Source organism: Podarcis muralis, chromosome 5 (assembly GCF_964188315.1).
Source record: "Podarcis muralis chromosome 5, rPodMur119.hap1.1, whole genome shotgun sequence".
Taxonomy (NCBI): Eukaryota; Metazoa; Chordata; class Lepidosauria; order Squamata; family Lacertidae; genus Podarcis; species Podarcis muralis.
The window spans coordinates 41,353,682-41,598,747 of NC_135659.1; the positions used below are offsets into that span (position 1 = coordinate 41,353,682).

At 42.0% G+C, this 245,066-nt stretch overlaps 5 protein-coding genes and 2 long non-coding RNA genes across 21 annotated transcripts; 2 read left to right on the forward strand and 5 right to left on the reverse strand.

Moving 5' to 3' along the window:
• Positions 1 to 2,099: 2,099 nt before the first annotated feature.
• Positions 2,100 to 27,272, reverse strand: ATG4C (autophagy related 4C cysteine peptidase). 5 transcript variants are annotated; one of them, XM_028733236.2, is made up of 12 exons: positions 27,070 to 27,272; positions 26,390 to 26,454; positions 23,358 to 23,488; positions 21,231 to 21,314; positions 19,851 to 20,084; positions 18,514 to 18,844; positions 16,249 to 16,319; positions 14,084 to 14,220; positions 12,321 to 12,399; positions 11,516 to 11,592; positions 8,182 to 8,301; positions 2,100 to 4,695 (listed from the first exon to the last, which is right to left on the reverse strand). In XM_028733236.2, exons 3-12 carry the CDS (start codon positions 23,431 to 23,433, stop codon positions 4,525 to 4,527), a joined length of 1,380 nt encoding a protein of 459 aa, XP_028589069.2. In that variant the 5' UTR covers positions 23,434 to 23,488; positions 26,390 to 26,454; positions 27,070 to 27,272; the 3' UTR covers positions 2,100 to 4,524. The 5 variants fall into 5 exon arrangements, with proteins under 5 accessions (XP_028589069.2, XP_028589068.2, XP_077784784.1 ...); XM_077928658.1 differs by lacking the exon at positions 26,390 to 26,454 and adding an exon at positions 6,811 to 6,871 and having other exon boundaries at positions 4,570 to 4,695; XM_028733235.2 differs by lacking the exon at positions 26,390 to 26,454 and having other exon boundaries at positions 27,070 to 27,271.
• An 11,051-nt stretch (positions 27,273 to 38,323) lies between these two features.
• Positions 38,324 to 146,967, forward strand: DOCK7 (dedicator of cytokinesis 7). 7 transcript variants are annotated; one of them, XM_077928660.1, is made up of 50 exons: positions 38,324 to 38,705; positions 46,906 to 47,011; positions 61,005 to 61,180; positions 61,989 to 62,057; positions 64,910 to 65,039; positions 65,154 to 65,366; positions 66,077 to 66,162; positions 69,226 to 69,292; positions 71,001 to 71,150; positions 74,023 to 74,103; positions 74,331 to 74,496; positions 76,043 to 76,185; positions 78,900 to 78,993; positions 80,196 to 80,358; positions 97,709 to 97,826; positions 98,812 to 98,882; positions 100,705 to 100,843; positions 101,807 to 101,908; positions 102,130 to 102,216; positions 102,399 to 102,630; positions 103,670 to 103,834; positions 104,449 to 104,618; positions 106,739 to 106,831; positions 108,403 to 108,492; positions 110,529 to 110,624; positions 111,842 to 111,982; positions 112,151 to 112,264; positions 112,899 to 113,069; positions 114,222 to 114,361; positions 115,820 to 115,989; positions 117,267 to 117,421; positions 118,302 to 118,484; positions 119,433 to 119,568; positions 120,870 to 120,966; positions 125,017 to 125,113; positions 125,324 to 125,458; positions 125,721 to 125,873; positions 126,552 to 126,710; positions 127,456 to 127,556; positions 127,647 to 127,839; positions 128,416 to 128,559; positions 129,721 to 129,852; positions 131,611 to 131,625; positions 139,459 to 139,584; positions 141,038 to 141,127; positions 141,688 to 141,924; positions 143,251 to 143,394; positions 144,267 to 144,373; positions 145,966 to 146,133; positions 146,468 to 146,967. In XM_077928660.1, the coding sequence occupies exons 1-50, from the start codon at positions 38,668 to 38,670 to the stop codon at positions 146,508 to 146,510; spliced, it is 6,396 nt and encodes a 2,131-aa protein (XP_077784786.1). In that variant the 5' UTR covers positions 38,324 to 38,667; the 3' UTR covers positions 146,511 to 146,967. The 7 variants fall into 7 exon arrangements, with proteins under 7 accessions (XP_077784786.1, XP_077784788.1, XP_077784792.1 ...); XM_077928662.1 differs by lacking the exon at positions 131,611 to 131,625; XM_077928661.1 differs by lacking the exon at positions 131,611 to 131,625 and having other exon boundaries at positions 38,325 to 38,705; positions 139,450 to 139,584.
• Positions 84,309 to 95,549, reverse strand: ANGPTL3 (angiopoietin like 3). Its single transcript, XM_028733248.2, has 7 exons — positions 94,975 to 95,549; positions 92,115 to 92,225; positions 91,388 to 91,499; positions 90,272 to 90,385; positions 89,627 to 89,722; positions 86,433 to 86,705; positions 84,309 to 84,543 (listed from the first exon to the last, which is right to left on the reverse strand). The coding sequence occupies exons 1-7, from the start codon at positions 95,461 to 95,463 to the stop codon at positions 84,359 to 84,361; spliced, it is 1,380 nt and encodes a 459-aa protein (XP_028589081.2). The 5' UTR covers positions 95,464 to 95,549; the 3' UTR covers positions 84,309 to 84,358.
• On the reverse strand, positions 103,771 to 104,847 carry LOC144327784 (uncharacterized). The gene is made up of 2 exons (XR_013392908.1): positions 104,697 to 104,847; positions 103,771 to 103,923 (listed from the first exon to the last, which is right to left on the reverse strand). It is a non-coding gene; the product is annotated as an uncharacterized LOC144327784 (long non-coding RNA).
• A 1,242-nt stretch (positions 146,968 to 148,209) lies between the features above and the next one.
• Positions 148,210 to 161,365, reverse strand: USP1 (ubiquitin specific peptidase 1). Its single transcript, XM_028733247.2, has 9 exons — positions 160,959 to 161,365; positions 159,781 to 160,013; positions 158,115 to 158,244; positions 155,861 to 155,956; positions 154,813 to 154,973; positions 153,574 to 154,271; positions 152,237 to 152,407; positions 151,320 to 151,521; positions 148,210 to 149,216 (listed from the first exon to the last, which is right to left on the reverse strand). Exons 2-9 carry the CDS (start codon positions 159,948 to 159,950, stop codon positions 148,496 to 148,498), a joined length of 2,349 nt encoding a protein of 782 aa, XP_028589080.2. The 5' UTR covers positions 159,951 to 160,013; positions 160,959 to 161,365; the 3' UTR covers positions 148,210 to 148,495.
• Positions 161,366 to 180,826: 19,461 nt separating this feature from the next.
• LOC114598907 (uncharacterized) lies at positions 180,827 to 181,859 on the reverse strand. The gene is made up of 2 exons (XR_003707187.2): positions 181,736 to 181,859; positions 180,827 to 181,661 (listed from the first exon to the last, which is right to left on the reverse strand). It is a non-coding gene; the product is annotated as an uncharacterized LOC114598907 (long non-coding RNA).
• Positions 181,860 to 181,948: 89 nt separating this feature from the next.
• On the forward strand, positions 181,949 to 228,999 carry KANK4 (KN motif and ankyrin repeat domains 4). 5 transcript variants are annotated; one of them, XM_028733245.2, is made up of 10 exons: positions 181,951 to 182,191; positions 204,937 to 205,023; positions 207,723 to 209,708; positions 212,125 to 212,236; positions 215,512 to 215,736; positions 217,092 to 217,179; positions 218,430 to 218,649; positions 222,296 to 222,438; positions 223,853 to 224,053; positions 227,388 to 228,999. In XM_028733245.2, exons 2-10 carry the CDS (start codon positions 205,008 to 205,010, stop codon positions 227,487 to 227,489), a joined length of 3,093 nt encoding a protein of 1,030 aa, XP_028589078.2. In that variant the 5' UTR covers positions 181,951 to 182,191; positions 204,937 to 205,007; the 3' UTR covers positions 227,490 to 228,999. The 5 variants fall into 5 exon arrangements, with proteins under 5 accessions (XP_028589079.2, XP_028589078.2, XP_028589074.2 ...); XM_028733241.2 differs by having other exon boundaries at positions 181,952 to 182,191; positions 207,720 to 209,708; XM_028733243.2 differs by lacking the exon at positions 181,951 to 182,191 and adding an exon at positions 202,924 to 203,073 and having other exon boundaries at positions 207,720 to 209,708.
• The last annotated feature ends 16,067 nt before the right edge of the window (positions 229,000 to 245,066 follow it).

Consider the following 245,066-nt stretch of genomic DNA (forward strand, 5'->3'; position numbering starts at 1 on the left):
GCAGCCACTGGCCTGTTCCAAGAAGTTTATGCGAAAACTGCTGGAGTAGCCGTCACAAGCAGCTTTGGATGGGGGGTGGGATTACATCAAAGTGGTGCTTGTGGGCACTTGCTGGTATTATATATACAAACCCAGTTTACAGATTTCCTGCATCAGATGTCAATGTGCTATATTCTCCTCCCTATGTCCACAATATGAAAAGATAAGGTAGTATTCAGAGTCCCCTCCAAAAGCAGCTGAGGGCCACAGACACATTGGTTCAGCATTCAGGGCACGCAGTGAAGCAATGCTTCCTTGGCTGTATGGAAAAGCCTGGCAGGGGGTGGAGGAACAGTGTTCCAACATGATGATTTATCTTGACGATCATAACTTAAGCAAAAGGGGAGGGCTGGAACTGATTGGCAAGGTTTTCAGGATATAACGGGGATTTTAAAACTCCCCCAGGAGTTTACATTAAATTAAAGAGGTGGGCTTCTGCACAGGATCTGCAGACAACAAATGCAAAGATGAATATGGGCAGGATCTTTCCGAGGCTACTGTCAACCCTGTGGCTTTGTACGGGAAGCACTACTTTTTCTGCAAAGACTGAGTTAACCTTTTCAATGAGGGTTGTGATCCCTGTTTAAAAATTTGGTTCTCTCCCTTGGGAGGAACAGCTTTATGGCCTATATTTAATAGGCAAGAAGTGTTTTCACTGGGAACGCCCATGCCTCCCCCAAACTGGTCAGGCCTACTAATATTAAGAGTTCCTCTTTGCACTATTCTTACAGAGTTTAGCTATGTTGCCTATTGCCTCTCAGTAAGGTTCTGGTCATTTTAATCCTAGTGTGTGTCCACATCTTCATTCAACATATCATGGCATGAAACTAGGGTGTTGATTTATAAGATGCCTTTTAAAAAGAAAAAAAGAAAAACACCAGGCAAACTGCTGGGTATGTGATAATGAATGCTAGGATGGTTTGTGTTTGAAAGCAGCAGCAGCAACAACAGTAACGACACAAATTAATTGCAGAGATTTCAAGGAGATAATGCAGCAGAGGTAACGAGAATCACCATGTAATTAACGTGGTTTCAAATTAAAGTCCCCTGTAGTTACTGAAAAACATTAATTTATAGTAACTTAGTAATTTAACTTGTCAGTACTGTAACACAAACTTTTAGGACAATCTGTGAATGTCCCAAAGCTAGGATGGGGGCCAGAGCAGGCAGTGGCACGATGCAAAACTGACATTCCAAGTTACATGGGAATGCATTGGAGTATGCTAACCCAGAGAAATATTTCAGTAGTTTAGTCAACTTGAACATTAAGCAGAATGGAAAAGATTAATACCAACCGCACCCCAATAGCAGTGCTATTAAGCTTGGTGATCTGATTATTTGTAAAATTTCAAGGCCTTTTGTTACTTGTTATGAAGAGATAGAAGTATGGCACACCTTGTTTTGGCTACTAGCTGACAATGTCTAGTTCAAGTGCTCTACATGACAGGAAAAAAAATGTCTTTTGATGGTTCTAAAAAATGATTATATTTTAGAATGTTGCGTTTTCTTGATAGAGTGTATAAACCGACCCGATTATAAGCCGGGGCACCTAATTTTAGCACAAAAAACTGGGAAAACTTATTGACTTGAGTATTAGCTGATTCACCACACCACAAACCTGGTGGTGGCAGCAGCAGTGGAGGAAGAACAAGCAGCCTGAAAGGGCTGCTTTCGGGCTGCTTGTTCCTCCTCCTCCTCCGCCAACAGCGGCAAAGGTGGAGGAGCAGCCTGAAAGGGCTCCTTTCAGGCCGCTCGTCCCTCCACCACTGCCACCCGCCTCATTCGAATATAAGCCGAGGGGGGCCTTTTTCAGCATAACAAATGTGCTGAAAAATTCGGCTTATACTCAAGTATATACGGTACATTAAAAGTCTTACTGATCTGCCATAGAGAACTTTGCTCCTTCATAAACTACAATCTAGTTAAGTTTTATTCCTTTTGGGGGCTAAAGGAATGGCAAAAGGTAAGTTCATTCTTAAAAAAAAAAGCAACTAAAGGTATAAAGGGAATGTGAATAACATTAGTAGTTTAGAAGCACAGAAGGCAGAAATGCACAAATGGTCTTTTGTACTGTTTAGTGAAAAATATACAACTGTATATACAGATATACTACAATTAATACACTACCATTATTGTCATGTACCAATAAAACGTTTGTGCATTAGATTTGCTTACCACTTACTAGAGAGTAAGCCACACTTAACACACTGGAACTTACTTCCACAAAAGATTGCACTGCATGACTTCCCAAACATTTTGCCACTGAATGAGCCATCATTCGACTTGCAAGTTTCCCATTTAGCTGCATTGGGCACAGTTCAAATAAGTTTTGTGCTTTGTCTATAAACTGTCCTTTTTGTCATCCTTGTAAAAAGGAGGTACAGGAAGCTTATTATTCAGACAAGACAACTGCAGCAGAATGTTGGGTTACAACAAACAGAACCAATAGCCAGGCCATTTTACATAGCTTGTTTCTTTAGAAAGCAGGGTAAAAAATCATCCCAGGAATAACGATACATTTTTAAAATGAAGGCATAAGCATTTAATATTTTCACATTTAAGAAAGCAACAGTTTTCTTCCCCATATTATTTGTGTGCACTTAAAATATGCTGCGCTGAAATTAAGCCTGCTGTTAGAGATTTACATGCTAAGTGACTGGTACTTCTAAATGTACATCAGTGGCTAGAGGTATCACAAACCAGATCATCACCCCCTTGCGTGTCTGCTGTTAACTTCTCACCTTGCAGTTATATGCTTTGATTTACAAGCTACAGTGTTAATATTATAAGAATCCAAATTGTATTTGGAGACAGGAAACAAAACACACAGCACCCGTGTAATAACTGTTTGTGTCTACTGTGATTGGTTGCAGATTATTATTGGTAACGTACCTTTTCAAATTGTGAGAGAAGCCAATACTGTATTAGCTCTTCTTATTAAGGTTCCTCTATGATCTTAATGACTAGCCATTATAAGGTAATATTGCTAAGCAGCACCTTAATGCACTTACATAGCTCAGCTTTCACAATTGCATCCATATTACTGGTTGTTGTTTTTTAAAATAGATGCACATTTGAGCAAGATGCACACTGGAAGTGGCACTTCATGATTATGTTATTAAACATTATAGGAGTTCAGACAGAGTAACACTAATATTTTTATTTGCTGACTCTTTATCCACATTAATCTTAAATTAAGACAACATCCTAAATACTTGTTCTCAATGGATTTGAATCCATACTGCAAACTCGCCATATAAGTTACCTCACAAGTCCGGCTGCCTTTTAGTGGGTTGAATGAAGTTCACCACAAATACTCTGAATCAGGGATCCCCCAAAATATGTGGCGTCAATGTCAAAAAACTGATTTGAATAGGGAATGTTTAGATTACACTGCAAACCATAAAGAGAAAGTAACTCCGGCACATAACCTTCAATATTCTACCATATTTGAACTGAAACAATGATTTATTCCTTTATCAGCACATCATTTCATTATTCATCAACTATCTAAGAAAATAATAAATTTACAAAGGGTGTTTTTTAAAAAAACAACACGTTGGCAAAATCTGAAACCTGAAGAACGCAACACATGTATTTTCAAAGGGAAATTGCTATCTTACTGTTCTCTGGAACTGCCACAGCAGGTAAGACTATGGGATGGCGAGCTTGGTGGACAAATCCAAACGTCGAGAATAAGTCAGCTGCTGAGGCCAGGCCAACAACGCCTTTACAGATCTTGGTGTTGCTTTCAGGGCAAGAAGGTATGCCAAGACTTCACACGCACCAAGACTACTGCTTCCCATCAAGCACAAAGCAAACTGATAAACCACACCTAGATGTACACCTAGGAGCATACATCTGCTTCAGGTAGGGCCACCTCTTGCACCACTGTGAGTTCGCTATGAGAAGAAGGGCTGTCCAAACGATAGTTAAAATATCCCAACTTGATGCCACTTTATACATGAGATGGGATTGGGGGGACAGGGCAGGACTTGCTTCACCTGTCTGCTTCTCCCTCAGGCAATTCAGACAGGTAAAGTACAGTACATATTAGCCCATGTGTATTCAGCACCTAGAATTCACTGCTAGGAGGTGCAGTGGCTTCACTTGAGCCACAGCTAGAAACTTGGCTCTGACTCCCCTGCCCTGAGAAATGTTGAGACAAACTATGCAAAGCAGGGTCTTCTTTGTTGTGGTGCCTAGAGTGTGGGATTCCCTTCCAATAGGGTTTTTTTTGTTCTTCCCCCACCTCCCCAAATTTTTGGGATTTAGAAAACGCATTGGTGGAACTGATCATCAGTAGCAGACCTGGATAATTGTATTGCTTTATTTCTATCTTTCTGTGAATTGATGTTTTCGGTTAAGCTGACTAACTGTTTTATCTGTTGTTTTTAATATTAAATGTTAAGCCACATTATTGATCCTGACAGGTGGAAAGATGGGGCATAAATATTTCAAATGAATAAATACAATAAAATGTCCTCACAGCAAGACAAAGTCCTCAGTACTAAAACATTTCAACTTTTTGTTTTCATCCTCAGAGAAAAGGGTTCTCTCTTCCAGGACTGGACTCATCAGAAAATCATAGTCTCTAGAATGCCCATTTACAAAGGTAAACAAAGGGTAGTTCTCCTTAGATGAGGATTTCAGGATCTACAATTAAACACAGGATCAGAGGAAAACATTGATTAGAAGACAAAGAACATTGCACTGCTCTTATTCCAACTATGTGTACATTGTCAACTGAGCATTCATTTTTAACACCAAGCAGAAAACACTGCACAAAGGGCATGCAAATCATCCCAAATAAATCTTTTTCATGTCTGTGGCACACCTCCCAATGCCACATCTCCCCATCAGAGATGTGTGCACACTAGATCTGTACCTAGAACACCCATTTATTTGCATGGTAGAATTACACCCAAAGCGAAACAAATGATAAACAAATCATACCCAGTCAGCTCTCTCGTATAACATCTAAAACCTAGCAAGTTCAAAACCAAGCTTCGCACCAGCTCTTTGAACTGCTATAATTTTAATCAGCTAAATTACATATATGGTTACAGCACCATATTAAAAAGCCACATTAGTCTACAGATTAATCTACATGAGGGACTGGTCAAATCAGAAATTCAAAAATAGTTCTAATTGCACATTTAATCCAAAACAATTTTTAAGCAGAATGAGGTATTAAACAACAACAGTCAGGAGCGAGAAAATCATGCTTGCAGTAAAATCAAATTCCACATTTTTTTACTGGGCTCTGCTGTTTTATCCCAGTTTAATTACATCCTTCCGATAGTATTGTGAAAGAGAAGGGCAAGGAGAACCAAGACATGATGAGTGGTGAGCAGAGGAGAGAGGGAAAAAGGAGGCTCATGTGAAAGGGGAACGTTTTAGGAAGGTGGTACAGGGCAACAGATCTCAAGGGACAAGATAATTGGATACAACCTTTTATCATTTGGCTATTGGATCAATTCAGCCCACATCAGTAACAGAAGTTCACGGTATTCTGATGGCTGTTTGGTAGCCTGTGAAATTAGCTGGCAGGCCTTCCCCTCCTAATTGACAGGTGTCTTGCAACATGACAGCCACCACCACGACTAAGTAAAAGCGGCTCCCCACTTACACAGTGTCTGATGAGTTTCTTCCCATTACAGATGAAAATATATGTGTTCACACACACACACACACACACACACACACACACACACACACAATTTTGCAAGGACGATATACATTAGTCTAGTGGCTTCATGCTAAATTTGTATGGAGGACACTAGATATAATAAACCACGATTCCCTAAATACTGACTGTTAAGGGAATGTAAGGAAACTCAGACCACAGAACTGTGGAAATGATTGCACTAATTTTTTACCCTTCTTAATCTTTGACACTCAAGACCTACAAAATCGAAATGTGATACAGGAGCTGTGAAGGGCATTGATAGGCTGAAACCCATTTACCAAATGAAAGCCTTCCTTGGTCTGCTTTTTCAGCTATCTTCAGAAATTGCCTATATATATTTCTGAATTCACATTAAGCCATGAGCTAGAAACTTGCTTGAGATAGAAAAAAAGATTGTTATCAAATTTCACACCAAATTATCAGATTCTCACAAAATGAAATGGTGTACGCATGTACATGAAAAAAATACACAGCCATGACCATTTCAAAGGAGATGAAAGACTTTTAAAATAGCTGGTTCTGTACCACTGCTTGGACAATTCCCCACTTAGGAAGACAATCACACAGAACTAGTATACCTCCCTGCTGATACAGGGGCTGGCTTCTAAGGTATGCAGTGCTTTCTTTTCAAAAGAATGATTTGGGAATTATTCCTGTAGAAGCATACACATGAAAAATGATGCAATGTAATCAGAATCAAAATGATGTTGATTCCCAAGAAAAGTAATTTTGATTGAGGCAGTCTTCTGCACAGAGAATTCTAATCTCCAGAATTCTTAAGAAGCAGTGCAATGTATTTAGTGGCTACAAATGTGAGCTATGAGCCAAGAAGTCTAGTTCAAATGCATTTTCTCTCATGGACCCTATAGCCTTGGACAAGCCACTCTCTAAGCCTCCCCCTCTCCAGAATGCCTCTTTACTTTCTAGGACTATTAAATCTGCAGCATATTTTCTCTCTCTCTTCATGAAGGATGTGAGCAAAGCTTGGGCCTCCAACATCTAGGAATTGTTCAGAAGGTAGATTCAATTATCAAGCAAAATAAAGAAACAAAAATGGCCAGAAGCAAACTATGGCTTACTATGAATGAGCAGTGTGCTGCTGCCTGCTGGTCAATCGTGCCTGCTCCATCCTGCCAGGATCTCCAGGAGAAACAAACCACAAAGCTTGGCTTAGCATTACATGCAAACTGAGCAGTGTGCACCAGCATGTCATTCATTCATGACAAGCTATGGTTTATTTCTGACCATGGCTCACTGCTAGATGCAAACAAGGCCAACGAGTCAATATGACATGGGTTCTTCCTAGATCCTTCCTTTTTATTTTTTACTTTCACACTTCCACTTCACAATACCTAGCAGCTTTAACAGTGCAAATCAGAGTTCAGTGGGACTTGCACAGTATGCATAGGACTGAACCCTAAGTGCTGTAAGAGTGGTACTAGGAAAGCCTTCTCCTATGCCATCTTTCAGACAAGAATTTGTTAAACCACCATAGTTTTAAATGTCTATCGTACTTTTGAGCAACGCAACTATTTATGTCAGCTTGATGAAAACAAACAGATGAGTAGATGGGAGTGAGCACGAACAATTAAGAGAAAGTGGTGTGCGCTACTGTGCAAATATAGTGGCTGTTCCCTTTTTATATGTTAAATGTAACAATTTTATTTCCTTTTTCTTAGTTTATACCAGATATAATAAACAACCCTGTGTTTGCTTGTATCTAGGATGTGCTTACTTTCACAGTAAATTTAAAATGGTGCTAACACACAGTAATCATATTTTATCTGTAAATGTAACAAACATACTTACACTAACAAATAATAATGCACAATTTAGTTTGATTTAATATTTCAATTTAAAGTCATCCCCAAGGAATTGATTGCCTTTTAAAAGATTCTTTTTGTGTAGATCATTCAGTGTCTGAAGCTTTCCGCATAAATATTTTCGTTTAAATGCTGCCACCTAGTGGGACAACCCTATACTTGGTCTTGATATAATTGAGAAGGGGAAAATTATCTCAGAGTTAATTTAACTTCTACAATACACATATGCATGTGTTGCAAGATCATTTAACCCATGTAATTCAGTTAAACGTGGTCAGTGATTCCCTCCCTCCCAAAAAACTGCCTTTTAAGTTGCAGATTATTTTTAAGAAAGGCCATTTTCTCTCCTGATAGGCATATCTGCTGAAAATACTCTTGTGTAAGTAGTTACTGAATCATCTACTTAAGATGTTTCTTTATCTAGACTTTACAATTCAATTGTGCTGATGTAATGGGATCACAAAAGATTGCTGGTGAGCTTATAGATTTGTCTTTGCCAGTACATATCAGTGGCTCAAGCCTTGATAATATATCTTGAAGAGTTATGTTTAAGATGTTCCAAAATAAAATAATATAAAAGTAAAGGATGACAAGGTGAAGTATCAGTTTCATCATGTGGATGCTTACCTTAGTTATTTCTTCAGAAGCCCTTTCAAAGGCTTGCACATTTGGACAATATAACCCTATAGTGCAGCTAGGATCCATTTTTTTAAAAGACATCTTCTTTGGAGAAGGGCAGTGGAATGACTGTAATTATAAGTGGGTGAAAGATTTTTAAAATGCTTTAAAAGCTCAAGAGAAAATGATTGATATAAGATACAATTACTTGTTCTGTTTCCGAACGATTCATAAAACATTTCCATGAAACTGACTGAGTTTTACCAGTTCAATTAACAAAAAGGACTTTTACATGGTAAAAATGAGAGCTGCTAAAGTCAACTAAATGTTCAAAAAAATCCAAAATTTCCAATTTTTTTCAAATCTATCATCTCCAATTGCAATGTGGAAAAACATGGGTGTTGCAAGAAAAGGAATTTGGCATAATTTGCAGGTATTTTAAGACAGTGTTGTTTCTTCCTTATTTTTGGCACTTCTAAAGTAATAGACATGCTTTTCTCTGCACATTTGAATCTGCAAAATGCAAGTCATGAAGGATATTAAGTGACTGTTTCCAGGGGAGGAACTTTATAAAAAGAGAAGTTGACCATTTCATGACCCAACTGACTTTTTCAGGCAAGCACACGGGCTTTGCCTGCAAATAACCACAGGATCAGTGTCTTGCATTGCCAAGGAAGACTGGGAAAGAAAACTTACTGAAAACCTGGAGACCTACTGCCAGCATCTACTAGCAGTAACAATTCCCTGATAGCTGCTCTTGCCTCCCTATTGTTTTGCAGAAATTTGCAAGGGCTTAGAAGAACTGGATGAAATCATTTTTCATTATACCTCCTTTCCACTGATGTATCTTTTCCATTGCAATGCACTTTTTATTAGTGAGATTCCAATATAACAGATCTACTTTTCTTCAACACAGAGAAAAGTAACCCAGTAGAACATTTTATCCACTTTAGAAAAATAATTCTCATTTTTGAAATCCAGTGATATAATACATTAACCTGAAGTTTCCCAACAGACACACACACAAAAGGGGATGGCTCAGCAGCATTTGAAAAGCAGTGCATCACATCCAGAGTTTTATCTCAATGCTTAGAAAATACACTCTACATGCATAGAACAGCGGTCAGGCTCTTCCAAACAAATAGATTCTGTAGGTTGACTGCAGACTGGATTGATTTTCAACTTAGCCTGGACAGTTTATCAATTCTGAAAACATATGATATGGAGAAATCTAGCAGAACTGTTACCTACAATAAGAAAGCAATTTCTGTTAGTTTTTGACACCCCTAGACAAGGACAGATTATTATTACATGCACTCAACATTAAGGTCTGATCCACAATTCAGTTGTTAAACGAGTGCTTCTTGCAAGGTGAGACCACCCAAATCGGCATGTTCTTGTTATGCCACACAGCAGCGTAGCGTGGGTTGTCAGCACCCGGGGCAAGGCAAGTAATTTGCGCCCCCTAACCCGTGGATTTGCGCCCCCTAACCTGTGGATTTGCGCCCCCTAACCCATGGATTTGCCCTAACCCCAGATGTTGCGCCCGGTGCGGCCGGCCCCCCCTGCACCCCCCACGCTACGCCACTGATGCCACATATGTTCAGGTAGCCATTTTACCTCGGACATCAGGAAGAATCAGACACTGTTGTTATTAAAAAATGATTATTGAAGAACTGAGCAAACAGATATTACTTTAATAAGAAATCGTTTCCATAAACTATAGACAACTATAATTCACAGACATCTCTCTATTCCTTTCTCTCTCGACCTGCTGTAACCTAACTTCTTGTTCCTTAACTTCCCATCTAGGACTGCTACCTGCTAAAAGCCTTTTAACAATACTACAATGGATATGTAGGTGCAAATCTATTTTATTCACTACTAAATCTGAGGATTGCACACAAGCTAAAAAGTATTTGCACAATTTAATCCAGATGGAAAAATGCCTGAGCCTGAGTGGCAGCAGCTAAACTGGGCAGAATTAATGTAAACAGCTCAAGTGGGGTGAGAGAAAAGGCCCTTTTGAGTAGATGAGCTGCGCAGACTATAGGAGTGACTAGGATCTTCATCAGTGCTAGCTCAAAAGCTCTGATTCACACTGCAGCCAGTATTTTTTAAACACAAAATGGGTGGGGCTGTTGTGCCCTGCCTGTTTGTGAGTTGCTCAAGCAGATTTCCTAGACAGAGGTCTAGAAACTTGCTTTAAAAAAATATCAAGAGGAGAACCTACTGCCCGCCAGATGTTGTTGGACTACAGTTCCCATTAACTCTAACCAAGCTGTGGAGTTCAACACTCCTGTGCTCCTGAGACCTGGGTTCCTGGGACGCAGACTAGCTGTAAATTGGGCCAGCTGCTGCTGGTAGCAAGTAGTGAAGCAATTTTTTTGGGGGGGGGTGCTTCTTTCTTTGTGCATCATGGTCCATGTTTAGCCTTTGTCATGGGAAAAGGTAAAAGTCTGGAGAAAAAGCAGATAGCACAGTGGAGTGCTACACACCCCTTCATTGTGGGATGCTGCCTTCCATTGCATTCAAGTATCATAGGTTTGCATTGCAAGTCAACTTAGATCAAGTAAAGGCATTCATAATCTCAGAACTATTTCCATCTACATGCTTTCAGCTCCGTAAACAGTCCCAGGAGCATAGCAGAGGCATTGCACTCCCCAATGTTTTGTGTGTGGCCGCCATCTAAATCATAGGAACTTAGGAAACTGTCGGGCCACTGATCCATACATTTCAGTATTGTCTGCACTGACTGCCAGAGACTCGTCAAGATTCCAGGCAGGGAACATTCCCAGCCCTAACTGGAGATCCCAATGGTTGAATCTGGGACCTTCTGCATGCCAAGCAGATCCCTTGCCAGAGATACAGCCCTTCCCCCAGTTCCAAGCCTGGGAAAGTCATGCCCCCCCCCCATGTGCAGCATTTAGTCTGAGCATAGAGCTGTTCATGTATGAACCACACACACAACTGAGAGAACTCTCCTTCCCAAAGCAGTGAAGCTGGACACTCAGCACTTGACATTCCTGTAAGTGGGAGGGGAGTAACAAGGAGTGAGGTTATGCTACTCCCGTTGCAAAAGCACCAAAACTAGACTTTGGTTGTCTCAAAGCAAAAATCTGACACACAAACAAATTTGGAGGCTATGTATTCCACTGTATACAAAACATCAGCAATGAATTTGGCTTGGTTCGTTTTTTAGTTTATTCCTTTTTGTGATTCTGTGTTGAAAGAAAGAAAGAAAGAAAGAAAGAAAGAAAGAAAGAAAGAGAAACGATCTAAGTAATTAGTGTTTGGTTCATATATGAAGCAAACAGTAGTGCTGGCTCTTTATCCATCCTACCTCGAGGGGGAAATCCTTTACGCTGACATCTACAAAAGACTGGCAGTAATGAGGATCCATGTAAATCAAACTGTCATCTACAAGGACAAAACAAAAGACAAGTAATTCAAAAAACACCTTATTATTACACTGCTTACAATCCAATTTCTATGCAGAACCATGGGGGGAAAGACACCCCCAGCAAGTAACTGCCTGCCAGGCTGATATTCATTGACTGAAGCGTAGGTTTTTGCAGGACAGATTAACTTTTGCATAATCAAATATGCTTGTAGAAGCAGAATTTTGATAAAGTGATGAGACTGTCATTTAATTTTTGGAGATAAAATTACTTTTACAAACACACAATTATATTCCAGGAGTTTGCATATGAAAAATGCATTGTACTCCCTCATCATGACAGGAAGAACATATTTGCTTGTCATTTGGTCATCAACCTGTACCATTTAAACTACTAAAGGGTAAATATATAACCAAGATCTGCCAGGTAGTAAGCAGTGAAAGGCTCAGAGAGTTTGATGAAACAAATAAATTATGCCTTGTTTGTGCAACAAAGAAAATTAAATGTACATTTTACAGAATCCAATTACCATATAGGGCAAATGACAAATGACTGGACTTTGGTGAGTCTGATTAATAAAGTACTCATTTTGCTATTTTAATCATTCCACTTCCCAGGGGGTTTCTATTAACTCCAAAGCTTGGCGGGTGGGAGGGGGTGAGGAGGAGAGAAGAGAAGAGAAGAGAAGAGAAGAGAAGAGAAGAGGTATACCACACTGAAAAAGACATACCTTATTAAAATACTAACCTTGAAATCCAGCAAAGTAATATGACTGCTTAGGTTTGCCACCAATAATACCAATGCAGTATTCAAGACTCAAAATCCCCTGTCATCACAATAAATAAATGGGGTGGGGGAGAGAGGCAGGATTACCACACAGTAAACTTAATTCCATGCTGGCTAATTTTGTTCAGTACAAGCTGCTTACAAGAGGAAAGCAGAGCGGTATCATTTACCTAAGAAAGGCATTCAGAGAAAGTGTGAGGCAGAGGTGAACTGAGCAACCTGTGGGCTGCCTGAATCCCTTGGCCTGGCAGTCCCTGGCATCTCTGGTCGCTCCGCCCCTTCCATCTCAGAGTGTTCTGCTGGGAAGCAGAAGGCTACAAAAGGGTTGATCTGCTTGGACTGCACTTTCCAAAGGCATCCTCGCCACCCCAGGGAAGAAGTGGCCTCCTCCCCCCCTTGGCACAGAGAAAGCACGGCACTTTGGGGTTGCAGGAAGCATGGATAAACCATTCCAGAATAGTAACAGCAATGGCGAAAACACCTAGGCACTGAGCCACAACGGGGAGGGAAGGAGCAAACAAGCCTGGCACTCAGGGTGAGTCTGAGACTAAGGAGCATTTGAGAGAGAGATGTTAAGCCTGCTGTGGGATAAAGAATCTAAAGGTCCACATTTCAAAGGACTGCATGCTAATGTTCCTGACAAAACCTGTACAGGTTCCCTGGCCTCTACAACTACTTTGACAAGAAAAATCAAACCCATCCTCTTTTTCATTCAACTGTTGCTATCCATTGTGTGTCCACATGGAGCATGACACTTGTCCTTCCAGACATTGACAAAAAAGCAAATGAGAAGGAAAACCTAACTTTAAAACCTTCACACTTGGAGCAGGCTAAACATATAGCTGCCATATTGTCATTTTATTTCATTTAGCACAGCCTCTGAACCCCTGACTAATCAAGTAGACTTTGCTTCTTAAGAGTACTTGGTGAAAATAGAAGCAGGGCTGGTCCCCTTTTCTTCCCTTTAGGCACAGCTTCCATTAATTCAGAAGAGCATTTTTACAGGCCCAGGTAAAACATTTAACGGAGGGAGGACTAGAAGTGTGTAAAAAAGGCAAGAGGATAGGACAATTTCCAAACCGAGAGATTACAATGAACCGTCTATAGTACAACAGCCAATGTGGGTACAACAGGGTGCAGCAGCAGATATTATACCACCCAGTGTCTGAACATGCTTATTAATTTTGATATCTGAGTGTTTTACGGAAAAGAAGGGTCACAAGAGCATAGACTGAAGGGATGGTACACTACTGCTGATATTTGAGATAGTCATCTTTAGGGCTTCCATGACAGTCTTAAATTGATTATTAGCACCACTGAGACAGAAAACGGATACTGTTAATGTAAATGCCACTAATCAGCTGCTTAAGTGTGGGGAACAGATGAAGATCCTAGGCAACATTTTAAAATCAAGGATGCATGGGGGTGCTCACTGAATGAACCACCAATACAGGTGAAATCAGATCAGTCTTTATCCTGAATTACTGCATCAGCAAGACAGCCATTTAGGGATTGGGATAGTTATAACTGGTTTAACACTGAATATCCTAGCCCTGCAATTATGTCTGCATACTGAAATTTCAAATTTCTGAAGTCAAACTTTATGATCTACTACCGTAAAAATCATAAATACTTTTAATAGATTGAAGATTTCCATCCTTAACTGTCTTTTTATACCATCTAGTGTTACTTTCTGAAAAGTGACACTGAAACTCGTTTCATACCTTTACAAACTCTAGGTATTCCATGTTGGTTCTTTCTCCTCCCAGCCTCACAGGAATTAATATGATGACAGATTTGGCATCCGATTTTTCAGAATCCGCGAAAGAGCACTGCGTATCGATAACATCGGACTTGTAAACTTGAATGAGGCAACACAAAATGTAAGGGAGATTTTTAAAAACGCATTTTCAAACACATGCTGAATAAGCCAAACAAAACCAAATGCACACTGAATAAACCAACCAAAAAACAAGTTATCTGTTGATTCTAAGGAGGATAGGAGGGAACTGGCACTGTTTGGCCCTCCTCATGGATTCTTGTGTCCTCCCACTGAGGACCAGAAACACAAGTGTGTGAGTGTGCATGCCTAAGGGCAGAAACCAGAGATGCCACAAGCCCTGTGCTGCACGAAGCCCAACTGCTGTAACATGAACTGATGGGACTGGAGCTTCTTGGCTCGCTAGTCATGAACAGGTTTCCACTGCTGTGTCAATATAGCGTGAAGTCCACCCACGCACTGCACCAAGAGCATCTTGGAGTCCAACTGAAAACAGCACTTTGCTGATTTACAGCATATCTATTCAGTAGTGTGTTGCATTGAATTCAGTGGGGTTCACTCCCAGGCAAATGGGGTTAGGCTCGCCATCTCTCCCTCCTAGGCCACACCGATGCAGATATGTCAAAGCAAGGGATTTCCAGAGGGCTCTGCTAGTCTGCTGGAGCATAAACAGCAATTTGTCTTCTAGCAGCTTCAAGACAACCACACTGTATTATGGCATAGTCATGAAACCTGATGCCGTAATTAAATCTGCAAGAACCTTTGCTAAAAAAGGAAGCAGTTGAGCCTAGGCAAACCATAGGCATACCTGGTTTGGACATGTCCCACAGACCTTCTAGCTGCTGCTAACATTGTCCTGTTCCAGGGGATGGAAGGTGCATGGAAGGCTACTATCCAGGATGACTATGCTCTTACCTCCAGAGCTGGAGGTAGCAACGCTTCTGAATACCAGTTGCTGGAAACCATGGGAGGGGCGTGTGTTGCCCTTGTGCTCCGTTCCATGCCCTGGCTTCTCACAGGCATCTGGTTGGCCACTGTGAGAACAGGATGCTGGACCAGATGGGCCACTGGCCTGATCCAGAAGGCTATTCTTATGCTCTTACAGCCTGGGTATATCACAGCTTTGGGGCGCTCACTCACAGCAGCATCTCTACCAGAAGCCTAGTGTTACGCATCTCCCTCTGGTACTCAGCAAAAGCATTAGTATCCAACCTCGCCTGGAAGCAGCACATACATAATCAGAGCATTTATGCTGCTTTTGTCCAATAAGGAAACCGCGATTGTGTTTGCTTTATTGCCTGCCTGATATATTTGAGTATTCAATGCAAAGTGAAAACATTCATTATTACTCCAGGGCAGAAGGAAATTAATTTTTTGCATTGATCTAATAGCACAGGAGAAAGAAGATGGCTTTCTTAAACTATACTTTTAATTACTCGGAATTTTTTTTTTCCATAGAGAAAAAGAATTAATATATCACTTAAAATGGTTTGTGCATGTTGGGAAAGAAGTATGAGTCCGAAACACGGAGTCAATAAGTTCAGAGGACCTGCTCACGGCAGATGCTACAGAAGTGCACAATCCTCTGGTCGTATTAGAAAAGAAAAGGCTTCCATATTTCAGCATTAGAAAATGTTACTCAAACAAACATTTAAGAGACAGTGCAGTAACATTGATCCCCAGGAATTCAGTAATTATCATTTGTGATTTACCCTGCACCAACAATATACAATAACACCGTAGAGTAAAACAACAAGAAGCTTTTTGCCCTATGGAGCTTACAATCTAACCCCAATGCTTAATATTAATCTTATATACATATGAAGTTTTGCAATATGTAACTTTGTTTGTAAAGCCTTTGATCCAGAAGAATGTCAGTGGGGTTCTTTTTGCATTGTGGGACCTCCCCACCCAAGAAATAAATGGTTAAGAATAAGTAGGTTCTCTGGAATGTTGAGATCAGGAAGCTATCATGAGGAGTACAAATTGAAATGTTCCTATCCATTTGCAAAATGGATCAAATTCTATGTTTGGATCAAACTCTTCTGTTTTTAGCATCACAAAGAAATGTAAGATTGGTCAAGAATACTGCCAATATAACCCACTTACCTGTACAGTCTTGAGCAACGTAGACAGTTATTCCTTGTAACTCAGGGTCTCTTGACTCTTCAACAGCTTTTCTAAATACAAACAGGCTTACTTTAGGTTCACAATGCACAGAATTAGGGCGCGCGCAGAATCATAACCATAGAGTTGGAAGCAATCCCAAGGATCATCTAGTCCAACCCCCTTCAGTGAAATAATCTCAACACACGGTCCCTCATCCAATTTGAAACCCCACCGGACCCTGCTTAGCTTTGCAAATGTGCCAGAAGTTTTATTAGGACACAATCCTCAAATCACCTACTCTGGAGAAATAGACTAGGCAGAAGCGCTGAAAAGCACAGCCTTAATCTGCCACAAAGCTGAACTACAAGTGTAATTTGCAGACTGCAAAATGTGGCAAGCAAGGAAAACAAAAGCAATTTAAAAACAAGCATCATAAGACAATGCCAGTCATAGAATCATAGAATCATAGAATCATAGAGTTGGAAGAGACCACAAGGGCCATCGAGTCCAACCCCCTGCCAAGCAGGAAACACGATTTTTTTCATTATGCTGTTTTAGTATAGTTCCCTGTTTTGGTATAGTTCTTCTTTACTAAAGAAGAAATGCTGAAAAATCTGAGTTAGGGAAACTGCACACATCTTGGTTGAAATGTGTAAAGAAAGCCAATTGCCCACTATAATGTGTCAACATGTTACAAACCTGTTATGATAAAGAGTACACACAGTGGAAATCTGCTATCAGTCATAACCAAGCACATATACATGTGGTAAAATAGATTTGGGAGCATGTTATAGGACACAAAGACATAATGGGTTGTCCCTCCACAGGATCTGGCCGAGGGTTTCTGCTGGCGAAAGAGGGCAAAGGCTTTTCTTCACCCTTCATCCTGATTTTCCCCTTGTCCCCGAATCTTCCACCATCACATCCCATACTGTTCTGGAGGGTCCATCAACCCTCTGCAAAAGCTTTCCCAGGAGCACAAGGACTGTACATCATTACTAGTCTGGATCCAACCCAATCTGTATATATAATCATTGTATGACCCTAGCTCCAAAGTTAAATGCACAAGCCTGTTTACTCAGAAGTAAGACCCACCAGTTTCAGTGGGAAATACTCCTGTGCAAGTATGCATACTGTTATTGCCCCCAAAGGTTAGCTACTGGTGGCCTCAGAACATTTTGTAGAACAATCAGCTCCAAGTTGTATGAGGGATCCAAGTGGGTGTACTATGAATAGATAAGGTGGCTATGCAATGGATGAATTTCTGGTAGTATTGGTTTACAGAAAATATTCAAGTTGAACACGAAAACCTTAGAAGCTTCCTTTTTGAAAAGTGTAACGTGAAATTCTAGGAAAATATTAGTAAGTTTTCCGTGTCAATTCCAATTATTTATCTCTGCAAATTCAACTGGATACATAAATAACCTTCACCTCTCAAGACACCGCATTATTTCCCAGTAGTCTCATTCAAGGTGAATATTCTTGCTATACAAGCAGCATGTTACTCCTGCATCTATATAAATGTAAAAATTTACATCTGCACTTTGGCCTCTTGTGCTTAGAAGGTTTAATGATTCAATTTATGACCATATTGGGACCCACCTAGAACATAAGACTATAAAAATACAAAATCAATGGTGTCCAAAAAAATGGCACATAAAGGCACCCTGTACTGAGAAATCTGACTTTCAGCTTTTTTCTTTTTTTCAATCTAGGCTGAATGTCACAGACCCTTTACTTTTACTATTATGTAATTATAATATTAATAGTCCCATACACTTACAATTTCAAAAGAATTTGATGTGTGCAAAGAAATGCTGAAAACATCAATTTTAAACTCTGACAGTTCATTACACTATCAGTACATTACAGCCCCCAGGTTACAGTATTAAAAAAAAGAAGTAGTAGTCTATAATGTTATGCATGTTCCAAGGTTAAAAGAGTTGTTGGCTTTTTGAACATTTCATTCAAGATACCCTACGAAAAGTCTAGGTTTGGAACAAATCTTTGTAGTCTAGAATAGTCCAACGGAAATGTTTCAGAAATAAAAGAAACTTTGAACAGAGACCATTCTTGAAATATTGACTGCTCCTTCCTTTTCTTCTTTCTGGAACACATCCTATGAATTTGAATCACTAATGACAAGGATATATAGCTAAAGCTTTAATTGTTACTTTCTAATTAGCTGACAATCTCAAGACAGTGCTAAAATGAGCTCTCTCTCCATTGGATACATTAGTGAAAGACAATTTAGTTTGTTTTTACCTCAAAAGGTGTGCCACAACAGCTGGCCCATACCAATCTCCAGCTATTTTCCCAGACTTGTTTCCATATTCTGTTAGGCGATGCAAGCCAAAATTTGCAAGTGGGGAATCGCCAAACCACGATATTATTTTTCGATGAAAGTGTTCATCCCTCCTTTCTCTGTTCCCCCAGTTCCCCCCTGGGGCTTGTTTGTGGTGGCTTGACTGGTTCCTGAATTCTTTCTCTCCTGTACGTGATGCTTCGAGGGATGCAGTGAGCTTTTTTACTGTGTGACTTGTCCATGATTCAGAGTCTGAATTTTCAATGACAAATGCATCTGGCCACGTCCAGTCTGTGACAGACACAGCATATATTTAATGGTTTGCCTGCTAGTAAACAATTTAAAGAATTTTTATTCGTTTTAAATTATCTGGTGAAAATTTAAAGAAGCTTAAAGTTGTCTGTTCTCTATACTAAACAACAGAGATTTAGCATCAGCCAGACAATCTCAGAGTTTCCGAATAAAAGTACAACAACACTGATTTTATAACAGTTCCACCACAACATAGAAATCTTTTCACACAGAACAGGATTAAGGGGCATCGATGAATTAATAAATGTCATTGAATTACACCAAACTTAACTGCTAACTTTTCAATTGAATTGTTTTTCATTTTTCCATGAATTAAACATGGTTTCCAATAAGTTAGAATAAATTTTAGTTAAACTGAATTGTTTTAATCTGTATTTAAAATTATTAAATGGGCAATTTCCTCAAAATGATTTTACAACTAGGTTGTGAAACTCATTGCCACAAGATATTGCCTTAGAAAGATTTAGGAACAGGCTACATCCTCTCAAATGCTAAATAAGAAACAAAAGTCAAGGTATCTTTGGGGTAAAAAACATTAGAAGAGCAACATATTTTGGGGGAAGAAAACATATACATCCATGCTTGCCAAACACAGGCATTAGAAATTTGCATAATTATGGTTTTTATAGAGTTTCACAACACCCACCAATACATCCCCCACACTGTTCTTTAAAAATCATTCAGAATAAAAACCTAATAAGCATTGCATGTAACTACTGAATTTGAAAGGCTAACACTCAGGATAGCTCAGTTGGTAGAACATGAGAATATTAATCTCAGGACTGTGGGTTTGAGCCCCATGTTCGGCAGTAAATTCCACCATTGCAGGCGTTTGGGATAGAAGACCCTCATGGTCCCTTCAAACTCTACAATTCTAACACACTTCATTCTCATAAGCACACATGGCCCAATTCCTTTGGTTACCTATTCCCTCAAATCAAAAACTAAAAGTTAACTGAATAGGTCAAAAATCTGGGGAACTTGCCTCTACCAAGAAAGTGAAGAATAAGGCCTTGTGCTAGAAGCATCTGACCAGTCCTCAGGGTACAGCCCCAGCCACAGTCTGTTGTTAAAGCTGAGCCCTTGATTTGAGGAAATTCTTCTCTGTATGTCAGCCATATTCTGGAAATAAAATCTTTACGGAACTCTTCCACGTTTCTTGAAATCCCTTCATCTGTTATATCATAATTTGACCCATTTGGTGACATGTCACTTGACTCTATAAGAGAGAGAGAGATAACAAACTAGTACTTGTTTTAAGTAAGTGACCAACTGCAAAATCTTGTACAATTTATCAGAACTGTGAACAGTACAAAGCCCACTGTGAGAAATCTCTACAAAATAATAAAACAAAAATAGTAACTTGAGCTTACAGGTATTTGCCCTAGGGAATGAATATACAGCTAGAGCAGGGGTCGGCAAAGTTTACCTCGACTGGGCCGGTTCACTCCAGCGAAGATCCCTCCGTGGGCCGGATCACATGCACGCACGGCCACGATTTCCGGTGTCTGCACCTGCACAGACGCGATTTTCAGCGCCTGAGCATGCGCAGACACGATTTCCGGCACTGCACAAGTGAGTCCCTGAGCCACGCTGTGCCGGTTTAGCGCAGTGCGCGGGGACTCACCGAGTGGGCGGCTCGGTTCGGGGGCAGTTCGTGGGTCAGTTAAATGACCCCTGTGGGCCGTTTGTGGCCCATGGCCCTTAGGTTACCTACTCCTGAGCTAGATGCTTCACTCCATAAAGAGTAAAGGTAAAGCCAGTGTCTTCAGATCAGAATATTTAAAGGAAATGTGGGAGAAAAAAATATATAAAAATCAGAAGGCAAACAGAAACAGTTGCCAGTTTAGATTGGTTTTTGTTATATCATTCTTCCATATTATAGAAACAATTATCCTGCATACAACTTTTGCAGAAAGGAAAACCGAAGAAAATATGGTAACTAACATTAAGGCAGGGCTGTAATTGACATATAAGCACAATTGTTGCCTAGACACAAATGAATTGGCACAGGATTTTACAAAGCCCTGTTTGCCCAGTCTGCACATGCTCACAAGCCACTATAAAGAATTTGAGGCCTATGCATGCCTCACCCAACCCTCCAACTGCACTCATCAAGGTCCTTAACAAAGTAGAGAGGATCTTGAGAGGTATATGCTGGCTTCACACAGACTAGATTGTGTTAGTAGCTGTGTGTACAACTTTGGGTGTAAGGAAACAGAGCTTTAATATGTCCTATGAAGATCCTTCACATATGAAATCTAAGACTTTTCCAGCAGCCACTTATTGCAAGTGGGAAACAGTAATATATATGCATCAATGTCCATTTGGACTGAAGATCAAGTTACATGCTTGCAGCACATACCTTCAGTCTTGAAATGGTAGCATTTTCCCAGCAAAAAGACAGGAGAATTTCTGCTAAAGTAAGTTTTTGTTTTCAACACCCAGCCTATAAAGAAGAAGAAAAGCAAAGTAAGACATTTAGAAATGATCTCCAGGCCAACTTTAATGAAGTTCACAGAAAGCAAGGAAGAAAATGAGCAGTCTCAGCTTTTATTAAAAACAAGTTCCTCTGCTTTGTACAACGCAAATAGGGTTTAGGCTATTCCTATGTTAAATAGTTTATGTTGATGTCTGCACTTTAAAAAAAAGCAAACATAGAAAGTTTCACTTTCCAAGCAGCAGTAACAACTAGTGGAAACACAGTATTGAGAAATAAATCCAATCTTGTTTGATACAGGTAGTATATAAATGTTTCAAATAAATAAACAAACATTCATACAACATTTCTATCCAGCCCATTTCATCCCTCTGAAAGGCAACACTCAAAGCAATCAAATACAAAAACATCTTCAGTCCTCAACATGGACATGGGAACTTGTGGGCAGGGGGTGCTCACACTGACACAGCCCTGATCTGCTCCTCGCATAGAGGAAGGAAAGGCTAAATGGGGCCGAAAAACAGCTAGATTGAAGGCTAAAAGCACATTAAAAATAGGGACCAGAAATCCAGGGCAAACAATAAAAATTAAACAGCAACAGAATTAAAGACTGGTGTGGGGTTTTTTAAAAAAAGTCTTCAAATAGTTATGTCTTTTGAGTTTCTCTTTACTGAGAGCAGAAACCTGACAAAAACCTAGTAGACTCTTTTAAGCTTTCTTTAAGCTTTAATTATTAGGAACTACAAAACAACAGTTGCTCTTTTGGCTATTTCTGCAGAAAGTTTCATAAATATTTTCTTTTCTCAAGCTATCCTCTTCTTCCCCTTTTCTAGCATCTTCCTCGTGGACTATGATATCAGAATAGATTTGTATCTGTCATAGATATCTGATTAAAGGGAATTTACAGAATGGGGAAATACACTGATTTATCCCCAGCTATTGCTGACTATTTAAGTGCAAGTGATTCTTTTAATAGTGACAAAGGAGTAGGTGTCCAAAGAGGCGCAGAAATTTCTAGAAGGAAAAATTTGTCAACTAATGGAGAAGTCACACAGCCACTTTCTTAATCATGGCTATGGCAGTTTCATACGTCATCAACCTCCCAACCTGCAAGATGACAAGTAGGTCTATCTACAGATGCCCTCCAAGGGAAAGGTTGGGTTTCACAAGCTAAATCATCAGTCTTCACCTGGGACCGATCACCAGGTCATGGCCTGATTTAAGACAGGTCATACTACCACCATACAAATATATGGTAAAAAAATTAAGAAATTATTTCCCATGTACATATTTGGGTTGAAAGTGGGTACTGGGTCTGAAAAGGTTGAAGACTACTCAGCTAAACTATGTTTTAACCGTACAGTTGAGATCTTAAGCAAGGACAAAGCAACAATATTTCATTAGCACTAAACATACCCTAATTGCTATCTCACTGGCTTGATTCAGACACAGTACTAAACTGTGGTTCATGTATTTCCTCCTCTGACACTGCCACGATGAGATCAAAAGCTCTCTTTTCAATCGATGGCAGTCTAGCATTACACCCAAACCCGACACTGTGGTTAAACTTTATCTATGGTTTATGAAAACAAGCCAACTTCATAAACCATGGCTTAAAGCTGGCTTGTTTCCATAAACCATAGGTAAAATAGTTTGCTTTGGACATAATGCTAAACAAAGGTTAGCTAAAAATAGAAGTGAATGCTTCTGATCTCCTTTTTGCAGTTGCACTGAGAGAGGAGAGATGGGGAGGAAGTTGACAAACCCAAGTCTCATTCACATAATACGAAATGGCTTAGGCATTACATCCAAATGAGTCCACTGGGCCTCTGAGTTCAAAAAACGACTCATGCTCTCTCTTGTGCAAATTCCCACTTCCTTCCCTTGTAGTATTAGGTTTACATCTGCACCAGCACTAACAACAGTTAACATTAACTGGGAACAGCAAACCAGCTTCAGTCATTTGAGACAATGCACAATCCATTTTCAAAGATGAGGTTGCATTCTTCCATTAATTGTTTTAAGCAATGCAATTTATCGCGTTTCACTTACTGTATTTCATATTATGCCATGCAGACATAAACTTTGATTTTATTTTCTCTACTTCATCTGTCCCTGCAGCCTCCATGTTCAGAATGAAGAGGAAAAGCCATCACTGTCTCAAAAGACACTAATCTGTGCTACTGCAAAAGGAAAAGGAATAAACACATCCATGAACACTCAGGGCATAGCTAAGCATGCTTGTGTTATTAGGTGGTTAAACATATTGTGACTAGGAAGAGCAATAAAATCTCAGAAGCCTCCACTTGCAGAGAGAAAAGCAATTGTAACTTCTATGAATAAATAATAAAAACATTTTATTCCAAATATACAACAGTAAAATTATCATCCAACGCTAAATAAAACATAATGTCCTCCAAATGCTCTCTATTTCACAGTAAACTGTCCTGTGTACATAGACTACATTGGTGTACATCTGAGAACACCTAAACACTAATTGGAAGACAGAGAAAAATATTTGAATTGCTGCAAAAGGGACACAGTTTTATATTATGTCTATTCTGTTCAGAAGCAGGACTCTGGGCTCATGAATATTAATGCTCTATTTAAGAGAGTTGGGTTCTATCCCAGTCCAAAATGTATTACAAGGGAAGAAATCTGGGTTGCAAACAAAAAGAGGAGTATGCTTAAAAAGAAATTACCAAAACCAAGTCTCCTGTAATATGTTAGATTATTCTTGCAAAAGAGCTACTTTAAAAATTCACTAGAAAATTTATACGTTGCATGGCTTTCAATTATAAAATGAAGAATACAAGTAAAGGTCAGATGTGTTGGCTCATTAAAAAAAAAATCAAAATCTGTATTAAGGCAATACCTTTAACAGGCTAACCAAAATGTCACCAAATACTGTGCCAAGTCAAGAAATATAATATTGGATGTTTGATGTAAGATTACCATGTAAGCATTTAACAGAACTTAACAGGTATTTCAATTACATTATGTATAGTGGCCTTACATTATACATTCTATATCACAGAGTGGGTGATTTAAATATATATATATTTAATAATATGTTTTCTGGGTCTATTGTACTGACATTAATGAGAAAGGAAGAAAAACACCAAAGAATGAAGGCAATGAGGGCTGCCATTCATACATGCTCTCTGTTAGTTGAAAAAGCATGAAATGAGTTTTAATCATGGAAATCTTACTCCAAATTGATTGGGGAATTGTCTATTTGTAGTGTACTGTTTAAATAATTTCACTGGCTTGTATATGGATCACATTGTTTGTTATTATATAATGACCATAATACGTCAGGTTTCTATTTGCTATACTATATTAATTTATTCCTTTGACTTTGTCTTTTTGCTGCTACTAACGATATTGCTGCGATATGGATTTTGGATGGATATGGATGGAGGAACTATTGTTGAGTGTTAACCTTCCTTTCTACTTCTGTAAATATTTGCATTGGAAAACAGCTAAGCAAACAGAGCAAGGTTAGCAAAGCAAGAATTTCTCCACAAGATTAGTACTTAATTTTGAACAGACATCTCATTACATAAACAACGCTGAATGGAAATAAGTGTATCAGCATTCATTTTAACAATCACAGGTTGTTTTTACATAACTTCAGAAAGGGATAAGTTTGCATATGCTCCATCAGATTTTATGTCAGTGTAAATGGCTAAAGAATAGCAGCTTCTGGGGGGCTGATTTCTTTCATTGCCTTTTTAAGATCAAGGACATTTGTAAAGCTAAAATTGATCTGCAACTCTGCAGCTCTGAAAGTTTTCCCTGGCTATTTCAGGAATAAAATAAGCCCAAGCACCTACCAAGGGTCACCAATATGGTGCCCTCCAGATGTGAAGAATAATAACAACACTTTTATTATTTATACCCCTGTTGTCAGCCCCAAGCATGGCCGATGGTCAGGAGTGATGGGATTTTGAATCCAACAACATCTAGAGGGCATTACATTACATTACATTATCTAGCCCTGCCCTAATTGAATCTCAAAGCACACTATTTTTATTTCTTATGCAACAAGAAGCTATCAATCCAAAGCACTCTTGGAAAACTTCCCATATGGAACATACAAAATATAAATTATTGAGACAACATAGGAAACTGCATTAGAGCTTATTCAATTGTCATACTAATGACAATCAGCAAGATTCTAAATTCATTTGGGTGGTTTTGTGCATAATGTTTCCAACTCTTCCAACAATGTTTTGGAGAATTGGAAACAAGCCTGTAGTGGCTAACAATGGAATGCTTCCCTCTTTTCAGCAAGAAAGTGAAGCAAGAGTTTCCTTAATGCCTAGGCATCATGTATGATACAGCAGCCAAACCCGCAACTCCTTGCAGCTCTTTTGAGCTCCAGATTTGAAGCTAGGGAGGGACAAAAGAAGACAGTCCTTGACTATGTGCAGGGGCGCAGGGTGAAGTAAGTGACAAGGAAAGGGGAAGGTTCCTTAAAACCACAATTTTGGCTTGGCTACCAGGGCTAGCCAAAAATTGTAAACTTATTTTTATTCAGATACCAGAAAACCCAAAGCTGCTTCCAAGACTGTTGTTTGAAAGCACTGGATCATTTGCAGGCTAAGATCATGGAGAATAAGGAGAAAGCTTAGAGGACAGGGGCTTCTCTTGGGGAATGAATGTGTGTGTTAAGGATAAATATTCGGGCTAGATGTAGAAGGGAAAGACTCAGGATAAATGCCAGAGAAATAAGTAGGTGTGTTTGGTGTTGTTTTTATCTATATTTATACAGATCATGAGAAAAAAAGTACAAAAGGGTGTGCAACGCTGGTCTGATGGGGATGCCTATATTAAGCAGGACGAATTTCACCTGAGGTAGCTTTAACCAATTTAGATTTTTCTGAAGACAAGAGGTTATTCTCACCTCATACTGCCCTGAGCCATTAGTAAATAAATAAATTGGTACCTTTAACAGGAGATGAAAAAGAGCACTGTCACTGCCAAGGTGTCCTAAATGGGGTTGGCACACATTCACACCGTTTCTTTTAGAAGGCTGTTTAAAAAACCACTAAGTTGACAATCCTGTACCCACATACCTGGAAGTAACACCCACTGAACTCCATGCGACTTCCTCATGTGCTGAGATGCACAGGGCTGCAGCCTAAGTATCAATAAGCAACCAAACTGAATGGGATTTTATTACTTATGTATGACATTTGTATGCCACCCTATAACAAAGTTGCTTGGGTGGCTTAGAGTAAATAAGTAAAAACAAACAAACGAACAAACCCTGAAATGCTAAGTTCTCTACACAGCTGTAGCCTCAAACGCCTTGTTTGGACAGATGTCAGACCAAAATGGTAATCTGTGGCATCTCAGCACCCAGATGGAGCAACTGAGGGAAGTGGGACAAGATAAATTTGCGAGCGGAAACCTTATTCAGGGACGTGCCTTTTTTGCCACGACCCAAGATGTGCCCTTATTGCAAAACCTCCAGATAAAGCTCAAAAAGCAGAGGCCGTTATTTCCCAAAATCACTGGGTAATATAGGAAGAGATGGCTGTGTATGTCTCTCAACGTCCCATTTAAAAAATCCCCTCCTTCTTCAACAAGACAAGGCTGCTCCCCGCCCGTTCCCAAGCCCCAAAGGATTTCCAGAGGAACCCCCAAGGTACATCAGGGTCCCCCTGCCTTGAAATGCTTGTCCCACTGAAAGCGGCCCCGAGGAACCCGAAGTCCTCCTTTCCCCAACCCGACCCCTAAAGTTCGCGCTCACCGAGGACGCCGGAGTCACAAGGAGGCAAGAAAGGGGAGGGGGAAGGCCCTCCTGTTTTAAAACTCTTTTTCTTTTTTTTTTAACTTTCCGATCTTCACCACCGACTCTTTTGACCCACTCCGGCTACCATAAGCGCCAGTCGGCGCCGTTACGAATCCCCCAGTGGCGCCGCTTCCGGGACTGAGGAGGAAACCAAATCTGCCGACACAGCAGAGGGTCAACCACCGGCGCGAGCGGGAGGGCGGGAATTCAAAACTGCGACTCTTCTCATTTGCTAGCTGCCCAGACACTACAAGTCCCAGAATGCACTGCTCCCGTGGCGTAAGAGGGTGCCCCTGCGCTGAGAAAGAAGTGCGCTCTGGGAGATGTATTCTCCGAAGTTTGAAGAACTTTGGGAGTTCAGACCCAGAGAAAACGAGAACGTTGGACACCTCAGTTTCCTAGAATTTTCTTCTTTGGCCAATAATAATGATAATGAATAATGGTAATAGTAATATTTATACCCCGCCCATCTGGCTGGGTTCCCCAGCCACTCTGTGCCCCCTGAATACTGTACAAAATAAATTCTGCTCCTTCTAACTTGACCGCGTATTTTCCTAATAGAGCAAATGACAACACTAAAAATACTTTGCAATTAGCCATAGAGTGCTTGCTTCAGCCCGTAAGTTATATGAGGATTAAGCTGTAGCCAGGCAAACGTTGTGTAGGCCTATCTCTCTGTGCAAACAACTACCAGCTTAACATACAGTATATCCATTTTCTAAATAGGAATACATTGTGACTGTTAAGTATTAAAATTAAGTGCATTTTCATATTTTATGTATGCAGGGCTTTTTTTCAGTTCCGGCACCTCTCAGGTGGGCACCATTGCCATTCTAAGAGAATGAGGGAAGCATTCATGGTGAGTTCCAGCACCTCTTTTTCTAGAAAAATGGCTCTGTACGAATGTATGTATAAATATGTATGTACAGTATGTAGAAATAGATAAAACATAACCTCCAATCAACTCTAAGGTGTATTTCATACACACACATACATTAAAAACCATTATAATGTATAAATTACTTTTAAAATGATAAAATAAAAGTAAAATATTATCAGAAATTTGTAAGATACTGTATAACAAAAATTAACTGTCTAAAACTGCCCCTCGAAGGTCAGTATTGCACCCTCTGAAGTCTGTGCCCTAGATGGCTGCCTAGCTGGCCTAATTATAACACTGGCCCTGAGACCCACACAGAAAGGTTTGCTTTTCTTATAGTTGTCCTACACCTACACTGACCCAAGTAGCCTTGGACACAGGAACAATTTGGACTTGATACTATTTAGCAGATATAACTAGTTGCCAGCAGATGGCCCTCTTAATGTAAGGTCCTATGTGGATAATTTGCATAATGTAGATCCTCCCAAGCAATTGAAAGCTTGTTTTATTTAAAGTTTCTGAGAGAGAAAGGTAAGTTACAGAAAGCAAAACAGGCATGTGTATACTAGTAGTTCATGGGTCTTCATCTGGGTCAGAAGCCACTGCCAGGCCATGATGTAAGATGGATCTCAAGCAGCACTACCACCTAACAAATGAATGGTAAAGGGGGGGAAATCAAGAAATGGGTCTCCAGATCAAGAAATGTGTTGATAGTGGGTCAGAAAAAGTTGAAAACCAATGTACTAATTGAAAGATAAAACCAAATAAAAGCCACATTTGCCTGTATTATTTTAAAAACCTAAGTCAGGCATGGCACCCACATAATTATAATTTCAATTTGGCCAGGTTTCCCACTTCACAATAATATGAATGCCTTACTACAGTATGCACTGTATTTTAACTATAATTCTTCTAATGGTATATTCATCCAAAATTTTATTATACCTTTGCACTATGTGTATCTTTTTTAAAGATACACTTGTGCTTGCTCACTGCTTTTAAGCTAAAATAGCTACCTTTGGAATTTCTTTCTCATTTCCACTTAACATAGGGAGACTTCTATTGCAGAACTGGCTTTTTCTTTGTTTTGATTATAGAACACTTTTGTGTTTTGAAACTGAAACTCACAATTTTGGAAAGAGGTAAATATCCTGCAAATGCAAAGTCAGGTTGTTTTGTCGCCAATTACAGTCACTGCACAGTCATTTACTTTGTAACCATTGGTTTAAAAGTTAACATAAATAACTATATACTTTGTAACAATTCCTCCTTTCCAAAAATAACATCGCTCATGACAATGAAATAGCCAAAAAAACACCTTGACTGAAGACCTTCAACTTGCAGGATAGAAATGTAACGATAACCGTAACCGGTCCACTATTGAAATACCAAGGCCAAATAGTAGCTCATCAGCAGACCAAGATTTGTGATAAAAGAAGTAACTGAATTATAAGGAAAGTGAATGATTAAGGAAAGTGTTAACTTGCAAGTTTTTTAAGAGCTATATTCTTACTGTGAAGAGTCAAAGTCTTTAAAGTCAGCGTGCTTGTGACCTTCATTCTCAGGTAAGTTTGTCATGTGGCCCCCAAATGATTATCGATGATGAAGTGTGAGACCGAAAAGGGTTCTTCACCCCAGGTTAAGACATATAGTACATATAAACTCATGCAGTAAACATTTAAAATGCAAAAAGAACAAATTCACGTATGTAATTGTGTTCTTTGGAACTCTGTTAAAAAGGATAAATTCTTCCAGTGAAATAGGGTCAGTGGCCCATTCAGTGATTGCACTAATTTAATGTTCCTTGTTGACATATATTCATTTCTATTCACAGTGCTGCACTTAGTGCTATCTGCATCTAAATGCAGTCATTTTTGCCTTCCTTTTACAACAGAACTTTTTGATGAGTGTCTGATTATGCAAACATTTTAAGAATTCACATAGATATTTTGCTATATCAGTATACAGCTACTACTTGCTTTTAGGTCGTTTTCGTCAGCTGAATAAATACTTGCGTAATGTTTCACATCTATCTGCGGTCTAATTCTCCCTTTTAATTTGAAACTCAGTCTTCACTACAAAGCGGGGTGGGAAACATGGGCCCTCCATCTGCTGGACTGCAACTCTCATTCACCCTGACCATTAACCATGCTGGCTGCGGCTGATGTGAGTTTGAGTCTAATAACTTCTGGATGGACAAAAGTTTCCCATTTCTGCCCTACAGTATTCACAGTTTTATAATTTGGCAGAGACGGCCCATTCATGAGGCAAGGTGGGGCTACCACCTCAGGTGGCAGGAACCACAGGGGCAGCAGATCCGGCCTCCAAGGAATGCATCACCTGCTGCCGTGGTGGTGGCAAGAGCTGTTGTGCACTCCTTGGAGGCTGGATCTGCCATCTCAGCAACCCCTTGCAATGGCATCTCTGCAGCACCCTCTTGGCAAATAGGAGGAGCTGCTGGTCTCCTCTCTCCCTTGTTCCCAATATAGATTTTCTTCCTTGGTGTGGAGGCACCATTTTGTGGTTCGCCTCAGGTGCCAAAATGTCTTGGGCTGGCCCTATAACTAGATGTCCTAGCAGTGCTCCCTGTATTTAATAAGCATATACATGCATGCACCTGCATACACATGCACAAAGAAATACACACACCTTGATATTAAATTCTGTCTCTCCCAAAGCGTAGATCATTAGCTGCAAGCCATTTCCTCAATTTCCAGATAGTGACAGATATAATAAACGTTCATATTAACAACTAACCTCATAGGAAGCTAATGGCCAGAAGTCAATTGTTTAGAAGCTTCCTGTACATGAGGAAATGGGAAAACAAAAGGAGCAATACTAAGTCACAGTTTTGTCTAGAATTCTGCGGAGCCAAATAGGAAGTTGCATGGAAGCCAATGAAGCTCTTACTTCAGAAAAGTTCTATAAAGCAGTATTTAAATGAAATGAATAAATAGCATTTGTGTATACATATGCTTTCCCTTGATCCTCTCTCCCTCTCCATTGAGGAGGATTAATTCTCCCACCCACCCAGAGGTGTGCCTGGCATCTTCTTCATTATATAGTTTTCCATCAAATGGAGAATATGCATCTCTTTATCCTGGGCTTTGCCAACTGAGATATGTAGTTTTCTAATCCACCCTATTTGTGCGACTCCCAGCTCCCATCAGCCTCAGTCTGTATGGCCAGTGCTCAGGGATAATGGGAACTGGAGTCCAGCAACATCTGAAGGCCCACAGGTTTCCTGCCAGAGACACCACATAATATCTCATATTTTTCCGTCTATAGGGTGCCCCCATGTATAAGACTCCCCCCTATTTTGGGGGATAAAAATGTAAGAAAATTAGGGGAGATGGCCCAAAGTTGTTGAGCCTCTCTCCCCAGGCAGCTGTGGACAGGAAACACTCCCTAGATCGTTTCCCTGCACGCAGCGACATTGGGGGAATTTGTGCTTCTGCCAGCCATCCGGTGGGCAGGAGTGCAACCTCCCCTGATGCTGGCGCATGCAGGAAACAACCCAGGGAGTGCCCCCCTAGAGCAGCGGCATCCGGGGAAGTTGCGTTCCTGCCAATGAGCTGGCTGGCAGCATGCAGCTTCTTCCCTTCCACGCAGCTGTGCACAGGGAACACCCCCCCAGATCACTCCCCGCTCGCTGCAGCATCAGGGGAAGCCGCGCTCCCGCCAACCACATGGCTGGCAGCCCCCCGCTTCTCCCCCACCCCATGCCACTATCTGTGTATTGGATGACCCCGGTATTTTGACATTATTTTTGAGTAAAAAAACCTTGTCCAATACATGAAAAAATACGGTAGGTTAATTGTCATATGCCCCCATTATGTAAATATTGTATTTAAGAGGAAATGCAAAAGAGTACCTGAGTGATGCAGTGATAAAGCAAAAAGAGGAGACTGGGTGATACAGGGCCTACATGACAAATGCTCTAATAGCAGCCTTTTTTGAGCAATGCAGAACAATAATTATTTAGGACTAATTAACTTGATGCTATAGTAGATAAGAATTCTGTAAATAATTAAACATATGCAGATAAGCAGGTTTTATAAGGAAGAGAGTATGGTTAGAAAGCAGGTTGAATGTAGCTGGGGAATCACAGTGGGGCAAGTATGTGGGACTTTATGGCTCTCAGAAATGCTGCCTGTCAGCACTGGAGACACAAGATTTGTTGTTCATGTGAATTTTAGTGGATAGTGTTACAGTATTTGAAGCGTATGAGGAGTAGGGAGGCAACTCTGGCCCTTTTCATATACTAATTCAGTTTTTCCTTCACTTCCTTTGGTTAATGTTCCATGCACTGAAAAAAATTGAGTCAGACAGTCTGTGATATCTGTTGGTCTTCCTTACAAGGTCATGTATACATTTCTACTAGCCTCATCCATCTGTTATGATTTAAGTTCATTGGCACAGATGTAGTAGCTTGTTACTGAGCTGCAGCTATCTTGGAAAATGTAACCTGAAACACTCCCCCCTCCCCATTTGCTTGTTGAGATTCAGTGAGGTGAAAGATTTTATTTAGCTTTTTACAGTAGTTGTATAGAGAAGGTCCTTCAATCTACATTGTGGAACACTGGGTAAACAAGTAATAGTAGTAGTATCAGCAGCAGCAGCAGTAGTATAACTGGAGTTAGAATTTAAAAGGTATTCAGATTCTGTACTTTAGAGGCTGATATAATAATAATAATAATTTATTATTTATACCCCGCCCATCTGGCTGGGCCTCCCCAGCCACTCTGGGCGGCTTCCATAAAAACCACAAATACAGTAAAATATCACACGTTAAAAACTTCCCTGAACAGGGCTGCCTTAAGATGTCTTCTGAATGTCAGGTAGTTGTTTATCGCTTTGACATCTGCTGGAAGGGCGTTCCACAAGGCGGGCGCCACTACCGAGAAGGCCCTCTGCCTGGTTCCCTGTAGCTTTGCTTCTCGCAATGAGGGAACTGCCAGAAGGCCCTCGGCGCTGGACCTCAGCGTCCGGGCAGAATGATGGGGGTGGAGACGCTCCTTCAGGTATACTGGACCGAGGCCGTTTAGGGCTTTAAAGGTCAGCACCAACACTTTGAATTGTGCTCGGAAACGTACTGGGAGCCAATGTAGGTCCTTCAAGACCGGTGTTATATGGTCTCGGCGTATATGATATACATTTCTTTATGCTGTTTTCATCATGTATCAGATAAGAATGCTGAGACTCTTTGTTACTGCCCATGATTTTCAGCATTTCTCTACATCGTAATTTGCAAAAATGATTTTTAGTGCTCGTAACATATATTTTTTTGTAAAATAAAAATAAAAGGTAGTTTTATCCTGAGACTTCTCTGTGCATTTTTCCAATGCAGCATGTGCCAGGGTCATATTGTTATTAGATCCTCAACTCATGAATGTTACTCACCAACCTCAGGCTTTATTGAGATGTGTTGCATTTAAAACTGATATACACACTTGATTTTGCTTGTCTGGGGGTTCCAGGCCAAGAACGAAGGCAATGTTTCAATGTCACTCACCCACATAACAGGTTCAGCAAACCATCAGAAGTCTAGCAGGTAAGCAAGTGCAAATTGAAGACCAAGACATGCATCAGGTCTGGTAGGTCATTCTGTAGTTTTAAACTCGTGAAACAAGCAATTAGCCTGTCCAGGAAGTCAGGACAGAGTGAAGACAGACACACCATAAATGCAATGAATAAGGAATGAACATTCCCTGCCCTGGAAACAAATGCCTCAGCATGCAGCACATGGGTGTTCAAGCCACTTCCATCAGACTTTACAATATCTATCTTCATCCTTAGAAACCAAGATCACAGATGATAAAGCAAGATGGGGGACAAATGCAGCAGGGAAAGCGTTAGGCACTGCATAATTTCTGCAGTGAGGGGCATCAAAGGTAGCACTCCTGTGTAAATAACCTCTTGTGACTCCAAGTGCTCTTACAATCCCAGATGTAGGCATTGCTTGAGGTTACGCAGGTTAAGATACAGGATTTTTTTGGACATGCTCAAAGTTACTCTTCACATTCTCAGGGCTGAGTCATAGCACTGGAAACAGACTGTGTGGCTATTCAGGTTCTTAGGAAGGCCAGAATAGTTAGATGACTAGAAAAGGAAGCCAAGGCAATCTGCTTGTAAGTAAAGTAATAATGTACAATTCCATTAAACTGTCTTCTCCACAGAGGGCGAAAATGAATACATTTAGATTACAGTCTCAGAAGGCTAGAAATAGAAATAATATGGTTTTTTTAAAAAGCAGAAAGAGTCAGGTTAATTAATAGTGCCTATTCTGAGCACTTCCCGTATTACTATTAATAGTTTCCTTCTAGAAATGTAATTGTTCACCATGTGCTCAGCATGCAGTATTAAAATTATATTATGCCTGATACATTTTGTAATTTGATTTTAAAAGCATAAAAAATAATTTACCAATTTCTTCTTCCTTAACTACTGTGATTGTTATATACTGCAAACATATGAATACGACACCAGCTACATTTACATACAAGTTGCAAGATTAGGCTGCAATTTTAAAACACAACTCACCTGAGTGAGTGTTGATTTCACAGCTACAGTGCAATTACAAGCAGGTCTACTCAGAAGTAAGTCCCACTGGGTTCAATGAGACCTACTCCCAGGTAAATGTGCCCTTAACAACAATAATTTATTGGTCACCTTCTAAACAACCGTCTCAAGGCAATTTACGTACACTGAAGGTAATTAAAAGCTGCTAAAAATACATAAAGAATAAATACACTTGAAACAAGCCTAAACTGTACAAAGTAGACCCTTGCAAAATGCCTATTTATCCAGCTGGGAAATGTAGTTGAAACAAAAATGTCTTCAATTGTTTCAGGAAAGTGCAGATATTAAGTGCCTATCATATCTTGACAGGAATACCGTTCCACAAAATAGTGGCAGCCACACTAAAAACCCTGCAAAGTAGGCTTCTGAGCTCTTCAGAAAACCACTGCAGTGTATAAAGCAAACTGGGCCTGAGTTGCATATATCTTATTCCTATTCATATGTTTCAGATGAAGGGATTGTTTTTAAAGATGGGAGGAAAACAAGGTCAGAAAAGAAAACAGGGAATGTTTCAGTGTGAGCATAGAAGTTTACATCTTGCCCACTGCGTCTTTGTTTAGTCTGCTTTTCCAAGATATAACATTTATTTTAAAATGTTAGCTCTCAGATACAGTGAGTTACGACCTGAACACCTTAAAATATATTATAACAAGACTTTGGCCAACATACCTATTTGGTTCAAATTTACTGGAAGAGGCTTTGTATGCATCTGTTGTGCTAAATTCATGCTGATAGTGCCAGCTTCTGGAATTTGTCACTAACATGACACCTTAGTTGGATGTTACATTGGGCCTCAAATTCTGCACTGTAGTCTAAACAGTGCAATCCTATACAACAAAAGTCCCATTGAGTTTATCAATTCTTCCAGATGTATATAGACATGTTTAGGATTGTAGTCTAAATCATCTGGCAGTCATTAGACTGAAAACAGGGCTGTTGCAGACCAGGTCTCAGAAGAGCTTGTTAGAAATGAGGACTGTGGATTATTAATTTTTGTACCCTATTATCACTTACACAAACAAGACACATTTTTCTGCTGACAGCGTAATTTTGTTTCACTTTCCTAAGAAAAAAAAGGGTTAGCCTTTTAAGTTTTAACATGGGCCAAAGTATTGGTTATTTAAAAGATCCCAGAGTGGGGACAGTGCACTCATATATACATAGCAAAATATGACAAAATACTTGATAAGCACAACATTAATGAGTCACTGCAGTGTTGCATGAAATAGCTGTTTTTTTGTTTTATGTTTGGCAGCATTACAGTACTGAAATCATATGTGCTTCATACTAGCAAATAACGAAGGCCTAACTCCATATATTTTAGCAATTTAATTTTTCAGAGATTTATCCCCATGTGAAATACTATCTGCTTTAATGGAATTATTCAGTGTGTGCTGTTAATACCAAGTCAAATCAAAGTAGGACTGAAACCCAGCAATCAAGACAGGATATGGCAAAGCAATGAAACGAGATAAGCAACATTTGAAAGCAATTTATTAATGAAAACTGACATTTTAAATGTGAGATATTTCAATGCAAATATAAAATAATAATTAACAATTAATGAAAAAAAGTTTAAATTTGTTACCAGATCAAATATATAAACTAAGTAACACTGCAGAGACCTAGCGTTTATTATATGGACTTCATATAGGAATAACATTATGGAATAAACATCTGTTGTTTTCTGCAGATTGTAACCTTCTGTTTTACAATCAGAAGCACCTCTAGCTACCTTATACAAGCAGAACAAATCATACAAGTCACATATAGGAATACCAGTTTTGAAGTTGTTTGTCCAGATAATGTAAGATCAGGCAATAACCCTCTCTCTTGCGGTGACCAATTCCAGATACTCCTCAAAATTCAACACAAGGCACTTATGCTGTTCTGTGAAGCTACTTGCCATCCTTTTAAACTGTAGGACCATTCTAAACTTCCAGGGATGTCCTGAGCCTTGTACGTGGCAGCCATGGGGGGTGGGCAGGACTTCTGTTAGGGGGACAGAACTGACATGATTGGTCAGTTACTTAAGTATTTCTATTGTTTTACCTATTTATCTACTTGTACTGGCATGCTTTCCAACTGCTAGGTTGGCAGAAGGCTCTCCCCTGGGCTATGCCCATGCTGGCAGCTACTGAATTTCTGTGGTTTCAGTGGAGTGGGCTCTCTGACATTTCAGTTAATGCCAGTGATGCTGCCAGCCAGGGCAGAACTTTGGGACACATGTACAGGGCCCCAACATAGCAGAATGAGCAGGGCAGGCCTGTACAGAGCTTGTCTGATGCTGAGGGTGGGAGTCCTGTTGGAATCAACTGATAAACTCAAAAAAGCATCCAGTCCTTGGCAAGGCCCCCATCTGGCTTAGCCCTTCAAGGCCCAGCGCAAGTGTACCCGCCTGTCTCCCCTTCTGCACAGCTAGGAGCAAGGGGTTCCCACATGGCTCGCTTACCACACTGTAAAGTAAGTGTTACCAGAGAAGGACCCATAAAGAACATTAAGGCCAAATTCCCTAACTGTACCACTGATTTATAGACAGTAAATGTGATAATTCCTTTGCATTGATTTTTGGGGACAGGACAACCCCTACCCTTTTCCTTTTTCTCCCTTATAGTGATGAATAAGAGCATGTATTTGTTAGTCCTATTTATGGTGGAACCTAAAGGCTGTTTCCCCCCTTCAAATCACATAATTCTAAAATAAAATGACCCCAATCAGGCCTGGGTCTGATCAGTGCTTGCACCAGAAATTGCCTGGGAACCCAATGTACACCACCTTGAGCTCCATAATGGAAGAAAGGTGGAATATAAATATATAACCTTAATAACAATAACTTCTCTGTTATCTAGGGCAGCTTTCTGGAGAAAGCAAGGATGTGAAGGCAGTTAATACCACGATGGAATAGAGAAGAGAGAGCTTTCACTTTCTGTTCTATCAGACTTCAGTCACTGAAGGGAGGCTGCAAAGAGGTACTGTAATGGTAACCAAACACTTCACGTGGTCCTCAGCGATGGTAGGCTAAGCTTGAAAAGCATGAAAAGTCTGGCGAGGAAAGGGAGCTAGGGGGTTGGACTAGATGACCCTAGTGGTCCCTTCCAACTCTACGATTCCATGTAAGGAAGAGGCGGTGGGTGGTTTGGGAAAAGTCAGGAATAACAAGTAGAAGTTTATCATAAGTGGGGTCAATAGCAAAGCTACGGAGAAAGGGGAAGTGGCAGAGGGAACTGGGAAGGGTATTTTGAAGTGTGCGTCGTGGTAATTCCCCCCTCTGTATTATGATTGTGCAGCACTCGCCCTTATGACACAAAACCAAAGCCGCTTCCGAAAAGAGGCGCAGCTTAGAACGTGGCGAAAAAACAACCAACGAAACTTCAGTATTCCTGCTTGTTTTAAAGTTTCCAGCCTTAAAACCCCCAAACCTGAGATAGCGTGCAACTAGGAAAAATAACACAAGACTCGCCAGGCACCAACCATTTCAGTTTTAATGACGGGCGACGGGGTGGAAGATGGTATCCCCCGTCAATCCTCCTTCCACGCCTCCGCAGGTTCTTTTTGGACGCGGGTTCCCACAACCCCACAAACCTGGATCTCTTCCTCCCTCCGTCTTCCTTGTGGGCGGAGCAGGAGCCCGAAAGCCCGGCCAGGAATTCAAGAGGGAGGCTCCCAGCTTTGGGAAGTGGAATCACGGCTCTGCCCCCGCCCTTTGCCCCATCTGTTTCCCTGGAGCTGGGCGGAGGCGCGCCCTCCCTTCCCCTCGATGACTCGTCCCCTCCGCGAGGCGGGATGAGCCCGGATCCCAGCCCCTCCCCCCGCCCGCGAGAGATTTGGGGGCGAGCGGGACCACCCCTCCTCAGCCTCTCCTCCTCCCGTTTGCCTTGGCAGGGCCATATATACGCGACGAGAAGCGCACTCCCCCTTTTTTTCCTTGGAAAGGGAGGCCTTGCGCCGGCGGGCGGGGACGCGCAACGCCGTGTGGCTGCGCGGCGCTCCTGAGCATTACGGCGCCCATTCCTGGCTCCTTTGACTTGTTCTCCAGTGGCGGCGGCGGCGAGGGAAGCTGGAAGCGCTTTTGCTTTTGTCGATCCTGAGCAACCATGGCCGAGCGCCGCGCCTTCGCGCAGAAGATCAGCAGGTAAGGCGGGCGGCGCGCAGACCAAGCTGCAGGCCCCGCGGGCTTTGCTGCCGGAGGAGCTGCAACTTGGGTTCTGCCGGCGAAGCGCCAGGGGCCTAAGATGCCGCCTGTCTCCGCGCGCCTCTCCCCGAGGCAGCCTGCGGGTGGCCGGGGTGCGCTTGGGGCGGGGAAGGGCTCGCCCGGCGGGTGCTGCTGCTGCTGCGCGCTCCGGGCTGGCCCTGGTCCTGCCAGGAGTCACACCCTCTAGGTCCTCGGGTGCCCCGCGTTGCCCGGGGGCGGGGAGCATTGTGCGCTCGCGTGTTATCGCAAAGGGCGTTGCGCTCTCTGTGTGACCCCGATCTGCAGGCACCTTCTGTCTGCCGAGCACCCGACGGGTGGGCGGGGCGCCTGGTGGGGTTTCTCCTCGATCTGGCAGAAAAAGCGAACGAGGGTCGTCCCAGGGCTTTGCCATACTCTGGGTTCTGCGTCGGAGGGAGGTGGCTGCATTGTGTGATTGCGCCGTGCTTTGTGAGCCGCTTGCAAGTGCACGGGAGCAAACCCCAAGCATGCCGTTCGTTTATGCGCTGGCTTAAAAGCTGCCGTGCATGCATTGTCCTTTCCCCCCTCTTTATCTTTGCATTCGGCGACGATTGTGTGCAGGCCCCTTTTGTCATGCATTGTTCTCCGGATTCGTGTAGCAGGCTGGTGTATTTGACTCCCACTTGTCCTTATGCCTGTGAATTGTGTTTCTCAGAGTGTGGTTCTAAGCTGCCTACTGTGCTGTGATCTGGTGAGGTGCGCCACGGCTTTGCCTTTAAGGTTGTGATGTATGTGCCTGAGGGAGCTGGTGATGCGTGCATTATACACAAAGGGGAATCTGGGATGGGTTCTTGGTCATGTGCAGAACACACAATGATGTTTTCTTGTCTGCTATACAGCATGGTAAGCATCTCTCATTCCACGGAATAAGGTGGAGAGCAGTACTCAGGCCTGATGTTCAGGGGATGCAAAACCCTCTGAAATTCTTTGCTGTCTTTCAACTGTCAACCTGCCCCGGAATTGTAGTGTCCCTTTCCTTAAGTTCTTTCTTCACAGCAACTGGAAGGACTATAAATGTGTCAAGGTCTTGATTTCCTGCTAGCTTCCCTGCAAGGTGGTTAAGAGTTTGTATATTCTTCACTTTCTCTTTAACGAGGAAATACTTTCTATATATCTGAGGTGTCTGTTGGTACCATCTTAGTTATACTTAGTGAAGTCCAGTTTGCAAGTTAGATTATTAGTCCAAGGAAAGTGTTGCAATGAGCAGTATATTGGGGTGGGGATTTACAGTGGTACCTCGGGTTACATACGCTTCAGGTTACATACGTTTCAGGTTACACACTCTGCTAACCTAGAAATAGTGCTTCAGGTTAAGAACTTTGGTTCAGGATAACAACAGAAATCGGGCTCTGGCGGCGCGGCGGCAGCAGGAGGCCCCATTAGCTAAAGTGGTGCTTCAGGTTAAGAACAGTTTCAGGTTACTATGGACCTCCGGAACAAATTAAGTACTTAACCCGAGGTACCACTGTATATGGAGGGGACGCGGGTGGCACTGTGGGTAAAAGCCTCAGCGCCTAGGGCTTGCCGATCGAAAGGTCGGCGGTTCGAATCCCCGCGGCGGGGTGCGCTCCTGCTGCTCGGTCCCAGCGCCTGCCAACCTAGCAGTTCGAAAGCACCCCTAAGTGCAAGTAGATAAATAGGGACCGCTTGCCAGCGGGAAGGTAAACGGCGTTCCGTGTGCTGCGCTGGCCTGCCAGATGCAGCTTTGTCACGCTGGCCACGTGACCCGGAAGTGTCTCCGGACAGCGCTGGCCCCCGGCCTCTTGAGTGAGATGGGCGCACAACCCCAGAGTCTGTCAAGACTGGCCCGTATGGGCAGGGGTACCTTTACCTTTACCTTTACCACTGTATATGGAGTAGAGGAGCCACTGCCATATTCTGTATGCTGAAGTTCACTACTCCACCTATACACAGTGCTGCCTCAGTAACTTTAGAGCTGTTCCATCTGTGCTTCTTTGAACTACTGGCACACATTTACAGTGCATTCCTTTGCGGGAATTGTACTTTGAACAATTCTCAGAACCCTTAGCAGAGACGCTTCTTCCTTTTACAGAGGTACAATTCTCAGAGTTCCCTGTGTTAAATGAATAGAGCGCATGTGGCCTAGATTACAGCTGTAAATTGAGTAATGGGGAGATTTTAAGGATAATAGTCCTCCCTACATGCATGTATGTTTGGGTAGATGATGCTAATCTACATTACTGGCTTTCAGTTCATGACCAAGGAAGTAGTAATAATTCCAGATTAAAGGGTTATGATATTGTTCACTGCTCCCTTAGCTTTCCCCACCCTGCTAGATATTATTCAGGCACCCCCAAACCCGGCCCTCCAGCTGTTTTGGGACTACAACTCCCACCATCCCTAGCTAACAGAGCCAGTGGTCAGGGATGATGGGAATTGTAGTTACAGAACCGCTGGAGGGCCGAGTTTGGGGATGCCTGTTACATGTAGGACCAGTAACAAAATGTTGCAGAGTAAATTCTACTTGTTCCAGTTCACCATGCACTCTTCCAAAACATCTATTCCACCCCTTCGTCAGATATTCTGTGGCCACTGAGCATGCTCATTTCTCTTTGGGCTGCTTTTTTGGGGGGGGGAATGTTATCCCAATTTCCCCCCTAGACTTACTTTCTTTTACTAAATACTTCTGTATTCCTGCAGACTGTTAGGTTCCCCCGAGCATTTTTTATTATTATCTATCTCTTGTTTCTCATAGTCTTTGGGCTACAACACTCCCCAGCTGAGTTCCCTATTAGAGAGACAGATTGTGATAAAGGATTGGGGGCAGGATGCAATTAAGAAAACCTTCCTTCCTGGTGCATTTTGCCATGGGAGCAACTCTACAGTTAAGGCAAGTGAGTTCCATTTGAAATTAAATAGATTTCCACTTAGGCTCCCAAGCAACTTATTATTATTAATCTCTCTTCCTCACCTTCCCCAACAACTAGAAATAACTGTGTCTGAGAATCTGGGGATCACAGGTTGCAATTCTAAGCATGCATACCGAAGAGAAAGTCCCATTGAAATCAATTAATATGTTTGCAGTGATGCAACTTTATTTCACCCCTCACCAGGGGAATGAAAAGAATCTGTTTTGCTTATTAGAACACTGAGTGATTGATCAAGTGCTCTTGCTAACGCTCTTGACTACTTCTCTTAAGTAGTGGCTGCATCAGATTGACATTGGCCGGTTCAATTGTAGCTATTCAGAAGGCAGGAGCCAGAAGAATGTTACTTTCACCCCTTGTGAATGGCAAGCTCTGGCAGCAGTGACTGAATCTATTCATGGCAGAGGACCACTCCAAAGGAAAAATGGGGGGAGGGGGGGAGGAGAAGAAGAGTGTCAACCTTTCTTGTCCTTAACTTTGTTTATAGGGAAAGGGAAAATACTAGAAGAGACCAGAAGTGACAAACTGTCTGTATTTGATCCCTGTGTATTCCTTATTTTTTTTGCAACAGCAGCAAGAAGAGAAATATATTCAGGTATATCCATAAGAAGTGGTGATGTATCAGCAGGGAGAAGGCCCTACAACCAATTTTGGAATTTATTTTTATGCATTTAATTTTTTTTATTTATGAATTGCTTCCCATGAAAACACCCTGAAGTGTTTAATAATTAAAATACATCAATACATAGTAAAGACATATACAGTATAAAGCATTTTCAAATCCAATTCAGATGCAGACTGGGAAAAGAACTTCTTTATAGAAGGCTTGCTGAAAAAGAAAGGTTTTCAGTAGGCCCTAATAGGAGGGTGCTGCGCTAAAAGCCTGATTCCTCCAACGTACAGATTTCTGTCCCAACACTGAATCCCCCTCTTACATATGGTGCCTTAAAACATCTTTGAGACTCCTGGTGAAAACTGTTTATTCAAGTTTTTTTGTTTTTGTTTTAAAAACAATCATTTAGAAGCCATGGAAAGTTTTCATTGTTCTTGAAATATTGATATCTCAGAAGTTGAAATTTTAAGTCTTAGGCCCCATGCAAGCCATTTATAGCCTCTGGTTTTCTTCACGCTGTGAACAGCTGCTCATGTTGTACGATTAAACCATTCCACAAAATACTTAGATATTCTCGGTAGTAAAGCCTTTCTGTCACGTTGTCTTTCTTGGTTCTTATGGAAAGTAGCAAAATTCACAATGATTTTTAGCGGTGGTAAGGATTCACTGCAGTCTGCAACTGGTTATGTGTTGGCTCGGTACAAAGCCTGAATTGCTTTTCTTTTTGGCCGCTTGCTCAGCTGATGTTACCAAAAGGAGTGCTTTATTACATTTCTTTTTTACTTCTTAAGAGCTACTTTTCACATAACTTTTTAAAAACTTGGTCATACTTTTGAAAGCCACATCTGTGCCTGCGGATATATGGAAAATGTAATTTGGAAAACGCTAGGTAAGAAATCCAAAGGTCTTATGGGTGTCTTTAGCTCAGTTGGGGTGACTTTGAGCAAAACTGAGGAATGGGGGAAGGTATTTTGGCAAAAATATTGCTGGTGCAGATTGGGCCAACATTGTCAGAGCTTTTCACAAGAAACAGCTTATAGTTGGGTGCTATAGAATAGGAATGATGAGGAGTGTAGTCTGTAACATGTGGAGGGCACTGTTGGCTGTCCCTGAAAAACAATATACAGTGGTACCTTGGTTCCCAAACTTAATCTGTTCCGGAAGTCCATTCCAAAACTGAAGTGTTCCAAAACCAAGCTGCGCTTTCCCATAGAAAGTAATGCAAAATGGATTAATCCGTTCCAAACTTTTAAAAACAACCCATAAAACAGCAATTTAACATGAATTTTACTATCTAATGAGACCACTGATCCATCAAATGAAAACAATAATGTACTACAGTCACACAGTCAATCAGTAGCTGAACTGGGTTCCAAATAGTCACAAAACAAAACAACCCGCAATGAACCCCCCCCCCCCCAAAGCACAAAATAAATAGTAAAAACAAACAGACCTCAGCATAACATTCAAAACTGTGCACATTCGGCTTCTGAAAAATGTTCACGAACAGGGACACTTACTTCTGGGTTTGCAGTGTTTGGGTTCCAAGTTGTTTGAGTACCAAGGTACCACTGTAATCATAATTTTAAACGTAGTGCACATACTTGAATTATGCATATAAGGACAATAGGGGTGTCTTTTAAACACTTTTCATTTTTAAAAATACTGAAAGTCTGCAGTTGCTGACTTTCAAAAGCAGTTTCCAAAATTTACATTTGGTCTTTTTTGGTCTGGACTTTTCATATACTGTCAATGAACCTTTGTTTCAGAAAAAAACCCTCTCTGCATATAATGATCTCATTGAATCACAAATGTGGTAGAATATTTGGTTAATTATTTTTCTCCTTTGTGACAGTCTTTGAAAACTAATTCCATATCCTTTGGTAACATAAACAGTTCCATCCTTTGATAATATTAGAAGCTACGTTTTTTCTTGGTGGAGGATTGTGGTTGCATCCTGGTAACAATTTGTAGACAAATTCCAGAGGCTTTATTTCCCCCCCCTGCTGCCAGTGAATTCCTAGAAATGAATATATGCATCCCACAAGAAAAGGTTACACATGTTCCATTAATAGACTCAAAGTGCTTTTAAGGCAAATCATCTCTTCTTATGGCTGTAAAGTTAACTCATTCAGGAGTTGCCCACCTTTTTGGGCCAGTGGGCACATTTTGAATTTTGAGAGAGTGCTAAGGGTACCAGTCACAAAATACCTGCTGCTGGGATGGGGAGTGGTTGTGGCCCAACATGAAATCGCTGCTGTGAGGGGCATGACATAACACAAAATGAGAGAAAAAGCCACTTATTTTGCTGACTTCCTTGAACTGCAAAAATGAGAGGAGGTCTCAACCAAATGCGTAGCTAGTGAGCTCTCTTTTCGTCTGAAGCCTAGTTTAGTATATGAGCAGGAATGGGGAACCAACAGCCCTCCAGATGTTGTTGGACCACAACTTCCATTATCTCTGACCATTGGTGATGCTGGCTGGGGCTGTTGGGCATTGTAGTTCAACACCTGGAGACTGAAGTTTCTCCATCTTACCTAAAGGAATAATACAGAAGAATTGGCCACCACCTTTCTTCACTGCTTAATACATGGAATTTCAGTTTACAGCCAGGCTTTATTAAAGAAAAGGAGGTCTGCCTGTGAACAAGATCTAACATATGATAGGGAGAGTTGGATGAACCAAAATCTACTCCTTATAGTTACTAAATACGATGCTGTTGCAGACAGTTTTATTCAGGGGGCGAAGGAAACATCTGCCCTCCCTATGAGGACACAGCAATAAAGAACACAAGAAGGTCCCTTGTGTCCCATGTTAGTCATCATCCTGTTTTCCCACAGATCAGATGTCTCCAGGAAGCTCGCATATAGGGTGTGAAGACAACAGTCTTCCCTGCTCTTGTGTCTGTACCCCATCTTTGAAACCTGGAAGTTCTTCTTGGTTACTGTGGGGAAATAGCCACTGATAGGTCCATAATAATAACAACCCTGAACTCCTGTATAGCTCTTTCAAGTGTTCAGAGTGCTTCTCAAAGATGCAGTCATAATCCACACAACAACCAGTGATGGGGGGACCTATGGCCCTCCAGATGTTGAACTCTAACTCCAGTCAGCCACCATCTGCACAGTCAGGGATTTGTCAAATCCTGTTTTAAACCCATCTGAGTTTAAGAGCTTTAGGGACATCCTGTAACAATGAATTTTACACATTTAAATATGCTTTTAGTGAAATATTGCTCCTGTTTGTCAGTCCTGCATCTCCTGCCAATTTCAATGGATAACCGTGAGTTCTTGTGTTATGAACATACTTCTTACTCTGAACAGTTTATCTCCTGTACTCACTCATGTCTATTCTCTTTCTGGCAAACAATTACCTCCATTGTTGGCCTAGCATTTCTTTTACATTGCTGGCTTCTTTGATGATCCCGGTGATGAAGGTGTTGTCAATTTCATGCTTTAAAGGCTTTTAAAGCCTCCTCTCAAACATCTGATGGACTCTGAAGAGGCTATCAGACTCTGGCAGTCTGTATGCTGATTATTAAGATTTAAAGCAGCGATGGTTTGGAGAGGCAGTGCAAGAATTTATGGACCCGTGTCACTTGGTGACTAATCCTTCGTAGGTCTTGTTTCTGCATAGGGCTTTGCGTAGTCAGACATTTTCTGAGTGAGGGCTTTGGGTCAAACTATAGAAGAAGGGCAAGTTTGCAGTGCATATATTTATTTCATGAACAAGAGGGTAATCCTTGCCTTCTTGTTATTAATGAAAGGTAACACTTTAGCATTCAGAAGTAAATTACTTTCTGAATCATGAGGTAAAGTGAAAATGTGTAAAGAACAATCCACTCCACCTCCGCCACGTCAGTTTGGGAGGAGGTTTGGATTAGGCAGAGGTGTCCCTCATCCCAGCTCTCTTAGCTGGCCTTCTGTTGTCCACTAAATGTGAGTGTGGGAGCCAATGGAAAGCCCTGAAAATGCGACATTTAGAGACGGGGTAGAGTTAAGCCAGTCTTGCTACCATTGTAATAGCACTGGGGATCAGGGCTCATCCTGCCTTCCAGCCACCATGAACAGATGTGACAGTGGTTCCAACTCTTTCCAAAGCCCTTCCATCAGGAAAAGGGAGTTAGGATTTCTCTCACCATATTGCTTGTTGCTCCTTGGAAGCTTCAGAAGTGGGAAGGTCTATAGGACAAGAATGGGCTGGGCTCTCCGGTTGCTACTCTGATTGTTTTAAAACAAACAGAAACTGAACCAAAGAAAAACTGGCTGCACTGTCATTTAATATGATTCAAGACCCTGATAAATTTAAATGAATATAGCAGAACATTTCTGTTCCCCATCTGTTTTCCCTCTCTAATTTCTTCCATATTATCTTCTTGGTATAAAGTGAGTTTTTGGGGGTTGAAACAGATTCATGTAGTTCAGCTGATAATCTAAAACTTTTAAAGAATAAATTAACAAAATAAATAAATAATGGAAATTGACTTGCATACATACAATCTAATACATGCATAGGCTACATGGCAATGTATCATGGATGGAGCCCTGATGCTCTGAAAATATTGGCATTTTTAAAATGCAGTGTCCTATCATATTTGAGTAAAATTACCTTTTCATTCTAGAACTGTGGCAGCTGAAGTCCGGAAGCAGATTTCAGGACAATATGGTGGATCACCGCAGCTTCTCAAGAACCTTAATATTGGAGGCAGCATTTCCCATCATACAACTGTAAGTAATTTTTTATATTCATAAGAAAGATGAACTGGTGCAGAACACAAACTGCTTTAATCTGGCTTTCCTATACGTAAGAGCAAGCATGCTTGCTGGTTTCTAGATTGCACTCTTAGCTATGGATGCTGAATGTGTGGATACCCAAATCTATCTTCAAGTGTGAAGCGCATGTCCAAGAAAACCCGAGGGCATACCCTTTTGCAATACTTGGAATTGGCAAGGAGGTTTGGCCCTTTTCTGAGTGCCTTAAAGAAGCGTATCTGTACCCAGTTTCTAAATTTCGTCTTCAGAGGTGGTGGGCATGTCTAGGAAACAAATGTGCCTGGATGTATTATTAATTACACAAAGGAGATTGGGATGTGTGAGTTCTTGTGTCAGATTTCGTGTATGTAGCGTCCCTGGGAACAGCAGCATAACTAGGGTGAGCAATATGGATTTTTGCCCAGATGCAGCTACTTGCAGTAGGGTGTGGGATTTGCTGGGCTACAGACTTGGATACTGTCCAGAATACAAAACTGGCCAGGTAAAGCTCTCTTTTAAGAGATACATATAAAGGGTTGCATTCAAGAGTTCCTTCTGCATATTCAAGACAGCTGGGGTAGCTCAGTCGGTAGAGCACGAGTCTTTAATCTCTGGGTCATTGGCTTGAGGCCCAGGCTGGGCAAAATATCTCTGCATTGGACTTGACCCTCGTGGTCCCTTCCAACTCTGCAAAGTCTAAGATTCTAAGGCATCTCCCCTGTATTCTGGCATTTCCCTCCTCCTGCTGCTGCAGCCAAAATTCTGCTGCAGCCGAATTTTGGAGAGCTGCAAGGACTGCAGTGGTAAGAAGTAGCAGGTAAAATCCTGTTGGACTTCCTCTCTCTTAATTCTGGATGCTTCCCTTCCTTAGTTAAGTGTTGCTATATTTTTGTGGCTACAAACTTAGGGATGTATCCAGCATCACATGAGCGGAGTTCTGCTTGCACAATGAGACTTCTCTTTCATAAGCTTTCCCAGAGTGCACCGAAATCTGTTCTAGAGGGTTTCCTGGCCCTCTATAGCAAATCTTGAGGATGCGCTGGGAGCTGCAGAGGAGAGAAGGGAAAAGCTGCTTTGCACAATTGGAAGTATGTGAGCCACAACACTGAATCCCTTATCAATCCCCATGCATGACATCAGTCTCTTCTAAAGCCCTGAAAGATTACTGATTATTTAAGATATTGGAAACAACTTTTGATTGTGTAATTATCCCTACACAAATTTCACAATAGGTACATGTTTCTTGGATATTATTAATCTAAAAAGATTAAAAACAAGCAGCTGATTCTTCAAGATGTTCCGAACTAACTTTAGATTAAACAGGATTGGCTGTGAGGAAGAGTTGGAGATGTATTTTAAAAATTAAAAATAGCTGCATATTCAAGAGAGTGTTGCTAGTTTCCAGAATGGGAGCACTGTTGGTTTGCTGCCTCACTTCCTCAGAAAATTAACAGAAGGTGATAGCTAATGTACCCCTGACATTTCTTGTTGAGATATTCAGCAATGAATATTAAGGTAGAGCCAAGGAAGATTTAGGAGAATGGAAAACAGTGTTGTTAAACTCATCCCAAGCTGTTATAGGTTGTAGTTCACGTATTGAATACTCCCACTTACAAGTATTCCCAATGAACGAGGTGGCAGCAATGCAGCATAAGGGTTATGCATTGCAGCCCGTTGCCTCCCCACACTGAGTACCTTTAATTATTGGCAATTGTGTTGTGTATTCACGCTCAGTTCGTGCAATCTATGACAGGGCAGTAACTCTAATGAATTATCTGACTATGCAGTGATACGCTAGACTGCAAATCACCTGACAGGTAATGTAAAAGTCATGTTGAAATTAAATAAAAGGTAGTGCATTTGTTAAATCTTGTTTCATTTAAATATGAAAAGGTCAACGACTCTTACTCTTTCCTTTCATTTCTGAGACATTTCTTTGAACGTTTGCCATTGCCCAATGGGGCACTAGAATTAGAGCAAGATTTATCAAGAGGGCTGGTGAGAATTCATTCTGCCATCTTGTGGCACCGTCTAGAAAAAGTATCCGTGCTCTCCTTTCTATACACCTCCACCAGCTATACTAATAGAGAAAGGAACAGTTGACTGGATGAGAGAGACTTTGAGACCCAGTTAAGTCTGCAAGACAGATAGCGATCACATCCCTAGGCATTTCTGCATCAAGCGCAACCTGTGGAGATGCAAGCATTGCTGATTGGTCATTAATTAATTAAATAACAAAGGCACTTATCAGGACTAGATCTTTCAGCACTGATGTAAAATATTCTTTTGCATTCAGCTTAGACACATCTGTATAAGATAGTTCCAGTTTAAATGCACTACTAAATGCAAATAGGCTTCTTATGAACACACTCTTGGCGGCCATCTCTGTAAAATTGCCATTCAAAACACTGCTGAAAGATAGGATGCAGCCAATCTGCATATTTAATCTTTGCTGATTAGTTATATATTCAATGTGTGTGTGTGTGTGTGCATTGCATACAAGCAGGTCGGTTAATTTCACCTTTAGGCAAGCATCCTCATTCCTGAGCTACCAGAGAAAAATAGGAGGCATATTTTCTTTTCTTCTTCGTACTAAGTTTCCTTCCAGCTCCTAGAACAGGTTTTTCCCTCCGCGGCTGTCTCCCTCTGTGCCTTGCTTGACATTTTATTTTCAGAAGGAAAAAAAAGCCTCAGAATTTTGGAATTGTGACAGCCTTTTCTCATCAGCCGAGTTCTTCAACCATTTTAAATTGCCAAGAAACTAGCACTGTTAAACCTAAAGGCACGAAATTATGAGTTGGCTGCTCAGAATAAAAATTAAAGTGCTTTGATAACACACTGAATTGGAGTCTTCTAGACCTCAATCAAGGGATGCGGGTGGCGCTGTGGGTAAAACCTCAGTGCCTATGGTATGATCATATGGTTGGCGGTTCAAATCCCCGCAACGGGGTGAGCTCCCGTCGTTCGGTTCCAGCTCCTGCCCACCTAGCAGTTCGAAAGCACTCTTAAGTGCAAGTAGATAAATAGGGACCGCTTTATAGCGGGAAGGTAAACAGCGTTTCCGTGTGCTGCGCTGGTGCTGGGTCGCCAGCTGCAGCTTCGTCACGCTGGCCACGTGACCCGGAAGTGTCTTCGGACGGTGCCGGCTCACGGCCTCTAGAGCGAAATGAGCACGCAACCCTAGAGTCGGACACGACTGGCCCGTACGGGCAGGGGTACCTTTACCTTTACCTAGACCTCAATCAATACTTCCATGGCTTGTTTGGTTGGCAAACTCCTGCTAAATGTGCAGTCCAGAGAATGATGACTGGTTACATTTTTCTTCCATGCTGCCTTCCAAAGGGCTCAATCATGTGAGATAGTGACTGACTCAGAGTCAACTAGTGTGTGTCATGGATATGCAGGAATGCAACCCTGATCTTCCTCTCCATTGAGGTTCAACACTGTATGTCGACCTTCCCAACCTGGACTTTAATTCAGCTGAACCCCATCCATCATGACAAGCGGCCAGGGGAGATGGGAATTGCTGTTTTTTAACAATGTGGAGGGCATCAGGTTGGAGAAGCCTGATCTGTCACATGCCTAAGTCTAATGCTGTCATCCTTCCAGAAATACCTATGGAGACCTGGAGGAGGAATTTCAACAGTCCCCAAGTGAAAAGTTACTAGCATTATTGCCTTGTGGTTAATAGTGGCTGTGCGGTTTTTAGTTTTGTGATGGTCTTTGGCTCATTGATGTGTTTTGTTTTTTCTTACGTTGCATTGCTTGGGTTGTTTAATGCTGAATTTACTGAACAGGTAGTGACCATTTCATGTGTGGGTTCTGTTCCTGCCCCCATGCATATTGGTGGAGCATGTCTAAGCACTCCCATTAACCTCTCTTTCATGTCCAAAAGGACCTGTGTGTTAGCAATCACACATCAATTGGACATGCCTGAAATGGTCCCTGCCTGTATTTTGATCTGTATGTTGCCTAAGGTAATTTTTTAATGAAGTGATTAATAAATAAAATTACAAATTATACTTGTCTTGTTTCTCAGTCCTACTGTTTGAGTGCAGGCAAGGCCAGAGTCTCAGTAGAAAAACTCAGATGCCCTTATTTCTCTAGGGAGAATGGAATTTAGCACATGAGAATCTATGCCTTTAAGAAAAACAAATCCAGTTAAAAAGCGAGAATTCTGGCAGGGAAAATGGATGTTCATCAACTGAAATTTACCATATTCCCCGCTGTCATTTTGTTTTCTTAGAAAAAGCCTGCAGTAAAAGGTGTTCTTAGCATCATTTACCAAAGCATCAGGAAATCCCACCACACCCAGGAACATTCTTCTGTATATTAACAGCGGTTATTAATGTTTTTTCTTGTGTGTTAATCCCCACAGCCCCACTGTAGTGTGGTTCTTATAAGTTACCAGTTTCCTTTCTTCACAGTAACTCCTATGAGTTTACCAGGGAGAGCTTCAAAGGCTACACCTTTTCCCATTTGGAAGCAGCTGAATATCTTACATTTATCAGTGTTATGCGGATAATATAGGCACAAGTGTCTTTCAAGCCTTGGCTACATGGCCACTTAAGTAAACACCTGAAATTTGATTTGCCTTCCTGTAAATGTATGAGTAGCCAGCAGCTGTAGGGTTAAATTTACTGCCTGTCTTCGCTGCTTAAGAACTTTATCTGTCTTTGAATATAGTAGAGCAGACTTTGATCTTCTTCATCTAATGCCTTAGATTTCCCCCCTCCCTCCTTTGCTTGGTAGTACAAATGCTGTCTTGGTGATTGAGCCAAGTAGGTCAAGCACCCATTGTTGTTATTTCTCTTTGACTGGCATGTTTGCTATTGTTCTTTAATAGAGAACGAAACATGATTTCAGGGGTTTGAAAGCCACTGATAAATAGAAAGATTTCCACTCCCAAATTTTGTTCTTTTTCTGTGTCAGCACAGGTCCCTTGTATGGGTGAAACACACTTAGGTGCTTTCACAATTAGCTGTTTAATCCTTGGCATTTCAAATTCAAAGGATTTCTGGTTGCAGAACTAGAAAATACTTTTTCCTGGCACCTTTAGAGAGCTGTTGCCAATCACCATAGGATTAGACTAGAATAGTCGCATAACCCAACTCCGTATAGCAGGGGTAGGCAACCCAAGGCCCAATCACCTTCTCAATCTGGCCCGCAGACGGTCCGGGAATCAGCGTGTTTTTACATGAGTAGAATGTGTCCTTTTATTTAAAATGCATCTCTGGGTTATTTGTGGGGCATAGGAATGCGTTCATTTCCCCCTCTCCCCAAATATAGTCCGGCCCACCACATGGTCTGAGGGACAGTGGACCGGCCCACGGTGAAAAAGGCTGCTGACCCCTGCTGTATAGGGTAGTTCCTTATGCTCATACATACTGTTTGATGATACTTGCATTTTCAGTAAGAGTTTGTTATTAGATATTGGAGATTTTGTGATATGTGCAAATTCCATCAAAGATAACGCACCGTAGACGTCACCATACAGGACTTTTGTAATAGTAATTTGGAAACTTGGAAAGCTGCAGGGCAGTTAAAACATACTTTAAGAAAACACTCAGTTTGATTTAAATCTCAGTTGTGAATAAGGTATAAATTAAAAAAGTAAGGACAGATTGTTTTTAAAAAATAAATATTTTATTTTTTAAAAAAGCTTGGTTTAGAATGAATTCCCCCCCCCCTCGATTTTTTTTGGCACAGATTCCAGTGTTTTGTGAATGCCCCTTTTTGCTACAATGCATTAGTAATGATCACACAGAATAAAAGCCACTGAAAATAGAATGCAGGTTGGAGCATTTGAGATGCTCACAGAACAAAAGGCTCTTAGACCTGTTCTTTTGATTCACTTGCAGCACGTTTGGTTCCGCCTTGACAAAATAGCTTGTGCATCAAACCCCAAGACACTTTAAAAATGAAACGGCACTAGGAAATACAACAGTGTTGTATGGATGGAATAACAGATAGACATGCTTAGCTAACACATTGCTCATGTTGTAGCAGATGATACGGCAGAGATGCAGGTAGGAGAGCAAATGGAAACAAGTGTTGGCTGGCCGAAGGAAGCACTAAAATACTGCAAAATACTGTGTTTGACATCCAGGGAAGGACAAAGTCGATAGGAAGCAGAGTTTTATTTTTGAGCTAGTAAGGGGACATAACAGTGAAGAATAACAGAGCCTTAAAGACAAAACGCTTGAGCGTCCTTGTAACAGTCCAGTTATAAACATTTGAGACAGGGTTTTATAATGCAAGCACTGACAACCTTAACTCTACCTGTGCACGCTTCCCAACGGAGCCGGGTGAAGGATAATAGTTTATATAAACTCAATCTATCAAGCTGGTATCTTACTTTAGTTAAGGGCTGTGTGCACATTTATATAGATATAATATATGTATATCTTTAGGATGGCAGTTTCCTTATAAGAGGTGTGAACCGCTGAAGAAGGCAGAATGTTTATTGCAATTACTGGAATATGCCAAAGGTAGTTATGATGAGTGGCTCTTTGTTCTGGTGCTGCAGATGGAGCCCCTTCCCAGTTATTTTAATACAGCTGTAGAAAAACACACAGAGCCAATCTGGTGTGCCTGCACAGCCCTGAAGTTGTTGCTCCCCTGTCCACATCCACATAAGCTGTAGTGACTGGTGTTGGTGGGGTGGCTCCACAGCTCTGCCGCACCACACCAGCCACTGGTGACCATTGCCTAATACATGTGTGGGGAAAATAAGTTGGAATCAGTTGTCAGTTAAAGTTCAGCATGATCTTAGCTGTCAACATGACCTCCAGTGCTAGGCTATTGCACAGTTATACCTGATAGGTGTCCCTCTTCAACCCCGATGCATGTCTCCTCTGAAATAAGTCCTATTTAGTGTCTTAAGACTTGCTCTCAGGTAAGCAAGTGTAGGATTTCAGCCTTAGGAGCTTAGCAGATTTCCAAACTTAATGGCCGTTGCTTCTCTATTTTGTAATTCTTGCACAGCTTGTTTACCTTGTGGTGACTGTACCTTGACTAGTTGATTTTACTGTTGCATTCATAAATGCAACAGTACAACGAGGACAACTTGAAGGAGTTCCAACTACTCCAGTTTCTCCCTAGGGATGTTATATAGAAATACTTTGACATTTAAACCAGGCTTTTCAAGAAAGGAGAACTAAGCTTTCAAGGCAATTTAAATTCATTTTTGCCCTGTTCTTTGCAGTACAGTGGTACCTTGGCTGTCAAATTTAATCTGTTCTGGGAGTCCGTTTGACTCCTGGAACCATTCGAAAACCAAGGCGCAGCTTCCGATTGGCTGCAGGAGCTTCTCAGTTGGAAGCCGCGTCGGATGTTCAGCTTCCAAAAAAGTTCGCAAACCGGAACACTTACTTCTGGGTTTGCGGCGTTCAGGAGCCAAGCCATTCAACAACCAAGGTACCACTGTACAGAGTGTGTACTGAGATTCAAACGGATAGAGCCACAGAAGGCTTTATGGTATATGTATTCTTACAGAGTGTGCCTTAACGGTTTTCCCAATTGTATGCTGGCAGGGTGGTACCTTGTCTCCTGTAGTTTCTGAAAGTTTTGTTGAGTTAGATGTTTAGCCAGCGACACAAAGCATACTTAATAGTATTGCAGGAAGTTAATGCACCAAACAAATAACAATTGTTTGAAATATCCCTATAAAGAGCAACATGTATAAAATAAAATGTTACTTGCAGAAATAATAAACTATTTTCCATAGCAAGAATCATAATGTTGTCAAAACTTATATCCTATCTGAAACAATATTTGGTAGAGATAAATAATGTTCGCTGTGCTCACTGATGATAATAAACACCAGAAGTGGTTAGACGTTAATGATGCTATAACTATTCTCCAAAGTCCATTGACAGAATGTTAACAAAAATAGGGTGTGGTTGGAATCGCATAACAAGAGAATGACTAATGTCAAAGATTGAAACAGAAGAAAAAATATTTAAGAGGAATTGTTGACCAAAACTCATTATCTGAGGTCATGTTCATGTGACCTCTGGGTGTGTAGTAGCTACAAAAGAAAATATTTTAAAATAGAGGTATTCTGTCTCTTGGTGAGGCTGGTAGGGTTGCATGCATCTGCTGCGATGTTCAAAAGCCAACTTTTGGCATACTTTCATAAATGCATATTTTTGATGGTATCCTAAGAGCTGGATTTTCTGATGTATGACAGCGGATGCACTGTTGATTGTAAAATGACATAGGTGAGCATGTGCCAGATTTTTTTGTAGAAGGAAATGTTGGTATGAATAGGCCCTGCAACTGAAACAGGAAGAATCTAACTCATAGAATCAATTTAACTTTCTTCTTCTTATATTGCTTGCCTTGGAGCATTGTTGCCTGTTACACGTTAGTCCTGTTTCTCTGCTTTTATATGGGCTTTCAATTTTTACAGTGAAAATAATGATACCTTCACCAATGTTCCTTTGAAAAAGCACTTGAAAGCTTGACTGGCACAATAGCCCATGTCCTGATATGGCTTATTGAGGAAAGGTCATAACATTGTTTTCTTAATAGGAGCTGGCAACCTGTTCATCAGGAGGGCGGTGCCAACAAATCCCTTATAGCCAGAAAGGAGATAGGTTGACCTTCCAAAGCTTGCTTTCTCCGCCTCTCCACCATAAAAAGCCAGAGTTTAAAATAATGCGTTTGTCTTTCATCTGCCAATAAGCTGACACAAACTAGTTCCTCTTCATAACCAAGAATTTATGTTTTGCCTGTTTACTCAGGTGTTAGGCAGTATTTCTGACTGCACAGATGGCGAGGCTAATGTTGGCTTCTGGGTTTGACATTTATGTTTGTTTACATCTTCATGCTATAATAGTCAACTGAAGAGGTCTAGGGACAAAAATGTGAATGCCTTACCTGATTCTGGATGCTGATGAGCTCCTGTACCTGTTGTTGACATCAGTTCTCATTATGAAGTTCCTGGAATGTGTTGGCAGTTTTACTTCCATTTCATAAAAGGAAAGACATTACTTGAATAAGGACGTTTGTGAACACTCTGCACCTAAAATAGAAACATTGTTATTTTAACTCTTATTGTTCTAACATTATTGCTCTAATCATGTCTACCTTGGCTCCCAGTACTTTCTTTCCACAGACTGTTCTAGCCTTTTTAAGCCATACTCTCTTTCCCTATAAGCAAATCAAAAATTTAATGTGTGCATTTGCCTTGGAATATGGCTGGCCCATATTTAGTCATGTATCACCCAGTGGCCTGTGCTGAACTATTTTATATACTGTGTCCTCTCCAGATGTTTTGACCTACAATTTCCACCAGTGGCCAGTGCCATACTGGCTGGTGAGGGTGGGGTAATGGAAGTTGTAGTTGAAAACATCTAGAGGGTACCAGATCAGATCAGGGAAGTCTGTACAATGTCATGAGAACATGTGCATTGTAGTGTATAAAGTATTGATTGCCCTTGGAGAATCTCTCAGCCAGCAGTGGTGGGAGGGGCTGCATTGCTTACATGACCTCCTGTCACTGCCATTGGTCTGGCATATCAGGAGCATGAAGGGGAGAGCTTGGCATGATGCAAATACACTAGCAGGAGCTCTGGATTGGCTCTGCTGGTGCGTTTTCACTCCACCAGCCTTGCTGCCTCCTCACCCCTTGCCCTTGTCTTCCCAGTACGCTGCAAGAATGGCAGTGCTGGGAGGTCAGGTAAGAAGCTGAGCAAGCCTCTATTGCTCTCTGCCTATCATTCTTCACCTACTATATTTTGTTGTAAAATAAGGCACCCTATATATGGTAGTTTTCTTGGCAGGAATTGATTCAAATTGATGGAGAAATAATAAATACAGTTGCCCCACGATCACCGTGACGCACGATGATAATTTATACTTTATTTTGTGAAGGATGACGGTGTGCTGGGAGGGGCAGCCAGTCTATAATTAGAATTTTCCTCTTTTAGTGAAGATGAGGATTAGGGAAAAAAAACTAATACAGCACATTCCCTGCCCACATCAGTTTGTACTCAGTTTAAAAGTTTGTCTCATTTATTTTCTTCCCTGTCTGTGTAGCTGATTATCTCTGTGTTTCTTTCACGTACAGTTTAACACTTAGGTCTTCGTAGGGTTGTAGGGCACTGTTTTGCTTTGCAGCACCACAGCGGCACACCAAATTTGTGCTTTCCCTCCAGCTTTCTTAAACGGCAGAACCTAGCAATTTAGAGGGCTGGGATGCTGCTGATTATGGTGATCACATGTTGTGGAGAGAGAGGGAGGGTGTTCCTGTTGGGAACAATGTTTTTGCATGGGAAAAGAGAGGGAGACCATTTCAGATGTTGAAATCACATGGTGAATTTGGGGAAAGGCAACAGAATCTATCCCACAGGAAATTTATGTCACCATATTACCAGTTCAGAATGAATATATCCATTCAGTGTTTCTGGGAGGCAGGGCAAATGTGTTTCACTTCAGGCACATCAGCAGCTTACTCTCTAGTCTCAAATGGCCAAGAATTGGTACCTAAAAGTATTTTTAGCATTCTAATCTTTGGCATGATTGAACCGGAGATACTGTATTTGCAGAACTCCTGACCTTCTGACCTCTCTCCTTATGGGAGTGCAACTATTGCCTCTATTCTTCTCTCTTTAAAGTGTTGCACTGAAGCTGCACCTATAAAGTGTTTGTCTGTCTCAAAGCTCTTAGAGACCAGTGCTCTGCTTATTTGAGAATGTGGTCACACAAAATCTTGATTCATGTAAGCAAATGCAGAGGCCGCGTTTTGACATCGTGCTGAACTATAGCTTGACAGAATGTGAATTGGAGCTAGGCAGGCGTTGAGTTCATGCTCCCTGCCATCCCATTCCCATTGACAAACTGTGCCTACTGGTTTGTGTGGTATGGTTTGTGTGAAACAAGCCAACTTGAATTGTCTGTTTGGAGCAAAAAAAAAATGGAAGCTTCCAAGCTGCTCCTTGCAGCCGTGCCAGAGCAATATGGTTTAGCACGACATTCAAACACAGTTGCAGATTGGGATATCAAACCTAGGACCAAATCCTCTTGACCTAGGACCAAATCCTGACTTTCTAAGGGGCAACCAAGCTTTATGTATTGTTTGGTCAGCCATCCCTTCTTAACTTAAGGTGATTCTCTTCAGAATTCCAGCTTCATATGAAGAGTATTGCGATTTCCCATATTCACTGCTTGACCTTGACTGGGAGGTCTATATTGTTTATACTGTTTATGTGTGTATTAGGCTTTGTAGGGTTTATTTTGAAATCTTCAGCCACCCAATAACTAGCCTATCAATCTGAACCATTTTGCTTGAGCACCTTTCCCCCTTTCTTTTGCAAAAAGCTAGTTTACTAATTCAGTCTTAACTTTGCAGCCCTGTATGAGAAGGAAGGTCAGATCAAAGGCTTTGCTTTGCATTTGGAATTGATTTTGAAAGTAATGGAGGTGCTGCCTTGGAGGCTTTGCTAAATGCTGACATAGCAGCTAAGTCAGTACTCAGGTTTTCATGACTTGGTGATGCCTAAGGGTGGAAATGTCTCTCTCCTGAGTCACCTTGATGATTTTTGCTTAGGCTTGTAGTATAATGGAAAGCGACACAGCCCCAGAAATAAAAGTATAAGACCAATGCATTTGTAGCACTCATTTGCTAGAATTGGACTGAGTGTAGCATTGTTTTGTTTCAAGAAAACGAAAGACTCAGAATAAGAAGGCATTTATATTTGATCTACTTCTGTAATACTGTACTTCCATAGAGTTTGTTTTGGAACAGAATGTAGGGTTTGGGTCAGCAGAACCTGGGCATGTGCAACATAAGAAGATGCCTTATAAAGAATCAGACCATCGGTCCATCAGACTTAGTAATGTTTACTCTGACTGGCAGCTGCACTCTAGCATTTCAAGTGGAGGTCTTTCCCAGATGGGGATTGAGCCTGGGACCTTGTGCATTCAAAAAGCATGTGCTCTGCCCCTGAGCCACAGCCTTTCCTGTGAACAGAATTTGTTTAATTCACTTCTGTGAAACCCTTCAGTAGAAATATTCTCAGGGAGCCTCACATACTTCACAAAAGTGAAGGATTAAAGCAACAATGAAGCTAAAAAGGTTAATGCAGTGAATAAAACAAACAATAGTAAAAAACTAAAACAAACAATCACTGTTTAGATTTATGAGTAGGTGGCAGTCAAATCTCCCTAGGAAGACTATTCCATTGAGGAGGTGATGCAAGTTCCTATCCCAGTCATATCACCAGGATGAGGGTTTCCGATAATGAGTTTCAGGGAGATTGGTGTGGAAGTAGGCATTCCTTCAGATACCAATTCCTAGGCCGCAGAGTAATCTCCCTGTAGCTGTCTTGTGAATATTATGTTCCAATTGGCATGTCCCCTGTGAAGTTTGGACCATCTGTTTCCTTTCACCAGGCAGAAGATGATATTATAGTGCACACCAAGTGTTTGACCAGGATCTCCAGATTCCTTGCATAATTGTAGCTCGCGTTTCCTCTGTCCCCAGAATGAGCCATTAAGTTATGATGATGATGGGCGCGAGCTTCAATAAAATTAGGTGCTGGCTTTCACAGGGTCTGTTATCCATCACGAGCCAGGCATAATAATAAGACTTGAGAATATTCAAAGAGTTCTGTATATGTGTATTATTACCCCCAGATTGCAGACAGGGGTGGGACTGTGACTGAGAGGATAATGGTCTGTGAAAGGTCACCTAGCAAATTCATGGCTGATCTGAGACCTGAACCAACTACTCCCCAGCTCATATCTCACTCCTCTTAGCCACTGTGCTACATCACACCACATTTGGAAGGAGAGGACAGAACTCCTGGAACTAGACACATAGCCTCTATAAGAAGATTAAACTCTGACACTGGAAACCCTTTATTTGGTGAGGCTGATCCATTGTTTGCTGAATCCTCTGACCTGACACTGCACTGCTCCTGCTGGTGGTCTACTTACAAAATCTCTTAAATTCACAAGAAAGTGGGAAGCTGGGGCTCATCAACCTGGGAAGAAGAGAAGGAGAAGGAAGACTCTGATCCTAAACCTCTGCTGCCTTGTGGGATATCTTCCAAAGAAGAAAAGGCTGAGGAGTAAACCCTACTACAAAAATCCAGAGGGGAGTGCCTAAGTTGGTGCCTTGTACACCTCCTTCCAGCAACTTCTGCAGCCAAGCTGGTGCCAAACATATTTCTCTGCTTGTCTTTGGGCCACATCAGCATGGCCAAATGGTATGGGTGTCTTGTTTTCTGGGCAGCCCAGGACGTCCATACACACGGCCCAGGCTAGTGCTCTGGGAAGGCACTTTGGTGCTGCTAGCGCAGCAGTTTGACTTCACCCCCAGAGGTACACTCCATTGTCTTTTGAGACACAAGAAAGCACAGGAAAGCAACCTGCATACCATCTTGAAGGGCATAAAACTTGAGCCTTTGCCACACAGGAGCTAAATAGCATGATTAATTTCTGCAGGATATATGTGCAGAACAGTTTGTTTTTGCTTTAGTTACTACATTTATATCCTGCCTTTCTTCCATGATTGAAATTAATGCAGTTTACATGGGGTTCTCCCATTAAGGCACTGAGATTTTAATTTGCTGTTGTTGATCCCATCTTCTAGTCCATGTTCTTTTATGGGGATGACTGTTGAGCTTAGCAAGGACTTGATGGTCTACATGGCTGTCTGGCTGTTTTCTGTGGGAGTGGTGACTGAGGGCTATTACTACAGGAGATAAATGTTTTTCCTAGTGAGGGAACAAAGCAGTTACCATCTGGATGTGTCTGTACTTGTGATTTTGGCCTGGAAACCTTAACATCTAATGAAATTGGCAGTCCTGTATATTTCTGGGCAGGCTTAGATATTGATATTTTTCAGCTGCAGAGGAAAACAAAATATGCAGAGCGGGGAAATTAAGTACAGATATATTTATTTTAAAATAGCCAAATGTTGACACTTTAGTATAACTTTTCTTTATCTTCATAGGTGCCTCTTACTGAGCCTGTGGATCCAGTGGATTTGGAAGAATACCTCCTTACACATCCACTTGCAGTGGATTGCGGCCCTTTGAGAGACTTGCTTGAATTTCCTTCTGACGATATTGAAGTTATCTACAGTCCTCGAGAATGCAGAACGCTTGTGTCAGCAGTACCCGAAGAGAGGTAAGGGCTAGCCAACAGAGACCTTGTGCCCATACTTGCAGCTGAGCAGGTATGGGAGATGGCCTGGCTGAAGCCATTAACAGGAGTTGGACTTCTTTATCCCCATATTCTTCTCTTCCTTCGCCACTCAAAACTATGCACTAGAGCCAGGACAGCTTTGAGAGCAAAGGAAGCACAAGTTATACAGGTACAGAGAGATGGCAGTGGTGGCAGAATCAGAGTGTGGGGCCTTGGAGAAGGGAACTGTACCCCTTGAAATTCTCAGTTGAGCTGAGAAGCAAAGGGAAAGGCAGTGAATTGACTGTGAGTCTAAAAAGCAGAGGCCCTGTGTCACATGTAACTTATGGCGTAAAGGTGGAGGAAGCACGGTAATAAACATTGAATGAAGGAAAGTGGGGCAACCAGTATGCACTTGTGATGACTGGAAACGTAGTAGATGTTTACAGAATGCAAGCTGTATTTATTACAGTGGTACCTTGGTTCCCGAACTTAATCCGTTCCGGAAGTCCGTTCGACTCCTGAAACCATTCGAAAACCAAGGCGTGGCTTCTGATTGGCTCCAGGAGCTTCCTGCACTCAAGTGGAAGCTGTGCTGGATGTTCAGCTTCCAAAAAATGTTCACAAACTGGAACACTTACTTCCAGGTTTGCAGTGTTTGGGAGCCAATTTGTTCAGCAACTAAGCCGTTCAGGAACCAAGGTTCCACTGTACTGGGGTATTAAATGGTAGTTCGGCCTGTCAGTCTAAAATGAAATAAGATGTTTGTGATTTGAAGAGACCATTTAGAGCTATTTTCCCCTCTCTATAGTGAAATGGACCCTCACGTGAGGGATTGCGTAAGAAGTTACACAGAAGACTGGGCCATTGTGAACAGAAAGTAAGTTGTGTATTTAAAGTTATATAATTGAAGAGATGCCCTTCAACTGTGTGTGTTGGGCGGGGGGTGGGGGGACTGATTTTCAGAATGCAGTTGTTGTAGCTATCAGTAACTATTCAGAGCCGATGTAAGACCGTACTTGCTATTTTACAGTTATCACTTTTAGGCAGGTGCCCTTAAGGATAACTTCCTAAAAAGGGGGAGATAACTTTTCTGAATGCGTTGGAGGGAATAATGGAGAAAGTATGAGTCACCTATTCATATTCTTTTCCCCCACCTTTTTGCTGTGGATACTTATAGGAAGCAAGTTCTAAGCAAGGAAGAAAGGGCTTGCCGTATGCAGTCGAGATGTTTGCAATGGAGCAGTTCAGCAGTCAGTGGGATGACTCATAAAACGTGTCAGAATAGAGCCTTTTTGCGTGAGACTAGAATATATGCCAAGCTCACTTGTCCTCCCAGCGCTTTTGTAATCACTTGGTAAAACCACTATTAACTACTCAAACGATTTATATAATTGGGTAGAAAAGAAAATGCCAAGATGAGGAATAAAAAGAAGAAGAAAATAATAATAGTGGAAAAGGTTGTTAACAAGAAATGGAAGGCGGTAGGAAATAACCCTCTTTCGATGGTGCAGGAGTGTCATTTTCTCTGTGTGCAGGTTCAGATTATCATTCACAACTTTATGAACTGTGGTTTATGAGTCCAGGAATAGGCATTGGGGCAGAGGGCTCCTCGCTCACCCTTCCTCCCCTCCCCTTGGGTGACAACTTTGACACTTCATTCCTGGCTTTGTGTTAAGCCACAGTTCCCTTTATATCTGAACTGGGGTAATTCAGGCTGAACGTCAGTTAACAAACCAGGCTAACAGGTCAGGTTCAGAAGGAGGTAGACAAGATGGTGCTTGCCAGTTTTGGCCGCCGCTGTTTCTCATCTGGTTCTGCCTTTATAGTAGAGCAGAATATTTGTACACTGCTTAGAGAAATATTGCCCTCCATGCTGGCTGGGGCTGAGGGGAAGCTGTACTCCAGTACATCTGAAGGGCACCAGGAAGGTGAAGGCTGACATAGAGCGACACTGATAAAATATGGAATGTTTCAAAGTAAAATTATCCAGTAGCAATGTTAAATATGTTAATGTTATTGGGCCTTCTCAGACATATCAGGCAATCCTAGCCAGACAGCCCTATTATGGGCAATCTATTCCATTTGGCAACCCCTTGTGTTCCGTGTCATGTCTGGTTCCACCCATAAGCCTTTTGCCACCCACCCTTCTTTGCAGTCAGAATGGAGACTGCAGTGAGACAGGAGAGTGCTGTCAGCTTCTCAGGAGGCCAGAATAAATGTACATATTTCCCAAGAGTTGTCATTAGTAATCCCAGTGATACGCTCTTCAGATGTGCAGGTGAAATAGAGGAGGAGGGGCAGAGAGTTGTCACATACCCATCAAGATCACATACAGAAAGAATAATTTTAATTTGGCTTCTGGGAAAATGGTAACACCTTGGGGATGGGCAACTCTGAGAATAATAGGCTAGAATGATCACAATATTGCAACTGCCTTGATTGTCAGAACACATATGGGTTTATCCCAATATAGCCAGCACTGCAGACAGACATTATTGTCTGCTATAATAATGATGGCTCCTGGACATTTACCTTTGGAGCTTTCTGATTTATATACTAGAGCAGGATTTGAGAATTTGTGTTCCTCCAGATGTTATTGGACTTCAACTCCATTAAGCCCCATCAAGCATGGCCAATAGTCAGGAGAGATGGGAGTTGTAATTCAGCAACATACATAGTAGGCATGGAAACCTTTGGCTCTCCAGATGTTGCTGGACTACAACTCCCATCATCTCTAGCAAGCACAGCCAGGGATGATGGGAGTTGTAGTCCAGCAACAACTGGAGGGCCAGAGATTACCCTCACCTGCTCTAAAGTGTCAACAGCCTTTGTCAGATGATATGTACCAATATTACTGAGAGCCAGTTCATGCACAATGCCTGTGTAGACAGATTAGGCATTTTTTATGGTGTGGAGAAAGTGAATCAATCTCATTAAAAAAAGAATTATATGATCTTACCCACCAGGGCTCTTCCTGTATTCTGATTAAAAGCCACTGAGTTGCAACGATAGAATACGGTAAATAGACTAAACATCAAATTGATACAGTAGCCTTTATAATAGTCAAAGACAGTGGTTCCCAATTGGTGGTCCATGGAACCCAGGAGGTCCATGGCACCATTCACGTAACAAAAACTACCATAGAGGTATCACAAATTTCAAAAGTAGAAGGTTCATGGCTTGGCTTTTGAAAAACAGGGGGTCCGCAATAGTTAGATAATTGGGAACCACTGGTCAAGGAGACCCTGAAAGCAGCCACACTAAAACAAGCAAATAAACAAATAAATGCTGTCATACTTGGATTGCTTATAAAAAATAGTGATTTAATGAGGTGAAGGATACAGTCTACTAGGACAAATTGTTTGCATTTAGCTACATCGTGGTACACTTCAAGTATTCCATTGCTGATCGACGGGTGCTTATGCTTATAGGATTATATGGTCACAGCAGGAGTCTTTTCTTATTGCAAGCAGGAAAAGTAACAAGTATGAGTTGATTTTTAAGGCTGCAAGTCTCAATATCCTACACTGGAATCAACACCTGCAGTCAAAGAAGAGAAAATGCTGTTTTCAAAAATTCCTGTTACAGAACTTGATGGACAGCATGATGCTGTAAAGAGTAGCAAAAATTATTTTCTGGGGAGGGCATTAAGCTTTCAGATGTTGCTCGCCATTTCTGCTTGGTTTTGTAGAGGAGAGATACTGCTTAATACGATCTGTTTTTGAATAGATATCACAAACTGGGAACAGGATTTAACCCCAACACATTAGACAAACAGAAGGAGAGGCAAAAAGGCCTACCCAAACAGATATTTGAGTCTGACGAAGCTCCGGATGGCAACAATTACCAGGATGAACAAGTAGGTGCTTTATGAAGCCTGCATCTTAAAAAAAAACAATTCACTGTATTAAAAATACATGTGACATTTTCCATATTTCACTTTACATGCTTCGTTTAATTTCTTCAATCTCAGGATGATCTTAAAAGACGGTCCATGTCAATTGATGACACGCCACGGGGCAGTTGGGCTTGCAGTATTTTTGACTTGAAAAACTCCCTCCCAGATGCTTTGCTTCCAAATCTTCTGGATCGGACCCCAAATGAAGAAATCGACCATCAAAATGATGAGCAGAGAAAGTCCAACAGACACAAGGAACTTTTTGCATTGCATCCAGCCCCAGATGAGGTATTGTGAGCTTAACTGAGACCTGTTAATACTAGCACAAAGCACACACAAGTGCCAGGTCCAACTCTGTAGCCAGATAGTGAGTGCTGGTCTATTATAGTAGGAATATATATATATATATATAAAACAACTTGAATTTCAGAAGTCATTAAAATGAGATGGTGAGGGAGAAGAGAGAGGCAAAATAGCATGAAGATCTGCCATAACTTGTTGGGTTTGTAGGCCTGTAGGGCCACAGCCGTCTTAAGTGGGATGAATTTCATGAGTCTACTTTGTTTATGACTAATGTTGAATACGAGTCCTAGACTTTTGACAGCGGTGTTTGCCAGCTTTTGTAGAAAGTGTAGAGGGGGGAGTGGAGGAGCCAAAGATTTTAAAGGGATTGACCCTAAGATTGTATTTGCTTTTGTTTCCATGCGACTGCTGCCAAAGCAGCATGTCATTAAAGCACAAATCTGGACTTTTGGATCATCGCTTTCCAAGGAATTTTCTTACAGAACTCCAATCCGTTATTCAGTAGCTCTCCTAAATTAAACCCCTCCAGTGTTATTTATAGTTGCAGCAAAAGCCACACGCTGTTAAGCTTGAAGATTAAATTGTATTGAATAGGAGGGGAGGAAATCTACTTTGCCTTCTTTAGCCATTTAACAATACACTTTGTTTGTGGAAGGAGTGCATGCATTACTTGCTGGATTTGTGCCCGATTGCAGGAAGAACCAATAGAAAGACTGGGCATCCCTGAAATCCCCAAGGAACACTTTGGTCAGAGGCTTCTTGTAAAGTGTTTGTCTTTAAAGTAAGTAATAAGGTTGTTAATTTTTTAAAAAATATGCATGCTTACATTTGATCTGTCAAATCAATGCACCTTGTATGATAATTGGGACTGATAGAACTACCAACACACAATTAATTTTTCAAATTCTACATTGAGCACCTTAATGTGCAAAGAGGGCAGTAAGTCAATTAAATATTCCCATCGTACATTAAAAACACTGGAAAGAATGATAAAATAAGCTTGCCACAATATTCAAACCTAGTCATGCTTTTGTAAAATGGTATGTACTATAGAATCATAGAATTGTAGAGTTGGAAGGGGCTATGAGGGTAATTTAGTCCAAACCCCTGCAACTTTTGCCCAATGTGGGAGTCAAATCCACAGCCCTGAGCTTTAAGAGTCTCATGCTCTACCGATTGAGCTACAAGGCAGCAAACCCATACATTAAAGTGGTATTGAGTGCAAGGAAGTAAAGTGCTAATTTAATGAAGGGATGTGGAATTTTGAGGTCCATTAAAATAAATAAATAAAGATTGGGCCAGATGTATTTCCCCTGGGAGAAAATTTAACGGGATCATCACCACTTGAAAGGTCCTATTGCTAGTGCTCACCAATTTTGATGGGAGGCCCACAAATTGAACTTGATGGTAGACCCACAGGCAGCACCTTTAAGGGTGATGTTAAGGCCTGGCTAAGTTCGTATGAGTTCAGGTCATCTTTCATGTAACCTGTCCCTAAACGGTTTAGGGCTTTAAAAGTCAACACTAGCACTTTCAATTGATCCAGAAACACGCAGGCAGTCAATGCAACTGGTATAATAAAGATGTAATGTCTGCAAAGTCTTACTTCACAGCAGAGACACAATTCCTTCCCTCATCCTGTTTACATCTGGCTTTTATCCCACAAACAAAGGACAATTGGCTAAAAACAACATGATTGATGTAGCCTTTTTTTTTTGAGATGAGATTTTACACCACCAGTCAGACAACTGATTCAGTAAGACAAAGTTGAGTCTTTAAATCCATGGCTGCCTCTTTAAGACTTGAGACTTGAGGCAGTTAGCAAAGCTTTCACTGGGGAGAAGAGAAACCTGTTAAACAAGTTTAATGAAGTGGAGCTCCTGAATGTAGGGTTACCTGCAGCTGGTTCATTGCCTATAACTCTTCTCTAATAACACGAGGTAAAATTTTACTGGTATTCCCTTAGAGAAATAAAGCACAAAACTGATTTTCCACATGGCTGTATTCATCTTGTGTGTCCTCACTTAGGTCAACCCTTCTTGTTAGGGAGCTCCAGTTAGACTAGAGTGCCTCTCGTAACTGAGATATATGTTGGAATTGCCTCCAAGAGGAGAGCTGCTTTTAAGTCCTGACACTAATCCAGATGATTCCATGGCATAGCCTTTTACAGGATGTTGTACCAGAATGCAGCTCCCAGGAGAACTCTTGTACAGTGAATGGCTATATAAAAAACAAATTACAGCAGTTAATTAAGATTTTCCTTTTACAGAAATCTCTTCATATTAGATCTGAGGAAATGATGTTTGTCTTTATTGTACAGAGTTCATGTTTATCTTGTGGTCTTTTTTTAAAGAAGAATGAGAATTGTGTTTAGTGCCTGGAAGGACAAATATGTATATAGTTTTTATAGTTTTAGGAACTTTAAGCCCACATACTCAAAACTGAATTCTGATGTTTTATTTGCTTCTGAGATTTTAGTCCTGCATCATTCAACAAAGTCCATTATAAATGAAGTAATATAAAAATACAACAATTAGCTTTAATAATAACAAGTGTAAAAGAGCCAAGAACATTACAGGTATCGATAAACAAACCAGCAGTTACAAGACAGTGAAGAGTCATATACACCAGCAGATTCTTTCAGGTGTTACAGAAAAATATCCCAGTCAAGGTCAGAGTATATCACAATGTCTAAAAGTTGTCATAAATGCAAGGGTGTTCTGCCATCTGCTCAAAAAATTGTGGTGAGCAATTATTGAAATGAATGGGACTTGCTTTTGAGCAGAAGTGTTTTGAACGCAGTCTTTATTAGCTAATAGTCATTATTTAACTGGCAAAAGGTACCATTAGTGGCAAGAGAGGGACAGTTTTGAGACTTACAGTTCTTTGTTCTCTGCTGCCAGTGATAGAAAGATAGAAGCCATGGTGAACAGCTGATTGTTACAAAAGACATAATCTCATTGATCTCCGTGGAGTAAATTCATTAATTCTGGTATTGGCAGCTTTGGAGAACTGCATTTAAACGAGATAAAGCTATTTGTGATTAACACCCTGCTCCTAAACACTTTATGCAGAAGGACTGTTGTGTTTAGCTCAACAGTTGCAAATAATGGGCTTAGGGTAGGGCTTTGATCCAGTTTGCTGTCCATTCCCATTCACGCCTAAGCGCTAAACAACTTCTCCCACTGATTTCATTAGAAGTCTGTTTAAGATTATGACCTGAGATCTCGTAATACACAGCAGATTTTAAAAGGTTTATGAATAGCAATATACAAAAGTGCATAAGCTGCTGCTGTGCAATCAAACTGGCTGACAACCTGTTTTAAACACCAGCATATTTTGGATGAGGCATGTCAGCTGGTCTGCTGATTAGGCCCCATGCAGGATCAGATCAGGGGAACATGTTGCAGGTTTGGGCTTTGCAGGACTGCCTCTCGATGGCACAACTGTTAAGTAGAGTCAGCAGTACGTGTTTCCCAGAAGTTGTGAACTGCCCTGTGATCTTCAGATGAAGGGTGGTATACAAATTCAAAAAATCATCATCACCTGACAATTGGTTTGTCTAGTGCAGTATTGTCCAAAGCGACAGATAGTGACTCTCCAGGGCTTCAGACAGGAATCTTTCTGAGTCATACCTTGGAGACAGCAGGGATTGAACCTGTGTCCTTTTGGTATGCAGAACATGTATTCTACCCCTGAGCTATGGCATCCTAAAGTTTTTTTCTGTGGAGCCACACAGCTGCAGTAGTGCAGTTTCAGCTGGGAAATAACCTTGTTGCTGTTTGGTTGTGTATAAAACTGAAAAAATCTAAGAAATAGAGCTAAACCTCCTTTCTCCTTTAAGATTTGAAATCGAAATAGAGCCGATTTTTGCAAGTTTGGCATTATACGACGTTAAGGAAAAGAAAAAGGTGAGTTATCTGCTTGATGCTTGCTTCCTTTGCATGGTGTTTGAACAGCATGCAGTAAAACATAGGTGGTAACAGCAGCTCTCTGCTTAAAAGCACTTGAAGACTTCACTGGAATACTGCGTTTTTCATCCCTGCTATTCAAAATTACACTGAGAAATAGAAAGCAGAACAGAAGGAACTGAAAGTACTATAAAAAGCAGACCCTGTAAAGAATGGTGGAGGTTGCTGGATACAATAAACTATTTTACAGGTTGCCTGATTATTTTGTTTATTTATTTACAGTATTTAGGATATTTCTAGAATGCCCTTTTTTGAAAAGAGCACAGGGTGGTGTACATCAGCACAAATAGGCAAAACTCAGTGAACATAACTAAAAACAGCTGATTCCAGCAGGGAGAGTGAAACATGATGGGCCCCTGAGTTTGTTCCACTTCTATATATTTTTTTTATTGCAATAGAAAAATAAATGAAATAAAACCAAATAAAGTTTAGGAAGCAATGTAAAACAGCAAGGAAGTGAAGAAATAATGAGAAGCAGCAAGCGGAGAGGGAGGGCTTGTGTTGTTGTTTTTTTAATGCTTCAGTGGAGGAAAAGAAACATGAAGAGAGTGAAAGCAAATGAAGACAACGTAACACAATGCAAAGAAGGAAGAGTACAAAGAGAAATAATGAAAGAAAACTAAACTGAATAGAAGGGAAACAGTGAGACGTGAGGGGGCGGGGGCAGGGAAGAGCGAACTGCTCCGTCAAGGCAGGAGGAAAAATCTGAGGAGCCTGTCTCCCACAATTCTTTGCTCCTGCCTCAGTCACGTCCAGAGGAACTACACAATATCATTTTAAGAAGCTAGATTTATGGATGGAAAGTTCCACTTCAATCCAAATTATATTTCCTTATGAGAGGGCTTTTTTGGGGGCCTGAAGTGAGAAGGGTGTTAGAGCAGGACCATTCATCCTTGCCAAAAAAGTGGATCTATCTATCTATCATCTATCTATCTATCTATCTATCTATCTATCTATCTATCTATCATCTATCAAATCAAAATCCCCTAAAGTATATTTTCAGATTATCTCTGATCAGTTGGAAATTATCATCTGAAGGAGAGGGAAAATCAAAACACTTGAACTGCCCGCTACCAAACTTTATCCCTATCTTTCTCTCTAGGTTGCCTCTAGAGGGGGGATGGGGATGTTCCCCATAGCTGCATTGAGCTATCACAAATTAGCAAAACTGTACTGGAATGCTTTCCACTCCTTATCCAGGTCCAAGTTAGGGAGGAAGGCTGGGGCTCTCTTGTCATTCTTGATGGATGGCATTGAAGCATGCACCAAGGAGAGGGTGACGAGTGGAGAAGTGGATCCCTGGCTGTGCATGCTGTTTTGAGTATATTGGTTTCAAAGCCTTGCTTATTTGTTTGAAAGGTTATACTTCTCTACGGTATCATTGGAGGGAGGGCTGCAGAGTTGGTTTTTTTTGGTGGTAGTTTATTTTTAAATAAGCCCAAATCATATTGGGACAAATAGCTACATTGCCTGTTAAGAAATGAACAATTTAGCTAGCTAACAGGTTTTTTTGTCTGCTGTTAAAAGCTAACCACAGTTGGCATGAAAGTGAAATTAACATATGTGCGGTAACATTATTTTTTACATTTTTTATTTTGGTGAAGCCTTTGGATATATTTCAGTGTAATAAGCTATTGTTTTCTTTTAGATTTCAGAGAACTTCTACTTTGATTTAAACTCTGAACAAATGAAAGGGATGCTGCGTCCTCATGTTCCACCTGCTGCCATAACCACGCTGGCCCGGTCAGCCATTTTTTCTATTACATATCCTTCTCAGGATGTCTTTCTGGTAATAAAGGTAAGATTTTTTTTCCCCTTTATGACTCTTTATCTCGGAAAAGTGTATTATCTCCTGGCACGAATAAGCTAAAGTTTCTGTGCCCATATAACAATATATTAAGAAAAAATATCACCTGGTTGCATTTTGCTGGTACTGTGTTTATTTTAGCCTTCCTCAATAGGGAAAACTGAAAGGAAAACTACAAATATTGTGAAAATCAGATTACAGAATGACGCTGCTTAGTGTTGCCATTTCCTTTTGCTGACTGAATTCAGTCATTCTCAAATTGAAGAGTTCAATCTCCAGAAGTTTGGTTTTTGATTCTAAGATATAGACTCTGTCCAAAGACAATTCTTGCTTTGACCTTTCTTGCCTTAGACTTGTAACATTACTGAACTCTGAAAGCAGATAGGGCAATATCGAGCAATGCCTTAGCCTGGGGGAGGCACTTAAGATAGTCACTATGCAATAGAATTTTTGAAGAAGAAGAAAAAAAAAGCTTCCTAATGCCATGGGAAATATGTTAAGATTGAGATTCACATTGCGTTTTCCCAAATTGCCGAAGCAAGAGGGAAGCCTCATTGACAGCAGCGTTAAGAGGAGATTCTGTTCTCAAATTTTGCACACGTCTCATTGCATACCTTCTGAAGCCAGAATCTGCATATATTCACAGTAGTTGATTTTTACAAGAAAAGAGAAAAAGATTAACACCATGCAATCTACTTCAAAGAGCTTGCACTTGCACATTAATGCTTGTAAACTCAATGAGATGAGCCTAGCTAGCAGTCATTTGTTGAAAATAGTGCTAAGTTTTTGGTCTGTGAGAAGGAAAAGGACATGAGCAAGATAAATAAGCCAGAAAAATAGCTTGTCATATGTCACAGGCCAGGTGCCGTCATATATTGTGCTCCTTTTTAGATCATTCCCCTGCCAGTTAGTTTGTGAAATGGCTGTTTGCAATGTAATCTGGGCCCAAATGAGATTTGAGCAGTGTGAGAAAAATTATTTTATAGAAAACTTTCTGCTTCCAAAACCTAACCACACTAGCTATGACATCCTATGCTACCTTCCTCAACCCATTTCCCTGGTTCCTAGGGGTAATGGGAATTGCAGTCCAGAACATCTGAAGGATACTAGGTTGAGGTTAGCTGATCTGCATACAGTGGTACCTCAGGTTACGAACTTAATTCGTTCTGGAGGTCCGTTCTTAACCTGAGGCGCGCTTTCACTAATGGGGCTTCCCACTGCCGCCGGCCTGCGATTTCTGTTCTCATCCTGGGGCAAAGTTCTCAACCTGAGGTACTACTTCTGGGTTAGCGGAGTTTGTAACCCAAAGTGTAACCCAAAGTATTTGTAACCCGAGGTACCACTGTACTTAGCTGCCCAGCAAATGTTTGGAACTGTCAGCCTTGGCAGTGCCATTTGTGCTTTTGAAAGAGTGGGAGGAGGGACTTTGGTTCCAAGCCAACCTTAACCCCCACCCACCCCAATTGAGAAGATGTAGAACTTGGGCTGAATTTAGCACCTTCCACCTCCTCACAGATTATCAGTATTGTCCAAACTGATGGTGCTGACCATCTGTTTTGATGTTTTTTGGAGTCATAGAAACATGCCTGTGTGCTAAGTGAAGACATCCAGTATTATACATTGCTCATGCGGCGACCTTTTGCATAAGTATTTCCAGATCCAGCAAGAGGAGCACATGCAAAAACCTGTTTCCATGGCCATATCATTGTATCAGATTAGGGTGAATGAATATATGAATATGGTTAGTTGCTGGGAACAAGCGTGTTTCCTAAATGTTGTCCGTCCCCCCCCCGCCTCCTGCTCCAGCTTGTTTGCTTGCTTCATCCACATAGGATATCTATGAGGGAGTGAACTTTTCTTGTTTATAGCAGAGCCTGGGTTTCCCCACCAGCAATGCGATAAGAAAACCTCTCTAAATGAATGCCATGTTATTAACCTCTCTTGGTGACATTTGAATTGAGCTGTGCAAAAGGATCTTTAGAAATATAAATGCCAAAAGATAAGAAACTATCTGGGTAAAACTGTCCATCATAAACTCTCTGCCTTGCTTCAAGGCTTGATTCTTTCTCTAAGAGAGAGACAGCTAAATAAAACATTTATGGAGAATGTACAGTTCCCCTGCACGTTTTCCCCAAAATTCTCCTTGAAGAAAGTAATAATACTTTCAGAAATTCTTGCTTAGCTGTGTCTCCTTTTTAAATTTCCACATATATTTAACAGTAAATTAGTTAGGTAGCTGTATGTAGCCACAATGGCAGCATCCGCACAGAAGATGTAGGTGGAGGTATCAGCAGGCTTTGGGGAAATATCAAGGTTTGCAGAAGTACAAAAACGGGGGGGGGGGGGGGGTGTTGGACCAATGAGAATTGAGCATGCTCAGTGGCTGCGGAGTGCTGGCCAACTGCTTGGTGGGGAGAATGGAATGGAGTGACAGGAAACCTGAACAGGAAAACTCCACACTGCATTTTTCTTCTTCTTCTTCCCTTGTCTGGTCTTACTTGTAATTAGATGTTCCAGAGCACGGCACATCCAACAACAATGCCTTGGTTTGGCTCTCAACCAATCAAAGCCCCAAAGCCAAAACTTTAGGCAGGGGGTCCTCTGTGACTTCTGCAGGGGCACTGACTATGCAATTGAAATTGCTTGCACATACATAGCTGAAGCCTCTCTTTACCTTTTATAGTTGCAGCTTATATTGCTGGTGCAACAGAGGAAGGGCAGTCTACCTGATTGGGTGTCTGGGTGGGTAGCTTAAACTGTGCTGGCCAGTCAGTTCATTGTGTATATGTGTGGTGTACGTATCTCCAACATCATGCTTGCCTCTTCCTTTCCTTCAATCCCATCCCACTTCCCATCCCCACAGCTGGAAAAGGTACTACAACAGGGAGATATTGGGGAGTGTGCAGAGCCATATATGATTTTAAAAGAAGCAGATGCAGCAAAGGTAAGCAGTTTTCAATGGGTTTGGACCTAAATGCAGGTGGTGTCTTTTTTAAAATAGTTCTGTAGCCCTTAAAACAGTTGCAAGTTTCTCATATTTTTTAAAAAATCATACATTATTGAAACAGTACTTCCTTCTGTTGAAATCCCAGCATTTATTTATAGCAGAGGCAGTATGAAAAAAATCAGAAATGTTTCAGGTTTGTAAGTTTTGGGGTTTTACCTCTGCAGAACAAGGAAAAGCTAGAAAAACTGAAAAGTCAATCAGAACAATTTTGCCAAAGGCTTGGCAGATATCGCATGCCTTTTGCATGGACGGCCATTCATTTAATGAACATAGTCAGCAGTGCTGGAAGTTTGGAGAGGGACTCTACAGAAGTGGAAATTGCTGCAGGAGGTAGGTATCTAGATAATTACAAAGTGATTCTTAATCTCAGCATAAACTGTATCATGTCATTTACGCTTTTGAAACCACGTGCTTCAAATGGCTACTTCTATTTTGAAGAAAAACCAGCTGCAGGGCCTTGATCCAGAACATCTTTCTGTTTTGGACTGGGGCTTTCTAGCAGCTTTTCCTTCGAAATAAAAGTGTCCCATTCCAGGGGGTGGTACAGTTCTATAGAAGATGGTAGTATGTGCACCATTCCTAACTTTTTAGTCTTCTCTAATTGACGCGGGTGGCGCTGTGGGTAAAACCTCAGCGCCTAGGACTTGCCGATCGCATGGTCGGCGGTTCGAATCCCCGCAGTGGGGTGAGCTCCCGCCGTTCGGTCCCAGCTCCTGCCCACCTAGCAGTTCGAAAGCACTCTTAAGTGCAAGTAGATAAATAGGTACCGCTTTATAGCGGGAAGGTAAACGGCGTTTCCGTGTGCTGCGCTGGTGCTGGCTTGCCAGCTGCAGCTTTGTCACACTGGCCACGTGACCCAGAAGTGTCTGCGGACAGCGCTGGCTCCCGGCCTCTAGAGTGAGATGAGCGCACAACCCGAGAGCAGGGGTACCTTTACCTTTACCTTAATTGAATGTCAGGGGCTAACGTTCTCTGCTGCTTTCAGCGCCTCTCCTTCCTTGTCCCATTCTTCTACCGTGCTGCTCTATGTATCTTCTACAGCCTTCTCTTATTTATCCATCATGCTTTCTTGCTATCTCTTTTAAAGTATTCTTTAAAGCTGCTGCTTCAGTAAAAGCTTTCCCTGGATTGCCATTAGCCTCCCCTATTTTGCCCCATCTTTGTGGCACCTTGAATATCACTCAGTCCTTGGAGAAAGGATGCCACATTTTCAATGGATCACTACTATGATCCAACAAAATAGTTATTTTGGGTTGTTGTTTTTTTAACGCCTCAGGGTTTGCTTTTGGGCCTAGTGTACAATACATGTTTATCAGCTTGCTTTGCCTATTTTTTCCCTTGTCCAAGCCTCGGTAATGGGGTGAAAGGAAAAAGGACAAGCCTGTAATAACAAATAGGTTTATCTTTCAAGGATTTTGCTCGTAAACCATCTGTTATGCTCTCTAGAACTAAGTCTGAGAGAGTGTTTCAGGCTGATGAGCATTTTCCAAAGGAGTGGATTAATCGTTGTGAGCCGCTCAGCTCATCTGAAACCACTGTTCAGCATCTTCCTCATCCCCTCCACCCTCCCAAAACTGCCAACTTCATCATTTTTTGCAGTAGGAGAAAAACATAATTCTCCACATGATAAAGACTTTCATAATAGGCACAAGGCACTGGGGTATGGTTGATGTGAGAGGAGCAGAGGTATTCAGCTGTGCTTCATTGTTTCCTAATGCCTCAGGAGTGCGATTGTCTTAGCATTAACCACCCATTCCGTCTTGCTTTTCTCATGATTTCAAGCAACTGCCGTTTTCTTCACATGCTGGCTCCTAAAACAAATGTAGTTATTTGACTTTATTTTGGGTCTGGCTTTTTCCTGCTTTCCTTCTTAAAGAACGCAAAGGGTCGTGGTCAGAGAGGAGGAATTCTAGCATTGTCGGCAGGCGTTCCTTGGAAAGGACAACGAGTGGGGATGAGGCCTGCAACCTGACTAACTTTAGGCCAGCTACCCTCACGGTGACAAACTTCTTTAAACAGGTATTACACGATTCATTCTCACGGTAACATTACATCACTGTCTTCACACTTTAGGGATTGGCACGGGAGTTTTTAGCCCTAGACCAGTGGTTCCCAAACTTTTCCCTTTGTGAACCACTTGAAATACCACTTAATGACTTTTCTCCTGGTTGTAGAAGTTGTAATGCTGTGTGCTAGATACAGTATGCTTTTAAATTGCAATTTTATTGCATCTCGCATTGTATTACAATTCCGCTGCTTTAAAGCAACACATTTAGTAACACTGAGCTTTCAGAATGGGCAAGCTAAAAATACAAAATAAATAAGAGAAGTTTATGACCAGGGTCAGTGAATCCCTTAGTCGGGTTCTTGGGTTGGTGCAAAGCAGTGTTTGAAACTCCCATTGTTCTAGGTGCATTTTGCGACAGGGAAATTAGCACAAGCAGTTTCTGATCTCTGGGCATAGTACTGTGCCTAAAATTTCAGATTTAAATTGCAGAGTTGGAAGGAAAGGAGGACCTTTTTCTGCCTCCCCACTTCCAGCTACTCTCTGAAAACTGAAGAAGAAACCCTCTTAAGAATATTAGGGGAGTGAGCAGGGGAAGGACTAGACCATGTGAAAAATGAACATAATATTTTAGCTGCAGTTCATTCATTTTCAGCTTTGTATTCTTGTTATAGAAAAAGCACCTAGACATTCTGTTGTTGCACCCATAACCTAGGTTTAAGGTGCCATTTAGCTCCTAGCTTTCATATCTCAGTTTCTAACAGTGGTGAAACCAATGTTACAAATAAATTCAAACCACATGTTACAGGTAAATTACATTTACAGGTAAATTCAAACTACATGTTATGGGCAACAAGTAAAGGGTATCGGGAGAAGATATGCCAGCTCACTTCAGGACATTTTAGATAGGCTCTGCATAGATTATGCAAAATTGGTGCTTCTTTATGTCAACACCACAATACCAGCAAATACTCCCACTACACCTTGGATTAAGAGATTTATAAAACAAGGACTTGGAGATTCTGGGTCAGGTCAGGATTCCCATAAGCAGCATGCTAGGATTAAGAAAGATAAATCTAGAATATTTGTGTGTGTTTCTAGTTGAAAGTTCAGGTGGTTTTCAAAATTGTTTCTATATTAACTGAGAATACCGTATTTTAAAACCAAGGTTATGTTGGCAACTGTTAAATAAAGTATATATCAACCAAGGTTTTTATTTTTCCTCTTTTACTTAACGAGCACTCTCGCTAGCTGCTGAAGTAACTACATTTGACCTAAATTCTATATTCTCAGCATTATATTCTAATTCCCACCATCCCTAAACAGTGCATTATACTGGAAATCCGCTTTAATAATGTGCACTGTCTATTAGGTTGCAGGGAATGAAATTGTTCACACTATGGGCAATTTCCAGTTACTAGCAAATATCAAACTAATTAGCAACTTGACTAGCATAAGCTGCAGTGGTTCAGGGCAGTGTGACACAAGCTCATTTCTGATGAGAAGGGTAGAGTAGATATTTCTGCTCAGCAACCTAGGAACCACAGCCCTTCATTATTATCACTTAAGTTTGCCACTTTGCTCCGGTCTCTAGAAAACAGATTGGATGCAGATTGGATGCACTGGTCTCTAGAAAACAGATTTCATGCATAGAAAGGGCTCCACGGCCCAGCCATGAGTTCGTCTTGGTCCTTGGCCCTACCATAACATTCATGTGTTAGGTATGGATGTCTGCAAGGGAAGCCCAGTTGTGCACAGAAACAGCTTGCATAGAGGTCTATCCATGTAAGCTGTTGCCTACAGACACCAACAATTAACATAGGATGGGGCCAGGGGAAGCTGCACAACCTTGAGGTAGACTTTAGTAGCATAAGTCCTTTCTACATGTAGAACACAGGAAGCTGCCTTCATACTAGTGGTCCATCTACCTCCATATGGTCTACACTGGCAGGCAGCTGCTCTCCAAAGGGCATTACCAGGCTTACGTGGAGATACTGGGGCTTGAAACTGGGACCTACTGCATGCAAAGCAGAGAGCTGTGGCCCTTCCCCTATGATTCACGTGCAAAGGGGGTACGAAAGGCCTGTAGCAAAACTGTTGGTGTTCTTACCTTCAATCAAAATGGATATCATACTGCAGCTTTTAAGGCCACTTACTTCAGTGCAGTCTCAATGAACACCCAATGAAATCTTTCTCTAATGTGGTCTGATTATTGCAATGTAAAGGAAGAAATACTGTAGTTTAGTTTTGCTGCTAGAGCCTCTGCAGTGCATTTGTAGGCTCTGGTTCTGATTCTCTTCCTGGTCAGATAGGAGTATAACTACTAAGTCAAAGGAAGTTGCTCTGATCAGTTGAACAGAGAAGTCAGAGCTATATGCCTTGCTTAACTTATAAAATGAGAATAAAATGAGCATTAGTGGTTCCCTCCATCCTGAAATCATTATGGCCTTTTTTTATATATATATTGGAGGCTTACTGTAATTACTCCTGATTGCAATTAAAAAGAGAATCTCATCTAGCTATGAATATGTTATAATTTAAAACAGAGAAGAGCTATTTAAACAATTCATCACAAACATAACACTTTAGTGGTTATTTGATTATAAAGACAGTTCTTTGAAACCTTGGAATATAATGAAAGGCAATAAAGAATGCAAAAGGAAAGGTTTTTTCTACCTAAGAACACAGTTGAAAGTTACTGCATGCTTTTATTTTTAATGAACAATAGGAAGGTGACCGCCTGAGTGATGAAGACCTGTATAAGTTTCTTGCGGATATGAGAAGGCCATCTTCTGTTCTACGGAGGTTGAGGCCTATCACAGGTATTTTGGTGATCTTTCTGAGAAGGCTGAGGGCTTTTTTAGTTTAGTAGCCACTGACACCTTGAATGGCTTCAATTTTGTTTCTGTATCTGCTTAAGTATTTTGTTCTTCAGTAACAGTACTGTTTGTGGGCCCAGTAAACCATTTTATAACACATGAGTAGCTTCCATGAGATTCAAACATTGGACAGAGAGCTAATTCCTTGTTTTTCCCTAGCTCATCAGTGCTGAACTAGAAAAATAATATTACAAATTAATCTCGTTTTCTCTCACTATTCCTCTGAAACTGTTGTCTATGTGGCTGGCTCCCTTGGTTTTTCTTGGATCTGAACGACTCAGATTTCGGCCCCCAGGAGGAACAAAGTCTGAGAGGCCTTATGAGTCATTCTTGATAGCAGCAGTTATTTTTCCAACAGTGCCTTAAGCAAGTAAAACCCCTTCTGGGGATTGACAATCCTAACCTTCCAGTATATTGTTTGCTATCACGCCAAATTCCTTCTTTTGGAAAAGAATTGTGAATATTTACTTTCGTGCCTTTTGACTATTAAACTCAAATAGGTGTTACAAGTAAAGCCCCCAATCTGATCAGATCTTAAAACAATTTTACTAACCTTCTGACACAAGGCTGGGTGTTGATCTTGGAAAGTTATTTCTGCTCTTCGTCCTGACTTAGCACCTGGCTGTGGCAGGCTGCTAGATAGACCAGTGATCAGACAGGCTGCTAATGGACCGGTGATCAGACTTGACATAAGGCAGCTACCTGTTTTCCTATTAAAACATACACGAGCAAGTAGTCTTTCAGAAAGAGCAAAACTTACTTTTTTAATGCAGAACAAGAAAATATTTAAAGGCACGCTTTTAAAATAAATAAATAAAAAGAAGAGTGTTAACATTATTTTCCAAAGCAGTAGCTCTACTTAGTAACTAGAAGTTGCATATTTTTTAAGTGATTAAGCAGCAACATTGTTATGTTAACACTACACACACAAACAATAACACTATATTATCCCAACACTGTCACTATATAATGATGCCTGCCTACCTATGCAAAGCAACATTAGAACTTGGTGGCTAAAAGGAAAAAACGACCATATTTTGTAAAGTTTTCCTGATTCACCACCTGGTGATGATTGTTACTCATCATGGGCAGCCAGGCAAATGGTTGCTTACCAGATTGGTTATACTGCTAATTTTTCTTCATAGCTCAATTGAAGATAGACATTTCTCCAGCCCCAGAAAACCCACATTACTGTCTAACGCCAGAGTTGCTGCAAGTCAAACTTTACCCTGATAGCAGAGTACGACCAACAAGAGAGATCCTGGAGTTTCCTGCAAGGGATGTTTATATTCCAAATACAACATACAGGTAAGAGTGGAATTTAGATTTTAATTAGTTCACACAGTGCATGGTGCTCTCTTTCATCCAGATGCAGTGATTGAGGCACATCACACAGAGATTGATGAGTCTGTTCAGGATAATCACACTTTCAGTAATCAGGTAATTGCTCAGAGAACAAAGAGTCTTCAGGGGAAGCTTTTTAATTTCTCATTTAGTAAATCCACAATAGCCTGTATCCTCTGGATTTTGTTTTCATATTTCTGGAAGCTGATTAGAGTCACCAGTTCTTAGTTTAGTGCATATTCAGAGGATTACATGAGATATACTAGTTGGTTGTTATCCTGTTGTTCATACAATCCGGTAAAAAATGAAATAAATGTAGATGCCCTAAGTCTTTCAATTCCTATTTCTAGGAATGTTCTCCTAGTGTTGTATTTATCTTTGCTTTGTTTAATTCTAAATTTTATCTGTCATGTTCTCATAATTGCTGTTTAGAATTTTATATTTTAACAATTCATCCAGATTCCTAATTTATCTGCCTGTGGCTACAATCTTATGCTCTTATCTGGAAATAAGCCCTGTTGAATCTATAACGACACAGGCTTGTACCTAGTGCAGGGCTAAGTAACTTTCTCATCAGCATAAGAATTTACACTTGTCTCTCCATCTCCCCCCATGTGTGCCACCACTCTCCCCAAATCTGCCCCAGAGGGTTGGAGAAATCCCCAGAACAGTTTTAGGGGGCATGCGGGGGGGGGAGGGGGAGAAAGAGGAGGACAGTCCCTTTGCATTACTTACACTCATGGGAGGTTACTTAATGCTGCATTGAATACATACTTTAGCTGTCATATAAATGTGCATAGCATTGCACTATAGAAGAATCCATAAATAGATCCTGAGAGTCCCTTTCAGGTGTCCGCCCTTGCAGTGGTGGAATAGATGTTGGATTGTTTGGCATAAGACTGCTGTGTTCCACTTGATAGTTTATATGAAAATATGGACATCAACACTTCCTTCAAGTAGTATCTATAATGCTGTGTAATATGGACATTTCCTTCCCAATATATTAGCTCTCTAGACAAGTATCTGATTCCATCTTGGAGAGCGCTTCTTTCCTTTCACAGTTGCTCCCACCGAACTTTCAGAATCGATACACTCCACAATCATCTGACTCCTTCCTTGGAAGTCCTTCTGTTTTCTGTTTAGCTAATCTAGTGCTAGAGTAGTCTGAAGAAGCTTTTTTCATTTGGGGAACTGCTTGTAATAAGAAAACTGAGGCCTGCTTCACATTTAACCACTTGCACATTTAGCCACTTGCACATAGGAGATGTCTCCATGGCCTGGTCTGGTCTGGTTTGATGCCATTTGCAAGAATGCCTGGATGGAGGTATATCCATAAGAGCAGGGTAAAGCACACGGTTTCATGGCATGCCACCATCCATTTTGGTTATTGATGCTATAAAAATCAAGACTGAACTTCAGTTTGTTAGGCACTGTGAAGTTACCATCTATAATTGTCTCTTTACATTGGGATGATATCCTTTTGTAACCAAGGTTATTAAGCCACTCCAGAGCTGACGTGCTTCCAAAAGCTTTGCTGCATAATTTACAGCAGGGATGGGGAAGCTATGGCCCTCCAGATGTGGTTGGATTTCAGCTTCCATTAATAATAAAAATAAAAATAAATAATTCTATACCACCCTTCATCCAAAGATCACAGGGTGGTTTACAATACAAGAACCAATATAAATACATAACATTATTCCTGACTGTTGGTCATGCTGACTGGCCCAGTGGAAATTGGGAGTCTAACAATATTGGAAGTTGGAATCGAAGAGGTTCTCCAAATCTGATTTACTGCAGCACAAAACTCTAGGCCAAAAAACAAACAAGCAACAACCCTCAACAGCTTAACTGAGCTGAAAAGTGATTTCTCCCAAATTTGGTTTTATGTTGAGAGACTTAATTTTATTCAATAGATGAAGGCTGGAAAGAGTTATATTTCTGAAAACTGTATTTAGCCATCACGTATGAATAACTGAAAATTCTTTTATCGCAGAAACAGCTTTCTCTAAAACCTGACTGTTCTTCTGGGAACAGGCCAAATTTCTTGTTTCTCAAGGAGAAATTTAATTAACTTCAATGCCAAATCAGGAAGAGAATTTGGAAGGCAATTCCATGTCTCTTTTCAACTAAGTATATTTTTAGGGATTAGGGCAGAGGGATAATAATTGTGGTCAGCCAACCATCAGGGAGTGTGCAATAAATCAAGGCAGGTAAAAGTCTTCCCAAGGACACGGTGCTACCAAATAATATATGTATAATACAGTCATGTAATCTTTAGAGGGCCTTGTTGTATAACTGGGATGAAAGATACTTCGCTTTTTCTTGGAGCGGTGGTGGGCCACTGATGAGGGAAATCTATTTCTAAAAGTGATGGATGTGGATCCTTATTTTACATTACTAAAAAGCGAAAAATTCCTTATTATTAGAAATGGGTCATGAGTTTGCTAATGTAAATGATATCAGATTTGTTTATTCAGCAAATGTCATTGAGCCAAGCAGAGGATCAGCGTAAAGATTTTCAAAGCTTTGAGGCCTGCAGCAGATCTAATATAAATTTGCAATATGACACTTTATTTGAGGTACTCCACAGCAGCTGTGAGAGATACTTCACTGTGTCTTCAGCAATGAAATTCAAAGGGTTAAATACTAGATTTCAGAAGAAGAAGAAGAAGAAACAGACACAGCTGCATGCCATGCATTAAGTGTAACATGTAAAAGAGAAATCAAACTTGACAAAAGTCCTCCCAACTACATGGTAGGAGGAAAGGGGAGAACACAACCCTAATACTTCGCTCGAGCTCATTGATTCTTGTCCACATGGCTTAGCTTGATGTGCAAGTGGCGTCATTTCCTTTCCCTTCTCTCAGCAGAGGCTAGTGCAAGGAATTGTGGGAGGCTACGATCACCATAGTGGTGTCCTAAATTCTGGAGGGTTGAATGGCAGACATTCTTCTATAGAGGAGAAGCTAAGGGGGTGCACTTTTCTATGTCACTGGAGTGGGGGCAGCTACTAGGCAAGAATCAAATTTTACACTGCACTTGAATGAAATCCAGAATGGAGCCGATTTATTTTGTGCCATCCAGTTCAGTGGAAACTCTTATATAGGTAGAGGTGTGCACCAGCTATAGTAGGTCACAGGTGTTGTGTAGTAAAAAGCATGTCTGTTCTTCTTCATACAAACGACTTCAGCCTTCATTCAGAGAGACAGGTCTTGCTCCCCCTAAGCTGTGAACTGCATTGCACCCTGTTTATTTCATTCCATAGAGATCCATGAAAGCTGTTGATTTGAACAGAGAACAGTGACATTTTCCTCTAAAGGGCAACGCCTTCCCCCATGCCTATGGTGACATTGAGATCCACGGTAGTAGGTTATGGCCCCCTAAATGTGTCCTGAAAGCAGTAGCTTATTTTCTGCCATCAAAATGAAGTGACTGAATTCTCTTCTATGGTGATACAGGCTGGGCCAGGCTAGGAAAATCAGGTGAGCTGGTGAGCTGCTGTCCTGTGCATCATATTTCCTTTCAGCCCTAAGATTTCTCCTTGCCATGCTTCTTCCCTGTAATGTTGGCTTCTCCTAACTCCCCTGTAGTACAAGTTCTGCTGTTGAGAGAAAGGAGGGAAGGTAGGGAAGCTCAAGCCCTACCTGGGGCAAGCTTTTCCCTTCCCTTCTTCCTTCCCACTGGTATGGTAAACATCTTCAGATATAGCTATCCTTAGGAAAGCTTGCTAGCAGTGGGTTTCTAGAGCCAGCAACAATCCTAAAAAACTGGCTGCATTTCTCCATTTCCATTACTCTGCTCATCTTTTGACCATACTGTTTTTTTGTATATGGCGGCCACAGAAACAAAATATATCATTAAGGTACAATGGAATTCTTTCGCCCAAGTACTGAAAAGTGCCTTCACTTGGCTCTGACAAAGGTATAATGTGCTTTATTAGATAGACTCCAAATGGTGATGCTCAGTCAAAATTTTCAAAATCTGTAGAATGTATCATCAGTTTGGTTGATTTGATAAAATAGGGCCTTCCTTTCTGAGGCTTCCAATAGAGCACTCTCTTTTTCCTTTCCAGTTTTCCTCTTGAACTTGACTTGATATATTTTCCATTCAAGTTTGTTTCTTCACATGCCGTATGCCACCAACCACCTGAAGATGAAATTATAAGCACCATTTAATTGATAGCGACAACACTGTAGTACAATCATAAGGACTAAGGGTGTGGTTCATAGACCCCCCCCCCCCTTTAGGCACTAGAAGTGGCTTCCATGTGTGGAGGAGGATTTCTCACATTTCTTCTCATGCCGTGTTTGATGTCACTTCTCAAAATCCTTGGTAGCATCAACAGTAGCTGCCTGGTATGAGGAGTTGCTTATCAGGGGGGAAGGGAACTCGGAAGAACTGTACATCTATGAAGCTTGTCATCACATCCTCCAGATTGGGTCACAAATCCTCAATTTCCACCACCCCTCTCTCTAGGAACATAGGAAGCTGCCCTATGCTGAGTTGTCTACATTGGCATTGCCCCTCCAGCGTTTCAGTAGAAGATATTCTCAGCTCTACCTGGAAATGCCAGGGATTGAACCTGGTATATTCTGCATACAATGGCCCCTCCCCCCACCTCTCTTTTTTAAAAAAGAACTCATTCTGTTTTAACTTAATTACCCAGTGTCAGATTTAAAACCCCCACAGCACTCCTATCTATCTCAAACACTTATATTCTCTGTAAAACTGACGCTCAGAAGTGAACTTTATACGGTTTCATAGTTATCTACATTTATTAGAGAAAGTAAAATAAATAGGATTGAACTGCAAATGAATTAAAATAACTTACTGATTCATGCTGCAAATTTGAATTTTCCACATTGGAGGGGGCAGAAAAGGGAATTTCAGAATAACGTTTTTGCCCGGTTAAAGGAGAAAGTGTATAGAACACCAGCACTTCTTGTGGATTTACTTAGAGGTGCTCTACAGGAAATCATATCACCAGTTTGTTATTCCTGTGTGCTATGCTCTCTCTTTTTAGATTTTTGCCAGATCACTTCACTTTTTAGTTCTATTTCTGTTTCCTAAAGTTCTGCCTGATGTTCAGTTAGGGACTAGAAATATATGGGAGAGAAACTCTAGAGCAAGGATGGGGGAACCTGTGCCACTGCAGATGTTGTTGGTCTCCAACACCCAGCAGCCCCAGCCAGCATGGCCAATAGAGAGGATGGGAGTTACACCAACATCTGGAGGGCCACAGCTTATCCATCCCTGCTCTAGAGGGTGATTCACATGTTCAGAGATTGATGAGATGTAGCCTTCCAAGATAGTACAGAATGCATGTGGAAAATTACACAACTGGATAAAAAGGTAAAGGTACCCCTGCCCGTACGGGCCAGTCTTCCCAGGCTCTAGGGTTGTGCGCTCATCTCACTCTATAGGCCGGGAGCCAGCGATGTCCACAGACACTTCTGGGTCAAGTGGCCAGCGTGACAAGCTGCATCTGGCGAGCCAGCGCAGCACACAGAACGCCGTTTACCTTCCCGCTGGTAAGCGGTCCCTATTTATCTACTTGCACCCGGGGGTGCTTTCGAACTGCTAGGTTGGCAGGCGCTGGGACTGAACGACGGGAGCGCACCCCGCCGCAGGGATTCGAACCGCCGACCATGCGATCGGCAAGTCCTAGGCGTTGAGGTTTTACCCACAGCGCCACCCACGTCCCCTTGACACAACTGGATACTCCTCTATATTAAATATACATTTATAAAATACCATATTGAGGCAAAAAAGGTATAGTGTCTATGACATGCTAGCTTTCTGAGTGCAGATAAGTTTGTTTCTAAACATGATAGACCACTCAGATGTGCAGTGCCTCACCCAACATACCCAGTTGTTCTTCAGAATTTGCTTCTGGTTCCTAATGCTTCATTTTTCAGAACAGGGAATATATAAGTTTTGTAGACAAAGTTTCAGCTATATCTTCCACAGTGTATCCCCCCCCCCCCCCGATTTATGAGAAAAACTAAAGCAGCAGCTTGTACAAAAAAGACTACCTGAATTGTTTTCTGGACAGTTGACTTTTCTTTCAGTGTTGCTGTTGTGATCTTTTGTAGAGAACTTCACTTCTTTCTGTTCAGGCAGAACATTAGGGATATTCCCAGTAATCCTGGAGAGAAGAGCAGTGTAGTCTGTTTCTGAACCTCCCATTGTGAATGTGTATTCAATATAACGTTGGTTAGCTCTTGAGTCTTCCAGCTCAATACGCAGGATGTGGTCACCTTGGTTTACAATGGAATAGATCTTTTGTAGGCCCAGCCAAAATTCTCCTGAAATTACAAGTTGCACAGACCGAACTATTAGGATAGGCTGATGGCAAGACATAAGCAAGTTAGAGTCACTAATTCGGTTAATTAAGCAGACAACCTGAGTCTTGGGAACCCTTGAACTTTTCAGATAATCTCTCTTGGAGATATCTCTTTTTTGTTTACAACTTTTAGATTATGCACTAATGATCAATTAAAACAGGAAACTAAAACTAAATATGTACGGAATGGAACTTTGCAGCTTGCCAGAGTCTGCCAGGGATAATGCAAGGCATACTTAACAAAAGTGTGTGAATGAATCTCTCTGATAAGTGAAGCGAGTGGCATATATAAAATTTAATTGTAATGGAAATGGAGTGTCAGCCATGAGAAAGGAATGCACTCTTAATAGGCATTTAGGTAGTGTCATTTACCACAGCACATTTAAATTGAACATTCTAAGTGAATTACATGGAGTGCAAAACTAAGCATGTTTTCTTAGAAGTAAGTGTACATTGGATTCTACTTTAAAAAAATAGTTGTATTTTCTTCTACCTTTTTTCCAGAATAACTACATTAAGGCATTTTTTCACTAAAGTTGGGCCAATGGAGTCATTCCAAGTTGGCAAAGGTAAATGAGAGGACATTTGAACAAGAAATAGTGGAAAAGATAAAACGTACCCTTTTAAAACAAACATGTGATTTTGCATTTATGTTTCAGATTTCACCACCAGGCAAACTTTATACAATGTAATGATGAAATCTCAGTTTCAACTTTGATTTTGCTGCTGTGGGAAAGAATTATCAACTTTCTCCCCAAGTCAGCGCTTCTTAAAGCTCCGATTTCAAAAGTACTGAAAACTTCACCTTATGAACTCTTTTTTTTTAAAAGGAAGATTCACTCTTGAACCACAGCTTGGCTTCCTGTGTCATGTGAACTAGGTGCTTGAGCGTTATTTAGGGGGCAGTATTTTTTAATGAAGACCATTATTGTAAAAACAAAAAATGCAAAATATCATATTGAGAACAATATTGTTGCGGGGACTTTCATACAGCATAGACAATCCAATCTCATGTCATAAATGGAGCTACCATAGTTTCCAATTAATATAAGAAGGACTGAAAATACCCATAACAAGCTATGGGAATGCCAAAACAATTTGTAGCTGTTAGGAGGAAATGAAATTGCACAGAGCTTGTTTGTGTCTTCAATGCAAATTATATAACACAGGTCCCAGCTGGGAGGAAATGGGGAGATGGCACTTAACGACTTTTTGAGCTAATCTACATGTGCAGTTTTTCCTTAAGAAGACCTTGTGATCGGTCAGACATTTTTGCATATGCTAAATTTATTTGGATTTCCCCTACCTCTCTTTGGAACAAACTGTCCATGAGTTCAAGTGAACTGCAAACCATCAAACTCATGGTGGGCCACATTTTGTGGAAATATTTTCTATGTAATGAATTTTAGGGCAGGGGTGGGAAACCCCTGGCCCGCCAGATGTTGTTGGATGATGTCTGGGACTGATGGGAGTTGGGATCCAGTAACATTTGGTCGGAATCCAATACAGTCTGGTTTAAGAAGAGAGTCTTTGATGTTAGACATGTCTGCTTTACATATCAAATAACAGCTAGAAAACCCCATAATTTACTGATAACAGCATTTCCTTAGCATCTCTAACATCCTGAGTTCAGTCCCCAGCAGTTTTTAGTAACAAGGATCTTGGATGGCAATAGTAGGAAAAGGCTCTTTGCCTGAGATCTTGAAGAGCCATTGCTGGATGGGCCAGTGATTTGACTCTGTATTATTCAACTTCATGTAAGTAATAGAAGAATAGATGTTTTGAGACATCCCTAGATGCTAGGGGTGGAATTGAAGACCATGCTATTACAACTGTTCTGTAAGTGCAAACATTTCTGCATTCCAGGCAGAATCTCCTCTCCTCTGCTTGCACACTATTCTGGGACTTCTCCTGACCCCCCCCCCCAGCAGATTGAGGAGGAGGAGGGGGCCCATTGCACCATGAGTTCTTTCACTGGCTTCCACTAGTGCACCAGGTTAGTTTAGTCCAGTTCTAGGTGTATAAAATTGACTTTGCAGTCTTGAAATTACGGTTTTGCGAGTAATGATAATGAAGCCAATCAAACTACTTATGGACCAAAATATTTCAGGACTTCACTAAGTGATTACAGGATAATTGCTAATATATGTTGCTCCCTGTCCTGGTGGCCAAACAGGGTTGCCACTTCAATTCTTGCACCCCTTTAGCACCTCTGTAGAAGCAGCTTGGAACATACCTTTAGCAAAGTGTGCTGGATGATGTGTCTGTTAGCCTGCACCTTGGTGTCCCAAGTGGATGATTAACCAGTGCAAATAAGGGTGGTTTCTTTCTGGCTGGTCCTCTGATGGGATGATTGGCTGGTTAAGTTTAGAAACCAGGATTTTGTTTCAGCGGAAACCCATTGAGCTTTATGTTGACCCAGCGCTATTCATGGTGTGATATGCATGAAAACTGCCTGTTGTATCAGTCACTACATGGCAACTTTTCTACTGTATATTATGAAGTTTAATTCTAATATGCTGTAAGGGTTCTTGAGTATTTTCTGGACTCATTTGGTCCAATATTTTCCGCAAAAAACATTGAGATATAGAAATATCTTTTTGTCTGCATTGCTATGTTTACAGATCTTTAGTACTTTAATACACTATTTTAGACACCTAAAAAGTGCCTCCTTCTCCTTCACTGTGCACCAATTCATACCAAAACAATGGGGGTGAAGAAAGCTAACCTGTTTAAAACACGCCCAAGATAGCAATCATCCCTTATTCTCCCATAGGTATTTTTCACTTACTTTAATGTGTTGATGTTTGCATAAACCACAGTCAACTACTATTTTAGCACATAAAAATACTTATTTAGGGAAATGTAAGAGAATGTATTTACCATCCAGGTTGCCAAATCCATTCATATAGTTCTCCCAGGTTTGGTTGAAATCTAGTGATCCATCAGATCTGTTTTGAATAACTGTCCATGCACTTTCTGTGTATGAAAAAAGATAAATAAACTATAAATATTACCTGCTTTATTGCCACCCCTTAGTTTTGGACTGCAGCAAACATAGGCCCAGTTCATATTGTGCCCCCCATGAATGCTTTTTAATGCAGTTAAATATAGAAAAAAAGCAGGTGTGCCCATGCGCGCACACACAATATTTGTAAAGTATTCATTAAATTTACTCCCATGGGAATTTTCATGCATGGGTGTGAAAGTTGTCCATGCCTTTTGTCCACTGCTGGAAGAGGTTTAGTTGTGATGATTGTTTAGTCGTGGCATCCTCATCTGACCCAGTTGGAACATAAATAATTGATCCTACTGACTGCACCATTTTTTTATTTGGTAATCCTAGTTAACTATTGACCAACTATAGTTAAACTGATACTGAGCTAGATGGGCCAATCGTCTGACTCAATATAAGGTTACTTCCTATGTTTCACTAATGGAACACTTAACATCATTCAGGGCAGAAAATGAAGTCCATAATGATTTTTAGCAGGAGAATTAGATGGTCCCTGGTGTAGCTGGGCTTACCTGCTTTGATTTCACAGTAGACATTAAAAGCCTCGGATCCTCTGGGCTTAATAGAATAAATGCCACTAGATCTTTCACCTCTGCTGTATATCCACATGCAATCAGTAGCATTTCCTAAGAACAACAAGATTTTAAAAGTTACAAATGCATGAGTAAAGTTCTGCGGGGGGAGTTTAAGGCACACTGAAATGCACTCAGTATTGTGGCAGGGACTTGGGTGATGATATTGTATTAAAGAATGCTGTGAATCATTCCTTTGATTGTTTTTTTATAATTATTTTTTGGAATATTTTTATTAGGAATTTCAACATAACATTTTATCAAAAATACATCATCCTCATTCACAACCCCCATTTTTTCCCTCCCCCCTCCCCAAAAAGGAAACCCCCCTCCCCCCCCCCCCGGACTTCTATCAGCTCCTCTCTCTGGTTTTTCAGCACATGTTATTCTCCGCATGTTATAAAATTGTAAATATCCTTAATTTACCTATCTATATATTACCAATAAAAGGTTTGTGAATGTTTATTCAAAACCTGCCAAGGAGTCCAGTTCATTTTGTTGTTTCTTTAAGTACTTTGTAAAGGGTTCCCATTCTTCTTTAGATTATTATTTTTAATATGTCATATTATCCCATCCAGTTGGTGAGCGCTGACAAAATGGTAGCCAAAATGGCCGCTGAGAAATAAGAAGGAAGTATTGGCATGCTTGGGGAAAACTTGTGGCTTGCAGAAATAAGCTTTTAAAAATAAAACAACACTAAATGGACAAACTCCATCAAAGCAGCCAAATGAGCATGTTCGTTAACAACAGAATGAACAGCGACAGTTGAAAAATTAATTGAGCAGGGAGTGGGGAGGAGAAAGAGTAGAATGTCCTACTTGTAGGGAATGGATGACTGGAAGCCTGAATAGGAGCTTTCCTTTTTCAGAGGGAGGATACACTGCAACATGTTGTGGAAGGCCACACTTGTTTTTCCAACAACAGTAATAAAGAGAATTTAACAGTGTGGCATTCAAAGATGTATACCCATAGAAAAATGTATACTAGAACAGTATTCACAGATGACGGTGTACACAAGGATTAGTTGTTTCCTTCTTCTTCCACAGGGGCAGTTACCTTTGTAATCTTGAACTTTAGCTGTTGTATTAAGTTTAGTTTGCCTTGTTTCATTTTCTTCTCTCAGGGGGAATAAAGTCTGTGTGTTGTCTTGAAAACCAGGGCTGCTTAGCTGGGGAGACAGAGAATTATTATTATTATTATTAGTCTGTTTTTTGTTAGTAAAGTTCATCATTCATCTACTGATTTTTTGGACCTCAGGTATATTGAGATAACAAAATGGGGAGAAGTGGTTTACTGATGGCAGAGACCTCTTATCTTTACAAGAGAATTCCTGAGAATGAAGCATTCCCCCTCCCCAATATCTTTCTACAGTCTTGTGTGGGGCATGCCCAATTTCTTTTACCACAAGAGTGGTAAAGATTGTTAGCTGAAGGAAATGTTTTCGGAATTTTTCAAGTTGAAATACAACAAGGAAATGTTATTTTTCCATTCCAATCCTGGAGCTACATTGGGAATACACAGCGAAGACACATAGTGTCCACAAATTATCTTAGAGCATGATGGAAATGTATTGAAATTATTAAATCATCGTGTAAGATGAGTTATTCCCTGTCCACTTTGCTATTTATTCAGTAGTTTGTACTTTTTCCATCAGTTCTTTATTTCTCCCAATTTCTGCACCCTTTACCTCTTTCTCAGTTCCCAGCTGTCTCAAAACTCACCTAATATCCCTGAAAAGACTGCCCTGATTTGGAGGAGGTCATTGGTAAAGCAGCAATGTTACCTTCTCTTCCAGGTCTTCTATTTGTTCTTGTTGTTTGCCAATTTGAACATGCTGCGCTTGAACTCTTTTGAGAAGGGATCTAAGGTGGTTGTCCTGCTGCTCGACGAAGTTCTGCAGGGAGAGCATAAACAGTGGCTTGGTTTCAAAGGACCATGAAGCAGAAGGAGAAAATTTAATAGTGCAGGTCCATGAACTCTTGATCAAGCTCTGGCTGATGTATTTCAGTGTGGAGTCAGTGTTTTACAGCATGAGAAATATGCAGAGTACAGAGGATCTAGGCCAGGGATAGGGATTTTGTGGCCTTCCAGATTTTGGTGGACTACAACTTGCATCAGCCATGCTGGCTGCGGCTGGGGGATGTTGGGAGTTTATTTCATAAAATGTATATACTGCTTTATTGTAGAAAAACCCCTCAAAGCAGTTGGTGAGTAAGTTCACCAACATCTGAAGAGTCGCAGGTTTTCCACCCCTGATTTGGATTTGTAGTATATGTGCTCTAAAGGTAAAGGTACCCCTGACCGTTAGGCCCATTGCAGATGACTCTGGGGTTGTGCGCTCACCTCGCTCTGTAGGCCGAGGGAGCCAATGTTTGTTCGCAGACAGCTTCCAGGTCATGTGGCCGGCATGACTAAGCTGCGAACCAGAGCAGCGCACGGAAACGCCATTCACCTTCCCACCTATTTATCTACTTGCACTTTACGTGCTTTCGAACTGCTAGGTGGGTAGAAGCTGGGCCCGAGCAATGGGAGCTCACCCCGTTGCAGGGATTCGAACCGCCAACCTTCTGATCGGCAAGCCCTGGGCTCTGTGGTTTAGACCACAGTATCACCCACGTCCCATATGTGCTCTAGTAGGCTACAAGAAGAGATTTTGTGTAAAATATTGCTGATAGAAGAGCTTCTTTGGATTTAGGGTCCTTGCAGGAGGCTTTCTGCTAGGAGAAGGGCACCTCTCAGTGCAAGCCAATTTCACCAAAGGCTGTTGTCTTACCATGCTAAACAGAAGTAGAAGGTATATCCTCAATCTTATTTGGAGGGATGGTTTTGTATAGTCAAATCATGCAACAATCCTGTTTTGCTTCATAATCTATGGATCCTGTACTCTGCCCTAAAAAAGCAATGGATTAAGAGCTGGTTTCTTGGAGCTGAAGCAAAGCTGCTGTCTGGGACTTGCTTTTATTATCTGTTTTGGCATCCCACCCCATCTCACCCCCTAAAAAAGCAGTCATTTTGCTGGAAAGGACCTTTGATATCCAAAGGGAAGTTTAAGGAATTCAGTCTTTGAGAATCCACCTGATGCACCCTTCTCGTACTGGTGTGTACACCACTGCTGGCCATCATGGAGAAACTCTTAATTCATTCCTACCCTTTGAGTCCTGATTGTCTTCTATTTCCTTTCCCCTGGCTGGCTGGCTGAATTCATAAGCCATTTCCTTCTACTTCAGCAACAACAACAACTCATACAAGCCTGACTATCTTGTACAAAGTTACTCAGTGAACTGTCATCAGAGAGGCCCTGCTCCAACTGCTCTTAGTAGTTTTGCCATATCTTGGAGACATCCTGCCCCCAAAATGTATGCTTTGTGCTTGTGCTTTTATTGTTTGGGCAGCAGCTGAACACCATTTCATTTTTCTAGGCTTTTTGCTTAAATTATTTCATTATCTTTTGCCGCTTTGCTGATGTTGCTTTTGGCACTTGGTTGATACATTATCAGTTGCAGCTGAGTTACTCGTTGTGTTGATTGTGAAATTATTATTTTTAAAGCAGCAGTCTGTTTCAAATTTTGTAAGGACAAGCTGTGAAAAGTACAATATTTAAAAATAAATGAGGCTTTCCTATGTCATAGTCTTATGTTATGAAAGGGAAGCGGTTCCAGCCACCCAGGGTACTCTGATTATCTTCCTTTATGGACTGTCGAGAAAAAAAATTCTAGGCGCAAAAGCATGTGGCTTACATGTTTAGAACACTGACCATCCCTGGCTTTTGTTAAAATAATTCATCTCATTCTGGTTGCTTTTTGGTAAAGCACAGAGCATACGTAAGCCATTGTTTAGTTCCCTAGATATTCCGTGCAGTTTGCTGTTGATCCAAAACTATCCTCCTCCCAAAAACTAATTAAAGAAGAAAAAGTCATGAAGTATCCTTGTACCACAGGATACATTTTACATAAATGCACAACAAACATTTAGGAACAAATTTACAGTAGAGAATCAGTTGTTACTTTCTTGATAACTACGTTCATTTCATTCCTCAAAATGCAGTGATGTGGCTTTCCTGGAAATGTTTGAAGTGGAAAACATTCCTGTGCATAAACAAGGGCAGTTTGCACTGGAAAATGTTTGCACTGGAAAACCCAGCCAGATGGGCGGGGTATAAATAATAAAATTATTATCATCATAGCAGGGGTATCCAACATGGTGCCTGCAGATATTGTTGGTCTCCTAACTGCCATCAGCCCCAGCAAGCATAGCCAGTAGTCAAGGTGATGTCTAGCAACATCTGGAGAGTACTGCTCTAAGGCATCAGAACATTTTCCTATACTGTACTGTACTTTCCAATACACTTGTACTTGAACACAAATTGACTTGATTTGCAAAGGAATTTTTGGCTATTCCTTCCCCAAAGAGTGATCTAATTTAGCATCTTAATTTTTAAAAACATTTTAGCATCTTAATTTTACTTATCACTGGAAACAAAGCAAAACTGTATGAAACAGCCACTAGGTAAAGTATATTTTACATCACTGATATTAGTGCAACAAGGTCATAATTGACTTTGGAGCTTTGGATTCCATTAGTAGCCTGGAAACCATTTCAGGTAACTTTGGAAATATTAAATCTATTCCATACCTGCTACTTACTTTAAGTGATGCAATTTCTTCGGGCTCCTGATTTTCAATCTGGGTCTGAAACAATTTGGTTATTTTTTCTTCCAGCTTCCCTACTTTATCCTGAAGTTGAATCTTCTCCCGTGAAAGTATTTCTATCTTGGAATTCAGCTCCACAGAGATGTTCCTTATCTCTTCGTTATTGACTTGCAACATAGAAGTAGTGTTTTTTAGCTGTTCCTCGTCTTCTTTTATCTCATTGGCTTGTTTCGAGATCTCATTAAAAGATTGATCAAAAAGGTGAAGTTTCTGAAAGATGTCATCCATTTGGCCTTTGGTCTTGATGGCAAAATCTTTAAGGCCACGCCCAAGCTGGAGCAGCCCGTTGGCTAGTAATTGCACATCATGTAGCATAGCAAACCTTGGCTCAGGAGATTCTGGAACAAAGGAAAACTCATCTCCATCTATTCTTGTTGCAACAACTAGAGAAATTATGAAGAGTAATACTAGTATTATTTTCATTTTCTTTCTGCTTATGATAGCCTTTGGAAAAGAAAAGCTTTTCCAAGCTGCTGTTAGCCTTGCTATGTGATAGTCCTTGCAACTTAGTTTGCCTATAAATATATGCTGCTCAGACCTGAAAAGTCAAGTTGAGGTAGTTGATCATTAAACTTAAATGAGTGTAACCTGTGTCCTTGTTAGGCTTTTTGGACATCGAAACAAACAGACCAACCTGACTAGCCATTTATGACAGGGACTTTTTTTTGATCAGCTGTGAGGAGAGATCAGCTGCAGGCAGTACTTAAGTGATGAGGCTTCTAGTCAGTGACTACCTAGCCCTCCTATAAAATTTGACCAGTTGCTCAAGGACCTTGCTGAGACAACTTGTATGTTTTGGCCTCAGCTACAGGAGTACTGAGCATGGTACTGAACCTCCACCTTGATCTCCTTCAACGGTGCATAGCCTTCTTTTGCCCTGGCTGCCTGGGGAGCCTGGGACTACTGATCTCTCCTTGCTTGGCCCATCATTCCTTCTTGGTGGTTGGCATCCATGTGGATCATAGTAAAGGCTGAAAAGGGAGCATATATGCAAATTAGGAAGGGGGCCACCATGTTGTTCAAGCAGAAGTGATTTCCTCCATACTTTAGGACACCATTGAACCCCAAAGGGGATATAAAGCTGTAAGGGATTTATAAGGCTCTGAAAAGTTCATGCGTAGGAGTACACTATAAGAAGGTCATACCTATGACAAAATATACCATGCACTGGCAGAATGCTATATGAGGAGTGTAGGGTTTTAAAGAGATAATTCATTGCAAAGACAAGGAAGAAAGAGGATCACTTCCAGGATCGTCACGAGAAAGTTTGTCCTATTGGATGCAAGTTGTGGGGTTTTAACTCTTCGTTTCTTTTCCTCTTGCAACACTGTCAACCCCAGGGCAGGATTCTATTTGCTGAGCTTTTTAAAGCAAATAGATGCATGTTGAACAGAAGGAGAAACTTTTAACCTTCTAACCGAAACAGTTTCGCTTTGGATTGAAAGGTTCCTCACCTGTACTTAAGAGAAAATATCACCAAAGAAGAGTGCAAAGGGCATAAGTCCTTTTTTTTAAATGGCCAGTACCAATATGAGTCCCCAGAAGAACACTGTTCTTAATATAGGGATCACACAGCTTGGCTTCGCAAATACATTTAAATCCCTCTCTTAAGCTACTAATAACACTTAATGAAAGTTTTATGAGAAAAGTACATTTTAAAGTAAATTTTCATATCCATTTTTATTTGAAAAAGCACGTTGAGGAGCAAATGTATTCATGCCAGAATGAGGTAATTTAGGAGAGCCACAAAAAAGGGGGGAAAAGAAGTATTTCAGCAGCCGCCTGCAGAAATAATAAAGAGAACATTGATTAAGCCAGATGACCAATGGGGATGAAATTCCGGCGCTTAATTCAGCATGAAGGTCTTCCTTTGAAACAGAAAGAATGCCCTATCTGCTCACTTCAGCTTGCTGCAGTGTATGGAATGCAGAAAGATAATGTGGCTCTATAGTCCACCATTCTGTGTAGCACAAGAACAATGCAAAGTCTATTGGGTTTGATTCGAAGGTATATCTGCTACTGACAACAGAAGGTTCCTTCCTCTGACAGAGGGAGATTCTGTCTATTTGGAGAATATGAGCCTTTGGAAGCAACCCATTGAGAATGGAGTGTCGTGGTGAGTCAGGGAAGTTGTGGCTCAGTGGAATATGGAATATGGCAGGCGTAGGCAAACTCGGCCCTCCAGATGTTTTGGGACTACAACTCCCAACATCCCTGACCACTGGTCCTGTTAGCTAGGGATGATGGAAGTTGTAGTCCCAAAACATCTGGAGGGCTGAGTTTGTCTATGCCTGGAATATGGTATATGCCAAACCATTGGTGGCTCAGTGATGTTTTGTGTTTGGGAGTTTGTGAAAAGCCAAATGGTAAAACTTAGACGCGTCATGTCAAAATGGGCAAAGATATATTGAGAAATAATGCATTCTGACTCTCGTTTTCCCTTGCTGTTTGCAGGCTACTTCTCTTACATGATTTCTTTTTGCATTTTTTAGGTTTCAGAAGTGTAAGAAAGCAGGCAGAAAAGATGCAATAATGTGCATCGTTGGCCTCACACAACACACTGCTACATTGCTCCAAAGTTTATAACTGATGCCCAAGACACTTTGGTATATCTTCATTGTTGTATGATGCAGTATTCATTATGTAATATTCATTTATTTTTTTACAGAAACCTTCTGTATGTCTATCCTCAAAGCCTTAACTTTGCCAACCGTCAAGGATCTGCTCGGAATATCACTGTAAAAGTCCAATTTATGTTTGGAGAGGATCCAAGTAATGCAATGCCGGTATGGTGTGTGTGTGTGTGTGTGTGTGTGTGTGTGTTTGCGTGTTTGCTTTTGACTTTTGTGCCCCAATTGTTTTTCAGGTGTTGGATGCATGCTACATGTGGCATTCTGTAGATCTAGCCTGAGTAGTCTGCTTTGGACTCAATGTTGCTTCCTACCCTTTCTGCAGGCCCAACAAGCATAGAGCACATTTCATATTAAATTTAAATATTCATGACATGTTATTTTATGACATCTTGTGTCCTCCAATTTATTTACTAATTGAATAAATTTATACCCCACTTTTTCAGAAGTCTTCTCTACAAAGTGGCTTCCACAGCATCTAAGATTGTTTTACACACATTAGAATATACAAATAAAAGATAAGAATTGGAGAAAAAAATGCTCCATGCATTTCAAATGAGAAAAGCAGCATTAAAATCCAAGGACCCACAGCACAAAATCCTCAAGATAATGTTACCCACTAACAGCTGGTGAGGAAAGAACTGTCTTCAAAGGTCTTTTATACATTGTAAAGGACCCTCAACTGGACAGTCTCACAATTGAGTGGCCATTGCTGAGAAAATTCTTTTCTGGATAGCCATAATCATGAGCCCCTACGCAAGCCTAATCTAACCTTTCAAACTTCATGGTGCGTTTGGGCTTGTGCTTATGTAGTTCTTGCCATTTCTTTTCTACGATGCTCATACAACCAACATTGCTTAATGTGCAGCAGAGAAATGGAATCGCCTCTCTCATGAAATGGTAGCAACCATCATTCCAGCCAAATCACCTCCTGCCCGTTTTCCATTTGTAATCATTGTTTAAACTGACGTGCATCATAATTATATAAAATGTAGTCTTACCAGTAGAGGTTCTGGTGTTCATTTTGCCTTGGCAAAATTGACCGACATTTCACTGATGTTGGTAAAGGCTCTTGGCTCTTAGCCTAACTTCTAGAACTCAAAAGCAATGTTAAATAGTCTTGTTTTATTTCCTTTTGCAGGTAATATTTGGGAAATCCAGCTGTGCTGAATTTTCGAAAGAAGCATATACAGCTGTTGTGTATCATAACAGGTAAAATGTAAAAGAGGTCACATGACACTATGTGCATAATGCAATTACAACTGGAAGCAAGACAGTAGTGGTTACAATAGTGTACCAATAGCTAGGTGCATGGTGCTTTTGATTATAAGTATAAAGCAAAACAGTGACAAAGGCCTTGATGATTCTGCAGTCCTCTTGGTCTATGGACAATGTAATGTGGGATACATACATATATTCGACCCGTACCTTATAGAGATGCCATTCTTTGATAATGGTTTTATCACTATGTGTATTGATTGGCAGCTGGTGCAAAACATGGCATTTAGACTTCTTTAAGAATCCTATGGGAAGCATGGCATGTCAAGTACATGAACACTGCAGCAGTCTTTATGTAGGATTTTTTTCTCAGGTGCTCTCTGTTTCATGAAACCAACCACCACCCTGGCACAAATGCTTTCACTGTGTTGTTTGTAAGCATATGCTATGACTAAATACAGAAAAGCTACCCATTAGGATGGTGTATGTATATAAACTTTTAAAATATGAGTATTGTACTATCATGCACAATATATTTTGGATGAAGAATCTGACATTTTTGTTTCATTGAAATTTACGCTTTGGAATGCCAAATTCAAAAAGTCCTGGCAACAGATAACCTTGCAATATGGTCTGTCTTTCAAAAGGCACTGAGCTTGCTTGCTTGTTTATTTATTGAATCAGATATTCAGTACATCTAAAAATTAAATCCTGCAATTGGTAGACATTCCATTCATAAATGGAACTTGACCCAATGCTCAGTTTATTTGGGTTTAATGTTTATTTAGTTTGTGGGGAATATTTTTTTCTTGTAATTATGTCCAGAATTTTTGTCTTCCTCTTCAAGCTATTAATAGTGGAATATATTGGATGGAGCCCAATGAAGGGTAAAAGTGGTTTAGGACTGAGGCCAAAGTGCCCAAATCCTATTAAGGTTTAAAGTGTCCAAATCTCATTTATATGTTATTTGGCTTTTTCAGGGATTTGTCATTCTTTTGACTTTTAAATCACATGCAGCTTGATCCTGCTGGCATGCCAAGTTTTCTAGCAAAACACTTAGAAAAAGGGTCAATAAATGTTGGTGGGTTTAGGTAGCCAGGGCTGAGCAGCCAGCAAAAATTGGAGGCTCCCAGGACCCTGTCCCTCGCCACTGGGAGCAGGGGAGGGCTTCAAAGGTGCTCATCTGCACAATCTGAGACTGGCTCAGCTCCAATAAGAGTTTGGGTTCATTTATTTTGCACTGCATTTCTGAACATTTACACTGTCTCCAAAGTGGTGTTCATCACATACAAGGTCCAGCTCTCTTCCTTGAGCTCGTAGCTGATGCTGTTGGGGAGCAGGGCAAGGAATTTTCCAGAGTGCTGTGATATGTTTTGAAGGTGCTCAAAGCACTTCTGATGTTTGCTGAGTCATGAGTACATTTATCTTACTGTAATGCAGTGTTTTTTGGTTTTTTTAAGTACTGTAGTGGTTTACCGTTTCTCAATCTTGCCTCCCTGTCTGTAACTTGCTAAGAGAGAACAAACAGGCCATTAAATATTTAAAGAATAGCATTCCTGTATCATTAAACCAAGATTTGATCATGCAAATTTGCCTCTTATCTTAGAAATGCTAAATTCACCTGAAGGTCTTCCAGAATTTGGTTTTCTGGAATTAAGGAACTAAGTGGGAATTATTAATTCTTCTTTTTTTCTTTATGCTTCTCACATCAGAAGATTCTATTTAAATGCAGAAGAGCGGCAGGCAGTTAAGCATGGTTGTATTCTAGGCTTCTAAAGCTCTATACTTACAGATGAATTTTTTTATCTCAAAACAGATCTCCTGATTTTCACGAAGAAATCAAGATTAAACTCCCTGCTACTTTAACTGACCACCACCACCTGCTTTTCACTTTTTATCATGTCAGTTGCCAACAAAAACAAAATACTCCTCTGGAGACGCCTGTTGGATACACGGTAAAAGCACACAGAGAAACAAACCATTTATCCCACAAATCCTCTCTCTCCCTTTTACTCCCCACTCCTTTCATTTTTCATCTGGGAGCAGGAAGGGAGGAGGAGAGCCACAGATTTTTTTTTTATTTTGTTTGGTTCAGGTTATTTCTGTATTCTAGTAATTTCTGACTCTTTGATGTCACTGAGAGCTCAGCGTTGTGTGACTAGGTTGAAAGTGACCACCCACTGTGGTACCAATTGGGAACAAGAACAGAGGCAAGCTGGCGGTGGACAGAAAGATATATTCTTGTGGATTGCAAATAATACAATTTGGGTTTATTCTGAGTTTCGTTTTATAAAAATGAACCTTTGTGTTCCCACTTTAGTTTGAAGCGTTCCTTTCATGCTTTCCATTTCCTAGTCTTATATTTCCCTCCGCCTCTTCCTTTTAGAGCAGCGGTAGGGAACCTGTTTCAAACCAAGGGCCACGTTACCTCATGGACAGCCTTCTGGGGGGCGCATGCATGGGGCAGGTGGGGCCAGGGCCAAATGTTTCTGGAGCAACAGATGTGTCTTGCCTTTGTTCAGTAGACTCCATTCCAGCCCAGCAAAAATCAGAGCACCATACAGGCATTACCACCTTTCATAGACTAATATGAGCATGGCAAAGGCAATGAAGAAGGATGCAGGGCAAGGCCAGTGAGGGGCACTGCTTGGGGAAAGGGGGCATGGCCTGGGGAGAACCTGGGGGCCTCTGGGATTGTGGCCTGCGACCCTGTTTTGGAGTAAGAATTGGAGCCTATACCACTCAACACAAAGTCCATGCACTCTTTAACCCAAATCCTAGTGATTCTGATAGTGTGTTGTTGTTGTTCTTATCCTGTACCTTCAGATAAGTTTTATTATTATTATATTGGATGAATTGGACATACCCTGTGTACAAATGAGATATTTTGCCTTCTCTCCCCCCCCCCCCATTAACAGTGGATACCAATGCTTCAGAATGGAAGGTTGAAAACCGGTCAGTTCCTTCTCCCTGTTTCACTAGAGAAACCACCCCAGGCATACTCTGTGCTCTCTCCAGAGGTCAGTAGTTCCTTGTGCTAATGACAATTTAAGCAGTAGGCATCTGAAATATTCTGATCCCTTACTTAGACAGCAAGCTTTAAAAGATGTTCATATCTTCCATGTCTAATATTGAATGGAGTGCCTGCTTTTGCTTGACCTATCTGTAATTGATATTTCTGCTTTGTCATTGTAATCAGACTCCTGAATGTTTTTATTATTTGCTTCCTCCCCACCCTCAGGTGCCCCTGCCTGGAATGAAGTGGGTAGATAACCATAAGGGAGTTTTTAATGTAGAAATAGTTGCTGTGTCATCTATTCATACACAGGTATGTATTCATAGCAGTCCCTACATGAGAAAGACTTCAGTCCAATCTAGATATGAATGGATATAATTTTTCCTCTCTCTCTCTCACAGAAAAAAAATGTATTTTTTGTTTAGATAGAAGATATAATTCGCTTTTGAAGTAATGCGGCTTAGTATATTTTGTTGGGACTTTTGTCTGTGCAGGACCCTTACCTTGACAAGTTCTTTGCCCTTGTTCATGCCCTGGATGAACACATGTTCCCTGTGCGGATAGGCGACATGAGAATTATGGAAAACAACTTGGAGAACGAACTGAAGAGCAGTATTTCGGCACTGAATTCCTCTCAGCTGGAGCCTGTGGTGCGATTTCTCCATCTCTTGCTAGACAAGCTGATCCTCTTGGTTGTACGACCTCCTATCATTGCTGGCCAAATAGGTATTTTATTTATGCTTGGGTTTTTAAAAAAGCATGATAGACCTTGGAGCGAACCCTCTCTGCTGCATTAATTCATCCACACTTTAAACTGCCATAATCACATGTAGACCTTTTGTTCTTCGTGCCATGTTCAAGGATGTTTTCATTGTTCACCTGTAACATTTGGGGGCCATCGATGATTGGAAGTCTCGATGAATAGAATTAGGAGATGTTTGGAGTTCACCATGTGTGTGTTTCTGTGTTACTCTCAATAGAGTACGCCAGAGCTGGCTTGACGTTCAGTACCTTTTCCTTTGTACTGTAGTGCAGATAATTGAAATTACTATGAAGTCATCCCATGGACAACAATGTATTGTATTTGGCCAGTTATGATACATATAACACTTCCCCATCCATCTCAGTACCTTTTCATATGTATCACATATGTATGCTTGTTAGCTGTGGTAGAGGATTGAAATGGAAGGGAGCTAAACATTTTGGCTGCGACAGTTAGTGAATTCCAGTTGGTGTCCTTTGATCAGTGGGGGTGTCCATTAATGGATGAGGAGGAGAGGCAATTTCTTTCCTTTTGCCACTCCTAGCACCTTAAAAAAATCAGCTTCAGGCAGTTGAGAGATCTTCCAGAACAGGGTGGAAGGTGGAATGGGGGGAAGTAAGAAGTGACAGAAATTATCTCTCTTCCTATTCCGTTAGCAGACACCTCTGCTGCATCTAAAACCTTTTTGTGACCACAGTACACCAATTTGGATTCCACTCTTTCTGGTTGGCATGCTGCCTGAACTATTTCTTACCTAATTCCTTGTTGGAACTTATAATTTATGCTATACAGTATAAACTATTCAGCATCCTAGAAAGACTTAATAATTCAAGTGCTTGATCTCCCCACTAAGGGTTAAATTTCATAATACTTAAGCTACTCTGGAAATGTTTTTCATGAGAAATGAATGTGGGCTTAGCTTTAAAAAAAAGCTGTTGTGATAGTTTACATAGTTTATATTGATAAATGCTGAACTGCTTGATTTTTTTTATTTTTTTTTAGTAAATCTGGGTCAAGCGTCTTTTGAAGCCATGGCCTCTATTGTAAACAGACTCCACAAAAACCTCGAAGGAAACCAAGACCAGCATGGCAGAAACAACCTCCTCACCTCATATATTTATTACGTTTTCCGCTTGCCAAACACCTCTCCCAATTCGCCATCTTCAGGTAGGTTCTCTTTTTGGGGGGTAAAGGTTGGAACTGCAGGGCATGCTTCTCCAGGTGTTAGTTGTCTTGGGGTTTGTCAGAGGCTGAGCCTAGTTTTAGCAAGAGAGCATGTGAGTTAGTTGACACAAAGGGCGGTGCACACAACCATCGCTTGGATGCACCAGAGTCCCTAATGCTTCCCAGTTTCCACCTCCACACAGTTGCTCCCCATCTCCTGTCCACCCATGCTGAGTGGTCCCACAACCTCAAGGAACATATTTCTATGGGATACAAGCAGCTTCAGCTGGAATGGGTGGTGTCAAAAGATCTCCCTTCCCTTGTGGTTTGTTGAATCAAGGCTCTTTTCCTCACCACTGAGTAAGTGCAGGCATCTTGATGAAGGCATTGCATGAATTCCAGTGCCTCCTTTGAAAGCTTCAAAGGCAATCATTTTCAGAGACCGATGGGAAGTGAAGGCAACACAAAGGATGACTTGAACCCAAGGGATCTGCCAACAGCGCCAATGAGGACACTGTGGAAGTGACTGGTACTTGAAGTGGAACTAGTGTTGGTTTGGTATACGGTATTCCGCCTCATGCCGCCTTGTTGAATTATACTGTGCTTCATTGTTTTAGGTTCAGGTGGCTTGGGAGGATCAGTCCATTACGCCACCATGGCTCGTTCTGCTGTCAGACCAGCAAGCCTAAACTTGAATCGCTCCAGGAGCCTTAGCAACAGCAACCCAGATATCTCTGGCACTCCAACCTCGCCTGATGATGAAGTCCGATCAATCATTGGGAGTAAGGTAGGATTGCACTTAGCTTGAGGGTGATAGCCCAATATTTTAAATTCCTAAACCCTATTCAGGTAGTTAATCTCTTACATTTTCAAACCCCACTGAGGTCCAGGCAGTGTTATCCACCCTAAATTGGATGCAGCTTGTACTTTAAAATGTGCCGCGATGTTCTTGCTTGTTCAGGAAGGCAGCGCTCAATGGGTGTTTGCAGTCGTAAGCAGGTTACTTTTCAAGGTGCTCTACCTGTACAAGGACAAAGGCAACGAAAGAGCAGACTCTTTTATTGTGAAGTTCTGACCTTTACTTTTTCCTTTCCGTCCAAATTATTTTATGAGCCACTTTAAAAGCGTTTTACACCCAGTTACATGAAAAATCAATCGAAGGCACTTTATTTTTTTAAGTCATCGCCCCGTTTGTATAAAAGGGCAAGATGGAAATGGAAGCACCAAGGAATTTAATAATTTTTGAATGATTAAAAAAAAAAACCATTTCACCCCAAAAAGCGACACGTGTTGTTCTTATTAAACATTAAAGGCTTTGACTGGGAGAGCTCAGAATATTTAAGTATCCATTTGATGGTCTTGCTAATTAAACCACCTTGACCTTTTTGTGAAATGCCTGAGGGAGTGATGTGCACATGGAATTTACCTTGGATATGATAAGTTTTATGTGAGCTGCCTGGCCTTGAGTAATTTGGCAATAAAAATGGATAGAAGCTTTCTTACAGAAACATATTCTGCTTTTTAATAAGCTGGAAGGAGTAATGCGACAGCCTTGCAGAGATATTGTAAAACTCTGGGCACATCAAAATCAGTGGAAACCCTCAATTTTGCTTTGGAAGTGTCATGATTTCTTTCCCGACCAAAATCTGATTTGGGGCTTTTTGCTATGCTTCTGAAATCCTGTTTTGCTTTAGAAAGAAATATAGATTGGGTCCAAATTATGGATTGGATTATTCCAGTTCCTGCCCTGCACCCAGGGGGTGAGGGAGTCTGAGGTGGGAGCTGGGGGAGTGGAAGGAGGAATACAATACAAGGACATGATTGGCACTCAGACTGGCCAATGGATTTTTAAAAGGCAGGTGGAACACCAACCAACCACAAACTGCATCTTACAGAAATTTTGATTGCAGGACTGTTCTTGCCCCAGCTTGTTGAACTTTATTTACTGCAAGTTTCTAAACTCCTAAGAGTGCTTTCATATTGCTTCATGGTTTATAAATTTTGACTCTGAGACCTGGATTGTTTATTCATTATTTATCTGCCAATGTTTGGTTCAGGGACCTTTGGTCCAAGTATAAAATGCCAACAGGATGGCTGTAGCAATTTACAGGAGACTAGGAAACTTTTGAAACAGTAATTTGGGTGCATCTGTGTGCAGATACCGATTTTTGTGTCCCAGAAATGTATGTGGACAGGTTTCATTACTCTGAGCTGGTGAAGAGAGGCCTGATGAGGCTACTTTCTTTGAAGTAATAAGATAAAATCCTTGTTATACCAACCGCTCAATAGTCTCAGTGGAGAGGTTATGTTAAGTAATACGTTTGAACATTGAATATGTAAGTTTATGTCTAAAGTCAATGGCTAGAACAAACACCATTAGATGTACTGCTGGATAAATGTTTAATGGTTCTTGTATTTGTTTAAAAACCCACAAAAATGGTTTCTTTAAGATGTAATCAATGACCCAAATTCAGGCAAAATTAGCCGCTCTTAAATCTCATTGAAATTTATAAGACAAGTTTAACTGCAACTCATTTATAAGTTCCACTAATTTCAGTGTGACTGACTTTATTTGGATCTGGGCCTATAGTTACAGCATCATACACATATTTATGAGAGTGATTTTCTTATATATTTTTAAAAATCAATTTAAAAAATTGGGAAATTTGATAAGATGCCCTTTATTGAAGACATCCATCTTTTTAGCATGTGAGCGTGTGTGTGATGAGGAAATGAGAGAAATAACCCGTTGGACTGAAACGTAGTTAGTTTTAACAGTACTAATTGTATGGAATACACTCTGGGTTTCTTTGAAGGAATTGATTTTCTCTGCGTTTTCCTGTACTGTGTGGCATGCAACATGTAACATTTCTTTCCTTTCCCTGCTGCTTTCTGTTATATGCCCAGGGCTTAGACCGCTCCAATTCCTGGGTAAACACTGGTGCTCCAAAAGCTGCCCCATGGGGATCCAACCCCAGTCCAAGTGCAGAGACTACACAGGTGGTGTCTACATTAGAGCTTTCTTCTTGCCGTGGCTAATATTACCTTATAGAACATCTTATCCCCCCAAGTTTACACTGTGGTCTTCTTGACTTGCCTTTATCTATTTTGAAGAGTTCCATGTCCTCATTCTCCACCCCCACCACCGCCACACTGCATGAAAAACCACCCACTTGCCACCACTGTTTGTCCTCGCTTTGTATTTCAGTTGTTTTTGGGTTTGTGAAATGATGAAATAATTTAATTTCCTTTCCCCCTTTCTTTATAATCTACCTCTACAAAAGTTCTGAATGTTAGGTGACACATATTCCTAATGGAAACATGTACAAAGAATCCCCTCCCCCAAATATAAGTTGTTGTTGTTGTTGTTGTTTTGGTAACATGCCACTTTTCCTTTTTACCATTTTCATAATGCATTTTTCTTCCTCATCCACCCCTCCTCCTTTTGTCATGTGAATAGGTGACTGCAATTAAAACAGCATTGTTGTATATGTTAGATCTTAATCTCAGCTAATAACATTTGGATACTGTGGGGGGTGTCATAAGAGATACCTTTGTTGCAAAGTATGAAATGTGTAGGGTCTTGACACTATAACCTTAGCTGCTTGCTTCTTAACACTGCATGATTATTGATTTATTGGATATTTGTACCAACAAATGAATGGGTTGAAGTCAGTTGAACATACCTCTCAGCTTTATCTACAAAAGCAAAACAACATTTTTTTCAACCCCAAACAAATCTGATAGAAATGAACATCATTCTAGTCAAAAAGCCGTCAAAATTAAAACCAGATTTAAGAATCAAAAAAGTCATGTTTAGTGCAATAACCATTGGTATTGGATTATACTTTGGAGGTAAGAACCCTGCATTTGTTTAAGCTGGAAGGAATGGCGCTGATATCTTAAAGTATACTGTTTTCTTAATATACACGTCAACAGAATATAATGCTGCTACACACCAGTTTCATTCTTTGCAACAATACATATCTTTATGCAAAAACTTTGCACTTGATTTTAAAGAAGCCTGAGCCCTAAACCCTGCAGATGTTTTGCTAAACAAATTGCATTTGAGACTTTGTAAGCTATGGCTTATGAAGTCAGGGTCAAGTTCCCCTTCTCTCCCCTCTCCTCCTCATGCTGCACAACAGCTTCGGTGTAAAGATCCTGGTTTTTGCATCAAAACCAAGGAACTCTGTCTTAATGTCGGTTAACGAACAAGGAAAATAAGCCGGGATTAGATCACATCCTGACTTAGTTCCTGATTTGTTAATGAACATTAAGCCGGAATTCCACAATGTGGATGTTCGTTAAATGGTTTCAATGCCCAAATTGGATGGAGGTGGAGGGGAAGGATGCTTGGCCCCTGCACTCATTCCCAGCTTCATAAATCTTGTCTTATGATTCCTCAAATGATTGTCCAGACTGGGCCTTTATTTGACGAGATGCACAAAAGAATTTGATACCTGGATGTTTCTGTTTACTTTGTTGATGTGCGTAGCCCCCAAACTGCAAATGTCACCCACAACCAACTTTAATGTGCTGTCATCATTCATTCATTTCCCACTCTGTAGGCTGCAGACCGAAGTTGTAATCGTATGTCTTCGCACACAGAGACGTCAAGTTTCTTACAAACATTAACAGGACGGTTGCCAACTAAAAAGGTAGATTTTAGTGAAGACAATTTAAACATTGTATGGAAGGCAGGGAAGTTTTAAGTCATTATAAACCATTAAAGCCATCACACTTTAGTGGGTTCCCTGCCTTTGTGTCTTGATTTTGAGAGTGCTGAGTCAGCTTAGAGCCAAGGTTGCTCAGTTAAAAACCAGGGCTTCAGGCTGTCATAAAATGTTCCAGAAGATTCACTTATGGTTTCAAAAGAGTTCCCCTCTCCAATTTTAAACAATTCTCTCAAGAATAGTACAAAGATTTAAGCAGATGCACAAGAAATGTGGGCTCTGCAGTGGCTCCCACTGGTCATTTTCTGTCTTGGTTTTTCACAAGTTTTGGAGTGAAAGATGGGAACTGGAAAAAACTCCTGCCATCTTTTCCATCATCCTTCCCATTCATTCTTTACTTCTTCTAAGGGAGGGGAAGAGATAATAGCACTGCTAAACTTTTATCCTGCTAGGAACCTCCCAAAGCAGGTCTTTTCCACCTACCGCAACGGAAGGTAGGGGAGGAACAAACAGGAGCTCCTTCCTGTCAAGTACCCTCCAGGGATGAACTGTTTCCCTCCTCTGCCTCCTATCTTCTTCCGGGAGGCTGTTTGTGCTTCAGAACTGTATCTTACATTTAGCTTCAGCAGCACTCTACCCACATGCCAAAGCATAAATTGCATTTTTAACACTGCTGAGGGAAGTGTTTGTTCTAATGTTGCAGGGGCCTCATGGTTCCATAGAATAACAGAATTGTAGAATTGGAAGGGGACCCTGAGGGTCATCTAGTCCAACTCCCTGCAATGCAGGAATCTCAACTAAATCATACATGTCAAATGGCAAGCCAACCTCTGCTTAAAGACCTCTGTTGTTCTGTCTTATGCCCCTCTGGTAAGATCAAAATGAGAGAGAGGAGCATGTTGTCAGAAGCAACTGTGATAGCATGATTATGTTCACTCCAGCAGTGTCCCTCTCACCTCCCCCAGGCTTAGGAATGAACTACTTCCTTATGAAAGCCTGATTTTTAAAAATGAAAGAAAACAACAAAACATCCCTACATAATTAGCTGTCAATTATGCCCCTTTGTGGTGCCAAGATAAGAAAAACAAGAGGGAAGGCAACAATTCACGAAGCAGAAGAGAGAAGCTCATGATGATTTATTCAGCCTAATGCCTTATGTTTATAATCTTTGCCAGAATCACAGAGCAAATTATAATTTGCTTTGATAAAGTATCATCCTGTGTACCGTAGAGGTTCTCCTATTCTTGATTCTGTTAAGAAAAGGCCAGGCAAAGTGTTTAAAACTAAAGCAAGCATTTTGAGGGAAAGAGAGTGATTTTTTTTTTTAAAAAAAGAAAACCCCACTGATAATAAAATTCTGGACCAAGGTGATGTGAAATATTTCTCACACACAGTACACACTGTGGTCTGATGTTGTTCCCCAAGTATTTCATCAAAGCACATTTACCACTGCTGTTCCCTTCACACTCATTGTTTTGCTTACTCTCATCCTTCACTGTGACTGTGTTCGGACATAAATGCTTAACCATGATTTAGCTTTATGAGAATGAGCTTGGCCTCCCCCTGGACTCACCACTTCTCCACTATGCCTGTGAAGAGGAGACTAGAAGCTTCCACTTTCTAGATTAAGTACAGTTTAATATGTCATTCAAACCTTAAACTGGTTAATCTTAACTATGGTTAGGGAAAATAAGCCAACTTCATATTTGTTTCTATCAACCATAGTTAAGACTTAACCACAGTTCATCCATGTTTGAATTACACAAGTAGCTTTGCTTAATTATAATAATAAAAAAACAGAATCAAAAGCTTCCAGATTCCTCTATCTATCTGCATTGGGGAAGGAGAGAGGGATCATAGGAGCTAAGGGAAGCTGGACTTGTTCTCTTAAGTTTAATAATGTTTTAGTATTATGTCCACACCAACCCTGTGTGTCCATTGTTACTGGATTTTTTTTAATGGATTGTGTGTTTGAAAATTATCATGCAACTGATACCGAATGTGAATTTGAATCTGGCTAGCTTTTTCATGAAGAACTGGCCTTACAGTGGGTTGTCTGCAGTGGGAGTGTACGGGAGGCAGCTCTCCAGCAAGCGTGGTTCTTCTTCGAACTTATGGTAAGAGAACAAGGAAATCTGCTTCATTTTCTCTCACTTCTGTTTCTCCTTAATTCCACTGATTTCCCAGGTGCTTGTGCTAGTGCAACGCTTGAAATGCCCTTGAATAATTCTGCTAGGTAGTGTGAATTAGAGATGAGATAGGACCTTGGAGGGAGGGTGGCAGACGGCTTCTCAAAAACAGTTTTGCAGAGTCCGCTCAGTGATGAGAAGGGGCTCAGAAGAGTGTAGAGAAATGTTTGTGGGGGCATCCCCATTGCGAAGGCAGCTGTGAGAATGCTCCATGACTTGGCCTTCTGTGCTGCAGCCATTTTCTTCAAGGTGCTGTGGGTGACGATGGTCAGCATGATTGGGTGCTGCCAAGGACTACATTTCAGGAGGGGGCCTATTGCCCAGCCCCTGTTATTTACTATCTGTTTATGTTCACTTGTTTTCCCCGAGTGGGCAGTGCCATGAGCCTTCATCTTCCTTCTGGCCAGTGCTTCAGATTGGGCCCAGAGTGAGAGGAGGAGTGAATGGGGAGCAGTGATGGTGGTGGTGAGAAGAAAGGCCACTCAGGAAGGAGATAGCACTGAAAGCCTCTTATTCAAGGGCCCCGCAAAATTTGGATCCAGCACCGGTTTCATTGCTCACTCTTGCATTGTGGCAAGGCAGGGAACAGGTCTTCTGATTGTCTATGTGGGGCTTTGACTTCACCATGTAGGAAGTTTGCCTTATACTGAGTCAGACCTTTGGTCTATCTAGCGCAGTATTGCATACACTGACTGGCAGCAGTTCTCCAGGATTCCAGACTGGGTACATACCAAGCCCTAGCTGGGGATACTGGGGATTAAACCTGGGATCTTCTGCATGCAAATGGGATGCTGTACCCTTGAGCTATGGCCCTACTTACTGTGTAATTTTAAGAAGAAATAAAAAGGGAAAGCATAGCTCAGAAGACGCAGCAGCAGCTTGGGCTGGGAGCGGGCACACGCACAAAAAAGAAATTTGAAAGGAGAGGACAGGATGTATTTTTCCCCACTTGAAACACCAGGAAATGTTTAGAGGTGGAAATTCTGCCCCTCACCAAACAGGATGGATCTGTAGCTATTGCTGTGACTGGTTTGTGTTAAAGAAAGGCATCAAATCACAGTGCTATCTATCCATGGCTGATTTTTTTCTCTCCTCACCCTCTCCCCTTGCAACTGACTGCAACTTATAATATATGTTCCCTCCAGGTAAAAAGTATGGTGCATCATTTGTATTTTGCTGACAAACTCGATGCTCCAAGGAAGAATCGTTTTCCGGAGCGCTTCATGGATGACATAGCTGCTCTGGTCAGCACAATTGCCAGTGATATAGTCTCCCGGTTTCAGAAGGTAATGGAAGAAGTTCAGCCGTGCTCTTGTCAAAATTTTAACCGCTGATTCTGAACGATAACTTCCAGATGATGCAAGACAGATTCTTGGATGAGGGCCTTAGCATGAAGCCTCAGTGTTTATCTCTGTTCCTTTCCTTTCATTCCCTTCTGCCCCACCCCAATGTAGGATGCTGAAATGATTGAAAGGCTCAACACTAGCTTAGCCTTCTTCCTAAACGATCTACTCACTGTTATGGACAGAGGATTTGTCTTCAGCCTTACTAAGGTGTACTACAAACAGGTAAAGTCTCCGGATAAAAAAGAGGTGGGGATGGGTTGGCATGAGGTGAAAGCAGAGAATCTTTGGAGACTGCAGCAGGGAAGGGGAAAGAAGGAGGGTAGGAGCAGAAGGAAAGTTCATCTCTGGAGCAGAATTCGTAAGAGCATGACTGGTGGAGTGACAGGAGCTTCACTTTCAGTTGTCAATTTGAGGCTGGTTCAATGGCATTTTCAGGGGAGGCCAGGGCACTGGGCCAGTTTGACATCTGATGGGAGGGCATTCTACAGAATGGGTGGTGCGACTACCAAAATATCTTCTGTCTGGTTTCCTGTAGCTTCACTTCTCTCAGTGAAGGAACCACCAAAAGGCCCTTGGAGCTGGACCTCAGTGTCCGGGCTGAACAATGGGGGTGGAGATGCTCCTTCAGGTATACAGGGCTGAAACTGTGTGGGGTTTTAAAGGTCAGCACCAACACTTTGAATTGTGCTCAGAAATGTACTGGGAGCCAATGTATGTCTTTTAGGGCGTGTTATGTGGTCCTTGTGGCTGCTGCCAGTCATCAGTCTAGCAGGATTAATTGTAGCTGTAATTTCTGTGTGGCAGTGGCTTCTTGTGGCCTGTAACTCTTTAACTGTGCTTTCCCCGTCTTTACAAGGTGTCATCCAAGCTTTATTCCTTACCCAACCCGAGCACCCTTGTGTCCTTGAGGTTGGATTTCCTCCGCATCGTCTGCAGCCATGAACACTACGTTACTCTGAATTTACCATGCAGCCTGTTGACACCCCCGGCATCCCCGTCACCTTCCGTGTCTTCTGCAACATCTCAGGTGAGCAGGGTGCCTAGAAAAGACATTGCTTGCCTTGTGGGAAGAACAACCCAGTGAGTGGTGGCAGCACTTGTAGAATGGGGTACCTTTTCCAAGTATTGTTCTGCTTTGAATGTAGGTTATCCTTTGGTGCTCATTTGTGTAATCAGCATCCAGACTGACTGAGGAAAGTGCTTTAAATTATATGGGTGCTGGACAACCAGGAGAATAGAGAGTCTCCTAGGGAAAGGCAAGCACCATTTTTGCACATAGCACCTCTATCTTTACTGGATAAAGCCAGCCAGGTTGACTGGCAGAGGACTAGATGGTACAGCACTCACCAAGCATCCTAAGGTCAGTGTCCACCACGATAATTAAGAGCCAGTCACCTTTTGCCACTTGTGGTTGTCGTGTCCCGTTGTGATCAACTATTGGGTAAGAAGAAGAAGACAGATTTACTCTTATTATAAGCCTTGCACTTAAAAACAATAATATTTTTTTTACAGAAAATAGAGGGAATTTGTCTCCTGTGGTTGTTGCAACATACATGCTCTATGCAAAATGCTGTAGAGCTTAGATAATTCCAATTTTTGAAAGACTGTGAACCGCGTGCAATTCATGACCAAGCTTACCTGTTACATACAAATTAAATAAGGTGAACGGAAAGCAAATCTATATTGCACATTTTAATACCGCACATTATTGGAACAGTAAAACGTAACTCACAGCAGGTATACTATATGTACTGAAGATAATTTAAGCTGTGTGTAACTGTGTATACTTCTTGTATATTTCATGCTCCTTGACTTTGTATTTAAGTTGTTAGGAGGAGGAGGAGGAGGATGGAAAAAACTTTATCATAGGGATGTGATTCTATATTCAGAGGTGTAGCTCATGAATTGGGAAAATTCTGGCTTCACTTACTGGAAATACAGAAAAATAGAGAGCAGTGTTTGTGAGAGCTTAGCAAAGTGTATGTGGAGTCTTTCGGAGTTCTGTAAATAAAAGTCTTAAGTATGTTATACAAGACTCTTGTTTACGGTTGCTCCAGCCACATTTATAGGATTACCAAATGGTCTGTTCATAAAATGTAACCTGTCCGGAGGACAATGCAGGCGACACGTTGCAGTCTGAAATACATACAGTAAAACTTAACAAATGTTTCCATAACAGAGTTCTGGTTTCTCGACGAACGTCCAGGACCAGAAGATTGCAAATATGTTTGAACTGTCCGTGCCTTTCCGCCAGCAGCACTACTTGTCAGGCCTGGTGCTTACTGAGCTGACTGTCATTTTGGATCCTGACGCAGAAGGGTGAGTTTTACAATTCTTTTGGGCGGGATGGAATAATTCAAAGGAGATCTAATGTTTCACAAGCAGAATTCTGCCTTAGGCAGGGCTGCGTTCAAATGTGATATTAGAGGGAAAAGGAAGGAAACAGGTTCTTCCGCAAGTTCCAGCTGCTCTCCAGATCAGCACCTCTGCTTTGATTGCTATCCAAAGATCTTTCCTACCAGAGCAGCCTCTTTATATCAGTATTATGAGGCAGCCATGTATATACAGGGTGAGAGCATGGGCTTCTCCATAAACATAGTCACTTTCATGGTGTTCCATCTACCACAAGATTGAATTCAGTGCTAGTTCTACTGAGCATAGACCCGCTGAAGCTGATGGACATGGCTAATTTAGGTTTATTAATGTCAGCAGGTTACAACCCATAGTCAATGAGAACCCTATTGATGCATGGAGCTCTGGATCACAGCCAAAGCATGGTAGTACTAATATTTGATTGCCAAAGACCTGGACACTAATTTCCGCTTTGAAACTAATTGTGTTCATGCAGGTTATTAAAAATCCAACCGTTTCCGTTAACCCCAGCTACACAGGGGTGTGTGGTCCCTGCCCTCAAATCTGCAGGCAGATTTGCAACTCTGTAATTGGCTTACATTTATGTTATAGATAACCCCATCTGGCAAATAGGTGGTCTGTGTTTTTAACGTGGTTTCCGATTTTCCAGGCAGCCTGTTGTAGTGCCTTGTAAATAAAAGCACCTCTTTGCATGTGTGTAGTCTCCAGCACGTGGATATTTAGGTTGCAAGCTGCACTTCCGGATCATCACAAGTTGTGGTGGCCACCAGGGACTCTGGATGCAGCAACTAAGGCAAAGATGCAGAAGTCTGATAAGAAATTTACAAAATGGAGCAAAGAGGCAGGAAGTGTTAAGGGAGCCATAGCAACCATGTATAGCTGGCAGGAGAAAAAGGAACAGTAGGGGCATCTATAAGCAGCCCCTGCTCCCATTGACTGGGCTTTGGGGGAACTACCATCGGTCGTCCTTCTGCTTATTGACCCATTACTTTCGCTATGCCAGTTGACTGAAAAGCATTTGCTCCATTGATCTGTGTGGAGACAGGAGAGAAGCATCTGTAAAACTGGTTCACACCTTCAGCTGCTGCAAAGGTGGTAGGAGCTAAATACATGTTTGAGGGCCACTTGGATAATGTTAAAGGGTTTGCATATGAACAAATCCTGTTTCAGTGGTTAAACCAGGGGCCGTGAAATTGCCATCTACATGACTGTGATTCATTTACCACTTTACTGCAGGTGACAAAACGCTGGCATCTTTTAATGCAGGTGTGCAACTGTAAGACACACTGTACACACAGACAAATGCGGTATCAGTAAGCGTGTTGGTGTAGGTGTGTGTTTACCAAGTCTTATCTGCTCTAAAACTATTAACTAATCCTTCCAACCCTACTCGTATCTTAACAGTTTGTTTGGATTGCATAAGAAAGTCATCAACATGGTACACAACTTGCTGTCCAGCCATGACTCCGACCCACGGTACTCTGACCCACAGGTAAAGGCCCGGGTGGCTACACTGTACCTGCCTCTGATTGGTGTGATCATGGAGAGTGTGCCCCAGCTGTATGATTTCACAGGTATTTCGTATGCTTTTTTCCCCCTTTTGCATTAAGAAAAATGGCAGATTAACTGCCAGACATGTTGTGCTGCCGCCTGAGTGCTGTCTTTCTCTTGAACAAGTAACTTAAAACAAACAAACAAATCAAGGGATTCCTAAGTGACATCCAGGAAATGAGTCCTTAAATCTTCAGGAGTTTGCATCAGCAATCAAATTTTGCACGTAGTCCCAAAGCTACACAGAACAGGATGTGTGCCAATGTCTTCTCCACTGACCTGTTGCTATCTCATGTTGAGTTCTTACTTCTTTTATTTAAAAGGTTTCTAACACACACACACCTTTTCATCAAAATGTAATGTCAAGTTGGAATACAGTCACATCAGTAATAAAGCACAACAAAAATAAAACCCACAGCAATTGAGCTTTAATGGCAGATGCAGTCAGATCTGGGCCAATTAATCAGATCCTCTCAAAGCCTTGCTGAAAAAGATATTTAGTGGATAGTGGGCCTCACTGACTGAAATGTTGGGTTTGTCTGTACACCAGTATTTTAACAGTCTGAGAGTACAAGATACAGTTCTGCTGTTTAAGCTAAGCACACCTAAGCTTATAAATTTTCTGTATGGAATCGGTGTTGGTCCCAGATTTTGAAAGGCCCTTGAGCAAGAAGTCCACTTTCCTGCCACTGTATCCATTCCCTGTCCATTTACCTTAGATCTCTGGGCCCAGTTTGTATCATAGTCCAGGAGTATACTTTTCCTTCTCCTTGCTCTTGTTACTGTTGGCATGCCTGAGGAGGCCAGGGGAACAGGCAACAGCAACGAGGAAGAGGAGGGGAACTAGGGATCTCTAGGGGTCACAGTGGGGTACCAGCTAGAATGTGAGCCTTGGCAGCTGCCTGACAATACCAACTCCTGACAACAAACCTACAATGATGGACTGCATAGAAGGAGGCAGGTTCATATGTTTCCCCTGGCAAACTGTTTGCATGGTTGTAATCCTGAACCTGGGGAAAGAGGGACCATCGGTGTTGGTCCCAGATTTTGAAAGGCCCTTGAGCAAGAAGTCCACTTTCCTGCCACTGTATCCATTCCCTGTCCATTTACCTTAGATCCAGATAATTTATGAGTGTACCTTGAACATAGCTTTACTTGCTCGCTTGCAGTGTGAAAGGCGTTATTACTGCTTAGCCTCCAAGTTAAACAATACTTAAGGGACAAATTTGGGAGGGTGGTAGCGGAGTGGGATAGCCTTGTTGCTGTGGTGCTTCATTGGGACTGGCTTGTTTCTCTACAGAAAACCACAACCAGCGCGGACGGCCAAGCTGCACAGCAATGGAGGACTATGAGAGCGAGGGTGGAAGCATGATAAGCCAGACGGTTGCCATGGCTATTGCAGGAACCTCCGTCCCGCAACTCACCCGTCCCAGCAGTTTTCTCCTAACGTCATCGGTACAGAGAAGTGTTTTTTCCTCTAGAACGCCCGTGAACAGACAAATGTGCATGTCCCATGTTTGCAAGGCAGCAAGAGTGGGTGGCAGTCCTGATCACGGAACAGATGGCACTACTCTCTCTTGGAACATAGAGGGTGGGTGGGAGGAGGTGACGGATAGATTGCGCTGCAGCAAAATTATCTCTGTTCCTGGGAGATAGTGGTGTAATAATAAACTCTTTGGCTGCACATCAAGATTTAAAACCTCGCTTCTCCATTGTGAAACACATGGGGGGGGATGTATTTTTAGTTAAAATTCAGAGGACTTGCATTAGGCCTGTTCAATCAGTTTGAGTATTTTGGTGCCTACTGATATCTATCCTGTGTGGATATTGTGTGCTCCTTTAGATGGCTTAGCATTTTATATTTGTTTTTTTAAAAAAAATAATAATAATGTGTGTTTTATACTTCATTATTGCAAATCACTTCAGGATAGCAGTGTGAAGCAATGGTTAAAATGTAGCAAACTAACTAAACTATTTAATTAATTAATTTTAAATGTATTTCTATTCCATTTTTAAATATATTTCTTAAGAAAGCAGATGATAGATAGATAGATAGATAGATAGAATTGAAGTGATATATAGTTCACAGTGATCCACTTCATGGCTATGCCAGTACTTAAAACCAGTGTAATAATTACAATAATGTTATTATTTATATAATTTGGCTGCCCCATAGAATATTTAAAGCACAATAAAACATACAAAAAAATAATAATTAATAGTTAAAATAAATTCAACCAGACTCCTTCCAGAAGAACAGAAGAGTAGCTGGTTGAGTAATATTCCAAGCAGAAGAAGTGGTCCTGATTCTAACTAGTTCTTCCTGTGTCTTCAGACAAATAGGCAGCATTCAACATTTTCAGCCGAGTCAAGTCGGAACCTTCTGATCTGCCTCTTGTGGGTCCTGAAGAACGCCGATGAAAGTGTCCTACAAAAATGGTTCACGGACCTTTCTGTGCTGCAGCTTAATCGTTTACTGGATTTGCTCTACCTCTGTGTTTCTTGCTTCGAATACAAGGTATAGTAGCAGCAAGACAATTACGCTCACGTTTTTCAGAGAAGTGAAGGCAGAAAGCAGTGTACATGTGTCCGATTGATGCGCGATCATGCACATGCTCGTCGCTGCCAGCCTAGAAGTGGCCGGAAAATGGGGCAGGGCGAGGTAGGCTTATTCATGCTCCGCCAACATGTGCAGGGGTCAGGAACAGCACCCTCACACAAAATGGTTGCCGCTGAATTCAGAACCACACAACCATTACTCAGTTAAAAGTAGAACTTCTAACAATGTTTCCTTTGTGTTTCTCACCCCTTAAGTCTCCACCAAACCAAATTCCCATCAGAAAGGGAAACTAAATTCCTGTTTTCGAGCTTCTGGAGTCTTTGCCCTGCTTTGCTCAGCATACAATCCTTGCTTGGGATTGTACCCACTGAACATTTTTGAGAGCCAATGAGTTAGTACCATCTCCTCCCTGTTTGCTCGGAAGGGTCTTTCTCTGCTTTGCTGAAGGAACAACCGATTGATTCAAATTTCTCCATGATTCACAGTTCTCTAGTTAGCCAAGGATAGGCAAGAAAGCAAACGTAGGATGATTCAACACTTCCAGTGCTATTTTTCTAGGAAAACGAGGTGCCGGAACTTACCATGAATGCTTCCCTCATTCTTTTAGAATGACAGTGGCGTCCCACCTGAGAAGTGCCAGAACTGAGTTCCGGCAAGTTCCGACTGAAAAAGAAGCCCTGAACGCTAGAAATATATACCACTTTGTAGCAACTTTAACTGTCTTAGCTTCCCCCAAAAGAAAGATTAGAAGTAGAATTTGTGGATACTGCAAATTCTGTGTTAGATATAGGAAGCTGCCTAAATAATTTGCTTTATTTGTGTATTAAATTATAATGGGCTTTCTTTGTTTTTAAAAAGGGCTGACTCTTGTTTCATGTTCTGTCCTCTTTCTTGTGAACTGTTCAGGGTAAGAAAGTGTTTGAAAGAATGAACAGCCTGACGTTTAAGAAGTCAAAAGACATGAGAGCGAAGCTTGAAGAAGCTATACTTGGCAGCATCGGGGCGAGGCAAGAAATGGTACGGCGAAGCAGGGGACAGCTGGGTAAGTTGACACTTTCCCCTGACAGAAGGGGCTGAAATGGGAGGCCCCTTCGTGCACTGTGCTAAGGCAGCTCTGTGTGATGGACAGGGAGAGCGGCCGCAGTCCTCCTGCAAGCATTGACCTCTGCAGTGACAAGCCAGGCCAAGCAAAGCAAATCTGCCTTGTTCAGGCTCAGGCTGAATGCCAGAAAGAGGCAGAGCTTGGATGTTGCTTCAGCAGCAGTCGGCCTCCAACTGAGTCCTGTATAGGAGCAGTGATTCTGTCCGCTTTTCATGAAAGCTGCCCCATGCCAGCAGTCTTTTACTCTGACAGAGCAGGGGAAACATTGGTTGTACTGGGCCCTCTGCAGTGGAGCCCTCTGGAGTCAGGGATGCGACATTCCTTGATACTGAGCTAGTCTTGAATTTATGAATAGTAAACTATCCTAGTGTGAATGAGATATTACAGAACAAAGGTGGGGAACCTCAGACTCGAGGGCCAAATATAGCTCTTCAAACCTGTATATTTGGCCCTCAAGGCTCCCTCCAGGTGATGCCCCGTTCAGGACCCTGGCTCTCACTGACCATACTCCGCACTTCTTTGAGTGTCCTTGCATTTTGATGGTTCCTCTTACTACAGTGGTACCTCGGGTTAAGTACTTAATTCATTCCGGAGGTCCGTTCTTAACCTGAAACCTGAAGCACCACTTTAGCTAATGGGGCCTCCTGCTGCCGCCGCGCTGCCGGAGCATGATTTCTGTTCTCATCCTAAAGCAAAGTTCTTAACCTGAGGTAATATTTCTGGGTTAGCGGAGTCTGTAACCTGAAGCGTATGTAACCTGAAGCGTATGTAACCTGAGGTACCACTGTATTTGGATGGAGGTGTGTATGTGTAAAACCAGTGTCTCTCCTCCACATTTTGTGTGCGTGTGACTGAAATGTAGCCTAATGTACAAAGGGAAATGTTACATCTGTTGTCCGGCTCCCTTTTTTCTCAGGCCCCTGGTCCACCCCTGGTGTGTGGCCCCTGGAAGGGTGTTTATGAAGGAATGTAGCCCTCCAGTTGAAAAAGGTTTCCTTCTCCTGTTTTGGTAGATAGTGTTGATTTACTCACACGTTTACTTGGAAGCTGGTTCCTTTTCGTATTGAAAGGATTAGTCAACACTGATGATAATTAATTTTGAAGTGCAATAATCATTTAATGTGAGGTTAACCATTCATTGTGTGTGAAGGATGTAGTCATGATACCTCATTTAATTCATCAAACGCAGCAGTCAAAGGTAAAAAAGTTAAAAGCAATTTTTTAAAACCTTTGCTTGGCAGAAAGAAGTCCTTCCGGGAGTGCCTTTGGAAGTCAAGAGAACCTGAGATGGAGAAAGGATATGACTCACTGGCGACAGAACACGGAAAAACTTGACAAGTAATGCTACCTTACCCATAATAATAATATTATAATAATTTATTATTCATACCCCGCCCATCTGGCTGGGTTTCCCCAGCCACTCTGGGCAGCTTCCAACAGAACACTAAAATACAATAACCTATTAAACATTAAAAGCTTCCCTAAACAGGGCTGCCTTCAGATGTCTTCTAAAAGTTTGGTAGTTATTTGGAAGGGTGTTCTACAGGGCTGGTGCCACTACCCAGAAGGCCCTCTGCCTGGTACCCAAACATTTTAATGTTGAAATGGCCAGTTGGCCAAGATAGGGACTGCCTTGCTCCTTGCTCCTCACAGTATGAGCAGGTCTGGACCTGAACTGAGATAGGACTAACCTCATAAGAACACTGCTGTCACACACGTGTGTTGTTTATTTAAAAGAAAAGGAGGTTGCAATCCTACACCCATTTCCCTGGTAGTAAGTGTCATTAAACTCAATGGGACTTGCTCCTGACTAGACTTGTATAGGATTGTGCTTTAAGGGAAGATGACCAATGCACTGATAAGACAGCTATAGGATGCTTTAAGTTGCAGCCAAGAGTAACTAGGTGTAATTGCATGTGTGCCATCGGTCACTTACTCCATTAGAGCATTCTGGAGTTCTCCAAGCTGACTCCTCTCCTGCCCTAATCCATCACTTTGATTATTTTCCCCACATGTGCTGTGTTTTTAGAAGCCACAAATCAGCCAGGTACTGTAGCACTGGTGTACTGCTGTATTTAATTTTTTCCCCTGTTGTGCGTTTGTACTTTTGCTATTGCAATTCTGGCTTTTGGCGCTTGGCAGCAGCTTTGTATGCCTGCCTGTGACTTCAGTGGTTCCTTTTGTTGTACGAGTGCCTGCTGGGGTTTGAAATGGTTGGGGTGGGGTGTTGGTTAGGTGTAGGACTTACGGTTGCAGCTTTGCTTGGCATGCTTTTTGTCTTCTAATAAGGCTCTGAGAGCAGGTTTTGTTTGACTGAGGTGCTTTGCAGAAGGTCTGTGGGTTTGTTTGTTTTTTGCAACATGACGTGGCTGTGAAGTGTGAGGGTGTGTGTGTATATGCTGCTACAGGGTGTCCCTTTTTCCCCCATAGTGCTGGGCACATCTGAATTTTGGTGTGAAAATTGCAGTTCCCTGACAGTCCAATTAACATTACATCTTTTTGATGTAGTCTTAATTTGATCCCGGTAAAAATTCTGGATGTGTTTGATTAAAGGGTCCACCAGCCGAAATGCAAGAAGGTCACATGGCGTATAAACTGTAGGCAGGAATAAACTAGAGATCTGTAGATCTCCTTTTAAGAATTCTAGAGCACTCTCCTTTTCAAAGCCTTTGCGGCACCTGCAAGACCAGGACATTCACTGCCTTCTGTACAATTCAGTTTTGCCTAGCACAGTGTGAGTGTATGGACAGTGCCCTTAAAACAGATTTAGCCCGGGAGATGTTCATTCTTGTGCAAGATCTCAGTCCAGCCTGCTGATGCATCATCGTGTTTTGGGCTCCTGGACAGCTTTCTCTTTTTCTGCCAAAGGCTCTGTCCGGCTCAGAAATAAATGTGGTAAAATGTGGGAAAGGTGTGACTCCGTGGTAGTGCATATGCTTTGCATGTAGTAAAGTCCCAGGTTCAAGCCCTGCCATCTCCAGGCTCTACAGAAGCTTTCTCTTCATGTAAGGACTGCAATAGAAGTTGCCCTTGCACAAACACACACCCCTAGAGGGAAGGAGGAGCTTGGTGCTCCTAGTAGGATTTTTAGCAGGCAGCTAGTATTGACCATAGCTGTCAACTTACAGATTTGAAAATAAGGGACCACCAGCCTTGAAAATAAGGGACCAGCAGCCAAAATAAGGGACCTGCAGCCTCACCTGTTCCAGGCACTCCAGTCTTCCTGTCCTCCTGCAGTCTGGTCAAACTCATGCTGGTAGCTTCGAGAATACTGTCCAACCAACTTTGTAACCAGAGGTTCAACTGAATAGAATCTGAATCACATGCACCACAAGGCCTATGCAGCCTCAACTTAAGATGGCTCCCCGGCCTGGCTTTGCACTGCAAAGTTTGCAGCAGCAAGTGCAACAAAATGGCGTCCAGCATTCAAAACGCCCCTCAGCTTGCATTAACTAGCCACACACAAGGCATGCAAGCTCCACCCCCCAGTCGTTCTTAGACTTCTTATTGGGTGAGCAACACAGCCAAGCAGCACAGTTGGAGCCTCCCTCCTCCCTGGCCAGCAGGGAGGGAGGGAGAGAGAGGAGCTGCTTCCTTTGAAATTTAAGGGACATCATTTAAGGGACATCCATCAATAAGGGACAGCAGCGGGACATGGCGCTGGAATAAGGGACTGTCCCTTCAAATAAGGGACACTTGACAGCTATGGTATTGACCAATTGAATTATTACTATTATTAGTTTATTATCATTCCCTGCCCATTTGGCTGGGTTGCCCAAGCCACTCTGGCCAGCTTCCGACACATACTACAGTGGAAGTCAAGTGGAATAGTTAGGACTAAATTCCACTTTTCCAACAATGTGCCCCCGCCCACCGCGCCAGTAAAAATGATGTTGGTTGGTCTGTTGCTAGCAGTGCATATTGCCTGCTCCAGATTGGTGCATACAGTAGCATGTACTGCTACCATTTATGACAGATCATTGCCGGCTTTTGGGAAGCATGTATGGTGCATTATAGCACAGCAGGACATTTCATACATCACATAGACATTTCCACTGGTACCTACTACCTAGTAATGTTCGCCAGAAATTTATTCTCTTAGCGCCACCATGTGTTCACATTATAAAGTGCCATGCTGTCTTCACTGATGTAAAGATGAATAAAAAGATACTCATTTTCTTCAGTGTAGCCCTAGTTTCCCTTACCAAACTGTGTTTCTGCAGCACACTTTGTAATTTTAATCCTTTGGCTTTCATGAAGAAACAGTGGGCACCATTAGCAGGGAAAGACCCTTTATGAAAGGGAGGATATATACAAATCGTGTTAGGTAGGATTCAAAGAACTACTTCAGTTGTGCCAACTCAGACATGTCCAGGAGGAGCCATAGATCATATATTTTTCATGGAAGAAAAATCTCTTGGTTTCTCGAGAGAAGAGGGCTTCCTGAGACCTTGTCTCTGTTTGCCCATCCAGTGGGCTATTTTTCTTTGAAGAGCTGCCCCATTCCACATCACAGAATGTTGTTGAAAGTCTCTTCTGTTTTAGTAGGCTTTTGCCTGGTAGCACAGTAGGGACCCAAGCAACCTTCTGAATAGAAGTGGTTTGATAAGCTTTGGGAGACCATAATTTCCTACAAACTTAGCAAGTGCAACAATCCCACTGAAATTTTTTAACAGTGCAGTGGTTTCAGTTTATCTTCAAGCTTCTCATCAGATTCTTATAAAATACAAATACAACACACACACACACACACACACACACACACACACACTATCTCAGCTGTTAACGTAACATCTCCTTAAGCAAGTGATGGGGAACCTGTGGTCCTTTGTATGTCAGTGGATCCCAACTCCCATAGGATCCAGCCACTGTGGCCAACAGTTAGGGATGATGGGAGTTGTAGTCCAACAACATTGGGAGTGCCATGGGTCCCCCACTGCTGTTTTTCTCTCACTGTACTCCCAAGCTTATCACGAACATGCTAATGTGGTTTCCTTTTTCTCTTTATCTTTTATTACTCTGCTCCTCATTTTGTTGCAAGCATTATTAGCTTTATTTCATCTTAAAGTTCTTATATCATGTAAGCCATTGGTCCATCCAGCCCAGTAATATCTGCTTTGATTGGCGGTGGATCTCTGGGATCACAGGCAGAGGACCATTGGCCATGTTGCCTGGGCTCTGATAGGCGCTGGAGTCTGATAACATCTGGAGGGCCAGAGATTCCCCATCCTTGCTTTTGTATTGAGCCTGTTTTTGGTGGTTCCTGCTGCTAAAGTGTTCTGTTAGAGCATGGTGATTATCTGATAAGCAATCTTATTTTTCCAGCTGCAACAAAAAGTTTCTTTTCCTCGCTTCTCCAAAGAAAATTTATTTTTAATGCTTTTTTAGATCACGGGCTGAGATAGAACACGAGGCTCTTATCGATGGCAACTTGGCAACGGAAGCAAATCTGATCATTTTGGATACTTTGGAGATAGTAGTCCAGGTGAGGATGATAAAGGCCATTTTACAACCTTCCCGGTGCTCTGAATGCCTGAAGAAGGGATAGTGAGCAAGACTAGCAATGCCCCCTGTAGAAAGTGTATTCTGAAGTGGCCATTCTCTCTCCATTGCACATGTTCCCTTTGCTGTGACCTCTGTCTGCAACAGCCCTAAAGCTGACTTCCTCTCTTTTTTCCATTGTCTTTGCTTACAGACAGTCTCCGTGACCGAGTCCAAGGAAAGCATTCTTGGCGGAGTGCTGAAGGTTCTTTTACACAGCATGGCTTGCAACCAGAGCGCTCTTTACCTGCAGCATTGCTTTGCTACGCAGAGGGCCTTGGTGTCAAAGGTGAGTGTCCTGAGGATGGGAGGGCAGCATGGAGTTACAATTCCACTTCAGTATTCAACTTGTTTTCTGATTTGGAAAGTGTTGGACCTCCAGAGTGGTGGCCAGCAAACTGCGGCTGATGAAGGCCTCCTTTACTGGGAGCGGGCGTGCAACTGGGTCAAGTTGAGCCCACGATGATTGTGGTGCAATTAATTCACATTGTGTTGGCGTTTGGGGTGCAGCCACGACTGCTGAATGCTTGTCTCTCACGCTGTCCTTCTAGTTCCCAGAACTGCTCTTTGAAGAGGAGACGGAGCAGTGTGCAGACTTATGCCTCCGACTCCTGCGCCACTGTAGCAGTAGCATTGGCACCATACGCTCGCATGCCAGCGCCTCCCTGTACCTCCTCATGAGGCAGAACTTTGAGATTGGGAATGTAAGTATAGCACTGGGGTGGGAAAGCCCTTTTGCAGCCAAAGGGCCACATTTTCTTCTGGACAGCATTTTGAGAGCCGCATGCCAGTGGTGGGCAGGGTGAGAGGCAAAAGTGGGTGGAGCAACAAATCTAATTTTTAGATTTGTACAGTAGGCTAGCTTTTGCACACACTTGCACATCCCTTTCTGTCCTCCATCCAGACACAAGGACACATTCCATCCAAGCCAAAATATGCAGAGGGTGATGCAGGGCCAGTGAGGGGCAGGGGAGTTTGGAGGACCAGATAGAGAGGGCTGGAGGGCCACATTGATGCCTCAGGCCTGAAGATACCCACCCCTGGTATAATGTTTCTGCAAGCATGGGGTGCAATGCCTATCCAAACTGGTGCAAGAGAAGACAAGTGAGGAGCACTGATTTTTTGAGGGTCATATATTTTAAATCTGAATAGTCACACACGGACCAAAAGGCTTGTGTCGTCTTTAAAGGAGAACACTTTAATCTGGAGTTAAACAACTCAGCTATAAATTAATCATTTTGATGGATGGAGTTCTGGCCAGACCCCTTCAGGAAAATCAAATGTTTGCTGTACTTTTTGGTTTGGGACTGCGATGCCTATTAAGCTGGTGTTGTCACCTGACGTTATTGGCACAGTAACAATTTTTTGTTTGTTTGTTTCAGAACTTTGCCAGAGTGAAAATGCAGGTGACCATGTCACTCTCATCTTTAGTAGGAACATCTCAGAATTTTAATGAGGAGTTTCTGAGACGTTCTCTGAAAACCATTTTGACCTATGCTGAAGAGGACCTGGAACTAAGGGAAACAACGTTCCCTGATCAGGTTAGGAGGAATAGTACTTGACATAGATAAGTATGGGTTATTTTATTTCCTTAAGACCCACAATTTTCAGCTTACTTGCTTTTAGACTCAGTAGGATGTTGATCCATATTGGAATTCCTGATGATGCAAAACCTGAATGTGAACAAGGAGTGATACATGAAAATGTAGTCAGATGGGGGGTGGGCTTCAGGTCCCATAATCCTTAACCAATGGATGTGCTGACTGGGGCTGATGGGAGTTGAAGTCCAGCAACATCTGTGGGGCATCAGATTGGATAGCCCTAGTTTGTTTTTGTTTTTTGTGGTGAGGGTTTCTTTTGTATTTGTGTTGCTCTGCATCACTCTGAAATCCAATCTGATGAAAGTTGGTCTAAAAATGTCTCACATAAAATAACAATAGATAATTGTGTTAAGGTTCTAAATCAGACAGATTAAATGGTGAAATGAACAACAACAAAAAATGAAGTCTGACTTGACATTTCTAAGAAACTGCTCATCCACTCAAATAATTCAGTCCAACTTTGCTGGATGAATGAATGAACACAGAATTAACAAATATTGACTGGTGACAAATGCAAAATTAGAAATGATGGAGGGGAACATGATGTCTCCCTGGCAGGATTCATTTTTTAAAAAATAAACAATGGCAAGCGATTTTCGCATTTGAATTCCTGTCCCACAGATTCGAAGTAACCAACAAATACTTGTTTTGCGCAGAATATTTGTTTCATTCCCTCCCATTTCAGGTCCAAGATCTTGTGTTCAACCTCCATATGATCCTGTCTGATACAGTTAAGATGAAGGAGCACCAAGAAGACCCAGAGATGCTGGTGGACTTGATGTACAGGTACAGTTTTACTGGATATTCTGCCGTTTTAAGAAAATGTGAGTAAGTAAACGTACACTGATGTGACTCTCCTGGGTTTTTGAAAACTAGAATTGCCAAGGGATACCAGAATTCCCCAGACCTGCGACTCACTTGGCTACAGAACATGGCTGGGAAACACTCAGAGAGAAGCAATCATGCAGAATCCGCACAATGTTTGGTCCACTCTGCAGGACTCGTTGCTGAATACTTGAGCATGCTTGAGGATCGGAAATATCTCCCCGTAGGATGCGTGACATTTCAGGTAATGCTCTTTGTTTACAAAACCGCAAAGCTGGGCTTCTTGCCTTTTCACAAAGCAATGATGTAAGCCCCCCAGAAAACATAGAGTTGTTTATATTAAAAGAACATTTCCCAAAAATTCATGTGATAGAATTGCATTTCTCCACTTTGGCTGCTGGTACAATACATTGGAGGGACATTAGCTAAAAGCTCTTTCTGTTATTAATTTCGGCCATGTACAAAGGAATTTGCCATACTTATTTACTTGCCCAATAATTCCTAAAGTAGTTTGGTTTCATGTTTCTTCTCAAAGAGGATAGGTCTTTGGTACAGTGGCTTTCCCCCCGAAAAAGAACACCTTGTGGGTAAACCTATATTTCAAATTAACATTCTGCAGAGCAACAACAAAAAACCAAAGTTTAATTACATGTTACTATGTTCCATTAGAGTAGGACTTCGGCAGAATGGAAGCTACTTTGGTTTCAGACTTTGCAGCAAAGCATTGCCTGAACCTGGTGATGAATGAATTTTAAACAGTTGTTTTTTCAGTGTCTCTGGAACTGTAACTGCTGAAAGTAAACGTTATATATTTCCTCAGAACATCTCCTCAAACGTCCTGGAAGAATCTGCAGTTTCTGATGATGTCGTCTCGCCAGATGAAGAAGGAATATGCTCTGGAAAGTATTTTACTGAAGCAGGTCTGGTTGGATTGCTGGAGCAAGCTGCAGCCTCTTTCTCCATGGTAGAAGAGTTTAATACATGTCTTTAGTACAGTACTCCCTTATGGTTGCATAGTATATACGATCAGTGTCCTGCATTGGGGTGGGGAACCACAGGCCTGAGGGCCAAATGCAGACCTCTGGATTATCCCCAGGCCACGCCCCTTCTCATAACATGGCCCCTCCCCCTGGACCCCACCTCTCACCTGCTCTGCTCGGCATTCTTCTCAAGTGTTCTTGAGCTGCGATAAATCCTCTTGTTTGTTTGAATGGAGAGAGAGGGAGGGATGTGGACATAGAAACCTCTGGCTTGAATACAGCCTAGCATACACAGGTGAGAATCACATCAGTTGTTTCGCCCACTTTTGCCTCTGGCCACACTCACAGCTGGAATGGGGAATTTCCAGGTGGGAATGCAGGCCGGAAAATAGTTCCCCACCCGTTCTGCATGTCAGTAAACACTGGGTGCAACTCAAATGCACAATGAAAAGTATAGAAACTTCAGTATTTGCATTTCAGCTGCTCAGCTGCACTGAATTCAGTCGTTTAAGTGGCAGCAGCTCTGACTCAAGTTGCTTGCGAACCAGCTCACATATTTTGTGCCATTGGGATCATGGCTAAGCGGGTTCTCCAACATGCTGTGCTAAATCAGGATCCAACTGGAATGTGCATTCAGAAGTTGCTATGAAACCTTGTTCAGCACTACAGTTCCTCAAATTTCTGTGTCATCAAGGTTGGCCTTGACAGTAGTGTTAGGAAACTTCTGTCTGTGGATTGGAACACAGTTTTATATAATCTTTAAAAAGGCTCTCATTCCATGGGCTGAAGCAAACATGCTGGCATCCCAGCACAGCTGCTACATAGGCTGTTAGCTGCTTCCTTCACACATGGACCAGCACATGAGCTGGGAGTCTTAAATCAGTATTCATCTAGTTTAAATTGGCCTTTGATGCATGGAATCTTGCAAACTTTTGGCAAAATGTACATTTGCACAGGTCTAACACACGACTGATACTTATATCTTGCATTACTTGTTCCATCTCAGTAACCAAATAATCCCAAGCAAGTGTTTTAATTTCATTATTGTAATATAAGCATTTTAATAACATGTTGTACTCAGGCTGCTGCATGTCTGTTTTTTTGATGGATCGATAGACCCGCCTGACATTGACACTGTTTTGTAGGCTGGCATGTACGAAGCAGTCAACGAGGTTTACAAAATCCTCATTCCAATTCATGAAGCTAACAGAGATGCCAAGAAGCTTGCCACAATTCACGGTAAACTCCAGGAAGCATTCACCAAAATAGTTCATCAGGTAATGACTTGGGCTCTTGCTTGCAGCGCAGAGATCCTTAAAAGTATTTGTGTCATTTTCCCTTCAAGTTACATTGAAACCTCAATGGCAGTTATTTTCCAGGTCATCAAAGCATTCAAAATATGGAGACCTTGTGGACAATATTGTAAAGTGTAAAAAATCAGCAAAACTAGGCAAAGAGAGCAATCAGATCAGTCCTAATTTTTCCAGAGCCTTTCACCTAAGTCAGGTCACTATCATGTAGTGTGCTACAAATTCATTCTCTACTTGTGTTTTCCAGGCTAGAGACTGACTTCACAACATGTGAAACTGTAGTTAAGGTGTTTTCATACTGCAATCCTGTTTACTCCCATTGAGTTACTTAGGTGTAAGTAAGCAGGTATAATATTGCAGCCCAAAGCTATACATAGATAGACAGCCTGGGGATTTAATTTTACTCTTTTGCATTTTGAGCTACCTATTTGGCAGGTATCTCTTTTTTGGTGCTGCAACATCTCTCTGCTTGTGCAAACCGTGACCTGCATTGTAGAGGCTGCGTAGTGATGAATGACCCTACTTTTGGGTGTGGAGAAGTGGGCTGGAAGTGTCACTGAAAGATGGCTCCATGGGCCAAGAGAAGAGCCCAGTGGAGGCATTAAAGCTCCCATGTTCATCAACAAGGGAAGAAGAAGTGAGGCTGCTGCAAGCAACCCTCTCCCATCTCACACACTCCAGTCTGTGCCCTGCCATGTTGTCTGCATCTACAGCACGAATGTTGGGGTGGGACGGGGTTTTCGCATGTATAGTTATAGAGACGAAGGACCCCTCTCTGCAGACATTTCATGCAGCACACGTGGATACCGAGAGAAGAGCATGTGACTCAATGCGGTCCTGCTTCTTCCATGTTGATGAATGCAACAGCTAAATTTTCTATGGTATGTGGGGACCAAAACAAGGGCAAGTTGGCACCACAGCAGCTGGGATCAGATTAGACTCTAAGCAAAACTTAAGGCACATTCCCAGACAGTTCAGGCTAACGCCAGCTGAATTTAACCATGGTTAATTAACATGAAAGCTAATGTTAAGCATGCCCCCTTAATCATTTGAAACCAGGATTTGAAGCTGAACAGTGGGTGCCTGGGCACAAAATTGCAGCCAGCTGTTGGCCATATACTGATAAATGAGGGCATTTGCATCTGTGCAGGGCCTCCAGAGGTTCTGCTAGATTGAGGTTTCCATTTTGGTTACATTTTTACTTCCTGAATCTAGCAGGGAGATACTGTTTGGACAACTGGTTGTGCTATATGATTATTTTTAACTGGAACTCAAGCACAAATGAAGAATGGTTTGCATTTTGCTTTATGGATATAAACAACAATGACACAAAATGAGCATTGCCATTCATTACTTGGGAACTGCAGTTGTGTTCCACAGCATGCCGTTCAGCTCAAAAACTGAATTCCTCCAGCAGGAATAACCTGGGTTTCAGTGGCTGAACTTCAGGCTGGAATGGTGAATGCAATGTAATAATTTCCGATTGCCAGAGGATTTGCATTTGCGTTCGATTTCCAGCGCCCGATAATGGAGCTTCTTCATACTTAATATTGATTCTGGGCTATGAAGCGGAAGGCTAACTTAAATGTGTGGCAGCTAAGCCATTTCAAGTGGATAGCACCTTATTGTTGATGGTTGTGTTTTGGCCTTTGAAAAGGAGCTGGTCTTGTTCCTGTGACATACCTTTTTGTTTTTTGTTTTTTTGTTTTACTTTTTATTACACAGAGTACTGGCTGGGAGGTAGGTAATGTTTTAGTTAGTAAAGAACACTAATAGATTGGTCTGATGATGACTCTTGCCAATGCTTTGCCCACATGTGCTAGCTGTGGGTATTTCTGTTGCTGTCTGCTATTGACCTGAATTAATTAACCAAAGAAATACCAGTCAAACTGTTGTGGTCATTTTAGACAATTTAGGTAGTGCATGAATGCATTTTTATTATGACACTAATTGAGGTTCTTTGGTGAATGAGCCACTTTTTACCATCACTAGTTTGTTATTTTTGTATTCCATTTCTCATCAATATTGACACAGAATACCATTTCTTCCTACCATATTTTCACCCCCCAACACAGGGGTCGATTTAAGTTCTAATGCTCAAAGACCTTGAATGCAAAAAACTGTTTCCCGTTAGAAAGACGTTCACTCGTATCCTAACGTATAACTGTAGTATTAATAGTCTTTTGCTACATTCAGCTCTGAGCAAGAGTGAAATGAACTTGGGTTTAGTCCCAGCTCTCAGATCTCTTTAAGAATTAGGTCAATGGGCTTCAACTGGGTGCCAAGATAGAGTCCTTTGTTTTGATTCTGAGATGCACAAAATTCAAATTCCTCTGCAGCTGTTCAGTGACCTAATACAGCTGATTCTGATGCATGTCTGGACCCAAACCATGAAAATAATCCTTGAAGATCTTGTGGGAGATACAATCCACCAACCTTGCCCTGGCTTGTATAAGAATGCCAGTTTCATCTGGCATTGGGGGAGGGTTTTCAGATAATTATATGAAATAGGGACTCTGCCTCAGCCTTTGTTTTGCTGAAAAGATTTCCTAAGCTTCATGAAGCACGCTTAGAGGTTGTACAGTTCCCTTGCTTCCTGGACAGTCCACTACCTTCCGAAACCTTAGAGTTCTGCCTTTGAGATTTGTGGTTAGTGCCCAGACTTTGACAAAAAGCAGAAAGACCCCTTTTGTGTTATTTGATTAGCTGTTTGGAAGTTACTGATATGGTTCTAATATGGCCCATCATACTGAGTAAATTTCCAGCCCATCTGCCTTTTAGATGATCATGCCCCTTAAAGACTTGCACATTTATTTTTCAGACGTCTCAAGATTCTTGGTTCTTTTTGCTGCAACGGCCTAAGATGGCTGTCTGTTGGGAAATAGTTATAATGGAAAATACTGCAACAAATATCCAAGACTATAAATAGATAAGTTTGAAGGCGGACACCTTCATTTTTTGTTGCAGGACAGGCACATTCTTGAGAGTGGCATGGTTTGCACATAACACTAAGACATGGTTTAATAAATCATGGTTTAATTTTCTCGCCTGAACCCCGCCCATCAGCTTAATCATGGTTTATTAACCACAAGCAAATTATGCTAATAAGCCATGGTGTGCTTTTTGTTTAGAAATCCCGGCTTATGTTAACCATGGCATAAAGCTCTGTGTGAACTCATCCAAAATCAGATTCCCGTTGAAATAATTGGTGATACAGGGCACTTAAGTAGGTAAGCCCTTCTGATTTCAGTGGGGCTCGAGTACCTCTAATTTCCTTACAGTTGTGTCTAATATGTACCAATCAAACCTCCATCCTCATTTAAAAACAATAGAAATGTTTCCAAATACATATATTTTATATACACCAACGCAGACCAATTTTGTAAGGAATTTTAAGAATTTGGTACGTAGCTGAAATATGTGTGTTTTGCATTCTCTTGTTGTTGTTAGTAAATATGTGAATAGTTTTTGGATTCCACCTCCCCAAAAGCTGTACAAGTGCTGATTTCTGCTTCTGATTTTCTCTGATTATGTTGCTCTATCAGATAAGAGTCCGGCTCTCTTGTTTAGAGCTTTGGTTCAGAAGAGCAATTACAGACAAGTCAAAACATCATCAAGGCATGTCATATCAAGAGTGCTAATTCCATGACCCGCCATCTGCAGCGAGAGGCTTGGGGACCCAAAATCAGTTTTGGAGCCGGTGTGCATTTTTGTACCACCTGGGAGCTGGCCCAAGCATGTGCAGCCTTTTACAATGCCCACTTTAACCGAAAGGCAAAGTTCATGTCACACAGACTCTCCATTTAGCTCAAGCGCTTGCTTGAAGTGGCACCCATACAGTTTGGTTGCTTCTGTCAACTGCACCATGATTCACCTCCCCCCGAAGGGTTTCCCTGGCGGTGTTAAAATTGGCACAAAACCATGGCAAAAGGCAGTTTGTGGCTGTTCCATTAATGGGACGACAGCCTGCGAGCATCTTTTCTGATCAATGTGTGTGATGCTAAATCGACCCCTGAAGTATATCCTGTCATCAGTTACAATTTTAACATTATTCAGTAATGTTCTATTGCATGGTAAAACACACCCATGGTTTATGTTCTTGTCCACTGCTTTGCACTTGAACTTTCCTCTTGCTGGACATTTTCCTTCTGTGTGGCCTTTTAATACCCATTGCATGTTATTTACCCAGTTCCAGTTTTTAAAATACTTTTTTTGTTTTGTTTATTTGCTGCCAAATGCTGCTTATTTGTTTTGGATTTTCCCTAATCAAAATACTTTCTGTTTTCTCCTCTATTGCCCTGGTTGCTGATCCTCCTCCCCACTTTTACTATTGTCTGTTGTGGTAAGTTCCTACTAAGTTGTTGGTGATTTTTTTTTAAAACTCCCATGGCATCCCCCAATAATTTCATTTTACCAATGACTTATGCCAGCTCAGGGGTTTATGAAACGCCACACAAATCAATCCCAATTAAGTTTGTATGGAAAAAACTTCCCAGCTAACTCCTAAAGTTAAATGTTCGTGGAGGAGTGGCTTTTCCTCATGGAAAGGGGGTTGAACTTAAGTAGGCCTTTTGGCTTCTTCAACTCTGATGTTACGAATTCAAATGCCGGGTTAGCCATTTCACTGCAATGAAAAATGTGGCATTATTGACTCTGATCAGACGGCCTTGGGCATATTTGCACTTCCCTGTGGATAACAGCAGGGCCAAATTCGGTGACAATTTTTGTTGGTTTTGGCTAAGTAAATCCAGTTGGCAAAGGTTTTGGTTCATGTGCAGAAGGAGCCTCTTAAAACTTTGTACCCAACAGATATTTACCATGCATAACAACATATTATGAACCCTTCATAAGTCATGACGGCTGTTATACCTGCTCTGCCAGTTCTGTAATGACTCTACAGTGTTCACCTTCATTCTCTTTGCCTACCAAGGAGCTATTATTTTTTCTCAAAATAATAGATTTAAATGCTTTATAATAACTTCCTTTCTCATAACTGCATTTTAGCACCTCTCCGAAACAAAGACCATGGAGTTTTAATTTGTTTTGTTTGCTTGAAAGCAAGGGTTTTGATTTCTGCGAAAACCTTTGGGCAAAATTATAGAGCCTTCATGTATTCAGAACACACTTGGAACAATAACATGATGACATATGATGTTATTGATGTCCCCATCTTTTGCCTGTTGTTAATGGAACTTCGTGCTTTGGTTCTTGTGTTGCACACATTCCAGCATGCTCTGGGTTGACATTTCCCCAAATCTTCCTAGGCATTGATCCATCAACCCCCTCCCCCATTCTCCTCCCCACAAATTAATGGAAGCTAAATGGAAAGAACCTTCGTTATAAACACCACCTCCTAATTTGTCTTAGGTGACCATTGGTAAAGCTTAGAATGATGCTTATTTATTTGAAACTCCTGTCATAATAGTACTTTTGATTCATTACATAAGTTTCCTTAAGTGTCTCATGGTGTTGCCAAGATTATTAATGGAAGTTAGCGCAATTAGCAGACAATGCTGCCTAAGCCAAATAGCTTACCTTTCCTATTACAAAAATCAAGGAGAACCCTAAAGTTTGTGGCATATGTGGAGGGGGAGTCTCCAGGAGAGCAAGTTGGGTTCTCTAAAAGCCTAGAGAGAGTTGCAGAGATTTAGAAGGTGCCTGCTCATGTGTGGACAAGCACTGTCAGCCATAAAATTACCTGTTGTCCTTCAGTCCTTTTTATCAAGTTCATTGTCGCTTTTACAGAACATTGCATACTTTACACTTTCCTACAAGGTTCTTATGATGCACATAATTCATAAGTGAATTATGCACGTGTTGTCTATTTTGCCACATGTTGTGTGTGTTCAGAAGCAGCTGTGATTCCCACTGCATGTGCCAAGCTAAGTATGTGTGTTTTCTGCCAATGGCGGTCAGTGTACATGCCTTTCCCCCGCAAATGGAAGCAATATCACTGTCCAAGAAACATCATGTACACAGTGGCCCTGAGTGACTTCTAATGCTTTGGATTGTCATTGAGAATAATAGTAAGTGCATTTATGTGGATGAAAGACATAAGGTACCAGTGTTCAGAGAGAGAGAAGAGTGTTCCACAGTTGTAGGATACACATATAATTATGAATATAAGCTTAAATGCAACCCAGGCACTTAACTTAGAGATGACATCAGAGTGACTGAAATGTGTTTGAGGGTCTTTCTCAATTTTCATGGAAAACTTGATACCATCCACTGGTATAGAGGATATGCTGAGGGACGTCAACTCGGGTAGCTTACTTGAGTCAACCTTGTTTTTATATAGGCCAGTTGGGATTAACACAGACTGAAGTTGTCTGTGCTACTATTCCAAGATGGGGGAAATTAATCTGTAGTCTTCCCAACACTGACTTCCTGCCCATTCTGCAACTTCTACTTTTTCCTTAGGGTCGTGTAAGTAGTCCGTTAGCTGTTTCCACCTCCCTTGGGCAGTTCATGGGCCTGTTCCAGTTTCTGTCCTGGGTATTGACCAATCTAGTTAACTATCAGAATCTTTGTTTATGGCCACAGCAGATTACCTGTCATTGAAGAGCAATGTCACATGAGAGGTTGGCGTTACTGCAAGCATAGGCAGGTGTTCACAGGACCGCTCTTCAGTAGTCCAGGCTAGGCAGTCAGAGAATGGTAAGGGGTGGTGACTCCTCATCTTCTCAGGACCTTTTCTATAAGGTCCAGTAGCATTTTACTCTTTCATCCTATTCTGCTGGATGTATGGGGCAACATCATGAAAATGGAGTGTCCTGATGGCATTATTTATTTCTCTCTCTAATCAACCTGGCTCCTAAAATTCTGGTTTGGCAGTGTCTGTCCAGGATATAGGGAGGGATGTGGAGAAGGTGTTTGAAGCTGAATCCAGAAAAGACTGAGTTGATTGGTAGGCTCTATGATCTGGGAGGGTCAGAAATATCAGACTAGGACCTGGAAGACCAGGTTTAAATCCCCACTTGGCCATGAAGCTCACTGGGTGACTCTGGGCCATTCTCTGCCTTTTAGCCTGGAGCTCCTTGGAGGGAAAAGTGGCATATAAATGCAATACATAAAGTCTGCAGACTTTTGCTGGACTGGTGGACCCAAAGAGTACGGTGGTACCTTGGTTCTTGAACTTAATCTGTTCCGGGAGCCTGTTTGACTCCTGAAACCATTTGAAAACCAAGGTGCAGGTTCCAGTTGGCTGCAGGAGCTTCCTGCACTCAAGCAGAAGCCACGTCGGATGTTCGACTTCCGAAAAATGTTCGCAAACCGGAACACTTCTGGGTTTGCAGCGTTTGGAGGCCAATTTGTTCAGCAACTAAACCGTTCAGGAACCAAGCTTCCACTGTACTTGATAACTCCATTTAGAGAAGGTGCACTTTTTTTTCTCAGGTTACAAAATAACAACCACAAGAAATGTCTTTGTGCTCTCCATGTTTGACTGTAGTAATAATGCACGCTACCCGAGACCTGGGGATTCATCGTCACCTGGGAATGATGAAGATGAGGATTACTACCACTTGATAGGAATGGGTTGCTGTTGCTCCCAGACCTACACCAACATTTTGATATTTCAGTAACAATTAGAGACGCAGATTATGACTTACGAGGCCCTAAAGAGTTTTATCCTTGTATGTTCTTAGAGCTTTTGTTTCTCTTTTGTGTGCCCATCCTGACCGTTAACATAGGTGGACAATTTCTTCTTGCACGGTCTCCCTGGATGATGTTTCCACCGGGCCCAGGCCCCAGAGCATTATCCCGAATCGCTGTCCATCCTTTCTGTTCAAGCTAGAATTGGAAGCTAGTGAGGGAGGCTTTGTTTATCTATTTTAATCCTCTTCTTTTTTCCTGTTAAGCATCTTTTGAAACGTGTTACTGGCCCAGAGACACCAAGGATAGGGTGGGATGCAAAGTTCAACAGCTAGTGCATCACATTGCTCCTTTTTATATATATAATTCTGAGTGCTGCAGCATAACTGTGCCATGAGAGTAAAGGTGAACATTTGGAGTACTTTTCTCAGCTTATATTTGTGACTATGTGCATGCAGTGTGAATTCTTTCAGTTGTGACTTGGTGGAAAGAAACTGCAGATTTGGTGGCTTCCATTTCAAACAATTTGCTGCTCTCTTATCTTTCAGTTTACATTTTTGCCTTCCACATAAGTGTGCACCACCTCCCAGTTTTATTGCCACAAGTGTTGGGTGTGTTAAGACGGCTCAGTTTACCACTGAGCCAAATGGAAGCAGCTGCTTGGAATCTTAATACAGGAGCATCTGTATATGCCAGAAGAATGCAGTTTAGCACTATGGTTCACCCCAGAAATTATGTGCTCAAAACAACTTGCTTGTTTTGAATCGCTGCGAAGTCACTTCCCCTACTATAGAGGGGGTGTGAATAGGTGGAGAGTTGACACACGACTCTGCATCTCAAAGACTCCCAAAAGAAAAGTGGGACAGGAACCTGGGAGGCTTTCCTAGTAAAAAGGATGGATTGGCATTCGAAAATTTGCGAATTGTCAGAGTGATCCATACAATTGCATGGAGATGCGATACCAGGTCTCCTTTCCAGTGTTTGTTCTGCAAATTGTACCATTGGAAAAACAAGAGATCCCAGTGGCACTAACATTTTACAGCAGCATGCGAAATATGTTCTCATGGACTGTGGCTACAGGAAAGTTTAGTGGTTGCCACCTGATCCTGCTTTCATCTCTATTAGAGAACAGAATGAAACATACGGTAGTCTAGTTTCCATAGCACTAATCACACTGATGCCATCACATATAGAAGAAACCACGAGAGGGCATGATGTGGTGACAATATAATGCTATACCACTGTGCAGTCCACTCTCACAGTCCACACACCAAATGCGGGGGAAAGTTATTCTATCCAAGGCACCGTCTCCACCCCTTAAACCCATTTTATTCCCATTTTCTTAAATGATGAGCTGCAAAGAGCAAATTAGATAACACCAATTATTCCCCACATTTATTATTTCAGCATTCTGCTCTGGTGATGACATAGTCCATGCCATATTTTAGGCCACAGTCCCAGAGAACGGAAGCATGCAAGTAAACTGTGAAGTCCAGCAAGAATCCCTAATGATTCTTGAGTGATCCGAACCCGCATGGTGTTGGAAATTTGGCTTGGTCCAAACTCAGAGTGACACCAATCTAACCAGTGGTAAATCTGTGCTGCTCCACCAGTCAAGAAAGCAAATAGCCATGACAGTGTTCCTTTCTGTAAGGTTGCTTTCTTGACTATTGCCAGCATTGCTTTCTAAACCTATTAGGCTTGCTAAAGTGGTCCCGTTCTTATGCCGAGCTACTGATTTTTATCCCATTGCATGATTGAGGCTAGATTTCCCATAAATCTCGTAAGTGTATGGTTTAAATTTTAGTGTGCCCCCCCTTTTTTTTGCTGTAACTGGTTTACAATTCTCTTTAGCCCTACTTGTTGGTTTGTTTGTTCCTGCATGGCATTGTGTTCAAAGGGAGTGTTAAAAGCAGGAAAAGATGTGACGGGGCTTTTGTATTGAAATGCTATTCGTCTTTCTGCACCTAGGATGGTAAGCGGATGTTTGGTACATACTTCCGTGTTGGTTTTTATGGGACTAAATTTGGAGACCTCGATGAACAAGAGTTCGTTTACAAGGAACCGGCCATAACAAAATTGGCTGAAATTTCTCATCGCTTAGAGGTGAGATGGTCTCGGCAAGTCTAAAATACAATCCTGTAGTTACATGGGCTTTCAGGGAGCTCCCAGTATGTTTCCAAATGCAATTCAAAGTGTTGGTGCTGACCTTTAAAGCCCTCGGCCCTGTATACCTGAAGGAGTATCTCCACCCCCATTGTTCAGCCCAGACCCTGAAGTCCAGTTCCGAGGGCCTTCTGGCGGTTACCTCATCATGAGAATTGAGGTTACAGGGAACCATGCCGAGGGCCTTCTTGGTAGTGGCCCTTTCCCTGTGGAATGCCTTCCCGTCAGATGTCAAATAAGTAAATAATTACACAACTTCATGAAGGCAGCCCTTTATCAGGAAGCTTTTTATGTTTGATATCTTAATGTGTTGGAGGGCTGGCCAAAGTGGCTGGGGCAACCCAGTTGGATGGGTGGGGTATAAGTAATAAATAATTGTAATTGTAATTATAAAAAGAGTCAAGTTCAGGGATTACTTTATTCCCTCCCCCTGCAAAAAAACAAAACAAACAAACAAACAAACAAAAACCTGTGTTCACCTGACCTTTGGTCCTGTCCACATAAGCTGTAGCATTCACATATGCAAGACAGCCATGAATAGGATTGTGGCTCAGTGCATTAGTGAAAAGGACCCTTCAGGCCAAGTAATTTCCAATCGTTCACAAAGAGCAATCAAAGATAGGAGCCCTGTTTACTTTACTTTTTAAACCTCCACAAGGTAAATGTAGGCTCAGGTTTATCTTGTACCAAGATTAGCCCAGTTCTGAGCCATGGGGTTGCATTCAGACAACCATACCTTGGCTTAATAAGCTGAGATGTGAATGAGCCTCATGCACCCACAGACGGCGGCTTCACCTTTTGCTTCGTGCAAGTCAGGAAGTTTCAGTTAGCTATAGTTTCCCCTTACATTCCAACTGGGAACTGATGGTTTCGAGCTTCCAAACAAGCCAGAATACAAAGCCTTGGTTTAACATTGGCTTAGGACCCTGGCATGTTTAGGAGTCATTGACTATAGTTTCCCAGCTTGAACTGAGAGTTATATATATAGTTTATTAACTGCAGTTAATTAAGACTAAATCGCTACACTCATGAATGAAAGAACAAAACAGCTGCAGTCTGGGAACAAAGCTCACTCATATCTTGGCTTAGTGTGTGCTTTGGTGTGTAATGTGTGGTCTTTTAAACTTGTTTTGCTGCACACACTGTCTGATGTATGATAAAATGATGGGATTTGTCCACATTGACAAAATACTTTGAGGTAGACTCCCCCCCACGTTATTATTTTTCCTGCCCCCCCAAAAAAAATTGTTCCCCAAAGTTATGCAGGCATAGCCCACACCACAGCCATAGTCCTAACTGTTTTTCATGTGATTCTGCTAACATTATGTGCCAACCCTTCCTTTAAAACTTTGCTCCAGATTGCACTTTACAATATCTTGTTGATCATTTTCAGGGTTTTTATGGAGAAAGGTTTGGTGAAGATGTTGTCGAAGTGATTAAGGACTCTAACCCTGTCGACAAATGTAAATTAGATGCCAACAAGGTAAGAAGCTAAAAATAAGTATCAAGTTGGACATTCCTGTATCTAGTGTGAGAAGTGCCCTTGTTCCTGGCTTGTGCATAGCTACACACTATGGTTCCAGAAAATAAATTGAGTGGCTAAGATGCTGCTGCACCAGGGCCATTTATCTCAGGATCTCCCTGACCTTATCCCCACGCCTCTCTCAGTCTAGATACAGGTATCAGGTATCAGTTTTTAGACAATTCTGGTATAGAATATAATTGATGTATTGTATCACTTCATACTATATTTTCACCAGGGAGACTGAGGCAAGAGTTGCCTGCTTTCACAGACTTTTGTATCTTTGCAACTGGCTCTGAGATATAAGTTCAGAGTGTGGAGGACAAAATGGCGGCAAGTTGTGCTTTCCACTGGTGTGGGCCTCGTTCTGTCTCTTGGTTAATGCCCCTTGCTGCTCACTCACAAACATAAAAATTCTGCAGCAGGAGCAGCGTCACGAGTGAATGAGGGCCATGCGCGGTTGCTAGTTGGCTGGTGACTATTCTGCAGTGTATTCCTACTAGTCTGTTTTTCTGCCCCAGGCCTATATACAGATAACTTACGTGGAGCCTTACTTTGACACGTACGAAATGAAGGACCGGATAACCTATTTTGACAAAAACTACAACTTGCGGCGATTCATGTACTGTACACCCTTCACGCTGGATGGCAGAGCTCATGGTGAGCTGCATGAACAGTTCAAGAGGAAGACCATCCTCACGACATCACATGCATTCCCTTACATTAAAACCCGGATTAATGTCATTCACAAGGAGGAGGTGAGCCCTGAACTGTAAATTTAAGAGGGAGAAATGCCAGAAATAGAGGGGGAATGATTAACATAAAAAATAATGCGCTCAGTAAAGTTTCAGCTTGCTGATTATTGATTGGCATATGTTTTAGATGCATTTACAAAGCTGCTTTTACTGCAAAAGCCGGACAGGAGGAGCTTTTATTTCAGGTGTCAGGTTTTGATACTGATGATTACTATTGCTGGAAAACTGCTCTAGTTTTTTCGGTAGTTCTTTGCATCTAGCAACTGGGAAAAAGAAAAATCAACACACCTGTTGTCAGGGGTTCAGGGACAGAGGCACAGGTGAGGGAGGAGACAGAGAGCGAGGGGGAAGAATCCCAGGGCAGCGAGGAAGAGGATGACAATGACTTGAGGGTTTCCATGAGTCTTTCAAGTGAATCGGAGGATTCCCAAAAGGGGGCGCCTGTGGTCATGTCGAGGGGAGTCACAGGGGAGACCCATCAGGAGCAGGGGACCAGCAGGGGAACCCAGAGTGGGAGCTGGGAGTCGGGACCGGCTTCCACGGCAGAGCGCAGTGAAGGGGGTGGAGATTCCACAGTGACAGGAGGAGCAAGTCCGAAAGGAGAGAGGGAGGGGAGATCGGAGCAAGACATCCTCCCGGAAGGGGAGGGGAGTAGTGCAGGCAGTAATGTAACTGTCAAGAGGAAGGTTAGAGGCTGCGAACACGCGCCAAGTTCAAATGTGGAGGCGCGCGGAAGTACAGGGAGCCCGGAGGAGGAGCCAGGTCCCAAAGCACGCAGGAGGGGGGAAGAGCTGTCTGGGGATTCCGCGTCAGGGGAATCCAGGAGGGGCGAAACCCCAGGGGGCAGGAAGACCCTGCGGAAAAGGAAAGAAAGGAAGAGGTGGAGCAGCACAGCCCTCTTAAACTGGTGCAGAGGAGGGACTGACTCAGAGGGGACTTCAGCGGTCTAAGCGTAACAGACGTGGGGCTGCGCGCCTCGGCTGTGGAGCGTACAATGTACTGCAATAAACATCTTAGTATATAAACTGGACTAGGCGTTGGTCTCTTGTGAGCTGGGACCTGAGGCAGCCCTGACACCTGTATAGCTCAGTTGGTTACAGTGTGGTGCTGATAACACAAAGGTTGCAGGTTTGATTCCCTGCATGATATGGAACAGTTGCATATTCCTGCATTGCAGAGGGTTGGACTAGATGATCCTCAGTGTCCCTTCCAACTCTACAATTCTGATTCTCCCTTTATTTAGGAGTCTAAATTAAATTTTCTCGTAATCACAATGAAAAGGGAAATCCCTGATGTTCTTCTTAAATTTTCCTGTGTTCGTTTCCTTAGATCATTTTGACACCAATTGAAGTCGCCATTGAGGATATGCAAAAGAAAACCCAAGAGTTGGCTTTTGCAACACATCAAGATCCAGCAGATCCCAAAATGCTCCAGATGGTGCTTCAAGGTTCAGTAGGCACAACGGTAAATCAGGTAAGGATACAGAACCTGTAGGTCCTGTCAGTGTCTTGATCACAAAGGTCCATGAGTACATCCATTAAGACTTGCTTATTTTAAAAAACATTGTCAAAAATGGGTTCTGAACATATATTGCATATAAACAGTAATAATAGTGTATATAAATAACTTGTTTTGTATTGAAGAACTAAGAGGACAGTATTATTGAAGTAGTGGCTAACAGAGTGTGTACAAATGCAAGTAATTTGAGTGTGTAGAAGCACATTCGCCAAGCTTTACTCTCTGAAGCAAAGTGGTTCTGTGAGTTAACAGCAGAAGCAAGAGGTGCACATTTGATTGAATGGAACATGTGATGTAGTAATCTCCCCTTCCCAGGACAGAACATCTCTAAAAAAAGATTCACTTTTTTTTTTAAAGGCAGACATTTCACTGAATAGCAGTACATAATACATGTTTGCTCCGGAGAAAGTCCTGTTGAGTTCAATGGGACTTATTCCTAGGTAAACATGTCTATGTGATACCTAAAAACTAGAGGTCAGTGCCCACCAACAAGTAGGGGTAGGTGTCAGACCAAATCAGTATTTGAATCTTTGCTAAGTACTGTCAACACATATTTAATGAGAGTGTGGTGGGTCCTAATCTGAGATCTGTTTGTATGCATCCTTAGAGCTGCTATAGGCAACATTTGAAAGCAATCCTTGTGCAGCTCTGCCTTCTCCTTGGCAGTTGCATAAATGTCCACGTAGAGAGGAAGAGAAGGGAGGTTGTGGAGTGTGGTCCTAGTGGGGAGACAGCCTAAAGAAATTCTATGGAGTCTTCCATGTATGTGAAATGATTCCAGTAGTCAGCCCTGCAGAAGTATCTCACTACCTGCCTCTTCTTTAAAGGGACCACTAGAGGTTGCACAGGTTTTCTTATCAGAGATACCCAACGATCCTAAGCTCTTCCGTCACCATAATAAACTACGGCTTTGTTTCAAAGACTTCACAAAAAGGTATTGTGCTTCAATGAACATCTCTTTTTTCCCATTTTAATTGTCCTAAAAAAGATCATGATAGATATGTTGATCAATTGTCTTGTGGCGGGTCTGATTACTTACTTTAGTCCCTTCTCACCATGCAGCCCCGATGTACAGTCGTACATCGGAAGTCGAACAGAATCCGTTCGACTTCCAAAACATTCGGAAACCAAGGCATGGCTTTCGATTGGCTGCAGGAAGCTCCTGTAGCCAATCGGAAGCCGCGTCGGATGTTCAGGTTCCAAAAGAATGTTCACAAACCGTTCAACTTCCGAGATACTGTATATTGCTTCTTAATTCATTTCTGCATAATTTAGAAAATTCCTTGAAACTTTATCCTACATTCCTCAAAAAAGCACTACTAAGGCATACAACAGATTTGGCATTATTAGGTGGCACTGATGTTCTTCCAGCACATGTTGGCCTTGATCCATGAATGCTGACGCACTTCTAATAATAATAATAAAAAATTTTATTTATATCCCGCCCTCCCCAGCCGAAGCCGGGCTCAGGGCGGCTAACAATAATAAAATAGTACAACATTCTAAAATCATTTCATTATAAAATTAATTCAACTCAAATTGATGGCAACCATTAGGCTAAAGTTCTGTGAAGATTGCCAAAGGAGGGAGTCAGGCTGTGCCCTGACCAAAGGCCTGGTGGAACAGCTCTGTCTTGCAGACCCTGCGGAAAGAAGTCAAGCCCCGCAGGGCCCTAGTCTCTTGTGACAGAGCGTTCCACCAGATTGGAGCCACAGCCGAGAAAGCTCTGGCTCTAGTTGAGGCCAGCCTAACCTCGCTGTGGCCTGGGACCTTCAGGATGTTTTTGTTTGAGGACCATAAGTTCCTCTGTGGGACATACCAGGAGAGGTGGTCCCGTAGGTACGAGGGTCCTAGGCCATATAGGGCTTTAAAGGTTAAAACCAGCACTTTAAACCTGATCCTGTACCCCACTGGGAGCCAGTGCAGCTGGTATAGCACCGGGTGAATGTGATCTTGCAGCGAGGACCCCGTAAGGAATCTCGCTGCACCATTCTGCACCCGCTGGAGTTTCTGGGTCAGTCTCAAGGGCAGCCCCACGTAGAGCGAGTTACAATAATCCTTTCAGGAGCAGTCCCCTTTTTTCTTGTCTAAGCAAGGGGCATTCTGGACATGTACGGTGAGCATTTTCCTGCTGTTAAACAAGGAAACACAGAAAACCTCACAGTGCTTTGTATTTACCTTTTATATACACGTTGGAGAATCATGTATAGCCAGCTGCTTTAGTACAGAAGCAGGTAGCTTCATTTCTTTTTAAATGCTGTTAGACAGCTTTAGAGAAATCAGATTTCTAGGATGACTTGGAGACATCTACTCCAAGGAACAGAAAGACTGATGTTTTATTGTGTGAAAGCCAATTTTGGCATTGCAGTCACTCTGCGTTGGAAGTTTCGAATGTTTCCAAATAAGTGCAATTAGTGTTGTGACCCAAGGAGTGTACGCAAAGGAGACAGATACAATGCTGCTGGCTGGCTCCAAGAGGGTAGACTATGGTCACTTTCCTATTGTCTGAATTTTTTTGTTTTCTAGGTGTGAAGATGCACTGCGCAAGAACAAGAGCCTGATTGGTCCAGATCAAAAAGAGTATCAGCGGGAGCTTGAAAGAAATTACCACCGTCTCAAGGAAGCACTTCAGCCTCTGATCAATAGAAAAATTCCCCAATTATACAAGACGGTTCTTCCTGCTGCTTGCCACAGGTAATTCTTATATATGTTAACATCTCTTGTTAATGTTTCTTTAAAAGGTCTCCTGGATAGGAAAAGTACATGGGAAGGCAAATTGAAAGTTCCTATCTGTAGTGATATAAAATCCTTACAATTACTTTACTAACACCCCTATATCTGTGGCCCCAAGCCCTCTTTCTCACACTTAAGACCAGAGCCTTAGGCTTCTAGTCACCCCCTGAGATAGGAGAATTAGTTAATTTTATAGCTGCACATGCAAACACTTTGTGTAGCAGAATATTACTCACCACCAGACTCTGGTGTTCAGCTTGGGAAGTAGCTTATCTCATTGTTTTTTCCTCCCCAGAGATTCCTTCAGCAGAATGAGCCTTCGCAAAATGGACATCTGAGCACCTTAAAATACACTTAAGAATTTTAAGGTACTGAACAAATGAGTGCAGTGTCATCAACACCGGGAATTTTTTATAAGTTTTATTTGGAAATAAAACTTTGGACTTTGTTCAGGACACCATGCACACATTTTACCAATTTACATGGAAGTGTTAAGTGGCCAAATTTCCCTTCTGAATTATTATATAGACTTCAAACCTTTTTTAACCCCATGGCAGCAGTATACAAACTACTGGTGAGACTGTAAACACAACTGTTTTTTAAGACATTTTTTAATATTCAGAGGTACTCCAAATGCATCAACCATTATTTATAGCATTCTTTAATGTTAAATTTGTTTTTGTTTTAGTTCATATATTTATTTTATATTAGGAGCATTTGCAAATGCATTTAAACCATTTTTAATGCAGTGTTTATTTTAATGGTACCATTAAATATTTGAATGTTTACACTTTATTTCTTGGTGTGCCAGCTTTTAAAATTCATCTTTGTGTGAAAAAAGATCCTAGAGAAAGGTAAGTACAAAATGCTTTTTAGGGATGCTTTCATTTTTAAACTTTTGTGTCACGTGGCTACGGTTACATTGGGCTTGTGCCTCAAAATGCTGGGATGACCTTGGGGATATGTGGGTCCACAAAAGCCAACCTATTTCTAAAGCTCTAATTTCCAGTTTCAAATACTGTTTTGGGTCACTGAAAGTGAAGCAGGGACTTTTGGCTTTCAAGCAGACATGAGGTGATAAGTAGCTCGTCTCTTTCATTCCTGCTGCAAGGCTAAGCTGGCTTCAGCAAAGGATGCTGCACAGGAAGGAAGGACTTGTATAAAGTAGACTGGGTGTTCACATGATGTATTAATTACATAACACTACTACCGCTTCAGTGGTGCCTGTTTTTTGCAAACTGCTAGTTCAGCATCAAGGCTGCAATCCTAACCCCTTATTTGAGAGTAAGCCCCAATTCAATTCAGTTGATTGACAAACATTTGTAAACCACTTAATACAGAGAAAAAACTCTAAAGCAGTGACTAACTTCTCAGTAGATATGCCTACTGCAAAATTTTTTGATTCTCTTCGAAAACTATACCATCATACTGGAAAATGTGGTAACTGCCTTTAGCCAAAAATACCTTTAGTCCACCTTGTGTTCAATTACAAATCATATTTGAAAGGGATGAAATCTGTAAAAGCCACTACTGTTAGAATAGTGTTAAGGTAAGTGGAGTACATTGAAAATTCAGTTTACAGATTACACAAAAGCAAACCTAGTTTTAGCATCACATGTACATTCAATAGAAAGTACCAACCAATCAAACCTCCCTTATGCAACTCATGCATTTGTTGCCTTCAAAAGTACTGCATGCCTAAAATGTGAAGTGGTCCTTAGAAACTGGATCCCTCTGTATTGGTACCTAGCTATGCTTATCTTTTAAAGAAAAAATTCAGTGGTTTAAATATTTATACTAAAATAGCTTAACCTGAACTCAGAAATAAAACTGAAACACCAAGTCATGTATGCATTCCTACCTTGAAACTGAGATGAGCATCCCACCACATATTTTGACTATATGAGGAACAATGGAGAAGGGTAAGGGCACAAAGCAATTACTTTTTCAGGTCTTATGGCTTTAGAAATAAAGAAAAAATATTTTTTTGTTTGCAAAAGCAATTGGATTTATTTATATCAACTATACACTCTAGAATATGAGTACAAATAACTTTATTTTTAAAGAGAGCGAATATGAGTAGTGTGACGAAATTAGAACCACCTTTAAATGCTACTGTGCTCTTAAAGCATTTTATTCAACAGACTATATATACAGGTTTGTATTGCTATGATCTGTATATAATCTATAAAGATAATTACCCACTTTAAAAAAATCATCTCATTTTTACAGAATCTTAGTCTGGTGAATCATTCTGTAGCTTCATAGGTGCTCTTCAGTGCTGATCAGATGCTAAACTTATTTACATAGTTAAAATACAACCTCACTCTACAATTTTCTTATAAAACAGCAGGTAAGGAGTAGATGTAGATGAGGAAATGGGGGACAGAAGGTTGAGAAAGTCTTTTTCCTCTGTAACTTTCACTTCGGAATCATCAAAAAGTAGCCACTTCCCCTCATACTCTTTCAAGCTCTGCATTATATGCATTGCTTTATTTTCTAGTCCAATAGCAGGATCAGTTTGCTCACAGCGTTCAAACTCCGCAACTCCTTTAGCATGGCTATGCTCTGCATTTTTAGTTTCAGTGACTATGTTAGCCATCATCTCAGAATGGGTTGCTTTGTTGCTTGGCAAATCACAGTTCAGCTTGCTTTTTTGTCCTCCAAGAAGCCCCACAGCTTCTATATTCTTTTTGTTCAGTCCTTTGTTAGGCTGAGCACTTCCACTGACTCTAAAGGAGACCTCACCGTCGTCATAGTCCTCAGTGACAGCTCTTGCTTCTTGTTCATTCAGTGGCTCTGGGTGAATTTTACAAAATGGATCACTTGTTAAATTGTCCTTGTCCAATTCCAAGCTATCCAAATTTGTAATTTTAACAGAGGCTGTGTAGTGCCCACTGCTGATTGTAATACCGCTGTGCATCACTACAGCAAACAGTCCATATATTTCGTTGCCTGGGTTTATGCTCCAGTCATCCAAAGACAGCTTGAGAGGTGTCTGTAAAGGAGTATTTATCTTGGACAGCCCACCGTAACAATCAAACCTTGGGGAGAAATGTAATAAATAGGTTATGTTGTCACTTTGCACAGCTCTTTTAAATTTTAAAATTCAGCTAGTTTGCTTTCCTGTTGCTCTAGGATATCAGTCACTCTTAAACTTGGATTCTCTTAAATTTGCATTATCACCAAGTAATATTGCAAACCTTGAACCAAAATGAGGTACTCTAGTGCTTAGGTTTTAGATCTCCAACATATTAAGATACTGTACTTAATTTCTTGCTGTAACAAATCAAGTGACTGAACAACCGCAACTTCTTTCATTTTTTAAACTATTACAAAGGTAAATTATTTTTTTTTGACAATTAGGTATTTCAAAAGACAGCCCAATAGGTAAGCAATTTGCATACGTATTTCTGAAGAAGCATTACAACAAGACACCAGCTAATTTCCCCCCATCTCTTTGCACTTACAAATTGTAAAATAATTTCATGTTTCGCAACAGTGAAATTCATATTGGGGACAGTTGAGAGAATCCACTCAATAGATAATTCAATTTCAGATATGCCTTTAATTTAAACTTCCAGTAAAATAACAGCAGGAACTGTTGGTTGCCTTGTTTTTATTACAATCCACTGGTTTTTGCCTGAGGTATCTAATGTTTGAAAGCTTACAAAAGATAGTCTATAATTATATGCTGATTGGTGTTTAAATAGCAAGAAAAGCCATATAATAGTGGAAAATTAAGAACAGGGTTTATTTGGCAATATATTTTATGTATTATGAACATGACCTAAATAGATATAATGTGGGACTACAGTGGAAGAGATACTTGTTTTAAAATATTTGTTAAGACCTTCCATGAGATACAAGAAACAGTGGGAAGAATAGGATACATATTCTAACACACATTTATTAGTGGATAGATCTTAATCATTTAAGGCTTTTGAGAGTTTGCAACTAGTGAAAAAATAATGGCAAATAAGCCAAGACAATTGATTCTCACCGTGCCTAGAAGCAATCAAGGAAGCTACCCAGCAGTCTTTCCTGGCTAATGGGGTGCTTGCTAGTTTAGGCACGCTCACATAAAATACTATTATTGTACTATTGCCTAATTTATTTTTATTTCTCTAGACAACTGTACACTTTGTAGTATTTAGGTCTGCTTTAGCACGGTCTACCTGTTGAAGAAAATATTCACCACCAGGTGAGAAGAATTTAATATTGGCTGCTTTCCCAACAAAGCGTGAGTTACAAGAAAGTACTTGACTGTGACCAAAGTAATGACAATGAAGCACATGACTTTTATTTTAGAAGGAGGATTTTGCTTAAAGGTACATGCACACTAAGGGAGCAATCCTCTGGAAGCATGCTGATGTAAATTAAGCCACTGTAAAATTACACCAGATGCAAACTCCATTAAGCAGCAGGGCTGCTTCTGCCAAACCTGGTTGAGGGAAAACAAGCCTTTTAAAAATAAGTGTTCTACAGTAGGTTGCCAGGTCATGTGACTGAGCTGTATGAGCTTAGACTCCAGCCTTCCCTAGTCCTGCCCCACTACACCCCGTTTTGAGGACAAACACCAGCTTCAGCTCAAGCGGGTTAAGCAACTTACACCAGGCTAAACTAAACTAGGATTGGGAGATCCACTGCATCCTGAGCTGCTTGTGCTGGCAGATCTTGCCATAGGAGGGATATTTGCATGCATATAATTTGGAAACTTTTAACACCCCATATGGTCTGACTAATTTTGTATTTTATTTCAAAAGTAGTGGCAAGAACAAATAATTTTAGGCACACCATTTCTGGAAGTCTTTGTGCACCTATATATATCTTCCCTCCCTGCATTCAGAAACACTGATCACACAAGATCCCCATGAGTGTATATCTTTGTTGTAAGGATGTAAGAAGCTGCAGGATATGTCCCACTGCTCTCTCCCCCTTCATGCTTAGAGGAACTGAGCTACTGTGCAAATTCCATGGGAAGCACAATCTCAACAGTATATTTTGGGATACCTAACAATATAGTTCAGGCTCTTCTTTCCAGAAGTTAAATTCACTTGATGTGGGTTCCATTTTATTATTTTATATTTGTGCAGTTTTACTTCCAGTAGTCAGGTTGTTCAATGTGGTTTATTCACTATACTCACTCTAATCCTCTAGCTGCGAAGCACTTCAAGTGGATGGTTATAACTTCAGGCATTTTGTCAAATAGAAGACTGCGTTCAGCTTCTGTGTAATGACGACAGTTTTCACAGAAATATTTATCTTCTCCCACAATCCTTTCCACTGAAGCAAACTGGGAAATTGCCCACTTCAGAGTCTTCACTTCTGTTTTGGGATCTGGAGAAACTACAAAAGAAAGTTGCTTATATTTAGTTTGCCCAATACTGTAAACAGTTAAATACAAATCAGGTTGTTGACCACGATAATATGAGTGCAGGACATGTGAGCAAATGCTTTTAAAAGTGTCAGAATCCTAGAGAATTACACACCGAATTACACATCAGGGTTCCCAAGCTTATGCTCTGCTGTGATTTCATGACTCTCCAAAGCCCATTTCTAATCTCCATACTAAACCAGAACCACTTCAGCACAACCAAACAGAAAGCAGTTTCTTTGAGGTGGGGAAGGGGATTAACACAATCCTAGAAACCTGCAGAATCCTAGAGCCATGCACCCTTCCAAATACTAAGACCTGTATTATAGGAAGTATCTGTCTTACGTAGATTGCCATGCTTCATTTCAGCACGTTAGAGACTGGTATGATCACACATTTCTAAGCAACCAGAATGGGGACATTTTATAGCAGGCATAGGCAAACTCAGCCCTCCAGGTGTTTTGAGACTACAATCCCCATCATCCCTGACCACTGGTCCTGTTAGCTAGGGATGATGGGAGTTGTGACAAGTTGTCAGGATACAACTTAAAAAGAAATGATAAAACTATATACAGAAATGTACACCAAGAATTTAACTACAGTTGGCAAGGAAAGTATGCATACACCTACCAAACACAGGCATGTGAATCACAGGCAGACTTAAAATTTACTGTGGTTTATACTTACTTTCAGAATTCTCTTCCGTTTTTGAGAACTCTTCTTTCTGCACTGGCACACTAATATCTTGAAAGTCTTCTCTTCTCTCAGTGAAACTCTCACACTCTAAGCATCGTGTTCGTAACACCAACTGACCCTGGAAGAGTCTCTCCACTAAATCGAAGACAGCTAACTCTGAACCTATGGTAAAGCACATACCAGATTAGGTTAAACTCTTTTCCTGAATAGATATTATCAGAGTTCTCTGAATTTCATCATCTTACTGCAGCTCCTCATACTGCATCTGACACTACTCCAAATCCCTTATCTTTGAGCAGTTGAAACAGCAAGAGGAAATGCTCCAAAGTATAGTTCAAAAACTGTATGCCAAGGCAGGAAGCTCCATCCACAGCTCTTTGGATCTCTTTAGATCCCACTCCATATGAGCAATGTAGTTCTTATTAGGAACTTCAATTATTAGGCACTACACTGGGGGTATATTCTTGATATTGAACCAGCTAATGTCATTACAGCCCTATCTTTTAGATGCAACCAGCACACACCTAAGCATGTTTACTCAAAAAGGAGTATGAGAAGAAGAATCATTCATTATGCAGGAAACAGTTTTCCATAGGGCAAGATAAAAGATCCTTTAGCATACAGGCTTAACCATTCTAGGCAGCTTCTTGCATCTAAAAAAGAACTTTACCAACCTACCCCTACAAAGAAATCCCAGTATTCTCAGTTTTTGTTTTAAAGAATACTAAAACTATTGATTTAATTTTCATTAAATCCAGAAGTATTAGAAATGTTAAAACACTGACCTTCGCTGTATTACATTTTGGCTTGTTATATTTGCCAAATCACATCTAGTTAACCCAGCCCTGCAATATGCCACTGTTCTGCTTGCTTAGGGCAAGTATCAGCCATCTTTGCTTTGCCCTACAAGAAAGCTACACTGCTGGAACTAAACACATATCTCAATCTCTTTCCACCCTGTGTCCCACCATGCATAGTTAATATCAGGAGAAAGTGAGACACAAAACCCAGCCATGAAACATGGTTGGGTTAGTAGTCTTGCTCCTAGGTTTACAGTGCTATCCTAAAATGTTTACTCAGAAGTAAGCCCACTGAGTTAAATGCTTATTTCCTAGTATATAATATACAACTGTAGTCTTAATAAGCCACAAAACATGTACAGCCCTCATAGCTTGACTGTGGTATAAAAAGAAAAAGAAAAAAGAGCCAAGCCAAGGAGGCAATTCATGTGACTTGTTCCATCTCTTTTACCACTAATGAAAACACAAAAATGTAGCCAGGTGATCTCAGCAAACTGGGCACACACATAAGTTACTCATAAGGCTAACCTCTCTGGCATCGTTTTTCAATTTCTTTTTCGACAGTGCTTTCAATAGATGATGGATCACAATAGTCTTCTGTTCCTTGGCTGCCATTTTCACACTTGCGGAAACTGTCTGTGAATCCAGAGTTTTCTATTTCTTTAACAGGCTCTTTGAACCCCAAGTTTGTTGTCAGCTTTCCCAAACTACAAAATTTGGACAGAATGCTAGGTTGCTTGCTTGAAGATTTTAACCAATTTAATCGAAGTCTGGATTTTTTATGGGTTGGTTTTGTATTTTCATTTTCAATGCAATGCTTAATGGTTGCTTCAGATTGATTTTCTAGTTTTTCCTCCAGGGCTTTTCTCTTTGACCTGGTCCGTCTCTGATTCTCTTCTATTCCATTTTTCTCTTTGGAAACTTTGGATTTTTTCTTTTCATTGCCATCCTCTGTATCATTTTTTCTTTTTGCATTTCCATTAGTTTTATCTTCACCATCCTCAATAGCTTGGTCAGAGATCAAACTAACATCTTCCTCAACAATACCAGTACTGCCAATATCCTGATTAGTAGTTTTCTTTAGTTCAGCTGTGGGCTCGTCTAGTGATCTGGGTTTCAGTTGTTCCTTCAACAGCTGACATGTTTCTTGGATATGTCCCAATATACACTGCAATACTTCTTGGGCATCATGTTGCAAGTATCCCTCATACATGGGGTTCAGTTCCCTTAAAAAAAATACAATACATTACCTAATATACACAGTCAAAAAATAGCTTAATGACACAGTTTAGACAGGGATTCATGAGCATAACCAAATTTGGCAGGTGCCCTTCTTGGGAACACATTTTAAGTACAATTCAAGTTACTACGCTGTGTTTGGGGGATCCAAAATTAAAATGAGGAGGTAGATGTACAGCTTCATGAAGTTGCTCAGTTTTGCAGGCTATTATGTATTTAGAATTTTGGAGATATATTTTTTGTAAAAACTAGTATATTACAGATAATTTATTAGTTTTGCCTATCAGTCATTTAAATTTGACTGATTTGAGAGATGACAGAACAGGTTCAAACTCTAATCGGCATTGTTGCTGAGCTACCTCACATTATCAAGTGACTAGAAATGAACACATCTACTGTAAGAAGATGCTGCAGAATATATTTGTGAATAGGAATAATTCAATAAACTTAAAAGGCTGTCTTCCAGTAGCAAATTACAAGATTCCATAACATTTGCTTCAGAAATAGTTAGAAACACATCTTTTGTACCTAAGCGTATTTAGTAGTCTTCTTGGTTGAGTTGCAAGTTCATCTGTGTATTTATCGGAATTTAAGAGAAAGCTGGCCTGAAGCTGTTCAACTGAAACAATCAAGGAGTGTAAACTGCAGACCAATTCATAGCTTGCAAGAGAATCTTCTTTACTCCCCCCCTGTAAAGACAGAGAAAATAAGTGTTTGCATTTGAAAGTTAATTTTCTTGCCTTCTTTTTAGCTAGTTACATAATTTTATAATCCTTTTTCATAATATTGAAGTATTTAATTTCATTTTGCACATCAGCTCAAGTTATTATGATTCTGTGATACAAAATTTCAAATGTATAAATGTTATCATTGTATCGGTATTAGGTTGTCATTTACTTAATGCCAAAGACTGAAGTCAATGACCCTTTTACTGTCTGAAAGTGACTATAGAACTACACTAACAAACGAATCTTCATTGTGCTTCAGTCCTAATTCTATGCCAAACCATATAAAAAGATACCATATAAGGCATCATCTGTCTATCCTGGAACACATTTGACTAGTCCTAAAACAAGGGTGAGGAACAACCAGCATTCAGGTGTCCTACTTTTACCCACAAGGTCATTTCCTGCAAACCATGTTCGCCTGCCCCACATCTGACATCACATAAGACACCAGGTATAGACAGCTACTATGGAACAATCAGGATCCTAAAATGAGTTCCCTAAAACACCTTTGCAGGTAGGGCTACCTGTTAGCATCAATAAGCTGATGGAGGTTTAGTGCTCTTTCAGAGGGGCTTGCTCCATTACATAAAAGTGGTTTGCATCCAAACCACTTAAAACTGAGTTTCCACCCACCGTCCAGCCTTATAGCAAGTGGTTTCAATGCAAACTGCTTTGTGCTAATGGGGCTAGCACCTCTAAAGGCATGCCGAGTCTAAATTACCCTGCTACAGAAGTGACATCTTTCAAAATAAACTTTCTTCCAATGGAAGGATTTGTTTATATTGAACTAATGATATACTAACTTTTGTTATGTACAATATGCCCAATAATAGATAGTATGTTCTCACCTTATCAGTGTCACCTTTTAAGCTTTCCTTCTTGTTTGTAATTATATTAAATAGTTGTTTCACTCCAGTCTTAAAGCCAGGGCAAAAATAAAGCACCTAAAATAGGAACAAGGCATGCAGTACAATGAAGGAAAACAGAATTTGTGAAACACATATTTAGCTACCGTATTTTTTGCTCTATAACACGCACCCAACCATAACACGCACATAGTTTTTAGAGGAGGAAAATCCGTAGGCATGCCACCCGTAGGCATTTCCTCCATAACACACACAGACATTTCCCCTTACTTTCTAGGAGGAAAAAAGTGAGTGTTATGGTGCAAAAAATACGGTATTTATTTGTGTGATGTAGCAGAATGAGCATTTCACTTAGATCAGGGAGGCCTGCTTTCAAATCCCTGCTAAGTCATGAAGGACACTGGTTGACCTTGGACCAACCGCTAGATGGCCTGATTCACAAAAAATTATATCCTGGCTTATGGGTGTATATAACACCTTTGCAATCAAGCCAAGATAATAAGCTAACTTCAAACCATAGCTTAATATCCTCACAAGTCATTAACCATAGGTTTCCAGGCTCATGTATAACAGAAACCTATTTTTATAAACAGAATATTGAACTGCTTAGCCATTTGCTCAGTGGGTAGAACAAAAGGGCATGGAAGGGTTATGCCACTCATTAATAAACTAGTTTATTAAGCCATTGATTTGATTGTGCAGTTTTACCCAAACTTGCAGAAAAAGCAAGATAATAAATGTAGGATGACCCAATGCACGTGCCACTTTGAGTTCCTTGGAGGAATAGGATACAAATTTAGAAGTTGGCATCAACAGATGTAACTGTAGATAAACAGAAGTGAATAAATAAGTCTAAATATATATATCTGTTGCAAAATAAGACAGAACCAGACTGTCAAGATAAATCTTAATCATATGTCTCTATGATGAATGAGTGTCAGGCCTTAATAAATTGCTGAGTATATAAGGTGTTAATAGTAAACAGGTGGTCATAACTATATCTGATTATTCTGAAATCTGATTACAGTCATACCTCGGGCTGAAGTAGCTTCGGGATGAATATTTTCGAGTTGCACTCCATGGCGACCCGGAAGTAACGGAGTGTATTACTTCCGGGTTTCGCCGCTCACGCAGACACTCAAAATGACGTCACACGCATGCGTGGAAGCAGCGAAATGCGACCTGCGCACTCGCGTCTTACGTTTACTTCAGGATGCAAACAGGGCTTCGGAACGGATCCCGTTCGTATCTAGAGGTACCACCCTATACTGTTATTTTTAAAAAGTGTTTTACAGTACATTGGTTCTTAAGAACTTTCCCCCTGCCCCACTGTTTCATTCATGTTGTTTGAGTATTATTTCTAAATGCCATATACTGGCTTCAAAGTTCCCATTTTTATTTTTTTAAGGTTACATCCATTACAAAAAACCAAACAAACTCAAACAGAAATAAAGCTATGCTACATAGCTTATGTATCCAAGTTTTCTCAATCATTCTGCTTCGATTTTGGTACTCCAATCTCCTGACAAGGCCTGGTTATCAATAGGCAGGTGAAACTGCTTTGATCTAGCAGATGTTTGGACAAAGGAGGCATAGTGGGTCAAGCTACTGCAGGTTTTATCAGTACTATGGTTTTAATGTTGTTTTCATGTTTAGTTTTCCTTGTTTTCCCTTTGAGCTAGGTAAAGCAAGTATTTTTAAAGCACTTCCTCTGAAAATGTGAAGTTAAAAGACAGTGGCTTGACTTTTGATGGATTATACTCATAGTACAGCCTCTTCAAATACACCTCATTTTAATATTTTGCAAACCATACTAAGAAAACAATATCCTAAAGCCTGCCACATACCTTCAATGTTTGTACAATGTATTTGTTACACAACTTATGTCCATCAGGACATAAGATGGAAAAGGATGATTATAACAAAAAGCAAATTGCCCAACTTATGAGCATGTCCTGAAACCTGGTCGGTGCCTGCACCACCTCCTGGGAACCACCAGTATGCTGCCGTGGGTTACATGACAAAAGATGGAATATATATGGAATGAAATAAATTTTAATATTGTCCAATGGGTCTACAATAAGAGAAAGGTAAAAATCTTGCTCTCTACAGCCTCTTTCCTCTGTTGCTTCCTTCATGCAGCACACGTAAATACTTACCAAGTAAGCTTTTAATTCCCTTAATTCACAGAAAATTACTTTAGACAACACTATATTTTTAACCGTTATGAATTTACCTGAAGTATACTGTTAAGATAACACGTGTTACCAAGATTGTTCAAGCCCACAAAAGGTAGCATGTTGTCTTTCTTCTCACAGCAGATAGGGGACGGTGAAAGTGGCTGTGTTGCAGGAACTACCTGGTCACTGTCATACAAAAAAAGATATTTTATTCCAAAATACACATGTGCAAGATGTCTTCTAAATTTAGAAATTGATTTTACTAAAATACTGCTTCTTAATCCCTGCTCTATGTAGTAAGGTAAAAGGTAAAGAACCCCATGACAGTTAAGTCAAGTTAAAGGCAACTATGGGGTTGCGGCACTCATCTCACTTTCAGTCCGAGGGAGCCAGCGTTTGTCCACAGACAGCTTTCTGGGTCATGTGGCCAGCATGACTAAAACGCTTCTGGCACAACAGAACACAGAAACCAGAGCGCACAGAAACACCGTTTACCTTCCTGCCGCAGATGTACCTATTTATCTACTCGCACTGGTGTGCTTTCGAACTGCTAAGTTGGCAGGAGCTGGGACAGAGCAAGGGACGCAGGTGGCACTGTGGTATACCACTGAGCCTCTTGGGCTTGCTGATCAGTAGGTTGGCGGTTTGAATCACCACAACGGGGTGAGCTCTATGTAGTACCACTATTGAGGTACCACATAAAACTCACACTCCAAAAATAATGAATTAGCCGTCTCTAACTGTACAATAAGATAATTAAAGAACAAAAATTATAAGTACAAAAATGGTATTGATAACTCTTGCGTTTTCCTTGACAACATAACAGATTTCTTTCTGGCCAGAAATTCTTCAATAGCTAAAGTATTATTATCCCACACAAGCTCCCGTTTTCACAGGAGTATTAGGCCAACAATATACTGTATGGCCATAATTAGACCAGGATTTAAAGTTTATTCCCAGTGCAGCCTATTGAATTAGTTTTCCATTTTGACACCTTATTTTTTTAAAAAAAAAAATTCTCATATGGAAACAGCCTACTAAAGTGTAAGAAACCTGCAATCAAGAATGAAGGTGTGCAGCACAATCTTGTGTGTAGAAGTTAATCACACAGAATACAGTAGTTCTTACTTCCCATTACATATTCTTAGGCCTGTATCCTATAAAACCTTTCTACCAAATTTAATGTTTTAAACAAACAGTTCACTTTTTGTTATTCCACCCAAAGCAGGCTATGTAGGGTACTCTCTATCCAACTCTGCTAAGTCCTTTGACAGAAAAAAGTTCAGGGTCTAGTACATTCCTAAATCTCTTCCACTGGGCTCAATGGAGTTTTGAAAACTTAAACTTGGGTTGTATTATTGCCGGTTCTACCCTCAATTAGCACAGAATGTATGTAATGCTACCTATATACAAAACAAATTGTCACCAAGATAGAATACCAGTAATCAAACTGATTTCAGTCATAATCCATTATGTTAACAGCTTACCATTACAGTTTTGTGTTAGAAAACATTAAAAGCCAACTGAAGGCTGGGATATACATAAGCCAATGCAAATATGTGTAGTTACAGTAATTAAGCACAGCCAGTAAGATTTTGCATAACTGATACAGAACTTTAAGCATACACTGTAACACAAATATAGAAATGAAGATCCACCAAAATGCCTTTAAATGTTCTCTGCACATTGTGATGAGTTACTGAAAAATAAATGCTTACATACATTTCAGAACATTCATATTCTGAAGTCTTTTGCTCATTTTCTGCCGATTCTGCAAAATCCAGAGCTCTTTTTGTTTCCCTTTTCTGAAAGAACTTCAGTGAAAGTCTGCTTCTTTTCGTGGGGGTGCCTCTTGAAAGCCCGCTACTGTCACTGGGCAGCACGCCTGGCATTTTCCCCCCTCACCAGAGAACGCCGAGGGACGAACACGACAAAACTGCAACCTGTAGTCATGCCTGTCAAAAGTATATAAAACACCACGTTTGTATGTTTTGTAAGGGGCAGTGTGTATTGTGACGACACAGCTTCACAAGAGCAACCGGAGCACACGCCGAAGTGGGCCGGGAAACACAACTGCGCTCTTATTAGCTAGCGATGTAACTCAAAACTGCGACCGCTTAATACAAAGTTCCCTTTGACCTAGACATTAAAAGTCGGCGGCTTCTGAACTTTTTTGGGGTTGTTAAGAAGAAGCGAAACAGTGCAGGAATCTGACGCTACCGGCCAGGGCGGAAATCCTATTTACTGGAGACTGAAGCCCCAAATCGCCCCAGGTTAAGACTTAAGAACGTCGGGATGTCGTTACTTTTCCGGTACACAACCCCGCCCTAAGATTTGAGGGCAGCTCGAGAAACGACCACCCCAAAAATTACTCTCGGCCCGTTACTTTCCTTGCTGCGACAAGGATGAAAACCGAAAGCCGAGAAAACCTTTCGTAGGTGGGAAGCAGGCAGGCACGCTTCCCCTGCGCAGACACCACGGGCGGAACCAAGGGAAAGGGGGGGAGGGCAGCTGCCCCCCATCAATAAAAATACTTAACTGAGGTTCCGCATCCCCCCCTTTCCACACGATGCCTGGCTCCGCCCGTGACAGACCAAATTAAAAAAAAAAAAAAAAACCGCAGCGGAGAGTTCCGTAGCGCGCCTTCCACTTCACAACCAATTTCCACCTCAAGGGTGAAAAGGAGAGCGAAATATTCTTTGAATTCTCCTCAGGCAGGGCTGGGGCTCGAAGCGCCAGAGAACCAGCGGCGGCCCGCAGTCGTTCCCTCGGAACCCCCCCCCCCCGGGGAACGAGGCGGCGGTAAAGGCAGGCAGAGGTGCCCACCCGTCGCCAGGAAAGAAACGCGCGCCCCCGCCCGCTCGCTCGCTCATGGTGGCGCGGCCGCCGCATCTCCTCACCCGCCGCCGCTACATCTTCTCGTCCTGGCCAGGTCCCCGTGGGCGAGGCGCGGGAGGGCGCTGCCCCGGAATAGCCCCTTCCCCAGCTGCTCTATAGACTGAGGGGATCTGGGGTCCCTCCAAGCTCACTCACACACCCACCCGCCCACGACGGGAAACTTGGCGCGTTTTGCACACCGCCAGGACCCCCTCGTTCCCCCACCGCGTTTCTCGCGCCTGGAGACTCAGGGGTTGCCCTGAACGGATGCCGGTTTGGTAATAGCAGCGGTCGCCGCCCGCTGAGGTGGTGAAAAGTTCGGCAAACTGCCTCCCTAGATGGTTTGAGGCTCGGCCCCGCTTCTGGTGCAAGCAAAATCGCTGCCTTCCTGCCTCCCTGGTTCTTTTAGACTCAGGCGGATGGCTTGGACAGCTCGGAAGGGTCCTCGCGGAAACGCGCGCGTGCAACGGTAGAGGCCTGGCTGGAAAGCTTAAAGCCCGCCGCCAACAGGAGACGGATTGAAGAAAAGGAAATACGAATCGGCCCCACCCTGCTCCGTCGCTTGACCAATCGCCTGCTTTGACTAGCCAATCACTTTACCCGCAAGGCCAGAAGAAAAGCAGAGTGCTGTTTTAAAAGTGACAGTGTAACGGTTACTGGGACGCAGAGGCCTGAAGGAACGTAGGGGAGAGAAAAAGGCGCGAAAGGGGAAACTAGGTGGAGTCGTAGATCTATTAAAAAAGTGTAGACTCACACGCGCTGGCGATTTCCGTTTTGACTTTTAATGCTCGTTTTGGGCTTCTCGGAAGTGAAGGCGAGAAGTATCTGCATCAAGTTGACACAAGAGCATCTGCAATGCAATTGACTACAGTAATTTGCTGCACCCTGGGGTGCTGGAAAGGCAAACCAGTAATGATCAGAAAATAAGAAGCTGTGAGGAGGAGCTGGGAGTCACCAACTTGGCAAACTTGCTGTCCTACAAATGTTGCAACTCCGATCAGCCCCAGCCAGCATCGCCAAATACCTGGCCTAAGGCTAAAATTACTCCTTCGCAACAATTAAAAAAAAAGAGATCAAACCACTCTTTCCTTAACGGAAACTTGTGAAAGGAGGCTGACACATTGATAGTAGTAAGACTGAAAGATCCCCGTGGACTGGAATATGCCCTCATAAAACTGCTTTGGGGTCAGGGAAGAAAGAGGAAAACAGGATTAGGGCGATTGCTTTGATTACACAACTTGCCTCCAGTGCAGACAGCTACTCATTCCTTCCACCGGGGCTTCTGCTATGATCAGCTGGGCAAGCTCTTCACCCAGCGTTGCCATTCTACCACCAGGGAGTCGGAGGGACTTCAACACTGTACTACTTTGCAGGATTGTTGTAAATTCCTCTTTCGGTCTCAGCAATTAATCTGCAGTATTAATCAGATTTTGTTCGTGACTAGCCATTCCCTCACAAGTCTCCACATTCAGGCCCCAGCAATAGGGAGATAACAGTGTACTGACCTGTATTTGCAGTTGGATTGGCAGGATGTTTTATAAGTGTTTAGAAGACCCTCAAGCTTCTCACCTTTTAGAAGATCAGCAATTTCACATTTGAGTTATTTGAGAACGCTCAGGTGGATGGCATTGGATCCCATATATACAAGGATACCCTTCACCCCCTAAAGAAAATGAATGTATAGTAAGTCCCAATGTTTCCCTTTCACAGCCTTGTTGTGGGGAATGTCCAGTTGGCCATTTGTGCCATGTAGACTTTTAAGGCATAGAAACTTTAGTGAGAAACGTTGCTGGGGCAAACAGTTGATATAATAGTGCAAAGATCAAAAGAATAGTTTGGTCGATATAGGTTTGGGTGGGGACTGATATCAGAATTGAATAGGAAAGCCTTTTCAAAAGGTAAATAGAAAGTTATCAGATAACATTGCCTTGTACTACAGTGGTACCTCAGGTTAAGTACTTAATTCGTTCCGGAGGTCCGTTCTTAACCTGAAACTGTTCTTAACCTGAAGCACCACTTTAGCTAATGGGGCCTCCCGCTGCCGCCACACGATTTCTGTTCTCTGGGTTAGCGAAGACTGTAACCTGAAGCGTATATAACCCGAGGTACCACTGTATTTTCAAAATTTTGACTTGGGCTTGTATTTTGCCAAATCAAGGGACGACAGGTGAATCTGATAACTGGAGCACTGCAGCACCAACTGAAAATCCCTTTGCTTTGGTACATTGATGAAGTTGCTTTGGTCTAGGGCAGCCTTCCCCAACCTGGTGCCCTCCAGATGTCTTGGACTACAAGTCACATCAACCTCAGCAAACTGGAGGGCACCAGGATGAGGAAAGCTGCTCAGTGTTAGAACACAGGATGTGTAGTCATAACCTGTTTTGTTCCATTTTAAGCAAAACATGAATCTAATGGGCCCCTATTTTGGGTTGTTGGTTTTTTTGGGGGGGGGGGTCTTTTATGCCCCAGTCATTTCTGACAAGTGTAAACTCCAATATCATGCATCGAGAAAATAGTATATCCTTTGTGGTGGGTTCCTTGAATAGGAAGAATGGTACAGTATATCAAGGACAAAAAGGTAGGAACTGGATATGGGAGTTTGTTTAAACAGATATTCACTGTCTCCACTAGATGGTGCTCATATTGTGTGTGTACTGTATTTAAAACAGCAGCCAGAATCATCACACTATGTCCCTCAGCTTACTATTATTTTTTTACTGGAACTAAACGTTGTGGAACAGGGAAAGTTGAAAGGGGGTATCTACCCTGCGTCTCAGGACTTACTTTCTTTTTTTCTCATTCATACCTAACATACACTGACAGCATGGATCACAACCCTGGATGAGCACCTGGAACCCTCTGGAATTTTGCTACCATTCGGCATGGATTGGGAGTGGCATATAAACACTTGTATGGTTGAAACATAGGAATTCATTGTTTTTAAATGATACACTCATGAGGGGATTGGGATAGTCATACAAAGCTAATGTGCTACCAACTTTACTGTACGCTTGTGAAACATGAACCACTTATAAACGCCATCTCCAACTCCTCGAAAGATTCCATCAACGGTGTCTCTGAAAAATTAACACATCACTTGGGAAGACAGGTGAACTAATGGCAGTGTACTGGAAGAAGCAAATATCACCAGTGTTGAAGCAATGATTCTTCAACATCAACTTTGTTGGACTGGTCATGTTGTGCAGCTGCCTGATTGCTGTCTTCCAAAGCAACTACCGTATTTTTTGCTCTATAGGACACACCAGACCATAGGACGCACCGGACCATAGGAGGGGGAAAACAGGGGAATTTTTTTTTCTTGTTCTCCCCCTCTACAACAAGGTTCAAGGTGCATTCACCCAAAGCCTCCAAAGCTCTGGAGGCTTCAGCCGGCTACCTTGGAAGCCTGGAGAGCGAGAGGGGTCGGTGCGCACTGACCCCTCTCACTCTCCAGGCTTCAGTGAAGGAAACCCGAAGCCTCTGGAGCGTGGGGGGGGGGAGTTCCCGCTGGGCTCCGGAGGCTTCAGGTTCCTTTCGACCTGCTCTTTGGGGCTGGCGGTGGGGGGAAGCGCTGCTTTCCCCAACCACCAGCCTCAAAGATCCCTGAAGCCTTTGGAGCGCAGCGCGAGGTCCCGCTGTGCTCCAAAGGCTTCAGGGATAGCTTTGCGCAGCCATCCTCAAGCTAGAAGAGCAAGACGGAGCCCTCCATCTCGCTGTTCTGGCTTGGGAACAGCCTTTCTAGCCTCTGCAGGGCAGTGGGGTGAAGGCACCCCGCTGCCCTGCAGAGGCTTTGCGCGCGGACATCCCCAAGCTAGAAGAGCGAGACAGAGCACTCCGCAGCGCTTCGTCTCCCTGTTCTGGCTTTGGGCTTAGCCGCGCAGCCTGCATTCGCTCTATAGGACGCACACACATTTCCCCTTAATTTTTGGAGGGGAAAAAGTGCGTCCTATAGAGAGAGAGAAAAAAAGGGACGCAGGTGGCGCTGTGGGTAAAACCTCAGTGCCTAGGACTTGCCGATCGCATGGTCGGCGGTTCGAATCCCCGCGGCGGGGTGCACTCCTGTCATTCGGTCCCAGCGCCTGCCACCCTAGCAGTTCGAAAGCACCCCTGGGTGCAAGTAGATAAATAGGGACCGCTTACAACCGGGAAGGTAAACGGCGTTCCATGTGCTGCGCTGGCTCGCCAGATGCAGCTTTGTCACGCTGGCCACGTGACCCGGAAGTGTCTGCGGACAGCGCTGGCTCCCAGCCTATAGAGTGAGATGAGCGCACAACCCTAGAGTCTGTCAAGACTGGCCCGTACGGGCAGGGGTACCTTTACCTTTTATAGAGCAAAAAATATGGTACTCTATTCCCAACTCAAGAATGGAAAGCGAAATACCAGTGGACAACAAAAGAAGTTTAAAGACACTCTCAAGGCACATCTAAAAAAATGTAACATAAGCACTGATAACTGGGAAACACTGGCCTGCAAGTGCTCCAATTGGAGAACAGCCTTTACCAAAGGTGTCATGGACTTTGAAGAAGCATGAACTCAGGGCAAAAAGGAGAAACGAGCTAAGAGGAAGGCACGTTTGGCAAACCCTCAACTCCTGCCTGGAATCCTATATCCCCACTGTGGAAAGACGTGTGGATCTAGAATTAGCCTCCAGAGTCACTTTTGGATTCACTGTTAAGACCATGTTCTTGGAGGACAATGTTACTCAGCTACGAGTGATCACCAAAGGAGGAGGAAGAAGAAGGGGTAGTCATTAAAAAGTTGTAGTATCAGAATCATTGCAGGGGACACAGGAGTGGTCAGTAAATGTAATTTTGGCATCAAAACAGGGCAAGCACATGAGAGTATTCCGAAAGAAACAATTTAATAGACAAGTTAGGGTGGGGGCTTTGGAGGGCCACACAAAAAAACTTGACATCACAGCATGGGACATATAGGAGCATTCAGCACTTTAACAAAAACACAGACTTTTTTTGGAGTGTTCTTGGCAACACAGCATATAACCCACTGAAGCAGTTGCATCATCATCATCATTATTGCTGCTGTTGTTGTTGCAGCATTTTTTAAATGACAAATTGAGGAGTCACAAAAAAAAAACCACCAGCTTTTGGGACTGGATAGTCACAGGCTGTGCATTAGATAACCCTAGAATGTTCACTGGGAAAAACACTGTGTAAATAGTGAATTGGCCTCTGGAGTTCTGGAAGAGATAAGTTATTCCTTTCAGAACATGGCTTGCTGAAGGTCTTCAGTGACTTCTCTGACATTCTGTGCTTTTAAAGATTTCTACACAACACAACGGAGTGATGAAATGGCACCTTTATTTTACAATAGAAAAAAGAACTAAATACAGTATTGTAAACCTGTCAAAGGCAAGACAAAGTGAACATCTGGGGAACACAGGCTTGTTCCATTTAAGATGGACCACACACACACACACACACACACACACACACACACACCTTCAGAAGCCCTGAGTTATGCTTCCCCCCACTTCACTCATAAGATGGCTTTCATATTACACAGACATTGTTTCTTATAAGGGCTTCTGTTTTTTGCAACTCCTTTTCACTGACAGGATTTATATAAGGAAAATGAAATCCCCCATAAGATGAGGATGTAGCTTTGTAAATATTTCATATTCAATATGAAACAGATACATCAGATTCTCATACCATCATGCTACACAATGTAAGACTGATCCTGAGTGTCAATTTCATTTTTTAAATATAGAAGCTAAGAACTAAAATGCTTACCTTGGGTGCGGTTTGTAGAAAAGGTAAATACTTAAAAAAATGTAAAGGTATATCAGGGGTTTCTTGACCTTGTATTTGTAGTTTAGTTAGGAAAAAAGGTTCAAAGTAAACCCTAACACTTGCTTCAAGGTGATATACTTAAGTAAGAAGGTAGTACAAATGGTAATATATACAATTGTGTGCAATAGAGGTAGACATATCAATCTATTTCTGGTCTATGTTAGTTTCACATGTGTTCATTCAGGTTGCATGCATATATCTTTTTCCAGAATTAATGGAGACAGAGTACTTATATGTGGCCAACTACACATCACCCCAAAAGATGTAGTTTCGAATACAATTTGCATATACCAGTTTACTTATTGAGAGATGCAAATGCAGAAATAATTTCTGTAATAGAAACAGAGTCCATCTCACCATGACTGACAAGGAGACCTGCTCTGTTGGCTGCCCAGGTGCTAACCACTAAGGCTTCCCTTTTTATAATTATCTTTAAATCACATTTGGGCTAGAGAACCTTTCAAATAGAAAACTATCCCCAGACAGTCTTTCAAATAGAGGGCTTGTCCTATGTAAAAAAATCATTTGGCTTTCCTAAGCCTAGCACACTAGAAGCTGCAGGACAGAGGTTTCAGTTAAAATATAAGAAAATATCAGCATTTTCAGATATGAAATTATTCCTGATAAAATATACATATAAGGTGGAATCCCATGTAGTGCTAAGTCATTCATTCTAACAATGCAAGGATTTTTGCTTGTGTATCCCCTCAATCTGTTCTAGGAGTTCCCCTAACACTCTGAGGAGGGTGTGATGCATGTGTGGGGAGTCCCATTGCACAAGCAGAAATTGTTGCACAGCATCAGAAAGCAGGTGGTGGAGGGAGCAAACCTGCTTATGGTATGTGCAATGAAAAGTGTTTGGATGGATAAGATTAAACCAGCTCTAATTCTATAAACTTTATAACTGCAGTCTGCAAAAATAACTGCACTTGGAAAACCAAAAGCTCCCCATGTACTTTGCCAAAAATAACCACACACAGCACTTGAAAAGCACAGCTTTCCGGGAGGCAGAATCTTTAAGGAGCTGAAAGGAGTCTCCATTACAAAGCATTACCCCTGCAAGAGAGTCTCCTGCAACCTTTAGTTGTTTCTGTGCTTCACATAAACCATGGAAACTCCAGGCTATTTAAAATCCTACTTCGGCCCCAGGGTATTTCAACATTAAACCTATAAATCTAATAGGCTTCCTGCATTGTCAAAATTATGGTGCGAGTTTTGTGGACACTGTGCAAATTGTACACATACCATATGTTCCTTTATTAACCTCCCTTCTGAGGCCTCAACACTAGGTAGAGACCGCACAGCTGGAGAGACTGCAAAATGCTCTGATTTTCCTGAAGTGCCAGAGTGACAAAATCCATTTGTCTTTGGCAGAGTAGCCTAATTTCTGATCAAATGCCTTCAGATTGTTTTGCTCCTAGAGTTCTGCTAATGCAGGAAGTTTTGTTTCATGTAATGGTCTACAATTTATAAGAAAAGAACCAGCTGTTAAATAGTATGCATGGAGGTAAAACAAAATAGTAAGGGCACTTGCCTAATTTGCAGTACTGTACTAATACTACAGAACAGCATTTTTCAAACTGGATAACTGCAAAATAAAAAGGTAAAGGGACCCTGACCAGTAGGTCCAGTCGTGGCCGACTCTGGGGTTGCGGCTCTCATCTCGCTTTATTGGCCGAGGGAGCCGGCGTACAGCTTCTGGGTCATGTGGCCAGCATGACTAAGCCGCTTCTGGCGAACCAGAGCAGCGCACGGAAACGCCGTTTACCTTCCCACCAGAGCGGTACCTATTTATCTACTTGCACTTTGAGGTGCTTTCGAACTGCTAGGTGGGCAGGAGCAGGGACCGAGCAACAGGAGCTCACCCCATCGCAGGGATTCGAACCGCCGACCTTCTGATCGCCAAGTCTGTTTAACCCACAGTGCAACCCACGTCCCTAACTGCAGCATAGTCCTTGCATTAAAGTAAATTAGAGGCACACTTCAGTCTTACATCAATAAAAGATACACACATTTTCTCAGTAATCTCTCAGACGAATCAAGTGCATGATAGCCAGGAATGGGCAAATAGTTATGTAGGTTTGGTTTCTCTGAGTTTTTCATTTTCCCCGCTTTGCAAAGTTTAGTTCTCCACATTTCTACATCAGTTTGAAAAGAGTTTTGATAAAAGGTCCTCGTGAAAATCCATCAGCATTTTAGTGTTGAATTTCTCCTGCCAGATGTCAAGAAAATAAACACCTGACTTTTAGAAGCCCTGTATAGGGAAGTTTTTAATGGTTGGGTTTTTTAAATAATTTGTTGAAAGCTGCCCAGAGTGGCTGGGGCAGATGGGCAGCATATAAATATATTAAATATAAATATATTATGTTTTATTCTTAGCACATTTTAGTATACAGTTTCCCCTAATATAATGCATTTTTGTATGTTCCTCTCAATAATGCATGGATTTTGTTTCAGCCCTTACCCTGTTACAGTATATTCATTTTTGTATGCATTACTTTGCTGGAGGACTGTACATTATTGCAAAAATTCAGAACTATGCAAATTTTGAGGGATAACTGTGTTTCAGTTTACATATTGTTTCAGAAAGTGCAGATCAAGTAGGTTCACCTTTAGAAGCAAACTGAACTTCTCTCCCCACCCCCCATGACGTGCCACCTAAGACTACAAACCTGGGAATAAAGGGCATAGGTCAATGGTAGAGCACATGCCCAGAATGCAAAAAATTAATCCCTGACATCTCTAGGGAGGACTGGCAATGTCCCCCCATCTGAAACCCTGAAGAGCTGCTACTGGTCTGTGTTTACAATATTGAGCTAGATGGACCAATGATCTGCCTTATACTAAGTCCCATTGAACTCAACTTCTGAATAGTCTTGTATAGGATTGCTCTAACAGCCGCAGACCCTCCAAGTGTCCCTATTTTCCAGGGACATCCCTGATTTAGAGAAGCCATCCCGGTTTCTGATTTGATCCCAGAATCAGAACCACTCTTCCTTAGGATGTCCCTCTTTTCATTGGATAAATGTTGGAGGGTATGGAGTTTTCTGAGCCCTGAGCCATCTGAAGGCAATCCTGTATAGGGAAGTTTTTTAAGTGTTTTATTATGTTTTTATATATGCCGGAAGCTGTCCAGAGTGGCCGGGGTTAACTCTGTAAGATGTGCTGGTATAAATAGTAACATTAACATTGTGGAATGGGACGCCCCTATTTTCATTGGAGAAATGTTGGAGGGTATGCAGCCGTGAGCAGGATATAAAGGGCTATCACATTATTCTAAGCCAGTGGACACCTCTTCCCTTAAACAACTTATCATCATCATCATCTGTTTATTTATATTCCACTTTTCTACAAAACTGTGCCCAAAACAGCTCACAACATATAAACAATAAAACTGATTCCAATAATGTATTAGAAACAGAAGTACGTAAACATAATATCAATAAATACAAAAAACCAACCTGGATTTGTATAAAAACAACACAACACTAACGTAATTTAACAACTTAAACTAAACATAGTATAAAATAATACAAGCAAGCTAACCCAATCGTATCGCTTGAACTAAACAGAAAAGATGTTAACAAAAAAATAGAGCAGCACCATCTTTCAGACAATGCAAGTGCATTCAATGGTTTGGTTCCGAGATTCAATCTTATCCCCATGTAGTAGCACAAACTGCTTCAGCAAGACCCTTCAATTTTAAATGTAGTTTGTCATGTGATATTAGGCGCTGCTGTTTCAAAAGCAGCAAGTGAAAAGGCAACCTGGCTTAAGGAATTAGTTTTGGATCTTGGCCCACTGCCAGTCAGGGTTCTGCTTTCTGAGTGATGGAGATGCTTCTGGAATTCCCTACCCACAACAGCTGAGAGTTCACAAGGTGAAGAAATCCTGGTACACCTTGACTCTTTATTGCCAGTAATAAGGAACATTTTTCTCCCCACCCCCCCATTTCTGGGCCTAGGATAGAAAGACCCCCGCAAATAATCATCTTAATGGGAAACAATTTTACTGGAACTTTCATGAATATATGCCTAGAGTCGCATTTCTCCCCATTTCACTTTTGGGAATATGGCAACCCTAAGCAGGAGTCTCTACTAACACAAATTTGTTCCACAAACAGAAGTACAAGTCATCAAGTAAATAGCGTTGGCCAACCATAAACACATTTTTAATAATTTGAATAGCGTACGCTATCTTTACTGTATTTTATTACTGGATTACTGTGTTTTAATACTTTGTTGGAAGCCGCCCAGAGTGGCTGGGGAAACCCAGGCACATGGGCGGGGTATAAATAATAAATTATTATCATCATCATCTTTCTGAATCCTCATATTTGAGACTGGTGAGAATTCCTCTATTAGAACAAAAATAAACGTACCTGTCAACAATGACAAAAGATGCTGTTGGGAATGTGACATCTAAAAAAACACACCTGGAACTACACTGGCATTTTGAAAGGAGGCCTAAGCAGAATTCACAGACAAAAGTTTTTGTGACCAATAGGGGGAAATGTATTTTTGCAGTGGTGGTGTTTTTTAGAAGGGTTATTATTTTTTATAACCTCTCTACAGCAGAAGGGTTGGGCTTGAGGCTACATTACAGTACTTAGGAATAAATGTCCTGCAGGTTTTAAATGCCAAGCATTTGTATAGTCAAGATCAGCTGAGAGGGAAAAAAACAAGTTGATTGCTGATTGCCTGTACAGTGGTACCTCAGCTTACAGACGCTTCAGGTTACAGATGCTTCAGGTTACAGACGCCGCTAACCCAGAAATAGTACCTTGGGTTAAGAACTTTGCTTCAGGATGAGAACAGAAATTGTGTGGTGACGCAACGGGAGGCCCCATTAGCTAAAGTGGTACTTCAGGTTAAGAACAGTTTCAGGGTTAAGAACGGACCTCCAGAACCTTACTTGTTAGTGAAACTCCATTTTAGAAATTTGATGACATAATGAGGAGAGCCCATTGTCGGAGAAATTCTAATTTATGTTGGTGAGTGACAGAACAGAAGCTTGCTATCTGAAGAAAAATCGATCTTGTGCAAGCATGTACCTGAGTTTGGGGAAACGGCTTTGTGGAAGGGGTACATGCTGTCTTTCATTCACTAAAGGGAATCTGACCTGAAGGAAGAGAGACGCATTTCTAAATATATTATTTAACCTGTGTGCTCTTAATTCTTGTTAACTTGTCTAATTTTCTTTTCCTCAGGAAACTTGCGAGTGTGATCCATTTCAGTAATGGCAGCCAAGCCTCGTTTGGAAGGGGCAATGACGTTAGGTGAGTTTTGCCAAGAACCTTAACAGTTCTCAGTACCAATGGATGGTTCCCTGAATGGGAAAATCCCCAATTGGGTTGGAATCGGAGACAGCGCAGTGCAAGGACTGTGCTAGGTAAAATAAAGCATTTTGCAGTTTGAATTTTGAGAAGAGGCAGCTGGAGTTAGCTAAACAGAGGTGTTGCAGCCTTGGAGAGGGCAGCAGCAGCAGCAGCTGCTCTCTGGGAATCATGCAGAATTAGCAGCTGTGTTGCCCTCTAAAGGAGCACCTGTCTGCCTCCACTGTGTTCTGCTTGTATATTTATAATTGGAAGTAATACTACAAAGGCACCATTTGTCTGCAGTGGTCTCTTGTCAAAATTAAAATGAATCCCATAGTGCTGCCCCTGGAACTTCTCACCACTCAAGGAAGCAAAAGAAGACAGTAACACTAGTTTTTTCCTTCTGCTCTTTTTGTCACACATCTTTTTGTATTTGCTACTGTTATTGTCTACATATTTTATAAGCTGTTGGTTTTGTATTTATAAACTATATATATAGTGTAAAAAAGCACAAAGATAGGAAAGCATTGACCAAAGTATTGGTAGCTAGCCATGACTCTTAGACTAGGGCAGGAATGGGAAAGCTGTGGCCAGATGTTGTTGGGCTATAATTCCCATTATCCCCGATTATCGGCCATGCTTTATTCCCTAACAAGTACATTTAAGGTTGCAGCTCACAATGTGTCATCTTAAATGCATTTTAACTGGTGAAAGTTCTACTGAAATTAGTGGGACTTCCTTATAAATGCACATCGAATTCTTAAGCCAATTCTGAACGGTATAGCCATGTGCTCAGTTTAATACATGCTCCTCATGAAATAGCTTTTTATAACAAATATAAATATCACTCTGTCTGGCTGAGGTACAGCATGCTGGTTTCCAATTTCTCTGAGACATCTATCAATAGCTGCGTCTGCCTGCAAAATATTGCTTAATTTTTCATTCTGTTTTTAGACGGAAATATGCACAGCCTTAATCTTAAACCTTTGCACGCTGAGCACCAGATGAAAATAAATTGCGAGCCAGAAAATGGAACTAAAACAAAGGCAATTGAAAATGACTTTGGGAGAAATATAAACTCATTTTTCCTAAAAGAAGGATTTTAAAACATAGCATTGAAACACTTGCTCGGAATTAATCCCGCTGAAGTATATGTAAAAGTTTGGAGGCTGAGGGTTGCAAATACAGTTGTACCTCGGAAGTCCTGCAGCCAATCGGAAGCTGTGTTGGATGTTTGGGTTCCAATGAACGTTTGCAAACTGGAACACTCATTTCCGGGTTTGCGGTGTTCAGGAGCCAAAACGTTTGAATTGGAAGGCGTTCAGTATCCAAGGTACAACTGTATAGGAAAGAACCCTCACATTCCAGAGTTACACTGCGTTCTTCTAAGTGCATAGCACTATTTGTATGTTGTTTACATGGCTGATGGCTGTATACATTACACACATTTAAAGCAAACACCTCATGAATCTTGGGAACCATAGTTGAAGGGTGCTGATGACTCTGTGAGGGGCAAACTACAGTTCTTGGCATTCTTTTTCAGGGTAATGTGCTTTAAATATATGGTATATACACATATAATGTGTGATGTATACACATTTGGTGTATACACACAACAGCTCACATGGTTTTTAAAGCTTGGCAACTCCAGGTAAATTGGTTTGGCAGTAAGTTTACATGAAGAACTTCACAATGCTTTAAAAGCTATCCAAGTCCACAAGCGGAAGGAAAAATAAAATTATTGATTGCAAGGCTTACCTAGAATAAATAAAGTTAGACAGTTTCTGGTCTTTTGAGAGTTGGCTTGTGAATGTTTTCACACTAGACTGGATTGTTGGAAGTATCTCTCTAACAAGACTGGGGCACTAGTTCCTCCTAAATCCACTTACACATACAGACCACAGTCTTCCAGAGTCAGAGAGAAAACACGGATGTGCCAAGAAAGCATTATCCTACAAATTAAATATTACCAGATATTCAAATAAGCAAGTCAAACTGAAAATCCTTCAGGGTTACCTGCCAATGTGACGTGGAGTAAGAAAAAGTATTAGCTCTAAATATGATAGTCAGAAGCTCTCTTTTCAGTGTATATTATTTTGGCTTTCTTTCTTTTTTTAACCTACCCGACTTTGATTTGAATGGCCCTCAAACACAACTTTTAAAGCAAAAATAGATCAGGTTTGCTCCTAACTGCATTTGTGATGGGAAAAGCACATTCTTCATGTCAGTGCATTATAGAGGAAAATGATTGTGTGGAACAAAAACAGCAGTTAAACAGACAAAGGCACCCTTCCAATCCTTGTCTATTTGAAAAACGGAAGGATTGATTAGTCTATTTTAGTTCCCATTACTTGTGCTCTTTGCATTTCTGACTGCCTGATATTATATTCGTAGCTGGCCATGTCTGCATTGGTTGCATATCGTACAAGCAAATTGGCTCCAGACAATCTCACAAGAGCTGGACACCCCATATAGATGCAGGCAATGTTTGAAGGACAACAGCAGGCCATCCCACTTTTTTACAGATGGACCCTACTTCTTTTTATGCACAATCTATCCAAACCAACCCACTTCCTTCCCTTTTTCCTCCCACATTCCAAACATCCAGCCTCATCCCACTTCCTTTCCTTTCTTTTTTAAACTTCCTTCTCCCCTCTCCGCCAGCTAAGATGCTGGAAATACGGGGTGGGGGGAATTTGAATACATATTCTCAAGCAAGGTTTACCATTGAGCCTCGATTTTTCTCTTCACAGTAATGGGCTTGCAGCCCAAGCTGCGCTCCCCTAGAACCTGGTAGAGCGTACCCATTTTCTATCACCCTCCTCTGCGTTTGGGGCCCTGAGACACACAATCTGCTCATGGTGATATAAGAGCTTTTGCTTCCACATCTGCTGTCAGCTCCCCTAGACATACAAGGTCAAAGGGCACATTCTGGATCTTCACATGTCAAGACAATAAGAATCAATTTTAATTTTCAAAAGACAGAGCTATCGCTGAAGAAGATCACTAAATGCTACTAATTTCTTTAGGCCCCAGGGGTCTTGGAAGGTAATCTCATTAAGGTGAAATACTGCCTAAGTGCAGGCGTGGGACTCAGCCTTAACCTCCAATTCACATTGCATTGCCTGCTAGCATTGTTTGATTAAATACTGCTTTATCTGACTCATGGATTAATACTCATCTCAGAACTATCATAAAATATAAGGTAAGGATGGCCTCGTGAGAAGGTGTCTTGTACTGCCACCACCCTTCCCATTCTCTGTCCCATCTGCTCAACATGACAAGTTCTCAATGCATGTTTCAGAAGGAAAATAATCACTCGCGTTATTCTTCCCACCTTTATTCCATATTGGAAAAGGATGCCTGAGAATCTGCCCTTGAGGATGTATGTGAAGTTGAAAAATAAGGACAATTAGGCTGTGCTACACACACCCATTTACTTTGCAGCCTCTCCTCATATGAACTGACTCAAACTGTGGCCATCACCTGAAGCCCTTCTTTGTGTGCCTCTTCCACAAGAAGTCTGGAGGGTGGAAACACAAGAACGGGCCTTTTCTCTGGTGGCTCCTCACTTGTGGAATGCTCTCCCAAGGGAGGCTCACCTGGCAGCTTCGTTACGTATATTTAGGTAGGGTTGCCATATTTTGAAGAGTAAAAAAAGAGGGACACCTTTGCTGACTTCTACTTTTAACTCTGGATCGCTATGGTGACTCTCATTTTACATACCCATGAAAAAGAGGACATATGGCAACCCTAATTTTAAGCGCCAGGCAAAAACATTCTTCTTCTCTCAGGCCTTTGACTAATTAAACAATCTAGGGCCTTTTAAATAGGGAGGGGGGAGAGAAGGAATCTTGTTTTTGTTGATTACTATGGTATGCATTTTTGTGTTCTTGTGATCTTTGGATGAGGGGTGGTATAGAAGTTTAATAAATAAATAATATTTTAAAAAAATTAAAAATCAATGTTAACCACAACCCATAGCTATCCTGTATCTACCCTGTAGTTCATTTTGAAATGCTGACTGTGCACACATTACTGGCTAAAAACACAGTGAAGTCAGTATGGTTGTATTTCTAAGTCACCTGATGTTTGCCTGTTATGTATTGAAGTTCTCATCCTAGCCACCACATTGTGTATATAGTTATCACTTAGATCCAGGTAAGTTAATTTAGGCGGGAAACTCTGGGCTGCTGTTGGTACAATGTTGGCAGCCGGCTGCCTATAAAAGCAGGCCGGCTGAGCTGTTTGCTGTTCAGTTCAGTCCCAGCTTACTTATAAAGAACTACATGGAGAAATCTCTGTGTCGTCTGCTATGTCCACCCACTACTTAATACTGCCCACACCAGTGGGTGGAGAATGGGCATGGATGTCCTTATATGGCTGAAGTTTTCAAATCAGATCAAAGCTGGTTTGGGGGGAAATTCATCAGAACACAGTATTTTCCATGACAGATGTGGATTGTAGCTAACTGTGTGTACAGAGCTTCACAATCTAATGTTGGGAGTATGGATGCATTCTCTGCCCCCAACCAAATTGTGAAATAAAGGGCTAGATGCATTTTAAGCCAGTATTGCATATACAGCCTTACAGCAGCTAAACCTGAGTAACTGTAGGTGTAGTCAGAAAATGTTATTGATGTCAAATATTTGTCAGTGCTTCAGTTCAAATTTACACCTCTGCTGCTGTTATTTCTCCAGACTAGAAGTGAAAATCAGTGTTAAATCCAGCCAGCTTGAGATGTATGAAACATCCACTATACCTTCTCAAGCAATGTTCACTTTTTGTTTTCTCCATTAACATTTCAGATTATAATCTTTTTCCTTTTTTGCATATTCACCAAGCAGCAGAAGTGGTGGCTCAAATCATCTGATCTTATCCTTGAATAAATATAAATCTCAGATAGCCAAAAGCTGGAGATAAACCACACAAATTATATTGCATACTACCTCTGAAGCATCTGGAATTGGCTGTATATTTAAAAAATTGAAAAATGGTCATTGGTCATTGCAAGTGTATTGCTCATAGCTTGAAAAATGAAGGAAACAGCTTTTTAATTTTAATTTTTAAAAACAACAACAACACATGAATATCCCAAGTTATTCTCTGTTGTAAGTAAACCCCTGTATGATTTACTCCCAAACTGACAATATTCCTTCTCTCTCTGAATATAATACTTAGGGTGGTCATTTATGTCTAAGAAAAAAAAGACACAGATTTGAATACAATTAGCATCTACCACTATAGAGAGAGAGAGAGAAAGAGAGAGAGAGACTGCCTGCCTGTTCAGTTTGTTGTCTAGGTGCCGGCTGTTGATGGACAACTTCAATGACCCTGCTCTCCTTTTTTCTGATGAATTATATTTAAACCAGACTTGGGTCAGACAATCCTTCAGTAACAACCCTGTCCTCTGCAAACTAGTGCAAATGGCTACTTTAGTCTCAATCCTAAACTCTCACTTTCTTGCATTTTTAAAAAAGCGTAATGATAGCTCAGTCGGTAAAGCATCAGACTCTTAATCTGTGTCTTGAACCCCTGGCCTACCTGGCAGCAAGTCAAAATGTTGCACCCAAAGTCCAAAATCTGGGGGTCATGCAGCCACACAAGCCAAGTCCAAAGTCCAGGAAACACAGTCCAGGTCCAAGTAGCCAAGTCTGAAGTTCCACAATCAGCATACAGTTCAGAGTCAAACCCAAAGCAGAACCCCAGAGAAATCCAGGAACATCCAAGCCAAAGTGCCTCAACATGGGCAGCTAAGCAGACACAGCACCTCAGCTCTGCTTCCTTCTTTGCACTTTGCATGCTGATTGCAGCATCGCAGCATCTGGGCTTGATGAGGCAGTTCTCACCTGTTCTGAGCCTATCACACACTTCCTCCCAGAGTTAGCGAGCCCCACCTGGCCAACTAGGGAGCTGGGCTGTGGGCTATTGCCTACCTCAGCCTCCTACAGCGCCACTCCTGCTGCTCCCTACGCCTCAGAGCCCACTGTGTTCATGATGGGTCCTGCTGCTCCGGTTCCTGTGCACTGACAGCCATCCCCTTGCCATCCTACATCACCTTGTGAGTACAGTCCTTCCTTCCCTATCCCCTGCTTGCTCTGGTTTGTCCCAGTCCCAGCCTCACCCCTCGCCAGGATATTCTTCCTCCTCCTCCTCCTCACTATCGTCCTGCCAGTTCATGACAATCTGAGGGTTGTAGGTTCAAGAGCCTCAGGTTCTACTATCTTTGGTTTCTGTTTTATTAAGCTTTGCTCTTTGATTCCTGCAGCTTGCATAGCAATCTAACCTCACATGTTCAATTTGCAAGAAGACCAGCAACACCTAAGTCTAGGAAATAGTACCTTTGTTGCATAACTGGGCCAACTAATGCTGTATATCTTGTGAAACTATATTGGGTGGATTGACTCAGGAGCACATTTGACTCAGGAGAAAAGAAAACGTATTTTTAGCCATAAATAGTTTATTGCTGAGAAACAAGTTGGGAAGGATGAATTTCCCCCTTCTAGGGCATCTTGCTCTTAGCACCGGAGTAGCATTGCATTGCTGGTTTCAGTATAAGGAGAAAGATTGATGAGTGGGACTTGGTGTGTCTGGGAACCTGATCTTGCATTAATGAGAGCACTGCTATACGACTGCCAAGTGTCTCCTGTCCAGGAGCAGACAGAAGGCCAAAGAGCAAAACAGAGTGCATACCTAACAGTCTCATTTGCATTGCTGGAACAACACAAGCCCAAGCAAGGCCATGTCTTGTCAGATTCTCAGTGTAAGTGTGTGAACCGTGTGTTGTGTTGGGTGCAAACAGTGCTTGTTTTCATATTCTAATTTATTTAAGTGTGTACTATTGCCTAGTAATAAGACAGATTTTTTTAAAAAGTGCTTTCTGTGTGTTTGAACTGCATCACAAGACAACCCAAAAGCAGCAGCAGCTGAAATAATCACTGATTTAGAAATGGCAAGAGGCAACTATCTCAAGATGTTTCCCACTTGTCATATGTTTGGCAATGATAGCTTGGGTCCATGTTCCAGTCTGTTAAAGCCTAGAGGCTACTTGAAAGAGTAGATAGACCAGAGGGCATCCAAAGATGCTTGAAAAATGTGTGGACCATTTTATAGGACCCAGCGGCGTAGCGTGGGTTGTCAGCACCCGGGGCAAGGCAAGTAATTTGCGCCCCCTAACCTGTGGATTTGCGCCCCCTAACCCGTGGATTTGCCCTAACCCCAGATGTTGCGCCCGGTGCGGCCGGCACCCCCTGCATCCCCCACGCTACGCCACTGATAGGACCCCACCCACTCACAGTTTGGTACTGGCCACTGAAAAGATCTGTGGTAGCTCTCTTCTCCCTTCTGCTCATGGAAAAAGGACATAGCTGGGCAAATATCTGGGTATTTCCTCAACATTGAGAAGACTGTCTTGCAATGACTTCTGGAATTCCAGTTCTGCACATGGAAAGGGAGTTCAGATGGCCTATTGCTCACCACAATGGCAGCCTCATGTGCTTCCTAGTCACAGCATGCATGTATTGGGGTCCAAAGTTGTGCTGGGCTAATACACCATGGCATTAAGCTTTTGCACCAACCACTTTTCTGGTACGTGGCACAATACTTATGAAATGACAACATTGTGACCTACATGGGTCATGCAATTCTATGAAGGCTTCCTTGAAATGGATGGTACTACTTTACCTACCATGTATTTAAAAAGCTTGTTGTTTCATAGGCTTCTTTGGGCATCCTACTATATTCTAGGATATTTTTATGAACAAGCAGTTTGTACATTTTCATATATATAAAATAAATAAGAATAGTCATATACTTAATTGGTCATAACCACAGTAGAAGCATATTCCTAGTGTAGGGTCAGCATCCATTGTAGTTTTATTCTGCAGCATTCATCAGTGAATGGCTGTGTGCAAACTACACCTTTACAGCACATTCAAAACCTATTTCCTCCCTCAAAGAATTCTGGGCATTGTAGTTTGTTAAGGGTTGCTGGAACGCTGCATTCAGATTGGTTATAATGCTAGAGCTTCGGTCTTGATTTCTCATGTTCCTTTTACACTGCAGTACCTGTTGAGTTACAGAACTGTGGTTTTCTGAGTGATTTACCATGTCAGACTAAGTTTTAAATGGCAGGAAAGAATGCAACGTTAGGATACTTCCCCAACTTTCATCATGTGATACTGCACTGCAAAACTTCAAGGCTTTTCCAAGATAACAAGCTTGCAAACGGATGAAACAAATAACACAGAAAAAAGTGTCAAACTTCCACTAGTTTCCCAGAAGTAGCATTTAGATCCTGGAAAGATTACATTAAACCTGGAAATTACCAGGTAAGGATAATTTCAGGATAATGGAGTAAGTGTGGACTGAACGCAGTCAGGGTTACAATTAGCAGGAACCCTTCACAAACAACAGTGCCCAAAATTATTTGAGGGAAATAATGTGCTTTGAATGCGCTTTTAGCATGTGCAAACCCGCAGCTTGACAACAATGTACTTAGAGCACCATCCTGTGTATGTCTACTCAGAAGCCAATCCTACTACATTCAATATGAATATAATGTGTACTGTACAGGACTGCAACCTAACTCAGTTTTTTAAAAAAACAAAATCTTGGAAAAAGTACATTGTGTTCTGTACATATCCCATTATTCCTGCACAATGCCACACACACACACACACACACACACAGAGAGAGAGAGAGAGATCCTCACAACAACCCTGTGAAGTACTTTTGGCTGCAAAAAGGACACTGGACGTAGTCACCCAATGAGCTTCATGGCTGAGCAGGGACTCCTGCCTATTGGAAACATATCCATGTATAAAGGCGAGATTTGAAATTTTCTCAGACATATTTTATCCTCTCCAAATATTTACATACACAGATATCAAGTTTCCCTACTCTGGCCGGATTATGAGCTTTGAAGCTGGTAGTGACACGGTTAAGGCACTATTGTTCTAAGAAGCGCTTATCCGTGAGCATATTGTTTCAGATGGAATATATATACAACATGAGAAAAATCTTGTTTGCTGAAGTCTTCTGTAACTTCAAAACTTGCACACTTAGATGCCAAAAGATGTTTGTCCCATAAAAGATATTAACTGGTTTAACTTCCACTGTTGCTGGCAGGAAGCCGGTTCACACACTATATGAAAAGGTGTGTGAAAATCCCAAAGGAGGTGGACCTAGATATGGGCACTGTTCTTGCTCAAAAGCATTGTCATTATATTTATTACACCTTCCAAGAATGAACCCCAGTACTGTATTCCAAACAATTGACTTCTGGATCACAATGGAGCTCTGTTTGCTGCAATTAAGTTCTGCAGTCACGGTCACCGTTTGAAGTATTCCGAACCTTTGCATGCAAATTGCAGCCTCTAGATAGAAATTATCTCCAGAATGCACTTTGAAAAGGAGCAGGAAGAAAGGGCAGCAATGCGGTTCAAACCCCCTTAGGCGCAAAAACCACCTTGGCTCGGTCACCGTCTCTCAGCCTGCCCTACATCACAAGGTTGTTGTTGGAACAGGGTTAAAAATGCGAGGAATGAAGAGGCGACCCTGAAGTCCTTGGGGTGAAGAAGGGCGGGCTAGAAATGCTAGAGAGAAAAGGAAAGGTCAGAGGGAACGATCTGCGAAGCCCGCCCCGCCCCAATAACTCTGCCCTAACTACCTTTGCTCTCACGGCTTTTCGCGGGGCTCACTTCGAAATAAGCACACGTAAGCCCAACGGCCACGAAGGAGATGCGTGCACACATATAGGACACTCGAATGCTTCCTTTTAACGTGATCACGAGAGGTGGCTCTCTGTGCGCGCCAGCCGAAGCAGCGCAGGGGAGGGGGCAGCGTCTCTCTCTCTCTTTTGCAACGCCAGAGCATTGTGGGCAGATTTTCCCCTGCAGCGAGCGAGGAGGCTCATAAACTCTGCAAAGAAGCCCCGCTTGTTTCTCCAGCACCTCGCCGGACTCCAGAGAGCGCTGTGCAGCCGGCCCAGGGAGGGGAGCTGCAGGAGCAGCAGCCGCCCCAACCCCGGCCGGCGCAGGAGGGCAAAGGAGCCCCGGACGGACACCTCCTCGGCGCGGCCGGGGGGCTCACTCCGGCCAGCTGCAGTCCCAGCCACGGGGCCCAGGTAAAGGAAACTTGCCTCCTTCTTTGTGCGCCTTCGCTTCCGCGCCGGCAGAGCTCAAGGTCTGGGCTGCCGCTGCTGCTGCTGCCGCCGCCCCATTGCAAAGGACCAATGGGACTTTAAAAAACATTTTGCTCCCGGGGCTCGATCGCCAAGAGACCGGGATCTTCCGATCTTAGAACAGGCTGGCCAGAAATAAGGATGGGAGAGAGAGAGCAAGAGGCTCAAAGGGGGTGTGGGTGCGGCGAAGAAATTTGGGGGAGAGTCGATGGTGGCGGGACTGAAGCTGCGCAGCGCGAGAACGCAGCTTCGAGTCGGTTTATCCGGAGAAATGCGAACTGAGGCTCTATTATATTATTATTATTATTATTATTATTATTATTATCATCATCATCATCATCATCATCATCATCATCATCATCATCATGAATGGTGATGATAAGGACTCTTTTTCCTTGGGCAGTTTGCTGCTTCCCAAAGTGCTCGCTTCCTGGCATGGAGCGGCTGCCCCCTACAGGATCATGCTCAAAGGGAAGAAATGTAATCTGTCCCTGCCGTGTTGAAAACCAAGGACAGGAAAAGCCCGACTCTAAGAGAAGCGCAGCTCAGCGCCACTGATGGGTCTTCCTTGTCACTTGCTGAGTTCAGCAGATCTCCCGTTGTCGGTGCCTTTCTTTTTTACCTTGCTCAGCTCGTTTGTCTGCTGGTGCGATTCGGGTTCTCCTCCCGATCGGTTTAAACAGGGTAGGGACTCAGACCTCAGATGCATGAAAGGAGAAAGATAGAAAGAGTGCTCCTGAGCAAGCACAGAGTGCTTTCTCCTCAGCAAGTCATCCCACCCATTCAACTTCTGCATCTTTAAAGTGTCTGGTTGTGGGGAGAGGCGCAGGTTCTGTTGTATTTAGAATACCAGTGATTTTGTGTTGGGAAGGCTCCAGAAGAGTATCTGATTTAAATAATTTCTAGAGTCGGGGCTACATCACAAGTCCTAATTTTTGACATGGAATCATAGACATGTCAGAAACAACCTCACAATCCCCTTCCCTTGATGTAATTGCTGTTTTATTTGAATTGAAAGCACAGGTATTGTGTGATTGGACTCGTTTGTGGATAGCAAACTCTTACAACTATTGATGGTCAGACACGCCTCCTCAGTTCATCCCTCCTGATAGCATCCTGGCATTTATTTATGTGAACGTATAGATTACCTGTTCCAGGGGCAGAGAGCGACTTACATACCTGATACTTCATACAAAGAACAGACAGGTGCCAAGGGATTCACAATTCCCTTCCGGTTCTCTTTTTAACTCCTTTGTCCAAAACCAAGGGGTTTCTTTTCCCAGCCTAATGTATTCTGCAGATGTGCAGAGGGATGGCAAGTTTCCTCTTAGTATTACGGCTGTTTCGCGGAAGCCTGATTCCTCTTTTACTAATTTATTTATTGTTGAAACAAGAGATGTGCGCTCCTGCACTGGTGGGGCAAGGGAAGCACACACTTCCTTTTAAAGAATGAAATACGGAAGGAAAACAAAAAAAGATGTTCTTAAATAGCTAGCTATTGCTGGAGGAGAAGGAAAAGCTTCCTTGAGTTTCCAGCTTTTTTACCTTTTAAAGCAAGGGCGGCTAAACTCAGGCCTGAGGGCTGCATATGGTCCTGCAAGCCGCTCTGTCCAGCTTGAGGGCCTGTTTCGAGATAAAAGTAGATGAAACACTGGATGTGACTCTTATCTTTCTGCCATAGGCTGCATTCCAGCCATGCGAAATTCAGGTATTTCTATACTCACACGTATCTCCCAAGCAATAGGCAAATGCGCAGTTCAGGGACGCATCCCAGCCAGGCAAAAGCACTCGAAGAGTGTTTATTGTAGGGCTGGTAAGCACCTGGCCTGTGGAGACTGTCTGAGGCCTGACAGGAGACACGGCCTGGGAAGATTCCTGAGGGCTACAGCGATAGGTCTGGTCAGCCACATTGGCCTCTAGGCATGAGGTTCCCCACCCTTGATTTAGTGCTGTTGTTCCAAACTGTCCAGGCTCCCACTAGTCAACGCAGGACTTGGGACTCTTGGCTTGGTTACTACTAAGGGTGTTATTCCAAAGATGGCCGCGCTGCACAGTCCAGACATAGGTCAGGTTACCAGCAGTGTTTTGAAACTCCCATTGTTCTAGGAGCATTTTGCGACAGGGAATTTCATTAACGCGAGCAGTTTCTGAGCTCTGGGCACAGTACTTGCGACTAAGATTTCAGAATAAAACTGCAGAGTGGAAGGAAAGGAGGACCTTTTTCTGCCTCCCCGCGTCCAACTACTCTCTGAAGACTGGAGAAGAGACCCTCCTAAGAATATTAGGGGGGTGGGCAGGGGAAGGACTAGACCATGTGAAAAATAAACATAGTATTTTAGCTGCAGTCCATTGATTTTCAGCTTTGTATTCTTGTTATATAAAAAAGGTGTGCCTAGACATTCCGTTGTTGTGCCCATAACCTAGGTTTAAGGTGCCATTTAGCTCCTAGCTTTCATAGTTCAGTTTCTAAAGCTGTCAGGAGGCTGGGTCCACTTGCGCTGGCACAACCAGTGATGCATTCTTGGAGATGGGAGCAGTTGACAGCTCACTATCCACTCTAGGCTCAGGTGCTTCCTTGGGGGTGGGAAGTGCTTCACTGGCCGCCAAGTGGAGCTGAGGCCTTGTTAGGCAGCTCTCCCTCAGTGCTTGGGGGGGGGGTGCTTTCTCTGAACAAGTGCCTCTCCACGATATGGGTCAGCACCTCCCAGACCACTGGGTCCCTCCCCAGAATCAGGTTCCACTCTTCCCATTCCTTCTCTGAAGTCAAGAAGTCTCCACAGGACTCAAAACGGCTTCATAAAAATATAATTGGCAAATAATCTGTAGTCCAAAACCTAAATGCATGCTTATGAATAGAGAGTACTCGTCTCGCTGCCTTTCATTGCTATATTGCAGCGTTTAGAAGTGGAATGACTGTACCATTCCCCCCTCCTTTCTCTTGTTTGTGAGAGAAGTAGTTTGGTTAGATTGCATAGAGACTTGTTTGTACAAGTGAGCCCGGGTGGGTGTGAACAAACGGAGGGGAGCAGAACTGAAGCACACGAAGTCCGAATTGGGTCACTACATTCTGTAGAGTTCAGAGTTGAGAAATTCAGATTCCTACGAAAGGTTTACCTCCCACACTCTTGGGCCTATGAGAGCCTGTTCAGCCAAAATATTTAGGTGCGGTTATCTGCCAAATGAGGGAATAAACAATTTACTTCAAAGCATTGTGTAGGACCAACATAATTCTGGGGAATTAAGAAATTTCTCAGAATTAAGAGATTAAGAGTATGCTTACAAATCAATATTTTCTTTTTCTTCACTGCCATGTTTTCATATTCTCCCTGGTACAATGTTCCCCCCGATACAATTCTAGGAGCTCAAGGTGGCGTACCTGGTTTCCCCCCTCTGCAATTAACTCCCCACAACAACCCTGTGAAGTAGGTCAGCTGAGAGGCAATGACTGGCCCAAGGTCATCCAATGAGCTTCATGGCTGAGTGGGGATTTGAACCCTGGTCTCCCAAGTCCTTGTCCAACACTTTAACCACTACACCACACAGGCTCTGTCATGTGTCATATAACATTACTGTAAACACATCAGAACAAATGTTCAGTGAGGATTGTCATTAGGAAGTGACTTTTGCTGATATTTGGTGCGGGCTGGGTTTTGCCTTTTAACCTTTATCTCTTGGTGATGTCTGTTTGACACCATTTTGGTTACAAGACAAGGAAATGTCGGCTGGTGAGTCGAATACCGATAAAGAATAAGCAAAGCGCAGCCTCCTTAAGTGGCAGTCTCCACTTGGCAGAGCAGGATATATGTGGCTCCCATCCCAAACCAATTGGGCCATTAATCATCATGAAACATGTAGGGCGAGCTAAAGACGAGGCACTTAATTCTGGTCACAAATTAGTCTAAAACCTGTGTGATAGCACCGGCTCAAATGGAGGCACCTTAGCATTTAAATGCTGATAGCAGAAACAGGTGTTAGATTCTCAAAACCTCTTCGCAGAGGTTATAAAAAATGCCCATGTTAAATCAAACACTCATTTCAGTTTTTAATAACTTCGCAGGTCCAGGCTGAACTGTCTGTGGAGACTTTTTTGGGTCCCAAGTGACTCCTTAAAAAACACGGTTAAGGTTTGCAGGCCTCTTTCCCCACCCGCTCAACCTCCACTATTCCACATGATGAACATGCCTTTCTGCTTTTGTCTTGTTCCACGATCACAATATGGAAATTATGAAGACAAGTCATACCCATCAAACCACTAATTTTCATAGAAAGCAGGAGCCCACTTCTGCAAAGGTGTTCACATACTGTACCTGAGGTTTATGGGGGCAGAAAGCTGTCTCACAGACAGAGGGTCATTCCAGACAAGTGTTCCCCAACTTGGTGCCCACCAGATATTTGGGACTCCAGTCCCCCTCAGCCCAAGCCAACAGCCAGGATGATAGAAGCTGTAGCTAGAAACATTGGGGGGTGGGGAGCCCAAGGTCACAGAAGGCTGTTCTACCTGTTGGTCTTAACTTTGCTGGATTGCCATATGTAGGACATAGAACAATGTGCATGATGGACAGCAGAATCTAAGTATCAACCACACAAAACAAACTCATTGGAAACCACTCAACGTTGCATATTTATTATAGACATTGTTCTCCAGTTGTCTGCATAACAGAACTTCTACTGTGCCATCAATTCATGGTGTGAACAAAACAGCATTTTTGTCTAGCTTTGTAAAAACATAATTCTCCCAGCATTTGGTGTGTTGGGAAGTGCTGACCTGCACTCAAGGCTATATATGACTAAAGGATAAGCTAGTTTGGGAGAGGCAAGGTTGCCTTTGTCTGACGTCCAAGTTCTTATCCCAGAGAAGTCAATGGGAGCTTTGTCGTTGACTTCAGTGGGTTAATGATTTACTCTTTAGAAAATGCCTTGCTTTTTCTCTTTGCCAGAACCTGTTAAAGGATGCAACAGAATGAAATACAGAAATGATTTTGCAAACTATATCCTAATGGGAGATAGGTCAGGGGTTTGTTTGTTTATTTATTTGTTTGTTTGTTTGTTTCTACAAAACATTTAGCCACACTCCCCCCTCAGAATTTTGGAGAGGGGCATTATATGCCTGAGAATCTGCTCAGAAGACTTTCAATCAAAGCAGCCCTACGTATAAGGAGAAAATGGCATTTTAAGTCAAAAATGGATGGCTGTGTATAGTCATTACTGCCATCTTGTTAAATGGCTATTTAACTACCTATGGACTCAGTGGAGGTTTTGCCAATTATTTTGAAAGTAATTGAGTTCGCATTAAAGTATTCCGAGTTAATTACACAGCAGCCAGCTTTGTTTATCCAAGTCTCATAAGGTCCATAGACAAACAACAACAATGATTTAGAAATTTAAGGAGTGCCCTGTGATAAATATAGCTTACCACCAGGGGCTGATTTTTTAAAATCTCCGGTTTGTCATGTTTAATAGTGTAGTCACTAGTCACAACTGAGGAGTCTCATGGTGCAGGTTGCACATGCTGCAAATGTGTGGGTTGAATAGGAGTGTGGAAGTAAGCACACAGGCAGTAGCCGATCACAGCAACACCAGTTCCATTCCTTGGAAATCTCTTCCATTGTTTGCTTCCCAGTGCTTCTCACTATCAGTGTCCCATCTGGCACATGGCTGTGACAGATGTTTCATGACTAATTTCCAAATAGTTCAGTACTCAAAACGGTACACACGGCAAAGGATTTGCCTTCTCATAGCCACGTGAAAGCATCTTGCAGGAGCTGCCTGATAACTGTAAGGAGGTTTCTTTCTAAACCTTTACTTCTCTAGTATATCAGTAGGGGCCATAGGAGGGAGGTTTCTCAAGTCACCTTTGCTCTAGAGTCCAGCTCAGCTGTTGCAGAGTCCAAGGAACTTCAGAACAGTATTAGTCAAGGAGAGTGAGCCTTCTAACACAGAACTTTGTATGGAATAATTGCTCACAGCTTATCTGATTTATTTAATTTTGTTTAATCTCCTTATAATGGCAGAAACTAAAGGGCATCTTTGCCCAAGGAAATTTATTTCATGGGTTAATAAAGCACGAAGTCCATGCAGTGCATGGAGTCTCCTGGGGGAGTCTCAAATTCAGGAACCCTTCTATGCCTCCAAGAGTTTTGTTAGTCTAGAGTTTAACTGGAACATTAGAGGTGGTGTATTTAACCTTATGTGGCAGAAGAAAGGAATAATTTGTGGTGTATGCTCTGTATAAAAAATACTCTCAAGTTGAAACACTGGTGAAATTATGATGGGCAGGAGCTTTAACTAATGTGCCTAAAGTCTCTGAAACGCTGTGTTTGTTTTGCAATATCATATGAGTGGTATTCAAGCTAACTTTTATACAGAGTAGACCTATTAAAATTAATGCCCCTAGCTTAGTCATGCTCATTTAATTTCAGTGGGTCTGCTGTGAGTAAACCCTAGCTGAATAACACCGTATGTGTTTTCATATTTATGAAACTAATCAAAATTATTATGTGAACCACCCTGAGATCTTATGAAGAAGTGTGGTATATAAACCTGTCAGGGAACTGCCATCGGAAGGACAGGAGGTGCAAAGGCTCACTGAGGTTGAGAGAGACATAGCAGCTGAAGAGGGAACCAGTAGGGGGAGAGGAGGAACTCCAAGGGAAAGTGAGTCGGAGGGATGGCTCAGAGACGCTTCCCGCGAAAACAGTGGGGAGGTCTCAGGACCTCCTATAGGGACACCCACTCCTCGCCGGAAACTGTCACGCCGAGAGTCCAGAAGACGTGTTTCCGTTAAGGAGCTTTTATGTTGGAAACGATTCCGAAAGCAACCACTTTCGGATTCTGCTAGCGACTGACGCAGCCATGCCGGAGGGGCTCCGTCACAGGCAGAGGTTTGAAAACCTGATCAAACTCTGAGGGACTTGCATTTTACGCACAAGCAGCTCATCATCCCATTACAGCAATCCGAAAGTCCTCGAAAGCCAGCTTGTGCAGGGAGAGGCATCATGAGCGACCCAGCCGGAACCGGAGGAGCAGGAGCAGCTGGAGGGGGTCCAAGCCTGGAAGAAAGGTACAGGGCATTGGAGATCCAGCTTGCGCTGCAAACGGCGAGGCTCGAGGAGAGGAGGGCTCAGGATGCAGAAAAGGGAAAGGAGAAAACCACCCCGCTCGCCAGAAAGGTGCCAGGATGGTGCAGAAGTTTGGGGGGGATCCCAGGAACTATCATGCCTTTAGAACAGAGATGCAATATGCTCTCAACCTGCAGTTTGATGACTTCCACGACGAGGAATCGCGAGTGGCTTTTGTGATTGGCCATCTCGAATCGGGAGCAAAGGACTGGGTTAGACCCCTGATGGCAGTGAATAATGAGATCCTAAAGGACACGAGGAAGTTTTTTCGTGCCATGGACCTGATGTTTTCCAGCGACATTGAGCAGGGAGTGGTGCGAAGGCAGTTAATGGCTTGCAAACAGGGGAGCCGATCTGTCCGTGAGTACTGGACTGAGTTTACCATGCTGATTCATAAATTGGGGTGGGATCTATCGGCGGAACCCATCCAGATGCTTTTCAAAGAGGGGCTTTCTTCGGCCGTGAAAGATGAACTTTCCCGGGGGCCCAGGGCGGAGTCTATGGACCAGCTGACCAAATCCGCGCTGGCCATAGGAGCACGCCAGGAGGCGAGGGCTTTGGAAAAGCGGGAAGGGAAAGGGGAACGTTGGAGGGAGTTCCGCATTCCAGACATTCCAGAGCCACCTTTCCCGCCGGCAGAGCCGATGGAAGTTGGAACAGCGCGGGCGCGCGGTTTCAAATCCCAGTGAAGGGCAGAAGAAGGAGGGAAAGAGCGCCAAGAAATGTTATCTCTGCCAACAGCCAGGGCACTTTGCCAGAGTCTGCCCACAAAGAAAGGAATGGCAAGGGATGGCAGGAGCTGTTGGGGAAAAAGAGGAGGAAGGCAAGGAGCAAGTAAAAGCCAACGCCTGGCTGCCACCGTCGGGGCACAGCAGCCAGGCCAAAGAGCAGTGAAAGTGCCCACGCCGGAACCTCCCAGACCTGCTTTAGTGATAGAGGTGTTACTAGAGCTGCCAAACGGACACCCACTAAAGATCAAGGCGCTTTTGGATTCAGGCAGCTCCTGTAATTTTATGAGTAAGGAGTTTGCAGCTGAGCACCAGATACAGACCATCCCTTTAAGTAACCCCTTGCAGGTGACCACGATTGACGGCAGAGAGCTGTTGGGAGGAGAAGTTAGCCAACAGACTGTCCCGATGATAATGAGGGTGGCAAGGCACACCGAACGGATAGCGTTTAACGTGGCCACCTTGGGAGGAGCTCCCATCATTTTGGGGATGAGCTGGCTGGCGCTACATGATCCGCTAGTGGGCTGGCATCAGAGGGTGGTCTCCTTTGGGTCAGCGCATTGCCTAGAACACTGCAAAGAGGGGAAGGTTCCGGGAGGAGCCAGAGTCACCCTAGCCGGGATGGAAGTAACGGATAAAGGGAAGGTGCCCCCGCAATACGCAGATCTGAGCAACGTATTCAGCGAAAGGGAAGCAGACAAACTGCCGCCGCACAGACCCTTTGACTGTCAAATCAATCTACTCCCTGGGGCCCAACTCCCAGTGGGCAAGCTGTACGCCATGTCAGACAGGGAGATGCAGGAGTTGAGGGAGTTCATTGACAAAAACCTGAAACGAGGTTTCATCAGAGAGTCCCGAGCGGTGGGGGGCAGCCCAGTGTTTTTTGTGGACAAAAAAAACACAGATAAGCCGAGGCTTGTAGTGGACTTTAGGGCCCTGAATGCAGTGTCGGAACCCCTGGCTTTCCCTATGCCCCAAATTGATGACATTTTGACCAGGGTGAGGAAGGGAAAGATTTTTACAAAACTGGACCTGCAGGGGGCGTACAACCTGATACGCATAAGGAAGGGGGATGAATGGAAGACCACCATGTTCACCCCTTTGGGAGCCTTTGAATACCTCGTGATGCCCTTCGGTCTACAAGCAGGCTCGGCGTGCTTTCAAGCCTTTATGAACCACGTCCTGGGACCTTTGCTCTACAAGAATTGTGTGGCCTTTTTAGACGACGTGTTGGTATATTCGGAGGATGAGGAGCAGCATGTGAGGGACGTTCGAGAAGTGTTGGGCAGGCTGCAAGCCAACCAGCTGTGGGTGAAACTGGAGAAGTGTCAGTTTCATACCAAGGAGGTAGAATTCCTGGGGTACCGCTTGTCAGACAAGGGATTGGCAATGGATCCAGGCAAGGTCCAAGCGGTACTGGAATGGAAGACACCGAAGACCAAGAAGGATGTGCAAAGATTCCTGGGGTTTGGGAACTTCTATCGGAAGTTCATCAAGAACTTTGCCCACTTGACGGCGCCCATCACCGACTGCCTCAGCAGCAAGAAGAAATTTGTTTGGACGGCGGAGGCGGAGCGAGCATTTGAAGAACTGAAAAGGGCTTTCGCCTCGGAAGAACAACTTCTGCATGTGGATTTACGAAAACCAATGAGAGTGGAAACCGATGCGTCCGACCGGGCGGTAGGGGCGGTGCTTCTTCAACCGGGGAGGAGTACGTCGGAGTGGAGACCGTGTGCCTTCTTCTCGCGGAAGCTGAATAAATCTGAGAGGAACTACACGGTGTATGACAGGGAACTACTCGCCATTCACGAAGCGTTCCGGAGGTGGAGACATTTATTAATTGGGGCACAACACAAGGTGCAAGTGTGCACCGACCACAAGAATTTAGAGTATTGGAGAACGGCTCGAGTGCTCAACCAACGACAAGTGAGATGGGCACAGGAGTTCTCCAAATTCCATTTTGAAATTTGTTATGTGCCAGGCCCAGAGAACGTCAGGGCGGACACTCTCTCACGCAAACCAGAGTATTTGGAGGGGGAGGGGGCAATCGAAGAGAGACATGTCATCCCTGAGGACCGCTGGGTGTGTGGGGCGGCGTTGGTGGGGCAACGAGAACTGGTAGAGGAAATGGAAAATGATGAATATGCCCAGGATAAGCTCAGAGGTCTCAGGGGGGAGGGCGAGAGCCCCGGAGGTTTTGAGGAAAGAAATGGGGCATTGTATTACAAAGGGGCACTGTATATACCCGAAGGTGAATTGAGGGGGAGAGTACTCAAGCAGTTGCACGATAGCCCCACGGCGGGACATTTTGGGCAACACAAGACCATGTGGTTGGTTACCAGGGAATTTTGGTGGCCCAAGGTGAGGGAAGATGTAAGGGAGTATGTAAGAGGGTGTGACCAATGTCAGCGAGCCAAAGGGGAAAGAAGGGCGCTGGCAGGGTTATTAGAACCATTACCCACGCCTGAACGGCCCTGGGAAGCGGTATCGATAGATTTTATGACGGATCTGCCGAAGTCCAAGGGGAAAACAGCCATCATGGTAGTAGTAGACCTGTTAACTAAGATGTGCCACTTTGTAGCATGCTCACATGCAGTCACAGCGGAAGAAACCGCGAAGTTGTTTGTAGAACACATCTTTAGGTTGCACGGCGCCCCCTTGAGGGTGATCTCAGACAGGGGCAAACAATTTACTTCCAGGTTCTGGAGGAAGCTCATGAGCTTGCTGCACGTGGAAGTCAATTTTTCGACTGCCCGGCACCCTGAAACCAACGGGCAGGCGGAAAGAGCAAATGACATCCTCCAACAATATCTGAGGTGTTATGTCAATGACAGAGAGAACGACTGGGTCGAAAAGTTGGCGCTGGCAGAATTTGCCTACAATAATGCGGAGAATGTGTCCACAGGGATGAGCCCCTTTTTGGCTAATTACGGGTGTCACCCCAGGGCATTTCCAGGGGATGGAGGGGAGAGATGGAGCATCCCAGCGGCTGAACATTTTGTAGAAGAGATGGAAGCGATCCATCATCAGCTCCAGCTCAACTTAGAAAGGGCCAAGGCACAATATAAGAAGCAGGCAGACAAGAACAGAAGGGAAGGTGAAACCATAAGGGTGGGGGATCAGGTGTGGCTGTCAACCCAAGGGTTGCCGTTCAAAGGGGGTTGTAAGAAATTGAGACCCAAAAGATTGGGACCCTTTGAGGTCATTCAGCAGATCAACCCAGTGGCTTTCAAACTCCGGTTACCCAACCACATGAAATTGCACCCAGTGTTCCACAGGTCGTTACTGTCACCGTACAGGGGGGGGATGTGAAGGGGAGCACGCCAGGGAACCCGCCTTAGAAGAAAGGGAAAACAGCAACCATGTAGCGGAAATCCTCGATTCCAGGTGGAAGGGAAATCAGGTGGAGTATTTGGTGGCGTGGGAAGGGGAACCGGAGTCAGAAAACACCTGGGTGACTGCAGGGGAGGTCAATGACGAGGTTTTAATAGAAACGTTCCACCAAAGATTCCCGAGGAAACCTCAGCCTGTAGCAAGGTTTAGGAGGGAGTATTTCGGCACCACCGACGAGGAAGAGGAACTGGAAGGATTCGCGGATTCGGAGTTGGAAGAGGGAATGGACTCCGATGACGAGGAGTACCGAGTGACCAGGGACAGCAACAAGTGGAGGGAAGTGTTCGAGACTTCGGAAGATGAGGGAGGTTCTTTCAGGGGTTTTACCTCCTCACCGCCCGTAGGGGAGGAGACGGGAGGGGGTGAAGGGGGCCCTGGAGGGGAGGTGGATGTCAGGGAACTGCCATCGGAAGGACAGGAGGTGCAAAGGCTCACTGAGGTTGAGAGAGACATAGCAGCTGAAGAGGGAACCAGTAGGGGGAGAGGAGGAACTCCAAGGGAAAGTGAGTCGGAGGGATGGCTCATAGACGCTTCCAGCGAAAACAGTGGGGCGGTCTCAGGACCTCCTATAGGGACACCCACTCCTCGCCGGAAACTGTCACGCCGAGAGTCCAGAAGACGTGTTTCCGTTAAGGAGCTTTTATGTTGGAAACGATTCCGAAAGCAACCACTTTCGGATTCTGCTAGCGACTGATGCAGCCATGCCAGAGGGGCTCCGTCACAGGCAGAGGTTTGAAAACCTGATCAAACTCTGAGGGACTTGCATTTTACGCACAAGCAGCTCATCATCCCATTACAACACCTAATAGATAAATAAATAACCCCCTCCCAAAAAACCCCCACCAATGTCCCATTGAACAGGTGAGTTTTAATTTTGGATAAGTATACATAAGATTACTCAGTAAATCTATAAATAAGTTTTTAAAAACCAAATCCATCTCTCATGTTAGCTTATTGTAGGGGCGGGGAACTCTAGGCCTGGGGGCCAAATCCAGCCCTCCTGACTCTGCCCAGGCCGTCCCTCTGCCCCAGGCCATATCCCTCATCCTCCTGATACATGCCCTTAATTGTGGGGTTGTTTTTTCCCCCAGGCTTGAATATATCTTACCTGTAATAATGCCACAGGCACTGCCTTCCCTGCTTTTGACCACACCTACCACTAGGATATGCTCCTCAGAAGATTGCCCATCAGGGAATACAGACCTGGAGCTGGAAAAGTTCCTTATCCCTAGCTTAAAGGGACAAATAAAGCTTTCATTACGCTAATTGCAAATTTTCAACTCGAGAGAGACAGATGAACTCCTGTGGAGAAAATGCCAAGCAACAGCTCACATCTCTTAGAAAATACTTTCTTTTGATGGGAGACAAGATAGTAGCTATCCCAGCATTCAAAATCAGAAGTCGTTTAAAGAGAAAAAGAAAAATATGATCTCTTTGCAAATTTCAGTTGCGGGCTGACTGACCTCTACATTGTTTGTACACTTCTTCGCCTCTCAGGATTTAATTAAAACTTTCCTACATGGATAACAAGTTTAAGGAAGAGGACCAGCACTGTGAAGTTGAATCCAAATGCTCCAGAGGAGGTTGTTCTGCACCAAAGGATTTGCTTCATATTCCTGAATACCTGATACTGCCTTTAGAAAACAGCTCTTATATTATTAGTGATCCTCCCAGCAATGTCACGGTTCCACTTGACTGAAACAGAGATCTGATTTTAAAAGCAAAGTATGTGCAAAGTTCTGTCAAAACACCTGAGAGGTTTGAGTTTATCATTACAGCTGGTAGATATATGCCTTTTTACAGTCAGATCCTGGCAGGCACAGGATTGGCGTGTGTGTGTGTGTGTGTGTGTGTGTAAGTGTGTAAAGGCTTCCAACTGTTAAGAAGATGAGATATCCCCTCACTCCAGTGCTGACAGCCTTCCTCTTTGAAAGGATTGCAACAGCTGTCAGTCAGTCAAGCAGTTTTGCACGGCAGAGATGAGAGACTGTTATGTGTGTTTTGTCATTGGTCTTATACTTGTAAGCTGCTTACAAACCACCTTGGCAATGAAGCAGTATATAAATAAAAAGCCCCAGCCACCAGTTCTGTATACTAAAGGCTTTGGAGAACCTTTCTCTGCCTGGCTCCAGAACAGTATTTGACCAGTAAAATGCTGCTGTATGGAAGGGGGCGGGCAGGACTTGAAATGTAGGATTCTAAAATGGCAGATAGTGCAGAGTGGCCCAGCTCTCTCCCACATGCTTGGGAGGAAATGATGCTTCACTGCAGGTCTTGGTTTGAACAACAGCTGCTCAAATGAGAGAGGATGGTTGGGCTAACTGACAACATATGGTTTCTGGGTGCAGTGGGATATCTAGGTCTTGCAATGTGTTATTTACTGAGAATGTTGGCCTAGGTTCTCAAGCCTGATGGGTGAGTGTGAATGGCTTTAATTTCCCAGACTTTTGTTCCCAGACTTCATGCAAACCCAGGATTGTGATGCGGCACTACAGATCATCCAATGGAGACTTCATGATGACATTCTTACATTTTTATTATACAGAGAGAAAATATTTTCATTTAAATGTTTTAAATCTTTTATTTTGTTATGTTTCTGCACATATTATTGGATAGCACATAAAAGGGTGATTAATCAAATGCCAATGCAGAATTTCAGCCTGTGCTGCTCCTCCATCATTCAGCCAATGGAAACACGAAAGCATCTCACACAGCTGTCTCCCCATGTAGTGTACAGCAGCGTCCCTGGGAAAAAGTACTTGCTATTTCCACAGGGCATGGGAAATTACTATCTGAATGCTGTGCTGTCATTCCTCCCCCTCAAAATTCTAGGTGCATGTACACATCACAGCGAATAGTCTGGTATTCTGTGAATTTTCTATAGCTGTGAATATGCAGCATCTGTAGAAGTAAACTAGTTATTGTTGGCCAGTGCAGTCAGTTGAACCTAATAATCCTTTAAGTTACTGGAACCAAAAAGCATTCAGTTTTCTATCCAGGCCCATATGTAAATCATATAATGGTATATTCTAATAGTCAACCCTTTGCTGTATAATAAGTAGTTTAGTTGAGCAAAATATAGCATGATGAGAGTAAGGGAGGGAATCATTAATTTCCCCCCAAATGTTAAGGTCAATAAATGTGCAGGCAGGCAGAAGTAACACAATGTCATGTAGTTCAAGCTTTTAATTGTAGTCACTGAAGTCAATGTGCATGGCTAGAGCCAGCAATTTTAGATTTCTGAAAAGCCTAAACTAGCTCTCAACACTTTGCTTCTTTGCATGAAATCCCATCTTTAGTCTTAGTGTGTGCATTTTTCATGCATCCTGTATCATTTGAGTCCTTTCCTGCATAACTAATTCTTCTCCCTGTTCTTCACTTGACAGATTGAAAACTCATTATGTACACATCTGTATATCCAAACAGATTTCAAAAGTATGTACTGCATATATTCCCCCAGAGTCTGCATTTACATTTGATAGGTGGCTTTTGCTGACAATTCTGCTTCGCTGCTCTGTGTTCATCTGGACCACCTACCTAGACCAGCTCTTTGGAGAGCCTTTAAACAGGAGATGCTAGATCACACATGGATAGCTGGCAAAGGAGGATGAGGGCGTAAATGCTATTTCATGACAGAAGGCATGGTTAGCATAAAGGAGACCATGGGGTCCTTCCACTGCCAGCTCACTAGTTGATGCCCACAAGGAAGGAGTTCTTAATTAGCTCCTGTTGAGATGCCGCAATCCTGCTCCTGAAGGGAATTTGTTGATTCAGCATCTTAATCCTCCATGGGATGGGTGTACCTGACCCAGCCTAAAGCTCAGTCGGCCATTTAGGTCAGGTTAGGATTGTGGGTAAAAGCCTCAGCGCCTAGGGCTTGCCGATCGAAAGGTCGGCAGTTCGCATCCCCGTGGTGGGGTGCGCTCCCGTTGCTCGGTCCCAGCGCCTGCCAACCTAGCAGTTCGAAAGCACCCCCGGGTGCAAGTAGATAAATAGGGACTGCTTACCAGCGGGAAGGTAAATGGCGTTCCGTGTGCTGCGCTGGCTCGCCAGATGCAGCTTTGTCACGCTGGCCACGTGACCCGGAAGTGTCTCCGGACAGCTCTGGCCCCCGGCCTCTTGAGTGAGATGGGCGCACAACCCTAGAGTCTGTCAAGACTGGCCCGTACGGGCAGGGGTACCTTTACCTTTTTTAGGATTGCTGAGTTTAGTTTTAAACGTCAAGTGTTTTGGCATCTGGCTTTCTATTTGTTTGTGTGGGTTTGGTTTTTTTACTTAAGTAATTCATCTCGCAAAATAGACAATGATCAATCTGCAAATGTGCACTCACACTTGGTGCTGTGTGTGTATCTCCTTGCAGAATTCACAGTAGGGAAAGAAGATCAAGGAATCGTGGATGGACTAGGCGAGAGGTCAGATTAAAGTGGGTAAGGGCTGAGGTAGCTGTGTTTCCAGGCGCCTAAGATTTCTTTCTAGAGCCTGTCCAGCTATAACATTCCTCTTGTAGGATCCCTGAACCTCAGCTCCTGTAGCCAGATGGACTACATTAAGCCAACAGTACATTTCAATACATCTAGAATTTCAATCCAAAATGACAATATGCCTTGAGAGAGCCATTCCCCTTGTTGCTTTCGTTTGTACTACTACAAAGCAATTTTGAGGGCTCAAATTTTAATCGGAGCAGCGGCACCAAAGGAGGAGGTGCTTAATCCTCCTCTTCCTGCCCCCACGACCTTTTCGTGATCCAAAAGAGGTGTACTTTTAAAATAAGTAGGACATGACTGGATAACCAAATCGGAACGTTGTGGGCTCAGTTTCACCTCGAAAGCCTTTTGACAGAACTCTGGCACACCTCCTGTTGCAATATTCTCTCAGGTCACAATCGAAGCATTATCTAGACCTTGGCGAGTTTTATTAGCTATTATGAAATCTTTCCCCTTCTAATGAGATCTCCCCCACCGACCCCAACAATAAGCCTCAAAAACTGGCAGCTGACTTGAGTGTGCTTTGCAGCTTGGAAGCGGTGTGGTGACACTTTGACGTTGTTTGTTCAGTTTCCTCACACAAAGCTCCGTTGCCAATAGTCAGGTCTTTCGTCCAACTTGGGTCTCAGATGAGGCATGTTCATGTTTTCCTTGATTTTGTTAATCTGGCCTGTTTTGCGGTTTGGCAGAGCCCACTCTTGCTCAGGGGCAGCAGTGTGGCACAGTACCCCTTTCTCCCTACTACCTCTCACTGCCGTAAGCGACAGCTGCCATCACTGGCAGAGTTAATGGGGACCCTGCCCCACCAACCTCAGCCAACTCTCCACCCCACCTGCCTGCCTGCCTCCTTGCTTACAACTAGTCAAGGGGTGGCTAGTGAACAACTAGTCAGCAGGGTTTTAAGTGGGTCTCCTTAAACCACAGGATCACTCTGGAAAGGGCTTTCCTCCCACTTCTGCCTGCTCTTACAGATGCTACTCATTAAACTGCAGCTGAGGTATAAAATCAATCTTGCTGAATGCTCAGTAATGACAACAGATGCATTGCTGATTTTTCTGGTCCTTCTGCACAGATTCAATGTCTTCACTGGTTCTCTGTAGACTGATGGTATAACAAGGAAGAGATGAAGCCTCAGCCAAAATAACCTCTTCAGAATGGGACACTGCTGTTATTATTTAGCATCTCTACTAGGTATGGTGCCTTCCAGGTACTGTTATAGACTGCAGCTTCCCCCAGCCCTGCACTTGGCCATGCTGGCTGGGGCTGCTGAAAGCTGAAACTAGCAACGTATGGTGGTCAGTGCATTGAATAAACTCTTGGGCTCCCAATTCACTTCTACGCAAACAACCATCTTTGCTGTGGCATCCGTTAACACTCAGAATCACCCATGATGTTGTAGCATAAGACAATCAAAGCTGTTTCACTTTGCTTTCCATTCACACTATTTAAAAAAAACAACCCCCAAAAGTGTAGTCAGTGTGACTTTAAAATGCAAATGTGGTTGTTACTTTTATTTAGTAGCATGAACAAACTTGATTTTGTTTGTTTGGCATCAGGGAGTTTGGCAGTTGGGTATGTGAGAAACAGAGTTTGGGGGTGATCATGAGACAGATAGAGAGATACTGTGATTGTATTTGTGTGTTGGAGATCAGAGCCCATCTCTGCCATTGGACTTGGGTTCTGGGACAAGTTATTTTAGCTTCACCACTTTACCTCCTGTGAAATGGGTTTCTGTTGCTTTGAAGGGATGGCTTTGCGTGTTCCTTTCTGCCTTGTGCTCAGGTTCTGCGGCAAGTTGTCTTTTGCCATCACAAGTTTGCTTCCTGTGAAATGGGTTTCTGAACAAGCAGATAACTGTGGCTTCAGAAAGTGGCTTTGTGTATTGGGGATCAGTGTCCCACCTTCACACCCATTGCCTTGTGCTCAGGTTCTGGAGCAAGTGTACCTGTCTTTTAGCATCTCCAATTTGCCTCCTATGGGTTGGGTTTTTTGTTGGAGCAGAAAGCTGTCACTTAAGATGCATGGTTTGACATTTGGGTCTGAAAGCCAACTTCTGTGTTGTACAAAGGTTGAGATCACTTGTCCCCATCTAGTCCAGACAGCTGTCTTGTCTGTAGCATTGGCCAGTAGGGATAGCAGGGAAATTTGTTTAGGTAACCTACCCAGTTTGCAATTCCCAAATAAAATACAGTAAGCCCACAACTTATGCACATTTAACATGTGCACATTCAACTTTATGCTCTTGGCAAAAAGTAAAATATAAAAGGGCATGGAAAGGGGGTAGCGTCTGGGGGGGGGAGGAGTCTTTGGCAGTCCCACCCACCATTGAACCCAATGTGTTTTGGCTTTAGGCATGATCCCCAGAACGTAACCCCCACGTAAGTGGTGGGCTTACTGTACACAGCAAAACACACCTATCCTTCAAAATTTCTACTTCTCTTAATTTTTTTCAGTGCAGTTGTCCAACCCAACATGCATCCCCCCGAAAAAGGCATATGTTAAGGAAAAGTGCACACAAAAATGCTTATTTTAGTGAAAATAATGTCCCAAAATTGGGGGGAAGCTGATTGGAAACAAAATGTATATTTTAGGCAAAATTGCAGAGTAATGCTAGGTGAAATACATGGGAAAATGCACATGAATTTTCATACAGTATTTAAAAGAAGATTGCAAACTAAGGTGGAAACGGGGAGAACCAAACTGAAGATTAGGGGGCGGGGGAGAGTGAAATGAAATGAAATGAAAACCAATTTATCTGTGCCTTTGAAAAGGTTAAAAGCAACCAGCCATGACTGAAAACTGTACTGGAACCCCTTTCCCTCCCTGTTTGTTTGTTTGTTTGTTTGTTTGTTTTGTTTTTTTGAAAGGTGCATTTAGTTCCTTCAAAGAGAGGAGCTGTACAGCAGGACCAGGTGGAGGAGGCAGTGATGATCGTTTGCCTCACAAGTTGTGTTTTCTTTCTCACACACAAGGTAGTGTCTTCTAATAACATCTGTGAGAGGAAAGGGGTCCCAGTCCCAGCAGTGGCAAACACACTGTATTGCTTTCCCAAGGCATCAATGGCTACTAGTCGGGTTAACCTCAGCTTAAGAACTTAACCTCGGGTTAAGAACTTAATTCGTTCTGGAGGTCCGTTCTTAAACTGAAACTGTTCTTAACCTGAGGTACCACTTTAGCTAATGGGGCCTCCTGCTGCCGCCACCACGCTGTCACTGCACAATTTCTGTTCTCATCCTGAAGCAAAGTTCTTAACCTGAGGTACTATTTCTGGGTTAGCAGAGTCTGTAACCTGAAGCGCCTGTAACCTGAAGCATCTGTAACCCGAGGTGCCACTGTATACTACCTCTAGATACCAGTTTCTGGGCATCACAAGCAAGAGAGAGCCCTTGTCCTAATGCCCTGTATGTGGGCTTCTCATAGCCATCTGCTTGACCGCTGTGAGAACAGAATGCTGGGCTAGATGGACCTTTGGCTTGATCTGTAGGAACGTAGGAAACTGCCTTATATGTAGTGAGACCATTGGCCCATCTAGCTCAGTACTGTCTACACTGACTGGCAGCAGCTTTCCAGGGCTTCAAGTAATGGACATTCCCTGCCTTACCAGGAGATGCTGGGGATGGGACCTGGGGCCTTCTGAGTGCACAACCTATCTTGCAACAATAAGCTACAGTCGGACCTTGGTTGTCAAATGCCTCGGTACTTGGACATTTTGGCTCCCGAACACCGCAAACCCGGAAGTGAGTGTTCCGCTTTGCGAACATTTTTTGGAAGCCAAACGTCCAACACGGCTTCCGATTGAGTGCAGGAAGCTCCTGCAGCTAATCGGAAGCCACACCTTGGTTTTCAAACAGTTCCAGAAGTCAAATGGACTCCTGGAATGGATCATTTTGACAACCAAGGTACCACCATATTGCCCTTCTTCCACTGAGCTATAGCCTTTTCCAGCAGGACTGCTTTTACTTTCCTATGCCATTACTTGGCATTTTTTTCTGCCTGCTGTCCTGTACCTTTTGACAGCAGTGTATTAGGCAGAAGCCCAGCAGATGAAACAGTTCCATGCTGGGATAACCTCCCTAACCCTAACCCTGCCGTGCAGCTGTTAAAACAAACCTTTCTACCTACATAAGACCTACAGCTACAAGGCAGATCAATGTGGCATCTATCATTGTTCTTAATTCAGAAAATAAAACTTGCCCTTTTAGCAGTACTTGCAGACTACAAGTAAATCAGACACTAAGTTGAACATTTAATTAAGGCTGCAATCCATAACTTTTTATTAGATGATAAAACTTACTGAAATCCACAGTGTCTGAATTCTGAGGGAATATTAATGCACAATACAGTGGTACCTCGGGTTACATATGCTTCAGGTTACATACGCTTCAGGTTACAGACTCCACTAACCCAGAAATAGTACCTCGGGTTAAGAACTTTGCTTCAGGATGAGAACAGAAATCGTGCTCCAGCGGCGCAGCAGCAGCGGGAGGCCCCATTGGCTAAAGTGGTTCTTCAGGTTAAGAACAGTTTCAGTTAAGAACGGACCTCCAGAACGAATTAAGTACTTAACCCAAGGTACCACTGTATAATCATGTTTCTGTTTGGGAAGGTTTGTGATAAGAGGTAGAACCAGGCTTTGCTTGTCTTACCCAAAATAATTTTTATGTTTCTGCCACTGTTAATTTTTGGCAGCCTTTTAAATAATCCTTTCGAAAAAAATAAATAAAAAATAAGATAATTCTTTCACAACTTGGTTCAGGCATTTCCTCTTGGGAGTTAATCAGATGTTTTGTTTCTCTTGGAGCTTCAAAAATAAGACAATCCTTCTTTGGAAAGTATATGAAGATTCTTGCAAATGCCATGTTTGCACCATGCCTGAACACGAATTCTATTTGCATCCTTCTGTGTTATCACAGTAAAGGTTGTATTTGCTTTTCAAGCAAGGTCATTAGTCAGCTGACCAACTCTTTAGCAGCTGGAGTGACTACATGTTTTGCCAGTGTAACTCTGGACTTTTCAGGAGTGTTTGGAGCGCTTCCTAGAAAGAGAAGGCTTGTCTGGGTTTCTTTTCTTCCTTTTGATTTGGCAGCTGGGAGGATATGAAGGTAACCTGGCCAAATACTTCTGTTAACTGCCAGTTTGAACTCCAATAATGAAATGCCGAGTTAAATTGCTGCAATGCAGTTGCAAATGATAGGCAGTATCAGAAAGCTGTTGCAATAGCTCTTAACGAGAATGCATTAACTTGTCATCCCACTGGGGAGAAATGATCTTGGTTTCAAAATACTGTTTTTAAATGCTTCTAAATGATCAAAGGGTCCTTCCTTGCAGTGAATGCCACAGGCATTGATCTTAGTGACTCTATGCATTGTCAGTTTGGAAGTGGCAAACCATTGCTGCCAGCTCGGTGGAACTTAATCCTACATGTGCATAGATGAGAGTTAGTAACAGTGAATAATATGGTGCTTACTTCTGAGTAAACATGCACAGGATTCCACTGTAGTTTGACATGGTGTTGAATGTTTTGGATTTTTAGATTCAGTTTACTTGTTGTTCTTCAGTTGACGCAAATATAAAGCAAACTACAGCTGTCTCTATAAACCATGTCCTTGTGAATGAGAAGCGAAGGCTTCTCATGATGTTGATGTTGACAATTTCCACATCTAATTGATACACATATTCTACATCTTTGTTATATCATTTTCTGTATATATACTTATTTTATAGAACATATTTTCAAATGGATACGTCCACTAAAATTAAAGATGTCACTTGTGCTTACACAATGATTGTCTAGAGTTTAAACTGAAGGTTTCCTGGTTCTGTTCTACTGACACACTGTTCAGATAATCCTGCACAGAAACTTATTTCTACTGATGTATATGATTTATGGAACCTAGCAGTACTGCTGAAAACATGGCTACTAAGCAGAGACAACACCACAGAAGCTTCTCTAAATCTTTTGAATAATCATTGACAAGGATGGGGGCTTGTTTTATGGCAAAAGTCAGGTAGCCACAGTCTGTTGTATTGACATGGGTATGTGTGCTTTGTTAGCAGAAAAACAATAATGTAAGCAGTCTAAGGACTGATTCATATGTTGTTGTCGTTTGCTTGCTTATTTCCCCCAAACCTGGCAGCCTTCTCCAACCTTCAGATCTTCTGGACTACAGTTCCCATCAGCGCCAGCCAGCACGACTGATGGGAATTGTAATCCAAAACACTGGGCAGCCATCAAGTTAGCAAAGGCTGAATTATGATTTACTGTGATGTGTGAAATACATATCCATGGATGTTCATCTATAAATGGGAATTGGAAATATCTGTCAGTTTGCTGCCCTTTAGAGGTGTCTATAATCAGCTGCTTGAGGCAGAACCCTAGGGAAGGACCCTGGCAATATCTTGTCATGTCTATAATTAGTTTCTCTTCCGGCCCCCCCACCTTGCTTTTTAAACTAGGAAAGCTGTAGTACACAGCACATTAATTATAGGCCATGTCCCAGAGTAATCAATGCTTCCAACAGTAATAAGATGAATGATTACTTATCACCTCAACTTCTACTCAACATGCATCTCCTCAGCATTTCTTCCTCTCCTCCATCTTCCCCTCCCTTTACCTCCCCAATTTCTTTCTGAATTTCCTTTGGTCTTGTGTGTTGTTGCTTAGCAGTGAAAAATGATCTGATAGCGATACGCCCGTATCTTCAGAGCAGGAACTGTTACAGTTAGAAGAGAAAACATTGATTTAAAAGATGCCTGGAAGTGCTTACTGGATAAGGACTCAAAGGATAATAATTTCACTCCATGCAGACGGAAACTGTCTTAATAGCTCTGTGTTTAAAAATAGATTATTCTGGTGAAGTGAGCAGTTTGTACATAAAGAAGTAATCGAAAGGAAGTGTCTTAGGTCTTGAAATAACTATAATTGTATTGTTTAACAGTTTCTACCCCCTCCTCTTTTTTTAAAGGTGGACTACATGTCTTCAGATGATGTTTCACTAATGGCTTGACATCTGTGGTCTGGACAGCAGTCGTCATTATGGAGAATACAGATGGTATGGATACAGAATTTAACTTTAATTGAAAGGCAGAAACTTTATACTGTTCATTTTTCTTTTAATTGCTAAACGATTAAAGAACTCATGCTTTTTGAATTAGACTTTAAAAAATGTTCAGGCCCCAGTTTTGAATACTCACCCAATCTTTGTTCAAAATCTGTAAGTGCAAAGGGAAAACAGAGTTCTTGCAGGAGGGGTCTGCTTCTGGACATTATGCCTGCAGAGAGAAGCTGATGGCCTTTCCCCCTAAAGGTAAAGGACCCCTGGATGGTTTAAAGTCCAGTCAAAGGCGACTATGGGGTGCGGTGTTCATCTCGCTTTTCAGGCCGAGGGAGTCGGTGTTTGTCCACAGACAGTTTTCCAGGTCATGTGGCCAGCATGACTAAATCGCTACTGGCACACGGAGGACCATGACGAGTGCCAGAGCACACAGAAATGCCGTTTACCTTCCTGCAGTAGCAGTACCTATTTATCTACTTGCACTGGTATGCTTTTGAACTGCTAGGCTGGCAGAAGCTGGGACAGAGCAACGGGAGCTCACCCCGTCATGCGGATTCAAACTACTGACCTTCTGATTGGGCAAGCCCAAGAGGCTCAGTAGTTTAGACCACAGCACCACCCCTTAAAAATAAGAGGAAACAAGAGGAGCATTTCAGTACTTTGGGGCTGAGGGATAACTTCCTCCATTGGAGAGAGGCCTTTGTTCAGTGGGAGAGTGCATGTTTTGCAAGCATAAGTTCCCAACTGCAATCCCAGACATTTCTGCTTATGAAGACTGAGGTAGCAGGGCTGAGAAAGACCTCTACCACGGATATCGGAGAGCTGTTGCACTTCAGAACCGGCCTACATGGTCCTGTACTCTTAAGGTCAAAATACATGCCATGTTATTCAAATCATTGGGTGCCAAGGGTCAACTTTCCTCGAACTGTGAACAGCAATTTAGGGAGTCCCAATTCAGACCCAGACCCTGGTGGGGTCAAAGGATAAAAAGCCTTCCTTATACACCACAGTGCTGACTGTCATTGCTGACTATCATGGAAGGCCAAACAATGTCAATAATGACACATCTTGTTTGCCCCTGAATCAGTATATGGTTGCCTGAGACAATATGTATTCGGGCCACTCCTCACTTTTTGCTCATGGGTCTTATACATACCTAAGCAAGAAAAGTAAACTGAGCCATGAGGTCTGTTGAGCAGGAGTTGCGCTTTGAGCTCCACTCAAGAAGATAGCTGCTTTTCCTGATTCCCTTCTGTCTGGTTTTGTTTAAATGCACCAGGCTCTTAGCCTGGGAACTTGTGTGCACACAGAGGCTTTTTAAATATATATTTAAGGGAGATCAAGGCTGACTCCCAGGAACCAATCTGTTCAGTTTGCTCTTTTCCAGATCAACCTTGTATGCATGTCTTAAAGCATTTGACATGGTTTGAAAGCCAGTGCTGAATATATTAGTGATGCTGAGTGTAATGGTAAAGGTTTATTATACATTAGGATCATGCAGACTTTAAAGCAAATATGTTGTGTGGATTGCAAAAGCTGTCATTTACATAATTACCAAGTAGAGTGATTATTTAGCAAATTCTTGATGACTTTCGGTGGTACAATTACATGATTCAGCCCTTGAAAACAAGATTATACATTTGCCCATGCCTCTTCGGGACTATATATCTAAGCTGACTGTACAGAGATGTCTCAGATGACAAATTGCAAGCCATGTTTCCCCCTCTCTTTTTGCCTTTTGGATAGAGGCTAACTGCACAGTGATTTAGTGAAACTGCCTTGCAGTTGTGCCTGGAGTTACAGCCAGCATTTCAATAAAAAAAAAGGGGGGGGGAGTATGCATGCTGATATAGGCTGATTTTCAGCAATACTGCAGTGGCTCTATGCTGTTGCAGCCTTAGAGCCAGCTGGGAGAGGGTTTGGGGAAGTCCATAGGGACCTCGCCATAGAATATTGGGCCCTCCTTATCTGGCATTCATCTGTTTCGTTCATATCCTTTATTCACAACTCCTATCATCCTAATGATAGAGGGTTATGCTGATGAAACACAGCGAATGGGAAACTATGCATTTCCATATAGTCACCGTGATGTGCTCTGGAAGAGATGGGCACAGGGCTAAAAGAAGCCCTCTTCCCTCTTTTCCCGGCCTTCCCTTGGTATGTACATTATGCCATGTAGAACTGGATGCTTGTGAGTGGAGCTCCTTGGGCACTAGGTCAGAAAGTGGCTGAGTCTGTAGGACTCTGTGTTATGACCAGATGGCCAGCCAGAAAAGGAGGAACACAGGAAGCTGCATTATACTGAGTCAGACCATTATGCCATCTAGCTACTCTGTTTGGTCTACTCTGACTGGCAGAGGCCTGCCAGAGTGTCATGCAGGGACTTTTCCCAGTCCAACCTGGTGCTGTGCCACTGAGCTACAGTCTTCTAATGAGACCGTGCTGATTCCTTTTTTCAAGCACATGGCTGTGTCACTGCAGGACGCACCATGCCCTTGTAGTTTCTAGTTAGTTAAGTTAGAGTAACCTTAGCAGATTGTCTTTTTCCATCACCAGAATTAAGTGGCTAAAGACTGCTGTCAGGGGCGTTAGGTAGGAACTTGAGTTATAAGTGGTTTCTGACATCAGGCTTTCTTGATACTATAGTTGTTTGTAGATTATCACACTGTTTTAATTTTTAAATTTTATGTCAGCAGATGAATGGGTGTCCAAACCAGAGGATAAAGATCCACCCCAAAGCCCCTATTCTCTTGAAACACCCTATGGCTTCCACTTAGATCTTGACTTCCTGAAGTACGTAGATGACATCGAGAAAGGAAATACTATCAAGAGGATTCCTATTCACAGGAAGGCAAAGCACCCAAAATTCAGCACGCTGCCTCGCAATTTCAGCCTTCCAGAAAATGGATCAAGGGCCTACTCCTCATCCCCAAACAAGAGTTTCCTCACACAGAGGAAGGCCTCCTTAGGGGCAGAGGAAAGCAGCCCTGTTGTCACATCGACTGACTCATTGCCCTTAGCCACCCGTTCAAATGAGCCAAGCTACAGAAAAAAGCCCCTTTTAATAGAGACTATCAAGCAAGATGCTGCGCACCTTGAAGAGGAGACTGGCAACTGTAGAGGGAGGCCTCAGCTTTTGAGGGCATCCAGTATGCCTGCCACACTGCCACCAAGCCAGGATTCAGAAGTAGAAACGCAGCCAGAAGCTTTTCCACCGTTGGCATTCCTTCCGTCTTCTGATGGGAAAGGCTTGGAATTTGATTTTAGTCCCGTAAAGGGAACACTGGATTCAGATTGGTCCAAGGGATCTCCTGAAAATCTGAAAAATGTAAAGGAGCAAATCAGTCAGGCCGTCCAGGATACTGAGAAGCTTACGAGGCAACAGAAAGAAGCTAAGCTTGTGCTAGACCAGGGACAACCAGAGCTTACAAAGGAGAGAATACAACCCAGTGCTTCATGGCAAAGTCATTTAGTATCTCAGGAACTGCTTGCGGTTGCTGAGGGTGGAGAAGAGGAATGTGATGCAATGGAGACAGATGTTTGTCGGCCATCCATCCAAAGTGAATTGATCACTTTCAGAGCCTTGGAATACAACCCTGAGAGCCAGACCCAGGAAGACATAGAGCTCACCATATCTGAGACAGTTACAGCAGGACTACAGGAGGGGGATGAAGTTACAAGTCCTGGAACTGGAGAGATGAAAGGAAACGTAAACCTCAAGCCTTTGCTCTCTGAAGAACCTAGCAAGATAACAGCCTTAAAGCAGCATATTGCTATTCTGGAGGAACAGCTCAACAACAAGACAGAAGAACTTGAGCAGATTCGAGTAGTCTTGAAGCAGCAGGATAAGGAAATCAAGGCCAAGGAGAGGAGCATTGAAATGCTGGCAAGTTCCAAAGCTCAACTGGAAGAGAAACTCTGTGGGGAAATTGCACCATGCAAGCAGGACAAAATTGCCCTCCAGTACCATGATGCTGCTGTGAATACCGAACGGGCAGCTAAGGAGGCATCTGACAAAGGGGTTAATGTAAGCATCACTGTGCCTATGGAATCAATAGGGTGTGATGCCTGTGAAATTGATAATAAGAATCTGCAGATAAAGGAAGGGCATAGGAAGCTGTTCCATGTCCACCATGAGATGACAAGTGTTGATGTTGGAGAAAAAGACCGTCCATCTTTCCAGAGGCAGAAAGAAATGAAACAGGAAGATGATAGTTCCCCTCTCGAGCTAAGTTACAATGAACTGAAGATTGATGAACACATTGATAATGACAACTACCAGAAGGGAGTGTGCAACTATGATACACAGTTCTCTGCTGCTGGTGAAGAAAGCTGCTCAGGTGTTGAGGTGGTTGGCTCAAAGGCAGGAGGAAATGAAGGCCTTTTTGAAGAAGATTTTAAGCAGGAGCTGAATGAGGAGGAAACCCAACCAGAACCAAAGAATTCGCCTGCAGATCCCATCGTAGGCCAATACGTTAAAAAAATCCAGGATTTGTTGCAAGAGCAGTGGACATGCCTAGAACACGGGTACCCAGAACTTGCCAGTGCCATTAAGCAGCCCGCCTCAAAGCTCAGCTCCATCCAGAACCAGCTTGTTAATTCCTTGAACTTGCTGCTCTCTGCCTACTCAACACAAACGCCGACAGACAAGGAGAATTCCAACACACAGTATCAACAGTTGGGTAAATAATATTGGCAAAGCCAGTCTTTCCTTTCCACTTACATTGCAGCTAGTCAGGAATATCACCTGAGATATTTTGAATGAAATAAACATGTTTGCTGCTTCAAAATAATAATAAAAATGTTCATTTTACCAAAACAAACAAGGGAAACTAAAAAAAATATTCTTGTAACATTTCCATGTTGTTGAAAAGCACTATTTTAATGTAAACAGAACTTAATGTGGCAGTTAAGGAAATATGAAAGTTTAGATACCAAATTCATTTTTTATGTCTTAAAAAATATCATCCAACATCACTTAAATGCATGGCATCATATTAATACAACCAATTTCATAGTGATAGTAAGAGATAATGGGTATGGACAGGCATGGATGACATACTCTCAACTGATGAACAGGGATGGCTGGAATAGGTTTGTGAAAAGCACTCCTACAATCTAGTTCCATGTTGCTCATAAGAAGGTGCATAGGGCTTCTATGAATAGAGTCAACCAGTTTTTTCAGCCCAAACCCAGAACAGCAAATATTCACATTGCTGTATCAACATAGTTCCCTTCTTTTTCATTTCTCTGCCACTCACACCACTTACTGAGGGTGGGAAAAACCATGGATGAACCTCTTTGTAGAATTTATCAGCCATTTATATGATATCTGCTGTGGTGGAGGAAAAAGTTGCCATTGCTGTGGCACAGCTGCAACTGGTCAGCTCTGTCATAAGGTAAGTGCCATTAATGTCACCTCTCCTCTTTCAACAACCTCAGTTCCTCATTCCGTAAAGATGTCTATTCCCACATTAGTTATAGGGAACTCTTGGACACAACTATTTTGAGCCATTTCACAATTTGTAGAACTGCTAACACTCTTTTCAAAGCTAAGAAGGGTCCAGTATGGTTTCATATTGGATGGGAGACCCATGTGTTGAGATTCCTGCATTGCAGGGAGTTGGACCAGATAACCCTTGATATCTCTTCCAGCTCTATGATTCTATCCTGTGATCAGCAGAGTAGCACAAAGTATGCCCACCAGAATGTTTTGGGATCCATTCAGTTTCTAGGGCCAAATCAACCTAACAGACTAATCCAAGCTATCAATCTTTTGAAACGACCCATTACAGTTGTGCCTTCTTCAAATTCACAGAACTTGTTTCCATTCAATTGGAAAACATTAAATCCACCCTCAATCCTCTCTTTTTATGTCATGGAAGCAATGGAGTTCTATGTTCACTGAATCCCAAGCGACCCAAGTTGATGACATTTAAGCTGGACCAGTTCAGCTAGCTCAGACTGGAAGTCTAGTTAGAGGGCGGAGTCGGAAGGTATGCCAACCATACACTGATATTGCAAAGTGTCTCAGGGTTGCCATTCCATATACCACAGCCATAAACTGATGACAACAGTGATACCAATGCCTCATCTTGAGTCAAATCAATGATAGTTGGTGATTGACATATATAAGCTTTATATTTAAACAGCAGCAGTATCAACAGAGCAGGGTCATCATTGGCCTCCATTTTAAGTCTCTTGAGGCAACTGAGTCATCTGCTATTCTCCACACTGTCTTCATCTTCCCTTTGTCTTGTTTTCCTCTGAACACTACATTTCATAATGAGTTGAGCATCACGGACATATAACATGGGCCCAGGCAATGTTGGAAACCTAATGGGAATGTCCTCCGCAAATACCAACAAAGACCCCAAGGCGGTTGAGAAAAAGTCCTACCCACTTCTGCAAATTCCTGTTGCCCTCTTGCACAGCGAAGGAGAACTGACATACCCGTATTCTTTTGCTCCATCCTTCACATTATTCTATTGTGTTCCCTTAACTCCATCTTCACACTCAACAAAATAGAAGCACCAACAAAATGGCTGTAGCTTGGGAAGGGGATGGGTCTTTGTAATGATGAATAAATAAATGTTATTGCAGTTATGCATGTGACATTGCTCAGTGTTGGACCTTAAAGCTGGGTTGAGGGATCTGTGCCTGCAACTCCCATAATGCCTGACTATTGACCATGCTGATGGAAACTGGCATCTAACTACATCTAGGGACCCAAGATTGGGGGCGCCTTCTCTGGCTGCTGCATCATACCAACCACTGGTGTGTCCCCCCTTCCCCAACCAGGGTAGGCTAGGTAAGTCTATGAAGCTATCAAACAGAAGAATTACACAACAAGACAGGCCTCTTAAAAACAGCCACGTTGTGAACCGCTTTTGAGTTTTTGTTTTTACAATCAAGCTGTGTGTGTGTGTGTGTGTGTATGGCCACTGGTGTAGGAGTTGAGAGGTGTTGGGATCAGCCTTTCAATAGATAGGGGGACTTATTTACCATGTTCAGTTTGTTAAAGGTATGTGATATAGTTAAGTAAGACAACTCTATTACAACATTTCTGATGTTCTGTGTTTTCAATATTTGTATTAGAAATTTCTCCAAGCACAAGCCTTAAATCTATAATGAAAAAGAAGGACACTGGTTTCCATGCAGGAGGTAACGGCACCAAAAAGAACCTTCAGTTTGTTGGGGTAAATGGTGGGTAAGCATCAATGGAAGAAGCAAAACTGCCTTGTCATTTATAATGCTACTTTTTAATGTATGCCAAAAGAAAAGATTGATGTATTAAACACAGACTCACTTCATTCCTTCTCCATTCTGATGTTGGCGAGATTGCTGCAAAAGGCTGGAGGAAGCATTAGGACGTATCAGGGGTGAGCAAAGTTTTCCAGCAGGGGTCTGATCCACCGTCCCTCAGACCATGTGGGGGGGCCAGACTATATTTTGGAAAAAAATATATGAACGAATTCCTATGCCCCACCAATAACCCAGAGATGCATTTTAAATAAAAGGACACATTCTACTCATGTAAAAACACCAGGCAGGCCCCACCAATAACCCAGAGATGCATTTTAAACAAAAGGAAACATTTGACTCATAAAAAAATGCTGATTCCCAGACCGTCCGCAGGCCGGATTGAGGTGATTGGGCCGCATCCGGCCCCCAGGCCTTAGTTTGACTACCCATGACATAGGTTGTTAGCAGAAGTATTGAAAAGTACTACGCTAATATAAACGAAAGCTGAAAATCACCGCAAACTTCACAAAAGGAATGGTAACCTTAGCACTGAGTAGGCTAGGAAACAGACATACAGTAAGCAGTGACACCAAAAGCCAGGAAATCATTGGAACTAGCTTGCAATTTGGAGTTCTCTCGATTTCTGTAGAAAGAACAAAATAATCTGAACTTAGATATTTTTTCACTCTCTTTTACAAATAGACTTAAAAAAAAAAAATGCCAGTGAACCTTTTATTCAGAAGACTCAGCTTCCCATTACTAGAATGTTGTTTGCCACACAATCTTAAATAACTACTGCCATGGTTGGCTGTGGTGTAAAGGCACTGTGCTAATTTAAGCTTCCATATACAGTCATACCTCGGGATAAATGTGCTTCAAATTAAGTATTATCGGGTTGCACTCCACGGCGACCTGGACGTAACAAAGCACGTTACTTCTGGGTTTCGTCACGCGCATGCACAGATGGTCAAAATGACGTCACACATGCGCGGAAGCGGCAAAGCGCAACCCGCACACACATGGACGCAGGTTGCATTTGCTTCAGAATGCTAACGGGGCTCCAGAACGGATCCCGTTCGCATCCCGAGGTACCACTGTATCTAGGCAACCCCACAGCTCTTGGTTTCTGGTGCAAAAGGCAACTTGGTTTTAAAAAAGACTCATCAGCTTCACCCACCTTCCCTGTAAACCAGATCTTCTGCCATCTGCCTAGCGCATCTCTCCTCACCAGTTCCAAATCCAAGTGGACTGGCTGTTTGCTGTGTAGTAGTTGCTTGTAAACTCACAGAGACATGACAGAAACCATGTAGGAAGCCGGACATTTGTAGCTGTAGATTAATGCTGCAATTGCTTGCAACTTTCTTGAAAGGTGGAATATTGGAATCAAAGGTAGCTTGTGGCCATGTGTTTAAATACATTAATTTACAAAACTTCTGTACTACCTTTTTTTTAAAAGGTGAACAGCTCAATATCAATGATACAACATTCATAAAATAAATGCAAAATATATCACAAATCCTTAAAACAGATTATTAGCATGTCAACATGTTGCTATCAGTCCACATGCACATGGACATCTGTACCTGCCCAAACTTCACTGCAAACATTACAATACTTGTTTGGTGTCTGGACCCTGTATATTTCATAGTCTATCCTCCCCATCTCAGGTCAAAATCTTGAGAGTGAGGACTAACACCTTTTCTTCCCTAAGCATCTCATAAAGTAGTAGTTTTAAAGGGACAACCCTTAGAAGTGATTTAGCAAACAGTCACCATTGGCTTCTAAGTGCTTTGATATATACCGTAGGTGGTTACTTTATCATTTTACTTTGAAAATGCACTAATGCTAGTAAAATGTTTTAAGTTCTAGATAGGAGAAAATGTATTTGAATAAAATGAAAAAGCAATGTAATTCATCATTAAGGGGATGGCCCCCAATCTGTAGTACTAACAGAATACCTAGCCAAACCTTAGCAAACCCAGTGGCTTGTTTTTTGACATAATAGCCATGCAACAATCTCCAACACAACCTTTGGCCACTTATAACAGTCTCACCAGCCAGGTACAGATAGAGATGAATGAATCTTTAATTTTGATTTCTTTCAGTTTCTCATTTTTCCAGCCTTAAGGGACAGTTCTCCACATTTCTGCATCAGTGGGCAATTAAAAACAATAGTAAACCAGCATTTTATTGTGTATTTCTCCCAATATACACATTTTGGTATACAATTTCCCCTAATATAAGGCATTTTTGGTGTGCTATTTTCAGTAATATAAGTATTTCCATGTGCTTTCCCAAATATATGCATTTTTGTACACATATAGTTGGAGAACTGAATAGCAAAATTCAAAGTAGCACAAATTTGGTGGATAGCTGCATTTTGATTTGTGTACTGTATTGTTTATAGAGGTGAAAATGACATATTTTTGCATTAAAATGTGAACAACACTACATCTATCCCTCATCCCTAGGTACAGTGGCTATCTGCTTCCAGTTCTGTCCAGGAGCTGTTGTGGCTGCTTTAACTGTTATTTCACAGCTGCTGGGCGATGTGAAAGCAGGACTTCAAATGTGTTGGAGCTTAGCAGAGAGTGAAAACGTTGGGGAGCTCTCAGTAGAGCTCAAGTTTGTGGATCATTCCCTGAATTAGGGACAATGCTTTCCAAAACAATGTAAAGTAGAATTCAGATATATGCTCCTAATTGTAATGGAAGCATTAAACATGTGTGTCATAGTTGGCGACATAAATCAGAAAGCTAAGAGTTTTTAAGACACCAATATTGCTTTGGTATTGGTTCTAAATATTAGTCTTGCAGTGAGAAAGATGTCAATGACATGTGCATGGTTGTCATGTAGAATTGTATGCCAGGTTCTTCCCTTGGCATCAGTGCCTATAATCCCCATTCTGGAAATTATGCAATGTCACCTCACCTCAATCTCACATTTATGGCACAGATCCATAAAAGTATTATTATGAATGAGCCACGTCATGGTAGTTGGAAAGCAGGCAATAATACTGGTATTGAAACCACAAGAGGCCAATTCCTTTTGAATTAGCAAAAACTTGCATGCTTCTGAGATTACTTATGTCCCAGTGAATAAAAATAAAAAACCCTGGCTTGCACAGCCTGGGATTTCAAATTTAAGAGGGTTTTGGGCCTAGGGCCCGCCAATTTTGCTTATAGCTCTCTGGTTCTCGGACAGAAGGAACGCTGAATAATGCCTGCTGTCCTCACCCAGTTACGAAACCACATCCAGTGAAGATTCCAGTTGTGAAGAAAGCTCCTCAGAAGGGAATTCAGATAGTGAGACTGAGAGAAAGTGTGGCAATGATGAGCATAGATGGGGTGAAGATGGCAATGAAAGTGAACAAAGAGCTTCTGGAACTGCCCATTACGCAAGGAAAGAAGACCCCGAAGAGCAAGAGGGAACCACACGACCAAGCACACAGCACAAGGCAGACAGGTAATGGTTCTTGTTATTTATTTAGAGCATTTGTACCCCATTTTTTAGCTTTAAAAGCAAAGCTCCCAGAGTGGCTTACATGGAATCAATTAACAGCCCCTGCCTGCAAGCTTAAAATCTAAATAAATAAAAAAAAAATCACACACACAAACAGGGAGGGAAGAGGGAAAATCAAACTCAGGCCCCAATTCCTAAACAGTTGCTTTTGTAATAACCAGCTGGCACAGTTTAGGGGTAAGAGGTGCCTGATGCAGCTGGTGTTTCAGCAAAGCTGCTGGAACGTTATGTGAACATGTACAATTCCTGCAGACAATCAGTAGTAGTTTCTGTTCCATTCTGCTTTCAGCAGGTGTAATAATGTACTTGAGAGAAACATTAATAAAATCCAAGTTATTATGAGCTATAAGGCATTTGAATTAACACTGAAGACAAGGTATTATTATGATTATTCATTTATGAATCATTTTCTGCTTGTTTTTCAAAGTGATTTACAAACGTAACAAACAAAAAAACCCAGCTAAAAATAAATTTTAAAACCGAAACAACCACTACAAAGGATAGGTTTAAAAGCAACACAAGGTGTACACCTAAGAGAGCTGCAAGAGCTTGTTGAAACAAAAATGCCATCAATTGTTTCCAGCAAGTACAAATAATGGATCCCTGATGTATGTCAACAGGGACACAGCTGAACACAACGGGCAGGCATACGGGAGGCCTTGCTCTGAGTGTTTCTGGTAGTTTGGAGACTTGAAAGTGAAACACTAATGCAAAACACAGTAACCTTTTACGGTGGTACCTCGGGTTAAGTACTTAATTCGTTCTGGAGGTCCGTACTTAACCTGAAACTGTTCTTAACCTGAAGCACCACTTTAGCTAATGTGGCCTCCTGCTGCTGCGTCGCCGGAGCACAATTTCTGTTCTCATCCTGAAGCAAAGTACTTAACCTGAAGCACTATTTCTGGGTTAGCGGAGTATGTAACCTGAAGCGTATGTAACCTGAAGCATATGTAACCCGAGATACCACTGTATAAGAAACAGGGTAGTTTCTCAAGTAACCTGTATTTATTACATTTATATCCCACCTTTCCTTCAAGGAACTCTCCCCCTCCTCATTTTATTCTCACAATACCCCCTGTGCTTTATGTCCTGCATTGAACCTTTCAATTATATAGTTGCATATATAAAAAAAGAGTTATTGAATAGTAGTAGGGGGCAGAGGAGCAGTTTTGCTATAAGGTCCTTCCCCCATCAGTATTCATTTATTTTTCCTAATCTTATTCTTAAAAAAGAGAAGAAGCTGTGTTTTTGCACTTTTTTTTTTACAGTGAATCCACAAAGATGTTTTTCGTTTTCAGATTTAAACCCTCTACAGATTTTCTGAAAGGATGCCAGATCTTGAGCAAACACCTGCCAGAAATAAGAACCACAAAGGACAAATTACTGGTACTAATATTTTTCATGTTGTATTTTGAGCACCTCTCTGTTTCAGCTTAATTTAAGAACCTTCTCAGAGATCATTTTTGGTTAATGGTCGACTCAGAAAATAATAGAATTGTAAAGTTGGAAGGGTCAACTGGTCCATTCCCCTGCAATGCAGGAATCTTTTGCCTAATGTGGGGCTGAGACCCACAACCCTGAGATTAAGAGTCTCATGCTCTACCGACTGAGCTGTCCCTGGCATACTAGCGCCAGCTTTTCACTGATGTGTTATGGTTAACTTCGAATTCCCTATTTTCAAAATCTAAATTAATGAAATGCTAGTTTTGATAAATGGTGTAGGGAAGTAAAAGACACATTTCCCCAAATAAAGCTTGTTTTATATAGTTTATTCATTTGCAGCAATCAACCATGATAAAACATTTTCATATCTTAAACCCATTGCATTTATCATCACAAAGCAGATGTCAGGATAGAACTTGGGGGGGGGGAAGGTTACATCTGTGGGCATCTGAGGAGACTGTGCTTGAACCTGTGGGCTTCTAGATTTTAGTCCTCTCTGTACTACATGATTGGCTCCCATTCATTCGGAGTGTACAGCATTGTGTATTAATACTCCTTGCTAGATTGTATCCAGTGTTACTAACTGGGTTGTATTCAACATTAGCTATTCTCAGAGTAAGCCCGTTTATATTAATGGATATGACTAGCTTCAGTTCATGAATTTCAATGGGTCTACACTTAGTTGGCCGCAACACTGCATCTCTCAAAACTCAAATCAGTCCAGTAGCTACTGAAAAGATGTTGTGCTGGTCTGCTACCATAGCAGGATTTCATAACAAGGCAAGTTTATATATGCATAGATTTATTTATTATGTCTCAGTTATAGATTGCTTTTTGCAGCCTGTCCAAGCAGTGGAACAGCACATTAAACTATAATAGAATTAAGATTCAACAAGGCTGGGGAGCATGCAGCCATCCAGATGTTGTTGAACTCTCCTATCAGCTCTAGCAGAGGTGCTCTGGCAAGAGCTATCATCTCATCTTGGCATCTCACAGTGCTGTTCCATGGAGGAAGTTTTTACCTAGAGCAGTAAGTTACTATATGGACTGAAATCTGAGAACTTTCTTGGTCCCCAGAGGTGAATGGGAGGCACTAATGGTTTGGCTGTGAGTTTCAAGCACAAAAACGTTGTTAAAGAGTTTGGAATACCCTCATTGTTGGACTAAATCAGCTGTCGGTCTTTTTTTTTCAGAGGCACGTTTTAAGCACCATCTGCCAGGAGTGGTTCCGAATCTCAAGCAGGAAATCCTCCAGCCCTGAAATTGTGGCAGCTTACCTCCAAGAGGTTGAGGCAATTCATCCACAGTTAGAGAATATAATTGTGAACTTGGCTGATGGGAATGGCAACACAGCACTTCATTACAGTGTTTCTCATTCCAACTTTCGGATTGTGAAGCTTCTTTTAGAGACAGGTAAGAATCCCTTAATTGCTTTTTCGGAGCTGAAAATTATGTCCATTTGTTCTGCTTTCAACACTCTCCCTGAAACTGCTTTTTCAATCTCAGTTCTTACGGCCCAACTGGGTACTTGTTTTCTTTTCCCTTAATTGCAGTAATCTTCTCTCTGGCTTCCCTGCATTATGCTTTGATCTTGTCCACACTCCGTAGCAAAGGGGGAGCTGGCATTGTATCCTGATTTACTGCTCTCTGCTTATTTTCCTTTGGTGTATAAAAATATTTATATACCATTATTCCTTTTAATATATCATAATGATTGACAACGATCATACATAAAACCATATAAAAATGTAAAATCAGAATTTGGTGATTACAGAAGGATAGCTTCTTAATGGCTGGCATAAGCTTGGAAGCATTCCTGAAGGAGTCTTCTGTTTGAAGGCCTGTTCAACCGAAATTGGGTTGAAAGACAGAGTGTTAGAGGAAAGGATAACAGGGCCTTGAAATTGCCCGTCAACAGTTAGCCCCTAGATAGCACACTGAGCAGGCACACAGGTCACACTATGCTGAGATGCACTGTATTTCCATTTACGTAAAGGTAAAGGGACCCCTGACCATTAGGTCCAGTCGTGGCCGACTCTGGGGTTGCGGCGCTCATCTCACTTTATTGGCTGAGGGAGCCAGCGTGCGGCTTCTGGGTCATGTGGCCAGCATGACTAAGCCGCTTATGGCGAACCAGAGCAGCACATGGAAACGGCGTTTACCTTCCCGCCCGAGTGATACCTATTTATCTACTTTCACTGGCGTGCTTTCGAACTGCTAGGTTTGCAGGAGCAGGGACCGAGCAACGGGAGCTCACCCCGTCGCGAGGATTCGAACCGCCGACCTTCTGATTGGCAAGTCCTATGCTCTGTGGTTTAACCCACAGTGCCACCCGCGTCCCTCCATTTATGCAGTTAGATCTAAATTATGTATGCGGTAGGTATATTTACTATATAAAGGGTCAATCAGCCCTCAAATATAGATATGGCTGACTTCTGTTTATTTATTTAGGATACTTATAGATGCAACCTTCCTCAAAAAGAACTCGGGGTGATGTACATTAAAAAAAATATCTAGGCAAAATGCATCCAAACATAGCTAAAAACGTGTACAAACTAAAAACAACACCTACTATAGCAAGTAATTCAAACACAGATGCATGCATTGCTGCTAAGGAAGTAATCTTCTACTCATCAGATTGCAAAAGAGTTACAAAAGTGTTTTCAGTTGACACCTGAAACCCAAAAATTGTGGTAGAAAATTACAGACCTCTAAGGCGCGAGAGCATACCAGAGTTAGGGCTCCAACACAGGCTCTTCTACACATCCCCTCACCCAAAATTCGGGGGGGGGGGAGAACTGTGAAATATTTTATGCTGTAACATTCACAGTAGGCATGACTGTACTTCATAATCGAGGATTGCTACTTATAAACTGAAATGTGAAGCTAGAGTTCAGCAATAAAAACTGCATTCTAAACGGTTGGCCTGTCAGGTCAGATGTGAAAGAGTAAAATGTCCTACAAGATTTTTATCCAGTAAACATGCATGTATTTTCCAAGAAGAAGAAAGAAGCTCTTTGATTTCCTGGTTGGCATGACAACCTGTAAAATGTTAGAAGAATGGCATATTATCATATGTGTCTATAAATCAATTGTTGCACTAAGACTTCCAAGCCACCCCAGAATATTGAAACAAGGTTGTTTTGTTCTCTTGGTAGATGCCCCCGGGCAATTATATTCAAAGCTACACACTGAGTTTTAAATACTAACTCATTTCAAGTCTATGAAAGAAGGAAAATAATAGCATGCCCTGGAGTTCTAGCAATGATGCAAACCTTAAGAAAAACTTGGTACTGTCTGCTCTGCCTGGGCGCAACTCTCCAAACAGAGGTCTTTGCCAACCCTGCTGCTTGAGATCTTTTGTTTGGAGAAGACACTGAACCTGGGACTTTATACATGCGAAGTATGTGCTCTACCATTGAACTTCTTTCTTCCAGTTTCTTTCCCATCCTTTAGTCACCTATTTCCTTTTGCACACCTACATCTTCCTTTGAAGTTAAGACAGCCAAGGTCTAATGCCAAGGAGTTTGAGGGAAACTCTCACCATAAGCCAGACACAGTAGCCTTATTCATGCATTATACTTGCCTGCTGGGCATCACCCATGGAACCAGGGGCGGGGAATGCTTTTAGCCCTGCCCTGAGGAATTCTTCCAGAAGCAACCGTGCATTGCCCTACATGTGTGTAGGGCCTCTACATGAACAGAGGACACCTGCTTGTTCTGGTGTCCTGATAATGCAGAGGTCCCACACAGGAGCAAAAGCTTGAACACTGTGGTTTCTCTTCAGACAAGTGTGGGTGGCACACATGGCTATTTGAGGAAGAGGAAGCAACATCAGTGGCAGCTTGAAGGGCACAACTCCAAGTAATCATGCTAATGCCCTGCACGTGAGCAATCTGTGGATAGGGCTAAACAATGTGTATTTCTCTATTTCTCCCAAGTAAGGTAGCCAGCTCCTGTTCCCATATGCCTTTCTAGCAAATCCAACCCATAGTGTACATATTTAGTACAAGGCATATTGAATAAAATATCATTCCCCTTAACCAAGGTATTTCATGCCTATCCCCTTATAAACTGTCTTGGGTCATATACAGGACACCAAAGTTCTCTAGGGATGAGAGGCAAGTGTTGTTAGGAACAATTTGCACCTTCCAAGACTGGCATAGGGATCTTTTCTGATGCAGTATCAGTAAAGTATTGGTGAAATTGCTTCATGAGGGGCCCAATGACCCCCCCCCCACCAGTGTTGTCAGTGAATGTAGACTGGACCTTGTTCTGGTGTGACAATGAGCTGAGTTGAGGAGCCCCTGATTGTGCCCTTTATCCCATTTGAGCTTTTGAGTCTTTTCCCTTAAACTGTCCAAACAAGTCAAAAGCTGAAGTGAGTGGAATGATCATTATTCCAGCATAACAAATTGTGCAAACGGGGTCGTGCTTACAGAAGGCATGCATGGTCCTGACTATATTCTGAGAAGCTCTAGAAAATGCAAGGAGTGTGTTCCCTTCTGTCACCGTAACTTCTCCATGTTTTGTTTCCAGAATCTTTGCCCTAACAGGAAGCTTGCGTAGCTCTGGAAAATACATCCCTCTGAATTTAAAATTCAGTGTGTTAAAGCCTAAGGAACATGAATCAGAGTCTTGATCTTCACAGTTATCTGTACAATCTGTTGCTGATTGTCTTTTAAATAAACAGATTCGTGATAAATATTTACGTGTTTAAGGCTGCAATCCTGTACGCATTTACATGGGAGTAAATACCAGTGAAAAAAATGGGGCGTACTTCTAAGTAGACACATATAGGATTGCACTGTAAGGCACTGTCTATGACAACCTTTTGCCAGCCCGGCGTCCTCCAAGTGTTTTGGAGGACAGCTCTCATGAGCCCTAGCCAGCTAATTTCCATTCATTGTGGAGCTGATTGTAATCTGGAGGATTACGCATTGGTGAAGGCTGATCTCTGAGATACAAGTAAATTAAATAAGAATATTGCTTCACGTGCCTTGTGCTTCTTTGACTCCTGGTAGATATAGATAGATGAAAAATGTTGCCTCTTGTTTAGGTGTCTGTGATGTGGACCATCAAAACAAAGCTGGGTATACAGCAGTAATGATCACACCACTTGCATCAGCAGAAACCGATGAAGAAATGGATGTGGTCACGAAGCTCTTGAAAGAAGGCAATGTTAATATACGGGCAAGTCAGGTATGCTGAAATGTGTCACTACATTTTGTTTTGAGTTACAGACACCAAAAGGCTTTTTTTATATAAAAAAAGTGATCATGGGTATCTAGACTCATAAAACGTTAATTTAACAATATTGTGCTGAAATGTCAGTCTTTGCTTACATGATCAAGATGCCACAATATTTGTAATATCAGATTAGCCTCAACCAGAGCCAGGGCCTTTTCAACACTGGCTCTGGCCTGGTGGAACACTCTGTCTCATGAGACCAGGGCCCTGCAGGATCTGATTTCTTTCCACAGGGCCTGTAAGACAGAGTTGTTCCGCCTGGCCTTTGGCTTGGAATCAAATTGATCGCCTCCCGCTCTTCCTTTTTCCTTCTTCCTGCGTTGGAACTCCTATTTGGGGACTCCCCTGGCTTTTTTCTGGCCCACGTAGGACCAGTCTGGATAGTTGGCCTTGGTGAACATTGACATTTTCATTCCCAAAAAAGTTTTTGATTTGAGTTCCTACTGAAATGAGGCTGCATTTTAATGTTGTATTTTAATCTTGTTTTTAAGTTGTATTTCAATCAATTGTTTTTATACCGGTGTTAGCTGCCCTGAGCCCAGTCTTGGCTGGGGAGGGCAGGGTATAAATAAAATTTAATAATAATAATACATAAGAAGAGCCTGCTGGATCAGACCAGTGGCTGATGCAGTCCAGCATCCTCATCTCACGGTGGTTGAACATTTGCCTGTGGGAAACCCAGCAGGATTTGAGCACAACAGCATGTTCCCCTCCCGTGGTTTCCAGCATCTGATCAGAAGCATTGCTGCCTCCAATTGTGGAGGCGAACATAGTCATCATGGCTAGTATGCATGTATTTGATTTACACACAGTCCTTCATCATAAGATCTCAGTAGCCATTGGTATCCCCGTCCTCCATGAATTCATCTAATCCTCTTTTCCAGACCTCTGCTTACCCTCAACATCTGCTTCAGAGGGTTGGTGCTGTAAACAGGGTCTCCTGTATCAGGAGCTCTGTTGGGTAAATTATTTTGCTCATATCTACAGACCAACTAAATTTCATCAGCTTATCTTACATTGCTATCTTAGAGTAGCTACATATATTTATCTGCAGGGAGATTATGAGATTTTTTTTCTAATCTTTTTCCTTCCCATAATTCAACGAAATGGCAGCCACAACTCCGAAGCTCCGTCAGAGATTGGGCAACACAAAAAAATAGCTTTGAGAGAATGAAGAGATGGGAGTACAACATTCACTAAAGAATCGGAGTGCAGTTTTCATGTCTTCCTTATATCCTTCGCCATCTTGGACCATTTTCCTCCTTAAAGAACGGACTACAAATATTGGTGGTTTTCTTCACTGAGAGAATAAGTAGTAGTATACAAAAACTAATTTTCTCTCTCTCTTGCTTCTCATTTTTTCTAGGGAGGCCAGACTGCCTTAATTCTGGGGGTGAGCCATGATAGAGAAGATATGGTGAAAGCCTTGTTGTCATGTGGCGCTGATGTAAACCTTCAGGATGATGCTGGTTTGTCACCACTGATGGTTGCTTCTCAGTATGGTAACATCGAAATTGTGAAGCTTCTCTTGACCCATCCAAGTTGTGATGCTGCATTGATTGACAAGGTGAGAGAAATGAATGCTTGCCAAATTATAAGGACCCGCAATTTCAAACCATGTTAAAACTAAGCTTGCTGTTAAATACTATCTCAAACGGGTTTTAACATAAAATTTGGGAACCAATAATGAGGTTTTTTTCCTGAAATTGCTAGCAATCTTATAGAAATTAAGGTTTCTTCTGACAGAGCTGCTCTTGACTTGACTTTCGGATCTGTACAAAGGTCCTTGTTAAACAGTGTAGTTCCTAACCTAACTTTTCCTCACTGTCACACAGCATTATGGGTTTTTTTAGATGTAGCATGCATGCACAGGCCAACTGTATGTGTTTCTATAAGACTACGGATCCCATGGTGCAGTACAACAGTGAGCAAAAAGTGCTTGAGAACAATGTATGTAGTGACTGTTGACTACAAAACACATGATACAACAAGACTGATGTACAGGGATACATGCTCTGGTCTGGGAATACAAATTTCAAGGTGAAATTTACTGTTCCTTAAAAGGCAAATGAGATTCCTGTCTCATTTTCCTTATAAATTGAGCAAAGGTTAACAGGCTGCTGCCTCACACACAGGCAGAGGTTTACTGAGGGAGGATCTAGTTTTGAATGATAACATTTATTATGATTGGCCGAGCTGTGCACTTGTCTACAGGTCAACCAATTAAGTTGCTATTGGGACTGGATCTCTTGGGATTTATAAGCTTGTGCCCACCTTTCCTCCTACCCCTGCCAATGGCATTCTAGTTTTTGCCACTGACTCTTAAAACCTAACCTCATGAGCTGTTGCTAGCTGCTGCTTCCTTGCAGGGCTGTGAAAGAAAATACCTCTGTCAACGATTGGCCTATTTTTAGCCAAGATACGTGTACAGTGGTACCTCAGATTACATACGCTTCAGGTTACAGACGCTTCAGGTTACAGACTCCGCTAACCCAGAAATAGTACCTCGGGTTAAGAACTTTGCTTCAGGATAAGAACAGAAATTGTGCTCTGGCGGCAGCGGAAGGCCCCATTAGCTAAGGTGGTACCTCAGGTTAAGAACAGTTTCAGGTTAAGAATGGACCTCCAGAACAAATTAAGTTCTTAACCCGAGGTACCACTGTACTCTGTTTGCCACAACTCTTGGGCACAGAGCTGAGGATACAGCAAATTTTATCCAAACTGGATAGAGCAATTTTAGATCAATCTTAATTAAGGCGAGTAGCGATATGGCATAAACATATTATTTTCAACCTAAGGGGTGTGAGATGGGCTTAAAATGGCTCTAGGGGTTCTTTAGATTCTTCAGGACTCAAGCAGGGAGTTTCAAATTATTCTGCTTTTACCCACTATTCAATAAATACTGAACATTGAGGTCTCAGTTTTGAGAAGAGTCAATTTGCGTTAGTTTTCAGCTTGCCCTATGGATGATTTACACAGGCCAGCTTGTGGTTATACAGCAAGTTGGTTTGGTTGACCTCCCTGACCCAGTTGGTTTGTATGCCCTTTCAACAAAAGAAGTGGCCTGTTTAAGATTTATTTTGTGTGTACTGGTCTCCCTTCTACTTCCGCAACATGGCCACAGTTCTCCTGTTTTTACTACTACTTAACAGCCACTTCTTTAAATTAATGTAGGCTTAAAAAAGAACACTTTGGTCATTTGAGGAAGTTTTTAATAAATACTAACAGCAACAGATAGGCTCTCTATTCCTGTATTTTTACAGGGCTTTCAGAACATCCATTGTCTCTGAAATTCTATGGCTTAGCAAGAATTTGAATCAAAGTCTAGGTCAATGTGAACCAGTCTGGCTTTCACTTCCTTCTGTATTTTGCGGGTGGCTGCCCTGCCATGTTAATAAAATCCAACTGGGAATTTAGGCTTTTAAATGTTTAGATCAGGGATGAAGAACCTATGTCCCTGCAGATGTTGACTGCAGTTTCCATCAACCTGAGCAAGTATGCCCAGTTGGCCATAGGCTCTTCACCCGACCAATAGATTATTAGGGAAGTGTCAGTCAAAACCTACCAAGCTGATCTCTAGGTAATTTATCCTGAGTTGATCTGATGTGGTGTGAATTCAAATCATATGAAAAGTACCCCAGGTAGACTAAATCTGCAGCAGTTTATCTCTTTCCATTGTTTAGTTTATATCACAGGAAGAAAGGTTTACTTATGCTGGCAGAAACTAGGGAAATGCTATAATTAATTGGATCCAGATGTGTCCCATCAAGCTTTGCCTCACAGTGAAACGGCTTGGTATTTAAGCAGAATTTCCAAGCCAAACAACTCTTGAAGCAGGGCTGTGACTTACAATAAGCTTTTAACTGCATGTACACGGATGCAACTGGAGACCATCAACATCGTGTTGATTCCACATGAAATTTAGTGCTAATATGCTATTATAAAGGACCTGCTCTGTTAATGAGCAATTCACTCTGCTGTACTGTTAGAAGACCTGGGGGTTTTTGTATTTGGTCTTTGTTTGTTTTCTGCAAAATGAGACTTGCCTTGTGTTCTGTCTGCCAAAAAGTGGGGTCAATAAAGTGAAATGTGATTGTTTGCAATACTTCAAATGCCTAATCCGGAAGGCTGCCATTGAAAGATGCTGATTCATAATTGCTACAAAATCTCACCCAATGGGCTGGTAGTCTTTATGTCAAAGTCTGCCATTGTTGGCATCCGTCTGTCTCAGGAGACAATGGAGTGCACCTCTAGAGGTGAAGTTAAACCACTGGAGATTCACAGCGCCTGCTGTGGCTGCAGAGAGCGATAAATCTTAATTGCTGCTTTCCACATTGTTTTTGCTGCATTAGCAGCACCAAAGTGACCTCTCTGGGTGCAAGCCTGGGCAGTGTGTAGGCCACAGCTTAGAAAAAATAATGCCCTTGCTCCTTTGGAGAAGGTGCTCTGTTGTTATAAATGTGGGTGGTGGTTTCTTTCTTTATTTAACAGCATGTACAGCTTTAGACTTACCGTATTTTTTTTGTGTATAAGACACCCCCATGTATAAGATGTCCCCTATTTTGGGGGACTAAATTTAAAGAATATGGGGGGACATGGCCCAAAGTTGTTGAGCTTTTTTTAGGCGCCGTCACCCCAGCAGAGCCATTGCTGGGGGTTGGCAAAGTGGGCACCGGCTCCCCCCATGTCACTGCGGTAGTAAGCTCCCTAGAGCACGGGCGCCAACCAGCTGGCTGGCAGCTCCCCCCCCCCATGCCACTATCCATGTATAAGACGACTCCAGTTTTTTGACATGATTTTTGAGTCAGAAAACTTCGTCTAATACACGGAAAAATACGTTAAGTCTAAACGTAGAGTGCTGGCATAATAATAATCTCCTTTTTTCTCTCTCCTTCATGTAGGCTGGTAATTCTGCTTTGTCCATAGCTTTGAAATCTGCCCACACGGAAATTGTAGAGTTCCTTCGGAGCCACATACAGCACAGTCGGCCTCTGAATACATAAAGTGATGGAATGGGAAACCGATAACAAAAGACTCATTATTTTACCCAGCTCTGTAACCAATTTATATGCCCATGATCATAGCTGATAACTGCTGATTTCTCTACTTACGGAAAGGCGGAACTATGTCAGCTATTTGCATACATTTCTAATGAATGAGTCACTCCCTTAAACCTTCTTTTATAGCCTTAACCTCTGACCAGTGGCACAAATAATGGTTAGATTATTTCTTTGCCTTTTCTTAATAGTAATTGCTTCCACAAGTCAAGTTGTCTTGTCTCTTCTTCAGCTTTGAGCTTATCTTTTTTTGTTTCTCAAAGCTTGAATAACTACAGGGAAGCAACTAGGTTGGTCCTGGGCATAGTTCTACATTTTTGAAGACCAAGGGCATAAAGGATAATGTGCTTTCAGGTATGACATCACCACCACACCAAAGCTGCCCAGGTTCAGTGAAGGTACAAGTAATACGGAGCAATTCTGAGATACTTTAAATTTATTGATAGCCTGATGCTGTGTCAGCTTGTACTAACTTCAAATATATTCTCTGTACCTTGTGAATAAGGTAACACTAGGAAGTCTTCCTTCCTGCCCAGTAAATCTTCCTCAGATTCACATATTTTTCTAAGCCTGTTGTTGCTGCACAGCCCATTGATTGCTCTGTAAGAAAGTACCAGCCTTTCCCCCTGCTGCATCAGAGCATCACATCAGGGACAACTCAGAGTGCAGTAGCACTGATGGTTGCTGTTGGGCTAAGGCTATGGTCTGGGCCTGATCCCAGTTCAAGGGCACAAATTAGTACCAATTCTTAGTACCTCAGCAGTCATTACAAGAGACATTAGTTTGGATGTGTTTGTCAAAAGGGCTTGGATCCAACCGCAGCAGAACTTGAGAGTTGAGACTCAAGAGATCCCCATTGCATGAGCAGAACTTCATCTACAGAACTTTGGATCCAACCGTGCTGTTGCCATCACACCATACTTTTCCAGGAGTGTCTCATTTTACGCAATATGTGACCTTGCATCACCGCTTGCATCACCGCCCTATCTGTTTCTCCCTGTCGCCCACCACTGTGGATAGCAGATGTTCTGAGACAAAGAAGATGAAAAGCAAAGCACGACAGCATCACATATAGGGTAAAACTAGACATTAATGAGAAGAAAGGAAACTAAGACACAGAGTTAAAGTATAGTTGATAGTCGTTGGTTTGGCATTGGTACCACATCTTTGGGTTGGGCTGTGAAAACAGATATTGCTTTTCAAATGAAAGTCCAGCATATATCTATTAAAGCACATGATGTTTCCAGTTTGTCTACAAGCACAGCAGTAAAGCAATACTTTTTTGGAGTAACTTTAGATAATGAGTATTGTTTGTAACCAGCTATCTTAACGCATGTCTCAGTTAACTTGTAAGTTGTACTGTGCTATTTATTACTATTGATTTCTATAAGTACAGGCAGTCAACATTTACTCAGCATACAGCTACAAATATAGATTGGCTAGATTATGTACACTATATATCTTGGTTGTGTTTGGTTTCTATGGCTCTGATGCAAGAAGTCATAGCTAATTATTTACAGAAATAGTTGAATGTATTGGATCCAAACACACACACATTACTTCCTGTATATTCACAAAGCACAACCATCTTGTTTTATATCCCTTGAATTTGAATTAACCAGCCAAGAGAAAGCTTTGAAGTATATTTCTCACTGGAAGTTTGGGCACAATTAAGATACAGTGTGCATTTTCATTTTTTTACCAAGCTAAGTATGTAGAACAAAATGACTTGATCATAAACTTCCTCATGAGAATTATTATTGTTTAAGATATTTTCATAATTAGGTTCTGTAGAGCCATTTCTGAGTATGGCTTCATATGGAAGGTGCCTTTTGGGCAAACATCTGTTCTCATCTGTTTCATCAGGCTAAAATGCTGGAAATCCCAAACTTGGTAGATTGAAATCTGTTGTACTAATTTATCTGCCATATTGTTTCATTTATTGAGTAACCTTCCACCCACAGGGTAGGCAGAGTTCTTCTGTGGGCTCTGGCAGCCTTCCAGAACTCACTACAATGCACACATACGAAGATCTCGCTCAAATTCCCATTGCTCAACCACAATGAATAACAAAAATACCTTCCATAATCCAGAAACGGTGCAACCAGTTCCTCATTTCCAGTGGAGCCTCCTCTTTTGAACAGCAGCTTTGTCAAAGTGATAATTTAAAGTTCATCCTCATTAACTTGCTGTAATATGCATCTGCTTAGCTTCTCTGCCTCAAAATTATCCTGCAAATGTTATGCTGAAAACTAGTTAAACTGGGGTGCGTGCATGTCAGATCACTCTTGCTTAACTATTTGGGCTGTCTCTGCTATGAGCAATGTTTTGCAATGACCCATCATTTTAAGCAAATAAATGGAATTGTAAAATAGCAGTCTTCTTTGCTGCATGATGAACTACGTTTGAAAATCAGGTGTGTTACATTAACAGTGTGGGATGAAGCATAGGGTTCTATTCTTCAAAGAAGAAAGTCACAGAACTCTCAGTGCATGCACACATTTCTTTAGGGCAAAGCTAAAGAAAATATCATGATGTGGTCATAGCAAGTGCAGGAAGCACTAGGGCTTCTCTGAGGAGAAAAAGGCAGCACCGAGGAGCTTCCCTCAGCACTATTTCTTTCCCTGATCAAATTAGCTGTTTTGAATGATTAAACAAAATGCAGTGGTCCTGATCATTGATCTCTTGCGTCATGAGTAATTTGGCCCTATAACAAAGCCATTTATGGTACTCATTGGCTGGGTCCAGATATAATGGGAAATTATGGTTTCCCATTATGTGCATGTGTTGTAGCAATCACAACCTCAGCTTTGTGTGCTTGTCCCTCATCTCTCTCATACCAGAAGAGGAGCTACTTCTTAGTTTAAAGTAAACATTGTTCCCTGTGACATCCAAACCCAGAGAACTGCAAAGGCTTTTTAATACTATGTTTAGTGAAAGCAATTCGGAATCAAGCTATACTTGATTCCAAGAGTGGCTTGTTTTCAAACTATATTTTTGACAAATCCATAACCTGTATAGGTTGCCTTATTAACATATCTGAAATTTGACAAATCATAGTTTCCCAGGTTTGAACATCACAACGAACAATGGTTAGGATAAAACTGTAAGTGGCGAATCCTCTGCCATGTGAAAGGGGAGATGGGAAAACTTGCAACCCCAAGGCTTAGCACCATTCACTGTCATCGCAGGACATTACTTGCAAACCCAACCAGTATTACATATGTTGGGATTTGACATGTACCTAGCAATTCTATCTGACACTTTAAAAATGAATACTTTCACAATAGGGTCTCTATTTTTCTCTGTCATGACATAAACTCTCATGGCATGGTAGTCATAAATGCAACAAAGCTACACTTGTTCGATTCTGCATGCATGCACCTGTTAAGGCACAGCTTCTGTAAGAAAATAGGCAGAAATTTATTTTTAGCATCAATGGGATGGAGAGGGGATGCTGCAAAGTGAAATACATCACATTTGAGCAGCTTGAGTGTGGATCACACACATAACAAAGGAGCTCCCATATGCAATAAACCTTGAAAGTAATGTGGGGTTTTAAAACTGTTTTGCGTCCGGCTTTCAATGCTTTAAATGAACTGACATTATCATTTATAGTAACCTTCCACGAAAAATAGAATGAGACTTGTGTGAACTTTGTTGTACATTACTATTAAAATTAGTCATATAACAAGTTGACAGAGCCTCTTTTTAAATCTGTGTAAGTCTGTTGTGATTGCATTGATGGGAAACTTTATAAAATGGTTAAGTAATGCCAGGTTTGATAAAAGCAGTCACGGGCTTTGAGAGGTAATCAATTAATGGTCCAGCTCTGTAGGGCTGAAACAAGCACAAAATCAATTTGAGAATCCAGCTGAGCTGTCGAAATAAACTTATATGCGGTGCATTCTGAGGTAAAATAATGATGGTGACCAAAGCAGAGAGAAGAGATGCTTTTAAAAAATTAAGACTCTTATTAAACAGCCCTCATTAAAAATAAAACGGGCTTCCATTAGTCACACAATCTCTACAAAGAACTTGTAAGAAAATTAAAATGCTCTTGACAACTGAATGGACTTTTCCATCTGGACCACCCTGCCCCTTATTTACCTCTTCTTTCTTCACTTTCCTCCACACCTTCAGTCGGAAGTGATCCCACAAAAAATACTTGTTTCAGCACCAAGTATGGAGCTAATGGTTGCAGTTGATTCTGTTGCTCAGGGGCAAAAATATTTGACTCTTCACATAAGACCTCAGTTGCACAACTCCCAAATACCCTCAAGAAAACAGGACTTTATGCCTTGCCCTTTTTTTAAGGGCTCAAACTGAGCATTCCTTTCATTACTGTCCTCCAGGAAAAACACAAAGAGACACACAAGTCTGTTGTAATCATTAAAGCAACAGGAGGTCATTCCACCTCACATTCCATTATCAATAGCAAGGCCTGGGCTTCTGGTAGGAGGCACATACAAAACCTGGGACCCACAAAGCTGGATATAGCCTACAAACACCATATGAGGATCCAACACAGTCAAGCAAAAGAAATGAGACAGAGAGGCAGCTAAAGTAATATTCCATTTCATAATGAATAAACGAGAGAGAGAGAATCAAAGATCCTCTCAAATTCACAAATGGCAAATTTGTGAATGGGTCTACTCGGGAGTCTGATTAAAGGCATAGGGTTTTATCAAGCTTCAATTGTACTCTGAGTAGACCCACTGAAATTAGTGGGCATGACTAACTGGGATCCATTCTGAGCATAATTTTGTTGGTTAAAACCTACAATTCCTAAAACTATATAATGCCATCAGATGAATGAAAAAGTATGCTATGTAAAAACAAAACAGTGTTGAAAATGCCACGTTTGGAAAGGCCACGACTCAATGGTAGCTCACATGTTTTGAAAGCAGAAGGTGCCAGATTCAATCCCTCCCCTCTGCAGCTAAGGCCAGGAGACACTCCTGCTGGAAACCCTGGACAGATGCCACCAGTCAGCTGGATGGACCAATGGCAGCTTCACTTCACAAAAGTGAAACATCAACATCAACCTGGTTCCAGGTTGATCAGGAGTCTATGAATTTGCACAGCATATCTGACTGTTAAATCCTGGTAGAAACTCAGTTCATTGGTCCATTTTGGTTCACCCTTATTTACTGGAAACATGAAAATAGAAAAACAACATCTATTTGTTCTGGTTATGATGGATGAATGCTGCCAATGGCTTGATTCTAATGATGTAGATGTATGAGTGGAAGTTGCTTCTGTTCATTCAAGGATAGGTCCCCAGGTTTTTTGTAATCTCCCTGCACCCTCTCCTTTGAATCCCTCCTATGCAACCTACCATGCTGTTCCAGATGCACCTGCCAGCCCTCAAGGGCAGATTTTCAGGGAGCCCAAGGTCACTGCACATAGGAGGAGGAAGCAGGAGAGCCTTGCTCCATTCAAGGAATGGAAGTTCAAGTTCTAGTAATGTCTTCCATTTTCCCTGGAATGGTAAAAAACCGGAAAGCCAAATTTGCTGTTAGTAAAAGTGACTGACAATTCAAAATACACTATCGTCCACTTTATTCAGATAAATAAATTCCTTGCTTGCAAATGAATATACGGTAATCTGTTTACAGTCCACCAACCATAAATGCCTTACTTGTGAATAGTAGCCAAATTCCTCTGTCAAAACCCACTGATAGCGAACTCCTGATGCAATTTCTCTGGAGTCACTAAAGGGAAAAAAATAAATTCAGATTAAAATATCAAGAATCCATCTGATTGCATCCCTATATATGATAGCTAAATATAGTGTGATTGCCATCTCTAAATAAATATTAATTCTGCAAAGGCCTACGAACCTAAAATGTACCCACCAGGCGCAATTCTATTTTAAAAAAACCTACAGGACTGATTCCCGAAAACAAAAGCATTAAAACCTAGTCTCTCATCAAGACCCTGTGGTTATACACATGTTTAATGTAAAAAACAAGCTTCATGTTGCAATAGAAAGTTATCCATTACTGGCCCCTCTTTGAATGTGCCTGTACTTGTTAGAGTGCTAGAATTCTAAAATCATATCTTAATGTTTGCATTTCACAAGCTAAGGGACATCTAATGCAAGCTTTCAAATTTTACTTTAGTGTTCTAAAACCTGAATCTACAAGTGAATTCCGTGTTGCGCCCATGTGAAAAATGTAACATTTGCTTGTTTTCAGATATTTTCAGGAAGCAATTAGTAAAAGTATTTAAAATATACTTCTTGCCATCCTGGTTATTTATTATACTCTGAAATGCCTGTGGGCATCAAATAGAATTATAGCATTTGCATTCATATAAAATTATGCAGTCTATAATATGATGATTAACAACATCTGAATGACCTCCTTCAATTTTGCATTATGTAAGCCTAATATTGTAGCAGTTGGACAGAGTTCTCGAAGCTACAAACATGAGTCTGACCAAACTGCGGGAGGCAGTGGAAGACAGGAGTGCCTGGCGTGCTCTGGTCCATGGGGTCACGAAGAGTCGGACACGACTAAACGACTGAACAACAACAACAACAAATATTGTAGCGCAATCTAATATTGTAACCAGGGCTCTTTCAGGGGCAACTCACAGGAACTCAGTTCTGGCACCTCTTAGGTGGGCGCCATTGCCATTCCAAGAGAACAAGGGAACTCTGCGGATGTCAATTGGAGATGCTAGAATTCTTTATATTGATCTTACATTTGCAGTTTTTATTTGCACTTCAGAGATACTATTTAGCCTTTTGTTGTCTAGAGAAGTGCTAACCTAAAGTATTTTTCTACACATCATTTACTTAGTTTGATTTAATGTTTGAAAAGAACTGAAAGGAACTGTCTAAAATCCCAGTTATTGTCTTAAGACAGTGTAAACACTCAAGTTTGGCAAGTTCAGAAAGAAGGCTGTTGATTGCTAAAGAAATATAGTTTAATACTGTGCTGTATGGCAACAACAATTTAGACACTGAATGGGAAGGAGCTCATTGAAGGTTATTTATAGGCCCATCAGTCCTGTAGATTAACTTCTCTGTGCAGTGAGGAGCAGAAGTAATTTATCAGTTTTAAATGTATCTTTATGATGACTTGCTCACCACATAGGCTTCACCAGTTCAAATGGCTCAGCAACAACATTATGTACCATGGATTAATAATAGTCACACTGTCACAATTGTACATTAATTTATACATCTGTTCCATGCTACAAACATCTAAAGGGTTGTCACATGAAAGGTGAAGCAAGCTTGTCTTTTCCTGTTCTGGAGAGTAGGATTCGAACCAATGGATTCAAGTTACAAGAAAGGAGGCTCCAACTAGACGTCAGGAAGAACTTTCTGACAGAGCTGTTTGATAGTGGGAGAGAGTCCCTTGGGTGGTGGTGGACTCTCCTGCCATAGAGGTTTTCAAGCAGAGGTTGGGTGGCCCTCTGTCATGGATGCTCTTAGTTGAGATTGGACCAGATGACCCTCAGAATTCTATCATTCTATGAAATCTAAATGTTACAGAATTGTAACTGTGACAGATGGCAAATACCTTGATCCAATAACAAAACCATGTACAGAGACAAATAGGTGACTAGTTGCACAAGAATGTAGATGGTTGGTAGGTAGGCACATTTAAACAGGATGCTGACAGCGCCTTCCATTCAAAGCAATGGATATATATTATATCCACCAAGATGCACATCTGTATAGTAAGTACTGTAACAGGAACATTCAGTTCTGTTTATGTGCAGATCTCTGGCGCTGCACTGGTTGCAAAACAAGTAGTACTTGCAACAAAATGTTGCACTGTGAAGTCTTCCTGTTACGGCTTGTTAACTGGAACTTGCCCTCTTCCCAAGTACTTTGTTCCATCCCCCCCCCCCCCACATTGTAATTTTGCATCTCTCCCTCAGCACACACACACAGAGAGACACACACACACCCCTCTACCTCCAACAGCCAATCAGCATTTTGTGGCAACTGGGCTCCTTGGTCTGCTTTCATGAGAGGGGATGTATGCCTCCCTCAAGGTGCTTTTCTAAATACTCTTTGTACTCCTGCACAGTGCTATTTTTCTAGAAAAAAGAGGTGCTGGAACTCACCAAGAATAGCTCCCTTGTTCTCTTATAATGGCAACGGCACCCACCTGAGAGGTGCCGCAACTGAGTTCTGGCTGAAAAAACCCCTGCTCCTTCACCCAAAGCCTGTCAATACCTCCTTTTGTGGATGGGAGTGTTTATTGGAAAAAGCACAGAAAGAAGATAATAAAATGTACCTCTCATCATCTGCAATGTTCTGGTAATTAAAATGGTTTTTTCTTAGAATTTAAAATTGATAGGTGTGTGTGTGTTGTTTGTACACACACACACCCCTACACAGAGATATAGTGTACTGTCTTGCGTATTTCTTTTCCATTTCCATACCTACAAAAGAATACAGTGGTACCTTGGGTTAAGAACTTAATTCGTTCTGGAGGTCCATTCTTAACCTGAAACTGTTCTTAACCTGAGGTACCACTTTAGCTAATGGGGCCTCCCGCTGCTACCACCACGCAATTTCTGTTCTCATCCTGAGGTAAAGTTCTTAACCCGAGGTACTACTTCCGGGTTAGTGGAGTCTGTAACCTGAAGCGTCTGTAACCTGAAGTGTCTGTAACCCGAGATACCACTGTACCCAGAAATAGTACTTCAGGTTAAGAACTTTGCTTCAGGATGAGAACAGAAATCATGCTCTGGCGGTGTGGCAGCAGTGGGAGGCCCCATTAGCTAAAGTGGTGCTTCAGGTTAAGAACAGTTTCAGGTTAAGAACGGACCTCCGGAACAAATTAAGTACCTAACCTGAGGTACCACTGTAATGGGGAAAGTAGTTTGTCAAGGGTGATTTGTCAATGGGGCCTTCCGCTGCCACCAGAGCACGATTTCTGTTCTCATCCTGAGGTAAATTTCTTAACCTGAGGTACTTCTTCTGGGTTAGCGGAGTCTGTAACCTGAAGCGTATGTAACCTGAAGCGTATGTAACCCAAGGTTCCACTGTAATGGGGAAAGTAGTTTGTCAAGGGTGATGGGAACTGTAACTCAGTGAGGGGGGAAACTACATTTCCCAGAATTCTTGCAGGATGGTGTGTATGGTGTGTATGCAGCCAAGGTCATTGCTATGGGCTGCTCTACTTCGCTTCAAAATCACCACAAGCAGCTTATCACTTGCCAATATTTTGAAAAGAAAACCTTTAATTTATACATGCACACTTCATAGCTGACACAACACGTATGCATTCTTGGATATCCTAGAACTGAGTACAAAATGCCTCATGTGAAACAGCCCTGAGATCAACAGAACACATTTCAGCCACATTGTCCAGAAGGTCCTCCTATCTGCTTTGCTGAAAGGGGTTAGGGGGTGGAAGCACCAGACGCCCTCCTTAAAAGCAGGCAGGGTGGTTGGGGGCAGACTGAAATGGAAGAGCTCTCCTCCAGCAAGCTGTCATGATATAAACTCAAAGATATGCCAAGAATGCAAACGTCCAATCCACGGCTTACTGTGCGGTCTCCCTGAGTCTTAGACTCCACGGAAAAGGCAAGAATGGCAGGGCCTCTGACTTAAAAATAAACAACAGAAACTGGCCCCTTCTCTTCCCAGTGTATTTTAAAGCATAACAACAGCATTCTTTCCACTCAGGAAATAACAGCAAAAATGACAGGGGAGGAGAAACAACTTTCTAGCACCACCTAAGCAACTGCAATGCTCAAGCCACAATCCTTGCCAGTGGCTTTGTGCGTCTTGGCATCCACAAACAGACAGAAAACACACAGATATTCTTGATTATAAAGTGAGCTTCTTTCCACTTGATGACTGCCATATCAAGCGGCAGATGGCATGTGTCTGTGTGTGAACCTCCTAAAGCTATACTACCACAAGCAGGTCCTGTGCACTACAACACCACAAACATGGTGTCTTCAACTGGAGACAATTCATACATGATGACTTGATAAGTCATCAAGCGCTTAGTGACCAGGTGACGTGACATCACATGGACATACAAAGCTCCCTTATCTTGAGGCAGACCATCGGTTCTTTCATCACAGCAAGGCCTACACAAGAGGTGGGCATGTTGTGGCCCTCAGCCTAATTTCATATGACTCAGGCTAATTTCAAAAATCCTCTACAAAGAATCAGTTCAGACCCCCAGCAAGAGTGATCTGACCTTCCCTTGGCATTTTGCTGGGTACAGAGGGAGGGACGGAGGGCACATCCACTTTCAGGCCTGGCTCCACCCACCACTAACAGGCAGTCTCTGATAGATTACCACCAAGGACACGTGGCTCTTGATAGAAGAAGAAAAAAAATGATTGCCCACCCCTGGCCTCCACTTCCTTTAAGCAGGTCGCCAAGGTCTTCTGTCCTGTGGCTCAGCTACATACTAGTGAAGGGGGAATAATTCCATTCAGTTTGCATTTAAAGCCAAATTTGTCAAACTTGCACAGCCAACCTTTGAAATTTGTACTTATCCAAATTTTCTGATGCAGTTTCCCAGCCAAATGGTGTTTACAGGAATGCATATAATGTACTAGGGATGCATGTGCATAATTTTTTTTACATTAGTGATAATAACATACAAAAATGCAATACATTAGGAGACGATGCTTGCAAAAACGTGCACATTAGTCAAAACTGGATACAAAAATGTGTTTATCAGGAGAAATTAGCACTAAAATGCTGAGGATTTTTTTAAATCAAAATGCTTTGGAAACTGAAGTAGAAATGTGGAAAACTGAATTTAATATTGAGAAACTGAGAGAACCGAAATTGGCAGATCCTGCCATCACCACCAAGGATTGAACCTTGGCAAGAAACCAAGTACTTTGCTCTGGCACTGTGCTACGGGTCCTCTTCCTGAACTTATACATCAAATAATTTTCATGCATGTGGAAGCAAGCCTCATCTTATAATAAAAAGTGGAACAACGATTGCCTCTAAACGGCACCTGAATGCATACAATATAAGTCAGGGTACATGCCAAGATCATGAGGCCATCCAGGAAAAAGGAGGTTATTAATGTTTTTCAAGATCTAAAGAGGTCAATAGCAATGATGAAAATATCTCAGGATGGTGGATGCTGCCTGGCAACCACACCACACACTGGGGTCTTAAATAAGATAATAGTGAGACGGAGAGGTAATAATTATAAATCTCTCCAGGTCCTATCACAGAATCACGAACAAAATGTTATCATTTAATATCTCTTGGCTTCTCCCATCTGCAGAAATCAATGTTTATTGGCTTACAGGGTAGAAATATATTTAGTCAGCAGGATTTTGTTTTAAAAAAAATCTACGTCTGCAGCTGACATCATCATCTAAATTGTTGAAGAAGAATAAAGCTGTCCACTGTGCAAGAGGGAAGGGGAAGTCCTCAAAAGTGAAAACTGAGCATGCACTTTGACAACACATCATGCAGCTAAAACACATTTCCAAAGGGTCCCCCCTTTTCATTAATAAACTGATTCGGAGCAAAACAATAACTATTGCGGAAGTAGCCTAACCACATTGTGGAGTTATGAGTTTATTGTTCCCAAGCATTACGTATATAATTTAGAGACTCTGCACCACCAAAGGTGGTTGATATGCTCTATGAGGACAATTGAGAAAAAGTCAGATGAGACTGAGATCCATTGAAACCATTTGGACCTATTCACTTAGCTATTTCTGAATCGTGCTGTTGTGAATACCCACACAGAATTTTCACAACAAAATCCCATCCCCTGTAGCTGTTTTTTTGGGAGGGGTGTAGACAGGACTGGGACACACCAAGGCAAGCAGAGGATGGGAAAATCATAGAATTGTAGAGTTGGAAGGGAGCATGAGGATCATCTAGTCCAACGCCCTGCAATGCAGGAATCTTTTGCCCTACATGGGGCTTGAACCTACAAGCCTGAGGTTAAGAGTCTTATGCTCTACTGACTGAGCTATTCCAGATGGTTTGGGAAGGAAGTACTCACAGGGTGACAGACGATGGTGAAGGGACGGAGGTCAATGTACAGGAACCAGAGCAGCAAGACCCATCACCAGAGTCAGAGGGGCCCCTGTCTCCACAAACAAGCCAGACTCTGAAGCGTAGGGAGCAGCAGAAGAGACTCTCTAGGAGGCTGGGGCAGCCTAGCTGGCCAGGTGGGGCTCGCTATGTGATTCCTCAGCTAGAGTAGACTCAGAACAGGTGAAGGTCACAAGCCTCATCAAACACAGATGCTGCAATCAGCATACAAAGAGGGAAGCAGAGCTGAGGTGCTGTGTTTGCTCTACTGCCCCTGTTGATAGACATTGGCTTGGGACTGTGCTTTGGGTTTAACCCTGGGCTGTATCCTGACTGCTGGGCTTCAGACTTGGCTACTTGGATTGACCCTGGACTGTGTTTCCGGACCTTTGGACGTTGGACTTGCTGCCAGGTAGGCCAGGGGTTCTTAATCTTCATAGTTCATAATCCTGAAAAAGAACATCCAATTTCCACAAATAGTGTCATGTAGATGTGCACTTTGGTTACTAAACTAAAGCGTTATTGACACATATTTTAAGCTAGCTAAAACTTGGTGCTTTGGTCTTTGTCAACAGAATGAGCCAGGCAAAAGGGGTGAATGCTTATTTTTATTGAACTTGCTTTGGTAAAAAGCAAAGGTAGCTGTGTTGGCCAATAATAAAAAGTCCAAAATCTGCATGAGGCCTATCAAATTGCACACAAAAGGAGTGTGCAAGCTTTCAAGTCTACCAAAACCCTTCATCAAATTAGAGGGTGAAGAAAACCCCAGGGTGGCATTGTTTTATTTTGGTAAGCATGTGCAGTCTTCATACAATTTGACCAGCAAACACTAGTCCAAGAAGAAGAAAAACTATGATTTCAGTTTATCCGTTTAATTCACCAGGCAGAGGATGCTTTTTGTATGCAATTGTTTTGTGTGGCTTGTCTGTACTAAATGGTGCGTGTTGTGTAAAATGTTGTCTATTGCTCCACCTACTGAAATTTCCGAAGAATGAGACACAGGGCTAAAAGGTTATTACAGTGCAAGCCTATGCTGGTCTACTAAAAAGGAGCCCCATTCGATTCAATGAGACTTACTCCCACAAAATTATTTTGGGATTGCAGTCTTAACAGGATATGGATTTCTATCTATACAGTTATATGCAGCCTCTTTAGGCATAGCCCTTACAACGTTACTTATATGATCACAAAATATATTGCCAAACAAAAAAAAAAATTCCAAACATTATAAGAGAACAGTAAAATTTCATGCAAAATGATCCTAGGTTTAATCCCTAGTATCTCTAGGTAGGTCAGGAAAGCTTTCTCTTTGAAACCCTGGAGAACTCCTGCATTGCAGAAGGTTAGACTAGATGAGCCTTGTGGTACCTTCCAGCTCTACAGTTCTGTTTCTTTTTTTAATTATTATTTTTTTATTAAGGATTTTTTGTGTGTGCTACAAAACAAACAGGGAAAGGTACATCTATTGTGTCCACTTTCCATTCAAAGAGTCTTTTTCACAGTTCATTTACGTTTAATGAGAGAAACTTTTGTCATAGATATCTTGCAGTTGTGGGGAGAGAGATGGGGGTATTGTTTGTTGTTGTTGTGTTGCCTAGTGTTAGTGTAGGGGTTTGTGTCAGCTTCACAGAGGCAGGTCCTTTGTTCATATATTTATTTATTTTTGTTGCTATTGCGAGAGATTAGGGGGTCCTGAGCTTGGTTGGTAGAGTTCAGTTGATTGCAGTGTGACTTGTTTGTAAGGGGGGGGGTAGGTTGTCGGGTCTGGTTAGCCATATTGATTTGTATGCTTTTTTTGGGGGGGAGGTCATTATCCTGCTGTGCTGTGTATGTGATAAAGGGGAACCATACTGGGGTGCAGGCATCTTCAACCAGGGTAGACAATACTTGGCTAGGTGAGGAAATGAGCTGACTCTGTATGTCAGCTTCCTATTTTCCTAATAAAGGCAGCTGCATTATCTTTTTAAAAAATAAAAAGTTAGTTCAAAAAAACAAAACAGCAGCATAGAACGGCTCAGTCACCTTAAACCATCTGGAAATGTAGGAAATACAATTTAAAGCAATCCAAAATAAGTAAGTTTTAAAAACTAGCTAAAACTGGGACTGCATACCCTTGAGTGGAGAGGAAGTTCCGTATCTCAGAGGCCACCACTGAAAAGGCCCCGTCCCCTGTGCATGGGCTGTCTCTGAAACGGATCTTAATGCTGTGTTTCCATGGGTGGTGGCAATATGTTTCCAGTTTCTGGAAACCACAGGAGGGAAAAGTTTTTAGGTCCTGCTTGTGGGTTTCACACAAGCATCTGGATGGCCACTGTGAGGAATCAGGCCATTGGCCTGATACAGCAGGCCCTTATGTTCTTATGTTCCCAGGCAGGTTTGTATTGGGTGGTTCTCCTGGTAGCCTGGTTCCAAACTATATTTGGGGATTAAAATTTAAAGGTCCAAACTAGAACTTTTGGTTCATGTTTCAGTTCAGTGTCTCACATAAAAGGCCCCAAACACATCAACTTTCCTCAGCCATTTGCTAAGCATGGAATTCAATGAAGAGAACAAGAACGAACAAAACACCAATCAATGTTTGACAACAGAAAATGCAATTCCTCCGTCTTACAGGAGGATTGTTTTGAAAGAACATTCTCACTAAATTTTAGCTGGCACTCTGCTGGAATCCGACATTTGTTGAATTCCTTTCTCTTCACACATTTGGTTAAATGGCCTGGGAAAACAACATCTCATTATTCCAACTGACAAAAACCTGCTATCCACAATTGTGTTGAAATTATGTTCAATTATGGATAAAGTTTACGCACCCAAATGCATACCTTTGACTGTTAGGCAGTACCAGTCTGATTTAGTATTTATTCAGAGCGCCTTCCAGATTTCTCAATCCAGTTAGTTAATTGTATTTATTTGGTAAATAGATATCGTTGTGTAAGCCGCTTTGAGACCTTCATGGCAAAAAGCAGAATATACTTGTTAAAATAAAATATGCCAGTAGGTTCTTGCAGCACTGTTCAGGCAATTTTCAGTAAAAGTAATTCAATATGAAATAATCAAGAACCACTTTTCCCAGGCACTAAAACCTAGCAATTGCTATCCATACAACCCATACAGAGGCCAACTGACAGTAAAAAACAACACTCCAGCTCAGCAGCCAACCGCAAACACATTTCCTAAAGGACAAGAGGAATTGATTGTTCTCCTTGGTAGAGTGTTTCACAAGGGCACCATTACCAAAAATGCCCTTGCTTTGCTGTTAGTCTCTGTCTATGTACACTTTGCCATTTACTTTGGGTCAAGCATGCTCCCACTGCTGGCTTTCAAAGCCATGTACCCATGACATTACTCAGTGTTTCAGAGCTGCCTTGTAGTTTCACGGCTGCTTGATGTGTTTCCCCTCAAAGAAGCTTCAATCAGAAAGGAAAACGTAAGCCACATTTACTGCGCAGTTAAGCTGAGGTGTGTAAATTTGAGACAGCCATTGTGAATGTGTGAATCACAGCCACTGCTTTTTTCCAGCCGGAACTCTCCAGAACTCAGTTCTGGCGGCACCTCTCAGGTGGGTACCATTGCCATTGTAAGTGAACAAGGGAGGCGCTCATGGTGAGTTCCAGCACCTCTTTTAATAATAATAATAATAATAATAATAATAATAAATAATAATAAATAATAATTTATTATTTATACCCTGCCCATCTGGCTGGGTTTCCCCAGCCACTCTGGGCGGCTTCCAACAAACACTAAAATACAATAACCTATTAAACATTAAAAGCTTCCCTAAACAGGGCTGCCTTTAGATGTCTTCTAAAAGTTTGGTAGTTATTTTTTTCTTTGACATCTGGTGGGAGGGCGTTCTAAAGGGCGGGTGCCACTACCAAGAAGGCCCTCTGCCTGGTTCCCTGTAACTTGGCTTCTCACAGCGAGGGAACCGCCAAAAGGCCTTCGGTGCTGGACCTCAGTGTCCGGGCAGAATGATGGAGGTGGAGACGCTCCTTCAGGTATACTGGACCGAGGCTATTTTTCTAGAATAATAGCACTGATGACAGCATATGTGCAGAAGGCAGCCTAATGAAGCAGAGTTTGGGTGTGTTTTGGGTGTAGAAATGCCAAACAGGTAATGTGCATTGGGCTAAGGCATCGCTGCCTCCTCTCTGGTGCGCACAACAGCATGCTTTAGGGTTTTTGTCCTAAATAACTCAAAACATGCTTCCTTTTGCTGGGCATGTCTAGAAGCAGATCAGAGTAAGCACTCCCCTGCCCCCATTTTTTGGTAAGAGTTTTTAATGGATGCTCATTACGGGCAAAACCCAATAGCTTTTCTTAGCCTGCACCAAGTTCAGCACCCTCACAGATGGCTCTATAATAAAAGCCAGCACTGCCTAACAATAAGGCCTTCACAGAACACTACAAGGTTTGAGGCCTGGGCAGTGTCTGAGGCACAAGCCTGTTTTGCAATAAATCTCTTCAAGAGGCAGTATGGTGGTCAGCGAGAAATTGAAAGTGTCACATATATTTTGCTTTTAAACAGATTCATTTTCAAAACCTGAGGGGGAAAAAGGCAATTTTTTATATCACACTGTGAATAGCATCTGAGATAGCTGAAAGTGCCAGATGATGATGATGATGATGATGATGGTGATTGATAATAATACTAATAAATAATGTAAAGGACCCCTGGATGGTTAAATCTAGTCAAAGGCGACTATGGGGTGTTCATCTTGCTTTTCAGTCCGAGGGAGTTGGTGTTGGTCCACTTACAGCTTTCTGGGTCATGTGGCCAGCATGACTAAACCACTACTGGTGCACAGAGTACCCTTACAGAAACCAGAGCACATTGAAATGCCATTTACCTTTCCGCCACAGTGGTACCTATTTATCTACTTGCACTGGCATGGTTTTGAACTGCTAGATTGGCAGGAGCTGAGACAGAGCAATGGGAGCTTGCCCTGTTGCACGGATTCGAACTGCTGACCTTTTGATTGGCAAGCCCAAGAGGTTCAGTGGTTTAGACCACAGCACCACCCACATCCTAATAATAATAATAACAATGTTTGTGGGATGTATCCAGCCTGCATATGAGCCACTCTTGCTTATTGAATTAATGTAATATTATTCATTTATTCATTCATTTAAAATGGTCATATACTGATCTTTACAAAAACTGAATTGAAGGCCAAAGCAGCAGCTGTTATGCAGGGGTAATAACAGCTGCAAAGGTGGGATGCTTCTAGTTACTGCCCAAACCTGATACCATATTAGTCAATAAAAGCACATCAGCTGCTAGTCACAAAGTGTCTGTTGGGTCATGGCTGATATTAAGGAAGCCACACCACACTGACCAGGCCTGAGGTACCTAGAGGTAAGGGGACTGAAGTTCACTTCATTGTTTTCTAAGAGCCTCTGCTCTGTACTGAATAAATTCAATACACAAATTTTCATAATGGATACCTGGCACTAGAGGGCACCAAACATACAAGACCTATACCAGTTCACTGATTATGCCA

Excerpts from the sequence above, each read along its gene's own strand:
- KANK4 (XM_028733241.2), top strand. Across the intron at positions 209,709-212,124 it reads CACACAGTATCAACAGTTGG|AAATTTCTCCAAGCACAAGC; the intron begins GTAAATAATATT and ends TATTTGTATTAG. Across the intron at positions 217,180-218,429 it reads CCACAAAGGACAAATTACTG|AGGCACGTTTTAAGCACCAT; the intron begins GTACTAATATTT and ends TTTTTTTTTCAG.
- ATG4C (XM_028733236.2), bottom strand. The coding sequence starts at position 23,433 with ATGGAGGCTGCAGGGACAGATGAAGTAGAGAAAATAAAATCAAAGTTT. Across the intron at positions 18,845-19,850 it reads TCTTCACTTTCTTGGTAGAG|ACTGGACGTGGCCAGATGCA; the intron begins GCAAGTTCCCCA and ends TGTCTGTCACAG. Across the intron at positions 12,400-14,083 it reads AATACCTAGAGTTTGTAAAG|GGGATTTTGAGTCTTGAATA; the intron begins GTATGAAACGAG and ends TTGTGATGACAG.
- USP1 (XM_028733247.2), bottom strand. The coding sequence starts at position 159,950 with ATGCCAGGCGTGCTGCCCAGTGACAGTAGCGGGCTTTCAAGAGGCACC. Across the intron at positions 158,245-159,780 it reads GAATATGAATGTTCTGAAAT|TGACCAGGTAGTTCCTGCAA; the intron begins GTATGTAAGCAT and ends TTTGTATGACAG. Across the intron at positions 149,217-151,319 it reads TTCGCAGCTAGAGGATTAGA|GTTTGATTGTTACGGTGGGC; the intron begins GTGAGTATAGTG and ends TTTCTCCCCAAG.
- DOCK7 (XM_077928660.1), top strand. The coding sequence starts at position 38,668 with ATGGCCGAGCGCCGCGCCTTCGCGCAGAAGATCAGCAG. Across the intron at positions 66,163-69,225 it reads GTAAAGTGTTTGTCTTTAAA|ATTTGAAATCGAAATAGAGC; the intron begins GTAAGTAATAAG and ends TTCTCCTTTAAG. Across the intron at positions 103,835-104,448 it reads TCCCAATTCGCCATCTTCAG|GTTCAGGTGGCTTGGGAGGA; the intron begins GTAGGTTCTCTT and ends TCATTGTTTTAG.
- ANGPTL3 (XM_028733248.2), bottom strand. The coding sequence starts at position 95,463 with ATGAAAATAATACTAGTATTACTCTTCATAATTTCTCTAGTTGTTGCA. Across the intron at positions 89,723-90,271 it reads CTACTGTGAAATCAAAGCAG|AAAGTGCATGGACAGTTATT; the intron begins GTAAGCCCAGCT and ends TTTCATACACAG. Across the intron at positions 84,544-86,432 it reads CTGTCCAGAAAACAATTCAG|GTGGTTGGTGGCATACGGCA; the intron begins GTAGTCTTTTTT and ends TTTCATCTTCAG.